The 239,558-nt window shown below is 51.1% G+C and overlaps 4 protein-coding genes and 5 long non-coding RNA genes across 20 annotated transcripts; 6 read left to right on the plus strand and 3 right to left on the minus strand.

Annotated features, from left to right (window-relative positions):
- Nucleotides 1-14,299: 14,299 nt before the first annotated feature.
- On the minus strand, nt 14,300-15,268 carry LOC135291700 (uncharacterized). Its single transcript, XR_010354449.1, has 4 exons — nt 15,207-15,268; nt 14,993-15,064; nt 14,807-14,905; nt 14,300-14,362 (listed from the first exon to the last, which is right to left on the minus strand). It is a non-coding gene; the product is annotated as an uncharacterized LOC135291700 (long non-coding RNA).
- A 243-nt stretch (nt 15,269-15,511) lies between these two features.
- On the minus strand, nt 15,512-32,826 carry LOC135291696 (uncharacterized). Its single transcript, XM_064405948.1, has 23 exons — nt 32,705-32,826; nt 30,759-30,830; nt 30,486-30,557; nt 30,297-30,398; nt 29,747-29,851; nt 29,031-29,102; nt 28,871-28,942; nt 28,682-28,783; nt 28,137-28,253; nt 27,747-27,818; nt 27,587-27,658; nt 27,398-27,499; nt 26,923-27,162; nt 25,968-26,039; nt 25,721-25,849; nt 25,532-25,633; nt 24,995-25,102; nt 24,276-24,347; nt 23,839-23,910; nt 18,744-18,815; nt 18,555-18,656; nt 16,358-16,465; nt 15,512-15,700 (listed from the first exon to the last, which is right to left on the minus strand). The coding sequence occupies exons 4-23, from the start codon at nt 30,334-30,336 to the stop codon at nt 15,603-15,605; spliced, it is 1,929 nt and encodes a 642-aa protein (XP_064262018.1). The 5' UTR covers nt 30,337-30,398; nt 30,486-30,557; nt 30,759-30,830; nt 32,705-32,826; the 3' UTR covers nt 15,512-15,602.
- Nucleotides 32,827-37,575: 4,749 nt separating this feature from the next.
- On the plus strand, nt 37,576-38,355 carry LOC135291697 (uncharacterized). The gene is made up of 3 exons (XR_010354447.1): nt 37,576-37,857; nt 37,970-38,041; nt 38,124-38,355. It is a non-coding gene; the product is annotated as an uncharacterized LOC135291697 (long non-coding RNA).
- A 29,916-nt stretch (nt 38,356-68,271) lies between these two features.
- LOC135291703 (uncharacterized) lies at nt 68,272-72,929 on the plus strand. The gene is made up of 5 exons (XR_010354450.1): nt 68,272-68,464; nt 71,049-71,120; nt 71,322-71,393; nt 71,481-71,582; nt 72,787-72,929. It is a non-coding gene; the product is annotated as an uncharacterized LOC135291703 (long non-coding RNA).
- Nucleotides 72,930-73,704: 775 nt separating this feature from the next.
- Nucleotides 73,705-74,315, plus strand: LOC135291704 (uncharacterized). The gene is made up of 3 exons (XR_010354451.1): nt 73,705-73,762; nt 74,082-74,153; nt 74,242-74,315. It is a non-coding gene; the product is annotated as an uncharacterized LOC135291704 (long non-coding RNA).
- Nucleotides 74,316-74,369: 54 nt separating this feature from the next.
- On the plus strand, nt 74,370-148,799 carry LOC135291699 (uncharacterized). Its single transcript, XM_064405949.1, has 46 exons — nt 74,370-74,502; nt 74,969-75,076; nt 76,075-76,131; nt 76,333-76,404; nt 76,492-76,593; nt 76,754-76,861; nt 77,513-77,584; nt 77,673-77,744; nt 77,832-77,933; nt 78,378-78,491; nt 78,811-78,882; nt 78,971-79,042; nt 79,130-79,231; nt 79,690-79,797; nt 80,446-80,517; nt 80,606-80,686; nt 80,774-80,875; nt 81,307-81,423; nt 81,743-81,814; nt 81,903-81,974; nt 82,062-82,163; nt 82,622-82,729; nt 83,378-83,449; nt 83,538-83,618; nt 83,718-83,807; nt 84,239-84,355; nt 84,675-84,746; nt 84,835-84,906; nt 84,994-85,095; nt 85,554-85,661; nt 86,310-86,381; nt 86,470-86,550; nt 86,638-86,739; nt 113,179-113,295; nt 113,615-113,686; nt 113,775-113,846; nt 113,934-114,035; nt 114,494-114,601; nt 115,250-115,321; nt 115,410-115,490; nt 115,578-115,679; nt 116,111-116,227; nt 116,547-116,618; nt 116,707-116,778; nt 116,866-116,967; nt 148,792-148,799. The coding sequence occupies exons 2-46, from the start codon at nt 74,971-74,973 to the stop codon at nt 148,797-148,799; spliced, it is 3,951 nt and encodes a 1,316-aa protein (XP_064262019.1). The 5' UTR covers nt 74,370-74,502; nt 74,969-74,970.
- On the plus strand, nt 139,404-140,204 carry LOC135291698 (uncharacterized). The gene is made up of 3 exons (XR_010354448.1): nt 139,404-139,476; nt 139,564-139,662; nt 140,106-140,204. It is a non-coding gene; the product is annotated as an uncharacterized LOC135291698 (long non-coding RNA).
- Nucleotides 148,800-160,327: 11,528 nt separating the features above from the next.
- LOC135291701 (mucin-4-like) lies at nt 160,328-174,842 on the minus strand. Of its 12 annotated transcripts, XM_064405962.1 has the most exons (18): nt 170,584-170,613; nt 169,920-169,977; nt 167,972-168,043; nt 167,700-167,771; nt 167,511-167,612; nt 166,962-167,069; nt 166,236-166,307; nt 166,076-166,147; nt 165,887-165,988; nt 165,341-165,457; nt 164,951-165,022; nt 164,791-164,862; nt 164,047-164,154; nt 162,898-162,954; nt 162,625-162,696; nt 162,439-162,537; nt 161,087-161,252; nt 160,328-160,564 (listed from the first exon to the last, which is right to left on the minus strand). In XM_064405962.1, the coding sequence occupies exons 5-18, from the start codon at nt 167,548-167,550 to the stop codon at nt 160,363-160,365; spliced, it is 1,359 nt and encodes a 452-aa protein (XP_064262032.1). In that variant the 5' UTR covers nt 167,551-167,612; nt 167,700-167,771; nt 167,972-168,043; nt 169,920-169,977; nt 170,584-170,613; the 3' UTR covers nt 160,328-160,362. The 12 variants fall into 12 exon arrangements, with proteins under 12 accessions (XP_064262032.1, XP_064262023.1, XP_064262026.1 ...); XM_064405953.1 differs by lacking the exons at nt 169,920-169,977; nt 170,584-170,613 and adding an exon at nt 174,602-174,842; XM_064405956.1 differs by lacking the exons at nt 169,920-169,977; nt 170,584-170,613 and adding an exon at nt 170,630-170,886.
- A 591-nt stretch (nt 174,843-175,433) lies between these two features.
- LOC135291702 (uncharacterized) lies at nt 175,434-179,484 on the plus strand. Its single transcript, XM_064405965.1, has 9 exons — nt 175,434-175,579; nt 175,667-175,738; nt 175,825-175,923; nt 176,359-176,466; nt 176,635-176,706; nt 177,344-177,415; nt 177,722-177,835; nt 178,464-178,629; nt 179,155-179,484. The coding sequence occupies exons 3-9, from the start codon at nt 175,887-175,889 to the stop codon at nt 179,411-179,413; spliced, it is 828 nt and encodes a 275-aa protein (XP_064262035.1). The 5' UTR covers nt 175,434-175,579; nt 175,667-175,738; nt 175,825-175,886; the 3' UTR covers nt 179,414-179,484.
- Nucleotides 179,485-239,558: the final 60,074 nt, after the last annotated feature.

Here is a 239,558-nt window from a genome sequence, read left to right on the forward strand (position 1 = left end):
TTACCAGTGATGAACTGAGACCACTTTTTAATTTACTGAGAAGAAGCTGTGACATCAATTCTCCTAAAACTCTAACACCTGAAGCTCTTGCAGGCCTTAACAAAGTCATAGAAGCTCTCCAAAGACGACAAGATCATCGCTGTATTCCAGAAAAGCCTTACTTCTTTGCAATTTTGAGAGAAAAAAATGCAACTTTGTAGCCTCATCTTTTGATGAGACTCTTCTAAGAGAGATCCTTTGTTGATAATAAAATAAGTCTTTCTTCCCTACAAGTTTCCAAAGACTCTTTTTTCAGTTTTAGAGATAATAGCACAAATTGTAATGAAAGCCAGAATAAAATTGTAAGTTTAGCAGGTCAAGAATTTTAGTTTTCTATTTACCATTGGAAAAAAAAATCTTAATTAGGCAATGTAAAATTCTGATGATTTGCAATATGCATTGTTAAATTTTCCAAGTATTTGTTGTGTTCATTACCCAGCTCACAAATTATTGCAAGCAAAATTGAGTTGGAGAGAGAAACCTATGTTAGGCAAAGAAGCTTTGAACACAATAACTCTTTTCACTAAGAAATCTAGCAAAAGTATCAAGTCAGTTGTAACTTAGTTGAACCAAACAACTAAAATTTAAGAATCAGATATTGCAATAGTAGAAGGATCTCCTCAAATTGTTAAGCTTGCTGCTGTAGTTTGGGCTTTTCATCTCTTTCTACAACCTTTTAATTTAATCACAGATTCTGCTTATGTTGCTAATGTGGTTAAAAGAATAGAAAGATCCGTTCCAAAAGATGTTATGTTGCTAATGTAGTTAAAAGAATAGAAAGATCAGTTCTAGAAGATGTTATGTTGGTAATGTAGTTCAAAGAATAGAAAGATCAGTTTAAAGAATGTTAATAATGACACTTTATATCGTTGGCTTTCATGTCTTTATACAACTTTGCAATCTAGAACTAATCCATATTTTGTTTCTCACATTAGGGCTCATTCCTTGCTTCCTAGATTTTTAGTGGAAGGAAACGCAGGAGCACAAAACCTGACAATGGTTATTTCAAACACTTTACCAAACATTTTTGAATAAGGAAAACTGAGTCATGCCTTTTTTCACCAAAACGCACAAGCACTTGTGCAAATGTTTCAAATTTCCAAAAGTGAAGCTAAGGCTATCGTCAGTACTTACACTCAGTCAGCTTCTGCAGCCTCCTGTTTCTACAAGAGCAGTCAACCCACAAAGCTTACAAAGCCTGCAGTTATGGCAAACGGATATCACTAAATATCCTTCCTTTGGTACATTTAAAAATATACATGTTTCAGTAGACATGTTCTCTTGCACAGTTTTTACTTCTCCTCGCAAAAGTAAAACAAGTAATCATGCCTGTCAACCTTTTTTGCAAGCTTTTGCTTCATTAAGTGTACCCCAAGAAGGAAAAACTGACAATAGTCCTGCATATAGATCTCAAAAATTAGCCACATTTTAAAAAAATTAAGTGTTCATCACAACTTTAGTATTCCTCATTCTCCCACAAGTCAAGCAATTATTGAGACAACACATCAAACATTAAAACATATTCTTCATCGACAGAAGGGGGAGTAGAGGTCACACCACAGATGAGGATGAACAAAGCTTTCTATGTTTTGAATTTTTTAAACAGCTCTGTTGCAGAACCCGATCCACCAATTTTTAGGCATTTTTCAAATAATAGACAGATAAAATGGAAAGAAAATCCCCCTGTTTTAATTAGAAACCCTGAGACTGGACAAATTGGAGGTCTTTTTGGCTTAACCACTTGGGGCAAAGGGTGTGCTCCTGTCTCTACAGGTGCAGGAATTAAGTGGGTCCCAGCCAAAAACGTCAAACCGTATCACACCCCAGAACGTGTTGGCGAGTCCAAGACCATGGAAGCGAGTACGCAGACGTGAGCCCAACAGAGGCATCACGGGCCACGCCTGGCATTCCTTGTTCATCCCTGGAACCTGCAAAGTCTGATTGTATGCTATTTATCAATGTGTCAATTGTGTGTTTCGTAGAATCTTTTTGGCAAAAGTGTGGGTTTTGTTTTGTTACATTACAGATCCCCCTCTACTGGATTTTCAAAGGTGAAATGCTTTTTAAAGGTCAAAAGCAGAGTTTTTTAATTGAGATATATAGGAAGATCTTTTGCCAAAAATATGCTCACTAAAAGGATGGAACGAAATTGAGTGATACACTAGTGTTAGTTGGTTTTAATTGTTTCTTGTAGCGCAAATTTGCCTGTAGAACAACTAAAAACAAATGTTTGGGTGACCTTAGCCAAGGCAACAGGCTCAGATATCATATGCTTGTCTAATTCAGAAGCAGAAAACCTGTCCAGTTGGTGTGCCAGTAAAGGATTTGCCTTTGATTGAAAAACAATTTAATAGTAAGCCTAGTGAAATTGACAATGAGAGCAATCCTGTACTGAATTGGAACATTTGGGCCAAGGAACTTCCCAAAGCAGTGTCTGAACCCCAAGAATTAGAAATCCTTGGTTCTTTCACAATGGACTTTTGCCTTACGTTGACAGCTACTGACCCGAAGGCGACCTTCCAAAGTACAATGTTAGTCCCCATTATTTTGCATACAGAAATTCAAGTTTTTAGTGTAGTGATTCAGACAGTTGGGATGTGCTTTCCGAGGCTGACCAATGTCCTTGACAATTGCCAAAAGGATATGGGCTCATTTGTGGAGATAGAGCTTGGCAAGGCTTTCCATCACGCCTTGAAGGTGGCCCATGTAGCATTGGCATGCTCACTGTGATAGCACCTACTGCTAAAGCAGTCATTAAGAAGAAACATAGGGGAACAAGATCCTCTCATCACTATGATGAGAATTGTAAGAGTGATTTCATGCCTTAGAATGCTGCTAAAAAGGGTTTCAGCAGGTTGGTTTTTACCCCAAATGGCTTCAGCAAGGGCATTGAAACAATGAGATGGAGTTGAATGTTGGCTGAGTAAAGAAACTAATGCCACATCCACTGCAATCAGTGATATGCTGACAGATGTTTATAGTGTTAGACATGCTACCCTTCAAAACAGAGCAGCAGTGGATTTTCTTTTACTGGCACATGGACACGGTTGTGAGGAATTTGAAGGATTCTGTTGCATGATCCTGTCAGAGCATTCTGAATCCATCCAAACAGCATACAAAAGCTGAAAGATTTGACAGCTCAAATTAAAGAAGATGGTCTGTCATAGTTAGATGATTTGTTCCAAGAATGGAGCTTTGCACCCTGGCTAAGGGAACTCTGTAAGATAGGTCTATACGTGCTGAGTGTTTTGGTGGCCATACTAGTAGTGACACCTTGCAGACTTTGGTGCGACAAATGATGGAGAAAACTATCAAAGAAGTTTTTGTCATACAAGAGAGAAAAGTAGGAAATAGATTCACAGAAAGTTGTCAAAATCTTACAGAGATGGTAGATGAAGGTATAGCCATAGAAAAAGGTTTTGAATTAAAACCTTAGAACAGGCGAGATTTTTCTAACAATGACTTGTAATTGTTATCAGACATGACTTATGCCCTTTGAACCGACTGGACTTTCACAGCATTAAAATTCCTGTGTTGTAATATAGCAATACTTAATGTGAGCAAAAAGGAAGCTTTAAGCAAGTAACAAGCAGATATATTAAAGCTACAAAACGCAAGGGAGTTAATAAAGGAGACAGTTAGGAAAGTTTCTTTTTAGTTGAACCAAGAGGGGGAATTGTGGGAATCCATGAAATCTGAGGGTTTTGGGAAAGCTGCAAAAGGCAAGCATCAGTGACAGCAGAACTACAATTACAGCTAAAAAGTAATCATAAGATTTGTCAGCAGAAAAATTGTATAAGAAGTAGGCAAGTAAAGACTTAGAGAGCAATGGTCTATGTATTAACACTTGTCTAGAACAACTCCCTAACCTGCAGAAAAGTCTATCTAGTTGAACGTGAGGAAGTTCTAAGCTAATAATAATGAAGCTCTGTGCATTGTATTTTAAGCAGATATTGTATATGAAATAAGCAAGCATTATTTTAACCAAAGGAATGTGTGCTTATAGTAATTGGATGGAACTAATGTCAATAGGTTTTGGGTTTTGTGGTTGGCCAGGAAACTTTTAAAGTAAGTTGCAACATTAAGTTCTTGGTCTGCTGCTTGGGATGTGAAATGCTTGCATCTTCCCATTGTCATAACTATATAATGAGACTGATGCTGGAAAATGAAACTACTCAAGGCACATTCCGGAGTAGTACTGTCTTGTTTGTGATTTCTACATAGATCCAGATCCAGCAATAAGGGGCAGCTGTCCAGCTGGGCCCAGCTGTGCCAGCAGCTCCAGCCGTGCTGGGGAGCCTTGCCAGCTCTGGACCCTGCTGTGCACGAGGGTCCCTGTGTGCCACTGGCAGCTGGGGCCTCAGCCACCTCCTCTCTGCACAGGAGCGCCTCTGCAGCTTCACAAGACCGGCCAAAGGCCTCAGTCATGGAGAACTGGACCTGTCATCTTGCATCTCCGTGCCAGTGCCCGTTGTCCCTGCCATGGCTGCATGACCAGCTTATTGCTGGGCACATGCTGCTGCCACCATCACCCAGAACAGGAGCCTCTGTCCCCAGAGGTGCTGGCCCTGGTGTCCAGCCAGGACAGATGCTGTGGCCCTCCTGCCAGGGAAGGGCCTGAGCCCAGCAACATCTTTGTGCTTCAGCTCCTGTGTCTGTGTGCTACCACCAGCACTGGCTGAGCTGATTGTCTGGCACAGCCAGGAGGGGCAGCCAGCAACCACATATAGGACTCCTGAGAAAAAGCGACCCCATTTTGTCTTTGTTTTACATTTTGACATATTAGAAAATTTTAGAAATATTCAGCATTATTTTTCATAGGAAAAAAATCCCCAAATATTTCTTACATTTTTCTATTGTCCTTTAGGATTCTTCAAAATACTTTTCGAATTAGAAAAATTTAGAACATTTTTACACTTGTAGAATAAAAAATAAAATTGCATTTAATTGGTAATCTTCGCTCTAAGAAGAATGAAGTCATGACAAGACACCCAGTGTACTGGAGAGGCTCTTTTCTCACTGAAGATTTGTACCTAGTGACAACAACCAACTTAAAACCTTTTCCCTGATATTTTCTGGGATGTCTCACAAGCTCACCTCTCTGTCTTCAGAGGCAAACTTTGAGCACGTGGGCATCTCCTGCAGTGCAGGAGGGTCTCTGTGTGCCAGCTGCAACTGGGGCCTCAGCCACCTCCTGTCTCAACAGGTGTCCCGGGGGGATGGGGGAGCCCATGCTGAGCATCCCTGGGCTGAGGGCACATTTCCTTCCATGGGACCATCTGGGACTGGACCTCCTCCAGTGGCATGCCCAGGAAAAGAGGGAAGACATCAAGAGCATCTCCAGGGACACAGCCTGACCAGCAATGTCAGCAGGTGAAAAATAAGGTTTTTCTGAGCAATGGAACTCTGATAAAGCAAAACAATCAGGGCAGTCCATTCATACAGATGGGGGCACACTCTGGGGGTACAGCTAAGGCCATGAGGTCACAGCAGGGCTCTGGGGTCACAACAGGCTGAAGTCTCAGCAGGCCCTGAGGTCACAGAGGTGCCAGAGGTGCCAGAGCCCCGTGGTTGCACAGCAGCACAAGGAGCCAGCAGTCAGTCCCTGAGCACAACTGTTGCGGCAGCAGCAGCGGTGGCAGCAGCGGTGCTGAGGTTGGGACAGTGGTGACAGGACAGCGGTGGCAATAAGAGCTGCAGGACTGGCAGAGGGCAAGGCAACATGGCCCTTGCTCTGCGCCTCCTACTCCTGCTGCTCCTGGCCGTGGCCCTGCCTGCCAGGGCTGCCCAGGCTGCTCCGCTGCAAGCGCGGGGAGCAGGTGAGCCGGCAGCCTGGCTGCCCTTTCCCGGGACAGCGCTCCCTGCTCCCTGGGAAGCGCTGGGGATGGTTTTGCCCAGGGCATTAGGGAGGGTTTCCTCTGTGGGAGGGAGAGTGTCCCAAGGGGCCCTGGGTAGCCCCATTTCCCATTCCTGTCCCAGAATCTTACACAGGGCCTGCAAAGAGGGTGGAGAGTGACCAGAGCCAGTTCAGAGCTCCCCAGGCCCCCATGCACCTTTGGCCATGTCCATTCACATCCGGCTTCCACAGCCTTACCCGACGCCCTTGCAGTGCCCGGTTCCCTGAGGCAGAAGGGGATCCCAGCACACACAGAAGTGGTTCTGGTCTTTGCCCCCTTCTAGATTTGGATCACGACTTACATGACTTGGAAGTCCTGGTTAATGACACTTTGAATGTCTTGGAGAATGCTGGAGGCAAGTTCTGCATTTCCGTTTTTACTGGCAGAATAATCAGTGTCCATGTGGATAAAGCTCACTCATGGGCCATTTTTGTTAAGGTTAAGTCAGAGTGGAAAGATTCTAAAAACTTTGCCCTGCTCCCTTCTGGAGCCCTGAGGGATCCCACTGGATCACTGTCAGTGGGAGGAAGCAGCATTTAGCTGTCCATCTTCCTCCTGTGTGCAATGCCAGTGTGTCCTTCCGTGTGCTCTGTGCAGCCACAGAGAGGAGCAGAGAGGGAAGGGGCCAGGCCCAGGGCTGTGCCCCGGGGCTGAGCCTTGTGGGCAGCCTGAGGATCTCCTGCAGTGCCACAGGAGCTCTTCTGTCCTGCCTTTCTTTGCAGCTGAACCTGCTGGTGAAGGTGGTGCAGCTTCCCAGCTCATGTCCATTACTGAGCCTCTGGGCAATGCTGAGGGTAGGTCAAGTCCTTTCCCCTGGGAGAGCTGCCAGCTCAGAGCCCAAAGCTGGGCCAGGGGGGCAGCGCTGCAGGTGCCAGCACAGAACCATGCACGTGTGTGCCCTCGCCCTGCGCGATCCCCTCACCCCTCCTGCGGCTCAGTGGTGCCCGTGCAGATCAGCAGAGATGGCAGAAGCTTCTGTGGCTGTTGAGTTACAGGTGTGTCTGCAGGGAGGACTTTCCCAGGTCCTTTGGTGGATGTTGCATGCAAGCCCAGCTCCCATCACAGGGGTGAGTAGTTTGTTCCTGCTGACCCCACAGGCTGAGCCCTCGTTTTGTGGGATCCATTCCTGGGAAACGGAAATATTGCTCTTAAGGTCCTCCAAGACGGAAGAAGAAACCTACAGGAGCTTGTACATCCCTGGAGGAATCCAAATATCTGAAAAAACTCCTGAGTGATGTGGACAGCCAGCGTGGTGGGTGCATTTCCCTCATGCTTCCCCTGGGACTCAGCAGCCGGGGGCATTGGCTGCACATGTGGACACGCCATGCCCGGCACAGCGGGAAGGCATCCATGCATCACAGGCCATGCACACCCTAAGATCCCCTGCAATTTCCCAGTCTCTGTGCACATCTGGAGGGGCTGCTCTGTGCAGGAGAGAGGGCCCTGGAGCAGCTCCAAAACCCTGGCCATTCTCCTTATCCATGTCTTTGACAAGTGTTGCCTGGAGCAGAAGGGCACAGCACAGAGGAATTATGGCATGCAGGCTCAGGGGGTTTGGGTACTGAGCAGGCCTGTGCCAAGGGGCAGCAAGGTGCCTGCAGGCCCCAGCTCTGGGGGAAACAGGGAGCGAGAACGTCCTGCCCGTATCCACTGTGCTGCCAGCTCAGCAGTGCAGCTCAGCACGGGCTCACGCTCCCCATTGCTCCCACAGATGCAGACAGCACCTCAACACATTCTGACATCATCTGGAAAAGCATGAGAAGAGTTTTCTGCTGGGGAACACCTTGTTTGATGAAGTTGATGGCCATTGTGGCTGGTGCGGCACTGTGCCTGATGATGTGCTGTGCAGGAATCTGGTATTGCTGGACGAGAAAATGGTGAGTGTTTTGCGATTCTCCACCTCAAACAGCTTCCTTTAAAGGCTGCTCATAGTCAGGGAACATTCCCAGAGAGTCTGCAGTGGAGTTGTGGCCAGTCCATGATTTTCCAAAGAACTCTGCTGAGGGTTCTGCTGCTGCCCAATGCTTCCATTGGCCTCTTAATTGCTGGGGCTTGTCCTGGGGAGCCCTCTGGGGCAGCAGCCAGGGCTGGCTTCCACTGAGGCTGCCTGGCCAAGAGCAGCCCCAGGGGCACGGGGCAGAGGCAGAGGGAGGTGGGAAGGAGAAAGAGCAGGGCCGAGATTGCCCTTGAAAGGCAGAGGTGCTCTGGGGCCCGCTCCTGGCCAGGGACCCTGCCCAGAGCCGTGCCCTGCTGGCCGGGGCCTTGAGGGGCAGCTGTCCAGCTGGGCCCAGCTGTGCCAGCAGCTCCAGCCGTGCTGGGGAGCCTTGCCAGCTCTGGGCCCTGCTGTGCACGAGGGTCCCTGTGTGCCACTGGCAGCTGGGGCCTCAGCCACCTCCTCTCTCCACAGGCACCACCTTGAAGAAAAGCTGAAAGCTGGTGGCTGGTCACGAGACCTCTACAGCCAAAAGAGCGATAGCAGCAGCTCTGAGTCTGATTATGAGTCTGATGAGTGTATATTTGCCCCTCCAACCCCTGTGGTGCTTTGAGGCGACAGGCCCAGCACTCCATGCAGGGCTGAAGGTGGGCAGCCATAGAACAGGATTTAGAAGTGCTCAAGTTAGCACTCTTGGAGAGCTTCCAAAATCACCTCTTCCCTTTCAATAAAGAGATGGAGCTGTCACCCCAGTCTCTGATGACAGTAGCAGCAAAGGCCACCTGGTACCAGCACTGGCTGAGCTCCGTGCCCAGGGGCAGCTGGGGATGGGCATGGTGTGTGCAGGCAGGAGCCAGGCAGGGGCTGCTGCGACCAGCGGTGGGGCCCCGAGGGGATGGGGCAGCCCATGCTGAGCGTCCCTGGGCTGAGGGACATTTCCTTCCGTGGGATCATCTGGGCCCAGACCTCCTCCAGTGCCATGCCCAGGAAAAGAGGGAAGCCATCAAGAGTATCTCCAGGGACACAGCCTGACCAGCAATGTCAGCAGGCAAAACAAAGCTTCTCCCTAATTAACACACACTTGATAGGACCCAATTGATGGGCCATCACCAATGCAGGGTGCTGCACAGGGTCTGCTGCTCTCAGCCAGGGCCAGAAGGAAGGGAAGGGAAGGGAAGGGAAGGGAAGGGAAGGGAAGGGAAGGGAAGGGAAGGGAAGGGAAGGGAAGGGAAGGGAAGGGAAGGGAAGGGAAGGGAAGGGAAGGGAAGGGAAGGGAAGGGAAGGGAAGGGAAGGGAAGGGAAGGGAAGGGAAGGGAAGGGAAGGGAAGGGAAGGGAAGGGAAGGGAAGGGAAGGGAAGGGAAGGGAAGGGAAGGGAAGGGAAGGGCTGTGTGGCCTCAGGGTCTGACAGGGCTGGATAGCAGCCCCAGAGACACAACAACCCAGGTGCAACCAGACTTTATTTCCAGGTCGAAACACTTGGCACAGCTGGCCTGGACTTCCCTGTAGGACACGTGGGGGCTTTGCAGTCCCCCTAAGGTGCACGAGGGGCTGGGGTCCCTTGTGACACACCCAGGGATATTTTAGGTTTCCTCTGAGGCATGGAGGGCACTGGGGTCCACTTCAAGTCATGCAAGGGATTTGGAATCCTGTGTGAGGCATGCAGAGGGTTTGGGATCTCTCCCAAGGTGTGCAGTGAAATAAATGGGCAGGAGATCTTTCTCCTTTTTAATGCCTTTATTAAGAAGAATCAGCTCAGGTAGGGAGAAATTGACAGGTCGTGCCCTCGCCGCCGTTGCTCCCAGGCGTGGCACGAAGAAGGAGGATGATGCAGTTTTGTCCGCTGGTCTGCAGACAGAACTGGGGACTCTGTCCTCACAGGAGAGTCGTGGAGTCGTAGCTTGTTTGTTTAAAAACCCGGGGTGTCTCTTTAATCAGTTTCTTTTCAGGTTAGGGTGAGAAAATAAAAAGGTCCAAGCAGGTACGGGACTATGCTCCCATTCTTAGACCACTTAAGTCACTTGTTGGCTCGTGATTTTAGGGGTTTTTCTTGTAAAAACTGTAAAACTGTAAAAACCCAAGGTGCACTGCATTTCTTATTTGCATACTGGCTCTGATGTCACTCCTATTTTCTTTACCTCGGAGGGGTCTGTCCTGGTGTCTTTTTTTTTGGTAAGTGGCCAGCATCAGGGAAACAATCAGTTAATCACCAGCCATTAACAGGTATTCGAAGAGCTTTTCTTTGGCAGCGAACCTAAAGGAGTCTGACCGGTTTGACTTGCCTTTTTTTTTTTTTTTAACTCTGAAACTAAAAAAAATACAATATTCTATTCTTAACAGTTACCAGAGAAACTAAACCAAGACCTCACTCCCCCCAGCGTGTTTCACCGTTCACTCACACCCACACACACACACAAGCACGCACCTCCAGACGTGATAACCATACACAATCACAGTTCAAACCAACGCTCTGCCAGCTGCTCTGTCAGCTGGGGACCCCCCACCACCGGCCTCTCCCTGGCAGACGATTGCTTGCAAACTGCTTGTGCAAAACTACACACAAAGACGTCTCTTATGTGATTTATCAGTAGCCAACCCTAAAAAAAGGAAAGGAATACATACCACTTCTGTCCATCAGCTTGGAGACAGAGGAGCTCCTTAGTCTAGGTTTCCTGAATTCCCTGGTCTGCTCCTGGTGTTATGAGTAAAAAAGTTATCTGTAGCTATGATATTTTATTAAAAATCCTTTCCTAGGATTTTTCCCCTCCTGAGGAGCTGAGGGCCTCAGGAAAGAAATGCAAGCAATAACTATCTGCTGCAGTGGAATGCAACAGGTGCATCTTCCATTGGTCCATGTGGATTGTTTTCACTTGATGACCAATCACAGCCAACTGTGTTGAGCCTGTGAGCAGTCACAAGATTTTTGTTATGCATTCCATTCTGTTCTTCTTCTTTGTAGCCTTCTGGTCATTTTTTCATCTCTGTTCTTCTAGTATAGTTTTAACATAGTATTTTAATAGAATATATAATAAATCAGCCTTCTGAAATGGAGTCAAACCTCGTGTCTCCACACCTGGTGTGTTCTCCCCAACAAATTATCCATTTTTTTTAAGGCTGCAAAGTTAAACAGGTTGGGCCAGTTGTTGCGAGTTGAAATGTTGACTATTTGTTGTTGATAGCTTCATGTAGCAATCACCTCTTGTTAATAGTTTTTCTTCAATTACCTGTTAATGGTTAGAAATCAAGCGCAATTGTCCCCCTGCTGCTTCCCCAGAGCGAGCAGGTAGCAGGGTGGGGGGGTGACATCAGAGCTAGTATGCAGATGAGAGTGCATTTCACCAAAGTTTGCAATTTTCCAGGAAAAAAACTCCTAAAAACAACAAGCCAACATGGAATTAAGAAACCTAAGTAATGTCTAAAGATGAGGAACTTAATCCAGTATCTGCTAAGATCCTTTTTACTTTTCACCCTAACCTGAAAGGATGTCAGCTAGAAAGAGGACCTGGAATGTTAGACCAAAGAAGCGGAATTCCCACTACTCCCTCGAGGATGGAAGCCCCAGCTCTGCCTGCATACCAGCGGACACAGCTGCATCATCCTCCTCCTCCGTGCCACTCCTGGGAGCAGCGGGGGTGCGGGCGACCTGTCGTTTCCCATAACCTGAGCTGAATTTTTTTAATAAAGGCATTAAAAAGGAGAAAGATCTCCTGCCCTGTTTATGACACTGGTATTGTTCTTCATAGCAAGAAGCTTCAGAAATTTGCATTTTCCTATGCCCTTTGTACCTTGGCAGAGGTTTCTTAAGTAAAAGGTTAAAATTCAACACATAATTCTACAATTTAAAATTTAAATGCTTAGTCCATATTGCTAACTTAATTGAACCCCCCCAAAAGCTCCATTTCAACAGCAGCCCCTGCCTGGCTTCTGCCTGCCCACACTGTGCGCATCCACGGCTCCTCCTGGGCATGGAGCTCAGTCAGTGCTGGTGCTGGGTGGGCTTTGCTGCTGCTGCCACCTGGACACTGGGGTGACCGCTTGTCCTAGGTTGCAGTGTAAAGATGTATTCTAATCCCATCCTCAAGAGCTGCTGAAACCAGGAGGGGCATTGTTTCTTCCTTATCTCCTGTTAATGGGCCCATCAATGTCTTGCCACATGACTCAGAGATAACTCCCTCCCAGAGCCATTTCTGTTTCATGGCTAATCAAGGACCCACAGCATGAGGCAGAATGATATCAGCCCAGTGTGAGATGCTCTGCCCATGGGGGAGGAGCTAAGCATCCCCAGCTGGATATAATCTGGGTTTTGGGACACAACAAGCAGTCTTTCCACTGGATTCCCAGAGGAACCGCCGCCCTTACCCACTGCTTTTCCAGAGGATGAGAGCTACCAGATTGTTTCTACAGGATCACCACTTCCACAAGTCCATTTCATCTGGACTGCTACCACCACCCTAACTAGCAGGGTGTCAGCAGGCTGTATTCTGAGCCTGTCAGTGGTTTTTCTTTTGTATTATTGCATGTGTTTTGATTTTTTTCCCTTTTTCTAATAAATTGTATTTCTGACTTGGAGTCTCTCACTGGTTTTGCTTTCCAACCAGAACAAAGATCCTTCTCTTTATTTCAACAGAAGAATAGGCCATTGCCTACCCTGCAAGCCGGGGGGGTGGGGGGGAGGGGTGGGGGGGGTGTCACCTTCAGTGATTCCTAGAGGGAAAGGCCAGGGGGCTCAGGGGCAGAGGGAGGGATGTGTTGGTCTCAGGAAGGGCTGGAGAGTGCTGGGCTGGTCCTGGGGTCCCTAGAGGTACTCGAGTTGGCTGGGATGGGACAGACGGAGAGAAAAAAAGGGATGAAGGCAGCTTGGGGAGGCCCATGGGGAGAGCAGGTGGCAGTGAGATCTACAGGGTAAAAGGAGGTTCCCTTGTAGTTGGTTGTTCTGGGGTCCTCTTCACAGAAGACTTGAGAGGGCTGTCCAGGCCGTTCCTGCTGCTGGAGGAGCTGCTCACGCTGTCTGGGTGTGAGGTGCAGCCACCATCTTCCAACTCCTGTCCCGAGGTGCTCCTGTGCAGAGAGGAGGTGGCTGAGGCCCCAGCTGCCAGTGGCACACAGGGACCCTCGTGCACAGCAGGGCCCAGAGCTGGCAAGGCTCCCCAGCACGGCTGGAGCTGCTGGCACATCTGGGCCCAGCTGGACAGCTGCCCCTCAAGGCCCCGGCCAGCAGGGCACGGCTCTGGGCAGGGTCCCTGGCCAGGAGCGGGCCCCAGAGCGCCTCTGCCTTTCAAGGGCAATCTCGGCCCTGCTCTTTCTCCTCCCCACTTCCCTCTGCCTCTGCCCCGTGCCCCTGGGGCTGCTCTTGACCAGGCAGCCTCAGTGGGAGCCAGCACTGGCTGCAGCCCCAGCGGGGCCCCCAGGACAAGGCCCAGCAATTGAGAGGCCAATGGAAGCACGGGGCAGCAGCAGAACCCTCAGCAGAGTCATTTGGACAATCATGGACTGGCCACAACTCCACTGCAGCCTCAATGGAATGTTCCCTGTCCATGTTAGACTTTGAAAAGAAGCTGTTGGAGGGGACAGGCAATAAAACACTCACTGTTTTCTGTTCCAGGAATACCAGATTCCAATGCAGAACAACATGAAAACAAGCTCCAAATAAAGCATGCCTGCCAGTAACGCTAGCCAGCAGCCTGCTCCCTGACAGAAACCCCTTCCGAGGCCATCCTGGGCATTGGGAACAGGTCTTGTGGTGCCGGCTGCATCTGTGGGAGCAATGGGGAGTGTGAGCCCGTGCTGTGCTGCACTGCTGAGCTGGCAGCACGGTGGATACGGGCAGGACGTTCTCTGTTTCCCCCAGAGCTGGGGCCTGCAGGCACCTTGCCGTCCCTGGGCACAGGCTGCGCCAGCCAACAAAGCCCAGCAGGCCGGGAGGAGAGCCCGGGGGCAGCGCAGCTGCTTGGGCAGTGGCTGCTGCCAGGGACACGGGCCAAAGCCATCCCTGAGCAGCCACTGCCAGCCCTGGCCCTCCCTGCCCCGTGACAGCTCCCCCAGCCCCAGGGGACAGGCTCAGGCCCTGTCAGGAGCCAGCGCAGCCCCTGCCCAGTCGGGAGCCAGGGCTGGCTCTGGCCCTGGGCTGGCGGCTGGGCTCCCGCTCGGGGCTGCTCCTGTGCCTTGGGCCTCTGGGCACTCAGGGCCAGCTCCGCAGCGGCTGCAGCGCGAGGGACGTTGCTGCACCAGTCCCGTTTCCCCGGGGCTCTGAACCAGCTCCAGAGGCCTGGAAGCCGAGGCGCCTCCAGCTTTGGCTGCTGCCGGGCCAGGCAAGGGCAGGCCCTGGGGGAAGAGCTGCTGCCACACAGCCCCGGCCAGGGCTGAGCCCGGCATAGCAATTACCTGCTGTGCCTGTGCCTGTGTCTGGCTTTGCCTTCCTTCCTGCAGCAGGGGCTGCCAATGAGCCACTGCTTCTCCCTGGGTGCTCCTCCTTCTGCACAGCCTTTTGGTCCATCACTTGAAAAAGGGAAAAAGGGACAACTGGATCAAATGGAAACACTCCCCACTGGGGAGGTGGCACCTTCATGAGGCAATGCTTGTCTAAGTCACAGGTAAAGATCAGGAAAAAGCCCAGGTAATTGGGGCTGGGCCAGTGCACTCCCTTGTGCAAACAGCTGCACCTCCTGATCTTCTCAGAGACTGGGAAATGGCAGAGGATCTCAGGCCCACAGTACAGTTGGGGCACCCTATCAGCTGATGCCAAATTCCATCCTGCAGAGGCTGGGGAGGAATTGCAGCCAGGCCAGGGTGGGAAACAGCCCTGCAGGGCGTGAAAGCAGCAGCGGGGCAGCGAGGCTGCCATGGATCCCTTCCTGCTGTGCCGTTAACGGCGTGTCCAGATGTGCAGCCAAAGCCCCCGGCTGCTGAGTCCCAGGGGAAGCATGAGAGAAATGCACCCACCTTGTCCTCGGGGTGGTTCCTTCTGTGTTTGTCTCAGGAATTCATCTGCCTCATGAGACTTTTTGGCTGCAGTATCTTGGGTCTTTCCTTTTGGAGGACCTTAAGAGAAAGTAGTTCCATTTCCCAGGAATGGATCCCACAAAAGCAGGGCTCAGCCTGTGGGGTCAGCAGGGACACACTACTCACCCCTGCCATGGGAGCTGGATTGGGGCCAAGCATCCAGCCCTGGAGCTTGAGAAGTCCTCCCCGCAGACACACCTGTAACTCAACAGCCACAGAAGCTTCTGCCATCTCTGCTGATCTGCACGGGCACCACTGAGCCGCAGGAGCAGCGCTGCCTCCCTGGCCCAGCTTTGGGCTCTGAGCTGGCAGCTCTCCCAGGGGAAAGGCCTTGACCTACCCTCAGCATCTCCCAGAGCCTCAGTCCTGGATGTGGGACCTTCACCGGCAGGTTCAGCTACAAAGAAAGGCAGGACAGAAGAGCTCCTGTGGCACTGCAGGAGATCCTCAGGCTGCCCACAAGGCTCAGCCCTGGGGCACAGCCCTGGGCCCGGCCCCTTCCCTCTCTGCTCTTCTCTTTGACTGCACAGAGCACACGGAAGGACACACTGGCACAGCACACGGGAGGAGGACTGAAAGATCAATGCTCCTTCCTTGCACTGACAGCAATCCTGTGGGATCCCTCAGGGATGCAGAAGGGAGCAGGGAAAGATTCTCAGAATCCTTCAGCCCTTACATAATGTTAAGGGAAATGGTTTATAATTGAGCTTTTGTTGCATTGATCCTGATTATTCACTCAGGAAAGGCAGAATGAAAACTTGCCTCCAGCATCCTCCAGGAACTTCAAACCATCCTTCATCAGGACTTCCTGAAAACCCATGTCACGATTCCAGTCTAAAAGGGAGCAGAGATCAGAACCGTATCTGTGGCATGCTGGGATCCCCTAATGCTACAGGGAAAAGGGCACTGCAAGGGGGTCGGGTAAGGCCGTGGGAGCCAGATGGGAATGGACATGGCCAAACCTGCCCAGGGGCCTGGGGAGCTCTGGGCTGGCTCCTGATCACTCTCCACACTCTTTCCCTGCCCTCAGCAACATCCCTGGGAGGGGTGGCTGCAGCAGTGCAGGGACCTGGAACTCTCCCCCTCACACACAGAAGAAATCCTCCCTAAAGCATGGGGGAAAACTGCAGCAGGCAGTGCCACAGCTATCCATCCTGCCCTCCCTCTGTCCCTCCTGCCCTCCTTCTGTGGGGACACCTCCCACAGCCCAAGGGCAAACAGCCAGGCCCTCTCAGGACACACTGGAGCCTTGCTCTCCCCCTCTGTCCTTTCCCCACCGTGGGCACCCCGTGCAGTCACTGCCAGGTTTCAGGACATGTCTCCCACAGAGGGACCCCAGCAGGACTGCTCAGTTACCCGAGTGCCCTGAGCCTGCTCGGGATAATTCCCCTGGTCTGTGCCGCACTAGTCCAGGCTGTGCCCGCACTGCCAAGCAGCAGAGAGGGCAGCTCAAGCCTCAGCAGGGCTCAGGCCCAGAGGCACAGCAATTACCTCCTGTGTCTGTGCCTGGCATGGCCTCCCTTCCTGCAGCAGAGGTTGCCACGAAGCCCCTGCTTCCTCCGGGAAATGCTTCTTTCTCCACAGGCTCTCCTTTCATTTCTGGAGAATGGAAAAGAGACAGCTGGATCAGATGGAAACATTCCTCACTGGGAATGGGGAAGGTGAGGCATCACTTGTGAAAGGAAAGCATAAGGATCAGAAAATACCCAGGATTTTGGGACAACCCAAGGCTGCTTCCTTCCCCAAACAGCCCCAACATCTGATCTGCCTGGAAACCAGGAAATTGCAGGGGATCTGAGGGTGGGAATGGACTGTGGTGCAATTGGGGCTGTCTGTCAGCTGATGCCAAATGCTTTCCTGCAGAGGCTGGGCAAAACCTGCTGCAAGGCCAGGCTGGGAAACAGCCCTGCAGGGCGTGAAAGCAGCAGCGGGGCAGCGAGGCTGCCATGGATCCCTTCCCGCGGTGCCGGGCACGGCGTGTCCAGATGTGCAGCCAAAGCCCCCGGCTGCTGAGTCCCAGGGGAAGCACGAGGGAAATGCACCCACCTTGTCTTGTCTGCAGGAGATCCTTCAGCTCTTGCCTTATCTCTTTGGGTGATTCCAGGGATATCTTGTCTGTTCTGTCTTGGATCTTCCCCGTTGGAGTACCTTAGAGAAAAATATTTCCATTTCCCAGGAATGGATCCCACAAAAGCAAGGCTCAACCTTTGGGGTCAGCAGGGACACACTACTCACCCCTGTGATGGGAGCTGGGCTTGAGTGCAAAATCCAAGGTAGGAGCTGGAGAAGTCTTCCCTGTAGACACATCTGTAACACAACAGCCACAGAAGCTTCTGTCACCTGGTTCCTGCCTGCTTGTCTACAATTCTTCCTTGGTGGCACACTGAGAACATACCTGCAGGAGGCTCCAAGGGCTTCAAAACTTTATTCATCCAAGCTGATGGAGAAGCCTTCCCAGCACCCTCATCTAGAACGGAGCACAGATGAGAACACTTTCCAGGGTGTGCTGGGATACCCTTCTGCCACAGAGAACTGGGCACTGCCAGGGCGTCGGGTAAGGCCGTGGGAGCCAGATGTGAATAGACATGGCCAAAGCTGCACAGGGGCCTGGGGAGCTCTGGGCTGGCTCCTGGTCTCACTCTCCACACTCTTTCCCTGCCCTCAGCAACATCCCAGGGAGGGGTGGCTGGAGCAGCGCATGGCCCTGGGCCTCTCTCCTTCACATACAAAAGAAATCCTCACAAAAGCCCTGGGGCAAACTGCAGCAGGCAGTGACACAGGTATCCATCCCTCCCTCTGTCCCTCCTCCCCTCCTTCTGCGGCGACACCTCCCACAGCCCAAGGGCCAACAGCCAGGCCCTCTCAGGACACACTGGAGCCTTGCCCTCCCCCTCTGTCCTTTCCCCACCGTGGGCACCCCGTGCAGTCGCTGCCAGGTTTCAGGACATGTCTCCCACAGAGGGACCCCAGCAGGACTGCTCAGTTACCCGAGTGCCCTGAGCCTGCTCGGGATAATTCCCCTGGGCTGTGTCGCTCTAGTCCATCCTGTGCCCGCACTGCCAAGCAGCAGAGAGGGCAGCTCAAGCCTCAGCAGGGCTCAGGCCCAGAGGCACAGCAATTACCTCCTGTGTCTGTGCCTGGCATGGCCTCCCTTCCTGCAGCAGAGGCTGGCACAGAACCACTGCTTCCTCTGGGGAGTGCTTCCATCTGCACAGGCTCTCCTTTCATTTCTGGAGAATGGAAAAGAGACAGCTGGATCAGATGAAAACATTCCTCACTGGGAATGGGGAAGGTGACAATTTCAGGAGGCATCACTTGTGAAAGGAATGGATGAGGATCAGAAAACAACCAGGATTTTGGGACAACCCAGGGCTGCTTCCTTCCCCAAACAGCCCCAACATCTGATCTGCCTGGACAGAAGGAATTTGCAGGGGATCTGAGCGTGGGTACGGACTGTGGTGCAATTGGGGCTGCCTGTCAGCTGATGCCAAATGCCTTCCTACAGAGGCTGGGCAGAAGCTGCAGCCAGGCCAGGCTGGGAAACAGCCCTGCAGGGCGTGAAAGCAGCAGCGGGGCAGCAAGGCTGCCATGGATCCCTTCCCGCGGTGCCGGGCACGGCGTGTCCAGATGTGCAGCCAAAGCCCCCGGCTGCTGAGTCCCAGGGGAAGCACGAGGCAAATGCACCCACCTTGTCCTCCCTGCAGCACTTCCTTCAGCATTTGCCACATAATTTCTAATGGATTCTGGAATTTCTTGTCTGCCATGTCTTTGATCTCTTCTGGTGGAGGACCTTAAGAGAAAGTAGTTCCATTTCCCAGCAGTGGATCCCACAAAAGCAGGGCTCAGCCTGTGGGGTCAGCAGGGACACACTACTCACCTCTGCGATGGTTGCCAGGCTTCTCTGTAGGAATCAGCAAAGGAGCTGGAGAAGTCCTCCCTGCAGACACACCTGTAACTCAAGAAGCTTCTGCCATCTCTGCTGATCTGCACGGGCAGCGCTGAGCCGCAGGAGCAGTGAGGGGATCGCGCAAGGCGAGGGCACACACGTGCATGGTTCTGTGCTGGCACCTGCAGCGATGCCCCCCTGGCCCAGCTTTGGGCTCTGAGCTGGCAGCTCTCCCAGGGGAAAGGCCTTGATCTACCCTCAGCATCTCCCAGAGCCTCAGTCCTGGACGTGGCTTGGGAAGCTGCACCACCTTCACCAGCAGGTTCAGCTGCAAAGAAAGGCAGGACAGAAGACCTCTAAATCCACCAACAGAAACACCAGCCAAACCTCACTAAAAAGTCACCACTACTCCTTGAAGTAAAATAGACTGATGCATGTTCATACCTAAGCTTGTAAGCTGTAAAACCCATTGTTAGGAGAAGTAAAATATTTTATTTTAAACTGTATTATTCATGAGGTTGTTTTAAGTGAACTGAATATTTAAGGTGTGATATGCAAATTTATTTCAAAAAATAAAATATTTTAGTGCTTTTGTTATAACAGACTAAAGAAATAGAAGTTAAAGCTAATGAAACACTGGAAAGAATATATTAGAACAATAATATGATTCGTGAAAAATTGGGAAAAAATTAAGTATATAAGATACAAACCAGATTTAAGTTCCAACAAACACTAAAAGTAACATTAAATCAGATAGGGTATAACAAAAGCCGTTAGATATTTAATAAGGATCAAATTAAAATAAAGGAAAACAGCCAAGTATAGCTGAAAGAAAGAGAAGTGTACAGACTAATTACAACTTTAGAGCTAAAATGTCAAAGAAATAAAACTATAACAATTAGAAATAAGCAGATGCTATCCTAAATCCTGAAAAACAATTTAAAAGGCTCTTATAAATCTTATGAAGTAAATACTGAGAATGAGACGAATGACACCAGTGACTTGATTCCAAGGTGTAAGCTCTGCTACCAAGAAGATACACATCTTGGCCCTTTGGCTGCAACCCAAAGGGGCTTTGAGAGAGCTACAGAGTTAAAACTGCAGAGGATTATTGTCACTGTATCAGTCATCCAAGCCCAAAAAGAATGAGCCATATGCACACTCCCAAGTTAGTGCAGTACGCTATAATGTTAACAAATTCAGAATGTGCACTATGAGTAGTAAAAGACACTGCAAAAAAGAAAATGTGAAATATAGCAAAAATAATAAAATGGCAAAATTTGTAAGCAATATATTAAAACTTTTTGTTCTGGAAGAGCTAGAGAAGAAATAAATCCTGAGAGTAGAATAAAGCAAATTGCTCAAGAATTAGAAAACAAGAACATGAGAGAGTTATAAAGACACATTTTAGCAGGCAACATAAGAAAACATGAAAAACTTATTTTACAAATATTACCAGCCTTAAACGACTATGGAGTCAAAATATATCTAAATTACAATAAGCACATGCATTGATATAAAAAAATATAATTGACAATCCAAAGAAAAGAAATTAAAGATTTAGTATAATCTACCTTATGAGAAGAGCTGTTAATTTTATACCCTGACTAGTGGTATGAAAGTGTAGTTGTCAAGTTTTATAAATACTAAACATAAAATTAGAAAATAAGTAAGCTTTGTCAAAGTGTATCCTAAAAGTACAAATTTAATAAATTAATAGAGAAAGGGAGGGATTCTGATAGATTGTATGCACAAATTCATGCTGAGACTACAGTAATCTCGCCTAATGAAAATCCTAGCATAACAAAGGAGGGTTCAGGGCAATCAACATGCACCAAAATCCTAGCCTGAATATTCGTCCCCAGAAATGCTGATTCCAGAAGATTATTTCTCTGACCAAACCTCAGCAATGTGCATTCGATTTGCATCATCTATAAGATAAATGTGTGCCTCCTAGAATGCATATTGCATTTTCCTCTAACAAAGTGAATCTTTTACCAGTTTTGGGGAAACTCTCAGCAAGAGCAGCAGCAAGAAAGGAAAAAATACATGAATATGCAAAAAGGATAAAAACAACCATAAGAAAGCAGAAAAACTCCTGCCCTCCACACCGCCTGGAGCTTGGAAATGAACAAAAAAGACTTTGAGAGAGCTGTCCCTTCGTGATGCACAGGGGAGAGAAATGCCCCACCTGTCTCACCTGACGCTGTTAGCCTGCTTCAGGGCCAATCTGATATTTGCTTCTAGATTTTCTACGACTGAATTTTAATTATGGAATAAATTCTCCTTATTAATCAAAAAAAGCTAATTCATTTAAAACATGCGGGACTCCTGGAACCCTCATCAGGCAACCCAAAATATCCCTTTGTGCCTCTTCAGGTCCAGGCCCAGATGATCCCACAGAAGGAAATGTGCCCTCAGCCCAGGGACGCTCAGCATGGGCTCCCCCATCCCCTCGGGGCCCCGCCGCTGGGCACAGCAGCCCCTGCCTGGCTCCTGCCTGCCCACACCGTGGCCATCCACGGCTGCTCCTGGGCACGGAGCTCAGTCAGTGCTGCTGCCGGGTGGGCTTTGCTGCTGCTACCACCCAGACATAACTGTGAAAACTCCAACTCTTTATTTGAATATAAAATGTGGGCCACGCCCTGCCCTGCCAGGCAAGGGCTGCCCACCTTCAGTCCTGGCTGGGGAACAGGACCAGGGGGCTCAGGGGCAGAGGTTCTCGTTGAGGAGCGGTGGGTTTTGGGATGGCCTCGTGACACTGCTGCAGCCATGGCAGGGCAGATAGGGGCAGAAGTGGAGAGCTGAGGTCATGGCTCAAATTCTCGCTGCCTGCGTTGTTAGGCTGCTCTTCTGGAGATGGAGAGGAGCACCTGTGAAGAGAGGAGGTGGCTGAGGCCCCAGCTGCCAGTGGCACACAGGGACCCTCGTGCACAGCAGGGCCCAGTCCTGGCCTCCACGGCTGCTCCTGGACATGGAGCTCAGGCAGTGCTCCTGCCAGGTGGGCTTTGCTGGTGCTACCTCCCAGGCACTCGCGTGACAACTGCATCTCTTTATTGCAGCAGAAGAGCTGATTTGGGAAGTGCTGTGCTGCCCCATTTCTTCAGCCCCACTAGCTGCCCACACCCACAGTGGCACTGGGCTGCCCCCAGAAAACTGTCGAATCTGGGCTGTGGCTGCAGGGCACAGCTGCTCTACAGCACAGGTGGACTGCCTTGGGGGTAGGACTGCCCTGAGGGTAGGGACAAGGAACAGGGTGAGGTCTGCTCTATGTTTTCCGAAGGTGATTATTCTACAGACCATCAGGGGCAGGCCAACACTGCACTAAAGGCATACACCCTTCCAAACTTGGCAGGGTCCCAGGGGAGGATCCAATCTTTAGCCAATTGGGAGAAACTGAGGGTGGAACACCAGGCGGGGAATACAAGGTTTAAACCAATTGGGGATTACAGGGGAGGGGAAGAACTTAAACAAACCAATGGGGTTCCGAAGGATACAAAATTGATAGGAAAATTTCTAGAGCAAGGGGCAGGCTTGGAGAGGGACTGACATGCAATGGGAGGAGGAACAGTGAACAAAAGGGCAGGTCTTTGGGGAAATGGACAAGTGGAGCAAAACCAACACATGGGGTAAAGGAGCAAGCCCTTGGTAATAAAATATGCTATAACAATAGAAAATAAGGGGAGGGGTATAAAACTGACTGCTAGGACCGAATTACAATCAAAGACATGAACTGCAGTGCCGAAACTCTGAGTTGAGGTTCAGTTGAGCACTTCCAAATAATTTCCTGGCAGAAACAGATAGCCAGACTTGCCCTTATCACATGCAAACAGAGGGTTCCCCAACAGCAACCCATTCTGAGGCTCTTCTGGGAATGGGAAACACGTGTTGTGGGGTCGGCCGCATCTGTGGGAGCAATGGGGAGCGTGAGCCCGTGCTGTGCTGCACTGCTGAGCTGGCAGCACGGTGGATACGGGCAGGACGTTCTCTGTTTCCCCCAGAGCTGGGGCCTGCAGGCACCTTGCCGGCCCTTGGCACAGGCTGTGCCAGCCAACAAAGCCCAGCAGGCCGGGAGGAGAGCCCGGGGGCAGCGCAGCTGCTTGGGCAGTGGCTGCTGCCAGGGACACGGGCCAAAGCCATCCCTGAGCAGCCACTGCCACCCCTGGCCCTCCCTGCCCCGTGACAGCTCCCCCAGCCCCAGGGGAGAGGCTCAGGCCCTGTCAGGACCCAGCGCAGCCCCTGCCCAGTCGGGAGCCAGGGCTGGCTCTGGCCCTGGGCTGGCGGCAGGGCTCCCTGCAATTACCTGCTGTGCCTGTGCCCGTGTCTGGCATCGCCTTCCTCCCTGCAGCAGGGGCTCCCCATGGGAAAATGCTTCCTCCAGGATGTGCCTCCTTCTGCACAGATGTTTGGTCCATCACTTCTGACAGGAAAAAGGACAGTTGGATTAGATGGAAGAGTTCCTGATTTGGGTGCCGGCATCTTCAGGATGTCATGCGCGTTAAAATGGGGATAGGTTTCTGTGGAAGGGGCTAACAGCGGGCCTCTTAGCTAAAGGAGTAAGAAGAAGCTGAGAAGAAAGAAGAAGCTGATAAGGACCTCTCTCCAAGGCTGTAACCAAGGAGACCAAGAGAATTGAGAGATTGAAGAAAGATAAGAACTTCACAGCTGCATGAAGTATATTTAGAAAGTTAGTTAAGTCACTGTAACTTTTCACCAATGATGTTATGTTGATTTATTGTATCCAATAGTTAGGGTAGAAGAAACATAAACAATTAAAAAGTGTATAAAAGGTCAGCCATGTTCAATAATAAACTGTTGCCATCTGAAACTGCTTGTGGTCCCTGCTTTGTGTCGTGACCACCTCGACAACGACAGGTTTCAGAAAATGTCTAGGCTTTCATGGCAGTGTCAGGGCTCTCCTGTTTCCAAACAGCTGCCATGCCTGAGCCACAGGAGCGGTGAGGGGATCGCGCAGGGCAAGGGCACACACGTGCATGGTTCTGTGCTGGCACCTGCAGCAATGCCCCCCTGGCCCAGCTTTGGGCTCTGAGCTGGCAGCTCTCCCAGGGGAAAGGCCTTGACCTACCCTCAGCATCTCCCAGAGGCTCCGTCCTGGACGTGGCTTGGGAAGCTGCACCACCTTCACCAGCAGGTTCAGCTGCAAAGAAAGGCAGGACAGAAGAGCTCCTGTGGCACTGCAGGAGATCCTCAGGCTGCCCACAAGGCTCAGCCCCGGGGCACAGCCCTGGGCCCGGCCCCTTCCCTCTCTGCTCTTCTCTGTGGCTGCACAGAGCACATGGAAGGACACACTGGCATTGTACACGGGAGGAAGATGGACAGCTAAATTCTCCTTCCTCCCACTGACAGTGATCCTGTGGGATCCCTCAGGGCTCCAGAAGGGAGCAGGGCAAATTTTCCATATTCCATCAACCTTCAGATTATCTTAAGTGAAAGGGCAAATGTATGAGCTCTTGCCACCTGCTCACTGTGTATTCTCTCCGGAAAGGTACATTGAGCACTTGCCTCCAGGATTTCCCATGAGTCTCAAGCCATAATCCAGCAGGTTTTCCAGATAATCCATGTCTTGATCCCAACCTAGAAGTTTGCAAAAATCAGAACCATTTCCATGATGTGCTGGGATCCCCTTCTGCCTCAGGGAACTGGGCACTGCATGTAGGTCGGGTAAGGCCATGGGAGCCAGATGTGAATGGACAAGGCCAAAGCTGCTCAGGGGCCTGGGGAGCTCTGGGCAGGCTCATGGTCAATCCCTATCCTCTTTGCAGGCCCTGTGCAACATCCCTGGAGAGGTGGCTGGAGCAGCCCAGGGCCCGTGGGGGTTCTCTCAGTCGCACAAGGAAAATGCTCCTTGAATCCCTGTGGAGAACTGCAGCAGGCAGTGCTGCAAGTATCCCTCACAAACTCCCTCCTGCCTGTCCTCCCAGCCGCCCTTCCTCGATCTGCTGGGACAGCTCCCACAGCCCAAGGGCACAGAGGTAAGCCCTCTCAGGACACACTGGAGCCTTGCTCTCCCCCTCTGTCCTTTCCCCACCATGGGCACCCCGTGCAGTCACTCCCAGGTTTCGGGAAGTGTCTCCCACGCAGGGACCCCAGCAGGACTGCTCAGTACCCGAGTGCCCTGAGCCTGCTCGGGACAATTCCCCTGGGTTGTGCCCTCACTTCCAGGCAGCAGAGACAGCAGCTCAAATCTCAGCAGGGCCCAGGCCCAAAGGCACAGCAATTACCTCCTGTGCCTGTGCCTGGCATCGCCTCCAGTCCTACAGCAGAGGCTGGCACGGAACCACTGCTTCCTTCGGGAAACGCCGCCTTCTGCCCAGCCTCTGCATCCACTTCTGGAGAAAGCAAGAGGGATGGCTGGATCAGGTGGGGCTGTTCCCCACTGGGGAGGTGGCATCTTTAGGAGGGAATGCTTGTCAAAGACATCAGTAAGAATCAGGAAAATTCCTATAAACTTTTTGGGCAGGCCAGGGCCCTCCCTTCTCCAAACAGGTGCCCTTTCTCTTCTACCCAGTGACTGGAAAATCGCAGAGAATCTCAGGCCCGTGGTGCAGTTTGGGCTGCCTGTCAGCTGATGCCAAATGCCTTCCTGCAGAGGCTGGGCACAAGCTGCAGCCAGGCCAGGCAGGGAAACAGTCCTGCAGGGCGTGAAAGCAGCAGTGGGGCAGCGAGGCTGCCGTTGTGCCGGGCACGGCGTGTCCAGATGTGCAGCCAAAGGCCCCAGCTGCTGAGTCCCAGGGGAAGCATGAGGGAAATGCACCCACCTTGTTCGGCTTGCAGTAATTCTTTCACCATTTGTCCCGTGATTTTGAGTGGCTCATGGGGTTTCTTGTGACCGGTAGCTTTGTTCTTTCCCCTCGGAGGACCTTAGAGCAACAGAGTTCCATTTCCCAGGAACAGATCCCACAAAAGCAGGGCTCAGCCTGTGGGGTCAGCAGGGACACACCACTCACCCTTGCGATGCGAGCTGGGCTTGCGTGCAACATCCACCAAAGGACCTGGGAAAGTCCTCCCTGCAGACACACCTGTAACACAACAGCCACAGAAGCTTCTGCCATCTCTGCTGATCTGCACGGGCACCACTGAGCCGCAGGAGCTGTGAGGGGATCGCACAGGTCGAGATCACACACGTGCATGGTTCTGTGCTGGCACCTGCAGCACTGTCAGGATATTGTTAAGAAAGACACAGGGACAACTTGCCTCCAGCATTCTTCAAGAGCCTTAAGCCATCATCCAGCAGGGCATCCAAATAGTGCAATTTGCCATCCCGATCTAGAAGGGAGCACAGATCAGAACCATTTCCCTGGTGTGTTGTGGCCCCCTCTGCCTCAGATAACAGGGCACTGCAAGTGGGTTGGGTAAGGTTGTGGGAGCCAGATGTGAATGGACGTGGCCAAAGCTGCACAGGGGCCTGGGGAGCTCTGGGCAGGCTCCTGGCCAATCCCCATCCTCTTTGCAGGCCCTGTGTAACATCCCTGGCGAGGTGGCTGGAGCAGCCCGGAGTGCATTTGGGCTCTCCCACTCCCAGAGCTAAAACTCTTGCTAAAGCACTATTGAAAAAATGCAGCAGGCACTGCCACAATCTTCCCTCCCTCCCTCCCTCCCTCCCTCCCTCCCTCCCTCCCTCCCTCCCTCCCTCCCTCCCTCCCTCCCTCCCTCCCTCCCTCCCTCCCTCCCTCCCTCCCTCCCTCCCTCCCTCCGCCCTCTCTCTCTCCCTCCCTCCCTCCCTCCCTCCCTCCCTCCCTCCGCCCTCTCTCCCTCCCTTCCTAATTTCTTCTCTCCCTCTATTCCTCTTCCCCCTGAAATTCCTCCCTGAACGGAAAGGACATAACCAGGCCCTCTCCGGACACACTGGTGCCTTCCTGTCCTGCTCTGTCATTTCCCCACCATGGGAATGCAGTCGCTCCTAGGTTTCAGGATCTGCCTCCCACACAGGGACCCCAGCAGGACTGCTCAGTACCCGAGTGCCCTGAGCCTGCTCGGGATAATTCCCCTGGGCTGTGCCAGTCTTGTCTGGGCTGTGCCCGCACTGCCAGGCAGCAGACAGGGCAGCTCAAGCCTCAGCATGTCTCAGGTCCAGAGGCACAGCAATTACCTCCTGGGCCTGAGCCTGGCATGGCCTCTCTTCCTGCGGCAGAGGCTGGCATGGAGCCACTGCTTCCTTCGGGAAACGCCGCCTTCCGTGCAGCCTCTCCATCCACTTGTGGAGAAAGGAAAAACAACAGCTCATCAGGTACGACTGATCCCCACTGGAGAGGTGGCATCTTCAAGAGGCAATTCTTCTCAAAGACATAAACATCCTGGGTAGCACAGGGCCCGCTTTCATCAAAACACCCGCCATAAGTGATCAGCCTGGAGACTGCAAAATCGCAGGGGATCTCAGGGTGGGCATGGCCTGTGGTGCAGTTTGGGCTGCCTGTCAGCTGATGCCAAATGCCTTCCTGCAGAGGCTGGGCAGAAGCTGCAGCCAGGCCAGGCTGGGAAACAGCCCTGCAGGGCGTGAAAGCAGCAGCGGGGCAGCGAGGCTGCCATGGATCCTTTCCCGCTGTGCCAGGCACGGCGTGTCCAGATGTGCAGCCAAAGCCCCCGGCTCCTGTGTGCCAGGGGAAGCATGAGGCAAATGCACCCACCTTGTCCTCCCTGCAGCACTTCCTTCAGCATTTGCCACGTAATTTCTAATGGATTCTGGAACTTCTTGCCTGCCATGTCTTTGATCTCTTCTGGTGGAGGACCTTAAGAGAAAGTAGTTCCATTTCCCAGGAATGGATCCCACAAAAGCAGGGCTCAGCCTGTGGGGTCAGCAGGGACACACTACTCACCCCTGCCATGGGAGCTGGGCTTTTGTGCAGCATCCAAGGTAGGAGTTGTTGAAGGCGTCCCTGCAGACACATCTGTAACACAACATCCACAGAAGCTTCTGTCACCTGCTTCTTACCAGTCAGTCAAACATTATGCCGTGGTGGGACAGTGAGAACATACCTGCAGAATGCCCAGAGGGCTTCACAACTTCAGAGCGCCAGGCTAATGGAGAATTCTTCCCAGCATCCCAGTCTGGAAGCAAACCAAGATGAGAACTGTTTCCATTGTGTGCCAGGGCTGGCTCTGGCCCTGGGCTGGCGGCAGGGCTCCCGCTCGGGGCTGCTCCTGTGCCTTGGGCCTCTGGGCACTCAGGGCCAGCTCCGCAGCAGCTGCAGCGCCAGGGACGTTGCTCACCAGTCCCGTTTCCCCGGGGCTCTGAACCAGCTCCAGAGGCCTGGAAGCCGAGGCGCCTCCAGCTGTGGCTGCTGCCGGGCCGGGCAAGGGCAGGCCCTGGGGGAAGAGCTGCTGCCACACAGCCCCGGCCAGGGCTGAGCCCGGCACAGCAATTACCTGCTGTGCCTGTGCCCGTGTCTGCCATCGCCTTCCTTCCTGCAGCAGGGGCTGGCATTGAAGATGGAGTGCTTCCTTCAAGAAATGCCAACTTCCACTGAAGCACTATGTCCATCTCTTGACAAAGGAAGGAAGACAGCTGCATCAGATGGAGCTGTTCCCAATTGGGTGGTGGCATCAGAGGTAATATTTGTGAAATTTAATTAGCAGGAAAATGGTCAGGTTATGGTGGCATGATGAGAGCACTTCCACCTCCAAACAGCCACCCTTTTCCTAATCTGCAGGGCTGGATATTGTGGGGGATCTCAGGATGTGTTACAGTTTGGGCTGCCTGTCAGTTGATGCCAAATAACTTCCTACAGAGGCTGGGCTGTAGCTGCAGCCAGGCCAGGCTGGGAAACAGCCCTGCAGGGCGTGAAAGCAGCAGCGGGGCAGCGAGGCTGCCATGGATCCCTTCCCGCTGTGCCGGGCACGGCGTGTCCAGATGTGCAGCCAAAGCCCCCGGCTGCTGAGTCCCAGGGGAAGCATGAGGCAAATGCGCCAACCTTGTCTTGTCTGCAGGAGTTCCTTCAGCTCTTGCCTCATCTCTTTGGGTGATTCCAGGGATATCTTGTCTGTTCTGTCTTGGATCTTCCCTGTTGGAGTACCTTAGAGAAAAATATTTCCATTTCCCAGGAATGGATCCCACACAAGCAAGGCTCAGCCTGTGGGGTCAGCAGGGACACACTACTCACCCCTGTGATGGGAGCTGGGCTTGAGTGCAGCATCCAAGGTAAGAGCTGGAGAAGTCCTCCCTGTAGACACATCTGTAACACAAAAGCCACAGAAGCTTCTGTCACCTGCTTCCTGCCCGCTTGTCTACAATTCTTCCTTGGTGGCACACTGAGAACATACCTGCAGGAGGCTCCAAGGGCTTCAAAACGTTATTCATCCAAGCTGATGGAGAAGCCTTCCCAGCACCCTCATCTAGAACGGAGCACAGATGAGAACACTTTCCAGGGTGTGCTGGGATCCCCTTCTGCCACAGAGAACTGGGCACTGCCAGGGGGTCGGGTAAGGCCGTGGGAGCCAGATGTGAATGGACATGGCCAAAGGTGCACAGGGGCCTGGGGAGCTCTGGGCTGCCTCCTGGTCACTCTCCACACTCTTTCCCTGCCCACGGCAACATCCCTGGGAGGGGTGGCTGGAGCAGCGCATGGCCCCGGGCCTCTCTCCTTCACATACAAAAGAAATCCTCACAAAAGCCCTGGGGAAAACTGCAGCAGGCAGTGCCACAGCTGTCGCTCCCTCCCTCTGTCCCTCCTGCCCTCCTTCTGCCTCGACACCTCCCACAGCCCAAGGGCAAACAGCCAGGCCCTCTCAAGACACACTGCAGCCTTGCTCTCCCCCTCTGTCCTTTCCCCACCGTGGGCACCCTGTGCAGTCGCTCCCAGGTTTCAGGACATGTCTCCCATGGAGGGACCCCAGCAGGACTGCTCAGTGCCCTGAGCCTGCTCGGGATAATTCCCCTGGGCTGTGCCGCTCTAGTCCAGGCTGTGCCTGCACTGCCAAGCAGCAGAGAGGGCAGCTCAAGCCTCAGCAGGGCTCAGGCCCAGAGGCACAGCAATTACCTCCTCTGCCTGTGCGTGGCATCATCTCCCTTCCTGCAGCAGAGTCTGGAATGGAGCACCTGCTTCCTCTGGGAAACGCCGCCTTATGCCCAGCCTCTCCATCCACTTTTGGCGAAAGGAAGAGGGACAGCTGGATCAGGTGGGGCTGTTCCCCACTGGGGTGGTGGCGCCTTCAGGAGGGAATGCTTGTCAAAGACATGGCTAAGAATCAGGAAATCCCTATAAACATTTTGGGAAGGCCAGGGCCCTCCCTTCTCCAAACTGGTGCCCTTTCTGTTCTACCCGGCGACTGGAAAATCGCAGGAGATCTCAGGCCCATGGTGCAGTTTGGGCGGCCCGTCAGCTGATGCCAAATGCCTTCCTGCAGGGGCTGGGCTGTAGCTGCAGCCAGGCCAGGCTGGCAAACAGCCCTGCAGGGCGTGAAAGCAGCAGCGGTGCAGCGAGGCTGCCATGGATCCCTTTCCGCTGTGCCAGGCACGGCGTGTCCAGATGTGCAGCCAAAGCCCCCAGATGCTGAGACCCAGGGGAAGCATGAGGGAAATGCACCCACCTTGTCCTGCCTGCTGCATTTCCTTCAGCATTTGCCTCATGTTTTCGGATGGATCATGGGGTTTCTGGTGTCCTGTAGCTTTGTTCTTTCCCCTCGGAGGACCTTGGATCAACAGAATTCCATTTCCCAGGAACAGATCCCACAAAAGCAGGGCTCAGCCTGTGGGGTCAGCAGGGACACACTACTCACCCCTGCGATGGTTGCCAGGCTTCAGTGTAGGAATCAGCAAAGGAGCTGGAGAAGTCCTCCCTGCAGACACACCTGTAACTCAACAGCCACAGAAGCTTCTGCCATCTCTGCTGATCTGCACGGGCACCACTGAGCCACAGGAGGGGTGAGGGAATCACACAGGGCGAGGGCACACACGTGCATCGTTCTGTGCTGGCACCTGCAGTGCTGCCTCCCTGGCCCAGCTTTGGGATCTGAGCTGGCAGCTCTCCCAGGGGAAAGGCCTTGACCTACCCTCAGCATCTCCCAGAGCCTCAGTCCTGGACGTGGCTTGGGAAGCTGCACCACCTTCACCAGCAGGTTCAGCTGCAAAGAAAGGCAGGACAGAAGACCTGTAAATCCACCAACAGAAACACCAGCCAAACCTCACTAAAAAGTCACCACTACTTCTTGAAGTAAAATAGACTGATGCATGTTAATACCTAAGCTTGTAAGCTGTAAAACCCATTGTTATGAGAAGTAAAATATTTTATTTTAAACTGTATTATTCATGAGGTTGTTTTAAGTGAACTGAATATTTAAGGTGTGATATGCAAATTTATTTCAAAAAATAAAATATTTTAGTGCTTTTGTTATAACAGACAAAAGAAATAGAAGTAAAAGCTAATGAAACACTGTAAAGAATATATTAGAACAATAATATGATTCGTGAAAAATCGGAAAAAAATTAAGTATATAAGATACAAACCAGATTTAATTCCCAGAAACACTAAAAGTAACATTAAATCAGATAGGATATAACAAAAGCCGTTAGATATTTAATAAGGCTCAAATTAAAATAAAGGAAAAAAGCCAAGTATAGCTGAAAGAAAGAGAAGTGTACAGACTAATTACAACTTTAGAGCTAAAATGTCAAAGAAACAAAACTATAACAATTAGAAATAAGCAGGTGCTATCCTAAATCCTGAAAAACAATTTAAAAGGCTCTTATAAATCTTATGAAGTAAATACTGAGAATGAGACGAATGATGTCAGTGACTAGATCCCAAGGTGTAAGCTCTGCTACCAAGAAGATACACATCTTGGCCCTTTGGCTGCAACCCAAAGGGGCTTTGAGAGAGCTAGAGAGTTAAAACTGCAGAGGATTATTGTCACTGTATTAGTTATCCAAGCCCAAAAAGAATGAGCCATATGCACACTACCAAGTTAGTGTAGTACGCTATAATTTTAACAAATTCAGAAGGTGCACTATGAGTAGTAAAAGACACTGGAATAAAGAAAATGTGAAATAGAGCAAAAAGAATAAAATGGCAAAATTTGTAAGCAATATATTAAAACTTTTTGTTCTGGAAGAGCTAGAGAAGAAATAAATCCTGAGAGTAGAATAAAGCAAATTGCTCAAGAATTAGAAAACAAGAACATGAGAGAGTTATAAAGACACATTTTAGCAGGCAACATAAGAAAACATGAAAAACTTATTTTACAAATATTACCAGCCTTAAACGACTATGGAGTCAAAATATATCTAAATTACAATAAGCACATGCATTGATATAAAAAAATATAATTGACAATCCAAAGAAAAGAAATTAAAGATTTAGAATAATCTACCTTATGAGAAGAGCTGTTAATTTTATACCCGGACTAGTACTATGAAAGTGTAGTTGTCAAGTTTTATAAATACTAAACATAAAATTAGAAAATAAGTAAGCTTTGTCAAAGTGTATCCTAAAAGTACAAATTTAATAAATTAAGAGAAAGGGAGGGATTCTGATAGATTGTATGTACAAATTCATGCTGAGACTACAGTAATCTCGCCTAATGAAAATCCTAGCATAACAAAGGAGGGTTCAGGGCAATCAACATGCACCAAAATCCTAGCCTGAATATTCGTCCCCAGAAATGCTGATTCCAGAAGATTATTTCTCTGACCAAATCTCAGCAATGTGCATTCGATTTGCATCATCTATAAGATAAATGTGTGCCTCCTAGAATGCATATTGCAGGAGATTTTCCTCCAACAAAGTGAATTTTTTACCAGTTTTGGGGAAACTCTCAGCAAGACCTGCAGCAAGAAAGGAAAAAATACATGAATATGCAAAAAGGATAAAAACAACCATAAGAAAGCAGAAAAACTGCTGCCCTCCACACTGCTTGGAGCTTGGAAATGGACAAAAAAGACTTTGAGAGAGCTGTCCCTTCGTGATGCACAGGGGAGAGAAATGCCCCACCTGTCTCACCTGACGCTGTCAGCCTGGTTCAGGGCCAATCTGATATTTGCTTCTAGATTTTCTACGACTGAATTTTAATTATGGAATAAATTCTCCTTATTAATCAAAAAAAGCTAATTCATTTAAAACATGCGGGACTCCCGGAACCCTCATCAGGCACCCCAAACTATCCCTTTGTGCCTCTTCAGGTCCAGGCCCAGATGATCCCACAGAAGGAAATGTGCCCTCAGCCCAGGGATGCTCAGCATGGGCTCCCCCATCCCCTCGGGGCCCCGCCGCTGGGCACAGCAGCCCCTGCCTGGCTCCTGCCTGCCCACACCGTGGCCATCCACGGCTGCTCCTGGGCACGGAGCTCAGCCACTGCTGGTGCCAGGTGGGCTTTGCTGCTGCTACCACCCGACATAACTGTGAAAACTCCAACTCTTTATTTGAATATAAAATGTGGGCCACACCCTGCCCTGCCAGGCAAGGGCTGCCCACCTTCAGTCCTGGCCAGGGAACAGGACCAGGGGGCTCAGGGGCAGAGGTTCTCATTGAGGAGCGGTGGGTTTTGGGATGGCCTCGTGACACTGCTGCAGCCATGGCAGGGCAGATAGGGGCAGAAGTGGAGAGCTGAGGTCATGGCTCAAATTCTCGCTGCCTGCGTTGTTAGGCTGGTCTTCTGGAGATGGAGAGGAGCACCTGTGTAGAGAGGAGGTGGCTGAGGCCCCAGCTGCCAGTGGCACACAGGGACCCTCGTGCACAGCAGGGCCCAGTCCTGGCCTCCACGGCTGCTCCTGGACATGGAGCTCAGGCAGTGCTGCTGCCAGGTGGGCTTTGCTGGTGCTACCTCCCAGGCACTCGCGTGACAACTGCATCTCTTTATTGCAGCAGAAGAGCTGATTTGGGAAGTGCTGTGCCTACCGATTTCTTCAGCCCCACTAGCTGCCCACACCCACAGTGGCACTGGGCTGCCCCCAGAAAACTGTCGAATCTGGGCTGTGGCTGCAGGGCACAGCTGCTCTACAGCACAGGTGGACTGCCTTGGGGGTAGGACTGCCCTGAGGGTAGGGACAAGGAACGGGGCGAGGTCTGCTCTATGTTTTCCAAAGGTGATTATTCTACAGACCATCAGGGGCAGGCCAACACTGCACTAAAGGCATACACCAACTTACAAACTTGGCAGGGTCCCAGGGGAGGATCCAATCTTTAGCCAATTGGGAGAAACTGAGGGTGGAACACCAGGCGGGGAATACAAGGTTTAAACCAATTGGGGATTACAGGGGAGGGGAAGAACTTAAACAAACCAATGGGGTTCCGAAGGATACAAAATTGATAGGAAAATTTCTAGAGCAAGGGGCAGGCTTGGAGAGGGACTGACATGCAATGGGAGGAGGAACAGTGAACAAAAGGGCAGGTCTTTGGGGAGATGGACAAGTGGGGCAAAACCAACACATGGGGTAAAGGAGCAAGCCCTTGGTAATAAAATATGCTATAACAATAGAAAATAAGGGGAGGGGTATAAAACTGACTGCTAGGACCGAATTACAATCAAAGACATGAACTGCAGTGCCGAAACTCTGAGTTGAGGTTCAGTTGAGCACTTCCAAATAATTTCCTGGCAGAAACAGATAGCCAGACTTGCCCTTATCACATGCAAACAGAGGGTTCCCCAACAGCAACCCATTCTGAGGCTCTTCTGGGAATGGGAAACACGTGTTGTGGGGTTGGCCGCATCTGTGGGAGCAATGGGGAGCGTGAGCCCGTGCTGTGCTGCACTGCTGAGCTGGCAGCATGCTGGATACGGGCAGGACGTCCTCTGTTTCCCCCAGAGCTGGGGCCTGCAGGCACCTTGCCGGCCCTTGGCACAGGCTGTGCCAGCCAACAAAGCCCAGCAGGCCGGGAGGAGAGCCCGGGGGCAGCGCAGCTGCTTGGGCAGTGGCTGCTGCCAGGGACACGGGCCAAAGCCATCCCTGAGCAGCCACTGCCACCCCTGGCCCTCCCTAACAAATTCTAGGTTACATCTGTGAATTGCATGCTACACTTTCCTTCATGTTTTTCCCAATACCAGGAAGTTTCTATATATAGTAATGCCCTTGAGAATCTCTGATTATTTTCAGGTTTTTTTTTTTTTTATTTATTTTTTTTTTTAATTGAGACAGATGAAACAGCCTTATTGGTTTTAGTTTTGGCAGGTCTGTTTTTTTTCTCAGCATGATGGTTTACTTATTATCTACATTTAAACTTGTTTTTATTTATGGTTATTTTTGTTCCCCAAGCAATTATTTTGACAGTCTTTTGTTCACTTCTTACTTAATGTTCCATAGATGAACAGTTTGGACTCTCTTTTTATAGGAATATATAAATCTGAGAAAGCTCTATTTTTAATTTTGATAACATTCTCTCTCCCCGCTCCTAGCTTTCACAATGATCGTTTTTGAAACATCACTGAGGATAGATAGAGTTATTTGGGAAATAACCAATAGGCTTGGCTTAACCTGGGTATTGGATTATTATTTTCAGTGCTATAAACCTACATTGCTTCAAGGTTCACACCACGGTCCTGATTTGTGGCTCACTGCATGGATGCTTGTCTGAATTAAAACAATGTTTGTGAGGCAGCTGAAGAGCTTAGACCTCAGAGATTAAAATTCCTGGGAGGAGGAGGTGGAGGAAGAAAGGATAAAATCCTGATTCAAAGGGTTTTTTCTCACTTCTAGTATGCCAGAAGTATGGTAGACTACACCTGTATTCAAATGGCATTTACTTACAGAACAACTCTCTACAGTGTCAGACTCCAGGAGAAATGACTCAACACTTTACCTCCCAATGCATCAGCTTTAATTCTAGTGAGAGGTAGGCCTTAATTACAGTCTGATTAGAGCAAATCAACAAAGCAGTCTTGCCATTGTGAGAGTGGCAAGAGGAATTTGCTTGTGAACAGATGAATATGTCCCACTCAGTAATGAACAAAATTTGCCCTGACTTGGAAGAAAGTAGACAAGGAGCAATGCAGTATTTGGGGTTTATCCAGGGATAAATGGGGCAAGAAGCTGTAACAACTTAACCTGTTTTACAGAACACAAGTACTGATATGGCCAATAATGCACCCACATGAAGGGATCTTCAGGACATTCCTTTCTTTCTCTAACCAGGAATGCGCAGCAAAATGCTGGCATTTATCTGAACTGGAAGCCGTGTTCCTCTCCTGTTTCTCCTAGAGCACACTGAGTGTTATTTGCAGACTTCACTGTCCAGCCCATCAATCCTCTCGTGGCCAATTGCTAAATGGCACAAGTACCAAAATACAGGTGCCAGCATAATCAGCCCAGCACTAATGCAGCACTGCTTTGATGGTGCACAGGAGCACAGAATGGCTTGGGTTGGAAGGGACATTTAAAGGCCATCTAGTCCCAATGGCCTGCAGTGAGCAGGGACAGCTTGAACTAGGTCAGGTTGCTCTGAGCAGGAGTTTGAATGTCTGCAGGGATGGATGTCCACCTCTCTGGGCAACCTGTGCCAGGGTTTCAAAAGCAAATGTGTAAAAAATGTGTTTCTTTCATCTAGTCTGAATTGACCATCTTTTAGATTAAAACCATTCCCTCTCTGTCTGGTCACAAAAGGCTCTACTAAAAATTCAGTCCCATCTCTTTACAAGCCCCCATAAGGCCCTGAAAGGCAGCAATCAGGTGTCCCTGGAGTCTTCTCTCTTCCAGGCTGAACACTGCCAGCTCTCCCAGCCTGTGTCTCCAAAGCAGAAGGGCTCCAGCCCTCAGAGCATTTTGTCCCTCCTCTGGACTAGATCTCACGGGACCATGTCCTTCCTGTCTTGGGGACCCAGAGCAGGATGCAGTACTCTGTTGTGGGAGAGATCGAGACACTACAAGGCAACACACTCCATTTCCAGAAGGCTTCAAACCCTATTTTTATTCTAGCCTGCATGCTTTTTCTCCATTCTTACAAAGCTCTTAAGTTTATACTTTATTCATTGGTCACGAGATACAAACAAAATACTCATTGAAATAGGGAGTTGCAGGTTTCTCTTATTTATCCTTCTTTCTTTCTTGGTTTCTATGTCAACAACCTTGGTAGAAAATTCTTTCAGGGGTTAACATGGATCCTCTTATCAGACTTCTCGATGGCTCACAGAGGTCACTGTATAACCTCTTCCACAGTACTCCAGGTGGGGTCTCACCAGAGCAGAGAGGTGGAATCACCTCCTTCAACCTGCTGGGCACTCTCCCTTGGATGCACATGGCTGCCTCATGTCCAGCCTCTCTTCTAGCAGCAACACGAAGTCCTTGGTGGAGCTGCTCTCCATCCCTTCATGTCCCAGCCTGTGAAATCAGCTGGGCTGGGACTGTGTCACAGCCCTTGGGCAGAGCAGCTGGGCAGGATGAGCTCACTCCCGAAGAAGGCAGATCCAGCTGCCGAAACAACTGCACCCTGGCCATGAGCTCACAGCAGGCTCTGAGGTCGCAGAGGTCCCAGAGCCCCGTGGTTGCACAGCAGCACAAGGAGCCAGCAGTCAGTCCCTGAGCACAACTGTTGCGGCAGCAGCGGCGGTGGCAGCAGCGGTGCTGACGTTGGGACAGCGGTGTCGGGACAGAGGTGGCAGCAAGAGCTGCGGGAATGGCAGAGGGCAAGGCACCATGGCCATTGCTCTGCGCCTCCTACTCCTGCTGCTCCTGGCCGTGGCCCTGCCTGCCAGGGCTGCCCAGGCTGCTCCGCTGCAAGCGCGGGGAGCAGGTGAGCCAGCAGCCTGGCTGCCCTTTCCCGGGACAGCGCTCCCTGCTCCCCGGGAAGTGCTGGGGATGGTTTTGATAGGGCTTTGGGGAGGGGTTCTTCTGAGGGAGGGAGGGAGGGAGGGAGGGAGGGAGGGAGGGAGGGAGGGAGGGAGGGAGACCCCAGGGGCCTGGGGCTTCCTCAGTTTCCACTCCAAGGATGTTCCACAGAGCTAGGAAATAGTGTGGAGAGTGACCGGGGCAAGGCCATAGCTCCTCAGCCCCTGGTACTGCTTTGGTCATGGTCATTGACATCTGGCTCCCATGGCCTTATCCGACCCATCCTCATGAAGAGGAACTACCTTTCTCCAATGTCCTCGAAGATACAAGACCCAAGACACAGAAGACAAAAAATCCATGGATGCAGCCAAACATCTGGACCAGATGATGAGTGCACAGGTGAGACGCCATGGTCAGTGCATTTCCCTCCCTTGGTCAGTGCCCAGATCCCTAAGGCAGAAGGAGATTCCAGTACACCATGGAAACACTTCTGATCTGTGCTCCCTTCTAGGTGAGGGTGCTGGGATGGCTTCTCCAGCAGTGGGGATGGAAGATGATTTGGAACCCTTGGGAATTTCTGCAGGTTAGTTCACCAGTTTCCCTCAGAGAATAATTATTGTAAGCCTGGAAGAACAAGGTGACAGAAGCTTCTGTGGCTGTTACAGGTGTGTCTGCAGGGAGGACTTTTCAAGCCCCAGGGCTGGATGCTGCACACAATCCCAGCTCCCATGGCAGGGGTGAGTAGTGTGTCCCTGCTGACACCGCAGGCTGAGTCCTATTTTTGTGGGATCCATCCACACGAACTGGAAGTACTTTTAAGGTCCTCCAACAGGCAGTACCAAAGAGGAGACAGTAAGTTCCTGGAGTCAGGAAAACATCTGGGCCAGATGCTGAGTGACCTGGAGAGATGCTGTGGTGGCTGCATTTCCCTCATGCTTCCCCTGGGACTCAGCAGCCGGGGCCTTTGGCTGCACATCTGGACACGCCGTGCCCGGCACAGCGGGGAGGGATCCATGGCAGCCTCGCTGCCCCGCTGCTGCTTTGACGCCCTGCAGGGCTGCTTCCCAGCCTGGCCTGGCTGCAGCTTCTGCCCAGCCTCTGCAGGAAGGCATTTGGCATCTGCTGCCAGGGAGCCCAAACTGCACCATTGGCCATGCCCACCCTGAGATACCCTGCAATTTCCCAGTCTCCAGGCAGATCACAAAAGGTGGTGGTTTGGAGAAGGGAGGAGCCTGTCCAATCCCAGAAGCTCATCTGATTTCGTGATCCTTGTCCATGACTTTCACCAGTTTTAGCTTCTGAAGATGACACCTCCCCGATGGGGAACTGTCCCATCTGATCCATCTGTCCCTTTTCTTTCTCCAGCGATGACCCAAAATCTGGCACAGAAGGTGGCTGTTCCAGGAAGAAGCAGTGGCTCAGTGGCAGCCTCTTCTGCAGGAGAACAGGCAGTTCCAGGCACTGGCACAGCAGGTGATTGCTCCAGTGTCTCCTGACAGGGCCTGAGCCTGTCCCCTGGGGCTGGGGGAGCTGTGACGGGGCAGGGAGGGCCAGGGCTGGCAGTGGCTGCTCAGGGATGGCTTTGGCCCGTGTCCCTGGCAGCAGCCACTGCCCAAGCAGCTGCGCAGCCCCCGGGCTCTCCTCCCGGCCTGCTGGGCTTTGTTGGCTGGCACAGCCTGTGCCAAGGGCCGGCAAGGTGCCTGCAGGCCCCAGCTCTGGGGGAAACAGAGAATGTCCTGCCCGTATCCACCGTGCTGCCAGCTCAGCAGTGCAGCACAGCACGGGCTCACGCTCCCCATCGCTCCCACAGATATTATCAATGAAACAGGAATATATGCCCCGGATCCAGTGCGCTTCCCAAGAATTGTCTGCCCCCAGGATGTGCGCAGGACCTGCATGATAGGCACGGTGGTGACAGTGTTCACTGTGCCACTTGTGCTGATAGGCTGCTATCTTGGCATTCGCAAGCTGTACGAGCTCAGATGGTCAGTTGTTGATTTTTCTCCACAGTTTTCTTATAACTCTGCTCCTGCATACGTAGCCTGACTGGGAGTCATGCTGCAGTGGAGTTGTGGCCAGTCCATTGTTGTCCAAAGAACTCTGCTGAGGGTTCTGCTGCTGCCCAGTGCTTCCATTGGCCTCTCAATTGCTGGGCCTTGTCATGGGGGCCCGCTGGGGCTGCAGCCAGTGCTGGCTTCCACTGAGGCTGCCTGGCCAAGAGCAGCCCCAGGGGCACAGGGCAGAGGCAGAGCAAGTTCTCCACAGTATTTGGGCAGCACAGCTCAGGACAGGACAGTGCTTATTTAGTAGCTCATGTAAAGTTTTACAGTAAGACTGGTGTTGCAGGTCAGGCAAATTTGCTCCAGATCAGTGTGAAAACAAATCCAACATGATGAAGGTTTGGCTTTGGCCTTGAGAGTTTGCTCTTTGTGTGAGCCCTGCTCTGGATTGATTCCCAGTCAGTCTTGGAGCCGCTTTTGGACAAAGGATCATCCCACCCCTGAGCCTTGGCAGTTCTCTGGCCTCAAAGGCCTGAGGCTGCACTGCACATGGCTGGGGTTCAGGGCTCCATTATCAAAGAGCTTTGAGATATATAAATTACTGTATTCTTACTACATGGTTTTCTTTATGAAATTCATTCATTAGTTTTTAAAACTTAGTTGTAAAAAAACTTCTTTTCCAGTGGTTTTTCCAGTTATTTGATATAGTCAGTGATGGCCTAATTATCCCATGGCTGAATTAGAAGACTGTAAGTATTATAAAATGAAATAATATTGACACTCTTATGTTTTTCATAGACTCCTGAAACTTATGTTGGTTTGATGTGACCAACAGAAGAGTTTGGCTCTGCTTTTAATTGAAACAAGCAGCAGAGCTGGAACCTGTTGAAAAGAGTCTCTTCACAGAGAGAGAGCTCTTTTTTTCCAGCTCTGGGCAGGAAGATAAAAATCTCTCCGCAGTAAATCCTCCTGACCAGTAACTGATATAAACTAGGCATTTGGGCTGTTTGCTGCCTAACCCCTGAGTTCCTCAGAGCTGCAGCTCCCTGTTCTCTTGGCAGACAGGGGCTGGCTATGGATGACAGTCACGTCTCTGGCCTGGTGCACACCAGGTCCACACATGAGCTGAGGGATCATCCTTGCACACCCCATCCTGGAAGAACCCAGTTCATTGATGAGTCTGACCCAGTTTGATGCATGGCAGCAAAAGAAGGCAAAATAAAGGCTAGAATTGGTACCATTCTGTAATATGTGATATAGGTAATTTGTGCTTATGTAGAATATGAGAGGAAGATATGTTATAATGTTTAAAAGAAATACACAAAAGCATTTTCAAATCCACATGGAATTGCTTCATGCTTAGAGACTGCTGCATGTCATTGCAAAACTGCAGACAGCAGGAAGGAGGGGGTCTAATTTGCAATTAAAAGAGCCTAGCTGGGGAAGGAGATGGATCCTTACTCAAATGCCACCTGGGCGGTCAACGCTCATCAAGCTCTGAGATCAAGATAGCAGAAGTTATCAGGGAACTTGTATCCAAATACCAGGTTCCCCCTACCATCAGCATTCACAGCTTGCCAGGAACCACATTGTCCAGTGCAACTTGGAGAAAGAGGACATCATGAATGTGTTTGACTATGAAAAGAACAAGAGAGACGCTTCCTCGAGCAACAGAAAGGGTATAAAACCTGACTGTACCAGACTGCCTTAGTGAACAGAGCGGGTCTGATGCGATAGAGGTCGGATCAGTGTTCACCCAGTGTCCATCCAGGCTCAACCCTGTCCCTTTGATTGTGGATCTCAAAACTGTGTATCAGTCACACAATAAATTATATACATATATTTATTATTATTAAATTGGCTTGATCAATTTCTATCTACAACAATTCCAACCACTTTACATTTTGCTGTGTGTAATGGAGACGGGAACTACAAGTTTCCTATTCATGCACAATTTGCTGTCTGAGAGCACTCAGTTCTCAAAGTCACAGGAGCTTGCAGGTCTGTGTCTGAGATGGCTTTAAAAACAAGAACAACCTTTATGTGCTACACCTGTATATCAAAACTTCATAATAGAAGTCACAAGCTGATTCTGCTGTTGAGGGGATTAATAAAACCACAAAAAACTAAAGCACAACCGGACCTCTTGCTGGAGAGAGAGAGAGGAGGGGTAGGGGAAAAACGAAGAGGGGCCTCCAGAGTCAAAGATCGAGTCCTCATAGAAGTATGATCCATGCTCCATTTACTGTTAGTTTCAGGGTACATTTATATGGTTCCAGGGTTCAGGCGACATGGGAAAGTACCTGATTGGTTAACAAAGCACTTATACATAAAACAAAGACTATTTCTGAAACATATCTTGGTCACGTAACTCAGCTTGTCAGCAATATCAGTAGAACATTTTCTCATCCTCTGCTAGAATCTTCAGACCATGTTCTTTCACATCTTCTTCAGTTGGCAAACTTTCTCAGGCTGGCTGTCCAAGGGCAGCAAGCTTCTGCTATCAGGCACGTACCCGAAGTGTTGGCAAGCATGCTTCTAAATCCACAGAATTTCCATTGGTTTTTATCTGCAGGGTTGTGCACATAGGCCACAGCATCTGCCCAAAAGGCTCTCTAACAGGGACCAAATAAAATAGGCAAACAAAACAACCACCAAGAAAAAGCCAAAACCAACAGAAAAATCCCCACAAATCCAGAAAAAGATAAAAATCAGGTGAAGGAGGCAGAGATCCAAGAGCAACAAATGGGCAGAGCAACTACAAAACTGCAGAAAGGAAAGATAATAAGAAAGGAGAGATAATAAGTGGCTACGACACCAAAGTAGCCAGGGGATTGGAGATACTGTTGTCACCCTTCTGGAAACATTCTGACATCAAAATAAACTGAAAATCTATGATGATGATGATTGTGATAATGGGAATCTCCATGTTTAGCTTTCATATATGCATTGTGTGTGAGTTCTCTTTCCCTTGTGAAGTCGCATCATCTGGCAAGGGGGCTTTTCTGTCCAAAGAAAAACACTGCAGTGGAAATGGAGGCCAGCTTGGGAAATATTAAAAATAAGAGGTAAAAATAAAGTAATTTTTAAAAATATGTTGTTTGGTTGGTTTGCTGTTTGTTCATGGGTTTTTTGCCTGTCTTTGAAAGCAGCCCCTCAGATGTTAATGCACACAGCAAGTCCTTTGTAACGGGCTGTCTTTGCAAAAAGTCTGCCAATTTTGTGATGCAAGGCAGAAACAGTTTCCCTTGGGCTACAGCTGGAAGGCTTAGAAATGTGTTCCAGAAACTCAGGATAGGGCAGAGTCTGAGCAACACAATTTAATGTCATAGAGTGCAAGATGCAAGTTACCCAATAAAGTAATCAGAGCTTGTAAATGCCAAGCAGCGGGAAAGGGCTGTGCATTGGAATGACAGGAAGCAAACACAGAGGTCGGATGGACAAGTTTCCCAGCCAAAGCAGACCAGAAGCACTGGGAGCACAAAGGGACACAGCCAGGAGGCTCAGCAGCTCCTTGACGAGGACCCACTTCATGCAAGAGCTCACACTCAGAATATTAAATGAATTTAAAATAAAAGGGTGAGGGGAGGCAGCAGTGAGGTGTCCTCAGAGGTTCAACTCTGCACTTTGCTTTTGTCACCAACATTATCCAAGTTCCTGTGCTTGTTTTCCTGGAGAATTGGCACTCAACAGAGCTTCAGTGCCTTTGATCAAAGCAGTCTTAAGAGCAGCTTGGGGCTGGTCAGTCATTTAGATGTGAGCACTGAAATAAATGGACAGGAGATCTTTCTCCTTTTTAATGCCTTTATTAAAAAGAATCAGCTCAGGTGGGGAGAAATCAAAAGGTCGCGCCCACGCCGCCGGTGCTCCCAGGCGTGGCACGGAGGAGGAGGATGATGCAGCTGTGTCCACTGGTCTGCAGGCAGAGCTGGGGATTCCGTCCTCACCAGAGATTAGGAGATTCCTATCTTTTTTGTCTAACACCCCGGGGCTTCTCTTTAATCAACATCTTTTCGGGTTAGGGTGAAAAACAAAAAGGATCCAAGCAGGCACTGGACTACGCTCCCATCCTTAGACATCACCTAGGTCCCCTAGTTCTATGTTGGCTCCTTGTTTTTAGGGGTTTTCCTGGAAAACTGCAAAATTTGGTGCAATGCATTTCTCATCTGCATACCAGCTCTGATGCCACTCCCATTCTCCTGGTACCTGCAGGGTCCCTGTGTCACTCCCTGGCAAGCCTCATGGGGACAATGGTTAATCACCAACCATTAACAGGTAATTGAAGAAGAACTCTTAACAATGAAGCTAACTGAACAGCAACTGGTCCAACTTGTTTTAACTCTGAAACCTTAAAAACATAGATAACTTTTTATTCATAACACTTCTGGTCTGGTTTGGCTGGGAAACTTGTCCATCCTGCCTCTGTGGCTGCTCCCTGTCATTCCAATGCACAGCCCTTTCCCGCTGCTTGGCATTTACAAGCTCTGATTACTTCATTGGGTAACTTGCATCTTGCACTCCATGACATTAAATTGTGTTTACTCAGACTCTGCCCTCCTTTTCCGCTGCAGTGTTTTTCTTTGGACAGAAAAGCCCCCTTGCCAGATGATGCGACTTCACAAGGAAAACAGAACTCACACACAATGCATATATGAAAGCTAAACGTAGAGATTCCCATTATCACAATCACCATCATTGATTTTCAGTGTATTTTGATGTCAGATTGTTTCCAGAAGGGTGAGAACAGTATCTCAGATCCCCTGGCTAGTTTGGTGTCATACCCACTTATTATCTCTCCTTTCTTATTATCTTTCCTTTCTGCACTTCTGTAGTTGCTCTGCCCATTTGTTGCTCTTGGATCACTGCCTCCTTCACCTGATTTTTACCTTTTTCTGGATTTGTGGGGATTTTTCTGTTGGTTTTGGCTTTTTCTTGGTGGTTGTTTTGTTTACCTATTTTATTTGGTCACAGTTTTGCTATAGTTTTTTGTGGTTTTTTTTTAATCCACTCAACAGCAGAATCAGCTTGTGATTTCTATTATGAAGTTTTGATATACAGGTGTAGCACATAAAGGTTGTTTTTGTTTTTAAAGTCATCTCAGACACAGACCTGCAAGCTCCTGTGACTTTGAGAACTGAGTGCTCTCAGACAGCAAATTGTGTATGAATAGGATACTTGTAGTACCTATCTCCATTACACACAGCAGAATGTCAAGTGGTTGGAATTGTTATAGATAGAAATTGATCAAGCCAATTTAATAAGAATTAAAAAAGAAAAGAATGGAATGTATTGCATGACTGATATACAGTCTTGAGATGCACAATCAAAGGGACAGTGTTGAGCCTGGATGGACACTGGGTGAACACTGATCTGACCTCTATCGCATCAGGCCCGCTCTGTTCACTAAGGCAGTCTGGTACAGTCAGGTTTTATACCCTTTCTGTTGCTCGAGGCAGCACCTCTCTTGTTCTTTTCATAGTCAAACACATTCATGATGTCCTCTTTCTCCAAGTTGCACTGGACAATGTGGTTCCTGGCAAGCTGTGAATGCTGATGGTAGGGGGAACCTGGTATTGGGATATAAGTTCTCTGATAATTTCTGCTATCTTGATCTCAGAGCTTGAGGAGCGTTGACCGCCCAGGTGGCATTTGAGTAAGGATCCATCTCCTTCCCCAGCTAGGCTCTTTTAATTGCAAGTTAGACCCCTCCTCACTGCTGTATGCAGTTTTGCAATGGCATGTGGCAGTCTTTAAACATGAAGCAATTCCTTGGCTTCCGCTGAAAATGCTTTTGAGTATTTCTTTTCAACATTATAACGTATCTTCCTCTCATATTCTACATAAGCACAAATTACCTGTATCACATATTACAATCCCTCCCCTTCTATATAAACACATTCATTCATGCTAGAGTCCTAATATCCTTTAATTCATTTAGTGAATTTTCCCTTAGCCCATGTAACTTCTTTAATATCTATGTGTGTTAGCTATTTTGTGTTTTTAGGAAATATAGTTACCTTTTTAATTTTCCCCAGCCTCTCTGTCTTTTTCCTATTTGTCCTGGGATATCTCCTGATATACTTTACAGACAGCCCTGTCTCCCTTCACTTGTTTTTCAAATGTTGCCAGGGCCTCAGCTGCTTTATTATCTTTTTCCTCTAATTTCATTATTTTAGACACTTGACTTACTTTTCCTGCAGCACATTCTAGGTCTATGGGCATGGCTGCTACTTACATACCTTACACAACTGAGTACAGCAGTCTAATAAAACAAGGTATTAAAACAGGGTAGGAATATAACCCTGGCTACTGAACATAGTATAAAGAATACTACTTTCTTCCACCAGGCTCCTTCGAATAAGTGATCCCACCAGGATGCTTAGAGAATGGAATTCCATTTCTGAACTGGTACATGTGCTACCCTCTTAATTTCTGCTGCCAGACCTCAGATGGTTTCCCCATAATGGCCAATTTCTATGCAACATTCTGATTTGTTAAATTTTCCACAGATGCCCCCTTCTTCAGCTAACAAATAATCCAGGGCTATCTGATTTTGATATACAAAAACCCGCATTTGGGAATGCTGTCTAGATAACAATTCGAGGGCGTCTGACGTATGTTTTGAAATTATCTCAACTACAGCCTGAAGTCATATTAGCCTGTTCAACAGAAAAATCAGGGTTCTGTACCCCCAGCTTCCATCTGGGGCTTACGTGGCAGGGCCATAATATTCTATTATTCCCTCAGCAGGCCACTCTTCCTCTCCCCATGTCTGGCTACCGTCCACCACATGGAATTTCTTCTTTATTTCTCTTTTTCCCCTACTTAAAGTTTCATATAAGGGTGCTCCCAATGAGCTACTTTCTGACATAGGGAGTGTGAACAAAACCTGATTTTTCCTAGGGTGCACGACCCTTTCCATTTCAGGGGTAATTTTTTGTATGCTTTTCTCCCACAGATCCAATATATACCATTTGGGGTTTTTCCAATTCCCCTCGGTATTTTCTGGCTCCCTTTGGGGAGTTCCAGTATCCCTTTAGGTCTCCCAAGGATTGGTAAGGATTAACTCCAGAGCCTTTGTTCCAGCAGAGCGCAATTATTTCGTTCCACTCACAAGTGGTCCCTTTTTCCCGGCTCCAATATCCAGCAGGAGGTTCTGGTTGCCAGGTCCTGCTTTTATTAGTTGAATTTACTGATAAGGTAGAGATAAATGAGGTATATCCCACTACCTTGTTATATTCTCTCCCTTCTTGGCTGATACAAACCATCCCAATTCCCCACTGGTCCAAGACCCACCTCTCAGGCCTCTGTATTGTTCTTGAAATCTCAGTGTTATCCCATTTTAGCAGCTGCTCTGGAGTTAAGCTCTCACCTTTCCAAGGCCATTTGTCTGCTGATTTAAGCCCTCTGCAAATCCAGCAATTTGATAAACCCAGTTCAGTAGCAATTTCTTGCATTAGATCTATAAATAAATTTCTCTCTGAAGCAGGCAGCCCCCAGCCAGTATACTGCTTTTCCAATTGGTCGTATTGTTCACTTAGAGTTCTTAGCCTTTCTTGCTCTATTCTCTTTTTCCTCATTTCTGATTCCTGTCTTTTCAATTCTTGGGTTACCTGTTTCATTTTCCCCTCTGGGTCTATACCATCCTTATTCTTTGAAAGGCAGAATGTTTTGTCAAACTGTAGATAGGCTCTGTCATCATGTTCCTCAAGGAGGTCAAGAAAGACCAGTTCATTTCTGAGGGATACCCTGCCTTCATATTTCAAGTTCTTTCCAACCCAATATGTTTTCCTCCCATTGCACACATCTCCAGTTGGCTATTATCATAACATAGTTTGTTAACCTGAAAGTATGCTACAAATCCTGACTCTGTTTTTCCTCCTACCCATACCGTGTGATTGCATTTGTTACAGATAGGAATAGACATCTGTTCAACATTCTGTTTATGTAGTCTATGTTCTGACTGCCTGTCCTTAGATTGCCTTTTGTGAATAACATATCATCTTTCCATTCAATTCACATATTGAGTGCCATTTATAAAGCAGAACCTGCTTTGCTTATTCATGTTGCAATTTCCTGGGGCTGGGTATGCCAGAGTCTCTGCTTCTCCTTGTCCTCCCCCGGACAATTTCCACACACTGCCCGCACCCGTTATCGAGACTTGACCCTTTCTGGCTGGGTGAATTCTCTTGGTGCAAGCTAATCAAGTGGCACGTGACTAGACTCAGGCTCATCAGAACTCCCCATATTTGTATCCCTCTGCCTCTGCCTGCGCCCACTGGGTTGCCACCAACAGCGAGATAAGCCATCTTTTCAGCAGCAGGAATATTCTTCCAGGGTCCTGGACCGAACTGCATACGTCCTCTTAAAGGAGCCCCACCTCACAAGTTTAATGGCATGAGTGCTGCAGGGAACTTTTTTTTAACCTCTGGCACTCAACCGTTATAATTTGAGCTCTGAAGTTTAATTTTCCTCCCACCCTGTTTTGAAACAGGTGAAACCATTCCCAGGAATCTAATTCTATTATACCCAAAGCTGTAGCGAGCTCTAAGACATGGCTAGTCAGGTACAGTTTGTCCTCTAGGCACTTATCACACAAGCCCTTTGGTCGATATCCCCTTCTACAATGTACCACCCACACCTTGTTACAATATTCACACTTAAAATGCACAAATGGATAAAATCTACACCTGGGAGTTGCACAACTTATCTGATCCCGTTTGGTCATTTACTTGGCCGACATAAAGTTATCTTTAGGTCTCCAGGGGAAGTGGTAGCCTTCCACTCAGGCATCTCCTCCCGGTGCTCAATCTTTTCTACTCGAGACGTGTGGGTCCAGCCTTTCTCTGCTGTCCCGACGGCGGTGTCTGTGGTCAATAGGATGAGAAAAGGGCCTTCCCAGTGAGGAGAGAGGGACCTCTCTCCATGTTTTTATGAGCACTCAATCCCTGGGCTGTAGCCTATGTACAGCAAACCCCAAGGGGGTGCCCTGAGTTATTATATCCTGCTTTCGTAATTCCTGCAGATTCTTATCTCTATCAGGTATGGCTGTATCTGGCCATCCTCTTTTCTTGGGTGTCCTACCAGCATCCCATATTACATTTCAAAAGGTGACAGCCCTGTCTCTGAATGGGGCATGGTCCTGATGTTTAGCAAAGCTAAGGGGAGGCACTTTGACCAGGACATCTTGGTTTCAAGTATCAGCTTTGATAATTGAGCCTTCAGCGTCTGGTTCATCCTTTCAACCTGTCCCAAACTCTGTGGGTGCCATGGAGTATGGTGTTCCCACCTGATCCCCAAGGCTCCTGCTAGTTGCTTAATGATTTTAGAATTTGATCTGAATCTATATATTCTGATCTGAATCTGTATATTTCACCAACCCATATCGAGGTATGATTTCTTCTAGTAAAAATATTGATACTGCCTGAGTCATAGCCCTAGAGCTTGGAAAGGCCTTTACCCAATGGGTCATTTTGTCCACTAGTACTAGTAAAAATTTGCATCTTCCTTCCTTAGGCAGTTCTGTAAAATCCACCTGAATCCTCTCCAAAGGACAGTATGCTGTTGGACGCCTTCCCAATGCTACCTGTCGTGCCCTGGTTCAATTAACTTTCTGGCAAACCATACATCCCTGTATTCCTTGTTTGGCTAATTCATAAATCCTCTTACATCCAAAAAATTTTAGAAACTGTTCTGCAAGGGCCTGAGCGCCCCAAAGCGTCTGCTGGTTTAATCTTTTCAATATCCTTCTGGTATAGTCTTTAGACAGTAATTCTCTCCCATCTGGTAATTTCCACTTACCTTCTTCTAATCTTCCCCCTATTTTCTCATACCCTTCAATTTCTTTGGGAGAAGGATACAGAGGATATTCCTGGGTACCGCTTTCTTCGATCTCTGGGGTACTTACCTGCAATAGAGCAGTGTTTTTCGCTTCCCTGCTAGATTATTCCCTCGGGTCCAGAACTGCATTCCTGCTTGGTGCCCTTTCACATGGACTATTGATATTGCCTCTGGCTCCCTGATGGCTTCTAAGATTTGCTTTATTAATTCTCCATGCACTAGTTCTCGTCCCTTGGTGTTAAGTAATCCTCGCTCCTCCCAAATTTTTCCGAAGGTATGGACTATCCCAAACGAGTGCTTAGAATCTATGAAAACCGTTCCCTTTTTGCCTTTTAATTTCCATAGGGCTCTAATTACTGCATATAATTCACATGCTTCTGCTGACCAGCTAACACTCAGGGGTCCTGATTCTATTACTTCTCTGATCTTACCATCCACTACAGCATATCCAGATTTCCTATTCCCCTCTATGACTCTGGCTGAGCCGTCTACAAACCATTTCTCTCCCTCGTCTAAGTCCTCTTCCTCTAGGTCAGGTCTTATCTTGGTCTGCAATTCCACCACCTCGACGCAATCATACGCTGGTTCCCATGAGGCTTCCCTGAACAAGATTGTGCCAGATTTTTTGCAGTAGTCAGTTGTAGTTCAAGATCACGGGAGTGGATTAATATGGCTTCATATTTCAAAAGCCTGGCATCAGTGAGCCATTTCTCGACCTTTTGTTGCAATATGTTCCTCACACTATGAGGAGTGTATACCACTAGTGGGGCTCCAAAAGTTACCTTTTTCGCTTCCTCCACTAATAATGCCACAGCTACAATAGCTTGCAGACAGGTGGGCTACCACCGGGTCTAAAGGCTTAGATACATATCCTACTGGTTTCTTATCCCCTGCCCAATCCTGCATTAGTACCCCGTGAGCAGTATGGCTACTCATGTCCACAAACAACTGAAATTGTCTTTTTATATCAGGCAAACTCAACACCGGAGCTGCCGTCAGGGTCTCTTTTATCTGCTTAAATCCTTCCTCATCCTGCTGTGTCCATTTCAGTCTATCAGTGGTCCATTTCTCATAGAAAAACTTCACCTTCTCACTATATCCCTCGATCCACTGCCTGCAATATCCTAAAAGTCCCAACAGTTGTCTGATTTCTCTCTTCGTCCACAGGGAGGGTAAAGCAACAATTCGTGCCACTCTTTCAGGACAACCAGCGTCCCAAGTATCTTACCTCGGGCTCAGTAAACTGTAGCTTGGAGTTTGAGACCTTTAATCCTTTGTCTCCTAAGAAACAATGAAATTGTGCTGTGAACTGGTTTAGGACAAATTAGGGAAAATATCTCCAAAGGAGCCCCTTATAGGGAACAAAACCCTCCGCACCTTCCCCCCTCCCCACCACTGGGTTCGGGAAGAATTTCTTCAGAGGGGAAGTGGAAAAAGCTTGTTTATTAAAGAACACAAAAAACCACTCCGAGCACAAGAGAAATAGCCCGAGATGGCAACAGATGTTTCACCAGTCCAAGGGGTCGAGCCGTTTCTCTCTTCGCTGCGGAGGGTACGAAGCTTCTCTTGCAGACCCCGGACAGAGCCCCTTGCCCGGTGCCGGTCCGATATCTTCGGGGGGGGGAAAAGGGGGGGGGGGGAAGGGAAGGAAGGGAACAACAGAAACCGGGGAAAGGAGAAAAAAATGGCGAAAAAAAAACAAGCGAGCTAAAAAAGCAAGGAAAAAAAGAAAGAGAAGCAAAGCTAGAAGAGCAAGCAAGCAGCCAGCCGGCCAAGCAAGCATGCAAAAAGAGCCTAGCCCCAAGGCAGGGGCGGGGGAAGGACAAAACAATAGACACAACAAACGGAGCAGGGAACAGAAACCACGATTTGGGATAATAAGCATGAAAATGTCCTGTCCCCACGACATGCTGGCCCTTACATCTTCCTCCTTAGGACCTGCTACCAGTAAGTCATCTGCATACGGCAGTAGCTTGATACCCTCTGGCGGTACAAATTGGCTTAGAAATTGCTCAAGAGCCTGTCCAAATAAGTTTGGTGAATCCACGAACCTCTGAGGCAGATGTCCATCTGAGCTGTTGCTTCCTATTCGTCTCTGGATCCTCCCATTGAAATGCAAAATAGTCCCTACTTTCTTTAGCTAAAGGACGGGTCCAAAAAGCATCTTCTAAATCTATTACGCTATACCATGTACCTTCAGGAGAAATATTATTTAGCAGAGTGTAAGGATTGGAAACTGTGGGGAATAGCATTTTTGTCCTCCCATTCACAGCCCTCAAATCCTGTACTAATCTGTAATTTCCAACTGGTTTCCATACTGCCAGAATAGGAGTATTATGTCTAGACATGCACGGTTCTAGTGTTCCTTTTGTGATGAATTCCTCTATTATTGCTTTCAGCCCTTTTCTACCTTCCATAGGTATAGGGTATTTCTAATTCTAACTGGATCCTCTGGTCTTTCGATTTCAATACAAATTGGCTCCATATGCAGCCTCCCAGCCTCTCCTTGTGTATGCCGAACCTTTGAATTTATTTTGCTTTTGTCCTCAGTGGTTAGTTTATATAAACTTAGCATGAGTTGAGACTCCTGTGCAATTATACTTATCCCCAGGGCTACCATCAGATCCCTTCCTAGTAGGTTATAATCTGCCTCTTCCACCAGTAACATATTCCCGAAGCAAAACTTTGATTCTATCTTAACATTTTTAATCACAGGTACCTTAAAAAGGTCTCCCTTCAATCCGATCACCACCATGGTGTCTTTGCTTCTTATACATCCTGGTGGCAGCCGCTGAATGGTGCTCTGCTCTGCTCCTGAATCTACTAGAAAAGTTAATTCCTGTTTCGGGGTCTTGTCTTTAATTTTATTAAGGGCTCGTTGGATGTTCTGGACCCCAAATTAAAAAGCCCCTGACACCTCTAATCTTCCTGAAAGATTTTCTCATCCTTCACTCTTTTCTTGCATTCCCTCCGAAGGTGCTCCCTGGGCTTGCAGTAAAAGCACTCGGGGTTGTACTTGTTACTGTTCGAGTGCCTTCTCTGAGGAAGGTTTGGCTTTCTCGGAGGCGGATGACTCTGTGTTGGTTTCATAGAGTCTTGAGTCTGTTCCTGCTTTTGGGCTTCCCTGACGGCGGCCACCAGGACCTTTGCCTGTGCTTTTTGTTGTTCCTCGTCTCTTCTCATATAAACCTTTTGAGCCTTCCTTAGAAATTTCTGTAGTCCTTTTTCCTGCCAGCCTTCTATTTTCTCTAGTTTTCTCTATATATCCTCCCATGATTTCGCAACGAATTGTGTTTTTAGCATAACCTCCCTGACAGGGGAGTCCGGATCTGTCCCCGAATGCATTCAAAGTCCTTTCCTTAGTCTCTCTAGCCATTCTGTGGGTGTCTCATCTTTTCATTGGCATTCCTGGAATACCTTACTGATATTTTGTTCTTTTGGCACTGCTTTCCCTATACCCTGTATTACCATATTTCTCAGTTCTATCATTTTTGTTCAGTCCTCCTCATTCTGAGCATTCCATGATAGCCTCTGATCTGGCCACTTCTGGTTCCCCCATGTCCCTTGGGGATTCCTGTGATCCCAGTCTCATATCGCCACTTGTCTTATCATATCCCTTATGATAAGACAATGACCTTCGTATGCCGTTATATCATCGTAAGTGTATACGCTTGTCCCCAGGAATTCATCTAGCTTTCTGCTACTCCTATCGGATTGTCCATCAAACTCCCCATCTCTTTCTTGAAAGCCCTTACATCCTCAGTATTAATTGGTACATTTACGTACCAAATTATTCCTGGGGCAATGGGCATTTCTCTTAAAGAGATTCTGTTTGTCCTCCTCGCTCTCACTATCATCATTGGCCACCCTCCTTGTCTTGTGCCGTATTCGGCTGGCTGGAGGAGAACTGGTTTCCCCAGTATGACAGGCTTGCCACTTGCTTTCCACTGGCGGCATTAGGGGAGGGGGCTGAGCACTATCTTGTGGATACTATGGAGCCAAGCCTGTCCCTGTGGGAGCAGGACTTACGGCTGCTGCACTGGGAGCGGAGGTGCCTGTGCCTGTGTGGGTGGGTGTGAAGGACCCAAGGATGCAGGCAAAGGAACCTGAGCCTGCAGAGGATATGGAGGCGGAAGGTTATCTAAGGGCTCCCACGTTTCTCCCTGAATCATGGCATTCCTGTAAGTTTTAACTGTGCTAGCATATTCCCATAGTTTGGCATAGCTCATCTCCTCACTTTCTGGCAGGTACTCATCGTACACGTAGTCGTGCAAAGCTCGGCAAGTCCACCTTTCGAAAGTGCCAAACATCAGCCACGTTAGGTGTCTTTTAATCTCTTTTCCTCCCCATACCTCAATGCAATAATGTATCATTCGTTCCTTGGATCTCATACTTCTCTTGAGGCAGTCCTCCCAGTGTTCTAACATCCACCCCAATGGACTATTTCTCGGAATTTCAGGTAAACCGTTCTCCTGTTCCTTTTTTGATTTACCCTGAGTTTTTCCCTGCATCTTACTCTTTTTCTGCCCCACCTTCCTCGACTCTATTTCTTTTAGTCTCTCCATACCGTGTTCCTGTGTTGTATTTCGATATGAGTCCTAAAGTTTTCCCTGAATCAGTACCGTACCTGTTTTTAATCCTAATTGAACGTTACCAGCCTGCTAGGCTCACAGTGTCGGTTTGCCGACTGGTAGAAGGCTTTCTTACCTGGACTTACTGAAGTCCTGGACCAAAAAAATTTACCAGCTTCCGAACGCCTGGGAACATACCCTCCCTTTCTGGTCCGCCCGTGATCAAACCCCTGAACTCCCCTCCCCGGAGTTACAGGCTTTACGTGTGAAATGAGCTCCTCTGCTTCCCCCTTGACCGACCCCTTCCCTCGAGGGAGAGGGGAGCTGGGATCTTGGAGTTTGCACTCGCTTTGTGATAGTATCATGTCTCACACACGCGCTCAATCACACCTCACTCAACCACATGATATGATTCTTTTTTCCGTGTGGATTCTTCGTGCACGTAGACTTCTATGAGTGAAAAAATGTTGCCGCAGCCTCGGAGACCCACCTCCAAATACCTGAGAGCTATTTTTGGGCCCCCTTTTTTTTTTTAAATCTCGTCCCAGATTGTATCTTTTAGCTTTTGGTTTGTCTGATTGGTCCTACAGGGCTTCCCAACCTTGTTGGGCCACTGAAATGACCAGGGCACATCCTGACCAGAGGAAGGGGGTCCCCAGAACCCCTAAATCAGATCATGTAGGGGTCACTAAGATTGTTGTAGATAAAAACTGATCAAACCAATTTAATAATAATAAATATATGTATATAATTTATTGTTCGACTGATATACAGTTTTGAGATCCACAATCAAAGGGACAGCGTTGAGCCTGGATGGACACTGGGTGAACACTGATCCGACCTCTATCGCATCAGGCCCGCTCTGTTCACTAAGGCAGTCTGGTACAGTCAGGTTTTATACCCTTTCTGTTGCTCGAGGCAGCGTCTCTCTTGTTCTTTTCATAGTCAAACACATTCATGATGTCCTCTTTCTCCAAGTTGCACTGGACAATGTGGTTCCTGGCAAGCTGTGAATGCTGAGAGTAGGGGGAACCTGGTATTGGGATGCAAGTTCCCTGATAACTTCTGCTATCTCAATCTCAGTGCTTGATGAGTGTTGACTGCCCAGGTGGCCTTTGAGAAATGATCCATCTCCTTCCCCAGCTAGGCTCTTTTAATTGCAAATTAGACCCCTCCTTCCTGCTGTCTGCAGTTTTGCAATGACATGCAGCAGTATCTAAGCATGAAGCAATTCCATGTGGATTTGAAAATGCTTTTGTGTATTTCTTTTAAACATTATAACATATCTTCCTCTCATATTCTACATAAGCACAAATTACCTATATCACATATTACAGAATGGTACCAATTCTAACCTTTATTTTGCCTTCTTTTGCTGCCATGCACCAAATTGTGTCAGACTCATCAATGAACTGGGTTCTTCCAGGATGGGGTATGCAAGGACGATCCCTCAGCTCATGTGTGGACCTGGTGTGCACCAGGCCAGAGACGTGAGTGTCATCCATAGCCAGCCCCTGTCTGCCAAGAGAACAGGGAGCTGCAGCTCTGAGGAACTCCGGGGTGAGGCAGCAAACAGCCCAAATGCCTAGTTTATATCAGTTACTGGTCAGGAGGATTTACTGCTGAGAGATTTTTATTGTCCTGCCCAGAGCTGGAAAAAAAGAACCCTGGCAGTTTGCTTTAGCTGTGAAGAGACTCTTTTCAACAGGTTCCAACTCTTCTGCTTGTCTAAATTAAAAGCAGAGCCAAACTCTTCTGTTGGTCACATCAAACCAACATAAGTTTCAGGAGTCTGTGGAAGACATAAGAGTGTCAACATTATTTCATTTTATAATACTTACAGTCTTCTAATTCAGTCATGAGATAATTAGGCCATCACTGACTATATCAAAAAACGGGAAAAAGCACTGAAGAAGAAGTTTTTTTACAACTAAGTTTTAAAAACTAATGAATGAATTTCATAAAGAAAACCATGTAGTAAGAATACAGTAATTTAAACATCTCAAATCTCTTTGATAATGGAACCCCGAATCCCAGTCATGTGCAGTGCAGCCTCAGCTGTCCCTTTGAGGCCAGAGAACTGCCAAGGCTCAGGGCTGGGATGAGCCTTCACCCAAAACCAGCTCCAAGACTGACTGGGAATCAATCCAGAGCAAGGCCTACACAAAGAGCAAAGTCTCAAGGCCAAAGCCAAACCTTCATCATGTTGGATTTGTTTTAACACTGATCTGGAGCAAATTTGCTTGACCTGCAACACCACTCTTACTGTAAAACTTTACATGAGCTACTAAATAAGCACTGTCCTGTCCTGTCCTGAGCTGTGCTGCCCAAATACTGTGGAGAACTTGCTCTGCCTCTGCCCCGTGCCCCTGGGGCTTCTCTTGGCCAGGCAGCCTCAGTGGGAGCCAGCACTGGCTGCTGCCCCAGCGGGCCACCAGGACAAGGCCCAGTAATTAAGAGGCCAATGGAAGCACTGGGCAGCAGCAGAAGCCTCAGCAGAGTTATTTGGACAACCATGGACTGGCCACAACTCCACTGCAGCATGACTCCCAGTCAGGCTACGTATGCAGGAGCAGAGTTATAAGAAAACTGTGGAGAAAAATCAACAACTGACCATCTGTTCTCGTACAGCTTGCGAATGCCAAGATAGCAGCCTATCAGCACAAGTGGCACAGTGAACACTGTCACCACCGTGCCTATCATGCAGGTCCTGCGCACATCCTGGGGGCAGACAATTCTTGGGAAGCGCACTGGATCCGGGGCATATATTCCTGTTTCATTGATAACGTCTGTGGGCGCAATGGGGAGCGTGAGCCGGTGCTGTGCTGCACTGCTCAGCTGGCAGCACGGTGGATACGGGCAGGACATTCTCTGTTTCCCCCAGAGCTGGGGCCTGCAGGCACCTTGCCGGCCCTTGGCACAGGCTGTGCCAGCCAACAAAGCCCAGCAGGCCGGGAGGAGAGCCCGGGGGCAGCGCAGCTGCTTGGGCAGTGGCTGCTGCCAGGGACATGGGCCAAAGCCATCCCTGAGCAGCCACTGCCACCCCTGGCCCTCCCTGCCCCATGACTGCTCCCCCAGCCCCAGGGGACAGTCAGGCCCTGTCAGGAGACACTGGAGCAATCACCTGCTGTGCCAGTGCCTGGAACCGCCTGTTCTCCTGTAGAAGAGGCTGCCACTGAGCCACTGCTTCTTCCTGGAACAGCCACCTTCTGTGCCAGCTTTTGGGTCATCGCTTGAGAAATAAAAGGGACAGATGTATCTGATGGGACAGTTCCCCATTAGGGAGATATCATCTTCAGAAGCTAATACTGGTGAAAGTCACGGACAATGATCAGGAAATCAGATGAGCTTTTGGGATTGGACAGGCCCCTCCCTTCTCCAAAGCACCACCTCTCGTGATCTGCCTGGAGACTGGGAAATTGCAGGGGATCTCAGGGTGGGCATGGCCCATGGTGCAGTTTGGGCTCCCTGGTGGCAGATGCCAAATGCCTTCCTGCAGGGGCTGGGCAGAAGCTGCAGCCAGGCCAGGATGGGAAACAGCCCTGCAGGGCGTCAAAGCAGCAACAGCAGCAGCAGCGGGGCAGCGAGGCTGCCATGGATCCCTTCCCGCTGTGCCGGGCACGGCGTGTCCAGATGTGCAGCCAAAGCCCTCAGCTGCTGAGTCCCAGGGGCAGCATGAGGGAAATACACTCACCACGGCACCTCTCCAGATCACTCAGCATCTTGTGCAGAAATTTGGCTGCCTCCAGTGACTTGCGGTCTCCTGTGTCTTCGTTCTTCCATCTAGGAGGACCTTAATGGAAAGTGATTCAATTTCTCCTTCAGGCCTGAGTGGCAGTGAGGGCACCTGGGTGACTGGTGCCCTCCAAGGCACTCCCTCAGCTCTGCCTCCCACTCAGGAGCACAGGTGGTTTCTCAGTGAGCTTTGCTTGGGTGGTATGTGCAAAGTGGTGAATTATGGGTGGATCAGGCTCTGATGTTGTACAGTTCAAGAAGTTGATGACATAGAGAGCCTTGCAAAGTCTTGAAACTGGAGAAATGATTTTTGTTTCTCTCTATTGCTGATTGAGGACTCTTTTGAGGGTTTGATGCATCCTTTCTATGACGGATTGTCCTGTGGGGCTTGCAGCTATACCTGTCTTATGTTCTATTCCCCACTCAGTGAAGAACTCTTTCAACTTGCGAGAGGTATAGGCAGGTCCATTGTCTGTTTTGATCTCCTTTGGTACTCCCAGGGTAGCAAAGGCCAGGAAAAATTGTTTTATGGTGTGCTGCGCAGTTTTTCCTGGATGTGTTGATGCAAATACTGCTCCTGAAAATATATTGACCCATACATGCACATATTTTGACCTTCCAAAAGGTGCAAAGTGGGTTACATCTGTCTGCCACAGCTGGCAGCTGTTTAAACCTCGGGGATTGACTCCCGTCTCCATAGATGGTATCTGGTAGTTTTGACGGTTTGGGCATGTGGCAACAATAGCTCCTGCTTGATCTTTTGAATGCTTGAACATTCTGATAAGGGCAGGCACCTTTTGATGAAAAAATGAGTGTGACAACTTTGCCTGGGCAAAGATGTTAGGGACATTAGCAGTCTCTATTGCCATGGCTAAGGTGTCTGCTTTCCTGTTCCCTTCTGCAATGAAACCTGGGAGGTCAGTGTGTGACCTCACATGCATTATATGGTAAGGTTGTTTTCTGTGGGAAATTAAGCGTGTTAATGTAGAAATCAATTGGTATAACTTTGGATTGGAAACCTCTTTGAGAAGAGCATGTTCTGCTCTCATAGATATGCCAGCAACATAAGCTGAGTTTTATGTGACCAGATTAAAAGGTTCATTTTTGAATTTCTCAAAGGCTCTGACAACAGCTGCTAATTCTGCAATCTGTGGAGATCGCTCCACTATTTCTATGTCAGATTCCCAGTTTTGGGTCTTAGGGTCTTTCCCGGTCCTTACCGACTTGTGGGACGACCCTGAGCCATCTGTAAATGCTGCAAGGTAGGGCTGGAGAGGAATGGGGGGGGATTTGGGTGTTCTGCAGGAAGCACTGCCAATTGGAGATATCTCTCCTGAGAATTCACCTTAACTGGCTTGGTGAGCCACAGGTTTCCTCCAGCTAAAGTCCACTTTCTTCCAGAGAGGATTATATTCAAGAAAGAGTCCAACCTGTAAGCTTTACACACTGCTCACGTTTATAGTTTCATATTTATCAAGGAAATGCTTTCTCCTTTTAGGCTCAGATTTTAAAAGCTCTTTTAGCATCTAAATCCCTCTTCTAGACCTTCATCTGAGACCTACTTGCTATCACTTAGATCTGAAATCCCAGCCATGACCTTAAGTTATAATCCCTAATGCAGGAAACAAGAGTTTGCATTTAGTCAAGAAAGTGTTTAAGTACCTGCAAGTGATTAAATGTTGTCCTAAATTGGAGTGTGTAATTATAATCACCTATTCCTGATTTCATATTCCAGACTCATATTCCTGCAATCTGTATGACTTAAACATGAACTTCTTCTGAGAGCACAAGTTCCTGTGCCAGGGTTTGAACTGCCCCTGTCATGTCACTGGGTTCCTAAACCAGCCTAGTTGACCAAATAGTTCATAGTTCTTTTCTTCAGGTGCCCATCCTGATCTTCCTACTCTGATGAGTGTGCCAGGTTTGTGTCTGGACTGTCTTTCAGCTTTTACTTTTTAATCCCTGTCAAGTTAGTGAGTCAGCTCAACTTTAAAGGTACATTTCAATAAATTCCTTCCTGAAAAGCTTGAGTTCAATTCATTTCAGTGCAAAAGACATCACAAGAAATTGTATACTTACTATTGGTGTTGTATCAAGAGTGTGTAGTTGCCAGTGCCTGATGACAGGAGAGTTTAGGAAGTCAGGCAAGTCCCATTTTTATGCAGTGCCCAGGGATTTATTCTCACAGGACAAATCATTGGTCACTATTCCCTAAACTCCCTTTTTCCCCCCCTCTAAGTTCTGCTGCAGCACAAGGTGACATCTTCCATGTTCTAATGGAATCCTATGATTTTTAAGTGTTGTTTCTAAAAATACCACACATTAAAATATTACTACAGTACAAATGTCACATCTACTGCTTCTTTCACCCATTGAGCCATTTGCCCTGTCAGAAAAGGAAACTGGATTGGTTTGACGTGAATTGTTCTTGCCAAATATGAGTTAGCTTTGTTTTCTATACTAGATTGGAGGTGGCTTAGAAATCGATTACTTAATAAAGTGTCCATATTCTTTTTCTCTGTAAGAGCATTGGAGGTGTCTTGGTGGGAAAAGACAGCTTTTGCTAAGGAAGGCAGGAGCCTTCCATGAAATGGACAATGTCAACCCCCTCCCTTCAAATTGCTATAATTTTGAAATTAAAAAGTTCTCAGTTAAAGATATGGGAATACGAATAACAGTTCTTTACTAGGAAAACTAAAAATACAAATGCAACAATACAAAAGAAAAAAACCCAAAACCCACAGCCAGGGTCAGAGCAGGACCTGACACCCTGTGGGTCAGTGTAGCAGGCCCAGGGCCTGCACGGCCTCCTTGGCGGTCAGAGGCCTGAGCTAGGAAATGCCAGGTCAGCATGACTGGACCCTAGCAGCCCTTCTCTTCCGCCTTTCCGACCCTGCTTATCTCTCTGTAAGCCCATAGGTCACTTTCCCCTGACCCTTTCTCTTGGACAGTTTTCAAAACCCCTGTAGGGTATAAAAACCCCTGATTCTGCCCGGTTCGGCAGAAGAGCTGTCACTGGGAACCTTCGTGGCACACCTGCATAAAGAATCCTGTGGAACCTCACACGGCCTTCTCCTCTCTCTCCCTGCGTCTGCTGCTGCAGCACCTAGCAAGCCACGAGCTGAAATCACTGAGCTGATAATCACTAAGAGCTCCAATCACTATAGCTTGCCTAGGCTGCTTGAGCCTCCACTGAGTTATCCTGGCTCCGGCACCCTGCTGGGCATCAGCCTGGCGGGAAACTGCCGTGATAAACTGGCACCCAAACTGAATGCTGGACCTGGCATTTCAGAGGAGCAGCATTTCTTCTTGAAATTGTCACTGCCTTCGCTCACCAGACGTCCTGGAAGAAGAAGCCCTCCGTTTTAGCAGGACTCTTCTGAAAGGCTGTCAGTCGACCCTCAAACCGCTGACATCTGGGCACAAAAAGTGCTCGAGGAGACTGATTCAGCAGACTACCTGCTGGCAGACCTTTGACCCACATCTGGCTGAAGAAGTGTACGTTTTAAAACAGCCTTTCTTGCACGCAAAAAACTTTTTCCTTGGGTCCCCCTTTTTTTTTTTTCTTTTTTTTTTTTTTCTTTTTTTTTCTGCTGGCAGGGAACGGGAACATGGGATCGAAGCTCAGTACGTTAAAACAATCCCAGAACGAGAGAGATTTATATTTACTAATCCTAGAAATCCTATCTTCTAATAACTTTTCTTTTTCTAAAGGTAACCCTTCAAAAACTAACCTGAAAAAATTTATAAAATGGATTCTTTCCCACTTTCCAGATACTAACACACACACTACCACTTTAGACTCCTTTTGGGATACAATTGGGACCACGATATATAAGTTTCACACTAACCAAGATTTTTCTGTAACTCAGTTTATCCCTATATTTCACATTATAACCAAAGCCATAGAAAAAACTAACAAAAAACCTGTAACTTCAGTGCGAACCTTTTATGAACAAAGTGCTAACTTATCTGTTTCACCAGAACCCTTTCCATCAAATGCTAATCGTGCTGATAACATTCCTTCACTCTCCACTCTTCCCCTGGTTCCTAGTGTCCTGCCGTCCCCCCCTCCCCTTGTGCCGCCTCCCCCACCCCTGCCGTGCCCGAGGCTCCTGCCTGTGTCCCCCCCTCCCCCTTGGACGTGAATTCCACTGTGCAGCCCGTGGCATCCTGCGAGCGACCTTGCTCTGCGTTATCTCCGAGTGCAACTGCGCCTGTTTCCGTTTTGGCTCAGAGAATTACTGCCTTTCCAGTAGATTATAAAAAGGAAAAAAGGGGCGGTGCTACTACTAGAAAGACATGGGAACCTATTACAAATAAAGAACTTGTACAAAAGAACATGGTAGAAGTTCACATAGTTTTAGAAATTCCCTAGAATCTACGTTCTCAGCACATGTTCTGGTACCCCACGATATTAAAAATATTGCCCAGTGCCTCCTTTCTCCCGCCGAGTACATGCTTTGGGAAAGGCATTGGAAAAAGCAATTAAAAACATTATCAGATAACTATGCTGCTGATGCTGATAAGTCAAACTTTACAGTCGAACAGCTGGCTGGTGAAGGGGATTTGCAGAAACCCTCTCACCAAGCTGATACCTTACCTAAGACAACACTACAAGACATGGTTATTGCAGCAGAAACCTCCTTACTTCTTACCCCTGATGACTCTATCTCTACCCAACACTTTTCTAGTATTAAACAAGGAATAGATGAAAGCTTTATCAAATTTGTGGATAGAATTAAGGATGCTCTGGAAAAACAGATAGAGAGCACAGAGGCAAGAAAAGAACTGTTGTGCAAGCTTCCCATGAGTAACTCAAATGAAAAATGTAAAGCAATTCTGAGAGCCTTACCCTTAGACACAGAACCTGCCATAGAGCAAATGCTGGAAAGCTGCACACGCCACCTGTCCACTGAAGATACAGTGGCCCAAGCAGTTACTAAGGGTATTGCAGAAGGAGTTTCTGGTGCATATGCAGTAATAGCTTCTAAAGACCAGGTCCGCTGCTACCACTGCGGAGACGTTGGACATTGTATAAAGGACTGTCCAGAGAGGTCACCTCCCAGGTACACTCGCAATTTCTACCAAAGGCCCCAGAATCAGCAGTACCATCAGCCGCGTCTGGGAAACTTCCAGCAGAGAGTGGTGGGGCCCCAGGCAAGGACACCAAATCAAAGGCCATCCAGAGCCAGTCACGTACCATCCCAGGAGATTCCAGACCACATGAGGAGGACCCAACACACAGAGCAATACCGAGGGGAACCTGCCAGCTACTGGTAACTGCTATGTCCATTGACTTTAAAAATGACAATGTTTATCGTGTTCCCACAGGCAAACGTGGGCCAAAAGGTGGTCCTTCTAACATCCTAATTATAGGTGATACTCTCCATAGCCCAAAGGAAATATTTGTTGTTCCAGAAGTACAAACAGTGTACCTGGGACAAAAAATCTCTGTCCAGGTGTACTGCACAGACTTACCATATTTTCTTCCAAAGGGTACTCCGTTTGCACAAGCCTTTCTACTCCCTAAGAATCACAGGGAACAGCTTCCTCTCAACCCCACAGCAATGTGGACACAAGCTGTGGGACCGAGTAAGCCTGTCATCGAGTGCAGTGTTACCTGCAGAGGAGAAAAGATCCACCTATCAGGGATGCTGGACACCGGTGCAGACGTGACCATCATCGCTCGCTCAGAATGGCCAGCACACTGGGAACTACAACCTGTGGCAGGCATGATTACAGGGATCGGTGGAGCTACAGTTTCCATGTGGAGCAAGAACAACATCCTCGTTGAAGGGCCTGAAGGCAAGTCGGCAACCATCCGCCCGTTCGTGGTAAGGGCCCCCCTCACCTTGTATGGACGGGAAATTTTATGTCAGTGGGGTGCTTCCCTATGTATATTCCCAGTCCGGATTTCTAACTGGGGCCACTGAGGAGCGCGCACTGCCAGACACTCCTCGTCTCACCTGGAAATGCCATAACCCAATCTGGATCGAGCAGTGGCCCCTCTCTAAAGTCAAACTGCGTGCACTACATGCCCTTGTGAATGAACAGTTCGCCAAAGGCCACATCGTAGAGACCACCAGCCCTTTGAATTCTCCAGTCTTCGTACTAAAAAGCCTGGAACGGACAGGTGGAGGCTCCTCCACAATCTTTGCAAAATCAACGAGGTCATCGAGGACATGGGTCACCTCCAGCCTGGCCTGCCCTCACCATCGATGCTGCCTAGAGACTGGACACTTGCTATCATTGATATTAAAGACTGTTTCTTCAGCATCCAGCTGCATCCCCAGGACGCCCCACGGTTTGCCTTCTCCGTCCCCTCTCTTAACAGAGAGGCTCCACTCAAAAGATATCATTGGCTTTTTCTTCCTATAGGTCTCCAGTGCAGTCCCACTCTATGCCAGTGGTATGTTGCTCACATCCTGTCTCCTGTTCGGAACCTATTCCCAGATGCAATCATCCATCACCATATGGACGATATCCTGGTCTGTGCACCAGAAAAAACGTACTTGGACAAAGCAGTTAAAAGGACTATTGAAACCATAGAAAAGGCAGGATTCGAGATCTGTGAGGACAAAATACAGTACACCAACCCATGGACTTACCTTGGACTCCAGATCCGGGAAAGGACGATCATACCCCAGCAGCTCGCCATCCGAGACAACCCAAAAACTCTGAGAGACTTACACAGTCTGTGCGGATCCATCAGCTGGGTACATCCACTGCTAGGAATTACAACAGAGGACCTCGCTCCACTGTTCAACCTTCTTTGGGGCAAGGAGGATCTGGACTCTCCATGCACTCTTACAGCAGAAGCCCGAGATGCCATCACCAAGGTCCAAGAAGCCCTGTCTTCACGCAAAGCCCATCGCTTTGAGCCCAGCCTGCCTTTCCAGTTCGTCATTCTGGGAAAAGCACCTTGGTTCTATGGACTGATCTTCCAATGGGACACTCAACTTCGAGACCCTTTACTAATACTGGAATGGATCTTTACAAATAACCAACCCACAAAGACAATTACCACCTTCCAAGAAATTATGGCACATTTAACAAAAAAGCTACAATTTGCCTCCGCTCCCCTGCAGGGTGTGAGTTCACATGCATATATTTGCCAGTGACCACTGGGGACCTGGAACATTTGCTCCAGACCAATGAAAATCTCCAGTATGCCTTAGACAGCTATACAGGCCAAATTTCCGTACATATCCCAAAACATAAGCTTTTTAATCGTGATGTAATCATTCATCTGACCCCAAAATTAATCCAAAGTAGAACACCTCTCAAAGCTCTAACCATCTTTACAGATGGCTCAGGGTCATCCCACAAGTCGGTAAGGACCGGGAAAGACCCTAAGACCCAAAACTGGGAATCTGACATAGAAATAGTGGAGGGATCTCCACAGATTGCAGAGTTAGCAGCTGTTGTCAGAGCCTTTGAGAAATTAAAAAACGAACCTTTTAATCTGGTCACATAAGATTCAGCTTATGTTGCTGGCATAGCTATGAGAGCAGAACATGCTCTTCTCAAAGAGGTTTCCAATCCAAATTTATACCAATTGATTTCTACATTAACACACTTAATTTCCCACAGAAAACAACCTTACCATATAATGCATGTGAGGTCACACACTGACCTCCCAGGTTTCATTGCAGAAGGGAACAGGAAAGCAGACACCTTAGCCATGGCAATAGAGACTGCTAATGTCCCTAACATCTTTGCCCAGGCAAAGTTGTCACATGCATTTTTTCATCAGAATGTGCCTGCCCTTATCAGAATGTTCAAGCATTCAAAAGATCAAGCAGAAGCTATTGTTGCCACATGCCCAAACCGTCAAAACTACCAGATACCATCTATGGAGACGGGAGTCAATCCCCGAGGTTTAAACAGCTGCCAGCTGTGGCAGACAGATGTAACCCACTTTGCACCTTTTGGAAGGTCAAAATATGTGCATGTATGGGTCAATATATTTTCAGGAGCAGTATTTGCATCAACACATCCAGGAAAAACTTCGCAGCACACCATAAAACATTTTTTCCTGGCCTTTGCTACCCTGGGAGTACCAAAGGAGATCAAAACAAACAATGGACCTGCCTATACCTCTCGCAAGTTGAAAGAGTTCTTCAGTGACTGGGGAATAAAACACAAGACAGGTATACCTGCAAACCCCACAGGACAATCCATCATAGAAAGGATGCATCAAAACCTCAAAAGAGTCCTCAATCAGCAATAGAGAGAAACAAAAATCATTTCTCCAGTTGAAAGACTTTGCAAGGCTCTCTATGTCATCAGCTTCTTGAACTGTACAACATCAGAGCCTGATCCACCAATAACTGACCACTTTGCACATACCACCCCAGCAAAGCTCACTGAGAAACCACCTGTGCTCCTGAGTGGGAGGCAGAGCTGAGGGAGTGCCTTGGAGGGCACCAGTCACCCAGGTGCCCTCACTGCCACTCAGGCCTGAATGAGAAATTGAATCACTTTCCATTAAGGTCCTCCTAGATGGAAGAACCAAGACACAGGAGATGGAAGAACCAAGACACAGGAGACAGCAAGTCTCTGGAGGCAGCCAAATCTCTGCACAAGATGCTGAGTGATCTGGAGAGGTGCCATGGTGAGTGCATTTCCCTCATGCTTCCCCTGGGACTCAGCAGCTGGGGGCTTTGGCTGCACATCTGGACACGCCGTGCCCGGCACAGCAGGAAGGGATCCATGGCAGCCTCGCTGCCCCGCTGCTGCTTTCACGCCCTGCAGGGCTGTTTCCCAGCCTGGCCTGGCTGCAGCTTCTGCCCAGCCTCTGCAGGAAGGCATTTGGCATCTGCCACCAGGGAGCCCAAACTGCACCATGGGCTATGCCCACCCTGAGATCCCCTGCAATTTCCCAGTCTCCAGGCAGATCACGAGAGGTGGTGGTTTGGAGAAGGGAGGGGCCTGTCCAATCCCAAAAGCTCATCTGATTTCCTCATCCTTGTCCATGACTTTCACCAGTGTTAGCTTCTGAAGACGACACCTCCCCATGGGGAACTGTCCCATCTGATCCATCTGTCCCTTTTCTTTCTCCAGCGATGACCCAAAAGCTGGCAGAGAAGGTGGCTGTTCCAGGATGAAGCAGCGGCTAAGTGGCAGCCTCTTCTGCAGGAGAACAGGCAGTTCCAGGCACTGGCACAGCAGGTGATTGCTCCAGTGTCTCTTGAGAGGGCCTGAGCCTGTCCCCTGGGGCTGGGGGAGCTGTCACGGGGCAGGGAGGGCCAGGGCTGGCAGTGGCTGCTCAGGGATGGCTTTGGCCCGTGTCCCTGGCAGCAGCCACTGCCCAAGCAGCTGCGCTGCCCCCGGGCTCTCCTCCCGGCCTGCTGGGCTTTGTTGGCTGGCACAGCCTGTGCCAAGGGCCGGCAAGGTGCCTGCAGGCCCCAGCTCTGGGGGAAACAGAGAACGTCCTGCCCGTATTCACCGTGCTGCCAGCTCAGCAGTGCAGCACAGCACGGGCTCACACTCCCCATCGCTCCCACAGATGCAGCCGGCACCACAACACGTGTTCCCAATGCCCAGAAGGGCCTCGGAAGGTGTTGCTATTTTTGGAACCCTCTGTTTGCATGGGATAAGGGCAAGTTTGGCTATCTGTTTCTGCCAGGAAATTATTTGAAGAGCTCATCCAAGCCTTTACTCAGAGCTTCTCCATTGCAGTTCATGTTGTAATAAATAGGTGTGATTCCTGCTGATAAAATTGTAAAGTAATTAATATTGATATAATAATTAATATTTGGAAACAGTAGAACAGTTAGAAGGTGTAATGCCAAGGAAGAAAGGGAGAGGAGGGGCTCCCCCCCTTCTCCTGCAGATGTTCAGAAGAGGAAGAAGAAAGAGATAAGTATTACTGAATTTAGTTGGAAGAGAGGAAAGTTTGGTTGGACATCCAGGAAAATGTTAATTATAGGAGATTTATTGCTTTGATGCTAGAACATAGTATTGGCTTGTATGATATTAGCTTTGACTTACATTATACCAGCTTGTTGCGCATGTGTAATCCAAAAGGTGAATCAAAGGACATCGAGGAAGAGGAGAGGCCTTCATCAGAGATGACCCCAAAGAACAGTGCAACCACCTAAAAAACGGTGGAGCATGCGTGGTAAAACTGATAATGAAGGTGGAGATACAAGTGTGACAAATTGAAAATGGGAGGAGATGGTGATGATGTACACGGTAAAAAGGAGAATTTTAGGCTTGGCAATTTGTATGTGAGGGGACAGGGGTCAAGCCCTGCCCTCCATACCCCCCGTGTACCCAGCACGGTTATTTTTCCTTATGCGCTATTATAAGAACCAAATTATCCCTTATCATAACCAAATTATATTGTCAATATTTTGAGTGGATTCAATTTCATATACTTTTCAGCTACTTCATTAAAATTGCTGCAACATTTAATTTGCTTGGTTTTCTTTCATGATACAGTAATTGGAGAAATATAACAAAATTTTTGACTGTAATTCAGTCCTAGCAGTCAGTTTTATACCCCTCCCCTTATTTTCTATTGTTATAGCATATTTTATTACCAATGGGTTGCTCCTTTCCCCCCTGTGATGTTGGTTTTGCCCCACTTGTCCATCTCTCCAAAGACCTGCCCTTTTGTTCACTGTTCCTCCTCTCATTGCATGTCAGTCCCTCTCCAAGCCTGCCCCTTGCTCTAGAAACTTCCCTATCAATTTTGTATCCTTCGGAATCCCATTGGTTTGTTTAAGTTCTTCCCCTCCCCTGTAATCCCCAATTGGTTTAAACTTTGTATTCCCCGCCTGGTGTTCCACCCTCAGTTTCTCCCAATTGGCTAAAGATTGGATCCTGCCCTGGGACCCTGCCAAGTTTGTAAGTTGATGTATGCCTTTAATGCAGTGTTGGTCTGGCCCTGATGGTCTGTAGAGTAATCACCTTTGGAAAACATAGAGCAGACCTCACCCCGTTCCTTGTCCCTACCCTCAGGGCAGTCCTACCTCCAAGGCAGTCCACCTGTGCTGTAGAGCAGCTGTGCCCTGCAGCCACAGCCCAGATTCGACAGTTTTCTGGGGGCGGCCCAGTCCCACTGTGGGTGTGGGCAGCTAGTGGGGCTGAAGAAATGGGGCAGCACAGCACTTCCCAAATCAGCTCTTCTGTTGCAGTAGAGAGATGCAGCTGTGACCAGATTGTCCTGGTGGTAGCACCAGCAAAGCCCACCCAGCACCAGCACTGCCTGAGCTCCATGCGCAGGAGCAGCCGTGGATGGCCACGGTGTGGGCAGGCAGGAGCCAGGCAGGGGCTGCTGTGTCCAGCGGCGGGGCCCCGAGGGGATGGGGGAGCCCATGCTGAGTGTCCCTGGGCTGAGGGCACATTTCCTTCCGGGGGAACATCTGGGCCTGGACCTGAAGAGGCACAAAGGGATATTTTGGGGTCCCTGATGAGGGTCCCAGGAGTCCCGCATGTTTTAAATAATTAGCTTTTTTTGATTAATAAGGAGAATTTATTTCATAATTAAAATACAGTCTTAGAATGTCTAGAAGCAAATATCAGATTGGCCCTGAAGCAGGCTGACAGCGTCAGGTGAGACAGGTGGGGCATTTCTCTCCCCTGTGCATCACGAAGGGACAGCTTTCACAAAGTTTTTTTGTACATTTCCAAGCTCCAAGGGTTGTTGGGGGCAGGCGTTTTTCTGCTTTCTTATGGTCGATCTTATCCTTTTTGCATTTTCATGTAGTTTTTCCTTTCTTGCTGCAGCTCTTGCTGAGAGTTTCCCCAAAACTGGTCAATAATTCACATTGTTAGAAGAAAATCTCCTGGAATATGCATTCTAGGAGGCACACATTTATCTTATAGATGATGCAAATCGAATGCACATTGCTGAGATTTGGTCAGACAAATAATCTTCTGGAATCAGCATTTCCGGGGATGAATATTCAGGCTAGGATTTTGGTGCATATTGATTGCCCGGAACCCTCTTTTGGTATGCTAGGATTTTCATTAGGCGAGATTACTGTAGTCTCAGCATGAATTTGTGCATACAATCTATCAGAATCCCTCCCTTTCTCTATTAATTTATTAAATTTGTACTTTTAGGATACACTTTGACAAAGCTTACTTATTTTCTAATTTTATGTTTAGTATTTATAAAACTTAACAACTACACTTTCATACTACAAGTCAGGGTATAAAATTAACAGCTCTTTTCATAAGGTAGATTATTCTAAATCTTTAATTTCTTTTCTTTGGATTGTCAATTATATTTTTTTAAATCAATGCATGTGCTTATTGTAATTTAGATATATTTTGACTCCATAGTCGTTTAAGGCTGGTAATATTTGTAAAATAAGTTTTTCATGTTTTCTTATGTTGCCTGCTAAAATGTGTCTTTATAACTGTCTCATGTTCTTGTTTTCTAATTCTTGAGCAATTTGCTTTATTCTACTCTCAGGATTTATTTCTTCTCTAGCTCTTCCAGAACAAAAAGTTTTAATATATTGCTTACAAATTTTGCCATTTTCTTCTTTTTGCTATATTTCACATTTTCTTTATTCCAGTGTCTTTTACTACTCATAGTGCACATTCTGAATTTGTTAAAATTATAGCGTACTACACTAACTTGGGAGTGTGCATATGGCTCATTCTTTTTGGGCTTGGATGACTAATACAGTGACAATAATCCTCTGCAGTTTTAACACTCTAGCTCTCTCAAAGCCCCTTTGGGTTGCAGCCAAAGGGCCAAGATGTGTATCTTCTTGGTAGCAGAGCTTACACCTTGGGATCTAGTCACTGATGTCATTCGTCTCATTCTCAGTATTTACTTCATAAGATTTATAAGAGCCTTTAAAATTGTTTTTCAGGATTTAGGATAGCATCTGCTTATTTCTAATTGTTATAGTTTTATTTCTTTGACATTTTATCTCTAAAGTTGTAATTAGTCTGTACATTTCTCTTTCTTTCAGCTATACTTGGCTGTTTTCCTTTATTTTAATTTGATCCTTATTAAATATCTAACGGCTTTTGTTATATCCTATCTGATTTAATGTTACTTTTAGTGTTTCTTGGAACTTAAATCTGGTTTGTATCTTATATACTTAATTTTTTTCCGATTTTTCACGAATCATATTATTGTTCTAATATATTCTTTACAGTGTTTCATTAGATTTTACTTCTATTTCTTTTGTCTGTTATAACAAAAGCACTAAAATATTTTATTTTTTGAAATAAATTTGCATATCACACCTGAAATATTCAGTTCACTTAAAACAACCTCATGAATAATACACTTTAAAATAAAATATTTTACTTCTCCTAACAATGGGTTTTACAGCTTACAAGCTTAGGTATTAACATGCATCAGTCTATTTTACTTCAAGGAGTAGTGATGACTGTTTAGTGAGGTTTGGCTGGTGTTTCTGTTGGTGGATTTACAGGTCTTCTGTCCTGCCTTTCTTTGCAGCTGAACCTGCTGGTGAAGGTGGTGCAGCTTCCCAAGCCACATCCAGGACTGAGGCTCTGGGAGATGCTGAGGGTAGGTCAAGGCCTTTCCCCTGGGAGAGCTGCCAGCTCAGAGGCCAAAGCTGGGCGAGGGGGGCATCGCTGCAGGTGCCAGCACAGAACCATGCACGTGTGTGCCCTCGCCCTGCACGATCCCCTCACCGCTCCTGCGGCTCAGAGGTGCCCGTGCAGATCAGCAGAGATGGCAGAAGCTTCTGTGGCTGTTGAGTTACAGGTGTGTCTGCAGGGAGGACTTCTCCAGCTCCTTTGCTGATTCCTACACAGAAGCCTGGCAACCATCGCAGAGGTGAGTAGTGTGTCCCTGCTGACCCCACAGGCTGAGCCCTGCTTTTGTGGGATCTGTTCCTGGGAAATGGAATTCTATTGCTCTAAGGTCCTCCGAGGGGGAAGGACCAAGCTACAGGACACCAGAAACCCCATGATCCATCCGAAAACATGAGGCAAATGCTGAAGGAAATGCAGCAGGCAGGAGAAGGTGGGTGCATTTCCCTCATGCTTCCCCTGGGTCTCAGCAGCCGGGGGCTTTGGCTGCACATCTGGACACACCGTGCCCGGCACAGCGGGAAGGGATCCATGGCAGCCTCGCTGCCCCGCTGCTGCTGCTTTGACGCCCTGCAGGGCTGTTTCCCAGCCTGGCCTGGCTGCAGCTTGTGCCCAGCCCCTGCAGGAAGGCATTTGGCATCAGCTGACGGGCCGCCTAATTGCACCACAGGCCTGAGATCCCCTGCAATTTTCCAGTCGCCGGGTAGAACAGAAAGGGCACCAGTTTGGAGAAGGGAGGGCCCTGGCCTTCCCAAAATGTTTATAGGGATTTCCTGATTCTTAGCCATGTCTTTGACAAGCATTCCCTCCTGAAGGCGCCACCTCCCCAGTGGGGAACAGCCCCACCTGATCCAGCTGTCCCTCTTCCTTTCGCCAAAAGTGGATGGAGAGGCTGGGCATAAGGCGGCGTTTCCCAGAGGAAGCAGGTGCTCCATGCCAGCCTCTGCTGCAGGAAGGGAGGTGATGCCAGGCACAGGCCCAGGGGGTAATTGCTGTGCCTGTGGGCCTGAGCCCTACTAAGGCTTGAGCTGCTCTCTCTGCTGCCTGGCAGTGCAGGGACAGCCTGGACAAGTCAGGCACAGCCCAGGGGAATTATCCCGAGCAGGCTCAGGGCACTCGGGTACTGAGCAGTCCTGCTGGGGTCCCTCCATGGGAGACATGTCCTGAAACCTGGCAGTGACTGCACGGGGTGCCCACGGTGGGAAAAGGACAGAGAGGGAGATCAAGGCTCCAGTGTGTCCTGAGAGGGCCTGGCTGTTTGCCCTTGGGATCTGGGAGCTGTCCCATCAGAAGGAGGACGGGAGGGACAGAGGGAGGGATGGATACCTGTGTCACTGCCTGCTGCAGTTTTCCCCGGGGCTTTAGAGAGGATTTCCTCTGTGTCTGAGGGAGAGAACCCGGGGGCCCTGCGCTGCTCCAGCCACCCCTCCCAGGGATGTTGCTGAGAGCAGGGAAAGAGTGTGGAGAGTGGCCAGGAGCCAGCCCAGAGCTCCCCAGGCCCCTGTGCACCTTTGGCCATGTCTATTCTCATCTGGCTCCCACGGCCTTACCCGATCCCCTGGCAGTGCCCAGTTCCTTGTGGCAGAAGGGGATCCCAGCACACTCTGGAAAGTGTTCTCATCTGTGCTCCGTTCTAGATGAGGTTGCTGGGAAGGCTTCTCCATCAGCTTGGATGAATAAAGTTTTGAAGCCCTTGGAGCCTCCTGCAGGAATGTTCTCAGTGTGCCACCAAGGAAGAACTGTAGACAAGCGGGCAGGCACCAGGTGACAGAAGCTTCTGTGGCTGTTGTGTTACAGATGTGTCTACAGGGAGGACTTCTCCAGCTTCTCCAGCTCCTACCTTGGATGCTATACGGAAGCCCAGCTCCCATCACAGTGGTGAGTAGTGTGTCCCTGCTGACCTCAAAGGCTGAGCCTTACTTTTGTAGGATCAATTCCTGGGAAATGGAAATATTTTTCTCTAAGGTACTCCAACATGGAAAGTCCAAGGTACAACAAATAAGATATCCATGGAACCATCCTAACGGATTAGGCAAGAGCTGAAGGAACCCCTGCAGACAAGAGAAGGTGGGTGCATTTCCCTCATGCTTCCCCTGGGAGTCAGCAGCCGGGGGCTTTGGCTGCACATCTGGACACGCCATGCCCGGCACAGCGGGAAGGGATCCATGGCAGACTCGCTGCCCCGCTGCTGCCTTCACATCCTGCAGGGCTGTTTCCCAGCCTGGCCTGGCTGCAGTTTCTGCCCAGCCTCTGCCAGAAGTTATTTGGCATCAGCTGACAGGCAGCCCAAACTGTAACACACCCTGAGATCCCCCACTATATCCATCCCTGCAGATTAGGAAAAGGGTGGCTGTTTAGAGGTGGAAGTGCTCTCATCATGCCACTGTAATCTGGCCATTTTCCTCCTCCATAAATTTCACAAATATTACCTCTTATGCCACCGCCCAAGTGGGAAACAGCCCCATCTGATGCAGCTGTCTCCCTTCCTTTGTCAAGAGATGGACATAGTGCTTCAGTGGAAGGTGGCATTTCTTGAAGGAAGCACTCCATCTTCGGTGCCAGCCCCTGCTGCAGGAAGGAAGGCAAAGCCAGACACGGGCACAGGCACAGCAGGTAATTGCTGTGCCGGGCTCAGGCCTGGCCGGGGCTGTGTGGCAGCAGCTCTTCCCCCAGGGCCTGCCCTTGCCCGGCCCGGCAGCAGCCAAAGCTGGAGGCGCCTCGGCTTCCAGGCCTCTGGAGCTGGTTCAGAGCCCCGGGGAAACGGGACTGGTGAGGCAACGTCCCTCCTGCTGCAGCTGCTGCGGAGCTGGCCCTGAGTGCCCAGAGGCCCAAGGCACAGGAGCAGCCCCGAGCGGGAGCCCTGCCGCCAGCCCAGGGCCAGAGCCAGCCCTGGCACACAATGGAAACAGTTCTCATCTTGGTTTGCTTCCAGACTGGGATGCTGGGAAGGATTCTCCATTAGCCTGGCGCTCTGAAGTTGTGAAGCCCTCCGAGCATTCTGCAGGTATATTCTCACTGTCCCAACAAGGCGTAATGTTTGACTGACTGGTCAGGACCAGGTGACAGAAGCTTCTGTGGCTGTTGTGTTACAGGCGTGTCTGCAGGGACGACCTCACCAACTCCTACCTTGGATGCTGCACAGAAGGCCAGCTCCCATGGCAGGGGTGAGTAGTGTGTCCCTGCTGACCCCTCAGGCTGAGCCCTGCTTTTTTGGGATCCATTCCTGGGAAATGGAACTACTTTCTCTTAACGTCCTCTGACAGGAGAGACCAAAGACATGGCAGGCAAGAAATTCCAGGACCCAATAGAAATTACGTGGCAAATGCTGAAGGAATGTCTGCAGAGATGAAAACGTGGGTGTATTGGTGCATTTCCCTCGTGCTTCCCCTGGGACTCAGCAGCCGGGGTCTTTGGCTGCACATCTGGACACGCAGTGCCTGGCACAGCAGGAAGGGATCCATGGCAGCCTCTCTGCCCCGCTGCTGCTTTCACGCCCTGCAGGGCTGTTTCCCAGCCTGGCCTGGCTGCAGCTTCTGCCCAGCCTCTGCAGGAAGGCATTTGGCATCAGCTGACAGGCAGCCCCAATTGCACCACAGTCCATGCCCACCCTCAGATCCCCTGCAAATTCCTTCTGTCCAGGCAGATCAGATGTTGGGGCGGTTTGGGGAAGGAAGCAGCCTTGGGTTGTCCCAAAATCCTGGGTCTTTTTTGATCCTTATTCATTCCTTTCACAAGTGATGCCTCCTGAAATTGTCCCCTTCCCCATTCCCAGTCAGGAATGTTTCCATCCGATCCAGCTGTCTCTTTTGCATTCTCCAGAAATGAAAGGAGAGCCTGTGCAGATGGAAGCATTTCCTGGAGGAAGCAGTAGTTCCATGCCAGCCTCAGCTCCAGGAAGGGAGGCCAGGCCAGGCACAGGCACAGGAGGTAATTGCTGTGCCTCTGGGTCTGAGCCCAGCAGCCCAGCTGCCCTCTCTGCTGCTTGGCAGTGCAGGCACAGCCTGGACTAGAGCGGCACAGCCCAGGGGAATTATCGCGAGCAGGCTCAGGGCACTCGGGTCCTGAGCAGTCCTGCTGGGGTCCCTCCATGGGAGACATGTCCTGAAACGTGGGAGCGACTGCACGGGGTGCCCACAGTGGGGAAAGGACAGAGGGGGAGAGCAAGGCTCCAGTGTGTCCTGAGAGGGCCTGGCTGTTTGCCCTTGGGATCTGGGGGAGGTGTCCCATCAGAAGGAGGGCAGGAGGGGAGAAGGAAGGGAGGGAGGCATTACTGTGTCACTGCCTGCTGCAGTTTGCCCCCGTGCTTTAGGGAGGATTTCCTCTGTGTCTGAGGGAGAGAGTCCCAGGGCCCTGTGCAGCTTTGGCCATATCAATTCGCATCTGGCTCCCACAGCCTTACCCGACCCCCTGGCAGTGCCCAGTTTCCTGTGGCAGAAGGGGATCCCAGAATGCCACTGATATCGTTCTGTTCTCTGCTCCCTTCTAGACTGGAATCATGACTTTGATTTTTTGGAAGCCCTGCTGGAAAATGGCTTGAAATTCTTGGAGGATGCTGGAGGCTATTCCTCCGTGTGCCTTTCTTGACAGAATAATCAGGATCAATGCGACAAGAGCTCACTCATAAGCCATTTCCCTTAACATTATTTAAGGGCTGAAGGATTCTGAAAATCTTGCCCTGCTCCCTTCTGGAGCCCTGAGGGATCCCACAGGATCGCTGTCATTGGGAGGAAGGAGCATTTAGCTTTCAGTCTTCCTCCCCTGTGTGCAATGCCAGTGTGTCCTTCCGTGTGCTCTGTGCAGCCACAGAGAAGAGCAGAGAGGGAAGGGGCCATGCCCAGGGCTGTGCCCCGGGGCTGAGCCTTGTGGGCAGCCTGAGGATCTCCTGCAGTGCCACAGGAGCTCTTCTGTCCTGCCTTTCTTTGCAGCTGAACCTGCCGGTGAAGGTCCCACATCCAGGACTGAGGCTCTGGGAGATGCTGAGGGTAGGTCAAGGCCTTTCCCCTGGGAGAGCTGCCAGCTCAGAGCCCAAAGCTGGGCCAGGGAGGCATCGCTGCAGGTGCCAGCACAGAACCATGCACGTGTGTGCCCTCGCCCTGCACGATCCCCTCACCGCTGCTGCGGCTCAGTGGTGCCCGTGCAGATCAGCAGAGATGGCAGAAGCTTCTGTGGCTGTTGAGTTACAGGTGTGTATGCAGGGAGGAGATTCATACATACTTTGGTGGTTATTGCCAACAAGACCAGCCCCCATGGCAGGGGTGAGTAGTGTGTCCCTGCTGACCCCACACGTTGAGCCCTGCTTTTGTGGGATCCATTCCTGGGAATTGGAAATATTTTTCTCTAAGTTCATCCGAAGAGGAAGATGCCAGACACAACAGAGAAGATATGCCTGGAACCATCCAAACAGACGAGGCAAGTGCTGAAGAAAATGCGGCAGGGAGGACAAGGTGGGTGCATTTGCCTCATGCTTCCCCTGGGACTCAGTAGCCGGGGGCTTTGGCTGCACATCTGAACGCATGGTTCCCGGCACAGTGGGATGGGATCCATGGCCCATTCCCAGTGAGGTATGTTTCCATCTGATCCAGCTGTCTCTTTTTCATTCTCCAGAAATGAAAGGAGAGCCTGTGCAGATGGAAGCATTTGCTGGAGGAAGCTGTGGTTCTGTGCCAGCCTCTGCTGCAGGAAGGGAGGCGATGCCACGCACAGGCACAGGAGGTAATTGCTGTGCCTCTGGGCCTGAGCCCTGCTGAGGCTTGAGCTGCCCTCTCTGCTGCTTGGCAGTGCAGGCACAGCCTGGACTAGAGCGGCACAGCCCAGGGGAATTATCCCGAGCAGGCTCAGGGCACTCGGGTACAGAGCAGTCCTGCTGGGGTCCCTCCATGGGAGACATGTCCTGAAACCTGGCAGTGACTGCACGGGGTGCCCACGGTGGGGAAAGGACAGAGGGGGAGAGCAAGGCTCCAGTGTATCCTGAGAGTGCCTGGCTGTTTGCCCTTGGGATCTGAGAGCTGTCCCAGCAGAAGGAGGGCAAGAGGGACAGAGGGAGGGAGGGATAGCTGTGTCACTGCCTGCTGCAGTTTTCCCCGGGGTTTTAGAGAGGATTTCCTCTGTGTCTGAGGGAGAGAACCCCGGGGCCCTGCGCTGCTCCAGCCACCCTCCCAGGGATGTTGCTGAGGGCAGGGAAAGAGTGTGGAAAGTGACCAGGAGCCAGCCCAGAGCTCCCCAGGCCCCTGTGCACCTTTGGCCATGTCTGTTCACATCTGGCTCCTACAGCCTTACCCGACCCCCTTGCTGTGCCCAGTTCCCTGTGGCAGAAGGGGATCCCAACACACCCTGGAAAATGTTCTCATCTGTGCTCCATTCCAGATGAGGGTGCTGGGAAGGCTTCTCCATCAGCTTGGATGAATAAAGTTTTGAAGCCCTTGGAGCCTCCTGCAGGTATGTTCTCAGTGTGCCACCAAGGAAGAATTGTAGACAAGCGGGCAGGCACCAGGTGACAGAAGCTTCTGTGGCTGTTGTGTTACAGATGTGTCTACAGGGAGGACTTCTCCAGCTCCTACCTTGGATGTTGCACTCAAGCCCATCTCCCATCACAGGGGTGAGTAGTGTGTCCCTGCTGACCCCACAGACTGAGCCTTGCTTTTGTAGGATCCATTCGTGGGAAATGGAAATATTTTTCTCTAAGGTACTCCAACAGGGAAAGTCCAAGGTACAACAGATAAGATATCCATGGAACCATCCAAACAGATGAGGCAAGAGCTGAAGGAACCCCTGCAGACAAGTGAAGGTGGGTGCATTTCCCTCATGCTTCCCCTGGGAGTCAGCAGCCGGGGGCTTTGGCTGCACATCTGGACACGCCGTGCCCGGCACAGTGGGAAGGGATCCATGGCAGCCTCGCTGCCCCGCTGCTGCTTTCACGCCCTGCAGGGCTGTTTCCCAACCTGGCCTGGCTGCAGCTTCTGCCCAGCCTCTGCAGGATGGAATTTGGCATTAGCTGATAGGGTGCCCCAACTGTACTGTGGGCCTGAGATCACCTGCCATTTCCCAGTCTCTGAGAAGATCAGGAGGTGCAGCTGTTTGCACAAGGGAGTGCACTGGCCCAGCCCCAATTACCTGGGCTTTTTCCTGATCTTTACCTGTGACTTAGACAAGCATTGCCTCATGAAGGTGCCACCTCCCCAGTGGGGAGTGTTTCCATTTGATCCAGTTGTCCCTTTTTCCCTTTTTCAAGTGATGGACCAAAAGGCTGTGCAGAAGGAGGAGCACCCAGGGAGAAGCAGTGGATCACTGGCAGCCCTAGCTGCAGGAAGGAAGGCGATGGCAGACACGGGCACAGGCACAGCAGGTAATTGCTGTGCCGGGCTCAGCCCTGGCCGGGGCTGTGTGACAGCAGCTCTTCCCCCAGGGCCTGCCCTTGCCCGGACCGGCAGCAGCCAAAGCTGGAGGCGCCTCGGCTTCCAGGCCTCTGGAGCTGGTTCAGAGCCCCGGGGAAACGGGACTGGTGCAGCAACGTCCCTGGCGCTGCAGCTGCTGCAGAGCTGGCCCTGAGTGCCCAGAGGCCCAAGGCACAGGAGCAGCCCCGAGCGGGAGCCCTGCCGTCAGCCCAGGGCCAGAGACAGCCCTGGCACACAATGGAAACAGTTCTCATCTTGGTTTGCTTCCAGACTGGGATGCTGGGAAGGATTCTCCATTAGCCTGGCGCTCTGAAGTTGTGAAGCCCTCTGAGCATTCTGCAGGTATGTTCTCACTGTCCCACCAAGGCGTAATGTTTGACTGACTGGTAAGAACCAGGTGACAGAAGCTTCTGTGGCTGTTGTGTTACAGGCGTGTCTGCAGGGACGACCTCACCAACTCCTACCTTGGATGCTGCACAAAAGGCCAGCTCCCATGGCAGGGGTGAGTAGTGTGTCCCTGCTGACCCCTCAGGCTGAGCCCTGCTTTTGTGGGGTCCATTCCTGGGAAATGGAACTACTTTCTCTTAAGGTCCTCTGACAGGAGAGACCAAAGACATGGCAGGCAGGAAATTCCAGGACCCATTAGAAATCATGTGGCAAATGCTGAAGGAATGTCTGCAGAGAAGACAAGGTGGGTGCATTTCCCTCATGCTGCTCCTGGGACTCAGCAGCCAGGAGCTTTGGCTGCACATCTGGACACGCCGTGCCCGGCACAGCAGGAAGGGATCCATGGCAGCCTCGCTGCCCCGCTGTTGCTTTCACGCCCTGCAGGGCTGTTTCCCAGCCTGGCCTGGCTGCAGCTTCTGCCCAGCCTCTGCAGGAAGGCATTTGGCATCAGCTGGCAGACAGCCCCAATTGCACCACAGGCCATGCCCACCCTCAGATGCCCTGCAATTTCCTGGTGCCCAGGCAGATCAGATGTTGGGGCTGTTTGGGGAAGGAAGCAGCCTTGGGTTGTCCCAAAATCCTGGGTGTTTTCTGATCCTTATGCATTCCTTTCACAAGTGATGCCTCCTGAAATTGTCCCCTTCCCCATTCCCAGTCAGGAATGTTTTCATCTGATCCAGCTGTCTCTTTTCCATTCTCCAGAAATGAAAGGAGAGCCTGCGGAGAAAGAAGCATTTCCCGGAGGAAGCAGTGGTTGCATGCCAGCCTCAGCTCCAGGAAGGGAGGCCATGCCAGGCACAGGCACAGGAGGTAATTGCTGTGCCTCTGGGCCTGAGCCCTGCTGAGGCTTGAGCTGCCCTCTCTGCTGTTTGGCAGTGCGGGCACAGCCTGGACTAGAGCAGCACAGCCCAGGGGAATTATCCCGAGCAGGCTCAGGGCACTGAGCAGTCCTGCTGGGGTCCCTCCATGGGAGACATGTCCTGAAACCTGGGAGTGACTGCACTGGGTGCCCACGGTGGGGAAAGGACAGAGGGGGAGAGCAAGGCTCCAGTGTGTCCTGAGAGGGCCTGGCTGTTTGCCCTTGGGATCTGGGGGGTTTCCCCACAGAAGGAGGGCAGGAGGGACAGAGGGAGGGCAGGATGGATAGCTGTGGCACTGCCTGCTGCAGTTTTCCCCCATGCTTTAGGGAGGATTTCTTCTGTGTGTGAGGGGGAGAGTTCCAGGTCCCTGCACTGCTGCAGCCACCCCTCCCAGGGATGTTGCTGAGGGCAGGGAAAGAGTGTGGAGAGTGACCAGGAGCCAGCCCAGAGCTCCCCAGGCCCCTGGGCAGCTTTGGCCATGTCTATTCACATCTGGCTCCCATGGCCTTACCCGACTCCCTGGCAGTGCCCAGTTCCCTGGGGCAGAAAGAGATCCCAGCACACACTGGAAAATGTTCTCATCTGTGCTGCATTGTAGATGAGGGTGCTGGGAAGGCTTCTCCATCAGCTTGGATGAAGAAAGTTTTGAAGCCCTTGGAGCCTCCTGCAGGTATGTTCTCAGTGTGCCACCAAGGAAGAATTGTAGACAAGCGGGCAGGCACCAGGTGACAGAAGCTTCTGTGGCTGTTGTGTTACAGATGTGTCTACAGGGAAGACTTCTCCAGCTTCTCCAGCTGCTACCTTGGATGCTGCACTCAAGCCCAGCTCCCATCTCAGGGGTGAGTAGTGTGTCCCTGCTGACCCCACAGGCTGAGCCCTGCTTTTCTGGGATCCATTCCTGGGAAATGGAACTATTTTTCTCTAAGGTACTCCAACAGGGAAAATCCAAGATACAACAGATAAGATATCCCTGGAACCATCCAAACAGATGAGGCAAGAGCAGAAGGAACCCCTGCAGGCAAGAGAAGGTGGGTGCATTTCCCTCATGCTTCCCCTGGGAGTCAGCAGCCGGGGGCTTTGGCTGCACATCTGGACAGGCCGTGCCTGGCACAGCGGGAAGGGATCCATGGCAGCCTCGCTGCCCCGCTGCTGCTTTCACGCCCTGCAGGGCTGTTTCCCAGCCTGGCCTGGCTGCAGCTTCTGCCCAGCCTCTGTAGGAAGTTATTGGGCATCAGCTGACAGGCCATGCCCTAACTGTAACACACCCTGAGATCCCCCACTATATCCAGCCCTGCAGATTAGGAAAAGGGTGGCTGTTTGGTGGTGGAAGTGCTCTCATCATGCCACTGTAACCTGGCCATTTTCCTGCTCCATAAATTTCACAAATATTACCTCTGATGCCACCACCCAAGTGGGAAACAGCCCCATCTGATGCAGCTGTCTCCCTTCCTTTGTCAAGAGATGGACATAGTGCTTCAGTGGAAGGTGGCATTTCTTGAAGGATGTACTCCATCTTCGGTGCCAGCCCCTGCTGCAGGAAGGAAGGCGATGGCAGACAGGGGCACAGGCACAGCAGGTAATTGCTGTGCCGGGCTCAGCCCTGGCCGGGGCTGTGTGGCAGCAGCTCTTCCCCCAGGGCCTGCCCTTGCCCAGCCCGGCAGCAGCCAAAGCTGGAGGCGCCTCGGCTTCCAGGCCTCTGGAGCTGGTTCAGAGCCCCGGGGAAACGGGACTGGTGCAGCAACGTCCCTGGCGCTGCAGCTGCTGCGGAGCTGGCCCTGAGTGCCCAGAGGCCCAAGGCACAGGAGCAGCCCCGAGCGGGAGCCCTGCCGCCAGCCCAGGGCCAGAGCCAGCCCTGGCACACAATGGAAACAGTTCTCATCTTGGTTTGCTTCCAGACTGGGAGGCTGGGAAGGATTCTCCATTAGCCTGGCGCTCTGAAGTTGTGAAGCCCTCTGAGCATTCTGCAGGTATGTTCTCACTGTTCCACCAAGGCGTAATGTTTGACTGACTGGTAAGAACCAGGTGACAGAAGCTTCTGTGGCTGTTGTGTTACAGGCGTGTCTGCAGGGACGACCTCACCAACTCCTACCTTGGATGCTGCACAAAAGGCCAGCTCCCATGGCAGGGGTGAGTAGTGTGTCCCTGCTGACCCCTCAGGCTGAGCCCTGCTTTTGTGGGGTCCATTCCTGGGAAATGGAACTACTTTCTCTTAAGGTCCTCTGACAGGAGAGACCAAAGACATGGCAGGCAGGAAATTCCAGGACCCATTAGAAATCATGTGGCAAATGCTGAAGGAATGTCTGCAGAGAAGACAAGGTGGGTGCATTTCCCTCATGCTGCTCCTGGGACTCAGCAGCCGGGGGCTTTGGCTGCACATCTGGACACGCCGTGCCCGGCACAGCTGGAAGGGATCCATGGCACCCTCGCTGCCCCGCTGCTGCTTTCACACCCTGCAGGGCTGTTTGCCAGCCTGGCCTGGCTGCAGCTTCTGCCCAGCCTCTGCAGGAAGGCATTTGGCATCAGCTGGCAGACAGCCCCAATTGCACCACAGGCCATGCCCACCCTCAGATGCCCTGCAATTTCCTGGTGCCCAGGCAGATCAAATGTTGGGGCTGTTTGGGGAAGGAAGCAGCCTTGGGTTGTCCCAAAATCCTGGGTGTTTTCTGATCCTTATGCATTCCTTTCACAAGTGATGCCTCCTGAAATTGTCCCCTTCCCCATTCCCAGTCAGGAATGTTTTCATCTGATCCAGCTGTCTCTTTTCCATTCTCCAGAAATGAAAGGAGAGCCTGCGGAGAAAGAAGCATTTCCCGGAGGAAGCAGTGGTTGCATGCCAGCCTCAGCTCCAGGAAGGGAGGCCATGCCAGGCACAGGCACAGGAGGTAATTGCTGTGCCTCTGGGCCTGAGCCCTGCTGAGGCTTGAGCTGCCCTCTCTGCTGTTTGGCAGTGCGGGCACAGCCTGGACTAGAGCAGCACAGCCCAGGGGAATTATCCCGAGCAGGCTCAGGGCACTGAGCAGTCCTGCTGGGGTCCCTCCAAGGGAGACATGTCCTGAAACCTGGGAGTGACTGCACGGGGTGCCCACGGTGGGGAAAGGACAGAGGGGGAGAGCAAGGCTCCAGTGTGTCCTGAGAGGGCCTGGCTGTTTGCCCTTGGGATCTGGGGGGTTTCCCCACAGAAGGAGGGCAGGAGGGACAGAGGGAGGGCAGGATGGATAGCTGTGGCACTGCCTGCTGCAGTTTTCCCCCATGCTTTAGGGAGGATTTCTTCTGTGTGTGAGGGGGAGAGTCCCAGGTCCCTGCACTGCTGCAGCCACCCCTCCCAGGGATGTTGCTGAGGGCAGGGAAAGAGTGTGGAGAGTGACCAGGAGCCAGCCCAGAGCTCCCCAGGCCCCTGGGCAGCTTTGGCCATGTCTATTCACATCTGGCTCCCATGGCCTTACCCGACTCCCTGGCAGTGCCCAGTTCCCTGGGGCAGAAAGAGATCCCAGCACACACTGGAAAATGTTCTCATCTGTGCTGCATTGTAGATGAGGGTGCTGGGAAGGCTTCTCCATCAGCTTGGATGAAGAAAGTTTTGAAGCCCTTGGAGCCTCCTGCAGGTATGTTCTCAGTGTGCCACCAAGGAAGAATTGTAGACAAGCGGGCAGGCACCAGGTGACAGAAGCTTCTGTGGCTGTTGTGTTACAGATGTGTCTACAGGGAAGACTTCTCCAGCTTCTCCAGCTGCTACCTTGGATGCTGCACTCAAGCCCAGCTCCCATCTCAGGGGTGAGTAGTGTGTCCCTGCTGACCCCACAGGCTGAGCCCTGCTTTTCTGGGATCCATTCCTGGGAAATGGAACTATTTTTCTCTAAGGTACTCCAACAGGGAAAATCCAAGATACAACAGATAAGATATCCCTGGAACCATCCAAACAGATGAGGCAAGAGCAGAAGGAACCCCTGCAGGCAAGAGAAGGTGGGTGCATTTCCCTCATGCTTCCCCTGGGAGTCAGCAGCCGGGGGCTTTGGCTGCACATCTGGACACGCCGTGCCTGGCACAGTGGGAAGGGATCCATGGCAGCCTCGCTGCCCCGCTGCTGCTTTCACGCCCTGCAGGGCTGTTTCCCAGCCTGGCCTGGCTGCAGCTTCTGCCCAGCCTCTGTAGGAAGTTATTGGGCATCAGCTGACAGGCCATGCCCTAACTGTAACACACCCTGAGATCCCCCACTATATCCAGCCCTGCAGATTAGGAAAAGGGTGGCTGTTTGGTGGTGGAAGTGCTCTCATCATGCCACTGTAACCTGGCCATTTTCCTGCTCCATAAATTTCACAAATATTACCTCTGATGCCACCACCCAAGTGGGAAACAGCCCCATCTGATGCAGCTGTCTCCCTTCCTTTGTCAAGAGATGGACATAGTGCTTCAGTGGAAGGTGGCATTTCTTGAAGGATGTACTCCATCTTCAGTGCGAGCCCCTGCTGCAGGAAGGAAGGCGATGGCAGACACGGGCACAGGCACAGCAGGTAATTGCTGTGCCGGGCTCAGCCCTGGCCGGGGCTGTGTGGCAGCAGCTCTTCCCCCAGGGCCTGCCCTTGCTCGGCCCGGCAGCAGCCAAAGCTGGAGGCGCCTCGGCTTCCAGGCCTCTGGAGCTGGTTCAGAGCCCCGGGGAAACGGGACTGGTGCAGCAACGTCCCTGGCGCTGCAGCTGCTGCGGAGCTGGCCCTGAGTGCCCAGAGGCCCAAGGCACAGGAGCAGCCCCGAGCGGGAGCCCTGCCGCCAGCCCAGGGCCAGAGCCAGCCCTGGCACACAATGGAAACAGTTCTCATCTTGGTTTGCTTCCAGACTGGGATGCTGGGAAGGATTCTCCATTAGCCTGGCGCTCTGAAGTTGTGAAGCCCTCTGAGCATTCTGCAGGTATGTTCTCACTGTCCCACCAAGGCGTAATGTTTGACTGACTGGTAAGAACCAGGTGACAGAAGGTTCTGTGGCTGTTGTGTTACAGGCGTGTCTGCAGGGACGACCTCACCAACTCCTACCTTGGATGCTGCACAAAAGGCCAGCTCCCATGGCAGGGGTGAGTAGTGTGTCCCTGCTGACCCCTCAGGCTGAGCCCTGCTTTTGTGGGGTCCATTCCTGGGAAATGGAACTACTTTCTCTTAAGGTCCTCTGACAGGAGAGACCAAAGACATGGCAGGCAGGAAATTCCAGGACCCATTAGAAATCATGTGGCAAATGCTGAAGGAATGTCTGCAGAGAAGACAAGGTGGGTGCATTTCCCTCATGCTGCTCCTGGGACTCAGCAGCCAGGAGCTTTGGCTGCACATCTGGACACGCCGTGCCCGGCACAGCAGGAAGGGATCCATGGCAGCCTCGCTGCCCCGCTGCTGCTTTCACGCCCTGCAGGGCTGTTTCCCAGCCTGGCCTGGCTGCAGCTTCTGCCCAGCCTCTGCAGGAAGGCATTTGGCATCAGCTGGCAGACAGCCCCAATTGCACCACAGGCCATGCCCACCCTCAGATGCCCTGCAATTTCCTGGTGCCCAGGCAGATCAGATGTTGGGGCTGTTTGGGGAAGGAAGCAGCCTTGGGTTGTCCCAAAATCCTGGGTGTTTTCTGATCCTTATGCATTCCTTTCACAAGTGATGCCTCCTGAAATTGTCCCCTTCCCCATTCCCAGTCAGGAATGTTTTCATCTGATCCAGCTGTCTCTTTTCCATTCTCCAGAAATGAAAGGAGAGCCTGCGGAGAAAGAAGCATTTCCCGGAGGAAGCAGTGGTTGCATGCCAGCCTCAGCTCCAGGAAGGGAGGCCATGCCAGGCACAGGCACAGGAGGTAATTGCTGTGCCTCTGGGCCTGAGCCCTGCTGAGGCTTGAGCTGCCCTCTCTGCTGTTTGGCAGTGCGGGCACAGCCTGGACTAGAGCAGCACAGCCCAGGGGAATTATCCCGAGCAGGCTCAGGGCACTGAGCAGTCCTGCTGGGGTCCCTCCATGGGAGACATGTCCTGAAACCTGGGAGTGACTGCACTGGGTGCCCACGGTGGGGAAAGGACAGAGGGGGAGAGCAAGGCTCCAGTGTGTCCTGAGAGGGCCTGGCTGTTTGCCCTTGGGATCTGGGGGGTTTCCCCACAGAAGGAGGGCAGGAGGGACAGAGGGAGGGCAGGATGGATAGCTGTGGCACTGCCTGCTGCAGTTTTCCCCCATGCTTTAGGAAGGATTTCTTCTGTGTGTGAGGGGGAGAGTTCCAGGTCCCTGCACTGCTGCAGCCACCCCTCCCAGGGATGTTGCTGAGGGCAGGGAAAGAGTGTGGAGAGTGACCAGGAGCCAGCCCAGAGCTCCCCAGGCCCCTGGGCAGCTTTGGCCATGTCTATTCACATCTGGCTCCCATGGCCTTACCCGACTCCCTGGCAGTGCCCAGTTCCGTGGGGCAGAAAGAGATCCCAGCACACACTGGAAAATGTTCTCATCTGTGCTGCATTGTAGATGAGGGTGCTGGGAAGGCTTCTCCATCAGCTTGGATGAAGAAAGTTTTGAAGCCCTTGGAGCCTCCTGCAGGTATGTTCTCAGTGTGCCACCAAGGAAGAATTGTAGACAAGCGGGCAGGCACCAGGTGACAGAAGCTTCTGTGGCTGTTGTGTTACAGATGTGTCTACAGGGAAGACTTCTCCAGCTTCTCCAGCTGCTACCTTGGATGCTGCACTCAAGCCCAGCTCCCATCTCAGGGGTGAGTAGTGTGTCCCTGCTGACCCCACAGGCTGAGCCCTGCTTTTCTGGGATCCATTCCTGGGAAATGGAACTATTTTTCTCTAAGGTACTCCAACAGGGAAAATCCAAGATACAACAGATAAGATATCCCTGGAACCATCCAAACAGATGAGGCAAGAGCAGAAGGAACCCCTGCAGGCAAGAGAAGGTGGGTGCATTTCCCTCATGCTTCCCCTGGGAGTCAGCAGCCGGGGGCTTTGGCTGCACATCTGGACAGGCCGTGCCTGGCACAGCGGGAAGGGATCCATGGCAGCCTCGCTGCCCCGCTGCTGCTTTCACGCCCTGCAGGGCTGTTTCCCAGCCTGGCCTGGCTGCAGCTTCTGCCCAGCCTCTGTAGGAAGTTATTGGGCATCAGCTGACAGGCCATGCCCTAACTGTAACACACCCTGAGATCCCCCACTATATCCAGCCCTGCAGATTAGGAAAAGGGTGGCTGTTTGGTGGTGGAAGTGCTCTCATCATGCCACTGTAACCTGGCCATTTTCCTGCTCCATAAATTTCACAAATATTACCTCTGATGCCACCACCCAAGTGGGAAACAGCCCCATCTGATGCAGCTGTCTCCCTTCCTTTGTCAAGAGATGGACATAGTGCTTCAGTGGAAGGTGGCATTTCTTGAAGGATGTACTCCATCTTCGGTGCCAGCCCCTGCTGCAGGAAGGAAGGCGATGGCAGACAGGGGCACAGGCACAGCAGGTAATTGCTGTGCCGGGCTCAGCCCTGGCCGGGGCTGTGTGGCAGCAGCTCTTCCCCCAGGGCCTGCCCTTGCCCAGCCCGGCAGCAGCCAAAGCTGGAGGCGCCTCGGCTTCCAGGCCTCTGGAGCTGGTTCAGAGCCCCGGGGAAACGGGACTGGTGCAGCAACGTCCCTGGCGCTGCAGCTGCTGCGGAGCTGGCCCTGAGTGCCCAGAGGCCCAAGGCACAGGAGCAGCCCCGAGCGGGAGCCCTGCCGCCAGCCCAGGGCCAGAGCCAGCCCTGGCTCCCGACTGGGCAGGGGCTGCGCTGGCTCCTGACAGGGCCTGAGCCTGTCCCCTGGGGCTGGGGGAGCTGTCACGGGGCAGGGAGGGCCAGGGCTGGCAGTGGCTGCTCAGGGATGGCTTTGGCCCGTGTCCCTGGCAGCAGCCACTGCCCAAGCAGCTGCGTTGCCCCGGGCTCTCCTCCCGGCCTGCTGGGCTTTGTTGGCTGGCACAGCCTGTGCCAAGGGCCGGCAAGGTGCCTGCAGGCCCCAGCTCTGGGGGAAACAGAGAACGTCCTGCCCGTATCCACCGTGCTGCCAGCTCAGCAGTGCAGCACAGCACGGGCTCACGCTTCCCATTGCTCCTACAGATGCAGCTGGCACCACAAGACCTGTTCCCAATGCCCAGGATGGCCTCGGAAGTGGTTTCTGTCAGGGAACAGGCTGCTGGCTAGGGTTTCTGGCAGGCGTGCTTTATTTGGAGCTTGTCTTCATATTGTGCTGCATTAGAATCTGGTATTCTTGGAACAGAAAACAGTGAGTGTTTTGTGCTCTCCCCCTCCAACAGCTTCTTTTGAAAGTCTAACGTGGACAGGGAACATTCCCATTGAGGCTGCAGTGGAGTTGTGGCCAGTCCATGATAGTCCAAATAACTCTCCTGAGGGTTCTGCTGCTGCCCAGTGCTTCCATTGGCCTCTCAATTGCTGGGCCTTGTCCTGAGGGCCCCGCTGGGGCTGCAGCCAGAGCTGGCTCCCACTGAGGCTGCCTGGCCAAGAGCAGCCCCAGGGGCACGGGGCAGAGGCAGAGGGAGGTGGGGAGGAGAAAGAGCAGGGCCGAGGTTGCCCTTGAAAGGCAGTGGCGCTCTGGGGCCCGCTCCTGGCCAGGGACCCTGCCCAGAGCCGTGCCCTGCTGGCCGGGGCCTTGAGGGGCAGCTGTCCAGCTGGGCCCAGCTGTGCCAGCAGCTCCAGCCGTGCTGGGGAGCCTTGCCAGTTATGGGCCCTGCTGTGCAGGAGGCTCCCTGTGTGCCACTGGCAGCTGGGGCCTCAGCCACCACCTCTATTCACAGGTGCTCGCGTGTATCTTCAGAAGACAAACCTAAAAACAGAGGCAATGACAACCTGGCAGTTTATCCCAGCTCTTCCCTTCTGCCCCTATCTGCCCTGCCGTGGCTGCATCCCCGCCATGCGGCCGTCCCAAAACCCACCCCTCCTCAACGAGACCCTCTGCCCCTGAGCCCCCTGGTCCTGTTCCCCCGCCAGGACTGAAGGTGGGCAGCCCTTGCCTGGCAGGGCAGGGCTTGTCCCACATTTTATGTTTAAATAAAGAATTAGAGTTTTCACAGCTATGTCCGGTTGGTAGCACCAACAAAGCCCACCCGGCACCAGCACTGGCTGAGCTCCATGCCCAGGAGCAGCCGTGGATGGCCACGGTGTGGGCAGGCAGGAGCCAGGCAGGGGCTGCTGTGCCCAGCGGCGGGGCCCCGAGGGGATGGGGGAGCCCATGCTGAGCGTCCCTGGGCTGAGGGCACATTTCCTTCCGTGGCATCATCTGGGCCTGGACCTGAAGAGGCTCAAAGGGATATTTTGGTGTCCCTGCTGAGGGGTGCAGGGATCCCTCATGAGGCACAAAGGAGTATTGATGGCCTCTCCTAAGGTGTGCAGGGATCCCTCATGCGGTGGGCAGCAGGGTTAAATTTGAGGGGTTTTTTACTCTTCTCAGCACAGCACAGGGACACTTGGCCGAGGTTTTGCCAAGCTGGGAGAAAGCCTCTTGCAAAGGCTTGGGCCCAGCCTGTGGGCACAGCGGGCGGGCGCAGCCCATCCCCTGGGCCAGTCCGGGCTGCTCAGGCCGGGCCGGGCCGGGCCAGGCTCGGGCCCCGGCAGGGAAGGGCCGCGGCCCTGGGCTCTGCTGAGGCTGCTGAGCTCCGGCCTGCCCTGTGCTGCAGCCCAACACATTGACAGCCATGGCCGTGCCCTGGGCCACCGCAGGCACCCGGGGCTACAGCTGAGGCCGCGCCTTCTCCCACTGAAGGGAGGCTGGCTCTGTTCCTTCGCAGGGCACAGCTTAGCTCCCAGCACCTTTGGGAACCTGCCTGCCAGGGAAGTGCTGAGGGGCAGAGTGTTCCAACCCTTCTCACTGGGAAGTGTGTCTGGTGGTGTGGGGATTTTAAAATTTTTTTCCCTCTGAATTTGTGTCCTGCCAGAGGGTTAAGTTTGCTTGCTCTCAGTAGGGTGCTTTTCTTCTTGGCAGTCAGTGGGGCTTCAATGCAGCCAGGGTTGAAGGAGGATCTCTGGCCGCTTTGGCTGTGGTTGTGGGACACCTTGGCTTCATCCTTCCTTTGGCTGTGATTTGCACTGGTGCTTGTGCAGGCATTTTATGGCAAGTGGCTTCAGTTTGTTCCTCTTGGTACCAAAAACCGAGAATAAACCTCTTTAACACCACTGTAGTATTAAGAGGCAGGCCTTACTTTCTTGACTTGCTGGATGCACAGGCCAATGGCATCACAGGGCCTTCTTGGTGGGGTCTTCAGATACCCTGGTGGTCACTGAAGAAGGAAGCTGATTTTTCTGGGAAAAAGACAGTTTCCCATGTGTGGAAAAGAATAACCTCTCACTTCCCCATCCTTTTCTATACAAAGTTATACAGGCAAGTGCATCCATATATCTCTATTTTCCTTGTCAATCTATCTATCTATCTATCTATCTATCTATCTATCTATCTATCTATCTATCTATCATCTATCATATTAATCTATTGTGGTGTTGCATTTCATTCAAATGGTATGCTCTATCTTGAAAATGTACCCCTCAAAAATGTATGATTTATTCCAAGCTGTGTTCCTCCCCTGAAGTCCCATGAATCTGCAATCCCATTGGCCCAAATCTTATTTCGTGCCCACTTTGAATTTCCCTCTTAAGCTGTGCGAGGAAGACCAGATTCTCTCATGGCCCATCTCTCCCCTAGGCTCGCCCTCTCTCCCCCTTCCTTTTGCCTTTCCCCCTTCTCCCTCTGAAACCATGTTACTCCCGGGGCTGGGACCCCCAATAAACCCTCATCTAATCAGCACCCTCAGAAGCCGTGTGGAGTCTCCTTGCGTGCCTGCTGCTGCCAGCGAACTCACAGCCCAGGGGGCCCTCCGGGGACTCCCCGGGGAACCCCCCCCCCAAACAAACTGCTACAATCTATGAAATGTTTCTGTGATTTCCTTCTTGCTAGACATATGCAGGCTTGTTTAGATTGACTGTGAACCAAAATCCTGCAAAGCTGGAAAATGACTGGTGGCCATCACTCTGATTTCCTTAAAAGCCATTTTTCATTCTAATTTTTTCATCTATGGTGGCTGGTAAATACCTGTCTTCCTTAAGCTATGTGCTGGCAATACTGGAGGTAGAAAATAACATAATGCTGCATAGTTTAGATACTTGATAGTTTCCTTGTGAAATTTTATGGCAGTATCTCCTGCCCCAAAACTAAAGCAGCAGGTCAGCTACTGAGCACAACTTACTGCATAGCTGCAGCTCATGTTTCTACAGTGGAAGTGGCTTTTTGTTTTTCTGCATGGGTATGAAACACTACCAATTGAAAGGCCGTTTACAGAGCAAAGAGCCTTGTTAACTGTTGCCTTGACTTTGGGAAGGTGGTAGCTGTTAGATCAATACCCAGTAAACTGCCGAAATTAATTTTTGTGACTACTCTCTTGTGATTTTGGCCTGGCTTCTTTAGGAGGTTCAATTTTCATTAGAAATGGCACAGTGGAGCCAGTGCTGCCTCAGGACAGGTGGAGCTGGGACAAATGGCTCATTGATTTTGATCTCAACAAAAAGCCACCTGAGCTCCTCATGACAGCAACCCCACGGACTGGAAATGGATCCATTAAAACTAACTCATCATAGAGCTTTTAACTCGAAGCTCTGACACATGGAGCTTGCTCAGTTCTGCCATGGAGGAAGGGAGTTTGTAGACAAAGAGGTTTAGCAAGGAGATCCATGTACAACAAAAGTGCTTCTATTTCAGCAAGTGAAGTATCTTAGATGTGAAACTTCATCCGTACTCCAGTCTTATCCTTCCATTTACCCAAATTCTCTGTCTTAAATCCTTTGTCAGTAGGAAAATATGACAGGGAAGTGTAGATCCTCCTTTCCTTCTTGAGCCGGGCAGCTTGTAACCTTGTCTTCTCCGACAAACAGGAGCAGACAAATGGGAATTTTGTCATGAAACCATACTTGGGAAAGTTTGCCCTGTGTTTTTGTCCCAAAGTAACTGAGATTCATCGGAGTATTTACAAGCCCTAAAGGATGGATTTATTTTGCTTGCTAGAATTTTGATTTTTTTAGACCTTTTCTGCTGCAGAAGAGCCTGGCACTTGCAGAACTCTTACCCCATGCACTTCTCCAGTGCATCTTGCAGAGAATCATGTGTTGTGAATGAAACTTTCACAGTTGACTTCTGCCTCCTTTCCTGCCACTGTTTTGTTCTTTTCCCATTTATAAGGACACAGGTGAACTAGAAATGTTGTGGTCAGATGTGCTCTGTGGCTGCTCTGTGCTCAGAGGAGCTCTCCTGGATGTACAGCTTAGCATCTCCCTCTTTAAAGGGCTGCCCGGCTTCCTCCTGTCCCATGTCGTGGGTCCATCTTTTCATTCCCTTTTAATTTAAAATACTTCCACAATTTAATATTAAATGCTAGGTAAAAAAATCCAGTGGCACTCCCAGATAGAAAAAAATATGTTGTGTGTAACCCAGAGGAGGAATTCTGCTGGCAAAGTGATGGCTTTCCACTGAAGTGGATCAAACAGGTGCTCAGTTGGATGCTGGTGCTGAAGTACTTTTCTTGTGGTTTGAGTGTCTCATGGCAACAGCCTGAGATTTTAATAGCAGAAAGAAGGGATTTCCTGCTAATTTTCCTCTGAGAACTGTCACCTGTACAATCTTTTCCAGCCTCATGTAGTCTGACCTGTAACTGCTCCAAAGCCTGGTTAATTTTTTTAATGCTTTTGAAATTTTTGGTCCCATTTGCAGAGAACAGGAGGGTGCTGGCTATTTTTTTTCAGGTGCAGTGTATTTTTACTGGGGGCGGGACTGGCTTTAGTTTTACCTTCCCAGCATCAGCTGCACTGATGCTGGGAAGTTACTCTCTCTTATTCCAGTTACTCTCCAGGCTGGTACGTGCAACCCCAGTGGCAGCAGTGGTAGATTGAACTGTGCCTGGGCTGGGTTGGGAGGGGAATAATCCTACTGCATCCATGATTTTCCCTCCTGGGCACCTGCAGCAGGCAGAGCTGTGCCCTCCCACTGAGGCTGCCTCAGCCAGGAATGCTTGCAAAATCCCCGTGCTCCTTTTGCACAGTTCTGTTTTTTCCCTGGCAGAAGCAGGGCTGGTATCTCCAGACCAGGGGACATGGTGAGACTGGGTGTTGCCATGGAACGTGGTGACGCTGGGTGTTGCCATGGGACAGGTGAGTCCTTGAAGGCACACACTTGTCCCACTGAGCTTGGGGCCCCTATTTGGAGATCAGCTGCAGACGACTGGAAACAAGAATGTGGCATCTCCCAGTTCAAACAAACAAACCAGAAAACTTTATTTTGAGGGATGAGGGGGCCAAACAACAGGGGTGGGTGCTCGTCTGGTCCTGCCCTGGTTTTCAGGCCGACTGTAGGGCTTTTTATCTCGCAGCTGCCGCCGCAAGACGTGCCTCACACGAATTGGCCCGGATTGGGAGCGGGGCAAGATCCAGGGGGGTATGTATGGGGCTGTTTGTTTCCTGGATGAATGAGATTCCTGGGACAGCCTCAATGCCACCTGGCTGGTGGTACCAGCACTCTGGGCTGGACTATCCTCCAACCTGCGGCGCTTTGCCAGTGGGCTCTTGGGTGCCTGAGGATCCGTGTCTCCCCGTGGGTGGCCTCGCTTCAGGCCCTGCTTTCGGCAGGGCAAGCTGCTGCTGGTGACCAGCCCCACGGCCTGGGACCACCCTGACACCTCCTGAGGGGCTGGACCATCCTCCAACCTGCGGCGCTTTGCCAGTGGGCTCTTGGGTGCCTGAGGCTCCGTGTCTCCCCGTGGGTGGCCTCGCTTCAGGCCCTGCTTTCGGCAGGGCAAGCTGCTGCTGCTGCTGGTGACCAGCCCCACGGCCTGGGACTGCCCTGACACCGCCTGAGGGGCGGTTCTGGGGCTGCTGGTCTCAGCATGCAGCAGTGGCACGCGGTTGAGCCGGATGCGTTTTCCTTTCTGGCTGCCCGAGTCTTGTGCTTGCTGTCTCCATGAACGGCGACGAGCCTGGTCCGGCCTGGCATGTCCGGAGAGGCAGCTGCCGCTCTCTGCGTCTGCCTCTGCCCAGTGACACGGTGTGCATTGGGGAGAGAGAGAGGGGGCAGGGGGAGTGAGCACCTTGTAGAGCTCAGGAAATGTCCCTGCAGCATTGTCCCCAAGGCCCTGCTGGCTGGCTAAAGGGCAGGGGAAGTGCCGGTGCCCACAGCCCAGCCTGGCTCCTCTGGCCCATGAGAGGAGGGCCTCTACTCTGGGGTGATTCTGTGGATCTCCTGTTTCCCCTTTCTGCTGCTCTTGGCCGCTCCCCCTCTGCCATCTGTGGGGAGGGAGACTTGGCTCTCACCTCGCTCCTTGCCAGGGGGACGCTTCTTAGCAGCGTTCTGCTGCACCATTGTGGGTACGGAGGAATGCCTGGACGGTCTGTGCCACAGCACTGCCGGCCTTTCTCCTCCTGACAAAGCCTTCCAATCCTTCCTTGAGTGAAGAGAGATGCCTCAGAGACACCAAAACTCGCTCAGCAGCCTTGGGCAAGCTCCCTCTCGGGATCCTGTCCTCAGCTCTGAGTGCAATGTTGATGTACAGCAACGGTTATACCTCAGGCCTCCCTGGAGATGTGCCCGTGACCTCACAATCGGTGAGTTCTGCGTGCCCCACTCCCCTCACTTGGGGACGGTGTCCTTGTGGGTGCTGTTAAATAAAAATTAAAACTGGCCAAGGGTCAGAATGTATTTCTGAATTTCTGTTTTTCTGCTTGAACTTGGACTAAACAATGCTACTTTTTTGCCCCCACAATTTCCCACAAAGTGAAGGTGGAGAAATTACTAACTTTTACCAAGATTTGGAAGTGGCTGTAGTAACAGAGATCATATAAAAAGCTAGAGACACAGAAAGCTAGTATATAAAATCAGCTGAATAGCAAGAGGGAATTGGCATACATCTAGTCTCTTCTCAGGGCTCTTTCTGAATGCTGACTTTGAACGTCACTTGCTTTGTCATAATTCATGGGTAAAGAAAAAGAATATCTGTTTGAAATTGGAAAAGGACAGAACTTGTTCTTTGGTTTTTTTTTGTTTTGTGGATTTTTTTGTTTTTTAATGTGGGCCACCAAAAGACACTAGAAAATAAAATTTTTGAACTATTGCCAGCTGAAGCAAAGTTCTGAATCAGTTAAATAAATACCCTGTAACCTATTTGCAGAAGTTCCTCTAGCATCCAAGCTGTGTAGTAATCTCCTCAGATTCTCATGTAGATTTCACAAAAATTGTCTTGACAACGTTCTCCCCAGACAGCCTTTGACAAGATCAAAAAAAGTTGACAGGCAGCAGATTCAAAACAAACTGAATCAGGTATTTCTCCACACAGTGAGAAATTTAATCTCTGCAGCTTATAGTTAGAAGATGATATGGATTCCAGGAGTTTACATGGCTTCAATAATGCAACTGTGAAAGAAAATCTCTCTCAGAGCTATTAAAATCTGACTTCAGAACTGATTCCACCTGGTTTATGTGTGGTCTTGAAGAAGATGTAAGAATTCCTTCTTGAGCACTCAATGGAGGATTCTTTGTTATAGGAGTCTTTCCTATTTTTAGGCTGTGCTTGAAGAGGTATAAATTAGAAATCTGCATTATTTACTGCCCTGTACTGTCAGCAGACTTGGTAGGAATTAATGCCAAGACAGCATGCTCTCTTAAGCTCCATGGAGCAATTTTCTTTTTGTTTTGAGACCAGTAACAGTTGTTTGGCCTCTCCGTGTTGGGTCTCTGGAAGATCACTACCAAGTTTTGGTAGTGATGGTAAACCAGGGGCTTCCAGAAGCTCCTCTGCCATGAAATTTGTTGCAGGTGACCTACACAGAGTAGTTAAAGGCATATTTCCTTAATTCTTCACAGGTCCAGTGTTCGCTAAGTGATATTTATATAAACATTAAGAATTAAAAAAAAAAAACCCAAATGGTGCGGAACAAATATTTATGCTATCAGATGAAATCTTGGACTTCCCAGATTGAAGAAATTTACAAGCGCTGAGTATTAAAAAGCAAGATTAGAAGAACACTGGGTGTTGGTGTGTTTCCTGTAAAACAATTACATTCCTAAAATAGGTATATTCTCTGTCTTGTTCACACTTCTCTTGTTGCTGTTGAAGGACACAGAGATTTGCTTTAGCACCTGACATTGCTTTTCACGCATGGCTTGCAGCCCCAGCTAGCTGAACAAACCAGCCTGCTGTCCAAGAATTTTGCTTACTCCTCATTTCCCTCTTCAAATTGAATTAGATCCAAAGAGTGCTAGGCTTGGAAACAAAAACAGCAACTTGTTTTGAGAAGGAGTAGAACATTTGGCCCCTCTCTGCCTTGTCCTGTGTCCAGGTTTCCCCTCAGCCAGGGCTGGCAGTGAAACCATCGGTGGCCGTCCTCAGGCAGCCCTTTGGCTGGCACTGTCCTGCTGGTCATGGCACACAGGTTGTTTTTGTGCCACCTGCACACGTGCTGCGGGAGCTGCCTCTCCTGGGGCTCAGCCTTGGAGAGCTGCCTCGCAAGGAGACTTTAGATTTCCTCTCCCAACCAACTGCATTTGCCTCCGGCTGTGAGGTTTGGGGATTAGTTCTTGCTGAGTTCAAGGGAGGTGGAGTGGAAAATGGAGGCACTTTTGTGCCTCTCCATATTTTATGTTGGTTGGGGTCTTGCCTAGAACTTGATTTAGGCTAGATTCCTAGGTTTCCTCTAATTTATATGAAACAGTATGTTTTTCCAAGTGGTTATCAGTGAGGCACAAGCCACTGCACTCCTGAGCATTTGCAGCTTCCTGGGATGCCGCTGCATCCTGAAACTGAGTCTGCATTGAGGCTGGGAAGCAGAAGGGACATACATAGCACCTGTCTGTGCTGCTTACCTATATTTTCATAGCTATTGGTGTTCCTTGATAGGCCTTCATTCTGATTTTGAGTATCATGTGTTGTGAATGAAACTTTCACAGTTGACTTCTGCCTCCTTTCCTGCCACTGTTTTGTTCTTTTCCCATTTATAAGGACACAGGTGAACTAGAAATGTTTTGGTCAGGTGTGCTCTGTGGCTGCTCTGTGCTCAGAGGAGCTCTCCTGGATGTACAGCTTAGCATCTCCCTCTTTAAAGGGCTGCCCGGCTTCCTCCTGTCCCATCTCGTGGGTCCATCTTTTCATTCCCTTTTAATTTAAAATACTTCCACAATTTAATATTAAATGCTAGGTAAAAAAATCCAGTGGCACTCCCAGATAGAAAAAAATATGTTGTGTGTAACCCAGAGGAGGAATTCTGCTGGCAAAGTGATGGCTTTCCACTGAAGTGGATCAAACAGGTGCTCAGTTGGATGCTGGTGCTGAAGTACTTTTCTTGTGGCTTGAGTGTCTCATGGCAACAGCCTGAGATTTTAATAGCAGAAAGAAGGGATTTCCTGCTAATTTTCCTCTGAGAACTGTCACCTGTACAATCTTTTCCAGCCTCATGTAGTCTGACCTGTAACTGCTCCAAAGCCTGGTTAATTTTTTTAATGCTTTTGAAATTTTTGGTCCCATTTGCAGAGAACAGGAGGGTGCTGGCTATTTTTTTTCAGGTGCAGTGTATTTTTACTGGGGGCGGGACTGGGTTTAGTTTTACCTTCCCAGCATCAGCTGCACTGATGCTGGGAAGTTACTCTCTCTTATTCCAGTTACTCTCCAGGCTGGTACGTGCAACCCCAGTGGCAGCAGTGGTAGATTGAACTGTGCCTGGGCTGGGTTGGGAGGGGAATAATCCTACTGCATCCATGATTTTCCCTCCTGGGCACCTGCAGCAGGCAGAGCTGTGCCCTCCCACTGAGGCTGCCTCAGCCAGGAATGCTTGCAAAATCCCCGTGCTCCTTTGGTATCTCCAGACCAGGGGACATGGTGACGCTGGGTGTTGCCATGGGACAGGTGAGTCCTTGAAGGCACACACTTGTCCCACTGAGCTTGGGGCCCCTATTTGGAGATCAGCTGCAGACGACTGGAAAAAAGAATGTGGCATCTCCCAGTTCAAACAAACAAACCAGAAAACTTTATTTTGAGGGATGAGGGGGCCAAACAACAGGGGTGGGTGCTCGTCTGGTCCTGCCCTGGTTTTCAGGCCGACTGTAGGGCTTTTTATCTCGCAGCTGCCGCCGCAAGACGTGCCTCACACGAATTGGCCCGGATTGGGAGCGGGGCAAGATCCAGGGGGGTATGTATGGGGCTGTTTGTTTCCTGGATGACTGAGATTCCTGGGACAGCCTCAATGCCACCTGGCTGGTGGTACCAGCACTCTGGGCTGGACCATCCTCCAACCTGCGGCGCTTTGCCAGTGGGCTCTTGGGTGCCTGAGGATCCGTGTCTCCCCGTGGGTGGCCTCGCTTCAGGCCCTGCTTTCGGCAGGGCAAGCTGCTGCTGGTGACCAGCCCCACGGCCTGGGACCACCCTGACACCTCCTGAGGGGCTGGACCATCCTCCAACCTGCGGCGCTTTGCCAGTGGGCTCTTGGGTGCCTGAGGCTCCGTGTCTCCCCGTGGGTGGCCTCGCTTCAGGCCCTGCTTTCGGCAGGGCAAGCTGCTGCTGCTGCTGGTGACCAGCCCCATGGCCTGGGACTGCCCTGACACCGCCTGAGGGGCGGTGCTGGGGCTGCTGGTCTCAGCACGCAGCAGTGGCACGCGGTTGAGCCGGATGCGTTTTCCTTTCTGGCTGCCCGAGTCTTGTGCTTGCTGTCTCCATGAACGGCGACGAGCCTGGTCCGGTCTGGCATGTCCGGAGAGGCAGCTGCCGCTCTCTGCGTCTGCCTCTGCCCGGTGACACGGTGTGCATTGGGGAGAGAGAGAGAGGGCAGGGGGAGTGAGCACCTTGTAGAGCTCAGGAAATGTCCCTGCAGCATTGTCCCCAAGGCCCTGCTGGCTGGCTAAAGGGCAGGGGAAGTGCCGGTGCCCACAGCCCAGCCTGGCTCCTCTGGCCCATGAGAGGAGGGCCTCTACTCTGGGGTGATTCTGTGGATCTCCTGTTTCCCCTTTCTGCTGCTCTTGGCCGCTCCCCCTCTGCCATCTGTGGGGAGGGAGACTTGGCTCTCACCTCGCTCCTTGCCAGGGGGACGCTTCTTAGCAGCGTTCTGCTGCACCATTGTGGGTACGGAGGAATGCCTGGACGGTCTGTGCCACAGCACTGCCGGCCTTTCTCCTCCTGACAAAGCCTTCCAATCCTTCCTTGAGTGAAGAGAGATGCCTCAGAGACACCAAAACTCGCTCAGCAGCCTTGGGCAAGCTCCCTCTCGGGATCCTGTCCTCAGCTCTGAGTGCAATGTTGATGTACAGCAACGGTTATACCTCAGGCCTCCCTGGAGATGTGCCCGTGACCTCACAATCGGTGAGTTCTGCGTGCCCCACTCCCCTCACTTGGGGACGGTGTCCTTGTGGGTGCTGGCTGGGACTTTGTCCATGTCAGGCATGGCTGTGGTGGGAAGAGGAGAAATGGGAACAGGTCCATCAACAGGTTTATGGGCTTGAGTAGGCTCAGGTCTTACTACAGGTCATCAGTGATGATTGTTCCCCCCACCACAGCACCCAGGGGACCTTGTAAAGTCTGAAGACTTTGCTTATTTTTAGGCCTCTCATGTTAAAAGAATTCCATGCTGGGCCTGTGTTACATAATTTTCTCAAAAAAATTGTCCAGTTAGACCAAGCTGAAAAGTAGTTCTTTTACTGTGGTAGGTTTAGGAAGGAACACAGATGTCGACTAAAAATCAGTCATTCCTAAGAAAGCGTAACTGTCATTATCAAAGAATTGTGGATGTTGAATAGCTTAAATGTACAAAATAACATGAAACTAAAGTTGAAGCAGGTTATTACTTACAGTCTAATTCAGAGCCCCTTGAAGTATGTCAAAAAGAAGCTTGGACTTCAGTGCTCTTTGCATCTGACTTAATTCCACAAATTGGAAACAATGTTTTGGTCAAGCTTTTTTTAATTTTTTTTAACAATTTAATATGTGTCAAAAACTCCTAAGGTTCACTACATTTGCCTATGGAGTATTTTTGATTTCCAGTGTTTTCTTATTCCCATGTTGGGTTGTTGTTGCTGGGTTTTTTGCCTTTTTTTAAATTTTATTTTCCAGTCTAAAATAAAAATCTGCTGTATTTAAGTTTTTGATCCTGTCTGATAATGAAGACTAAACTATCCCATTTCAGTTACTTTTCAAAATAAATATGTGGATGAAAGTAGGTAAAATCTACTTAACAATATGATTATATTCACATGAAGGTCTGAAAAAAATAAGTACTTTTTTCTTATCTGTTAGCTCACATAATTAGTTGTTAGAGCACTCTTGGAAAAAGAGCTATGGGAGTAAAAGCAGTGGAGCTAAAAAAGTGCAGCTAATGTAAGGCAATGGTTGTAGTGCAAAGATGCCAGAGAATATAATAAAAAATATCTGTTGTGATCTAAATTTAGCATTATTAGAGTCTGGGGAAAACTATGGCTGAGAAGTCATTAGGACAAGAACAAAGGTTAGTGCTGCAGAGAAGAGAGCTGATGCCAAGCTGAAGACACTGTTATTTACAGATGATTCAGATCTGCCTATCAGTTCAGAAAATTGCCCTCTAAAAATGGAAACCATCATCATATTAAACTTCACATGGAAACAAGAACCACAGCATGTGGACTGGCCTTTCTCCTCGTGTTGTCTATGTATAAATATCTATTTAGCAGTGGGCAACTGGGCTGCCTCTGTGTGGTGGGGATGATGGGGTAGTAGTTTGTGGAAGGTAGCTGGGACAAACTTTAGGAGAGGTAAAGGACAAGTACCCACAGCCAAAGAATATGGTCAATGAAACACTTGTGGTTTTGTCATGAAGAGTAAATTTTAAGGAATTAAACACTTGTGGTTTTACCATGAAGAGTAAATTTTCTTAGTGTAAGTCATCTTTTTATCATAGACTGTTGAATTTTAAGCAGTGTATGTGGCTGTAATGCAGCTCTCAACGTCAACATTTTGGAAAATTTCAGAGTATGGTATGTCTTTAGGTCCATGGTTTTCATGTGCCTTCACTTGCTATGAGGGGTTTATCCAAACCCCAGGTTCAGATAGTATCCAGCTTGTTCCAGATGTCCTGCACTTTTGTTTCATGGGCACATAGATAATAAAAAAGTTATCAGTTTCTTTATGCCTTTTAACTGTTGTTGTTAGCCAAGGACATGGTGTACATTTTTGTGAAAGCATTTTAAAACCAGATGAAATTGTTTTTAAATCAGAGGTTTTTCAGAAATATTTTCAATGATACACATTATAGCATACAATCAGTGCACTGTAATTTGGATTAACTTAAATAAGATCAAGTGAATATATCAGCAATCTTCCACAAAATAATTAAGAAGTAACTGTGTACTGCATATGACTTTTAAATATCTTTAAATATCTGATGACTATTGCAATTGTGTTGTGGTGCAGGGTTCATTTGGTTTCTTCCGTTTCCCCCTAAAGTTATAACGGTTCGGTCCTAGGGTTCCCCCCCCCCACCCCCCCTGGCAACCCCTCCTTTTGAGAGTGTCAGTTTTTTGTCTCCACCCCTGTTCCCCTGGTTACCCTCTGTCAATCCCTCCCTGAGTTCCTGTCCATCAGCCACTGTCCCCTTCCCTATTTCCAGAAAGTTCTCCCCTCCTCGGTGGGTGACTGGATCGGGAACAAGGGTCCCTCCCTGTCGCATTCCCTATTGGCGAGCCGGCATATTTGTCACGAGTTTGTTCCCTCCCAAGTTCTCTCTCATTGGTTGAAATGTTCTATGTTCCGTCCCTTTCTAATCGGCTGTACCCCTGCCTCGTGGTCCCGACTCGGCTGGCGTTCCCTGGAGACATTAAAGCACTCTGGACTTTGCCCTGATTCGGGTCCCTCTTTTCTACTTCGCCTTCTTGCTGATCACTGCTGCCTCCTGCTGAGGCGCTGCCCGGACGCCCCCGGTGCATCTGGGCAGTGCCCCCCGGCTGTCAGCTGCTGTGCCACAGCTCGGCCGGTGCAGCCTCCTCCCCCGCCCGCGGGAGTAGAGAAAAAACCTCGGGCAGCAACTCGGCACAATTGTACTTCAACTCGGATGAAACTTTGACAGATTTCAGTGCATGTTTTGCTTTTTTTTTTGATCTGGGCCAGAACTGTAGAGAAATGGAAGTCTGACCATGTGTGCACTTTGTGTGGAATGTATTGAGTGGTTGCAAACTTGTTTGAAGTCGTTGTTTTGGGGAACTAAATATATTTTTTTTCCGTGTGTGTGAAAGTTACAGAAGAGTTACTGTCTAACACATAAAAATTCAAAGCTAGCCCTATAAATGGGTAAGAAATCACATGTCTCTCACAGCTTTCAAGAAGTGAACCTTTCTTTGGAAAAAGAGAACCAACAATAAGCTGTGCTTTTTATTAAAATTTCTTTTTATTTAATATCTCTCTCCATGTTTGTATACAATGTGTATAATTTAGTGGATTTTGTAGTCAAAACAATTGATATTGCCCCTATTTTCCTGCAGGTTTCTCTAAATATATATCCTCTTCAATGATTTTTTCCCTTTTAATAATCTTTATTTATGGTTCACATGAAAAACCAGCCACTGGGGAGTTGGGAACATGGTTTTTATTGTCTGGATGTTGTCAGTGATGGTGCACGGAAGCATAAAGGATCTTGAATTTTGTAAACCAAGGTAATTGTGCAGGAATCTTGATAACAAATTCTTGTTTTGACTAGTAAAGGATAGGTTATTAAATTCATCGTTGTAGTATCTAAAGCTTGCTCCAAAATGGGGTAATTTTTCATCTAAGGACCACTTTGAAGTACACTCTGCATCTTTTTTTTGAAGCATCCCTTAACAACAGAAAGTTACAGCTGGGATGATGTTTCACTGCTTTTTAAATAGATCCTCTATGCAAAACCTGAGGGCTGTAGTTGAGCTGAGCCCTGTTTTGCTTGGAACTTTTTTGCCCCCACAATTTCCCACAAAGTGAAGGTGGAGAAATTACTAACTTTTACTAAGAAAGATAATAGGTCTAATGGGCTCTTGTATATTATGGATTGATCAGTATACTCAAGCTGTAAAATTTTTGTATGAAAAATTAACAAGCACAGAACCTGTAGTCTGGACTCTGGAGGATACCGAACGGTTCCAAGACTTAAAGGCTCGATTGACGAAAACCCCAGTTTTGAGTCTGCCTAATTGAAGAAAACCATTTGATCTGTTTGTTAATGTTAATGAATGGATAGCATATGGAGTGATAACCCAAGGCTGGGGGGGAAGCAGGAAGCTGGTGGCTTATCTGTCAAAATTATTGGATGTGGTTGCAAGAGGGTGGCCAGCCTCTATTCAAGCTGTGGCAGCCACAGCTACCTTATTAGAAGACACTCCAAATCCTACATTAAATGGAAGGATTTCAGTACACACATCCCATTATTTGAGGACAGTGTTAAGCCAAAAACTCCTCAGTGGCTAACACACAGCTGAATCCTGAGGTATGAAATAACCCTGATGAATGTCAAGAATCTAGAGACTGTCACCTCAAAAGGTTGAAACCCTGCTCAATTCTTAACCGGGGAACCAAAAATGGAAAATTTAGATCATAATTGTATAGAGCTAATTGAGATGCAAACAAATGTAAGAGAAGAGCTAGAAGAAGACCCCTTACCATATGGAAGGATCCAGTATATAGATGGATCCTCCCAAACAGTAATGGGAAAATGGGCATCAGGATACGCCATTATTGAAGCAGAGGAAAACAAAGAAAAAGGGAAATTACCCTCAAATTGCTCTGCACAAACTGCGAGGTATATGCCCTAAAGAGAGGTTTTGATTTATTAGATGGTATAGGGACAATCTCCATGGATTCTCAATATGCCTTTGGGATAGCTCATACCTTTGGAAAAATCTGGCCAGAGAGGGCATACCTTAACTCAAAGGGGAAAAATCAGGCACATGAAAGTCTGATAGGGAAGCACTTGAATCCCTCAGAGGACCAAAAGAAATTGCCACAGTCCATATTAAAGGCTACTAAAAAGGGGATACCCCTGAAATCCAAGGAAACAAATTAGCAGACCGGGCAGCCAAAAAAGCAGCCTTTGAAATGCTGGACTCAGTCATAGTCCTAAGGGTAAAAAAAGACCAGGGGAAAATAAAGGAAGAGGGGGTTCCAGTTTTCAAGGACAAGGAGCTAAAAGAAATAGAGCAAATGGGAGCAGTAAAAACAGGGGATGGAAAGTGCTGGACCCCAGATGGATGATAAATATTCAACTGAATAATAACCAGGAAAGTGATGGAAGAGATATACCAATTAACTCACTGGGGAACACAATGAATATATGATCATTTCCTGAAATATTGCATGGGGACAGGAATATATGAAATGGCCAGATCCATCACAGGAGAATGTCTAACCTGCCAAAAAGTCAACAAAAAGGTAATGTGAAAAACAACTCCAGGAGGGAGGAAATTAGCCATAAGACCTTTCCAGAATATTCAGGTTGATTTTACTGAATTAACTCCAGCCCCAGGGTATAAACACCTATTGGTCATAGTTAACCACCTAACCCACTGGGTTGAAGTGTTCCCCACAAGAAACTCAAACTGTGACAAAAGTTCTCTTGGAAGAAATTCTTCTGAGATATGGGCTAGTAAATCTTATTGATTTGGACTGTGGCCCCCACTTTATATCCAGTGTTCTGCAACAAGTCATCAGGGCCCTGGGAATAAAGTGGGAGTTACACACCCCTTGGCACTCTCAGAGTTCTGGGAAGGGCGAGAGGGTGAATCAAACCTTAAAGCATATCTTAACAAAATTGGTCTTAGAAACCCAATAGAACTGGGTCAAATGTTTACATCTAGCCCTATTACAAATAAGAACAAGAGCCAGAACAGATCTAGGGGTCTCTCCTTATGAAATGCTGCTTGGGCTGCCTTTCTTGCTTACCCTGTACAGTACCAGGGAACATCTAGAAGGGGGCATGACAATGCAAAAATACTTAGAAACAGTAACAGCAACCCTGGAAGAACTAAGGGAAAAGGGACACCTTCCCCAAACTTCCCCACTGAACTGTAAAATACGTAGTATTAACCCAGGAGACCGGGTATTGATTAAATCATGGAAAACCTCTCCACTCACTGCTCGCTTTGAGGGCCCCTTCCAGGTGCTGCTTACAACAAACACCACAGGAAGAACAAAGGAGCGGGGGTGGACACATGCAAGTCCAGTGAAGGGTCCAGTACAACCCCCAGATGAGGAAAGTGAATGGACTATAGGCAGCAGAGACAATAAAGACTTGAAATTGGTCCTGAGGAAAACAGCAAAAGAAGCACAACCCTGAACACAACCCCCCACGGGAAGCATCTACGTTGTTATCCTTAAATCCTTAAAGCTTGTTAATGTTTGTTATAGTACAAGGTCAAGTTTTGTTCAGCTAAGAATGACAATCAAAATAAGATCTCAGTTTCCGGTACTGTTCCATAGAGCACTCTCCTTGCAACCCTAATTGGGACCAAATTGAAGAAAGGGAGTCGGCACAATAAAGGTCATGGCAGAATGTCTCCAGAAGAAGGGAAAACCAGAAGCGGGAGGCAAGACTGGATTGGGAATTACCTCCAGGAAATACTCTCTGGGCACCGAGAAAACCCCTGTGGTTCGAGAGGTGAGGAGGCCAGCCCGTACCAGACTCCCACTCGTGGCAATGCTACTACTCACCCACTTTGGAGGAAGTGGAGGAAACACTTGTGAGAAGTGTTACTATCCCTTGTATAGAGGAGATACAGTACGTGTACTCATCAGAGTACACACAGACATGAATCCCAAATGCATCGATCACTCCCAGTTAACAACCTGTAAAGAAGAAAATAAACTATATGGGCTGGCTAAAAATATTGCAAACCCAAGCCAGAGGATGTCAGGAGAGTGCCCTGTGAAAGAAAGATGGGTATGCTTTGAACAAGGAAGTGAAACCACAAGGAAAGTGATACATTCAAAGAGAAAGAAGTGCAATTGAAAAGACAAAGGGATAGAGAGGGACAAATATACAGAAAGAATCTTTTTTATCAATATGGTACAAAAGAATTTAATTTGATTCATTGTTGAGTGTGCAGGGAGACACACTTAAGTGAAATTTGGCCATGGGACAGTATCAGTTTAGGTCCCCTAGACATTTTTAAATGGATTACATCAAGAAAAAGCACAGTGGTACCCAAAAGAAGGGAAGGTGAGTGGAAGCTTAACAACAACAGGGGAAGAGTTCAATAACATTAAAAAGTGTGTGCTGGATTGGCACGGCTAACAAATCAGCCATGGCATTGCCTTCTGCTAAAAAATCTGGAAGAGAAGAATGTGAGCGAATGTGCATTACAAAGTAAAGTTCTTGTTGAATGGAAAGAAGTAGGATTAACTTTTTAAGCAAACCGTATAACTGATCATCAGAAACTTCTTTCAGCAGAGATCCTTCTGCTCTTTCCACCACACCTGCAACGTAAATTGAATCCGTTACTAAATTAAAAGGAAATGTGAATTTTTAAAAGACCCGTACAACTGCTGCTAACTCTGTAATCTGTGCAGAACCATCTACTTCCTCAATATCTGATTCCCATTTTTTTGTCTCTGAATTTTGCCAAGCAATCACAGACCTTTTAGACTTCCCAGAACCGTCTGTAAAAAATGTGATTGCCTCGAGGGGTGCATTACTTCTTAAAGGCTTATGAATTAATTTTAAAGATTAACTTAATAGCTAATGTTTGGGACAATTGACTGAAATTTTTCCTGCAAAATTTTCCAAAGCAAATTGCATGACTTCTGAATTTTGAATTAACCATTCTAAATAGATGGATGTGACAGGCAGGAAGATTTCTGCAAAATCTTTTCCTGCAAGGGAAAGCATTCAAGATCTAGCCTTGATAATCAATTGTGAAATAATTTCAGGGCAAGTTGTTATAGTTTTACCCAATTGACGCGATAGGAAAACCCACTCTAAGATTATCAGATGGTCCTTCTTCTCTAGATCCCACTGGAATATCAAACCATGAAGTTGTGGACTCTCTCCTAGAACTGCAAACAAAAAAGACAGGTTAGGATTATACCGATGAGCCTGACGTGACTGGATGGCTCTCATCACTTTGTCCAAAGCATTTTGAGTTTCTTTGTTGAATTCTCACAGTGAGTTTAAGGCTGTGTCTCCTCTCAACAAGTCTGCCAGAGGAGCCAAGTCCTGATTTGAAAGGCCTAGTAGTGGACGAAGCCAGTTCAGAGTCCCCACGAGCTGCTGCACTTCATTCAATGTCTTTGGATTTGTCCTCAGCTGGAGTGGCTGCGGGGTTACCGTTTGTTCTGTCATCCTGTATCCTAAATATTTCCAGGGAGGAAGTGTCTGTATTTTTTCCTTTGCTACAGCGAGTCCTGCTTTCTCCTCTGCTGAGATGACCTGATCTGTTGTCTCTTGCATTGATGCTTGGTCCTTTGCTGCTACTAAGATATCATCCCTGTAATGTAATATGAGAGAATTTGGATATTGTGCACGAACTGAGGAAAGTATTTTTGCAACATACCACTGGCATATACTCGGGGAATTTCTCATTCCTTCTGGTAGAGAAAGCCAATGATATCTTTTCAAGGGTGCTTGCTGATTTATGGATGGGATGGAAAATGCAAATCTTGGTGCATCATCTGGATGCAAAGGAATATTGAAAAAACAGTCTTTTAAATCAATAACAGACAACTTCCAATCTTTTGGAATCATAACAGGAGAGGGTAAACCTGGTTGTAAAGAACCCATTTCTTGAATCACTTCATTAACTTTTCTGAGATCCTGCAACAACCTCCACTTCCCACTGTTTGGCTTTTTGATTACAAAACCTGGGGTGTTCCAGGGACTAGTAGTTGGAGTTAAGTGACCTTTGTTTAACTGTTCCTGTACCAACTGCTCTAAAGCAGCAAGTTTCTCTTTGGGTAAGGGCCACTGGCTGACCCAGATGGGTGTATTAGATGTCCATGTCAGTTTTAAAGTGTTATGTCCATCAACAGCTTTTGTTAAAATCCAGTTTCTAACCTCACACCCCATTGCGGCAAAATGTCCCGGCCCCAAAGAACAAAATCAGCTCCTACAACGAATGGTCTTGTGGTGGCAACACGACCTTCAGGCCCCTCAAATGTGCCTGAGTGGGAGCTTCGAGAGCTCTCACAGTGACCACCAATAGCTGCCAGCTGATGCAGCGCAGGCACCGTGGCCCAGTCCTGTGGCCATTCCGGTGTCAGATGCCGTCTGCTCCGGGATCTGTCAGGCCACTGAGGGTGATGGCTGCCCGAGGGGCTGCAGCACACAGGTGAGCTGAGGCCGCCCGCGGCTGATGAGCCTGCTCCAGGCCATGGCAGCTGTGCTGTTCTGGGACTCTGGTAGGAGGAAAGCTTGTGCTGTGGTCAGTCCTTTGGGGAAAAAGCATGGAGGGTCTGGACACAAAGCTAACGCTGTAATTTCCTGTGAACAGGTGACAGAGAGCACAGCTGGAATGACATAAAAACCTTCTGCATGGGATCTGCTCACTCCCACGATGAGGAACTGACGTGGTTGTGGTTCAGGCCCCAGCTGTCCTGTGGGCACTGTGTGAGCAATGGCATTGGTCAGCACCACTGGCTGGGCTGGGGACAGCTCCAGTCTGGCACCTGGGGACATTGTGGTCGGCAGTCCTGCACAGACGTGATGCAGCTCTGACCCTGGTGGCCTGTGGTGCTCTCTGCCCCTGGTGCAGGGTTCCTGTGTCATGGCAGCCACTGCCCCGTGCCGGGCTGCACGTTTCCCGGCAGATGGCACGGACAGCCCTGTGCTGGGTGACAGCTGTTAGCACGTGACAGAAACCTCTGCATCCACTGTTTCTGGGCAGTGGCCTTCTGCGGGCCCCAGGACATCCCCTTTGAAATGACCTCTCTGGCCACACGAATGGCACGTGTCCCTTGGAGTCTGCTGGTTTTCAATTGCACCTCTGAATGCTCTTAGAGCCTCTGCTAGGGCTTGTGTTTGCATTTCTGCTGCTTTTTCCTGCTGCTTTGGGGTGTTTTCCTGAGCTGCTGTGATGGCACTGGCCAGCACCTCTGCCTGCATGGCTGCTGCAGGCTCAGGGGTGCCCAGGCGGTTCAAGCATCCACGAGCTGGGTCAGGGTGGGCTCAGGATCCTGTGGCAATGTACGTAATGCCTTTTTGCAGCTCGTGTTTGCATTAGAAATTGCGAGCCATTTTAATAACTCTTGTCTGTCTCGGTCTATTGGAATCTGCTTTTCCAATGCTATTTTCAAACGGCCCAAAAACTTAATATAAGGCTCATGTATTCTGTGTTTTATTTCTGTGAAATCTAATTCTGGTTTGTTGCCATCAGGAACCTGTAACAAAGCTGTTTTTGCTGCTTCTTTGATATCCTGTAATACTTGTTTATTGAGAGTTCGGGCTTGTGTTTGAGGATCTGTATGAGCTCCTCCACCTGAGCTGATCTATAGTCAAATTTGCAGTGGCTGGAGTTCCTGCATAACCTCCTAAAAGGTCATTTAACAAACGTTTCCATGCCAGTTCCCACAGAGAAAATTCTCTTGGGGACAGCAGGGATGTGCAAAGCTGCTTTAAATTGTGTGGAGTAAATACATTTGCTGTAAAGGTGGCTTGTAAAAGACTTCTGAAATATGCAGAATCGCTACCATACAAACGAGAGGCTTTGCAAATCTCTTTTAACTCAGCAAAACTGATCTGCTGCCAGGTCCCTCTCGGTGCAGGACCTGCTGTGCACCTCACAGGAAAAACTTTTAACTTCGATGCAATTTCCCACTCTCCTTCCTGAACTGCATCCTTTCTTACCCTTTGCCAGGTATCTGTGAGTCCTCGTGTGTTAAACTCTTCCTTAGATTATTTGGAATTACAATTTGGAGCATAAGAATAATTTATTTTTTGTTCTGGCAAGGTGTCTGACATGGGCGCCACCATCTTGGACAGGGTGACTTCCGGGCATCACATCCGGTTCCCACGCTCCGCGGGGAGGGGGCGTGCCCTCCCGGGCTGTGGGCGGGGAGCAGGGGCGGGGACACTGCCCGGGCTCCGCCCACAAAAGGGGCGTGTCCCTGCTCTGATGGGCAGGAGCTCAGGGAGGAGCCACCCAGGGACTGCTGGGAGCCCGGGGAGGAGGGCGAGCCACGCCCACGAAGGGCGGGGCTGGGCTGGGGCCATCATGGCGTCTGCCATGAGCTCCTCTGTTCTCAGAGTGGACACAATCGGCTCGGCTTTTTTCCATTGTACTGCCAAAATTCACCGATTTTGAGCACCAAAGGGAGCTTTTCAGAGGGAATACAGAGGACTTAGGTATGGCAGGGATTGTGAAAGATGTGGTTTGCAGAGGAGCCTGGCCAGGGCTGGTCTGCTCCCCTCTCTCCCAGGACGGGGGTGGGGAAGGGGGGGGGGCGGCTGGCCTGGCCACCTCCCAGACGCTCCTCCGGGGTTTCTGGTTCTCGACTGGGATAAGGGAAGGCTTCTGGGTCCCCTCAGAACTCCTCTTTCTCCTCTCCTCCCGGTCCTGCTGTTGCTGCCTGCATTCTGCCCTGTCCCTGATCTTTGCTTGCCTGTGTGCATTCTTTGCTTGCTTTGCACTTTCCATTGTTAAAAATTTTAAGACCGTCCTGAATATTGGACGCAGCTTTAAGTTGGACTTCTTATTCTTTTCCATGTTATGTAATTTCAGTCCGACCGAATCCCAGAAGTCTGGATAGAGTTTCTGAGACATGTCTGAGTTTGGGAACTCTGTTAAGACCCATTTTACAAGCTTTTTAAGCTGTTTGTTGTCAAACTGAATATCTTGAATTTCTAACTTATAATTGAAATATGAAAAAAAATCCTGCTCAGCTAAAGACAACCGATTTCCCATGGTGGCACTCACCAGAGTTTTCCAGTTGTCCTTCTTGGTATGAAATTCTTCCCCGGTCCTGGGTCACAACAGTGACAAATCAGCTGAGCTGAGCGGCAGAGTCCTCTGAGGCTGCGGTGCTGCTCCAGTCCCGTCTCTGATTACAGCCTCCTCTTCACCAGTATGAGGCTTTGATTCGAGATTCCCTCTCAATCTCAAATGCCTTCTTCTGGGTTTTCTATTTTAAAGGGACAAAAAACTCAGGTGCAGGCCTGCTCCCTCAAAAACACAAATACCAAGTAAAAATGTCCTATTTTGATTGAGGTAATCAAAAAATCCCTAGACCATCTTCCTCAATAGGAGAAATACTGTCCGGGCGCCACGTGCTGGGTTCTTTTTTCTGGGGCCAGGTGTTATAAACCTTCAAAAGGGAACCCAGCACACCCAAGGATAGCTCAGCTATTACCTTTGGAGGCAAATAATGAGCAGGATGGCTTCTGCTGCAGTGTTAGAAACAAAAAGGTTTAATAAAAGGCAAAATAACAAACAGAAAAATCCGATGAAGGTACAGCAGTCTGCCACTGGTAGAAACACCTTCACGAAAGCCCTTTGGTTCTTTTGTCCTCCCCTTTTCTACCTGATGGGTCAGGCAGGACTTTTTGGCTACTATCCAATAAGGTGACCCAGAGTTTTTAGTGAAGCCTCTGGGGTCTTACGAGGTGGCTTTTCACCTGATCATTGGGAGAAACTTCTGGACTTCTTTCCTTTTTTGGCGGACAAAGGCTAGCTTTGCCACTCTGTCATTAGGGGGGCACTCTCCTACACCTCCCCACTGGGGAACAGCTCCATCTGATCCAGCTGTGCCTCTTCGTTTCTCCAGAAATGAAAGGAGAGCCTGTGCAGAAGGAAGCATTTCCCCGAGGAAGCAGTGCTTCCATGCCAGCCTCTGCTGCAGGAAGGGAGGGCATGCCAGGCACAGGCCCCAGAGGTAATTGCTGTGCCTCTGGGCCTGAGCCCTGCTGAGGCTTGAGCTGCCCTCTCTGCTGCTTGGCAGTGCGGGCACAGCCTGGACTAGAGCAGCACAGCCCAGGGGAATTATCCCGAGCAGGCGCAGGGCACTGAGCAGTCCTGCTGGGGTCCCTCCATGGGAGACATGTCCTGAAACCTGGGAGTGACTGCACGGGGTGCCCACGGTGGGGAAAGGACAGAGGGGGAGAGCAAGGCTCCAGTGTGTCCTGAGAGGGCTGGCTGTTTGCCCTTGGGATCTGGGGGGTTTCCCCACAGAAGGAGGGCAGGAGGGACAGAGGGAGGGCAGGATGGATAGCTGTGGCACTGCCTGCTGCAGTTTTCCCCCATGCTTTAGGGAGGATTTCTTCTGTGTGTGAGGGGGAGAGTCCCAGGTCCCTGCACTGCTGCAGCCACCCCTCCCAGGGATGTTGCTGAGGGCAGGGAAAGAGTGTGGAGAGTGACCAGGAGCCAGCCCAGAGCTCCCCAGGCCCCTGGGCAGCTTTGGCCATGTCTATTCACATCTGGCTGCCATGGCCTTAGCCGACTCCCTGGCAGTGCCCAGTTCCCTGTGGCAGAAAGAGATCCCAGCACACACTGGAAAATGTTCTCCTCTGTGCTGCATTGTAGATGAGGGTGCTGGGAAGGCTTCTCCATCAGCTTGGATGAAGAAAGTTTTGAAGCCCTTGGAGCCTCCTGCAGGTATGTTCTCAGTGTGCCACCAAGGAAGAATTGTAGACAAGCGGGCAGGCACCAGGTGACAGAAGCTTCTGTGGCTGTTGTGTTACAGATGTGTCTACAGGGAAGACTTCTCCAGCTTCTCCAGCTGCTACCTTGGATGCTGCACTCAAGCCCAGCTCCCATCTCAGGGGTGAGTAGTGTGTCCCTGCTGACCCCACAGGCTGAGCCCTGCTTTTCTGGGATCCATTCCTGGGAAATGGAAATATTTTTCTCTAAGGTACTCCAACAGGGAAAATCCAAGATACAACAGATAAGATATCCCTGGAACCATCCAAACAGATGAGGCAAGAGCTGAAGGAAGCCCTGCAGACAAGAGAAGGTGGGTGCATTTCCCTCATGCTTCCCCTGGGAGTCAGCAGCCGGGGGCTTTGGCTGCACATCTGGACACGCCATGCCCGGCACAGTGGGAAGGGATCCATGGCAGCCTTGCTGCCCCGCTGCTGCTTTCACGTCCTGCAGGGCTGTTTCCCAGCCTGGCCTGGCTGCAACTTCTGCCCAGCCTCTGTAGGAAGTTATTTGGCATCAGCTGACAGGCCATGCCCAAACTGTAACACACCCTGAGATCCCCCACAATATCCAGCCCTGCAGATTAGGAAAAGGGTGGCTGTTTGGTGGTGGAAGTGCTCTCATCATGCCACTGTAACCTGGCCATTTTCCTGCTCCATAAATTTCACAAATATTACCTCTGATGCCACCACCCAAGTGGGAAACAGCTCCATCTGATGCAGCTGTCTCCCTTCCTTTGTCAAGAGATGGACATAGTGCTTCAGTGGAAGGTGGCATTTCTTGAAGGAAGCACTCCATCTTCGGTGCCAGCCCCTGCTGCAGGAAGGAAGGCGATGGCAGACACGGGCACAGGCACAGCAGGTAATTGCTGTGCCGGGCTCAGGCCTGGCCGGGGCTGTGTGGCAGCAGCTCTTCCCCCAGGGCCTGCCCTTGCCCAGCCCGGCAGCAGCCAAAGCTGGAGGCGCCTCGGCTTCCAGGCCTCTGGAGCTGGTTCAGAGCCCCGGGGAAACGGGACTGGTGCAGCAACGTCCCTGGCGCTGCAGCTGCTGCGGAGCTGGCCCTGAGTGCCCAGAGGCCCAAGGCACAGGAGCAGCCCCGAGCGGGAGCCCTGCCGCCAGCCCAGGGCCAGAGCCAGCCCTGGCACACAATGGAAACAGTTCTCATCTTGGTTTGCTTCCAGACTGGGATGCTGGGAAGGATTCTCCATTAGCCTGGCGCTCTGAAGTTGTGAAGCCCTCTGAGCATTCTGCAGGTATGTTCTCACTGTCCCACCAAGGCGTAATGTTTGACTGACTGGTAAGAACCAGGTGACAGAAGCTTCTGTGGCTGTTGTGTTACAGGCGTGTCTGCAGGGACGACCTCACCAACTCCTACCTTGGATGCTGCACAAAAGGCCAGCTCCCATGGCAGGGGTGAGTAGTGTGTCCCTGCTGACCCCTCAGGCTGAGCCCTGCTTTTGTGGGGTCCATTCCTGGGAAATGGAACTACTTTCTCTTAAGGTCCTCTGACAGGAGAGACCAAAGACATGGCAGGCAGGAAATTCCAGGACCCATTAGAAATCATGTGGCAAATGCTGAAGGAACGTCTGCAGAGAAGACAAGGTGGGTGCATTTCCCTCATGCTGCTCCTGGGACTCAGCAGCCGGGGGCTTTGGCTGCACATCTGGACACGCCGTGCCCGGCACAGCAGGAAGGGATCCATGGCAGCCTCGCTGCCCCGCTGCTGCTTTCACGCCCTGCAGGGCTGTTTCCCAGCCTGGCCTGGCTGCAGCTTCTGCCCAGCCTCTGCAGGAAGGCATTTGGCATCAGCTGGCAGACAGCCCCAAATGCACCACAGGCCATGCCCACCCTCAGATCCCCTGCAATTTCCTGGTGTCCAGGCAGATCAGATGTTGGGGCTGTTTGGGGAAGGAAGCAGCCTTGGGTTGTCCCAAAATCCTGGGTGTTTTCTGATCCTTATGCATTCCTTTCACAAGTGATGCCTCCTGAAATTGTCCCCTTCCCCATTCCCAGTCAGGAATGTTTTCATCTGATCCAGCTGTCTCTTTTCCATTCTCCAGAAATGAAAGGAGAGCCTGCGGAGAAAGAAGCATTTCCCGGAAGAAGCAGTGGTTGCATGCCAGCCTCAGCTCCAGGAAGGGAGGCCATGCCAGGCACAGGCACAGGAGGTAATTGCTGTGCCTCTGGGCCTGAGCCCTGCTGAGGCTTGAGCTGCCCTCTCTGCTGTTTGGCAGTGCGGGCACAGCCTGGACTAGAGCAGCACAGCCCAGGGGAATTATCCCGAGCAGGCTCAGGGCACTGAGCAGTCCTGCTGGGGTCCCTCCATGGGAGACATGTCCTGAAACCTGGCAGTGACTGCACGGGGTGCCCACGGTGGGGAAAGGACAGAGGGGGAGAGCAAGGCTCCAGTGTGTCCTGAGAGGGCCTGGCTGTTTGCCCTTGGGATCTGGGGGGTTTCCCCACAGAAGGAGGGCAGGAGGGACAGAGGGAGGGCAGGATGGATAGCTGTGGCACTGCCTGCTGCAGTTTTCCCCCATGCTTTAGGGAGGATTTCTTCTGTGTGTGAGGGGGAGAGTCCCAGGTCCCTGCACTGCTGCAGCCACCCCTCCCAGGGATGTTGCTGAGGGCAGGGAAAGAGTGTGGAGAGTGACCAGGAGCCAGCCCAGAGCTCCCCAGGCCCCTGGGCAGCTTTGGCCATGTCTATTCACATCTGGCTCCCATGGCCTTAGCCGACTCCCTGGCAGTGCCCAGTTCCCTGTGGCAGAAAGAGATCCCAGCACACACTGGAAAATGTTCTCCTCTGTGCTGCATTGTAGATGAGGGTGCTGGGAAGGCTTCTCCATCAGCTTGGATGAAGAAAGTTTTGAAGCCCTTGGAGCCTCCTGCAGGTATGTTCTCAGTGTGCCACCAAGGAAGAATTGTAGACAAGCGGGCAGGCACCAGGTGACAGAAGCTTCTGTGGCTGTTGTGTTACAGATGTGTCTACAGGGAAGACTTCTCCAGCTTCTCCAGCTGCTACCTTGGATGCTGCACTCAAGCCCAGCTCCCATCTCAGGGGTGAGTAGTGTGTCCCTGCTGACCCCACAGGCTGAGCCCTGCTTTTCTGGGATCCATTCCTGGGAAATGGAAATATTTTTCTCTAAGGTACTCCAACAGGGAAAATCCAAGATACAACAGATAAGATATCCCTGGAACCATCCAAACAGATGAGGCAAGAGCTGAAGGAACCCCTGCCGACAAGAGAAGGTGGGTGCATTTCCCTCATGCTTCCCCTGGGAGTCAGCAGCCGGGGGCTTTGGCTGCACATCTGGACACGCCATGCCCGGCACAGCGGGAAGGGATCCATGGCAGCCTTGCTGCCCCGCTGCTGCTTTCACGTCCTGCAGGGCTGTTTCCCAGCCTGGCCTGGCTGCAACTTCTGCCCAGCCTCTGTAGGAAGTTATTTGGCATCAGCTGACAGGCCATGCCCAAACTGTAACACACCCTGAGATCCCCCACAATATCCAGCCCTGCAGATTAGGAAAAGGGTGGCTGTTTGGTGGTGGAAGTGCTCTCATCATGCCACTGTAACCTGGCCATTTTCCTGCTCCATAAATTTCACAAATATTACCTCTGATGCCACCACCCAAATGGGAAACAGCTCCATCTGATGCAGCTGTCTCCCTTCCTTTGTCAAGAGATGGACATAGTGCTTCAGTGGAAGGTGGCATTTCTTGAAGGAAGCACTCCATCTTCGGTGCCAGCCCCTGCTGCAGGAAGGAAGGCGATGGCAGACACGGGCACAGGCACAGCAGGTAATTGCTGTGCCGGGCTCAGGCCTGGCCGGGGCTGTGTGGCAGCAGCTCTTCCCCCAGGGCCTGCCCTTGCCCAGCCCGGCAGCAGCCAAAGCTGGAGGCGCCTCGGCTTCCAGGCCTCTGGAGCTGGTTCAGAGCCCCGGGGAAACGGGACTGGTGCAGCAACGTCCCTGGCGCTGCAGCTGCTGCGGAGCTGGCCCTGAGTGCCCAGAGGCCCAAGGCACAGGAGCAGCCCCGAGCGGGAGCCCTGCCGCCAGCCCAGGGCCAGAGCCAGCCCTGGCACACAATGGAAACAGTTCTCATCTTGGTTTGCTTCCAGACTGGGATGCTGGGAAGGATTCTCCATTAGCCTGGCGCTCTGAAGTTGTGAAGCCCTCTGAGCATTCTGCAGGTATGTTCTCACTGTCCCACCAAGGCGTAATGTTTGACTGACTGGTAAGAACCAGGTGACAGAAGCTTCTGTGGCTGTTGTGTTACAGGCGTGTCTGCAGGGACGACCTCACCAACTCCTACCTTGGATGCTGCACAAAAGGCCAGCTCCCATGGCAGGGGTGAGTAGTGTGTCCCTGCTGACCCCTCAGGCTGAGCCCTGCTTTTGTGGGGTCCATTCCTGGGAAATGGAACTACTTTCTCTTAAGGTCCTCTGACAGGAGAGACCAAAGACATGGCAGGCAGGAAATTCCAGGACCCATTAGAAATCATGTGGCAAATGCTGAAGGAACGTCTGCAGAGAAGACAAGGTGGGTGCATTTCCCTCATGCTGCTCCTGGGACTCAGCAGCCGGGGGCTTTGGCTGCACATCTGGACACGCCGTGCCCGGCACAGCAGGAAGGGATCCATGGCAGCCTCGCTGCCCCGCTGCTGCTTTCACGCCCTGCAGGGCTGTTTCCCAGCCTGGCCTGGCTGCAGCTTCTGCCCAGCCTCTGCAGGAAGGCATTTGGCATCAGCTGGCAGACAGCCCCAAATGCACCACAGGCCATGCCCACACTCAGATCCCCTGCAATTTCCTGGTGTCCAGGCAGATCAGATGTTGGGGCTGTTTGGGGAAGGAAGCAGCCTTGGGTTGTCCCAAAATCCTGGGTGTTTTCTGATCCTTATGCATTCCTTTCACAAGTGATGCCTCCTGAAATTGTCCCCTTCCCCATTCCCAGTCAGGAATGTTTTCATCTGATCCAGCTGTCTCTTTTCCATTCTCCAGAAATGAAAGGAGAGCCTGCGGAGAAAGAAGCATTTCCCGGAAGAAGCAGTGGTTGCATGCCAGCCTCAGCTCCAGGGAGGGAGGCCATGCCAGGCACAGGCACAGGAGGTAATTGCTGTGCCTCTGGGCCTGAGCCCTGCTGAGGCTTGAGCTGCCCTCTCTGCTGTTTGGCAGTGCGGGCACAGCCTGGACTAGAGCAGCACAGCCCAGGGGAATTATCCCGAGCAGGCTCAGGGCACTGAGCAGTCCTGCTGGGGTCCCTCCATGGGAGACATGTCCTGAAACCTGGCAGTGACTGCACGGGGTGCCCACGGTGGGGAAAGGACAGAGGGGGAGAGCAAGGCTCCAGTGTGTCCTGAGAGGGCCTGGCTGTTTGCCCTTGGGATCTGGGGGGTTTCCCCACAGAAGGAGGGCAGGAGGGACAGAGGGAGGGCAGGATGGATAGCTGTGGCACTGCCTGCTGCAGTTTTCCCCCATGCTTTAGGGAGGATTTCTTCTGTGTGTGAGGGGGAGAGTTCCAGGTCCCTGCACTGCTGCAGCCACCCCTCCCAGGGATGTTGCTGAGGGCAGGGAAAGAGTGTGGAGAGTGACCAGGAGCCAGCCCAGAGCTCCCCAGGCCCCTGGGCAGCTTTGGCCATGTCTATTCACATCTGGCTCCCATGGCCTTAGCCGACTCCCTGGCAGTGCCCAGTTCCCTGTGGCAGAAAGAGATCCCAGCACACACTGGAAAATGTTCTCATCTGTGCTGCATTGTAGATGAGGGTGCTGGGAAGGCTTCTCCATCAGCTTGGATGAAGAAAGTTTTGAAGCCCTTGGAGCCTCCTGCAGGTATGTTCTCAGTGTGCCACCAAGGAAGAATTGTAGACAAGCGGGCAGGCACCAGGTGACAGAAGCTTCTGTGGCTGTTGTGTTACAGATGTGTCTACAGGGAAGACTTCCCCAGCTTCTCCAGCTCCTACCTTGGATGCTGCACTCAAGCCCAGCACCCATCTCAGGGGTGAGTAGTGTGTCCCTGCTGACCCCACAGGCTGAACCCTGCTTTTCTGGGATCCATTCCTGGGAAATGGAAATATTTTTCTCTAAGGTACTCCAACAGGGAAAATCCAAGATACAACAGATAAGATATCCCTGGAACCATCCAAACAGATGAGGCAAGAGCTGAAGGAACCCCTGCAGACAAGAGAAGGTGGGTGCATTTCCCTCATGCTTCCCCTGGGAGTCAGCAGCCGGGGGCTTTGGCTGCACATCTGGACACGCCATGCCCGGCACAGTGGGAAGGGATCCATGGCAGCCTTGCTGCCCCGCTGCTGCTTTCACGCCGTGCAGGGCTGTTTCCCAGCCTGGCCTGGTTGCAGCTTCTGCCCAGCCTCTGCCGGAAGTTATTTGGCATCAGCTGACAGGCCATGCCCAAACTGTAAGACACCCTGAGATCCCCCACAATATCCAGCCCTGCAGATTAGGAAAAGGGTGGCTGTTTGGAGGTGGAAGTGCTCTCATCATGCCACTGTAACCTGGCCATTTTCCTGCTCCATAAATTTCACAAATATTACCTCTGATGCCACCACCCAAGTGGGGAACAGCTCCATCTGATGCAGCTGTCTCCCTTCCTTTGTCAAGAGATGGACATAGTGCTTCAGTGGAAGGTGGCATTTCTTGAAGGAAGCACTCCATCTTCGGTGCCAGCCCCTGCTGCAGGAAGGAAGGCAAAGCCAGACACGGGCACAGGCACAGCAGGTAATTGCTGTGCCGGGCTCAGCCTTGGCCGGGGCTGTGTGGCAGCAGCTCTTCCCCCAGGGCCTGCCCTTGCCCGGCCCGGCAGCAGCCAAAGCTGGAGGCGCCTCGGCTTCCAGGCCTCTGGAGCTGGTTCAGAGCCCTGGGGAAATGGGACTGGTGCAGCAACATCCCTGGCGCTGCAGCTGCTGTGGAGCTGGCCCTGAGTGCCCAGAGGCCCAAGGCACAGGAGCAGCCCCGAGCGGGAGCCCTGCTGCCAGCCAGGGCCAGAGCCAGCCCTGGCACACAATGGAAACAGTTCTCATCTTGGTTTGCTTCCAGACTGGGATGCTGGGAAGGATTCTCCATTAGCCTGGCGCTCTGAAGTTGTGAAGCCCTCTGAGCATTCTGTAGGTATGTTCTCACTGTCCCACCCAGGCGTAATGTTTGACTGACTGGTAAGAACCAGGTGACAGAAGCTTCTGTGGCTGTTGTGTTACAGGCGTGTCTGCAGGGACGACCTCACCAACTCCTACCTTGGATGCTGCACAAAAGGCCAGCTCCCATGGCAGGGGTGAGTAGTGTGTCCCTGCTGACCCCTCTGGCTGAGCCCTGCTTTTGTGGGGTCCATTGCTGGGAAATGGAACTACTTTCTCTTAAGGTCCTCTGACAGGAAAGACCAAAGACATGGCAGGCAGGAAATTCCAGGACCCATTAGAAATCATGTGGCAAATGCTGAAGGAACGTCTGCAGAGAAGACAAGGTGGTTGCATTTCCCTCATGCTGCTCCTGGGACTCAGCAGCCGGGGGCTTTGGCTGCACATCTGGACACGTCGTGCCCGGCACAGCAGGAAGGGATCCATGGCAGCCTCGCTGCCCCGCTGCTGCTTTCACGCCCTGCAGGGCTGTTTGCCAGCCTGGCCTGGCTGCAGCTTCTGCCCAGCCTCTGCAGGAAGGCATTTGGCATCAGCTGGCAGACAGCCGCAAATGCACCACAGGCCATGCCCACCCTCAGATCCCCTGCAATTTCCTGGTGTCCAGGCAGATCAGATGTTGGGGCTGTTTGGGGAAGGAAGCAGCCTTGGGTTGTCCCAAAATCCTGGGTGTTTTCTGATCCTTATGCATTCCTTTCACAAGTGATGCCTCCTGAAATTGTCCCCTTCCCCATTCCCAGTCAGGAATGTTTTCATCTGATCCAGCTGTCTCTTTTCCATTCTCCAGAAATGAAAGGAGAGCCTGCGGAGAAAGAAGCATTTCCCGGAGGAAGCAGTGGTTGCATGCCAGCCTCAGCTCCAGGAAGGGAGGCCATGCCAGGCACAGGCACAGGAGGTAATTGCTGTGCCTCTGGGCCTGAGCCCTGCTGAGGCTTGAGCTGCCCTCTCTGCTGTTTGGCAGTGCGGGCACAGCCTGGACTAGAGCGGCACAGCCCAGGGGAATTATCCCGAGCAGGCTCAGGGCACTGAGCAGTCCTGCTGGAGTCCCTCCATGGGAGACATGTCCTGAAACCTGGGAGCGACTGCACGGGGTGCCCACGGTGGGGAAAGGACAGAGGGGGAGAGCAAGGCTCCAGTGTGTCCTGAGAGGGCCTGGCTGTTTGCCTTTGGGATCTGGGGGGTTTCCCCACAGAAGGAGGGCAGGAGGGACAGAGGGAGGGCAGGATGGATAGCTGTGGCACTGCCTGCTGCAGTTTTCCCCCATGCTTTAGGGAGGATTTCTTCTGTGTGTGAGGGGGAGAGTTCCAGGTCCCTGCACTGCTGCAGCCACCCCTCCCAGGGCTGTTGCTGAGGGCAGGGAAAGAGTGTGGAGAGTGACCAGGAGCCAGCCCAGAGCTCCCCAGGCCCCTGGGCAGCTTTGGCCATGTCTATTCACATCTGGCTCCCATGGCCTTAGCCGACTCCCTGGCAGTGCCCAGTTCCCTGTGGCAGAAAGAGATCCCAGCACACACTGGAAAATGTTCTCATCTGTGCTGCATTGTAGATGAGGGTGCTGGGAAGGCTTCTCCATCAGCTTGGATGAAGAAAGTTTTGAAGCCCTTGGAGCCTCCTGCAGGTATATTCTCAGTGTGCCACCAAGGAAGAATTGTAGACAAGCGGGCAGGCACCAGGTGACAGAAGCTTCTGTGGCTGTTGTGTTACAGATGTGACTACAGGGAAGACTTCTCCAGCTTCTCCAGCTGCTACCTTGGATGCTGCACTCAAGCCCAGCACCCATCTCAGGGGTGAGTAGTGTGTCCCTGCTGACCCCACAGGCTGAACCCTGCTTTTCTGGGATCCATTCCTGGGAAATGGAAATATTTTTCTCTAAGGTACTCCAACAGGGAAAATCCAAGATACAACAGATAAGATATCCCTGGAACCATCCAAACAGATGAGGCAAGAGCTGAAGGAACCCCTGCAGACAAGAGAAGGTGGGTGCATTTCCCTCATGCTTCCCCTGGGAGTCAGCAGCCGGGGGCTTTGGCTACACATCTGGACACGCCGTGCCTGGCACAGTGGGAAGGGATCCATGGCAGCCTTGCTGCCCCGCTGCTGCTTTCACGCCCTGCAGGGCTGTTTCCCAGCCTGGCCTGGCTGCAGCTTCTGCCCAGCCTCTGCCGGAAGTTATTTGGCATCAGCTGACAGGCCATGCCCAAACTGTAACACACCCTGAGATCCCCCACTATATCCAGCCCTGCAGATTAGGAAAAGGGTGGCTGTTTGGAGGTGGAAGTGCTCTCATCATGCCACTGTAACCTGGCCATTTTCCTGCTCCATAAATTTCACAAATATTACCTCTGATGCCACCACCCAAGTGGGGAACAGCCCCATCTGATGCAGCTGTCTCCCTTCCTTTGTCAAGAGATGGACATAGTGCTTCAGTGGAAGGTGGTATTTCTTGAAGGAAGCACTCCATCTTCGGTGCCAGCCCCTGCTGCAGGAAGGAAGGCAATGCCAGACACGGGCACAGGCACAGCAGGTAATTGCTGTGCCGGGCTCAGCCCTGGCCGGGGCTGTGTGGCAGCAGCTCTTCCCCCAGGGCCTGCCCTTGCCCGGCCCGGCAGCAGCCAAAGCTGGAGGCGCCTCGGCTTTCAGGCCTCTGGAGCTGGTTCAGAGCCCCAGGGAAACGGGACTGGTGCAGCAACGTCCCTGGCGCTGCAGCTGCTGCGGAGCTGGCCCTGAGTGCCCAGAGGCCCAAGGCACAGGAGCAGCCCCGAGCGGGAGCCCTGCCGCCAGCCCGGGGCCAGAGCCAGCCATGGCACACAATGGAAACAGTTCTCATCTTGGTTTGCTTCCAGACTGGGATGCTGGGAAGGATTCTCCATTAGCCTGGCGCTCTGAAGTTGTGAAGCCCTCTGAGCATTCTGCAGGTATGTTCTCACTGTCCCACCAAGGCGTAATGTTTGACTGACTGGTAAGAACCAGGTGACAGAAGCTTCTGTGGCTGTTGTGTTACAGGCGTGTCTGCAGGGACGACCTCACCAACTCCTACCTTGGATGCTGCACAAAAGGCCAGCTCCCATGGCAGGGGTGAGTAGTGTGTCCCTGCTGACCCCTCAGGCTGAGCCCTGCTTTTGTGGGGTCCATTCCTGGGAAATGGAACTACTTTCTCTTAAGGTCCTCTGACAGGAGAGACCAAAGACATGGCAGGCAGGAAATTCCAGGACCCATTAGAAATCATGTGGCAAATGCTGAAGGAATGTCTGCAGAGAAGACAAGGTGGGTGCATTTCCCTCATGCTGCTCCTGGGACTCAGCAGCCGGGGGCTTTGGCTGCACATCTGGACACGTCTTGCCCGGCACAGCAGGAAGGGATCCATGGCAGCCTCGCTGCCCCGCTGCTGCTTTCACGCCCTGCAGGGCTGTTTCCCAGCCTGGCCTGGCTGCAGCTTCTGCCCAGCCTCTGCAGGAAGTTATTGGGCATCAGCTGGCAGACAGCCCCAATTGCACCACAGGCCATGCCCACCCTCAGATGCCCTGCAATTTCCTGGTGTCCAGGCAGATCAGATGTTGGGGCTGTTTGGGGAAGGAAGCAGCCTTGGGTTGTCCCAAAATCCTGGGTGTTTTCTGATCCTTATGCATTCCTTTCACAAGTGATGCCTCCTGAAATTGTCCCCTTCCCCATTCCCAGTCAGGAATGTTTTCATCTGATCCAGCTGTCTCTTTTCCATTCTCCAGAAATGAAAGGAGAGCCTGCGGAGAAAGAAGCATTTCCCGGAGGAAGCAGTGGTTCCGTGCCAACCTCAGCTCCAGGAAGGGAGGCCATGCCAGGCACAGGCACAGGAGGTAATTGCTGTGCCTCTGGGCCTGAGCCCTGCTGAGGCTTGAGCTGCCCTCTCTGCTGTTTGGCAGTGCGGGCACAGCCTGGACTAGAGCAGCACAGCCCAGGGGAATTATCCCAAGCAGGCGCAGGGCACTGAGCAGTCCTGCTGGGGTCCCTCCATGGGAGACATGTCCTGAAACCTGGCAGTGACTGCACGGGGTGCCCACGGTGGGGAAAGGACAGAGGGGGAGAGCAAGGCTCCAGTGTGTCCTGAGAGGGCCTGGCTGTTTGCCCTTGGGATCTGGGGGGTTTCCCCACAGAAGGAGGGCAGGAGGGACAGAGGGAGGGCAGGATGGATAGCTGTGGCACTGCCTGCTGCAGTTTTCCCCCATGCTTTAGGGAGGATTTCTTCTGTGTGTGAGGGGGAGAGTCCCAGGTCCCTGCACTGCTGCAGCCACCCCTCCCAGGGATGTTGCTGAGGGCAGGGAAAGAGTGTGGAGAGTGACCAGGAGCCAGCCCAGAGCTCCCCAGGCCCCTGGGCAGCTTTGGCCATGTCTATTCACATCTGGCTGCCATGGCCTTAGCCGACTCCCTGGCAGTGCCCATTTCCCTGTGGCAGAAAGAGATCCCAGCACACACTGGAAAATGTTCTCCTCTGTGCTGCATTGTAGATGAGGGTGCTGGGAAGGCTTCTCCATCAGCTTGGATGAAGAAAGTTTTGAAGCCCTTGGAGCCTCCTGCAGGTATGTTCTCAGTGTGCCACCAAGGAAGAATTGTAGACAAGCGGGCAGGCACCAGGTGACAGAAGCTTCTGTGGCTGTTGTGTTACAGATGTGTCTACAGGGAAGACTTCTCCAGCTTCTCCAGCTGCTACCTTGGATGCTGCACTCAAGCCCAGCTCCCATCTCAGGGGTGAGTAGTGTGTCCCTGCTGACCCCACAGGCTGAGCCCTGCTTTTCTGGGATCCATTCCTGGGAAATGGAAATATTTTTCTCTAAGGTACTCCAACAGGGAAAATCCAAGATACAACAGATAAGATATCCCTGGAACCATCCAAACAGATGAGGCAAGAGCTGAAGGAACCCCTGCCGACAAGAGAAGGTGGGTGCATTTCCCTCATGCTTCCCCTGGGAGTCAGCAGCCGGGGGCTTTGGCTGCACATCTGGACACGCCATGCCCGGCACAGTGGGAAGGGATCCATGGCAGCCTTGCTGCCCCGCTGCTGCTTTCACGCCCTGCAGGGCTGTTTCCCAGCCTGGCCTGGCTGCAACTTCTGCCCAGCCTCTGTAGGAAGTTATTTGGCATCAGCTGACAGGCCATGCCCAAACTGTAACACACCCTGAGATCCCCCACAATATCCAGCCCTGCAGATTAGGAAAAGGGTGGCTGTTTGGTGGTGGAAGTGCTCTCATCATGCCACTGTAACCTGGCCATTTTCCTGCTCCATAAATTTCACAAATATTACCTCTGATGCCACCACCCAAGTGGGAAACAGCTCCATCTGATGCAGCTGTCTCCCTTCCTTTGTCAAGAGATGGACATAGTGCTTCAGTGGAAGGTGGCATTTCTTGAAGGAAGCACTCCATCTTCGGTGCCAGCCCCTGCTGCAGGAAGGAAGGCGATGGCAGACACGGGCACAGGCACAGCAGGTAATTGCTGTGCCGGGCTCAGGCCTGGCCGGGGCTGTGTGGCAGCAGCTCTTCCCCCAGGGCCTGCCCTTGCCCAGCCCGGCAGCAGCCAAAGCTGGAGGCGCCTCGGCTTCCAGGCCTCTGGAGCTGGTTCAGAGCCCCGGGGAAACGGGACTGGTGCAGCAACGTCCCTGGCGCTGCAGCTGCTGCGGAGCTGGCCCTGAGTGCCCAGAGGCCCAAGGCACAGGAGCAGCCCCGAGCGGGAGCCCTGCCGCCAGCCCAGGGCCAGAGCCAGCCCTGGCACACAATGGAAACAGTTCTCATCTTGGTTTGCTTCCAGACTGGGATGCTGGGAAGGATTCTCCATTAGCCTGGCGCTCTGAAGTTGTGAAGCCCTCTGAGCATTCTGCAGGTATGTTCTCACTGTCCCACCAAGGCGTAATGTTTGACTGACTGGTAAGAACCAGGTGACAGAAGCTTCTGTGGCTGTTGTGTTACAGGCGTGTCTGCAGGGACGACCTCACCAACTCCTACCTTGGATGCTGCACAAAAGGCCAGCTCCCATGGCAGGGGTGAGTAGTGTGTCCCTGCTGACCCCTCAGGCTGAGCCCTGCTTTTGTGGGGTCCATTCCTGGGAAATGGAACTACTTTCTCTTAAGGTCCTCTGACAGGAGAGACCAAAGACATGGCAGGCAGGAAATTCCAGGACCCATTAGAAATCATGTGGCAAATGCTGAAGGAACGTCTGCAGAGAAGACAAGGTGGTTGCATTTCCCTCATGCTGCTCCTGGGACTCAGCAGCCGGGGGCTTTGGCTGCACATCTGGACACGCCGTGCCCGGCACAGCAGGAAGGGATCCATGGCAGCCTCGCTGCCCCGCTGCTGCTTTCACGCCCTGCAGGGCTGTTTCCCAGCCTGGCCTGGCTGCAGCTTCTGCCCAGCCTCTGCAGGAAGGCATTTGGCATCAGCTGGCAGACAGCCCCAAATGCACCACAGGCCATGCCCACCCTCAGATCCCCTGCAATTTCCTGGTGTCCAGGCAGATCAGATGTTGGGGCTGTTTGGGGAAGGAAGCAGCCTTGGGTTGTCCCAAAATCCTGGGTGTTTTCTGATCCTTATGCATTCCTTTCACAAGTGATGCCTCCTGAAATTGTCCCCTTCCCCATTCCCAGTCAGGAATGTTTTCATCTGATCCAGCTGTCTCTTTTCCATTCTCCAGAAATGAAAGGAGAGCCTGCGGAGAAAGAAGCATTTCCCGGAGGAAGCAGTGGTTCCGTGCCAACCTCAGCTCCAGGAAGGGAGGCCATGCCAGGCACAGGCACAGGAGGTAATTGCTGTGCCTCTGGGCCTGAGCCCTGCTGAGGCTTGAGCTGCCCTCTCTGCTGTTTGGCAGTGCGGGCACAGCCTGGACTAGAGCAGCACAGCCCAGGGGAATTATCCCAAGCAGGCGCAGGGCACTGAGCAGTCCTGCTGGGGTCCCTCCATGGGAGACATGTCCTGAAACCTGGGAGCAACTGCACGGGGTGCCCACGGTGGGGAAAGGACAGAGGGGGAGAGCAAGGCTCCAGTGTGTCCTGAGAGGGCCTGGCTGTTTGCCCTTGGGATCTGGGGGGTTTCCCCACAGAAGGAGGGCAGGAGGGACAGAGGGAGGGCAGGATGGATAGCTGTGGCACTGCCTGCTGCAGTTTTCCCCCATGCTTTAGGGAGGATTTCTTCTGTGTGTGAGGGGGAGAGTCCCAGGTCCCTGCACTGCTGCAGCCACCCCTCCCAGGGATGTTGCTGAGGGCAGGGAAAGAGTGTGGAGAGTGACCAGGAGCCAGCCCAGAGCTCCCCAGGCCCCTGGGCAGCTTTGGCCATGTCTATTCACATCTGGCTGCCATGGCCTTAGCCGACTCCCTGGCAGTGCCCATTTCCCTGTGGCAGAAAGAGATCCCAGCACACACTGGAAAATGTTCTCCTCTGTGCTGCATTGTAGATGAGGGTGCTGGGAAGGCTTCTCCATCAGCTTGGATGAAGAAAGTTTTGAAGCCCTTGGAGCCTCCTGCAGGTATGTTCTCAGTGTGCCACCAAGGAAGAATTGTAGACAAGCGGGCAGGCACCAGGTGACAGAAGCTTCTGTGGCTGTTGTGTTACAGATGTGTCTACAGGGAAGACTTCTCCAGCTTCTCCAGCTGCTACCTTGGATGCTGCACTCAAGCCCAGCTCCCATCTCAGGGGTGAGTAGTGTGTCCCTGCTGACCCCACAGGCTGAGCCCTGCTTTTCTGGGATCCATTCCTGGGAAATGGAAATATTTTTCTCTAAGGTACTCCAACAGGGAAAATCCAAGATACAACAGATAAGATATCCCTGGAACCATCCAAACAGATGAGGCAAGAGCTGAAGGAACCCCTGCCGACAAGAGAAGGTGGGTGCATTTCCCTCATGCTTCCCCTGGGAGTCAGCAGCCGGGGGCTTTGGCTGCACATCTGGACACGCCATGCCCGGCACAGTGGGAAGGGATCCATGGCAGCCTTGCTGCCCCGCTGCTGCTTTCACGTCCTGCAGGGCTGTTTCCCAGCCTGGCCTGGCTGCAACTTCTGCCCAGCCTCTGTAGGAAGTTATTTGGCATCAGCTGACAGGCCATGCCCAAACTGTAACACACCCTGAGATCCCCCACAATATCCAGCCCTGCAGATTAGGAAAAGGGTGGCTGTTTGGTGGTGGAAGTGCTCTCATCATGCCACTGTAACCTGGCCATTTTCCTGCTCCATAAATTTCACAAATATTACCTCTGATGCCACCACCCAAGTGGGAAACAGCTCCATCTGATGCAGCTGTCTCCCTTCCTTTGTCAAGAGATGGACATAGTGCTTCAGTGGAAGGTGGTATTTCTTGAAGGAAGCACTCCATCTTCGGTGCCAGCCCCTGCTGCAGGAAGGAAGGCAATGCCAGACACGGGCACAGGCACAGCAGGTAATTGCTGTGCCGGGCTCAGGCCTGGCCGGGGCTGTGTGGCAGCAGCTCTTCCCCCAGGGCCTGCCCTTGCCCAGCCCGGCAGCAGCCAAAGCTGGAGGCGCCTCGGCTTCCAGGCCTCTGGAGCTGGTTCAGAGCCCCGGGGAAACGGGACTGGTGCAGCAACGTCCCTGGCGCTGCAGCTGCTGCGGAGCTGGCCCTGAGTGCCCAGAGGCCCAAGGCACAGGAGCAGCCCCGAGCGGGAGCCCTGCCGCCAGCCCAGGGCCAGAGCCAGCCCTGGCACACAATGGAAACAGTTCTCATCTTGGTTTGCTTCCAGACTGGGATGCTGGGAAGGATTCTCCATTAGCCTGGCGCTCTGAAGTTGTGAAGCCCTCTGAGCATTCTGCAGGTATGTTCTCACTGTCCCACCAAGGCGTAATGTTTGACTGACTGGTAAGAACCAGGTGACAGAAGCTTCTGTGGCTGTTGTGTTACAGGCGTGTCTGCAGGGACGACCTCACCAACTCCTACCTTGGATGCTGCACAAAAGGCCAGCTCCCATGGCAGGGGTGAGTAGTGTGTCCCTGCTGACCCCTCAGGCTGAGCCCTGCTTTTGTGGGGTCCATTCCTGGGAAATGGAACTACTTTCTCTTAAGGTCCTCTGACAGGAGAGACCAAAGACATGGCAGGCAGGAAATTCCAGGACCCATTAGAAATCATGTGGCAAATGCTGAAGGAACGTCTGCAGAGAAGACAAGGTGGTTGCATTTCCCTCATGCTGCTCCTGGGACTCAGCAGCCGGGGGCTTTGGCTGCACATCTGGACACGCCGTGCCCGGCACAGCAGGAAGGGATCCATGGCAGCCTCGCTGCCCCGCTGCTGCTTTCACGCCCTGCAGGGCTGTTTCCCAGCCTGGCCTGGCTGCAGCTTCTGCCCAGCCTCTGCAGGAAGGCATTTGGCATCAGCTGGCAGACAGCCCCAAATGCACCACAGGCCATGCCCACCCTCAGATCCCCTGCAATTTCCTGGTGTCCAGGCAGATCAGATGTTGGGGCTGTTTGGGGAAGGAAGCAGCCTTGGGTTGTCCCAAAATCCTGGGTGTTTTCTGATCCTTATGCATTCTTTTCACAAGTGATGCCTCCTGAAATTGTCCCCTTCCCCATTCCCAGTCAGGAATGTTTTCATCTGATCCAGCTGTCTCTTTTCCATTCTCCAGAAATGAAAGGAGAGCCTGCGGAGAAAGAAGCATTTCCCGGAGGAAGCAGTGGTTGCATGCCAGCCTCAGCTCCAGGAAGGGAGGCCATGCCAGGCACAGGCACAGGAGGTAATTGCTGTGCCTCTGGGCCTGAGCCCTGCTGAGGCTTGAGCTGCCCTCTCTGCTGTTTGGCAGTGCGGGCACAGCCTGGACTAGAGCAGCACAGCCCAGGGGAATTATCCCGAGCAGGCTCAGGGCACTGAGCAGTCCTGCTGGGGTCCCTCCATGGGAGACATGTCCTGAAACCTGGCAGTGACTGCACGGGGTGCCCACGGTGGGGAAAGGACAGAGGGGGAGAGCAAGGCTCCAGTGTGTCCTGAGAGGGCCTGGCTGTTTGCCCTTGGGATCTGGGGGGTTTCCCCACAGAAGGAGGGCAGGAGGGACAGAGGGAGGGCAGGATGGATAGCTGTGGCACTGCCTGCTGCAGTTTTCCCCCATGCTTTAGGGAGGATTTCTTCTGTGTGTGAGGGGGAGAGTTCCAGGTCCCTGCACTGCTGCAGCCACCGCTCCCAGGGATGTTGCTGAGGGCAGGGAAAGAGTGTGGAGAGTGACCAGGAGCCAGCCCAGAGCTCCCCAGGCCCCTGGGCAGCTTTGGCCATGTCTATTCACATCTGGCTCCCATGGCCTTAGCCGACTCCCTGGCAGTGCCCAGTTCCCTGTGGCAGAAAGAGATCCCAGCACACACTGGAAAATGTTCTCCTCTGTGCTGCATTGTAGATGAGGGTGCTGGGAAGGCTTCTCCATCAGCTTGGATGAAGAAAGTTTTGAAGCCCTTGGAGCCTCCTGCAGGTATGTTCTCAGTGTGCCACCAAGGAAGAATTGTAGACAAGCGGGCAGGCACCAGGTGACAGAAGCTTCTGTGGCTGTTGTGTTACAGATGTGTCTACAGGGAAGACTTCCCCAGCTTCTCCAGCTCCTACCTTGGATGCTGCACTCAAGCCCAGCACCCATCTCAGGGGTGAGTAGTGTGTCCCTGCTGACCCCACAGGCTGAACCCTGCTTTTCTGGGATCCATTCCTGGGAAATGGAAATATTTTTCTCTAAGGTACTCCAACAGGGAAAATCCAAGATACAACAGATAAGATATCCCTGGAACCATCCAAACAGATGAGGCAAGAGCTGAAGGAACCCCTGCAGACAAGAGAAGGTGGGTGCATTTCCCTCATGCTTCCCCTGGGAGTCAGCAGCCGGGGGCTTTGGCTGCACATCTGGACACGCCATGCCCGGCACAGTGGGAAGGGATCCATGGCAGCCTTGCTGCCCCGCTGCTGCTTTCACGCCGTGCAGGGCTGTTTCCCAGCCTGGCCTGGTTGCAGCTTCTGCCCAGCCTCTGCCGGAAGTTATTTGGCATCAGCTGACAGGCCATGCCCAAACTGTAAGACACCCTGAGATCCCCCACAATATCCAGCCCTGCAGATTAGGAAAAGGGTGGCTGTTTGGAGGTGGAAGTGCTCTCATCATGCCACTGTAACCTGGCCATTTTCCTGCTCCATAAATTTCACAAATATTACCTCTGATGCCACCACCCAAGTGGGGAACAGCTCCATCTGATGCAGCTGTCTCCCTTCCTTTGTCAAGAGATGGACAGAGTGCTTCAGTGGAAGGTGGCATTTCTTGAAGGAAGCACTCCATCTTCGGTGCCAGCCCCTGCTGCAGGAAGGAAGGCAAAGCCAGACACGGGCACAGGCACAGCAGGTAATTGCTGTGCCGGGCTCAGGCCTGGCTGGGGCTGTGTGGCAGCAGCTCTTCCCCCAGTGCCTGCCCTTGCCCGGCCCGGCAGCAGCCAAAGCTGGAGGCGCCTCGGCTTCCAGGCCTCTGGAGCTGGTTCAGAGCCCTGGGGAAATGGGACTGGTGCAGCAACATCCCTGGCGCTGCAGCTGCTGCGGAGCTGGCCCTGAGTGCCCAGAGGCCCAAGGCACAGGAGCAGCCCCGAGCGGGAGCCCTGCTGCCAGCCAGGGCCAGAGCCAGCCCTGGCACACAATGGAAACAGTTCTCATCTTGGTTTGCTTCCAGACTGGGATGCTGGGAAGGATTCTCCATTAGCCTGGCGCTCTGAAGTTGTGAAGCCCTCTGAGCATTCTGTAGGTATGTTCTCACTGTCCCACCCAGGCGTAATGTTTGACTGACTGGTAAGAACCAGGTGACAGAAGCTTCTGTGGCTGTTGTGTTACAGGCGTGTCTGCAGGGACGACCTCACCAACTCCTACCTTGGATGCTGCACAAAAGGCCAGCTCCCATGGCAGGGGTGAGTAGTGTGTCCCTGCTGACCCCTCAGGCTGAGCCCTGCTTTTGTGGGGTCCATTGCTGGGAAATGGAACTACTTTCTCTTAAGGTCCTCTGACAGGAAAGACCAAAGACATGGCAGGCAGGAAATTCCAGGACCCATTAGAAATCATGTGGCAAATGCTGAAGGAACGTCTGCAGAGAAGACAAGGTGGTTGCATTTCCCTCATGCTGCTCCTGGGACTCAGCAGCCGGGGGCTTTGGCTGCACATCTGGACACGTCGTGCCCGGCACAGCAGGAAGGGATCCATGGCAGCCTCGCTGCCCCGCTGCTGCTTTCACGCCCTGCAGGGCTGTTTGCCAGCCTGGCCTGGCTGCAGCTTCTGCCCAGCCTCTGCAGGAAGGCATTTGGCATCAGCTGGCAGACAGCCGCAAATGCACCACAGGCCATGCCCACCCTCAGATCCCCTGCAATTTCCTGGTGTCCAGGCAGATCAGATGTTGGGGCTGTTTGGGGAAGGAAGCAGCCTTGGGTTGTCCCAAAATCCTGGGTGTTTTCTGATCCTTATGCATTCCTTTCACAAGTGATGCCTCCTGAAATTGTCCCCTTCCCCATTCCCAGTCAGGAATGTTTTCATCTGATCCAGCTGTCTCTTTTCCATTCTCCAGAAATGAAAGGAGAGCCTGCGGAGAAAGAAGCATTTCCCGGAGGAAGCAGTGGTTGCATGCCAGCCTCAGCTCCAGGAAGGGAGGCCATGCCAGGCACAGGCACAGGAGGTAATTGCTGTGCCTCTGGGCCTGAGCCCTGCTGAGGCTTGAGCTGCCCTCTCTGCTGTTTGGCAGTGCGGGCACAGCCTGGACTAGAGCGGCACAGCCCAGGGGAATTATCCCGAGCAGGCTCAGGGCACTGAGCAGTCCTGCTGGGGTCCCTCCATGGGAGACATGTCCTGAAACCTGGGAGCGACTGCACGGGGTGCCCACGGTGGGGAAAGGACAGAGGGGGAGAGCAAGGCTCCAGTGTGTCCTGAGAGGGCCTGGCTGTTTGCCTTTGGGATCTGGGGGGTTTCCCCACAGAAGGAGGGCAGGAGGGACAGAGGGAGGGCAGGATGGATAGCTGTGGCACTGCCTGCTGCAGTTTTCCCCCATGCTTTAGGGAGGATTTCTTCTGTGTGTGAGGGGGAGAGTTCCAGGTCCCTGCACTGCTGCAGCCACCCCTCCCAGGGATGTTGCTGAGGGCAGGGAAAGAGTGTGGAGAGTGACCAGGAGCCAGCCCAGAGCTCCCCAGGCCCCTGGGCAGCTTTGGCCATGTCTATTCACATCTGGCTCCCATGGCCTTAGCCGACTCCCTGGCAGTGCCCAGTTCCCTGTGGCAGAAAGAGATCCCAGCACACACTGGAAAATGTTCTCATCTGTGCTGCATTGTAGATGAGGGTGCTGGGAAGGCTTCTCCATCAGCTTGGATGAAGAAAGTTTTGAAGCCCTTGGAGCCTCCTGCAGGTATGTTCTCAGTGTGCCACCAAGGAAGAATTGTAGACAAGCGGGCAGGCACCAGGTGACAGAAGCTTCTGTGGCTGTTGTGTTACAGATGTGACTACAGGGAAGACTTCTCCAGCTTCTCCAGCTGCTACCTTGGATGCTGCACTCAAGCCCAGCTCCCATCTCAGGGGTGACTAGTGTGTCCCTGCTGACCCCACAGGCTGAGCCCTGCTTTTCTGGGATCCATTCCTGGGAAATGGAAATATTTTTCTCTAAGGTACTCCAACAGGGAAAATCCAAGATACAACAGATAAGATATCCCTGGAACCATCCAAACAGATGAGGCAAGAGCTGAAGGAACCCCTGCAGACAAGAGAAGGTGGGTGCATTTCCCTCATGCTTCCCCTGGGAGTCAGCAGCCGGGGGCTTTGGCTACACATCTGGACACGCCGTGCCTGGCACAGTGGGAAGGGATCCATGGCAGCCTTGCTGCCCCGCTGCTGCTTTCACGCCCTGCAGGGCTACTTCCCAGCCTGGCCTGGTTGCAGCTTCTGCCCAGCCTCTGTAGGAAGTTATTTGGCATCAGCTGACAGGCCATGCCCAAACTGTAAGACACCCTGAGATCCCCCACAATATCCAGCCCTGCAGATTAGGAAAAGGGTGGCTGTTTGGAGGTGGAAGTGCTCTCATCATGCCACTGTAACCTGGCCATTTTCCTGCTCCATAAATTTCACAAATATTACCTCTGATGCCACCGCCCAAGTGTGAAACAGCTCCATCTGATGCAGCTGTCTCCCTTCCTTTGTCAAGAGATGGACATAGTGCTTCAGTGGAAGGTGGTATTTCTTGAAGGAAGCACTCCATCTTCGGTGCCAGCCCCTGCTGCAGGAAGGAAGGCAAAGCCAGACACGGGCACAGGCACAGCAGGTAATTGCTGTGCCGGGCTCAGGCCTGGCTGGGGCTGTGTGGCAGCAGCTCTTCCCCCAGGGCCTGCCCTTGCCCAGCCCGGCAGCAGCCAAAGCTGGAGGCGTCTCGGCTTCCAGGCCTCTGGAGCTGGTTCAGAGCCCCGGAGAAACGGGACTGGTGCAGCAAGGTCCCTGGCGCTGCAGCTGCTGCGGAGCTGGCCCTGAGTGCCCAGAGGCCCAAGGCACAGGAGCAGCCCCGAGCGGGAGCCCTGCCGCCAGCCCAGGGCCAGAGCCAGCCCTAGCACACAATGGAAACAGTTCTCATCTTGGTTTGCTTCCAGACTGGGATGCTGGGAAGGATTCTCCATTAGCCTGGCGCTCTGAAGTTGTGAAGCCCTCTGAGCATTCTGCAGGTATGTTCTCACTGTGCCACCAAGGCGTAATGTTTGACTGACTGGTAAGAACCAGGTGACAGAAGCTTCTGTGGCTGTTGTGTTACAGGCGTGTCTGCAGGGACGACCTCACCAACTCCTACCTTGGATGCTGCACAAAAGGCCAGCTCCCATGGCAGGGGTGAGTAGTGTGTCCCTGCTGACCCCTCAGGCTGAGCCCTGCTTTTGTGGGGTCCATTGCTGGGAAATGGAACTACTTTCTCTTAAGGTCCTCTGACAGGAAAGACCAAAGACATGGCAGGCAGGAAATTCCAGGACCCATTAGAAATCATGTGGCAAATGCTGAAGGAACGTCTGCAGAGAAGACAAGGTGGTTGCATTTCCCTCATGCTGCTCCTGGGACTCAGCAGCCGGGGGCTTTGGCTGCACATCTGGACACGTCGTGCCCGGCACAGCAGGAAGGGATCCATGGCAGCCTCGCTGCCCCGCTGCTGCTTTCACGCCCTGCAGGGCTGTTTGCCAGCCTGGCCTGGCTGCAGCTTCTGCCCAGCCTCTGCAGGAAGGCATTTGGCATCAGCTGACAGACAGCCCCAAATGCACCACAGGCCATGCCCACCCTCAGATCCCCTGCAATTTCCTGGTGTCCAGGCAGATCAGATGTTGGGGCTGTTTGGGGAAGGAAGCAGCCTTGGGTTGTCCCAAAATCCTGGGTGTTTTCTGATCCTTATGCATTCCTTTCACAAGTGATGCCTCCTGAAATTGTCCCCTTCCCCATTCCCAGTCAGGAATGTTTTCATCTGATCCAGCTGTCTCTTTTCCATTCTCCAGAAATGAAAGGAGAGCCTGCGGAGAAAGAAGCATTTCCCGGAGGAAGCAGTGGTTGCATGCCAGCCTCAGCTCCAGGAAGGGAGGCCATGCCAGGCACAGGCACAGGAGGTAATTGCTGTGCCTCTGGGCCTGAGCCCTGCTGAGGCTTGAGCTGCCCTCTCTGCTGTTTGGCAGTGCGGGCACAGCCTGGACTAGAGCGGCACAGCCCAGGGGAATTATCCCGAGCAGGCTCAGGGCACTGAGCAGTCCTGCTGGGGTCCCTCCATGGGAGACATGTCCTGAAACCTGACAGCGACTGCACGGGGTGCCCACGGTGGGGAAAGGACAGAGGGGGAGAGCAAGGCTCCAGTGTGTCCTGAGAGGGCCTGGCTGTTTGCCTTTGGGATCTGGGGGGTTTCCCCACAGAAGGAGGGCAGGAGGGACAGAGGGAGGGCAGGATGGATAGCTGTGGCACTGCCTGCTGCAGTTTTCCCCCATGCTTTAGGGAGGATTTCTTCTGTGTGTGAGGGGGAGAGTTCCAGGTCCCTGCACTGCTGCAGCCACCCCTCCCAGGGATGTTGCTGAGGGCAGGGAAAGAGTGTGGAGAGTGACCAGGAGCCAGCCCAGAGCTCCCCAGGCCCCTGGGCAGCTTTGGCCATGTCTATTCACATCTGGCTCCCATGGCCTTAGCCGACTCCCTGGCAGTGCCCAGTTCCCTGTGGCAGAAAGAGATCCCAGCACACACTGGAAAATGTTCTCATCTGTGCTGCATTGTAGATGAGGGTGCTGGGAAGGCTTCTCCATCAGCTTGGATGAAGAAAGTTTTGAAGCCCTTGGAGCCTCCTGCAGGTATGTTCTCAGTGTGCCACCAAGGAAGAATTGTAGACAAGCGGGCAGGCACCAGGTGACAGAAGCTTCTGTGGCTGTTGTGTTACAGATGTGACTACAGGGAAGACTTCTCCAGCTTCTCCAGCTGCTACCTTGGATGCTGCACTCAAGCCCAGCTCCCATCTCAGGGGTGACTAGTGTGTCCCTGCTGACCCCACAGGCTGAGCCCTGCTTTTCTGGGATCCATTCCTGGGAAATGGAAATATTTTTCTCTAAGGTACTCCAACAGGGAAAATCCAAGATACAACAGATAAGATATCCCTGGAACCATCCAAACAGATGAGGCAAGAGCTGAAGGAAGCCCTGCAGACAAGAGAAGGTGGGTGCATTTCCCTCATGCTTCCCCTGGGAGTCAGCAGCCGGGGGCTTTGGCTGCACATCTGGACACGCTGTGCCCGGCACAGCAGGAAGGGATCCATGGCAGCCTCGCTGCCCCGCTGCTGCTTTCACGCCCTGCAGGGCTGTTTCCCAGCCTGGCCTGGCTGCAGCTTCTGCCCAGCCTCTGCCGGAAGTTATTTGGCATCAGCTGACAGGCCATGCCCAAACTGTAACACACCCTGAGATCCCCCACTATATCCAGCCCTGCAGATTAGGAAAAGGGTGGCTGTTTGGAGGTGGAAGTGCTCTCATCATGCCACTGTAACCTGGCCATTTTCCTGCTCCATAAATTTCACAAATATTACCTCTGATGCCACCACCCAAGTGGGGAACAGCCCCATCTGATGCAGCTGTCTCCCTTCCTTTGTCAAGAGATGGACATAGTGCTTCAGTGGAAGGTGGTATTTCTTGAAGGAAGCACTCCATCTTCGGTGCCAGCCCCTGCTGCAGGAAGGAAGGCAATGCCAGACACGGGCACAGGCACAGCAGGTAATTGCTGTGCCAGGCTCAGGCCTGGCCGGGGCTGTGTGGCAGCAGCTCTTCCCCCAGGGCCTGCCCTTGCTCGGCCCGGCAGCAGCCAAAGCTGGAGGCGCCTCGGCTTTCAGGCCTCTGGAGCTGGTTCAGAGCCCCGGGGAAACGGGACTGGTGCAGCAACGTCCCTGGCGCTGCAGCTGCTGCGGAGCTGGCCCTGAGTGCCCAGAGGCCCAAGGCACAGGAGCAGCCCCGAGCGGGAGCCCTGCCGCCAGCCCGGGGCCAGAGCCAGCCATGGCACACAATGGAAACAGTTCTCATCTTGGTTTGCTTCCAGACTGGGATGCTGGGAAGGATTCTCCATTAGCCTGGCGCTCTGAAGTTGTGAAGCACTCTGAGCATTCTGCAGGTATGTTCTCACTGTCCCACCAAGGCGTAATGTTTGACTGACTGGTAAGAACCAGGTGACAGAAGCTTCTGTGGCTGTTGTGTTACAGGCGTGTCTGCAGGGACGACCTCACTAACTCCTACCTTGGATGCTGCACAAAAGGCCAGCTCCCATGGCAGGGGTGAGTAGTGTGTCCCTGCTGACCCCTCAGGCTGAGCCCTGCTTTTGTGGGGTCCATTCCTGGGAAATGGAACTACTTTCTCTTAAGGTCCTCTGACAGGAGAGACCAAAGACATGGCAGGCAGGAAATTCCAGGACCCATTAGAAATCATGTGGCAAATGCTGAAGGAATGTCTGCAGAGAAGACAAGGTGGGTGCATTTCCCTCATGCTGCTCCTGGGACTCAGCAGCCGGGGGCTTTGGCTGCACATCTGGACACGCCGTGCCCGGCACAGCGGGAAGGGATCCATGATAGCCTCGCTGCCCTGCTGCTGCTTTCACGCCCTGCAGGGCTGTTTCCCATCCTGGCCTGGCTGCAGCTTCTGCCCAGCCTCTGCAGGAAGGCATTTGGCATCAGCTGGCAGACAGCCCCAATTGCAGCAGCTGACAGACAGTCCATGCCCACCCTCAGATGCCCTGCAATTTCCTGGTGTCCAGGCAGATCAGATGTTGGGGCTGTTTGGGGAAGGAAGCAGCCTTGGGTTGTCCCAAAATCCTGGGTGTTTTCTGATCCTTATCCATTCCTTTCACAAGTGATGCCTCACCTTCCCCATTCCCAGTGAGGAATGTTTCCATCTGATCCAGCTGTCTCTTTTTCATTCTCCAGAAATGAAAGGAGAGTCTGTGCAGATGGAAGCACTCCCCAGAGGAAGCAGTGGTTGCATGCCAGCCTCAGCTCCAGGAAGGGAGGCCATGCCAGGCACAGGCACAGGAGGTAATTGCTGTGCCTCTGGGCCTGAGCCCTGCTGAGGCTTGAGCTGCCCTCTCTGCTGCTTGGCACTGCGGGCACAGCCTGGATTGGACCGGCACAGCCCAGGGGAATTATCCCGAGCAGGCTCAGGGCACTCGGGTACTGAGCAGTCCTGCTGGGGTCCCTCCATGGGAGACATGTCCTGAAACCTGGCAGTGACTGCACGGGGTGCCCACGGTGGGGAAAGGACAGAGGGGGAGAGCAAGGCTCCAGTGTGTCCTGAGAGGGCCTGGCTGTTTGCTCTTGGGATCTTGGAGCTGTCCCAGCAGAAGGAGGGCAGGAGGGAGTGTAGGAGGGAGGGATGGATAGCTGTGGCACTGCCTGCTGCAGTTTTCCCCAGGGCTTTAGGGAGGATTTTCTGTGAGTTTCAGGGAGAGAACCCCGGGGCCCTGGGCTACTCCAGCCACCCCTCCCAGGGATGTTGCTGAGGGCAGGGAAAGAGTGTGGAGAGTGATCAGGAGCCAGCCCAGAGCTCCCCAGGCCCCTGGGCAGCTTTGGCCATGTCCATTCCCATCTGGGTCCCATAGCCTTACCCGACCCCCTTGCAGTGCCCTTTTCCCTGTAGCATTAGAAGTTCCTTCATGCCACAGATATGGTTCTGATCTCTGCTCCCTTTTAGACTGGAGTCGTGACATGGGTTTTCAGGAAGTCCTGATGAAGGATGGTTTGAAGTTCCTGGAGGATGCTGGAGGCAAGTTTTCATTCTGCCTTTCCTGAGTGAATAATCAGGATCAATGCAAAAAAAGCTCATTTATAAACCATTTCCCTTAACATTATGTAAGGGCTGAAGGATTCTGAGAATCTTTCCCTGCTCCCTTCTGGATCCCTGAGGGATCCCACAGGATCGCTGTCAGTGGGAGGAAGGAGCATTGATCTTTCAGTCCTCCTCCCGTGTACTGTGCCAGTGTGTCCTTCCGTGTGCTCTGTGCAGCCACAGAGAAGAGCAGAGAGGGAAGGGGCCGGGCCCAGGGCTGTGCCCCGGGGCTGAGCCTTGTGGGCAGCCTGAGGATCTCCTGCAGTGCCACAGGAGCTCTTCTGTCCTGCCTTTCTTTGCAGCTGAACCTGCCGGTGAAGGCCCCACGTCCAGGACGGAGCCTCTGGGAGATGCTGAGGGTAGGTCAAGGCCTTTCCCCCTGGGAGAGCTGCCAGCTCAGAGCCCAAAGCTGGGCCAGGGAGGCAGCGCTGCAGGTGCCAGCACAGAACCATGCACGGGTGTGCCCTCGCCCTGCACGATCCCCTCACCGCTCCTGCGGCTCAGTGGTGCCCGTGCAGATCAGCAGAGATGGCAGAAGCTTCTGTGGCTGTTGAGTTACAGGTGTGTCTGCAGGGAGGACTTCTAAAGCTCCAGGGCTGGATGCTTGGCCCCAACCCAGCTCCCATGGCAGGGGTGAGTAGTGTGTCCCTGCTGACTCCACAGGCTGAGCCCTGCTTTTGCGGGACCCATTCCTGGGAAATGGAACTACTTTCTCTTCAGGTCCTCCAAAAGGGAAGACCCAAGATACTGCAGCTAAAAAGTCTCATGAAGCAGATGAATTTCTGACAGAAACACAGAAGGAAGCACCCGGAGGACAAGGTGGGTTCATTTCTCTCATGCTTCCCCTGGGACTCGGCAGCCGGGGGCTTTGGCTGCACATCTGGACACGCCGTGCCCGGCACAGCAGGAAGGGATCCATGGCAGCCCCGCTGCCCTGCTGCTGCTTTCACACCCTGCAGGGCTGTTTTCCAGCCTGGCCTGGCTGCAGCTTCTGCCCAGCCTCTGCAGGATGGAATTTGGCATTAGCTGATAGGGTGCCCCAACTGTACCGTGGGCCTGAGATCCCCTGCCATTTCCCAGTCTCTGAGAAGATCAGGCGGTGTAGCTGTTTGCTCATGGGAGTGCACTGGCCCAGCCCCAATTACCTGGGCTTTTTCCTGATCTTTACCTGTGACTTAGACAAGCATTGCCTCATGAAGGTGCCACCTCCCCAGTGGGGAGTGTTTCCATTTGATCCAGTTGACCTTTTTCCCTTGTTCAAGTGATGGACCAAAAGGCTGTGCAGAAGGAGGAGCACCCAGGGAGAAGCAGTGGCTCATTGGCAGCTCGAGCTGCAGGAAGGCAATGCCAGACATGGGCACAGGCACAGCAGGTAATTGCTGTGCCGGGCTCAGCCCTGGCCGGGGCTGTGTGGCAGCAGCTCTTCCCCCAGGGCCTGCCCTTGCTCGGCCCGGCAGCAGCCAAAGCTGGAGGCGCCTCGGCTTCCAGGCCTCTGGAGCTGGTTCAGAGCCCCAGGGAAACGGGACTGGTGCAGCAACGTCCCTGGCGCTGCAGCTGCTGCGGAGCTGGCCCTGAGTGCCCAGAGGCCCAAGGCACAGGAGCAGCCCCGAGCAGGAGCCCTGCCGCCAGCCCAGGGCCAGAGCCAGCCCTGGCTCCCGACTGGGCAGGGGCTGCGCTGGGTCCTGACAGGGCCTGAGACTGTCCCCTAGGGCTGGGGGAGCTGTCACGGGGCAGGGAGGGCCAGGGGTGGCAGTGGCTGCTCAGGGATGGCTTTGGCCCGTGTCCCTGGCAGCAGCCACTGCCCAAGCAGCTGCGCTGCCCCCGGGCTCTCCTCCCGGCCTGCTGGGCTTTGTTGGCTGGCACAGCCAGTGCCAAGGGCCGGCAAGGTGCCTGCAGGCCCCAGCTCTGGGGGAAACAGAGAACGTCCTGCCCGTACCCACCGTGCTGCCAGCTCAGCAGTGCAGCACAGCACGGGCTCACACTCCCCATCGCTCCCACAGATGCAGCCGGCACCACAAGACCTGTTCCCAATGCCCAGGATGGCCTCGGAAGGGGTTTCTGTCAGGGAACCGGCTGCTGGCTAGGGTTTCTGGCAGGCATGCTTTATTTGGAGCTTGTCTTCATATTATGCTGCTTTGGAATCTGGTATTCCTGGAACAGAAAACAGTGAGTGTTTTGTTGCCCCCTCCAACAGCTTCTTTTCAAAGTCCAGCGTGGACAGGGAGCATTCCCATTGAGGCTGCAGTGGAGTTGTAGCCAGCCCATGATTGTCCAAATAACTCTGCTGAGGGTTCTGCTGCTGCCCAGTGCTTCCATTGGCCTCTCAATTGCTGGGCCTTGTCCTGGGGGCCCCGCTGGGGCTGCAGCCAGAGCTGGCTCCCACTGAGGCTGCCTGGCCAAGAGCAGCCCCAGGGGCACAGGGCAGAGGCAGAGGGAGGTGGGGAGGAGAAAGAGCAGGGCCGAGGTTGCCCTTGAAAGGCAGAGGCGCTCTGGGACCCACTCCTGGCCAGGGACCCTGCCCAGAGCCGTCCCTGCTGGCCGGGGCCTTGAGGGGCAGCTGTCCAGCTGGGCCCAGCTGTGCCAGCAGCTCCAGCCGTGCTGGGGAGCCTTGCCAGCTCTGGGCCCTGCTGTGCACGAGGGTCCCTGTTTGCCACTGTCAGCTGGGGCCTCAGCCACCTCCTCTCTGCACAGGAGCACCTCGGGACAGGAGTTGGAAGACGGTGGCTGCACCTCACAGCCAGACAGCGTGAGCAGCTCCTCCAGCAGCAGGAACGGCCTGGACAGCCCTCTCAAGTCTTCTGTGAAGAGGACCCCAGAACAACATTCTAAGAGGGAACCTGCTTTTACCCCGTAGATCCCACTGCCACCTGCTCTCCCCATGGGCCTCCCCAAGCTGCCTTCATCCCTTTTTTTATCTTTGTCTGTCCCATCCCAGCCAACTCGAGTACCTCTAGGGACCCCAGGATCAGCCCAGCACCCTCCAGCCCTTCCTGAGACCAACACATCCCTCCCTCTGCCTCTGAGACCCCTGGCCTTGCCCTCTAGGATTCACTGAAGGTGACACCCCCCCCACCCCTCCCCCCCCACCCCCCCGCTTGCAGAGCAGGCAATGGCCCATTCTTCTGTTTAAATAAAGAGAAGGATCTTTGTTCTGGTTGGGAAGCAAAACCAGTGAGAGACTCCAAGTCAGAAATACAATTTATAAGAAAAAGGGAAAAAAACCCAAAACACATGCAATAATACAAAAGAAAAACCACTGACAGAGTCAGAATACAGCCTGCTGACACCCTGCTAGTTAGGGTGGTGGTAGCCGTCCAGATGAAATGGACTTGTGGAAGTGGTGATCCTGTAGAAACAATCTGGTAGCTCTCATCCTCTGGAAAAGCAGTGGGTAAGGGCGACGGTTCCTCTGGGAATCCAGTGGAAAGACTGCTTGTTGTGTCCCAAAACCCAGATTATATCCAGCTGGGGATGCTTAGCTCCTCCCCCATGGGCAGAGCATCTCACAGTGGGCTGATATCATTCTGCCTCAAGCTGTGGGTCCTTGATTAGCCATGAAACAGAAATGGCTCTGGGAGGGAGTTATCTCTGAGTCATGTGGCAAGACATTGATGGGCCCATTAACAGGAGATAAGGAAGAAACAATGCCCCTCCTGGTTTCAGCAGCTCTTGAGGATGGCATTAGAATACATCTTTACACTGCAACCTAGGACAAGCGGTCACTCCAGTGTCCAGGTGGCAGCAGCAGAAAAGCCCACCCAGCACCAGCACTGACTGAGCTCCATGCCCAGGAGGAGCTGTGGATGCCCACGGTGTGGGCAGGCAGAATCCAGGCAGGGGCTGCTGTTGAAATGGAGGTTTTGGGGGGTTCAATTAAGTTGGCAATATATGGACTAAGCATTTAAATTTTAAATTGTAGAATTATGTGTTGAATTTTAACCTTTTACTTAAGAAACCTCTGCCAAGGTACAAAGGGCATAGGAAAATGCAAATTTCTGAAGCTTCTTGCTATGAAGGACAATACCAGTGTCATAAACAGGGCAGGAGATCTTTCTCCTTTTTAATGCCTTTATTAAAAAAATTCAGCTCAGGTTGTGGGAAACGACAGGTCGCCCGCACCCCCGCTGCTCCCAGGAGTGGCACGGAGGAGGAGGATGATGCAGCTGTGTCCGCTGGTATGCAGGCAGAGCTGGGGCTTCCGTCCTCGAGGGAGTAGTGGGAATTCCACTTTTTTGGACTAACATTCCAGGTCCTCTTTCTTGCTGACATCCTTTCAGGTTAGGGTGAAAAGTAAAAAGGATCTTAGCAGATACTGGATTAAGTTCTTCATCTTCAGACATTACTTAGGTTTCATAATTCCATGTTGGCTTCTTGTTTTTAGGAATTTTTTTCCAGAAAAATTGCAAAATTTGGTGAAATGCATTCTCATCTGCATACTAGCTCTGATGTCACCCCCCCCACCCTGCTATCTGCAGGCTCTGGGGAAGCAGCAGGGGGACAATTGCGCTTGATTTCTAACCATTAACAGGTAATTGAAGAAAAACTATTAACAAGAGGTGATTGCTACATGAAGCTATCAACAACAAATAGTCAACATTTCAACTCTCAGCAACTGGCCCAACCTGTTTAACTTTGCAGCCTTAAAAAAAATGGATAATTTGTTGGGGAGAACACCCCAGGTGTGGAGACACGAGGCTTGACTCCATTTCAGAAGGCTGATTTATTATATTTTCTATTAAAATACTACGTTAAAACTACACTAAAACAACAGAGAGGAAAAAATGACCAGAAGGCTAAAGAAGAAGAACAGAATGGAATGCATAACAAAAATCTTGTGACTGCTCACAGGCTCAACACAGCTGGCTGTGATTGGTCATCAAGTGAAAACAATCCACATGGACCAATGGAAGATGCACCTGTTGCATTCCACAGCAGCAGATAGTTATTGTATGCAATTCTTTCCTGGGGCCCTCAGCTCCTCAGGAGGGGAAAAATCCTAGAAAAGGATTTTTAATAAAATATCATAGCTACAGATAACTTTTCTACTCATAAGGCCAGGAGAAGACCAGGGAATTCAGGAAGCCTAGACTAAGGAGCTCCTCTGTCTCCAAGTTGATGGGCAGAAGTGGTATGTATTCCTTTCTTTTTTTTAGGGTTGGCTACTGATAAGTCACATAAGAGACGTCTTTGTGTGCAGTTTTGCACAAGCAGTTTGCAAGCAATCATCTGCCGGGGAGAGGCCAGTGGCGGGGGGTCCCCAGCTGACAGAGCAGCTGGCGGAGCGTTGGTTTGAACTGTGATTGTGTATGGTTATCACGTCTGGACGTGCGTGCTTGTGTGTGTGAGTGAACGGTGAAACACGATGCGGGGAGTGAGGTCTTGGTTTAGTTTCTCTGGTAACTGTGGTTTTTCAAAGAACATTTCAAGGGCGCCGGGTCGCCGTGAGCGTGGCGCAGGTCGGCGCGGCAGGCAGAGGCGGCGCAAAGCCGGGGCAGCGGCGGCCAGTCGGCAGCGCATGGGAGAGCAAGCAGCGCATGCCCAGCGCAGGCAGCCCCTGGCCGGCAGCACATGCGTGGTGCAGGGCGGCTCTAACGAGCGGGGCCAGCGTGGTGCAGGGCCATGAGCTGGGCCTTGCCAAATTGCTCTTGGCGCAGCGGGCCGACAGCACGGCTGGCAGGCACTCGGGGCATCAGCCGCGGTTTGTAGGGTTGCTTTGAACACTGCTAGCTGATAGCACAGCTAGCAGGAGCACGGCACAAGTCGGCATTTGCAAGCAAGCGCCGCTGGTTGGTAAGGGGCAGGAACCACCTGAAGGCAGCCAGCAAGCCCGCCTGGGCTAAGAGTTAAGTGTTTGCTGTGCGATAACACTGCCCTTCAGTCTTGACAGCTGTTACTAGGAGAGCCTTTGCATTAAGGGGTGTGCTGGGGTTGTTTTGGGGTTTGTTTTTTTTTTTTTCTACAAGTGAGAGGTGATTTGCCCACGGTGGCTGCCTAACTTCAAGCCTGGGCTGGGAGAGCCCGGCCTCCGAGACATGCTCTACACAGGTGGTTGCAGCTTGAACCCAGTCAGTCTCTTCATCCGTCAGGGTCTGGGGAGTCATAGAACGGGAGGACGGAGGGAGAGACAGAGTGTTCTTGGGAGGGATATACCGCAGTTCAACACGTTGCTATCGAGCCTTTGACTGGGAACACCCACTCTAAGCTGAAAGAGTGCTTAGAAACGCCTTGACCTGGGGGCTTGAAGGGGTGATTCCTTGTTTTGTGTGCAGACTGACAGCTTTTCACTGGGAGCCAGACTGGCACACAGCTTGGGTTCTCCTTCAGTGCAGAAAGTGTCAGAGGAGGTGGTATTGTGTTTCATATAGACAGAGACCTGCATGCCATGCATGCACCCCTGAACTGCCAAGATACTATAACCAAGAGGTACATGCAAAGTGTGAAATAGTGAATTTAATCTGTGGAAAAAGTCACCTAGACCCTGAGACATGGGAAGACATCTTTGAAGAGGATTGGGAAAGGATAAAGGAGTGGCACCGCCGTATCAAAAGGAAGAATTAAGGAATTTTTTCCTTTTCTTTTCTCCCCAGTGGTTTGGATTGTACCCATAGGAGTTTGTAACTTTGTGTGGGACTGAGAAAACAACAAACAAGGAAAAGTTAATGGTGGATTGTTATATATTAATTATTAAATTAAGTTGTATTTAATGTAAATAACATTTAATTAATTAAAATATTATTGATTGTTAAATTGGTTATAAATATTTCTATACATTGATTATTTGATTAATTATTACTTTTTAAAAATAACTCAGAAGAAGGGGGGGAAAAAAGGAGTTTTGATTTGAGACTCACATCTGGACATTCGGAACTGAATAAGCTAAAGCTTGCTCTAAAAAGACATCATGGGAACAAGGCAGAGTAAGGAAGTACCTAAAGCCAGCCCATTAGGGTGTGTCTTAGCACATTGGAGAGAAATAGCAGGCAAAGGGGGCACTCAAAATTTTAAAAAGCCTAATTATATATTGCTCCCATTGGTGGCCATTCTATCACCTGGAGGATGGGGCAAGGTGGCCTCCTACAGGTACATTGGAATAGAATACCCTGTTACAGCTAATGTTGTTTCTGTGGAGGGAAGGGAAATGGGAGGAGGTTTCTTATTGTGATATGTTTTTCTCCCTCCAAAATAACCCTGATTGGCAAAGGGACTGTGGCATCAGAGCCCCCTCGTTTTGGCTCTTGAAAGAGAAAACAGAAGCAAAATGGGAGAACTGAAATGGGGCTGCTTGGCCTGTAGCATAAGACAGAGATGCAGCAGGACAGATAAAGTTTATCGCACAGCACTAGAGGAACAAGAACAAGATCTAGCTGACCTATTTGCCCCTCACTTGGGAGGGCAGGGGGGAAGGGCTAGAGACTTGGGAGGGGCTCCATCTACACCACCTCCACCACCTACACCACCAAGTCGACCTCTTCCACTACTACTCCTACTCCTACTCCTACTCCTCCTTTGGAGAAGACACCAGCTCCAACCCCTCCAGGCAGCCCAATAGCATCCCAAACCAGAGGACAAATACTGCAGGCCCCTTTGCAGGAGACAGTAAAACCAGGCAGAGAAAAGATATTAGTTAAGGTGCCCTTCTCCACCCTTGATTTGGAAGCTTGGAAAAGGATTGCAGGAAATTACCAAAATGATCAAATAAATACTGCTAAACATCTAGGATACATTATGAAGTAGCACAATCCAGACTGGGGTGCTATTCAATTGTTATTAGACACATTCACTGAAACAGAAAGCTAGATGGTTTTAGAGACAGCCGGGAACCAGGTAGCAGACCACTTTACACAACAACCAGGGGATCTAAAGGAACATTTTCCACTTCCAGGACCCAGGCTGGAACCTGAACCAACCAGTACAAAGACAGAGGCTAAAAAATTATCAGGATTGTCTTACATTGGGAGTGGAAAGAGCAACGCCTGAAACTATAAATTGGTCAGCTTTATATGCTATTAAACAGGCACCCTCAGAATCCCCCAGAGAGTTCCTAGACCACCTGAGAAACACAATGCGACACTATGCACCACTGGACCCTGCATCTGATCTGGGGATATGCTGGAACCCAGGACACCCCTCTGGGTGCCCTGGATGACACGTGCCCCTGGCAGAGGGCTGGGGAATCCTGGCAGGAAGCCAGAGACACTTGGGATTTTGATCTTAACCCATGGAGCAAATTACCAACCTTGTATGAAGAATCACAAGTCACGGAAGTTTAAGTAGAGTGATAATGAATTAATCCTAGGGTGAAAAGTGGAATTTCAGGGATTTTACTAGAGGGGGTCTAGGAGGCAAGATGGAGGGATTTGGGCATTGTCCTATTTTTCTTCCTTCTTCTTCCTAGCTTCCATCTTCTTGGTGATGGTGGCACATTTGGATTGGTTTAGACTAGAAGTAGACAGTCTAACAGAGGTGATAGGTATTGGAAAACAATGACAAATAAAGTACATGTAATTCCTCGTATAAAATGTAGACACCAGCCCAGGGGCGGGCAGCGTGCCCATGACAGACCTGCAGATCAGACCTCTGCAGGTCTGAAAAAGAATGGTTTAGATAAGAGACAATAAACAGCCTTGTGAACCAGAGCTGAAGAATTCCGACTCTTTCTTCCACCGTCGGGCTGGGAAAAAAGAACTCTCGGGGAGGGTCATCCTGACTGCAGGAAATCCGAGAGGGATACAACAAGTAATTAATCTATTTTTGGGACAGTCCAAGGGGGATATTTGATGCAAACTCTAAAAAGTCTGAGAAGAAGATATACGGAATTTAGAAACTTACTGGAGGAGGCTTGGAGAGTCTTTAGCAACAGAGAAGAAGGGGATAAACAAGGGATGAAAAACTTAATAGCAATAGTGCAGGAGGAACGGAAAGAAAGACGTGAAAGCGGGCAGGGAGCACCCAGGCAAGGCCCTCCTCAATCCGGCAGAAATCAATGTGCAAACTGTAAGAAACAGAGCCATTGGAAGAAGGACTTTCCAAAGCAGAAAGAGAATGGTCAAGGGAATCAAAGGAGAGGAGGGGTGGTTGCCCATGTGCAAGAGGATTAGGGGGGACTGGAGGAGACTACCCCAGCAGGCTCTCTGGTTGTAAAACTAAAGCTGGGAGAAATGGAAAAAGAAGGGAAATTCCTAGTCAACCTTTAGAAGCGAGTACCTTCCTGGGACAAGATACTCGGTTCTAAATACAGCCTTGATGCCTGTAAGGGATGATTATGCTACAGTTACGGGAGGGACTGGCCAAACTGAAAAGGCATTTTTCTTTAGGCCACTAAAATACAAACTGGGAAAGCAGTGGGGGATCCACAAATTTCTATATATGCCCAACTCCCCTGAGCAACTTCTGGACAGAGATTTGCTGGGACAATGACCGCCAACTATTGCATTCAAAAATGGGGAAATTACTCTGGAGGGAAATGATCAAAAGTATGTAGAAATATTGAGTTTGATATTAACCACCAGTCAAGTCACAAGGGAAACTGAAATCGATGAAGACGTAATGAATCAGGTGTTCCCTGGGGTATGGGCCTCTGATGTATCAGGGAGAGCAAAAAATGCTCCGCCTGTTCAGATCAGACTAAAAGAGGGAATGCAACCTGGCAGAGTTAAACAGTATCCCCTGAGGAAGGAAGATAAGGAAGTAATTAGCCCAGTAATTGAGAACTTTTTTACATCTAGGATTATTAAAAGAATGTCAATCTGATTTTAATGCCCCTATCCTACCAGCCAGCAAACCTGATGAGTCATACAGGTTAGTACAGGATCTGCAAGCCATGAACAAGATAACTGAGGATCTGTATCATGTGGTGGCCAATCCCTACACGATATTAAATTGCTTAACACCTGAACTAACTTGGTTTACCGTTTCAGGTTTTAAAGACGCCTTCTTTTGCCTTCCTAGCTACCTAGCCAGCCAGAAAATTTTTGCATTTGAATGGGAAAGTCCTAAAAGTGGGCAAAGAACTCAACTTACATGGACAGTACCCCCACAGGGATTTAAAAACTCACCCACTTTGTTTGGAGAACAACTTGCAAAGGAATTAGAGGCCTGGGAAGCCCCTCCAGAGGAAGCAAAGCTGCTACGAAGATGCCATCCTCATAGCCACACAGACAAGTGAAGCATGCGTGGCCTGGACGGTAAGCCTCTTGAACTTTCTGGGACTCCAAGGGTGCCGGGTATCAAAGAAAAAGGCTCAAGCAGTAAAACAGAAATTAACTTATCTGGGATACAAAGTCAGTACTGGACAATGTACCCTGGGCCAAAGCCGGAAGGAGGCAATATGCCAGACCCCAAAACCTCAGACTGCAAAAGAACTAGGAACTTTCCTGGGGATGACGAGGTGGTGCAGGTTATGGATCTGTTACTATGGACTGTTTGTTAAGCCCTTATATGAACTTATTGCAACTGAAAGCAGGGAAATCCTTTGGACAAAGGAAGCTATGCAGGCCTTCCACCAGCTGAAAAAAGCCCTCATGTCAGCTCCAGCTCTGGGATTGCCAGACGTGAGTAAGCCTTTCCTCTTGTTCTCCAATGAGAAGCAAGGAATGGCCTTGGGAATATTAGCACAGGACCTTGGCCCATACCGGAGACCAGTTGCTTACTTCTCTAAGCAATTGGATGCAGCAGCTAAAGGCTGGCCTGGATGCCTCAGAGCTGCTGCAGGAGTCGTACTGAATATCCAAGAGGCAAGTAAATTCACCCTGGGCCACAAAATGACTGTGCCAGTGTCTCACACGGTGTCTGCAGTGCTGGAGGTGAAAGGCGGACATTGGCTTTTCCCGCAACGATTTCTGAGATACCAAGCTATTATGGTGGAGCAAGATGCTGTGGACATTGTGGTGACTAATATTGTCAATCCAGCCTCCTTCCTCAGTGGAAACCAAGGGGAGCCAGTGGAGCATGACCGCCTGGAGGTACCCCCGGTACTCGGGGTACAGGGCTCGATGCACCAGTACATGATGTGCAGGCTGGAGACAATGTATATGTTAAGTCTCTTACAGAGAAGGCCCTGCAACCACAATGGGAGGGACCATACCAAGTGCTCCTTACTACCTTCACTGCAATCAAGACTAAGGAACAAAGTGCTTGGATCCACCACAGCCGTGTTAAGAAAGCTCCAGAAGCCCCTTGGAGAATAACACCGGGTGATGGTAAACTGAAACTGAAACTTACCCGCACAAAATGAATGCATCATGGTGGGTGGGGATTTGTGCTGAAGTGTTGTTTACAATCATTGCTGTAATTCAAAAATTAGAAAGTACTCCTAGCCAGAACAATGCTCAATGGCCTTGGTCCCAAGCCCTTACTCAATACACTGGATCCATGGGAAAACCTTCCCATTTAAAAGGTTTAAACCTAACAACTGTGGTCATGTGCAAAAAGCAAATATAAAAAACGCTGCAGTGGCAGAAACAGAGGTTGTGGTGACTTCAAGGGACCATGGGGGAGGTAATTAAGATAGGGTGTAGAATGATTAATGGGACTACCTATAGTAAAGCAACCCAAATCAGTGTAAATAGGCACTGCAAGATTTGCAATCGTCCAAATGAATTGGACTGTTGGCACAACTTCACATTAAGACAAACTGTCAACATGGTTTGCCTCTGGGCCTGCAACACTATTGGGCTGTCTTTCAAATTTAAAATAAATGCTATAGCTAAGCCTGTTACAACCCACCCCAGCACTCAAGGACAAACCCAAAATACGCCATTTAAGCTTGAACCTAGAGTTTATGAAATTGGCCCATACATAATAAGGAATACGGGTCAAAAACAACAGTTATTTAATCCAGGATTATGACATTTCGAACTGTTAATGCAAACTACTATCTCGACAGTTCAGCCACCTTGTTCCCCCTTCATAAGGTCATCCTTCGAGGGATGGACAAGATGGCTACAAAAACACGCGCACTTCAGAGACAGAATGAGAAGGGATTTAACCAAGATGTTAGGGACTGGGCTAGGGGTTTTGAATAGGATTGACTCAGAAATATTAATGAACAAATTAGCTGTAGCAGCTAGCCATCCAATAAAATTAAAACAGCCTTTACAGTCATCTCTTTTGGCATAGGAAAACAGTCAGTGGCAAGTCTTGAGGGTGCTGCCGAAATGGAGAGATATTGAAGATCAAGACCATAGCTTGCTAGCAGACACATTAAAGGGGGCACAGGATAACATATCTTTAGCCCTCAGCTATATGCAAACACAATTATGGGTACAGTCAACAGCTGCTTTAATCATAAGAGAAGGAAGTGAAGGAGTCTTTCCAACTGAAGTGCAAAAGGTGGTCTGGGGCAGTGCTACAGACATTGAGAAAGATTTCCAGTCTTGGTGGGCCATGGTAATTTTACATATAATCCCTCCACTAACACAGCTCCAGCCTTCGTGCTCACTCTGCATAATGGCACAGTTCACGCTATTCACGCCATTGCTGCCTTAGGGCTCAGTCACGAGCAGCCAGCATTATACCCCTCAGAATACAGGGTATGGGCTTGGAAAATCCAGGGGAGATGGCAAACCGTAAACTTGGAACCTTGCATTGCTCAAGAACAACAGGGATTCATCTGTGACAGTAATGTGATTAGTGCTCAAGACATATGCCTTGACAATGACCAAGGCATTTGCCACTTTGAGATCCACCCAGATACCAACCAAGAAACGGTACTAGTGTATATAGGTGATGGCTGTGTGTGTTTAAGGACTGTGTGTGACGTCATAGAAATTGATAAGAACAAGGTTGCCGGGGTCAGGATTTTCACCCGCTCGACCCAGGCTAGATGTTTCTCTTCACTAGATAGAAGGAGGGCAGCTTGAGTCCTGGATAATTTCAACTGATTTATTGCAGGGTCCAAAAAGGATAGGAAAACATGGAGGGTAGGCTGAGGGACACACAGTGAGTCGAAGGGACAGCAAGGATGGTAACACCAGCAGAGGGATACCAGGGCGAGTGCGAGATCTCTGGGGAAAGTTACAGATTTTGTGCACAGCTACATGGAGGGGGATGGGAGGGGAAAATTTTCACAGAAGTAACTAATGAAAGATACAAAGGGTACAGGATGAGTGAGGTGGGAAAGGGAGTACAGCATTCGAACCATGGGAAAGGAATGAATTTTCCCTGACTTAGACAATGGTGCTTTCCCAGGGCATTCCTGAGATAGCTTTCTCACCCATGACCCCCACATCTCCCCCTTCTTTCTTTATTAAATAAATTTTTCCAAGTGACTTTTCTATTACTCTTTTCAAACAACTCAGGGCAACCATTATCATGAAAATGACAACTAAAATCCACACCAAATTTTTGAGAATTGGTACAAGCCACCCGGGGATTCCCCACTGTGTGAGTGCTTTACCTACTACATTGATGTCTCTGGTCTCCGTCATGAGGTCTTGCACTTGGTTTCGAATTTGCTGAATGCTGGCATGTATGGAGGTGCTTTTAGATGTTAAATTAAAATAGCACAGACCAGCAAAGTCCTGACAGCTGTGACCGTGCGCCAGAAGGAGAAAATCAATGGCAGCTCTATTTTGTAGGGTGGCGTGCCTGGTGGTTTCTTCTTCTGTGAGCAGATCTGACTGGGCTGCGGAGGCAGCTTTGGCCTGATGGCTGAGCCAACACCCCAGGTGGGAAATTTCACCGAGAGCCTTTGCAGCTGCGTACCAAGGTAGAAAAATGGATGCAGAGACTCTTTTGGATTTGCTCCAATCGTAAATTTTGTCATCGCAATTTGGGTCGAATTGACTGTAAGATTTCTTTTTGATGCCAATCGTTCTTGATTCTGCCAATTTATAATTTGTGATGTGTTTGGGGTGAGGACAGTCAGCTGTTCGAGGCTGCAGGGACCTCCTTTGATCTTTGATGGGATCCCTGCCCACACTCTGTCGCCGCAGATAAGAAACACGCCTCTCGGTGACACTCTGGGAACATCACTGGACTCAGGTGGTGTGCTAGAGGTATACTTGCACCATGTGGCTGAATTATACTTTCTGCTATTAGGTGTTACATCTTTCTGAGTTATTGTGCCTGAGACTGCAGAGTCATGCCAAATGGGTGTGTTTTGTAGATAGAAAAACCTAACACAGTATGCAGCTGGAGCAGAGCCCAAGAGATCTAACTCCTGAGGCTCTTGTCTGGCATGTGGTAAAATCTTTGTCCAGGTGTCCCAGGTGTCAACCGGATTTGGTTTCTTCCCTGCATATGGATAATCTTTTTGCGACAGAGGCATTCCCACCAGGCACGTAGACAGAGGATTGTCCACGCTGCCCATTGACAAGCAGATCTTATCTTGTTTCAGAGTTTTCGCCAGATTCTGCCATACATTTTCTGTCGGTTGTTGCACCATCCACCCTTCTGCTATCCACGGATGGAGCAGAATGGTGATTGCAGTGAAAAGCACTTGTTTGAATTTCATTCTTTCCAGGGTGGCCTTCCAGGGTGATTTTGCTGTAGCAAATAGCAAGAGAAACATATGACATTAAATTTCTGTACACTCTTTCAGTCACTCTCCTCACCCTCCCCCTTTTCTAATAATCGTAGGACACAAGCAGGAAAGAGAGGCGTGGGGACTTGTGGGATGGGTTGGGGGCAAGGTATGTGGGAAAAGGGATAGGGATAGCTGGGGAGGAAAGGAGGGGTTCTGCAGCAAGGTATGAGAGGGGAAAATATTTTTTTGTGATGAGAGTTCGTGCTACAATTTTGGGAATTCTGGTCTTCTTCTTCCGATGCTTCCAAGCGACTGCATCTGCTGCGGTGTCTGGCTGATCAGATCTGGCAGCTTGGCTTTTCTTGGGTGGGTCAGCAGGCTGATTTGCATCCTGGTAGGTTTTGACAAAGTGGCCTGGAATCCAGTTCGGCCCTGTTTCTGTTGAAACGCACACGTACCCTTGGCCCCAGGTTATTAGTGGAAAAGGACCTTTAATTTGGTGGGACTCAGGGTCTCTGATGAGCACAGGTGGGCGTTCTTTGAGATGGGCAAATGTGTTGTTATGCAAATGCCAAAGGATTGGAGGATTTGGCTCTTTTGAATGGCAGTTAAGAAAAGTGAGCACATATAGTGCTTTGCAGAGTCTTTCTTGAGGTGTCATTAAAAGGGCAGAATCTTTTTGTAAACCTAACAGGTTGTTAATTTCTTTGTGTGTGCCTTCTTCTATTGATTGTCCCTGAGGGTTGCGAGGAATGCCGGTGTGATGGGGATTTCCCCAAGCTGAGAGAAAATTTTGAAATGCTTTGGAGGTGTAACTTGGTTCATTATCTGTCTTAATCTTTTTTGGAACTCCTAGGGTAGCAAAGGCCATGTAAAAGTGCTTGGTGACATCTTTGGCTTTCTCTCCTACATGCAGAGATGCAAAGATTGCACCAGAGAATGTATGTATACATACGTGAATATATTTTAATTTCCCAAAACATGGGTAATGAGTAATGTCTGACTGCCACAGGTCAAATGCATTCAGTCCCCTAGGACTGATACCTGTTAATACTGTTGGAAGGGCATGGGATTGGCAATTTGGACATGTGGCTACAATGGCACGGGCTTGTTCTTGTGACAATTTCAACTGACGTGCCAGGGCTGACATGTTTTGGTGGTAGAACAGGAGGCTCAATTGTGCTTGTTTAAAAATGTCAGGTAAAGTTGGTGAAGTAATTGTGGTGGTGACTGTCATTGCCAATGCATCTGCACTCTGGTTCCCTTCAGTAAGGAAGCCAGGCATGTCAGTGTGGGATCTTACATGTAGAATATGATAGGGTTGCTCTCGATGAGAGATGAGCCAGATTAATTCTGAAAGCAAGGAAAACAGCTGTTTCTTTTGCACGTCTTTGAGCAGAGCATGCTCTGCTCCATCAGCTATCCCGGCAACATAAGATGAATCAGTCACTAAGTTAAATGGTTGCTGGAATATCCTGAAGGCACTCACAACTGTAAAAAGCTCCGCAATCTGGGGGGAACCTTCGATGGTCTGAACATCAGATTCCCACTTTTGAGTGTTCATGTCTTTCCAGGTAAATACCAATCTGTGGGACCTGCCAGCCCCATCAGTGAACACTGTGACAGCGCCTTTAATAGGAAGATGACTTTGGAAAGTTTTTGGAACTACATGGAACGAATCTTTGAATAATTTGTGCTTTGGGTAGTGAATTGAGACTTTCCCGAGATAGCTATCTAAAGCAATTTGGATGTTTTCATTTGTTTTTAATAAGGCGTCCAATTGACCTAACTTCAAAGGCAGGTAAATGCATGAGGGATCACAGCCTACGGGGCTTCAGAGGCGATGGTGACTTTTGGCAATTAATTTTGCTAGCAACTCTGATGGTGTATACACTGTTTTCGCAGGCTGATGTGGGAGAAACAACCACTCGAGTATGATGAGTGGGTCTTTCTGTGTTGTGTCCCACTGAAATAGGAGCCCATGAAAGTGTGGGCACTTTCCCAGGATGACAAATTAAATCGTAAGGTTTTTTCTGACCTGTTCAGCCTGTCGTGTCCTCATTGCCTCTGCTACTTTCTGCAATGTTTCCTCTGCCTCTGGTGTCAGGGTCTGTGGGGCTGTGGGGTCGGTGTCTTTCTTCAGCAAGGAGAACAGTGGAGCCAGCTCTTGCCTTGTCAAGCCGAGCAAAGGCCAGACCCAAGTGATGATCCCACAAATGCGTTGAATGTCCTCTAGGGTCTGTGGCTGTTCATTTATAGAAAAAATCTGTGGTGTTACAGTTCTCCCAGTGATGAGATACCCAAGGTACGTCCACAGTGCTGACATTTGTATTTTGTCCTGAGCAATTACAAAACCTGCTTTCTCAATAGTAGAAACAGTCTTTTCGAGAGCGGCACTAAGGTAACTTTTGGTGGCAGCACAAATAAGTATGTCATCCATGTAATGGACTATGATAGCTTCAGGAAACTGATTCCTGACAGGTGATAATACCTGAGCAACCTACATTTGGCATAACACGGGGCAGTTTTTCAATCCTTGAGGATTGATACCCATTGATACCTTTTAAAAGTCTCACTTCTGTTCAGAGATGGTACTGAAAATGCAAATCTGAGGGCATCTCCTGGGTAAAGTGGGATGTTAAAGAAGCAGTCCTTGATAGCAAGGACAGCAAGCTGCCAATCGTGGGGAAGCATAGAAGGGGAGGGGAGGCCAGGCTGAAGGGGACCATATCCTCAATAACCTCATTAATTTTTTGAAGGTCTTGGAGCAGATGCCAACTGCTTTTGCCAAGCTTTCGGATGACAAAATCTGAGGTATTTCACGGGCTAGTTGATGGAACTAAATGCCCGAGTTGTTCTTGCTCCTTGACTGATTCGATGAGCGCATTTAATTTGTCTGATGGGAGGGGCCACTGATCCACCCACATCGGAACATCGGTTTTCCAATTCAATGGTGGGGAAATTCGCTCTGCAGTGGCCCATGCCAAAAATCCCACTTGGGGTCAGGGATATAAAGGCAGGCACCTCACTGGGATAAAACATCCCTGCCAAATAGGGAGATATTGGATGACACGACAAATGGTTGGATGGTGGAGACTTGCCCCTCAGGCCCCTCTACGCTTACAAGATGAGGACTTTGCATGGAATTGACAGCTCCACCAACACCGGAGATTGTGCCACAAGGGGACACCAGTGCCCAGTCGCAGGGCCACTTTGCCCTGGGGAGGATAGTAACGTCCACTCCTGTGTCAGCCATGAGATGAAGTTCAATGGATTTCCCATTTTTGGAAATACAAGAATCAATCAGGGGTTTGTCTTTACAAATCTGGTGACATGCAAACGCATCAAAATTTGAATCAGGTTCAACCTCTGAATCCTGGCCGGTTAAAATTAACATTTGTGCAAAAGGTGCAAATTTCAACAATGTAAATGGTGGATTGTAACAAACAACTGACACAGTAATTTCATTGCCTGGATTTACAGTCACAACTTCTGGTAATATACTTACCTGATCTGGAGTGTGTTCACTGTCCCCAAACAGCAGGACTGTAGTTGGTTGAGGGTGGAAAGGGGGCTCAAGGTACCCAGCTGGAACTCAAACTAGATCTTCGTCGGGGAAAAGCAGATGGACAGAACTTACTAACATTGGTCGGAGGCTTTGGGGAAAGTTCCGGGTTCTGCGGAACAACTGGAGTCCGTCCTCATGACTGCGGTCCTCTGCGAGGAGCCTGTTGGGGCGGGGGACTCCTGGATGGCTGGCAGCTGAGGTGGGCTTTGCAGGCAAGGCCGGTAATTTGCTGTTGTTGCGCGGCGTGGCCCCATGCTCTGCTAAGCATTTCCCTGGGTCGGCTGATAATATTGCTGCTGAAAGTTGTATGTGGGCCGATAGGGCTGTTGGAAAGGAGGAGGCCTAGGAGGTGGAACATAGTTAATAAATTGCCCAACAGGAACGTGAGGACAGTCTTTCTGGAAATGTCCAAGTTGGCCACAGTAAAAGCAACGGACATTGCTAATGTTTGTCATGGCTTCCCTCACTCCCTTGCTCACTGCAAAAGACACCAGGGCCAGCACTTTGGGGACAGAGGCTCCTGTTCAGGGTGGTGGCACTATGTCCCTAGCAACAAGCTGATAATGCAGCTGTGGCAGGGATGTTGGACATGGCTTAGGGATGGCTGATGAGAGGCGCAGGTGCAGGTACAGGTCTCCCTGATGGAACTCTTTGGCCGGTCTTGTGAAGCTGCAGAGACGCTCCTGTGGAGAGAGGAGGTGGCTGAGGCCCCAGCTGCCAGTGGCACACAGGGACCCTCGTGCACAGCAGGGCCCAGAGCTGGCAAGGCTCCCCAGCACGGCTGGAGCTGCTGGCACAGCTGGGCCCAGCTGGACAGCTGCCCCTCAAGGCCCCGGCCAGCAGGGCACGGCTCTGGGCAGGGTCCCTGGCCAGGAGTGGGCCCCAGAGCACCTCTGCCTTTCAAGGGCAATCTCGGCCCTGCTCTTTCTCCTCCCCACCTCCCTCTGCCTCTGCCCCGTGCCCCTGGGGCTGCTCTTGGCCACAACTGCTAATCCGTGATTGTTCTCTCAGCAAAGGGGCATCGAGAAGTTGCCTCCAGCATGCAGCGTGATCTCCACACAGTGACGGACCAGGACTTCCAGTCAATCCATCTCTCGATCCCAGTGTCCATTTGAACACAGTCCAGAAGCGTTTCCATGCTGTGCTGGCTTGCCCACGTGCTTTAGGGAAGTGGGCATTGCAAGGAGCTCCTTCCTCAGTGGGAGCAGGCACGCCCTCAGCTGCAGCCCCGGTGCCGCCTGTGGCGCAGGGAGCGGCCGTGGCTGTCCCTGTGCTCGGCTGCAGCACAGGGCCAGGCCGGAGCGGGGCCCTTGTTGTGCCTCCGCTGCTGCTCGGCAGCGCCGCCGGAGCCCGGGGCCGCGGCCCTTCCCCGCCGGGGCCGGGACCTGCCCGACAAGGGCGCGGCGGCTCCAGAGGCCCCGCCCGACCCCCAAGGATGGGCTCCGCCTGCCCGCCGGCCGCAAGGCTTGGCAGGAAGCTTTCTGCCCACTTTGCACAGCCTCCACCCAGAGTGGCCCTTTGCTGCGCTGAGGAGACTGACAAACCCCGCTGCACATCTCATGAGGGATCCCTGCACACCTTAGTAGAGACCATCAAGACTCCTTTATGCCTCCTGAGGGATCCCTGCACCCCTCAGCAGAGACCCCAAAATATCCCTGTGTGCCTCGCAGAGAATCCGTGCACACCAATGCAGAGACCCCAGGACAGCCTTGTGTGCCTCACAAAAGAGCCCAGCCTCCTGCCCACCTTAGGAAGGACTCAGCTCCTCTCCAGGCCTTGACGGCAAGCACTAAACCACCACGTTAATCACGAGGAACTCAAGCCCCTGCCAGCCTTACGGATGTCTCCAGTCCCCTGTATGCCACAGAAGAGATCTCAAATCCCCTGAGAACCTCACGAGGAACCCCAGCCCCTTGCACCACTCTACAAAGCACGCAAAGCCCTGCATGCCTTCCTGCAAAACCCAACACCTACAAAACCCCCCCTCCAGCTGGTGTGCCACATGAGGGACCCTGGCCTACTGCCATCCTTACAGGCTATTATATGGCATGCCCAATGCCCGGCATGCCATAGAAAAGCCTGGCTTGTCATTAACTCTAGCCAGCAGTGTGTTCCCTGGCAGAAACCAATTCCCTTCTGGGCATGGGGAAGACGTGTTGTGGTGCCGGCTGCATCTGTGGGAGCGATGGGGAGCTTGAGCCCGTGCTGTGCTGCACTGCTGAGCTGGCAGCACGGTGGATACGGGCAGGACGTTCTCTGTTTCCCCCAGAGCTGGGGCCTGCAGGCACCTTGCCGGCCCTTGGCACAGGCTGTGCCAGCCAACAAAGCCCAGCAGGCCAGGAGGAGAGCCCGGGGGCAGCGCAGCTGCTTGGGCAGCGGCTGCTGCCAGGGACACGGGCCAAAGCCATCCCTGAGCAGCCACTGCCACCCCTGGCCCTCCCTGCCCCGTGACAGCTCCCCCAGCCCCAGGGGACAGGCTCAGGCCCACTAAGGACACACTGGAGCCTTGCTCTCCCTCTCTGTCCTTTCCCCACCATGGGCACCCCATGCAGTCACTCCCCAGGTTTCAGGATGTGTCCCCCATGGAAGGACCCCAGCAGGACTGCTCAGAACCTGAGTGCCCTGAGCCTGCTTGGGATAATTCCCCTGAGCTGTGCTGGTCTTGTCTGGGCTGTGTAAGACTAAACATTAAGAATTAAAGGCAATTTTACTTTTATTGCCCAAGTGTCAGAAGATTCTAGGTTTCCTTAACTGTAAAACTACTTTGTCAAATGCAGAACTGTTGGAGGAAAGGGGAACAAATATCTGCTGTCCGTATTCTATGAAAAACTCTTCTCAATGCTACAAAGGAAAAATATATCTAAATGTTTTAAAATGAAAGACAAAGATAACATGAGGGTGCTGTTGGTCTGATGAGCCCCATGCCCAGCTGCTGCCTGCCCATGCCTGGCTGTGCCCAGACGAGCAGCTCCGCCAGTGCTGGTGGTAGCACACAGACACCTGAGCTGAAGCTGGACTCAAGCCTGTGATACATGAATAATGCGACAGTTGACTCTCACAATTAAAGGATAAATATCATGCATATATGTTAAGAGAAGTTTTATATATATATATAGATATGTTTTACCCCCTGTTGTGTTGTTATCTTGGGATTACCTGAGTTTGAGACATTTAAGAGGGTCACCTTGCTACGACAGCAGCACCTGACCTCCAATCGAGATGTAAGGAAGTAAACTCCAGCACTGGACATCAAAGAAGGAGTCGATAGACAGAACTTTAAGAAGGGCAAAAGAGTTAAAAGGTGAGACCTCCATTGCATGCATGAGAATGTGGTGGGAAAAATCCTCTACTCCCGGCACAGTAACATTGTCTTTATTCAGTGTCCTGTTATATTTCTAATAACGTTTTTAATAAACATCTAAAATTTTTACAAGTAAATATAACTTTTCGAATAATCCATTCCCTGGCTAGAGGGCTGCACCTCCTATCCTGGATGGGCAGCTAGGTCATTCCCTTCAGGGAGAGACGGATCTGTTCTAGGCAGTGGTTGTAGCATACTTCCAGCTACAAGCTGGTAATACACCTGTGGTAAGGACAACGGACACTGGCACGGAGATGCATGATGACAGGCCAAGTTCTCCATGACTGAGGTATTAGGCTGGTCTTGTGAAGTGGGAGAGGTGCTCCTGTGGAGAGAGGAGGTGGCTGAGGCCCCAGCTGACAGTGGCACAAAGGGACCCTCGTGCACAGCAGGGCCCAGAGCTGGCAAGGCTCCCCAGCACGGCTGGAGCTGCTGGCACAGCTGGGCCCAGCTGGACAGCTGCCCCTCAAGGCCCCGGCCAGCAGGGCACGGCTCTGGGCAGGGTCCCTGGCCAGGAGCGGGCCCCAGAGCGCCTCTGCCTTTCAAGGGCAATCTCGGCCCTGCTCTTTCTCCTCCCCACCTCCCTCTGCCTCTGCCCTGTGCCCCTGGGGCTGCTCTTGGCCAGCCAGACTCAGTGGGAGCCAGCTCTGGCTGCAGCCTCAGCGGGGCCCCCAGGACAAGGCCCAGCAATTGAGAGGCCAATGGAAGCACTGGGCAGCAGCAGAACCCTCAGGAGAGTTATTTGGACAATCATGGACTGGCCACTGCAGCCTCAATGGGAATGTTCCCCGACCATGTTAGACTTTCAAAAGAAACTGTTTGAGGGGGAGAGCAACAAAACACTCACTGTTTTCTGTTCCAGGAATACCCGATTCCAAAGCAGCACAACATGAAGACAAGCTCCAAAGAAAGCACGCCTGCCAGTAACCCTAGCCAGCAGCCTCTTCCCTGACAGAAACCCCTTCCGAGGCCATCCTGGGCATTGGGAACAGGTCTTGTGATGCCGGCTGCATCTGTGGGAGCGATGGGGAGCGTGAGCCCGTGCTGTGCTGCACTGCTGAGCTGGCAGCACGGTGAATACGGGCAGGACGTTCTCTGTTTCCCCCAGAGCTGGGGCCTGCAGGCACCTTGCCGGCCCTTGGCACAGGCTGTGCCAGCCAACAAAGCCCAGCAGGCCGGGAGGAGAGCCCGGGGGCAGCGCAGCTGCTTGGGCAGCGGCTGCTGCCAGGGACACGGGCCAAAGCCATCCCTGAGCAGCCACTGCCAGCCCTGGCCCTCCCTGCCCCGTGACAGCTCCCCCAGCCCCAGGGGACAGGCTCAGGCCCTGTCAGGACCCAGCGCAGCCCCTGCCCAGTCGGGAGCCAGGGCTGGCTCTGGCCCTGGGCTGGCGGCAGGGCTCCCGCTCGGGGCTGCTCCTGTGCCTTGGGCCTCTGGGCACTCAGGGCCAGCTCCGCAGCAGCTGCAGCGCCAGGGACGTTGCTGCACCAGTCCCGTTTCCCCGGGGCTCTGAACAAGCTCCAGAGGCCTGGAAGCCGAGGCGCCTCCAGCTTTGGCTGCTGCCGGGCCGGGCAAGGGCAGGCCCTGGGGGAAGAGCTGCTGCCACACAGCCCCGGCCAGGGCTGAGCCCGGCACAGCAATTACCTCCTGTGCCTGTGCCCCTGTCTGCCATCGCCTTCCTTCCTGCTGCAGGGGCTGCCAATGAGCCACTGCTTCTCCCTGAGTGTTCCTCCTCCTGAACAGCCTTTTGGTCCATCAATTGAAAAAGGAAAAAAGGGACAACTGGATCAAATGCAAATATTCCCCACTGGGGAGGTGGCACCTTCATGAGGCAATGCTTGTCTAAGTCACAGGTAAAGATCAGGAAAAAGCCCAGGTAACTGGGGCTGGGCCAGTGCACTCCCTTGTGCAAACAGCTGCACCTCCTGATCTTCTCAGAGACTGGGAAATGGCAGGGGATCTCAGGCCCACAGTACAGTTGGGGCACCCTTTCAGCTAATGCCAAATTCCATCCTGCAGAGGCTGGGGAGGAATTGCAGCAAGGCCAGGCTGGGAAACAGCCCTGCAGGGCGTGAAAGCAGCAGCGGGGCAGCGAGGCTGCCATGGATCCCTTCCTGCTGCGCCGGGCACGGCGTGTCCAGATGTGCAGCCAAAGCCCCCGGCTGCTGAGTCCCAGGGGGAGCATGAGGGAAATGCACCCACCTTGTCCTCGGGGTGCTTGCTTCTGTGTTTGTCTCAGGAATTCATCTGCCTCATGAGATGTTTTGGCTGCAGTATCTTGGGTCTTTCCTTTTGGAGGACCTTAAGAGAAAGTAGTTCCATTTCCCAGGAATGGATCCCACAAAAGCAGGGCTCAGCCTGTGAGGTCAGAAGCGACACACTACTCACCCCTGCCATGGGAGCTGGGTTGGGGCCAAGCATCCAGCCCTGGAGCCTGAGAAGTCCTCCCTGCAGACACACCTGTAACTCAACAGCCACAGAAGCTTCTGCCATCTCTGCTGATCTGCACGGGCACCACTGAGCCGCAGCAGCGGTGAGGGGATCGTGCAGGGCGAGGGCACACACGTGCATGGTTCTGTGCTGGCACCTGCAGCAATGCCCCCCTGGCCCAGCTTTGGGCTCTGAGCTGGCAGCTCTCCCAGGGGAAAGGCCTTGACCTACCCTCAGCATCTCCCAGAGCCTCAGTCCTGGATGTGGGGTCTTCACCGGCAGGTTCAGCTGCAAAGAAAGGCAGGACAGAAGAGCTCCTGTGGCACTGCAGGAGATCCTCAGACTGCCCACAAGGCTCAGCCCCGGGGCACAGCCCTGGGCCCGGCCCCTTCCCTCTCTGCTCCTCTCTGTGGCTGCACAGAGCACACGGAAGGACACACTGGCACAGCACACGGGAGGAGGATTGAAAGATCAATGCTCCTTCCTCCCACTGACAGCGATCCTGTGGGATTCCTCAGGCCTCCAGAAGGGAGCAGGGAAAGATTCTCAGAATCCTTCAGCCCTTACATAATGTTAAGGGAAATGGTTTATAAATGGGCTTTTGTTGCATTGATCCTGATTATTCACTCAGGAAAGGCAGAATGAAAACTTGCTTCCAGCATCCTCCAGGAACTTCAAACCATCCTTCATCAGGACTTCCTGAAAACCCATGTCACGATTCCAGTCTAAAAGGGAGCAGAGATCAGAACCATATCTGTGGCATGCTGGGAACCCCTAATGCTACAGGCAAAAGGGCACTGCAAGGGGGTCGGGTAAGGTTATGGGACCCAGATGGGAATGGACATGGCCAAACCTGCCCAGGGGCCTGGGGAGCTCTGGGCTGGCTCCTGATCACTCTCCACACTCTTTCCCTGCCCTCAGCAACATCCCTGGGAGGGGTGGCTGGAGTAACCCAGGGCCCTGGGGCTCTCTCCCTCAAACTCACAGAAAATCCTCCCTAAAGCCCTGGGGTAATTGCAGCAGGCAGTGCCACAGCTATCCATCCCTCCCTCCTACACTCCCTCCTCCCCTCCTTCTGCTGGGACAGCTCCCAGATCCCAAGGGCAAACAGCCAGGCCCTCTCAGGACACACTGCAGCCTTGCTCTCCCCCTCTGTTCTTTCCCCACCATGGGCACCCCATGCAGTCACTGCCAGGTTTCAGGACATGTCTCCCATGGAGGGACCCCAGCAGGACTGCTCAGGACCCGAGTGCCCTGAGCCTGCTCGGGATAATTCCCCTGGGCTGTGCTGCTCTAGTCCAGGCTGTGCCTGCACTGCCAAGCAGCAGAGAGGGCAGCTCAAGCCTCAGCAGGGCTCAGGCCCAGAGGCACAGCAATTACCTCCTGTGTCTGTGCCTGGCATGGCCTCTCTTCCTGCAGTAGAGGCTGCCACGGAACCACTGCTTCCTCTGGGGAGTGCTTCCATCTGCACAGGCTCTCCTTTCATTTCTGGAAAATGGAAAAGAGACAGCTGGATAAGATGGAAACATTCCTCACTGGGAATGGGGAAGGTGAGGCATCACTTGTGAAAGGAATGGATAAGGATCAGAAAACACCCAGGATATTGGGACAACCCAAGACTGCTTCCTTCCCCAAACAGCCCCAACATCTGATCTGCCTGGACAGAAGGAATTTGCAGGGGATCTGAGGGTGGGCATGGACTGTGGTGCAATTGGGGCTGCCTGTCAGCTGATGCCAAATGCCTTCCTGCAGAGGCTGGGCAGAAGCTGCAGCCAGGCCAGGCTGGGAAACAGCCCTGCAGGGCGTGAAAGCAGCAGCGGGGCAGCGAGTCTGCCATGGATCCCTTCCAGCTGTGCCGGGCACGGCGTGTCCAGATGTGCAGCCAAAGCCCCTGGCTCCTGTGTGCCAGGGGAAGCATGAGGGAAATGCACCCACCTTGCCTCCTCTGCAGACATTCCTTCAGCATTTGCCACATGATTTCTAATGGGTCCTGGAATTTCTTGCCTGCCATGTCTTTGGTCTCTCATGTCAGAGGACCTTAAGAGAAAGTAGTTCCATTTCCCAGGAATGGACCCCACAAAAGCAGGGCTCAGCCTGAGGGGTCAGCAGGGACACACTACTCACCCCTGCCATGGGAGCTGGCCTTTTGTGCAGTATCAAAGGTAGGAGTTGGTGAGGTCGTCCCTGCAGACACGCCTGTAACACAACAGCCACAGAAGCTTCTGTCACCTGGTTCTTACCAGTCAGTCAAACATTACGCCTTGGTGGGACAGTTAGAACATACCTGCTGAATGCTTGGAGGGCATCACAACTTCAGAGTGCCAGGCTAATGGAGGAACTGTCCCAGCATCCCAGTCTGGAAGCAAACCAAGATGAGAACTGTTTCCATTGTGTGCCAGGGCTGGCTCTGGCCCTGGCTGACGGCAGGGCTCCCGCTCGGGGCTGCTCCTGTGCCTTGGGCCTCTGGGCACTCAGGGCCAGCTCCACAGCAGCTGCAGCACGAGGGACGTTGCTGCACCAGTCCCGTTTCCCCGGGGCTCTGAACCAGCTCCAGAGGCCTGGAAGCCCAGGCGCCTCCGGCTTTGGCTGCTGCCGGGCTGGGCAAGGGCAGGCCCTGGGGGAAGAGCTGCTGCTACACAGCCCCAGCCAGGGCTGAGCCCAGCACAGCAATTACCTGCTGTGCCTGTGCCCGTGTCTGGCTTTGCCTTCCTTCCTGCAGCAGGGGCTGGCACCGAAGATGGAGTGCTTCCTTCAAGAAATGCCACCTTCCACTGAAGCACTATGCCCATCTCTTGACAAAAGAAGGGAGACAGCTACATCAGATGGAGCTGTTCCCCACTTGGGTGGTGGCATCAGAGGTAATATTTGTGAAATTTATGGACCAGGAAAAAGGCCAGGTTATGGTGGCATGATGAGAGCACTTCCACCTCCAAACAGCCACCCTTTTCCTAATCTGGAGGGCTGGATATAGTGGGGGATCTCAGGGTGTGTTACAGTTTGGACTGCCTGACAGCTGATGCCAAATGCCTTCCGGCAGAGGCTGGGCTGTAGCTGCAGCCAGGCCAGGCTGGGAAACAGCCCTGCAGGGCGTGAAAGCAGCAGCGGGGCAGCGAGACTGCCATGGATCCCTTCCCACTGTGCCAGGCACGGCGTGTCCAGATGCGCAGCCAAAGCCCCCGGCTGCTGAGTCCCAGGGGAAGCATGAGGGAAATGCACCCACCTTGCCTTGTCTGCAGGGGTTCCTTCAGCTCTTGCCTCATCTGTTTGGATGGTTGCAGGGACATCTTATCTGTTCTATCTTGGATTTTCCCTGTTGGAGTACCTTAGAGAAAAATATTTCCATTTCCTAGGAATGGATCCCACAAAAGCAAGGCTCAGCCTTTGAGGTCAGCAGGGACACACTACTCACCCCTGTGATGGGAGCTGGGCTTGAGTGCAGCATCCAAGGTAGGAGCTGGAGAAGTCCTCCCTGTAGACACATCTGTAACACAACAGCCACAACAGCTTCTGTCACCTGGTTCCTGCCCGCTTGTCTACAATTCTTCCTTGGTGGCACACTGAGAACATACCTGCAGGAGGCTCCAAGGGCTTCAAAACTTTCTTCCTCCAAGCTGATGGAGAAGCCTTCCCAGCACCCTCATCTAGAACGGAGCACAGATGAGAACACTTTCCAGGGTGTGCTGGGATCCCCTTCTGCCACAGGGAACTGGGCACTGCAAGGGGGTCGGCTAAGGCCGTGGGAGCCGGATGTGAATAGACATGGCCAAAGGTGCACAGGGGCCTGGGGTGCTCTGGGCTGGCTCCTGGTCACTCGCCACACTCTTTCCCTGCCCTCAGCAACATCCCTGGGAGGGGTGGCTGGAGCAGCCCAGGGCCCCCGGGTTCCCTCCCTCAGACACAGAGGAAATCCTCTCTAAAACCCTGGGGAAAACTGCAGCAGGCAGTGCCACAGCTATCCATCCCTCCCTCCTACACTCCCTCCTGCCCTCCTTCTGCTGGGATAGCTCCCAGATCCCAAGGGCAAACAGCCAGGCCCTCTCAGGACACACTGGAGCCTTGCTCTCCCCCTCTGTCCTTTCCCCACCGTGGGCACCCCATGCAGTCACTGCCAGGTTTCAGGACATGTCTCCCAAGGAGGGACCCCAGCAGGACTGCTCAGTACCGAGTGCCCTGAGCCTGCTCGCGATAATTCCCTGGGCTGTGCCGCTCTAGTCCAGGCTGTCCTTGCACTGCCAGGCAGCAACGAGAGCAGCTCATGCCTCAGCCGGGCTCAGGCCGAGAGGCACAGCAATTACCTCCTGTGTCTGTGCCTGGCATCGCCTCCCTTCCTGCAGCAGAGGCTGGCACGGAACCACTGCTTCCTCTGGGAAACGCCGCCTTATGTCCAGCCTCTGCATCCACTTCTGGAGAAAGGAAGAGGGACAGCTGGATCAGGTGGGGCAGTTCCCCACTGCAGAGGTGGCGTCTTCAGGAGGGAATGCTTGTCAAAGACATGGCTAAAATCAGGAAATCCCTATAAACATTTTGGCGAAGGCCAGGGGCCTCCCCTCTCCAAACTGGTGCCCTTTCTATTCTACCCAGCGACTGGAAAATTGCAGGGGATCTCAGGCCTGTGGTGCAATTAGGCGGCCTGACAGCTGATGCCAAATGCCTTCCTGCAGGGGCTGGGCAGAAGCTGCAGCCAGGCCAGGCTGGGAAACAGCCCTGCAGGGCGTGAAAGCAGCAGCGGGGCAGCGAGGCTGCCATGGATCCCTTCCCACTGTGCCAGGCACGGCGTGTCCAGATGTGCAGCCAAAGCCCCCAGATGCTGAGACCCAGGGGAAGCATGAGGGAAATGCACCCACCTTCTCCTGCCTGCTGCATTTCCTTCAGCATTTGCCTCATGTTTTCGGATGCATCATGGGGTTTCTGGTGTCCTGTAGCTTGGTCCTTCCCCCTCGGAGGACCTTAGAGCAACAGAATTCCATTTCCCAGGAATGGATCCTACAAAAGCAAGGCTCAGCCTGTGGGGTCAGCAGGGACACACTACTCACCCCTGCGATGGTTGCCAGGCTTCTGTGTAGGAATCAGCAAAGGAGCTGGAGAAGTCCTCCCTGCAGACACACCTGTAACTCAACAGCCACAGAAGCTTCTGCCATCTCTGCTGATCTGCATGGGCACCACTGAGCCACAGGAGAGGTGAGGGAATCACGCGGGCGAGGGCACACACGTGCATGGTTCTGTGCTGGCACCTGCAGCGCTGCCTCCCTGGCCCAGCTTTGGGCTCTGAGCTGGCAGCTCTCCCAGGGGAAAGGCCTTGACCTACCCTCAGCATCTCCCAGAGCCTCAGTCCTGGACGTGGCTTGGGAAGCTGCACCACCTTCACCAGCAGGTTCAGCTGCAAAGAAAGGCAGGACAGAAGACCTGTAAATCCACCAGCAGAAACACCAGCCAAACCTCACTAAAAAGTCACCACTACTCCTTGAAGTAAAATAGACTGATGCATGTTAATACCTAAGCTTGTAAGCTGTAAATCCCATTGTTATGAGAAGTAAAATATTTTATTTTAAACTGTATTATTCATGAGGTTGTTTTAAGTGAACTGAATATTTAAGGTGTGATATGCAAATTTATTTCAAAAAATAAAATATTTTAATGCTTTTGTTATAACAGAGAAAAGAAATAGAAGTAAAAGCTAATGAAACACTGTAAAGAATATATTAGAACAATAATATGATTCGTGAAAAATCGGAAAAAAATTAAGTATATAAGATACAAACCAGATTTAAGTTCCAAGAAACACTAAAAGTAACATTAAATCAGATAGGATATAACAAAGCCGTTAGATATTTAATAAGGATCAAATTAAAATAAAGGAAAACAGCCAAGTATAGCTGAAAGAAAGAGAAGTGTACAGACTAATTACAACTTTAGAGCTAAAATGTCAAAGAAATAAAATTATAATAATTAGAAATAAGCAGATGCTATCCTAAATTCTGAAAAACAATTTAAAAGGCTCTTATAAATCTTATGAAGTAAATACTGAGAATGAGACAAATGACACCAGTGACTAGATCCCAAGGTGTAAGCTCTGCTACCAAGAAGATACACATCTTGGCCCTTTGGCTGCAACCCAAAGGGGCTTTGAGAGAGCTAGAGTGTTAAAACTGCAGAGGATTATTGTCACTGTATCAGTCATCCAAGCCCAAAAAGAATGAGCCATATGCACACTCCCAAGTTAGTGTAGTACGCTATAATTTTAACAAATTCAGAAGGTGCACTATGAGTAGTAAAAGACACTGGAATAAAGAAAATGTGAAATAGAGCAAAAAGAATAAAATGGCAAAATTTGTAAGCAATATATTAAAACTTTTTGTTCTGGAAGAGCTAGAGAAGAAATAAATCCTGAGAGTAGAATAAAGCAAATTGCTCAAGAATTAGAAAACAAGAACATGAGACAGTTATAAAGACACATTTTAGCAGGCAACATAAGAAAACATGAAAAACTTATTTTACAAATATTACCAGCCTTAAACGACTATGGAGTCAAAATATATCTAAAGTACAATAAGCACATGCATTGATATAAAAAAATATAATTGACAATCCAAAGAAAAGAAATTAAAGATTTAGAAGAATCTACCTTATGAGAAGAGTTGTTAATTTTATACCCTGACTAGTAGTATATAAGTGTAGTTGTTAAGTTTTATAAATACTAAACATTAAATTAGAAAATAAGTAAGCTTTGTCAAAGTGTATCCTAAAAGTACAAATTTAATAAATTAATAGAGAAAGGGAGGGATTCTGATAGATTGTATGCACAAATTCATGCTGAGACTACAGTAATCTCGCCTAATGAAAATCCTAGCACAACAAAGGAGGGTTCAGGGCAATCAACATGCACCAAAATCCTAGCCTGAATATTCGTCCCCAGAAATGCTGATTCCAGAAGATTATTTCTCTGACCAAACCTCAGCAATGTGCATTCGATTTGCATCATCTATAAGATAAATGTGTGCCTCCTAGAATGCATATTGCAGGAGATTTTCCTCTAACAAAGTGAATTTTTTACCAGTTTTGGGGAAACTCTCAGCAAGAGCTGCAGCAAGAAAGGAAAAAATACATGAATATGCAAAAAGGATAAAAACAACCATAAGAAAGCAGAAAAACTGCTGCCCTCCACACCGCTTGGAGCTTGGAAATGGACAAAAAAGACTTTGAGAGAGCTGTCCCTTCGTGATGCACAGGGGAGAGAAATGCCCCACCTGTCTCACCTGACGCTGTCAGCCTGCTTCAGGGCCAATCTGATATTTGCTTCTAGATTTTCTACGACTGAATTTTAATTATGGAATAAATTCTCCGTATTAATCAGAAAAAGCTAATTCATTTAAAACATCCGGGACTCCTGGAACCCTCATCAGGGACCCCAAAATATCCCTTTGTGCCTCTTCAGGTCCAGGCCCAGATGATCCCACAGAAGCAAATGTGCCCTCAGCCCAGGGACGCTCAGCATGGGCTCCCCCATCCCCTCGGGGGCCCCACCGCTGGGCACAGCAGCCCCTGCCTGGCTCCTGCCTGCCCACACCGTGGCCATCCACGGCTGCTCCTGGACATGGAGCTCAGCCACTGCTGCTGCCGGGTGGGCTTTGCTGGTGCTACCACCAGGACAATCTGGTCACAGCTGCATCTCTCTACTGCAACAGAAGAGCTGATTTGGGAAGTGCTGTGTTGCCCCATTTCTTCAGCCCCACTAGCTGCCCACACCCACAGTGGCACTGGGCTGCCCCCAGAAAACTGTCGAATCTGGGCTGTGGCTGCAGGGCACAGCTGCTCTACAGCACAGGTGGACTGCCTTGGGGGTAGGACTGCCCTGAGGGTAGGGACAAGGAACAGGGTGAGGTCTGCTCTATGTTTTCCTAAGGTGATTACTCTACAGACCATCAGGGGCAGGCCAACACTGCATTAAAGGCATACACCAACTTACAAACTTGGCAGGGTCCCAGGGCAGGATCCAATCTTTAGCCAATTGGGAGAAACTGAGGGTGGAACACCAGGCGGGGAATACAAGGTTTAAACCAATTGGGGATTACAGGGGAGGGGAAGAACTTAAACAAACCAATGGGATTCCGAAGGATACAAAATTGATAGGGAAGTTTCTAGAGCAAGGGGCAGGCTTGGAGAGGGACTGACATGCAATGGGAGGAGGAACAGTGAACAAAAGGGCAGGTCTTTGGGGAGATGGACAAGTGGGGCAAAACCAACATCACAGAGGGGAAAGGAGCAACCCATTGCTAATAAAATATGCTATAACAATAGAAAATAAGGGGAGGGGTATAAAACTGACTGCTAGGACTGAATTACAGTCAAAAATTTTGTTATATTTCTCCAATTACTGTATCATGAAAGAAAACCAAGCAAATTAAATGTTGCAGCAATTTTAATGAAGTAGCTGAAAAGTATATGAAATTGAATCCACTCAAAATATTGACAATATAATTTGGTTATGATAAGGGATAATTTGGTTCTTATAATAGCGCATAAGGAAAAATAACCGTGCGGGGTACACGGGGGGTACGGAGGGCAGGGCTTGACCCCTGTCCCCTCACATACAAATTGCCAAGCCTAAAATTCTCCTTTTTACACTGTACATCATCACCATCTCTTCCCATTTTCAATTTGTCACACTTGTATCTCCACCTTCATTATCACTTTTACCACGCATGCTCCACCATTTTTTAGGTGGTTGCACTGTTCTTTGGGGTCATCTCTGATGAAGGCCTCTCCTCTTCCTCGATGTCCTTTGATTCACCTTTTGGATTACACATGCGCACCAAGCTGGTATAATGTAAGCCAAAGCTAATATCATACAAGCCAATACTATGTTCTAGCATCAAAGCAATAAATCTCCTATAATTAACATTTTCCTGGATGTCCAACCAAACTTTCCTCTCTTCTAACTAAATTCAGTAATACTTATCTCTTGCTTCTTCCTGTTCTGAACATCTGCAGGAGAAGGGGGGGAGCCCCTCCTCTCCCTTTCTTCCTTGGCATTACACCTTCTAACGGTTTTACTGTTTCCAAATATTAATTATTATATCAATATTGATTACTTTATAATTTTATCAGCAGGAATCACACCTATTTATTACAACATGAACTGCAATGGAGAAGCTCTGAGTCAAGGCTCGGATGAGCTCTTCAAATAATTTCCTGGCAGAAACAGATAGCCAAACTTGCCCTTATCCCATGCAAACAGAGGGTTCCAAAAATAGCAACACCTTCCGAGGCCCTTCTGGGCATCGGGAACACGTGTTGTGGTGCCGGCTGCATCTGTGGGAGCAATGGGGAGCGTGAGCCCGTGCTGTGCTGCACTGCTGAGCTGGCAGCACGGTGGATACGGGCAGGACGTTCTCTGTTTCCCCCAGAGCTGGGGCCTGCAGGCACCTTGCCGGCCCTTGGCACAGGCTGTGCCAGCCAACAAAGCCCAGCAGGCCGGGAGGAGAGCCCGGGGGCAGCGCAGCTGCTTGGGCAGTGGCTGCTGCCAGGGACAGGGGCCAAAGCCATCCCTGAGCAGCCACTGCCACCCCTGGCCCTCCCTGCCCCGTCACAGCTCCCCCAGCCCCAGGGGACAGGCTATCAAAAAGTCCACAGCCAGCAAAGAGATTGTCCCAGGAATTGTGTGCTGCTTTTCCTTCCTGCAGTTGGTCCCAGAAACATCCATCAGACTGCTGTAAATGCCCACACATGGTCTGATCAACCCCTATGCTTTTCCAGTCTGCTCTCTGAAATTCTGCAACAAATCCACCAATAAATTCCAGGTTACCTCTGTTTATTGCACACTACAGTTTCCTTCATTTTTTCCGAATAGCTGGAAGTTTCTATATATAGCAATGCCCTTGAGGATCTCTGATTCTTTTCAGTATTTTTTTTTTTCTATTCAGACATATGAAACAGCCTTATTGGTTTTTATTTTGGCAGGTCTGTTTTTTTTCTTTGCATGATGGTTTACTTATTACCTATATGTAAACTTGTTATTATTTATGGTTATTCATTCCCCAAGTAATTATTTTCACAATCTGTCATTCACTTCCTAGTTAATGTTCCATACATGAACAACTTGGACTCTCTTTTTATAGGAATAGAAAGATCTCAGAAAGCTGAATTTTTTATTTTGATGACACTCTTTCTGCCCACTCCCACCTATAACGGTGATTCCTTTTGAAACATATCTGAGGACATGTGGAGTTTTTGGGAAATGCTTAGCTTAACCTGGGTATTGGATTATTATTTTCAGTGCTATAAACCTACATTGCTTCAAGGTTCACACCACGGTCCTGATTTGTGGTTCACTGCATGGATGACTGACTGAATTAAAACAATGTTTGTGAGGCAGCTGAAGAGCTTAGACCTCAGAGATTAAAATTCCTAGGAGGAGGAGGAGAAAGAAGAAAGGATAAAATCCTGATTCAAAGGGTTTTTTCTCACTTCTAGTATGCCAGAAGTATGGTAGACTACACCTGTCTTCGGATGTCATTTAGTTACAGAACAACTCTCTACAGTGCCAGATTCCAGGAGAAATGACTCAACACTTTGCCTCCCAATGCATCAGCTTTAATTCTAGTGAGAGGTAGGCCTTAATTACAGTCCAATTAGAGCAAATCAACAAAGCAGTCTTGCCGTTGTGTGAGTGGCAAGAGGAATTTGCTTGTGAACACATGAATATGTCCCACACAGTAATGAACAAAATTTGCCTTGACTTGGAAGAAAGTAGACAAGGAGCAATGCAGTATTTGGGTTTTATCCAGGGATAAATGTGGCAAGAAGCTGTAACAACTTAACCTGTTTTACAGAACACAAGTACTGATACGGCCAATAATGAACCCACATGAAGGGATCTTCAGGACATTCCTTTATTTCTCTAACCAGGAATGGGCAGCAAAATGCTGGCATTTATCTGAACTGGAAGCCGTGTTGCTCTCCTTTTTCTCCTTGAGCACACTGTTATTTGCAGACTTCACTGCCCAGCCCATCAATCCTCTCGTGGCCAATTGCTAAATGGCACAAGTACCAAAATACAGGTGCCAGCATAATCAGCCCAGCACTAATGCAGCACTGCTTTGATGGTGCACAGGAGCACAGAATGGCTTGGCTTGGAAGGGACATTTAAAGGCCATCTAGTCCCAATGGCCTGCAGTGAGCAGGGACACCTTGAACTAGGTCAGGTTGCTCAGAGCAGGAGTTTGAATGTCTGCAGGGATGGATGTCCAGCTCTCTGGGCAACCTGTGCCAGGTTTTCATAACAAACAGTGTAAAAAATGTGTTTCTTTCATCTAGTCTGAATTTACCATCTTTTAGATTAAAACCATTCCCCCTCGGTTTGGTCACAAAAGACTCTACTAAAAATTCTGTCCCATCTGTTTACAAGCGCTCAGAAGGCCCTGAAAGGCAGCAATCAGGTGTCCCTGGAGTCTTCTCTCTTCCAGGCTGAACACTGTCAGCTCTCCCAGCCTGTCTCCAAAGCAGAAGGGCTCCAGCCCTCAGAGCATTTTGTCCCTCCTCTGGACTAGATCTCACGGGACCATGTCCTTCCTGCCTTGGGGACCCAGAGCAGGATGCAGTACTCTGTCGTGGTAGAGACCGAGACACTACAAAGCAACACACTCCATTTCCAGAAGGCTTCAAACCCTGTTTTTATTCTAGCCTGCATGCTTTTTCTGCATTCTTAAAAAGCTCTTATGTTTACACTTTATTCATTGGTCACGAGAGACAAGCAAAATGCTCAATGGAATAGGCCATTGCAGGTTTCTCTTATTTATCTTTCTTTCTTGGTTTTCATGTCAAAAACATTGGTAGGAAATTATTTCAGGGGTAAACATGGATCTTGTTATCAAACTTCTTGATGGCTCACAGAAATCACTATAAAACCCCTTCCAGAGTACTCCCAGTAGGGTCTCACCTGAGCGGAGGTGGGGAATCACCTCCTTCAACCTGCTGGGCACTCTCCTTTGGATGCACATGGCTGGCTCATGTCCAGCCTCTAATCTGGCTGCAACACCAAGTCCTTCTCAGCAGGGCTGCTCTGCATCTCTTCATGCCCCAACCAGTGAGATCAGCTGAGCTGAGACTGTGTCACAGCCCTTGGGCAGAGCAGCTGGGCAGGATGAGCTCCCTTCCGAAGAAGGCAGATCCAGCTCCAAAAACAATTCCACCCTGGCCTTGAGGTCACAGAAGGCTCTGAGATCACAGAGGCGCCAGAGCCCCGTGGTTGCACAGCAGCACTAGGAGCCAGCAGTCAGTCCTTGAGCACAACTGTTGCGGCTGCAGCAGCGGTGCTGACATTGGCACAGCGGTGTTGGGACAGCAGTGGCAGCAAGAGCTGCGGGACTGGCAGAGGGCAAGGCACCATGGCCCTTGCTCTGCGCCTCTTCCTCCTGCTCCTCCTGGCCGTGGCCCTGTCTACCAGGGCTGCCCAGGCTGCTCCACTCCAAGTGCAGCGAGCAGGTGAGCCGGCAGCCTGGCTGCCCTTTCCCGGAACAGCGCTCCCTGCTCCCGGGAAGCGCTGGGGATGGTTTTGCACAGGGCTTTAGGGAGGGTTTCCTGTGTGGGAGTGAGAGAGCCCCCATGGTCCCTGGGCTCCTCCAGCCACCCATCCAGGGATGTTGCACAGGGCCTGCAAAGAGGGTGGAGAGTGACCAGAGCCAGTCCAGAGCTCCCCAGGCCCCTGTGCAGCTTTGGCCTTGTCCACTGACATCTGGCAGCCAAGGCCTTACCCGACCCCCTTACAGTGCCCAGTTCTCTAAGGGAGAGGGGAATCCCAGCACACCATGGAAATGGGTCTGATCAGATTTGTGCTCCCCTCTAGATGAGCATACTAGGAAGGCTTCTTCAGCAGCTTGGCTTAATGAAGATTTCCAGGGTCTTAACCCTCCAGCAGGTATGTTGTCAATGTTGCTAAAAGAATAATCATTGAGAACCTGGCAGGAAGCAGGTGACAGGAGCTTCTGTGGCTGTTGAATTACAGGTGTGTCTGCAGGAAAGACTTTTCAGGCTCCTTTCCTGGTTGCTGCACACAAGCCCCGCTCCCATGGCAGGGGTGAGTAGTGTGTGCCTGCTGACCCCACAGGCTGAGCCCTGGTTCTGTGGGATCCATTCACCTGAAATGCAAATGCTTTTCTTAAGGTCCTCCGAGAGGGAGGAACAAACCTAGAGGAGACAGCAAGTCCCTGGAGGCATCCAAACAGATGGACAGGATCTGGAGTGACCTGGAGAGACAACGTGGTGGGTGCATTTCCCTCATGCTTCCCCTGGGACTCAGTAGCCGGGGGCTTTGGCTGTACATCTGGACACGCTGTGCCCGGCACAGCAGGAAGGGATCCATGGCAGCCTCGCTGCCCCATGCTGCTGCTGCTGCTTTGACACGCTGCAGGGCTGTTTCCCAGTCTGGCCTGGCTGCAGCTTCTGCCCAGCCTCTGCAGGAAGGCATTTGGCATCAGCTGCCAGGGAGCCCAAACTGCACCATGGCCCACCCTGAGATCCCCTGCACTTTCCCAGTCTGTGAGCGCATCTGGAGGGGCAGCTCTTTGGAGGAGGCAGGGCCCTGGTCTTTCTCCTTAATCTTATCCATTACTTAGACAAGCATTGCCTCCTGAGGATGCCACATTCCCATTGGGAAACAACCCCACCTAATTCACCTGTCCTTTTTCCTTTCTGCAGACATGGAAGGAGAGCCTGTGCTGAAGGCTGAGTTTCCCAGAGGAAGCAGTGGCTCCATGGTAGCCTCTGCTGCAGGAAGGGAGGCGATGCCAGGCACAGGCCCAGGAGGTAATTGCTGTGCCTCTGGGCCTGAGCCCTGCTGAGGCTTCAGCTGCCCTCTCTGCTGCTTGGCAGTGCAGGCACACAGCATTACCTGACCCCCTTGCAGTGCTCGGTTCCCTATACAAGGGGATCCCAGCACAGCATGGAACAGTTCCCATCTCTGCTCCTTTCTAGATTGGGAACGTGACTTCCATCACTGGGAAACGCTGTTAAAGCACAGTTTAAGGATGTTGGAGCTTGGTGATGGTAGGTTTTCAGCAACACTTTGCTAACAGAGCAATCATTGTCCAAGTGTAATCATTGTCCAGAGTAATATTCCTCTGTCATTTCCCTTGAGATCCTCTGAAGTTTGATGGATTGTGGAAATCCTAGCCTCCAAATTTCTACTCTTGTACCCTACAGTGATCCCACAGGATTGCTGGCAGTGGGAGGAAGGAGCATTTATCTGTCCATCTTCCTCCCGTGTGCAATGCCAGTGTGTCCTTCCGTGTGCTCTGTGCAGCCAGGGAGAAGAGCAGAGAGGGAAGGGGCCGGGCCCAGGGCTGTGCCCCGGGGCTGAGCCTTTGGCAGCTCCTTTGCCAGCCCCAAGGAGCCTGAGCTGCTCCTGCTGCCACTGCCAAGCCCTGGCCCTGCCCGGGTCTGGGTTTAGAGCTGCTGGCAGCTCCAGGGAGTCCTTTCTGCCCACACAGCCCCCCAAGGGGCCCCTTCCATCCCAGTGTGGGGCCACTGCAGGCACGAGGTCCCCCTCCTCCTGAGTGGGAGGCAGAGCTGAGGGAGTGCTTTGGAGGGCACCAGTCACCCAGGTGCCCTCACTGCCACTCAGGCCTGAAGGAGAATCTTCAGCAGGGTCACAGCAGCTCTTCTGTCCTGCCGTTCTTTGCAGCTAACCCGGTTGGTGAAAGTGATCTGGCTTCCCAACCCACGTCCAGGACTGAGCCTCGGGGAGATGCTGAGGGTAGGTCAAGGCCTTTCCCCTGGAAGAGGTGCCAGCTCAAGAGCCCAAAGCTTGGCCACAGAGGCAGCGCTGCAGGTGCCAGCACAGAACCATGCACGTGTGTCCTCTTGCCCTGCACAATCCCCTCATGATTTCTGCTCAGCACTGGCAGCTGTCTGGGGAAGGGAGGGCCCTGGCCCAGACACAAAAGCCCAGATACTTTGTAAATCTTTTCCCAATTTTTGATAAGCATGCTGCCTTGAAGATGCCAGCAAAGGAATGGGGAATTGTTCCATCTGATCCAATTGTCCTTTTTTGTTTCTCAAGTGATGGACCAAAAGGCAGGGCTGAAGGAGGTGTTTCCCCAAGGAAGCAGGGGCTCACTGGCAGCCCCTGCTGCAGGAAGGAAGGCGATGCCAGACACGGGCACAGGCACAGCAGGTAATTGCTGTGCCGGGCTCAGCCCTGGCCGGGGCTGTGTGGCAGCAGCTCTTCCCCCAGGGCCTGCCCTTGCCCAGCCCGGCAGCAGCCAAAGCTGGAGGCGCCTTGGCTTCCAGGCCTCTGGAGCTGGTTCAGAGCCCCGGGGAAACGGGACTGGTGCAGCAGCGTCCCTGGTGCTGCAGCTGCTGCAGAGCTGGCCCTGAGTGCCCAGAGGCCCAAGGCACAGGAGCAGCCCCCGAGCGGGAGCCCTGCCGCCAGCCCAGGGCCAGAGCCAGCCCTGGCTCCCGACTGGGCAGGGGCTGCGCTGGATCCTGACAGGGCCTGAGCCTGTCCCCTGGGGCTGGGGGAGCTGTCACGGGGCAGGGAGGGCCAGGGCTGGCAGTGGCTGCTCAGGGATGGCTTTGGCCCATGTCCCTGGCAGCAGCCGCTGCCCAAGCAGCTGCGCTTCCCCGGGCTCTCCTCCCGGCCTGCTGGGCTTTGTTGGCTGGCACAGCCTGTGCCAAGGGCCGGCAAGGTGCCTGCAGGCCCCAGCTCTGGGGGAAACAGAGAACGTCCTGCCCATATCCACCGTGCTGCCAGCTCAGCAGTGCAGCACAGCACGGGCTCACGCTCCCCATTGCTCCCACAGATGCAGCCGGCACCACAACACCTGTTCCTGATGCCGAGGATGGCCTGGGAAGGGGCTTCTATATGGGAACAGGCTGCTGGGCAGGGTTAATGGCAGGCCTGCTTATTTTGGACCTTATTATCATATTGTGCTGTGTCAAAATCTGGTGTAACTGGAAGAAGAAATGGTGAGTGGTTATCTTTCCCTGAAAGAGCTTCTTTTGAAAGTGTAATGTAGACAGGAAGCATTCCCACAGAGGCTGCATTGGAGCTGTGGCCAGTCCATGGTTCTCCAAACAGCTCTGCTGAGGGTTCTGCTGCTGCCCAGTGCTTCCATTGGCCTCTCAATTGCTGGGCCTTGTCCTGGGGGCCCCGCTGGGGCAGCAGCCAGTGCTGGCTCCCACTGAGGCTGCCTGGCCAAAAGCAGCCCCAGGGGCACGCGGCAGAGGCAGAGGGAGGTGGGGAGGAGAAAGAGCAGGGCTGAGATTGCCCTTGAAAGGCAGAGGCGCTCTGGGGCCCGCTTCTGGCCAGGGACCCTGCCCAGAGCCGTGCCCTGCTGGCCAGGGCCTTGAGGGGCAGCTGTCCAGCTGGGCCCAGCTGTGCCAGCAGCTCCAGCCGTGCTGGGGAGCCTTGCCAGCTCTGGGCCCTGCTGTGCACGAGGGTCCCTGTGTGCCACTGGCAGCTGGGGCCTCAGCCACCTCCTCTCTCCACAGGAGCACCTCTGGAACTTCACAAGTCCAGCCAAATACCTCAGTCATGGAGAACTTGGCCTGTCGTCGTGCATCTCTGTGCCAGTGTCCATTGTCCCTTCCACAGGTGTATTACCAGCTTGTAGCTGGAAGTATGCTACAAGCACTGCCTAGAACAGCTCCGTCTCTCCCTGAAGGGACTGGCCTAGCTGCCCATCCAGGACAGGAGGTGCAGCACTCTAGCCAGGGAATGGATTATTCGCAAAGTTATATTTACTTGTAAAAATATTAGATGTTTATTAAAAACCTTATTAGAAATATAACAGGACAGTGAATAAAGACAATGTTACTGTGCCGGGAGTAGAGGATTTTTCCCACCACATTCTCATCCACACAATGGAGGTTTCACCTTTCAACTCTTTTGCCCTTCTTAAAGTTCTGTCCATCGACTCCTTCTTTGATGTCCAGTGCTGGAGTTTACTTCCTTACATCTCGCTTGGAGGTCAGGTGCTGCTGTCGTAGCAAGGTGACCCTCTTAAATGTCTCAAACTCAGGTAATCCCAAGATAACAACACAACAGGGGGTAAAACATATCTATAAATATATAAAACTTCTCTTAACAAATATACATGATATTTCTCCTTTATTGTGAGAGTCAACTGTCACTTTACTCATCTATCACAGGCTTGAGTCCAGCTTCAGCTCAGGTGTCTGTGTGCTACCACCAGCACTGGCGGAGCTGCTCGTCTGGGCACAGCCAGGCATGGGCAGGCAGCAGCTGGGCATGGGGCTCATCAGACCAACAGCACCCTCATGTTATCTTTGTCTTTCATTTTAAAACATTTAGATATATTTTTCCTTTGCAGCATTGAGGAGAGTTTTTCATAGAATACGGACACCAGATATTTGTTCCCCTTTCCTCCAACAGTTCTGTAATTGATAAAGTAGTTTTACAGTCAGGGAAACCTAGAATCTTCTGACACTTTGGCAATAAAAAGTAAAATTGCTTTTAATTCTTAATGTTCAGTCTTACACAGCCCAGGCACGACCGGCATAGCTCGGGGGAATTATCCCAAACAGGCTCAGGGCACTCGGGTTCTGAGCAGTCCTGCTGGGGTCCCTCCATGGGGACACATCCTGAAACCTGGGAGTGACTGCATGGGGTGCCCATGGTGAGGACAGGACAGAGAGGGAGAGCAAGGCTCCAGTGTGTCCTTAGTGGGCCTGAGCCTGTCCCCTGGGGCTGGGGGAGCTGTCACGGGGCAGGGAGGGCCAGGGGTGGCAGTGGCTGCTCAGGGGTGGCTTTGGCCCCTGTCCCTGGCAGCAGCCACTGCCCAAGCAGCTGCGCTGCCCCCGGGCTCTCCTCCCGGCCTGCTGGGCTTTGCTGGCTGGCACAGCCTGTGCCAAGGGCCGGCAAGGTGCCTGCAGGCTCCAACTCTGGGGGAAACAGAGAACGTCCTGCCCGTATCCACCGTGCTGCCAGCTCAGCAGTGCAGCACAGCACGGGCTCACTCTCCCCACGGATCTTGTAGAGGTTCAAAGCAAGACAGGAACACGTGCCCTGCTTCCACTTTGATGAATCCCAATGATTTTCTGCTTGCAGGACGGGCACAAGCAGAGCATGATAGGTATAGCAGAGCCTCTGTTCACTGTGTCACTTGCCATGGCCTCTTTCACAGTTGTATCTTTCTCCCTTCATATGTCCTGCCAAACACCTAAGGGAGAACTGGACTTCTAATTGCATGGCACATCTCCAGGCCCATGCCCGATGTCCCTGTGCCAGCTGCTTTAGCAGCTTGTTGCTGTGCAGATGCTGCCTCCAGCCAGACAAGGTCCTCTCCCCTTGAAGGCACTGGCCCTGCTCTCTGGCCCCTACTGAAGGTGGGCAGGGCTTGGCCCAGCTCTTCTCTTGCACTAAAGAGATGGAGCTGTCACCCCAGTGTGCGGGTGGTAGCAGCAGCAAAGCCCAGCCAGGATCAGCACTGGCTGAGCTGCGTGCCCAGGGGCAGCTGGGGATGGGCACGGTGTGGGCAGGCAGGAGCCAGGCAGGGGCTGCTGTGACCAGTGGCGGGTCCCCGGAGAGGATGGGGCAGCCCATGCTGAGCGTCCCTGGGCTGAGGGACCTTTCCTTCCCTGGGACCATCTGGGCCTGGACCTCCTCCAATGGCATGCCCAGGAAAAGAGGGAAGCCATCAAGAGCCTGTGAGTTACGCAGGGATGGGCTGCAGCTTCCTCCCTCCTTGGTTAGCGGGTGGATTAAAAGAGGCCTCTAGGGTTTGTGGCAAACAGGAGTGGGCAAACAGGGCCATGGCATGTCTCTGAGAGACAATTCACGAGGCAGTGTGCACAGGCAGGGCAAGCAGGCAGGGTTGCAGGTTTTCTTGCTAGGAAGGTTTACTGTGTGTTGTTTGCAGTGTTTCTGTTGGTTGCTTGGTTTTGGGGTTTCTGGTAGTAGTGGTTTTTACGCAATTGAAAACTGTAGTTAGTACAAGTGCATGTAACTAGATGGAACCCTCCAAAAAGGATGTGTCTGTCCTGACCCATTCCTGTGCAGAGTGTTTGAGCTTAGCAGTGGTTTCAGGGGGCAGTGCGGAGAAAAGCTGCCTGCGGTGTGAACAGGTGAATGATCTCCTTTCACTGGTGGCCGAGCTTAGGGAGGAAGTTTAAAGACTAAGGAGTATCAGGGAAAGTGAAAGGGAAATAGATTGGTGGAGTTCAGCCCTTCCATCTTTACGGAAGGCCCAGCAAGAGTCACAGGACTCCTATGCCGCACACTCTCAGGCAAGAGAAGGACACCTGGTAGATGAAGGGGAGTGGAAATGGTCCCTGCACGGGGAGGTTATGATAAAAATTCCTCCTGACCCCCATCCCCTAGCCAGGGGCCACTTCAGAATAGGTATGACCCCCTGGATCTAAAGAGTCGGCCAAATGATTAAGAAGAAAATTATCTGTCCGGAGAGCCTCCTAATTATGATTAATCTGTATACAAGGATTGCCACCTCTAACATCAAAAAGGAAAGAATGGTAATCGTGGTGGGTGACTCCCTTCTGAGGGGAACAGAGGGCCCCATGTCAAGGGGATCCACCCCACAGAGAGCTCTGCTGCCTCCCTGGGGCCCAGGTGCAGGATATTCCTGAGGGACTTCCTGGGCTCATTCATTCCTCTAATTATTATCCACTGTTGAAACTCCAGGCTGGAAGTGATGAGATTGAGGAGTGTCAGGACCATTGAAAGGGACTTTAGGGCACAGGGACAAGTGGTTGATAGGACAGGGACACAGGTAGTCTTTTCCTCAGTCCCTTTGCTGGCTGAGAAAAATGGTGAAAGTAATAGGAGAGCTCATATCATCAACAAGTGGCTCAAGGGCTGGTGTCATTGGCAGAATTTTGGATTCTTTGATCATGGCGCAGCTTTGATGGCACCTGGCCTGCTGGAACCTGATGGGCTCCAGCTCTCTGTTAAGGGCAGAAGGATTTTAGCTGATGAGCTTGCAGAACTTTTCGAGAGGGCTTTAAACTAGGTTTGAAGAGGGAACGGGATGCAGCTGGGCTGTCTGGAAGCAGGCCCAAGGGTGGTAAGCCTGAGTTAGGGATGAAATCAGCAGCCCAGCTGAGGTGCATGGATACCAGTGCACACAGCATGGGTAACAAACAGCAAGAGCTGGAGGCCATGGTCCAGCAGCAGAGCTGTGATGTCATTGCCATCACAGAAATGTGGTGGGATGCCTCACATGGCTGGAGCACTACACTGGATGGCTACGAGCTCTTCAGGAGAGACAGGAAAGGGAGAAGAGGTGGAGACGTGGCTCTTTTTATATTCGAGAGGCTTTGGACACCATGGATATTGAAACTAATGATGATGAAGTGGAATGCCTATGGATGAGAATGAGGGGGAAGGCCAACAAGGCTGACATCCTACTGGGAGTCTGTCATCATCCACCCAACCAGGAAGAAGTGGTGGACAACTCATTCTATAAACAGCTAGAGGATGTTTCAGGATCATCAGCCCTTGTTCTTGTAGGTGACTTCAACTTGCCAGACATCTGCTGGGAACTTAATACAACAGAAGAAAAAGCAGCCCAGGAAATTTGTAGAGTGTGTGGAGGACAAGTGTTGGTTGCAGCAGGTGGGTGAGCCCAGCAGGGGAGGGACTATGTTAGATCTGCTGTTTGCAGATAGAGGTGGGCTGGGGGGACATGTGGTGGCTGGAGGCCGCTTGGGGCATAGTGATCATGAAATGATGGAATTTGTTGCATTGTAAGCTGATCTGTAGTCAGCATTAATCAAGTTCTAAGAAGCAGTCCAGCTCAGCTCCATGAACTAGCCTCTGTGTTTGACTGACAGAAGCTCACATCCAATGGGAACTCTCCTAGGATGCAGACATTGTCTTGGTTCAGAGTCTGGGGGCACACAGATAGACCAATGAGCTGTCTTGGCCCAGAAAATTTAGGTGGGCTATAAAAGAACACTCCGGACAATAAACAAGGCTGTTTTTCTGAGGAAACACGAGTGGTCTGTCTTATGTCTCAGACAGGGGAACACCAATGTATGAAGAATTCTTGGTATTTTGTGAAAACAGGAGGAACATCAAGAAGACTTCTACACATGACTTTCAGAGGGCAGACTTTGGCCTGTTTAGGAGACTTCTTCAGAGAGTTCCTTGGCAAGCAGCCCTTAAAAACCAAGGAGTCCAGGAAAGGTGGGCATGCTTCAAAACAGAGATATACAGGGCACAGGAACAGTCTGTCTCTGGGTGCCGAAAGATGAGTCAATGAGGCAAACGCCCAGCCTGGATGGGCAAGGAGGTTTTGGAGGAATTTAGGAATAAAAAGAGGATGTATCATCTTTGGAAGGAGGATCAAGTCTCTCAGGAAGTTTTTAAAGGAGCTGCTAGAGCACGTAGGAAAAAAAAAAATTAGGGAGGCCAAAGCTCAGTTTGAACTTAAAATGGTGACTTCTGTAAGGGATAATAAAAAAATGTATTTACAAATATATCACCGATAAAAGGAAGGGTAAGACCAACCTTTGTTCTTTCTTAGATGTGGGAGGGAACTTAGGAACTGCAGATGAGGACAAGGCAGAGGCACTGAACACCTTCTTTGCCTCAGTCTTTAGTAGGAAGACGACTTGTCCTCAGGACAAGTGTCCTGCTGGGCTGGTAGATGGTGTCAGGGAGCAGAATGGGCCCCCTGTTAGCCAAGAGGAGGCAGCCAGAGAACTGCTGAGCTGCTTGGATGTTCCTAAATCTATGGGGCCAGATGGGATCCACCCCAGGGTGATGAGGGAGCTGGCAGATGAGCTGGTGAAGCCGCTCTCCATCATTTACCAACAGTCCTGGCTCACTGGTGAGGTTCCAGATGACTGGAAGATGGCCAATGTGACGCCCATGTACAACAAGGGTGGGAAGGAGGATCCTTGTAATTATAGGCCAGTCAGTCTGACCTCAGTACCCAGTAAGGTGATGTAACAGTTTATACTGAGTCATCACACGGCACTTCCAGGATGGCCAGGGTATCAGACCCAGCCAGCAGGGGTTTAGGAGGGGTACGTCGTGTCTGACCAACCTGATCTCCTTTTATGAGCAAGTGACCTGCCTGATGGATGCAGGAAAGGCTGTGGATGTGTCTATTTGGACTGCAGAAAGGCCTTTGCACTGTCTTCCACAGCACGCTCCTGGAAAAGCTGCAGCCCAGGGCCGGGAGAGGAACACTCTTTGCTGGGCTCAGAACTGGCTGGATGGCTGGCCCGGAGAGGGGTGCTGAACGGTGCTGCACCCAGCTGGCAGCCAGTCACCAGTGGTGTCCCTCCGGGCTCTGTGCTGGGGCCAGCTCTGATCAATGGTTTTATTGACAACATGGATGAGGGGATTGAGTCTTTCATTAGTAAATCTGCAGACAACACTAAGCTGGGAGAGTGTGTTGATCTGTTGGAAGGTAGGAGGGCTCTGCAGGGAGAGCTGGAATGGTTGGAGCAATGGGCAGAGTCCAGTGGGATGAAGCTCAGTAGGTGCAAGTGCCCAGTGCTGCACTTTGGCCACAAGAAGCACCTGCAGTGTTCTAGGCTGGGGATAGTGTGGCTGGACAGTGGCCAGGCAGAAAGGGACCTGGGGGCACTTGGTCACAGCCAGCTGAACATGAGCCAGCAGTGTGGCCTGGTGGCCAAGGAGGCCAATGGCTCCTGGCCTGTGTCAGGAACAGTGTGGCCAGCAGGAGCAGGGAGGTCATTCTGTCCCTGTTCTTGGCACTGCTGAGGCCGCACCTCGAGTGCTGTGTCCAGTTCTGGGCCATCAGTTTGGGAAGGACATTGAGTTGCTCGAGCACATCCAGAGGGGGCAACGAGGATGGTGAGGGGCTGGGAGCACAAGCCCTGGTGAGGAATGACTGAGGGAGCTGGGGGTGTTTACCCTGGAGAAAAGGAGAGTCCGTGGTGACCTTATCACTCCACAGCTCCCTGAAGGGTAGTTGTAGTCAGGTGGGGTTGGTTTCTTTCTCCAGAGAGCACTGACAGAACCAGAGGACACAGTCTCAAGCTGCATCAAGGGAAATGTAGGTTGGATATCATGAAAATATTTTCCACAGAAAGAGTGATAAAATTCTGGAATGGCCTGCCAGGGGAGGTGGTGGAGACACCATCCCTGGATGGGTTTAAATAAGACTGAATGTGGCACTCGGTGCCATGGTTTAGTTGTGGTGTTGGGACATGGGTTGGACTGGATGATCTTGAAGGTCTCTTCCAACCTGGTCATTCTGTGAATTCTGTATGAATACTGAGCATCTCCAGGGACACAGCCTGACCTGCAATGTCAGTAGGCGAAAAAAAAGTTTTGTGAATGGCCCTTTGATGAAGCAAAACATTTACAATCAGGGCAGTCCATTCATAGAGATGGGGGCACACTCTGGGGGTACAGCTAAGGCCATGAGGTCACAGCAGGGCTCTGGGGTCACAGCTGGCTGAGCTCACAGCAGGCCCTGAGGTCACAGAGGTACCAGAGGTGCCAGAGCCCCGTGGTTGCACAGCAGCACAAGGAGCCAGCAGTCAGTCCCTGAGCACAACTGTTGCAGCAGCAGCGGCTGTGGCAGCAGCGGTGCTGACATTGGGACAGCGGTGTCGGGACAGCGGTGGCAGCAAGAGCTGCGGGACTGGCAGAGGGCAAGGCACCATGGCCCTTGCTCTGCGCCTCCTCCTCCTGCTGCTCCTGGCCGTGGCCCTGCCTGCCAGGGCTGCCCAGGCTGCTCCGCTGCAAGCGCGGCGAGCAGGTGAGCCGGCAGCCTGGCTGCCCTTTCCCGGGACAGTGCTCCCTGCTCCCTGGGAAGCGCTGGGGATGGTTTTGCCCAGGGCATTAGGGAGGGTTTCCTCTGTGGGAGGGAGAGGGTCCCAAGGGGCCCTGGACAGCCCCATTTCCCTTTCCTCTCCCAGAATGTTACACAGGGCAGGGAAAGAGGGTGGAGAGTGGCCAGGAGCCAGCCCAGTGTTCCCCAGGCCCCTGTGCAGCTTTGGCCATGTCCATTCACAACTGGCTCCCATGGCCTTTCCTTTCCCATTTCCTGTACCCAGCTCCCTGAGGCAGAAGGGGATAAAATGCAGCATGGAAATAGTTATGATCTCTGCTCCCTCTAGATTTGGATGGCGACATAAATTATTTGCAAGTACTGGTGAATGACACTTTAAAGATCTTGGAAAATGCTGGAGGCAAGTTCTGAATTTCTGTTTTATCTGATAGAATAATCAGTGTCAATGTGGCAAGAGCTCATTCATGCCACTTTCCTCAAGGTTCTGTCAGGGTTGAAAGGCTGAAAAATTTGCTCTGCTCCCTTCTGGAGCCCTGAGGGATCCCACAGGATCGCTGTCAGTGGGAGGAAGGAGCATTTAGTTGTCAGTCTTCCTCCTGTGTGCAATGCCAGTGTGTCCTTCCATGTGCTCTGTGCAGCCACAGAGAAGAGCAGAGAGGGAAGGGGCCGGGCCCAGGGCTGTGCCCCGGGGCTGAGCCTTGTGGGCAGCCTGAGGATCTCCTGCAGTGCCACAGGAGCTCTTCTGTCCTGCCTTTCTTTGCAGCTGAACCTGCTGGTGAAGGTGGTGCAGCTTCCCAAGCCACATCCAGGACTGAGGCTCTGGGAGATGCTGAGGGTAGGTCAAGGCCTTTCCCCCTGGGAGAGCTGCCAGCTCAGAGCCCAAAGCTGGGCCAGGGGGGCATCGCTGCAGGTGCCAGCACAGAACCATGCACGTGTGTGCCCTCGCCCTGCGCGATCCCCTCACCGCTCCTGCGGCTCAGTGGTGCCCGTGCAGATCAGCAGAGATGGCAGAAGCTTCTGTGGCTGTTGTGTTACAGGTGTGTCTGCAGGGAGGACTTCTCCAGCTCCTTTGCTGATTCCTACAGAGAAGCCTGCCTCCCATGGCAGGGGTGAGTAGTGTGTCCCTGCTGACCCCACAGGCTGATCCCTGCTTTTGTGGGATCTGTTCCGAGGAAATAGAAATATTCCTCTTAAGGTCCCCTGAGAATGGAGAACAAACCCAGAAGGAACAGTAAGTCCCTGGAGGCATCCAAACACATGGAGAAGATGCTGAGTGATCTGGAATGATGCCGTGGAGGATGCATTTCCCTCATGCTTCCCCTGGGACTCAGCATCTGGGGGCTTTGGCTGCACATCTGGACACGCCGTGCCAGGCACAGTGGGAAGGGATCCATGGCAGCCTCTCTGCCCCGCTGCTGCTTTCACGCCCTGCAGGGCTGCTTCCCAGCCTGGCCTGGCTGCAGCTTCAGCCCAGCCTCTGCAGGAAGGCATTTGGCATCAGCTGACAGGCAGCCCAAACTGCACCACAGGCCATGCCCAACCTGAGGTCCCCTGCGATTTTGCAGTATCCAGGCTGATCACTAACAGTGGGTGTTTTGGTGAAAGTGGGCCCTGTCCTACCTAGGATGTTTATGTCTTTGACAAGAATTGCCTCTTGAAGATGCCGCCTCTCCAGTGGGGATCAGTCTTACCTGATGAGCTGTTGCTTTTCCTTTCTCCACAAGTGGATGGAGAGGCTGTACAGAAGGCGGCGTTTCCCGAAGGAAGCAGTGGCTCCATGCCAGCCTCTGCTGCAGGAAGAGAGGCGATGCCAGGCACAGGCATGGGAGGTAATTGCTGTGCCTCTGGACTTGAGACCTGCTGCGGTTTGAGCTGCCCTCTCTGCTGCTTGGCAGTGCAGGCACAGCCCAGGGGAATTATCCCGAGCAGGCTCAGGGCACTCGGTACTGAGCAGTCCTGCTGGGGTCCCTGCGTGGGAGGGAGATCCTGAAACCTAGGAGCGACTGCATTCCCATGGTGGGGAATTGACAGAGCAGGACAGGAAGTCTCCAGTGTGTCCTGAGGGGCCTGGTTATGTCCTCTCCCTTCAGGGAGGAATTTCAGGGGGAAGAGGAATAGAGGGAGAGAAGAAATTAGGAAGGGAGGGAGAGAGGGCAGAGGGAGGGAGGGATGATTGTGGCAGTGCCTGCTGCATTTTTTCACTAGTGCTTTAGCAAGAGTTTTAGCTCTGGGAGTGGGAGAGCCCAAATGCACCCCGGGCTGCTCCAGCCACCTCGCCAGGGATGTTACACGGGGCCTGCAGAGAGGATGGGGATTGGCCAGGAGCCTGCCCAGAGCTCCCGAGGCCCCTGTGCAGCTTTGGCCACGTCCATTCACATCTGGCTCCCACAACCTTACCCAACCCACTTGCAATGCCCTGTTATCTGAGGCAGAGGGGGCCACAATACACCAGGGAAATGGTTCTGATCTGTGCTCCCTTCTAGATCGGGATGGCAAATTGCACTATTTGGATGCCCTGCTGGATGATGGCTTAAGGCTCTTGAAGAATGCTGGAGGCAAGTTGTCCCTGTGCCTTTCTTAACAATATCCTGACAGCGCTGCAGGTGCCAGCACAGATCCATGCACGTGTGTGCCCTTGCCCTGCGCGATCCTCTCACAGCTCCTGCGGCTCAGTGGTGCCTGTGCAGATCAGCAGAGATGGCAGAAGCTTCTGTGGCTGTTGTGTTACAGGTGTGCCTGCAGAGAAGACTTTCCCAGGTCCTTTGGTGGATGTTGCACGCAAGCCCAGCTCCCATCGCAGGGGTGAGTAGTGTGTCCCTGCTGACCCCACAGGCTGAGCCCTGCTTTTGTGGGATCTGTTCCTGGGAAATGGAACTCTGTTGCTCTAAGGTCCTCCGAGGCGAAAGAACAAAGCTACAGGTCACAAGAAACCCCATGAGACACTCAAAATCACGGGACAAATGGTGAAAGAATTACTGCAAACCGAACAAGGTGGGTGCATTTCCCTCATGCTTCCCCTGGGACTCAGCAGTCAGGGCCTTTGGCTGCACATCTGGACACACCGTGCCCAGCACAGCGGGAAGGGATCCATGGCAGCCTCGCTGCCCCACTGCTGCTTTCACGCCCTGCAGGGCTACTTCCCAGCCTGGCCTGGCGGCAGCATCTGCCCAGTCTCTGCAGGAAGGCATTTGGCGTCAGCTGACAGACAGCCCAAACTGCACCACGGGCCTGAGATTCCCTGAAATTTCATAGTCTCCAGGATGATCACTAAGGGCGGGTGTTATCATGAAAGTGGACCCTGGCCTACCCAGAAAATTGTGTGGATTCCTGATCCTTAACCATGACTTTCACAAGTACTGGCTGCTGAAGATGCCACCTCCCCAATGGGGAACAGCCCCACCTGATCCAGCCGTCCCTCTTCCTTTCTCCAGAAGTGGATGGAGAGGCTGGGCAGAAGGCGGCATTTCCCGAAGGAAGCAGTGGCTCCATGACAGACTCTGCTGTAGGACTGGAGGCGATGCCAGGCACAGTCAGAGGAGGTAATTGCTGTGCCTCTGGGCCTGAGCCCTGCTGAGGCTTGAGCTGCTCTCTCTGCTGCCTGGAAGTGAGGGCACAACCCAGGGGAATTATCCCGAGCACGCTCAGGGCACTCGGGTACTGAGCAGTCCTGCTGGGGTCCCTGTGTGGGAGACACTTCCTGAAACCTGACAGTGACTGCACGGGGTGCCCATGGTGGGGAAAGGACAGAGGGGCAGAGCAAGGCTCCAGTGTGTCCTGAGAGGGCCTGGCTGGGTCCCCTTGGGCCGTGGGAGCTGTCCCAGCAGATGGAGGAAGGGTGGCTGGGAGGACAGGCAAGAGGGAGTTTGCGGGGTATACTTGCAGCACTGCCTGCTGCAGTTCTCCCCAGGGATTCAAGGAGCATTTTCCTTGTGCGACTGAGAACTGCCACGGGCCCTGGGCTGCTCCAGGCACCTCTCCAGGGATGTTGTACAGGGTCTGCAAAGAGGATAGGGATTGACCATGAGCCTGCTCAGAGCTCCCCAGGCCCCTGAGCAGCTTTGGCCTTGTCCATTCACATCTGGCTCCCATGGCCTTACCTGATCTATATGCAGTGCCCAGTTCCCTGAGGCAGAAGGGGATTCCAGCACATCATGGAAATGGTTCTGATCTTTGCAAACTTCTAGGTTGGGATCAAGACATGGATTATCTGGGAAAGCTGCTGGATTATGGCTTGAGACTCATGGGAAATCCTGGAGGCAAGTGCTCAATGTACCTTTCCTGAGAGAATACACAGTGACCAGGTGGCAAGAGCTCATACATTTGCCCTTTCACTTAAGAATATCTGAAGGTTGATGGAATATGGAAAATTTGCTCTGCTCCCTTCTGGAGCCCTGAGGGATCCCACAGGATCACTGTCAGTGGGAGGAAGGAGCATTTAGCTGTCCATCTTCCTCCCGTGTGCAATGGCCATGTGTCCTTCCATGTGTTCTGTGCAGCCACAGAGAAGAGCAGAGAGGGAAGGGGCCGGGCCCAGGGCTGTGCCCTGGGGCTGAGCCTTGTGGGCAGCCTGAGGATCTCCTGCAGTGCCACAGGAGCTCTTCTGTCCTGCCTTTCTTTGCAGCTGAACCTGCTGGTGAAGGTGGTGCAGCTTCCCAAGCCACGTCCAGGACGGAGCCTCTGGGAGATGCTGAGGGTAGGTCAAGGCCTTTCCCCCTGGGAGAGCTGCTAGCTCAGAGCCCAAAGCGGGGCTAGGGGGGCATCGCTGCAGGTGCCAGCACAGAACCATGCACGTGTGTGCCCTCGCCATGCGCGATCCCCTCCCTGCTCCTGTGGCTCAGGCACGGCAGCGGTTTGGAAACAGGAGAGCCCTGACCCTGCCCTGAAAGCCAAGACATTTTCTTAAACGTATCCCCATGTTTAACGCACATGACATCCTGAAGATGCCAGCACCCAAATCAGGAACTCTTCCATCTAATCCAACTGTCCTTTTTCCTGTCTGAAGTGATGGACCAAACATCTGTGCAGAAGGAGGCACATCCTGGAGGAAGCATATCCTCATGGGTAGCCCCTGCTGCAGGAAGGAAGGCGATGCCAGACACAGGCACAGGCACAGCAGGTAATTGCTATGCCGGGCTCAGCTCTGGCCGGGGCTGTGTGGCAGCAGCTCTTCCCCCAGGGCCTGCCCTTGCCCATCCCGGCAGCAGCCAAAGCTGGAGGCGCCTCGGCTTCCAGGCCTCTGGAGCTTGTTCAGAGCCCCGGGGAAACGGGACTGGTGCAGCAACGTCCTGGCGCTGCAGCTGCTGCGGAGCTGGCCCTGAGTGCCCAGAGGCCCAAGGCACAGGAGCAGCCCCGAGCGGGAGCCCTGCCGACAGCCCAGGGCCAGAGCCAGCCCTGGCTCCCGACTGGGCAGGGGCTGCGCTGGGTCCTGACAAGGCCTGAGCCTGTCCCCTGGGGCTGGGGGAGCTGTCACGGGGCAGGGAGGGCCAGGGCTGGCAGTGGCTGCTCAGGGATGGCTTTGGCCCGTGTCCCTGGCAGCAGCTGCCCAAGCAGCTGCGCTGCCCCCGGGCTCTCCTCCCGGCCTGCTGGGCTTTGTTGGCTGGCACAGCCTGTGCCAAGGGCCGGCAAGGTGCCTGCAGGCCCCAGCTCTGGGGGAAACAGAGAACGTCCTGCCCGTACCCACCTTGCTGCCAGCTCAGCAGTGCAGCACAGCACGGGCTCACGCTCCCCATTGCTCCCACAGATGCAGCCAGCACCACAACACGTGTTTGCGATGCCCAGAAAGGCCTCAGAAGTGTCTTCCATATGGGAACAGGCTGCTGGGCAGGGTTAATGGCAGGCCTGCTTCTGTTGGACCTTGTTCTCATATTGTGCTGTGTCAGAATCTGGTGTAACTGGAAGAAGAAATGGTGAGTGGTCATCTTTCCCTGAAAGAGTTTCTTTTGAAAGTCTAATGTAGACAGGAACCATTCCCACTGAGGCTGCAGTGGAGTTGTGGCCAGTCCATGGTTGTCCAAACAACTCTGCTGAGGGTTGTGCTGCTGCCCAGTGCTTCCATTGGCCTCTCAATTGCTGGGCCTTGTCCTGGGGGCCCCGCTGGAGCTGCAGCCAGTGCTGGCTCCCACTGAGGCTGCCTGGCCAAGAGCAACCCCAGGGGCACGGGGCATAGGCAGAGGGAGGTGGGGAGGAGAAAGAGCAGGGCCGAGGTTGCCCTTGAAAGGCAGAGGCGCTCTGGGGCCCGCTCCTGGCCAGGCACCCTGCCCAGAGCCGTGCCCTGCTGGCCGGGGCCTTGAGGGGCAGCTGTCCAGCTGGGCCCAGCTGTGCCAGCAGCTCCAGCCGTGCTGGGGAGCCTTGCCAGCTCTGGGCCCTGCTGTGCACGAGGGTCCCTGTGTGCCACTGGCAGCTGGGACCACAGCCACCTCCTCTCTCCACAGGAGCACCTCTGGAACTTCACAAGACCAGCCAAAGGCCTCAGTGCGGGAGAACTGGGCCTGTCATCATGCATCTCCGTGCCAGTGTCCATTGTCCCTTCCAGAGGTGTATTACCAGCTTATTGCTGGAAATATGCTGCAGCCAGTACCTAGAACAGAACCGTCTCTCCCTGAAGGGCCTGGCGTCGCTCTCCATCCAGGACAGGAGGTGCAGCCCTCTAGCCAGGGAATGGATTGTTCCAGAAGTTATATTTACTTGTAAAAATTTTAAATGTTTATTAAAAACCTTATTAGAAATATAACAGGACACTGAATAAGGAAAATGTTACGTCGTCGGGAGTAGAGGTTTTTTCCCACCACATGCTCCTCCACACAATGCAGGTTTCACCTTTTAACTCTTTTGCCCTTCTTAAAGTTCTGTCCATCGACTCCTTCTTTGATGCCCAGTGGTGGAGTTTACTTCCTTACATCTCACTTGGAGGTCAGGTGCTGCTGTCGTAGCAATTTGACCCTCTTATATGTCCCAAACTTAGGTAACGCCAAGATAACACATCAGGGGGTAAAACATATCTATAAATATATAAAACTTCTCTTAACATATATACATGACATTTTTCCTTTAATTGTGAGAGTCAACTGTCGCATTATTCATCTATCACAGGCTTGAGTCCAGCTTCAGCTCAGGTGTCGGTGTGCTACCACCCGCACTGGCGGAGCTGCTCGTCTGGGCACAGCCAGGCATGGGCAGGCAGCAGCTGGGCATGGGGCTCATTCGACCAACAGCACTCTCATGTTATCTTTGTCTTTTCTTTTGAAACATTTAGATATGTTTTTCCTTTGTAGCATTGAGAAATGTTTTTCATAGAATACGGACACCAGATATTTGTTCCCCTTTCCTCCAACAGTTCTGTAATTGATAAAGTAGCTTTACAGTCAGGGAAACCTAGAATCTTCTGACACTTGGGCAATAAAAGTAAAATTGCTTTTAATTCTTAATGTTTAGTCTTACTCAGCCTGAAAAGACTGGCATAGCTCAGGGGAATTATCCCAAGCAGGCTCAGGGCACTCAGGTTCTGAGCAGTCCTGCTGGGGTCCCTCCGTGGGAGACACATCCCGAAACCTGGGAGTGTCTGCACGAGGTGCCCATGGTGGGGAAAGGACAGAGGGGAGGAGCAAGGCTTCAGTGTGTCCTTAGTGGGCCTGAGCCTGTCCCCTGGGGCTGGGGGAGCTGTCACGGGGCAGGGAGGGCCAGGGCTGGCAGTGGCTGCTCAGGGATGGCTTTGGCCCGTGTCCCTGGCAGCAGCCACTGCCCAAGCAGCTGCGCTGCCCCTGGGCTCTCCTCCCGGCCTGCTGGGCTTTGTTGGCTGGCACAGCCTGTGCCAAGGGCCGGCAAGGTGCCTGCAGGCCCCAGCTCTGGGGGAAACAGAGAACGTCCTGCCCATATCCACCGTGCTGCCAGCTCAGCAGTACAGCACAGCACGGGCTCATGCTCCCCATCGCTCCCACAGATGCAGCCGGCACCACAACACATGTTCGTGATGCCCAGAAAGGCCTCAGAAGTGTCTTCTATATGGGAACAGGCTGCTGGGCAAGGTTAATGGCAGGCCTGCTATTTTTGGACCTTATTCTCATTTTGTGCTGTGTCAAAATCTGGTGTAACTGGAAGAAGAAATGCTGAGTGGTCATCTTTCCCTGAAAGAGTTTCTTTTGAAAGTCTAATGTAGACAGGAAGCATTCCCACTGAGGCTGCAGTGGAGTTGTGGCCAGTCCATGGTTCTCCAAACAACTCTGCTGAGGGTTGTGCTGCTGCCCAGTGCTTCCATTGGCCTCTCAATTGCTGGGCCTTGTCCTGGGGGCCCCGCTGGAGCTGCAGCCAGTGCTGGCTCCCACTGAGGCTGCCTGGCCAAGAGCAACCCCAGGGGCACGGGGCAGAGGCAGAGGGAGGTGGGGAGGAGAAAGAGCAGGGCCGAGGTTGCCCTTGAAAGGCAGAGGTGCTCTGGGGCCCGCTCCTGGCCAGGCACCCTGCCCAGAGCCGTGCCCTGCTGGCCGGGGCCTTGAGGGGCAGCTGTCCAGCTGGGCCCAGCTGTGCCAGCAGCTCCAGCCGTGCTGGGGAGCCTTGCCAGCTCTGGGCCCTGCTGTGCACGAGGGTCCCTGTGTGCCACTGGCAGCTGGGGCCTCAGCCACCTCCTCTCTGCACAGGAGCACCTCTGGAACTTCACAAGACTGGCCAATGGCCTCAGTCATGGAGAACTGGGCCTGTCATCTTCAATCTCCGTGCCAGTGTCCGTTGTCCCTGCCACGGCTGCATGACCAGCTTATTTCTGGGCATGTGCTGCTGCCACCACCACCCAGAACAGGAGCCTCTGTCCCTGAACGTGCTGGCCCTGGTGTCCAGCCAGGACTGAAGGTGGGCCCCTCCTGCCAGAGAAGGTCTTGATCAGCATCTTTCACCTCTGCTCTCTATGTGGTGGCACCAGCCCTGCCTGTGCTGATTTTCTGGGCACAGCCAGATTTGTGCTGGCAACAGCCGGGCATGGGTCTCCTGAGACTAGGAGCTACTATAGTTATTTTTAATTTTGCAAGATTTAGGAACATTTTTCATAAACTATTCCCCTAATAGTTCTTCCCCTTTTCCACAATAGTTCTATATTTTTCAACGTAGTTTTAGAATTTGGAAACACATAGAACATTTTCACACTTCTAGAATTAAAAAACTATTACATTTAATTGGTAATCTTTATTCCTGGAAGAACTAAGTTCACTGAAGAAACATAGTCTACTGCAGAGGCTCATTGCCCAGGGCAGATTTGTATCTTCTCACAAGTAACCAAGAACCTTTTTTCTCATATTTTCTGGGATTTCTGAGAAGCTCGCCTCTTGGTCTTCAGAGGCAAGCTTTGAGCACAGTAGGAATCTCTTCAAGTAACCATCTTTGTTTGCTTCTGCCAAGAACTGCCTCAGTTCCAGAGCAGAGGCTTCTCTCAGCTTCCTGCCGCCCCGCTCCCCCCAAGCCTGTCCTGAGCCCTCTCCTGCAGCTGCTGCACTGCCATGGAGCTGCTGTAAAACACAACAGCTCTGCCACAGCCGCTCAGCTGGATTGGAAAAGCTTTCTGGCCATGCTTACATGAGGCTGGTGGCTTCTCGAAACACAAGCTGAGCTTCTGAATGCTGTGTTTCACCTGGCAAAGGAACTGATGCTGCCTTTCTCATGGAGCCTAAACTCCCATGGGTTTTCAACGCTTTCTGGCCAGCATACGGCCTGGAAAACCTTTTAATGCAGCCCTTTAGTACTGAAAATTACCCAGTCTGTGTATCAAAGGAACTTGTTTAAATGCTGGAGCCCACCAGAGCATCCTTCCAGGCCATAATTTACTCCCCCGCACCTCCCCCTCCATGACTGACAAACAGCACCTTTGACAGTTCTTTCCTCCAGAAGCTGAATGGCACCATTTTATTTGGGGGAGGAAAAAAAAGGAAATGTTCTGGGATACAATCATCATCATCATCATCATCATCACAATGAGCCACAAATTAGTTAAATTACATCAACATCTCAGACTGTGGACTTATTTCTCAGAGTGCAGCACTGGCTGTACTACCCCTTGAAACTGCAGATGTGCTACAGTCTTTAAAATCAGGTGGATGCAGACGAGATTTGGAGCCAAGCCCAGCTCTGGGAGAGCTTTAGGGATTGGGCCTCCACGGGCACCGCTGTGTGCCTGGAGTAACCTGCCCCAAGCCATCTGCCACCTGAAGAGCCAAGTGGGGCACGGAAAAGCACAGGCTGCAGAGGGGCTGGGAGTGCAGGGAGCCCATCCTGGTCAGGACTAACACGCTCATCCCACCTTTGGACTGGATTTGGATGGAGACCAGAGCTAATAGCTCGCAAAAGAAAAAGAGGGTACAAAGGTCCCTGGAGTCCCCTGCCCCAGTACCTCAGCCAGTGGGGAAAGGAAGAGGCCAACATGTGGCCGGGGGTTTAAAAGGAGGCTGTGCTCCCCACGAGCTGAGAGAGACAACCCCACAAGCGGATGTCCCAATGGACTCTCTCCCTATGTTCAAACAAAGCTGCAGGACTTCTCTGGCTCCTTTATGGACACTGGCTTTTCACAGCGTGATTTTTATGCACACCTGTTTCCTTGTATCAGACTATCAGCAGCCTGCAGTGACTCACTGCCACTCTGGTCTGCAGGGGAAATGGAACTAATTTCCATTGGGGCCCTCCCAGATGGAAGAACAAACCCAGAGGAGACAAGCAACCCCTGCAGGCATCCAAACTTCTGCACCAGAGGCTGAGTGAGCTGCAGAGGGGGCCTAGTGGGTGCATTTCCCTCAGCCTTCTCCCGAGACTCAGCAGCTGGGCACCTGCGCTGCACATGGGTGTTGGATAATATGCCAAGTTTAATTTTTGTTTCATGTCTCCAGTCAGGCTTGGTTTGCCTTTGCCTTGGGGAAAGGAATTCTCATGGCTTTTTTAAGGGATCTTGCATCACTCTCAAGGGAAATGAGCTTAACATCTCAATGAACTGGGAATAACCCAAAAGGTCCACAAAAAGATAATGACCATCAGCAAACATCAAGGAACATCTTCCCCAGACACTGCCCCCTGGCATAGTTGGAGACACCTGGTCTGCAAGAGGCTGGGGCGAAAATCAAGGAGGGTGGACTTTTTATTAACATCAGAGGCCAAGAAATCTGGGTCCAGGAGGAAAACAAATACTAAAAACTATGTGACTTGAGACTAACAAATATTAAATGAATGGAAAATTGCATCTAGTTGAATATTAGGAAGTCTGAAGCTTAATTATGGAGCTCTGTGTATTGTGATGTGGTTTTTCTTTTATTAATTTGATTTGTAATTTTGAAGTTTCCTTATGCTGTTCCTTTTGTCCCTGCCCTTTTCCCAGAACTTTCCGCACTTTTCTTTTATTAGATGCCAGTTTCTCCCAGAGGCTGCCTCCCCTCGAGAATTTTCAGTTTTGTATTTCTTCAAACTTTATTAGTTCACTGAAACTGTTTTGCTCCCTTGAAGTTCTTTATTGGTTTCTACATTGTATTTCCCGCCTTGTTTTTACTCCCAATTTTCCTGATTTGTTAAAGGTTGTATCCTCCCTCTGGGACCGGCCCCTGTCTATAAGTTACTGTTTGCCCTCAGTTCAGGGTCCTGGGATGATGAAGAGGGGAAGTTTTACCATCAAATAAAGTTACCCCGGGACCCGTGTTGCTGTTCCTTCGTTTCATGCTGTGCCATCACTGGCAGCTGGGATTTAGTGGAGCTCGGGGGAGGGGGATTGTTGCCCCCCTGTCACCATCCAGCTGGGCCAAGCAACAGTGATGTGTAGTTATGTTATTTTAGTTTAGATGTCCTCTGTTCTCCCCATAATTCCCCTTTCCCCCCATGTATTGTTACCATCAGGCAGCCGGGGTTGTCAAGGTCATGTAGAAGGCGGCGTGCACGTGTCCCTTACCTGGGGCGGTTGGGAATGGAGAAGCTTGTTGCCAAGGGGGTGCAGCATGGCAACACCTGATCTCCCATCAAGTTACAAGAAAGCAATCTCCACCGATAAATGGCAAAGAGCTGACTGACAGACTTTGGCAGGGCCCAGGGCTGTCGGAAGCAACTCTCAGGGGTAGAAAAGTCTGAGTACCAATCTTGAAAATTAATCAGACACGTGGTCTCCATGAGGGCAGTTCCCAGCACTGCAAATTTTTTCTTATGTTGTCCTTTGCTGTATTTTTGTTAAGGTTTAATAGACCTTTTTTAAATTTTCAAAGTGAGCAGTTGTTTCTCACCAATAGAACTACTGTCAATATGCTTTTGCTTTGTGTGATTGGTCAAAAAACTTTTGAAGTAAGTTGTAACGTTAAGTTCTTGGTCTGCTGCCAGGGATGTGAGCTGCTGGCATCTTCCCATTGTCATAACCATGTAATGGGACTGATGCTGGAAAAGAAACAGCTCGAGATGTGTTCCCCAGCAGTCCCATCCCGTTCGTGATTTGTACGTAGACTCCCCCGGTCAGCAATAAATGGTGCTCCTCAGTGAGGAGGATTTGTAGACTAGAGGAATATAAAAAATAAAAAATAAGACCGTGGACAGTGCAATTGCCAGAGGCCCAGGCTGTTAAAAGGAGGAATGGATCATGCCCTTTGTTGTCTGTAGCTGGTATGCTTGTAAGTAACAAGTAGCAACTTTAGGGGCTCCTGGGCAACGAGATGGGAAACCATCTATCTAAAACAGGAGGGGATGTCTTTTACTGGCTTCAGACAATTTTACAGGAAAAAGGACATTCAGACAGCTCAAAACATGAACGAAAAGACTTATTAATCTGGGTAAAAGCGAATACTCAAAATATAGACTTGAAGTCTGCTTTTGCCTTTGATTTCTGGGACCGGATAAACTGGAAAATTTACAATCTAGTCTCTCTCAAAAGGAAGAGACTTTAATCAAACCTGTTTCCAGAGCTTTATCATAGAGCTTTAAACAGAATGATCGTAACAGAGACTTTCTCAAACACCAAAACAGAACACCTAGTTCTAAGATGTTAATTCCGAGTGGTGCTAGGTCTTTGTCCATCTCTGGGAGGATCTCGGGTTTTGTTTGTAGCTTTTTCCCTTCTCCTGGCATGTCTGGGGTTTCTCCAGGCAGTGTGGACAGCATCCCAATCCCCGCAAAGGGGGAATCAGATCAGCTTCCAGCTTCGGTCGTGTCCTCTGTTTCTTCCAGGATTCCCTGTGCCTCTGATGCTGTGACCAGGCATCCTCCATTTCTCTGCAAAATCATCCACCCCTGGATTTCCTGGGAAAGCATTCAGGATTTTCGTTGTGCTCCGAGAATTTGGGGGTTAAGGAGTCGTGTTCTGGGGAGATTGGGAGTCAAACGGGTGTGAGAGATGAGAGTTTGGGGAAGGTTTGCAAAACAAGGGCTGCTGTTTCTGCGCCCTGTTCCTCTTCCAAACAAGTTGTGGTTGGATCTTGTTCTGAAGTTGTTCAGCAGGGTCTGCCAAGGGGGGCTCCTGATCCACTTTGCCTGGCCAAGGGGCTGTGGGAATCACCCCTGCCATGGTTTCTTCCCGGGAAGTCATTCCCTCAGATTGGGCTCAGGCGGGCAGATTGTTTTGCAGTTCTGAGAATTCTTTTCATAGAGATTCCTCCACCAAGCCTCTTCCAGGGTTTTTGCCACTTTTAGCACCCCAGACTCTGGTTACAGCTGCTGGGCAGGCTTTAGATTTAGCTCTGCCTGCAGGGAAGCAGGCAGGGGACAAACAGAAGCAGCGGGAGGCAGCCAGGAGTCGAGCAGAGCTGGGATGGCTCTGCCCAGAGAGATTGTCAAAAATGCGTATTTTATGATTGGCTTTTCGTAAATATTAAAATGAATCTTTTATGTGTTATGCTACAACGTTATGCTGTATTAATTTTCTTAAGTCGTGTGTTAAATATAGTTGGAGGTTTTATCATAATAGAAACTTAAAATAGAAAGTATGCTATGTATGACATTTTTTTAAAGAAAGGACTTGCACCAGGTAGCAGCCACAGGACACCTACAACTTTCCGAGAAAGAGAATTTATTGTTCCCTTATCAGCAGTAAACTAACTTCTTCCTGTCTCACTCAGACATGAAGCTGGCATTAGCATTAAGACAAAGAAGTTGACGATGAACAGACAGAATCCTGTGTTTGAATAGAATTTATGCATCATGTATGAGATGTATGAATATGCAATAGGCTGTTGTTTTTAAGGGTTGATCCTCTGTTAACAGGTGTCCTTTTTCGGGCTTGTGTTGCCCAGAAAAAGGTACACGAAAGTCTGTAACTCTTTGTTTTTATTGTCTCATATTATCTGAATCCAAATTGTCCAAATTTTTATTACTCTAATTATATTACTATTGTTATAACCATTTTATTAGGATTAAACTTTTAAAAATTTTAAAAACAAGTGGTTGGCGTTTTTCACAGCAATTATTAAAATGAATGCTATATGTGTTATGTTAGAAAGTTATGTTGTATTAATCCTTTTAAGTAGTGTGGTAAATAAAGTTTTTCATCTACAGCATAATATTAAAATAGACCCTATATGATGTAAGATATGTTTTGTAACTAGCTCAAGGAATCTGTGAGAGAATGAAGAAATTCTGCGCATAGATATAACAGCTCCAAGACACCAAAATTCCACGAGAAGAATTATTAACTTCTTATCGGGAAGAACCAGACTTCTTCCGGACTCGAAAGAGGCAGAGGAATTGATTTACAAGATGAGGGGGGAGCAGAAGTTAAGCAGAAGACACCCTTTGTTTGAAAAGAATTTTTGAATCATGTATGAGATATATGAATATACAACAGGCTATTGCTTTTAAGGGTTAATCCTTTGTTAGCAAGCCATGCTTTTGGGGCCTTGGTGCCCAAGAAGCATCTGGACAATCAGAGTTAGGACAATAAAGGAGAATAAAAAGAAAAAAATTGCTTTTTATTCTCCTTTATTGTCCTAACTCTGATTGTCCAAATTAATATTGCTCTAATTTTTATTACTCATTTTAAAACTATTTTATTTACTATTAAACTTTTAAAATTTTAGAACAAGTGAATGGCATTTTTCGCAAGTGGTTATGTAATTTATTATATCAGCAAGTGTGTAACCAAGAAAGCCCTAATGCAGAAGAAGTAGAGTTAGTTACTTGCTGGGTCAAATTCTTAGAAGGAGATTCAAAGGTATACAAAGTAAAAAAAAGATAAAGAGCAGAAATCTGAGGGAAAGGATAAAGAAAACAAGAGAGTTATTCAAAAGAGGTGGGATCCCCTTGATTATGTAGCCCCACCAACTCTTCTTCCCAACTATCAAGCCACCCCCCCCTGCTTAACACCCAGCCTCCTGCTTCTCAAAACCAACCTTTACCCCCTCCAGTGATCCCCGCCTCTCCTCTGTATCCTCAGGGAATCTCCATGTCATTTTTACCCCCTCCAACAACTCCACTCCCCCATATATATCCACCCCTTGATGCTTTTCCTCTGCTGCCCCCTACACCCACTAACCTGCAGCATGCTCAACCTCTAAGTCAGAATACAACACTTTTCCCTGAGAAAAAGCCTCTGCATATATCCTCCAACCTAACAACTGCACCTTTCCGAAAATGATAACAAAGAATTAGAGAGCCAGTCGAATAACCCTTCAGATGCTGGCCCTTACTGTAATACCAGATCAAAAAGGGGTGTAAGGCCAGAGGTAAATCTGGACAGGCTGTTTCCCCTGAGGGAAGTCCCTCTAGGAGGGGGTGTGGGAGGAATAGGTTTGTAAATGCACCCCTGACAGCCTCTGAAGAAAGAACCTTGAAAAAGGAACTGGGTAACCTGGTAGAAGATCCCATTGGGACAGCACAGCAATGAGATCAGTTCCTGGGTCCCAATATATATACCTGGGGGGAGCTGCATTCTGTTATGAACATCCTCTTCTCCCCAGAGGAGATATGCCTCATTAGGCCAGCAGGGTTAAGATGTGGGAGAAGGAAAACTGCACCAGACCCCCAGGTGAGCAAAAACTGCCTGTAGTGGACCCAAATTGGAATCCCATCCAGGAAGAGGGCCAGGGAAACATGCAAGACTACAGGAACCTAATTGTAAGAGGAATAAAAGAATCTGTACCCAAAGGCAGCAATTAGCATTTGATGGGAGTCAAGAAAAGGATGAGTCCCCAGGGGCATGGCTAAATCGATTAAAACAAAATTTTCAGTTACATTCCAGCATCGATCCTGATGGACCAGAGGGCCAAGTATTATTAAAAGTATGGTTTGTTACCAAAGGTTGGCCTGACATCAGGCAGAAATTAGAAAAATTAAAAGACTGGAAAAATTGGAAGACTGGCAAGAAAGGGGAATTAAGGATCTGGGAAACTCTGAAAATTTATTTAAGGAGACATGAGGAGAACAGAACAAAAGCAAAAATTATGGTGGCAGTAACAAGAGGAAGCCTAGAAGTGGGAAGAGGGGAGCCAAAAGGGGGAGCAGAAAATAAAGTGAAGCTGGGTAAATGGAAAAAAACACCATTAGATTATGTGTATTGCTGTTACTGTAGCTAAAGAAAGCATGTTAAGCAGTCCTGTAAAAAAATTACAAATGGATGAAGCAATTGAGAAAGAACAGGACACCCTAGTATTGTAAACAAAGGGCCCCAATGAAGGCAGGGATGACGTGGAGGACTCCATGTTCTCCAAAAGCAAATTTATTACTTTATAATACTATATTATATTAAAGAATACTATACTGTACTATACTAAAGAATACCAAAAAGATACTTACTCAATGCTAAAAAGATAATAATGAAAACTCGTGACTCTTTCCAGAGTCCCAACACAGCTTGGCACTTATTGGCCAATGAGTCAAAACAACTCACACCAGAGTCCAAAGCGGCAATCACCCTTGGGTAAACAATGTCCAAACACATTCCAGACGAGCACAACACAGGAGCAGCAAAGGAGATAAGAACTGTTTTCCTTTTCTCTGAGGCCTCTCTCACTACCTTTCAGCTTCCCAGGAGAAAAACCCTGGGCAAAGGGATTTTTCAGAGAATGTGAATGTCACATCCTAGAGAAGATTCTGAGAGGAGATGATGATTAGAGGTGTCAGGGGTCGACGCTGTGGGGGATGAGATTGGACACTAGATAGAGTCCCTGATAAACTTAGAAATTGGTCCCCAGAGTGAAGAATATGAGTTTTTAATGGACACAGGTGCTGATCGATCCTGTGTGACAAAGCTTCCCAGAGGGGCTCAGCTAAGCAAAAAGATCTGCCAAATGTGGGGAGCAAAAGGGGAACCGTTCAGAGCCCAGGTTACAGAGAGCATAATTATACAAGGCAATTCAAAGGAATGTAGGGATGATTTCCTTTATATCCCAAAAATAACTTGTAACTTACTGGGGCGAGGCTTGCAAGTAAAGATGGGAATTGCAGTAGTGCCAAAGGAGGGGAGGATTTGATACCCCAAATAATGTTAACTGGACAGGATTTGGGAGAAATTAACCCAGTAGTCTGGGCGGAAGGAGGAGGGCCAGGGTTGTTAAATATCCCACCAATTAAGACAGAAATGCAGTCAGAAATTCCCCCTGCTCAGGTTAAACAATACCCCATCTCCCCTGAAGGCCAGAGAGGACTAACAGCTGTGATCCAGGGACTCATGGAAGAAGGCGTACTAGAACCATGCATGTCACCACATAATACACCAATGTTAGCTGTCAAGAAGGCTGACGGAACCTATGAATTGGTGCAGGATTTGAGGGAAATTAACAAACAATTTCCAGATAGCCAATAGTATCAAATCCATATCCTCTTCTTAGTCAAACTCCACAAGAGCATGCATGGTTCTCAGTAACAGATTTGAAGGATGCCTTCTGGGCCCGTCCATTAGAGGTGGGGAGCAGGAATTTGTTTGCCTTTGAACGGGAAGACCCACACTGCAAATGTAAACAACAACACAGGTGGACCTGCCTCCCACAGGGATTCACAGAGTCCCCTAACCTATTTGGACGAGCCTTAGAGGATCCTTTAAAATCCTCTGTATCTGGGGAAGAAATACAAATTCTACAATATGTGGATGACCTGCTAATATCAGGCAAAGATCAAGAACAAGTCAAACAGGCCAGTATAAGTTTACTAAACTTTCTGGGAGATAAAGAATTAAAAGGATCAAAGAAAAACCTCCAATTTGTAGAAGAAGAGATAAAGTACCTGGGACATCTAATTGGAAAAGGGTAGAAAAAGCTCAGTCCTGAAAGAGTTGTGGGGATCCTGTCAATTCCACCACCCAAGACTAAAAAAGATGTAAGAAAGCTAATAGGTCTAATGGGCTCTTGTATATTATGGATTGATCAGTATACTCAAGCTGTAAAATTTTTGTATGAAAAATTAACAAGCACAGAACCTGTAGTCTGGACTCTGGAGGATACCGAACGGTTCCAAGACTTAAAGGCTCAATTGACGAAAACCCAGTTTTGAGTCTGCCTAATTGAAGAAAACCATTTGATCTGTTTGTTAATGTTAATGAATGGATAGCATATGGAGTGATAACCCAAGGCTGGGGGGGAAGCAGGAAGCTGGTGGCTTATCTGTCAAAATTATTGGATGTGGTTGCAAGAGGGTGGCCAGCCTGTATTCAAGCTGTGGCAGCCACAGCTACCTTATTAGAAGACACTCCAAATCCTACATTAAATGGAAGGATTTCAGTACACACATCCCATTATTTGAGGACAGTGTTAAGCCAAAAACTCCTCAGTGGCTAACACACAGCTGAATCCTGAGGTATGAAATAACCCTGATGAATGTCAAGAATCTAGAGACTGTCACCTCAAAAGGTTGAAATCCTGCTCAATTCTTAACTGGGGAACCAAAAATGGAAAATTTAGATCATAATTGTATAGAGCTAATTGAGATGCAAACAAATGTAAGAGAAGAGCTAGAAGAAGACCCCTTACCATATGGAAGGATCCAGTATATAGATGGATCCTCCCAAACAGTAATGGGAAAATGGGCATCAGGATATGCCATTATTGAAGCAGAGGAAAACAAAGGAAAAGGGAAATTACCCTCAAATTGCTCTGCACAAACTGCGAGGTATATGCCCTAAAGAGAGGTTTTGATTTATTAGATGATATAGGGACAATCTACATGGATTCTCAATATGCCTTTGGGATAGCTCATACCTTTGGAAAAATCTGGCCAGAGAGGGCATACCTTAACTCAAAGGGGAAAAATCTGGCACATGAAAGTCTGATAGGGAAGCACTTGAATCCCTCAGAGGACCAAAAGAAATTGCCACAATCCATATTAAAGGCTACTAAAAAGGGGATACCCCTGAAATCCAAGGAAACAAATTAGCAGACCGGGCAGCCAAAAAAGCAGCCTTTGAAATGCTGGACTCAGTCATAGTCCTAAGGGTAAAAAAAGACCAGGGGAAAATAAAGGAAGAGGGGGTTCCAGTTTTCAAGGACAAGGAGCTAAAAGAAATAGAGCAAATGGGAGCAGTAAAAACAGGGGATGGAAAGTGCTGGACCCCAGATGGATGATAAATATTCAACTGAATAATAACCAGGAAAGTGATGGAAGAGATATACCAATTAACTCACTGGGGAACACAATGAATATATGATCTTTTCCTGAAATATTGCATGGGGACAGGAATATATGAAATGGCCAGATCCATCACAGGAGAATGTCTAACCTGCCAAAAAGTCAACAAAAAGGTAATGTGAAAAACAACTCCAGGAGGGAGGAAATTAGCCATAAGACCTTTCCAGAGTATTCAGGTTGATTTTACTGAATTAACTCCAGCCCCAGGGTAGCAACACCTATTGGTCATAGTTAACCACCTAACCCACTGGGTTGAAGTGTTCCCCACAAGAAACTCAAACTGTGACAAAAGTTCTCTTGGAAGAAATTCTTCTGAGATATGGGCTAGTAAATCTTATTGATTTGGACTGTGGCCCCACTTTACATCCAGTGTTCTGCAACAAGTCATCAGGGCCCTGGGAATAAAGTGGGAGTTACACACCCCTTGGCACTCTCAGAGTTCTGGGAAGGGCGAGAGGGTGAATCAAACCTTAAAGCATATCTTAACAAAATTGGTCTTAGAAACCCAATAGAACTGGGTCAAATGTTTACATCTAGCCCTATTACAAATAAGAACAAGAGCCAGAACAGATCTAGGGGTCTCTCCTTATGAAATGCTGCTTGGGCTGCCTTTCTTGCTTACCCTGTACAGTACCAGGGAACATCTAGAAGGGGGCATGACAATGCAAAAATACTTAGAAACAGTAACAGCAACCCTGGAAGAACTAAGGGAAAAGGGACACCTTCCCCAAACTTCCCCACTGAACTGTAAAATACGTAGTATTAACCCAGGAGACCGGGTATTGATTAAATCATGGAAAACCTCTCCACTCACTGCTCGCTTTGAGGGCCCCTTCCAGGTGCTGCTTACAACAAACACCGCAGGAAGAGCAAAGGAGCGGGGGTGGACACATGCAAGTCCAGTGAAGGGTCCAGTACAACCCCCAAATGAGGCAAGCAAATGGACTATAGGCAGCAGAGACAATAAAGACTTGAAATTGGTCCTGAGGAAAACAGCAAAAGAAGCGCAACCCTGAACACAACCCCCCACGGGAAGCATCTACATTGTTATCCTTAAATCCTTAAAGTTTGTTAATGTTTGTTATAGTACAAGGTCAAGTTTTGTTCAGCTAAGAATGACTATCAAAATAAGATCTCAGTTTCCGGTACTGTTCCATAGAGCACTCTCCTTGCAACCCTAATTGGGACCAAATTGAAGAAAGGGAGTCGGTACAATAAAGGTCATGGCAGAATGTCTCCAGAAGAAGGGAAAACCAGAAGTGGGAGGCAAGACTGGATTGGGAACTACCTCCAGGAAATACTCTCTGGGCACCGAGAAAACCCCTGTGGTTCGAGAGGTGAGGAGGCCAGCCCGTACCAGACTCCCACTGGTAGCAATGCTACTACTCACCCACTTTGGAGGAAGTGGAGGAAACACTTGTGAGAAGTGTTACTGTCCCTTGTATAGAGGAGATACAGTACGTGTACTCATCAGAGTACACACAGACATGAATCCCAAATGCATCGATCACTCCCAGTTAACAACCTGTAAAGAAGAAAATAAACTATATGGGCTGGCTAAAAATATTGCAAACCCAAGCCAGAGGATGTCAGGAGAGTGCCCTGTGAAAGAAAGATGGGTATGCTTTGAACAAGGAAGTGAAACCAACTCAGAGGATACATTCAAAGAGAAAGAAGTGCAATTGAAAAGACAAAGGGATAGAGAGGGACAAATATACAGAAAGAATCTTTTTTATCAATATGGTACAAAAGAATTTAATTTGATTCATTGTTGAGTGTGCAGGGGGACACACTTAAGTGAAATTTGGCCATGGGACAGTATCAGTTTAGGTCCCCTAGACATTTTTAAATGGATTACATCAAGAAAAAGCACAGTGGTACCCAAAAGAAGGGAAGGTGAGTGGAAGCTTAAATCAACAACAACAGGGGAAGATTTCAATAACATTAAAAAGTGTGTGCTGGATTGGCACGGCTAACAAATCAGCCATGGCATTGCCTTCTGCTAAAAAATCTGGAAGAGAAGAATGTGAGCGAATGTGCATTACAAAGTAAAGTTCTTGTTGAATGGAAAGAAGTAGGATTAACTTTTTAAGCAAACCGTATAACTGATCATCAGAAACTTCTTTCAGCAGACATCCTTCTGCTCTTTCCACCACACCTGCAACGTAAATTGAGTCTGTTACTAAATTAAAAGGAAATGTGAATTTTGAAAAGACCCGTACAACTGCTGCTAGCTCTGTAATCTGTGCAGAACCATCTACTTCCTCAATATCTGATTCCCATTTTTTTGTCTCTGAATTTTGCCAAGCAATCACAGACCTTTTAGACTTCCCAGAACCGTCTGTAAAAAATGTGATTGCCTCGAGGGGTGCATTACTTCTTAAAGGCTTATGAATTAATTTTAAAGATGAACTTAATAGCTCATGTTTGGGACAATTGACTGAAATTTTTCCTGCAAAATTTTCCAAAGCAAATTGCATAACTTCTGAATTTTGAATTAACCATTCTAAATAGATGGATGTGACAGGCAGGAAGATTTCTGCAAAATCTTTTCCTGCAAGGGAAAGCATTCGAGATCTAGCCTTGATAATCAATTGTGAAATAATTTCAGGGCAAGTTGTTATAGTTTTACCCAATTGACGAGACAGGAAAACCCACTCTAAGATTATCAGATGGTCCTTCTTCTCTAGATCCCACTGGAATATCAAACCATGAAGCTGTGGACTCTCTCCTAAAACTGCAAACAAAAAAGACAGGTTAGGATTATACCGATGAGCCTGACGTGACTGGATGGCTCTCATCACTTTGTCCAAAGCATTTTGAGTTTCTTTGTTGAATTCTCACAGTGAGTTTAAGGCTGTGTCTCCTCTCAACAAGTCTGCCAGAGGAGCCAAGTCCTGATTTGAAAGGCCTAGTAGTGGATGAAGCCAGTTCAGAGTCCCTACCAGCTGCTGCATTTCATTCCATGTCTTTGGATTTGTCCTTAGCTGGAGTGGCTGCGGGGTTACCGTTTGTTCTGTCATCCTGTATCCTAAATATTTCCAGGGAGGAAGTGTCTGTATTTTTTCTTTCGCTACAGTGAGTCCTGCTTTCTCCACTGCTGAGATGACCTGATCTGTTGTCTCCTGCATTGATGCTTGGTCCTTGGCTGCTACTAAAATATCTTCCATGTAATGTAATATGAGAGAATTTGGATATTGTGCACGAACTGAGGAAAGTATTTTTGCAACATACCACTGGCATATACTCGGGGAATTTCTCATTCCTTCTGGTAGAGAAAGCCAATGATATCTTTTCAAGGGTGCTTGCTGATTTATGGATGGGATGGAAAATGCAAATCTTGGTGCATCATCTGGATGCAAAGGAATATTGAAAAAACAGTCTTTTAAATCAATAACACTTAACTTCCAATCTTTTGGAATCATAACAGGAGAGGGTAAACCTGGTTGTAAAGAACCCATTTCTTGAATCACTTGATTAACTTTTCTGAGATCCTGCAACAACCTCCACTTCCCACTGTTTGGCTTTTTGATTGCATAAACTGGGGTGTTCCAGGGACTAGTAGTTGGAGTTAAGTGACCTTTGTTTAACTGTTCCTGTACCAACTGCTCTAAAGCAGCAAGTTTCTCTTTGGGTAAGAGCCACTGGCTGACCCAAATGGGTGTATTAGATGTCCATGTCAGTTTTAAAGTGTTATGTCCATCAACAGCTTTTGTTAAAATCCAGTTTCTAACCTCAGACCCCATTGCGACAAAATGTCCCGGCCCCAAAGAACAAAATCAGCTCCTACAATGAATGGTCTTGTGGTGGCAACACGACCTGCAGGCCCCTCAAATGTGCCTGAGTGGGAGCTTCGAAAGCTCTCACAGTGACCACCAACAGCTGCCAGCTGAGCCAGCGCAGGCACCGTGGCCCAGTCCTGTGGCCATTCCGGTGCCAGATGCCGTCTGCTCCGGGATCTGTCAGGCCACTGAGGGTGATGGCTGCCCGAGGGGCTGCAGCACACAGGTGAGCTGAGGCCGCCCGCGGCTGATGAGCCTGGTCCAGGCCATGGCAGCTGTGCTGTTCTGGGACTCTGGTAGGAGGAAAGCTTGTGCTGTGGTCAGTCCTTTGGGTAAAAAGCATGGAGGGCCTGGACACAAAGCTAACGCTGTAATTTCCTGTGAACAGGTGACAGAGAGCACAGCTGGAATGACATAAAAACCTTCTGCATGGGATCTGCTCACTCCCACGATGAGGAACTGACGTGGTTGTGGTTCAGGCCCCAGCTGTCCTGTGGGCACTGTGTGAGCAATGGCATTGGTCAGCACCACTGGCTGGGCTGGGGACAGCTCCAGTCTGGCACCTGGGGACATTGTGGTCGGCAGTCCTGCACAGACGTGCTGCAGCTCTGACCGTGGTGGCCTGTGGTGCTCTCTGCCCCTGGTGCAGGGTTCCTGTGTCATGGCAGCCACTGCCCCGTGCCGGGCTGCACGTTTCCCGGCAGATGGCACGGACAGCCCTGTGCTGGGTGACAGCTGTTAGCACTGGGACAGAAACCTCTGCATCCACTGTTTCTGGGCAGTGGCCTTCTGCGGGCCCCAGGACATCCCCTTTGAAATGACCTCTCTGGCCACACGACTGGCACGTGTCCCTTGGAGTCTGCTGGTTTTCAATTGCACCTCTGAATGCTCTTAGAGCCTCTGCTAGGGCTTGTGTTTGCATTTCTGCTGCTTTTTCCTGCTGCTTTGGGGTGTTTTCCTGAGCTGCTGTGATGGCACTGGCCAGCACCTCTGCCTGCATGGCTGCTGCAGGCTCAGGGGTGCCCAGGCGGTTCAAGCATCCACGAGCTGGGTCAGGCTGGGCTCAGGACCCTGTGGCAATGCACCTAATACTTTTTTGCAGCTCGGGTTTGCATTAGAAATTGCAAGCCGTTTTAATAACTCTTGTCTGGCTCGGTCTATTGGAATCTGCTTTTCTAATGCCATTTTCAAACAGTCCAAAAACTTAATATAAGGCTCATCTATTCTGTGTTTTATTTCTGTGAAATCTAGTTCTGGTTTGTTGCCATCAGGAACCTGTAACAAAGCTGTTTTTGCTGCTTCTTTGATATCCTGTAATACTTGTTTATTGAGAGTTCGGGCTTGTGTTTGAGGATCTGTATGAGCTCCTCCACCTGAGCTGATCTATAGCCAAATTTGCAGTGGCTGGAGTTCCTGCATAACCTCCTAAAAGGTCATTTAACAAACGTTTCCATGCCAGTTCCCACAGAGAAAATTCTCTTGGGGACAGCAGGGATGTGCAAAGCTGCTTTAAATTGTGTGGAGTAAATACATTTGCTGTAAAGGTGGCTTGTAAAAGACTTCTGAAATATGCAGAATCGCTACCATACAAACGAGAGGCTCTGCAAATCTCTTTTAACTCAGCAAAACTGATCTGCTGCCAGCTCCCTCTCAGTGCAGGACCTGCTGTGCACCTCACAGGAAAAACTTTTAACTTTGATGCAATTTCCCACTCTCCTTCCTGAACTGCATCCTTTCTTATCCTCTGCCAGGTATCTGTGACTCCTTGTGTGTTAAACTCTTCCTTAGATTATTTGGAATTACATTGTGGAGCATAGGAATAATTTGTTTTTTGTTCCGGCAAGGTGTCTGATATGGGCGCCGCCATCTTGGACAGGGTGACTTCCGGGCATCACATCCGGTTCCCACGCTCGGCAGGGAGGGGGCGTGCCCTCCCGGGCTGTGGGCGGGGAGCAGGGGCGGGGACACTGCCCGGGCTCCGCCCACAAAAGGGGCGTGTCCCTGCTCTGATGGGCAGGAGCTCAGGGAGGAGCCACCCAGGGACTGCTGGGAGCCCGGGGAGGAGGGCGAGCCACGCCCACGAAGGGCGGGGCTGGGCCGGGGCCATCATGGCGTCTGCCATGAGCTCCTCTGTTCTCAGGGTGGGCACAATCGGCTCGGCTTTTTTCCATTGTACTGCCAAAATTCACCGATTTTGAGCACCAAAGGCAGCTTTTCAGAGGGAATACAGAGGACTTAGGTATGGCAGGGATTGTGAAAGATGTGGTTTGCAGAGGAGCCTGGCCAGGGCTGGTCTGCTCCCCTCTCTCCCAGGACGGGGGTGGGGAAGGGGGGGGGCGGCTGGCCTGGCCACCTCCCGGCCACTCCTCCGGGGTTTCTGGTTCTCGACTGGGATAAGGGAAGGCTTCTGGGTCCCCTCAGAACTCCTCTTTCTCCTCTCCTCCCGGTCCTGCTGTTGCTGCCTGCATTCTGCCCTGTCCCTGATCTTTGCTTGCTTGTGTGCATTCTTTGCTTGCTTTGCACTTTCCATTGTTACAAATTTTAACACCGTCCTGAATATTGGACGCAGCTTTAAGTTGGACTTCTTATTCTTTTCCATGTTATGTAATTTCAGTCCGACCGAATCCCAGAAGTCTGGATCGAGTTTCTGAGACATGTCTGAGTTTGGGAACTCTGTTAAGACCCATTTTACAAGCTTTTTAAGCTGTTTCTTGTCAAACTGAATATCTTGAATTTCTAACTTATAAATGAAATATGAAAAAAAAATCCTGCTCAGCTAAAGACAACCGATTTCCCATGGTGGCACTCACCAGAGTTTTCCAGTTGTGCTTCTTGGTATGAAATTCCTCCCCGGTCCTGGGTCACAACAGTGACAAATCAGCTGAGCTGATCGGCAGAGTCCTCTGAGGCTGCGGTGCTGCTCCAGTCCCGTCTCTGATTACAGCCTCCTCTTCACCAGTATGAGGCTTTGATTCGAGATTCCCTCTCAATCTCAAATGCCTTCTTCTGAGTTTTCTATTTTAAAGGGACAAAAAACTCAGGTGCAGGCCTGCTCCCCCAAAACACGCAAATATCAAGTAAAAATGTCCTATTTTGATGGAGGTAATCAAAAAATCCCTAGACCATCTTCCTCAATAGGAGAAATACTGTCCGGGCGCCACGTGCTGGGTTCTTTTTTCTGGGGCCAGGTGTTATAAACCTTCAAAAGCGAACCCAGCACACCCAAGGATAGCTCAGCTATTACCTTTGGCAAATAATGAGCAGGATGGCTTCTGCTGCAGTGTTAGAAACAAAAAGGTTTAATAAAAGGCAAAATGACAAACAGAAAATCCGATGAAGGTACAGCAGTCTGCCACTGGTATAAACACCTTCACAAAAGCCTCGTGGTCCTTTTGTCCTCCTCTTTTCTACTTGATGGGCCAGGCAGGACCTTTTCGCTTCTATCCAATTAGGTGACCCCAAGGTTTTAGTGAAGCCTCTGGGGTCTTATGAGGTGGCTTTTCACCTGATCGTTGGGAGAAACTTCTGGGATTTTTTCCTTTTTTGGGGGACAAAGGCTAGCTTTGCCACTCTGTCATTAGGGGGGCACTCTCCTATATCTCCCCACTGGGGAACAGCTCCATCTGATCCAGCTGTCCCTCTTCCTTTCTCCAGAAATGAAAGGAGAGCCTGTGCAGAAGGAAGCATTTCCCGGAGGAAGCAGTGGCTCCATGGTAGCCTCTGCTGCAGGAAGGGAGGCCATGCCAGGCACAGGCCCAGGAGGTAATTGCTGTGCCTCTGGGCCTGAGCCCTGCTGAGGCTTGAGCTGCCCTCTCTGCTGTTTGGCAGTGCGGGCACACAGCATTACCTGACCCCCTTGAAGTGCTCGGTTCCCTAGAGAAGGGGATCCCAGCACAGCATGGAACAGTTCCCATCTGTGCTCCTTTCTAGATTGGGATCGTGACTTGCATCATTTGGAAATGCTGGTAAACCATGGTTTAAGGATCTTGGAGCTTGGTGAAGGTAGGTTGTCAGCAACCCTTTCCTAACAGAGTAATCACTGTCCAAGTGTAATCGTTGTGCAGAGGAATATTCCTCTGTCATTTCCCTTAAGATCCTCTGAACTTTGATGGATTCTGCAAATCCTGGCCTCAAAGTTTCTACTATTGTGCCCAACAGTGATCACGCAGGATCGCTGTCAGTGAGAGAAGGGAGCATTTAGCTTTCAGCCTTCCTCCTGTGTGCAATGCCAGTGTGTCCTTCCATGTGCTCTGTGCAGCCAGGGAGAAGGGCAGAGGGAAGGGGCCAGGCCCAGGGCTGTGCCCCAGGGCTGAGCCTTTGGCAGCTCCTTTGCCAGCCCCAGGGAGCCTGAGCTGCTCCTGCTGCCACTGCCAAGCCCTGGCCCTGCCCGGGGCTGGCTTTAGAGCTGCTGGCATCTCCAGGGAGTCCTTTCTGCCCCGAATGCCCGGCAAGGGGCTGCTTCCATCCCAGTGTGGGGCCACTGCAGGCACGTGGTCCCCCTGCCCCTGCTCCTGAGTGGGAGGCAGAGCTGAGGGAGTGCCTTGGAGGGCAGCAATCACCCAGGTGCCCTCACTGCCACTCAGGCCTGAAGGAGAATCTTCAGCAGGGTCACAGGAGCTGTTGTGTCCTGGCTTTCTTTGCAGCTGAAGTTGATGAAGATGATGCTGTTGATGAAGATGATCGGGATTCCCAGCCCATACCCATTACTGAGCCTCTGGGAGATGCTGAGGGTAGGTAAAGACTTTCCTCCCTGGGAGAGCTGCCAGCTCAGAGCCCAAAGCTGGGCCAGGGAGCCATTGCTGCAGGTGCCAGCACAGAACCATGCACGTGTGTGCCCTCGCCCTGCACGATCCCCTCACCTCTGCTGCGGCTCAGTGGTGCCCGTGCAGATCAGCAGAGATGGCAGAAGCTTCTGTGGCTGTTGAGTTACAGGTGTGTCTGCAGGGAGGACTTCTCCTGCTCCTTTGCTGATCCCTACACAGAAGCCTGGCTCCCATGGCAGAGGTGACTAGTGTGTCCCTGCTGACCCCACAGGCTGAGCACTGGTTTTGTGGAATCCATTCCTGGGAAATGGAACTATTTCACTTCAGGTCCCCTGAGAATGGAGAACAAACTTAGAGGAGACACTAAGTCCTGGAGGCATCCAAACACATGGAGGAGATGCCGAGTGATCTGGAGAGATGCCGTGGTGGGTGCATTTCCCTCATGCTTCCCCTGGGACTCAGCAGCCGGGGCCTTTGGCTGCACATCTGGACACGCCGTGCCCGGCACAGCGGGAAGGGATCCAGGGCAGCCTCGCTGCCCCACTGCTGCTGCTGCTGCTGCTTTGACACCCTGCAGGGCTGTTTCCCAACCTGGCCTGGCTGTAGCTTTTTCCCAGCCCCTGCAGGAAGGCATTTGGCATTAGCTGACAGGCAGCCCAAACTGCACCATGTGCCTGAGATCCCCTGAAATTTCATAGTCTCCAGGATGATCACTGAGGGTGGGTATTATGATGAAGATGGGCCCAGGTCTACCCAGAAAATTGTGTGGATTCCTGATCCTTAACCATGACTTTCACAAGTACTGGCTGCTGAAGATGCCACCTCCCCAGTGGGGAACAGCCCCACCTGATCCAGCCGTCCCTCTTCCTTTCTCCAGAAGTGGATGGAGAGGCAGGGCAGAAGGAAGAATTTCCCAGGAGAAGCAGTGGCTCCATGCTAGCCTCTCCTGCAGGAAGGGAGGCCATGCCAGGCACAGGCACGGGAGGTAATTGCTGTGCCTCTGGGCCTGAGCCCTGCTGAGGCTTGAGCTGCCCTCTCTGCTGCTTGGCAGTGCAGGCACAGCCTGGACTAGAGCGGCACAGCCCAGGGGAATTATCCCGAGCAGGCTCAGGGCACTGAGCAGTCCTGCTGGGGTCCCTCCATGGGAGACATGTCCTGAAACCTGGCAGCGACTGCACGGGGTGCTCACGGTGGGGAAAGGACAGAGGGGGAGAGCAAGGCTGCAGTGTGTCTTGAGAGGGCCTGGCTGTTTGCCCTTGGGATCTGGGGGGTTTCCCCACAGAAGGAGGGCAGGAGGGACAGAGGGAGGGAGGGATGGAGGGATAGCTGTGGCACTGCCTGCTGCAGTTTGCCCCCATGCTTTAGGGAGGATTTCTTCTGTGTGTGAGGGGGAGAGTTCCAGGTCCCTGCACTGCTGCAGCCACCCCTCCCAGGGATGTTGCTGAGGGCAGGGAAAGAGTGTGGAGAGTGACCAGGAGCCAGCCCAGAGCTCCCCAGGCCCCTGGGCAGCTTTGGCCATGTCTATTCATATCTGGCTCCCATGGCCTTACCCGACTCCCTGGCAGTGCCCAGTTCCCTGTGGCAGAAAGAGATCCCAGCACACACTGGAAAATGTTCTCATCTGTGCTGCATTGTAGATGAGGGTGCTGGGAAGGCTTCTCCATCAGCTTGGATGAATAAAGTTTTGAAGCCCTTGGAGCCTCCTGCAGGTATGTTCTCAGTGTGCCACCAAGGAAGAATTGTAGACAAGCGGGCAGGAACCAGGTGACAGAAACTTCTGTGGCTGTTGTGTTACAGATGTGTCTACAGGGAAGACTTCTCCAGCTTCTCCAGCTGCTACCTTGGATGCTGCACTCAAGCCCAGCTCCCATCTCAGGGGTGAGTAGTGTGTCCCTGCTGACCCCACAGGCTGAACCCTGCTTTTCTGGGATCCATTCCTGAGAAATGGAAATATTTTTCTCTAAGGTACTCCAACAGGGAAAATCCAAGATACACCAGATAAGATGTCCCTGCAACCATCCAAGCAGATGAGGCAAGAGCTGAAGGAACCCCTGCAGACAAGAGAAGGTGGGTGCATTTCCCTCATGCTTCCCCTGGGAGTCAGCAGCCGGGGGCTTTGGCTGCACATCTGGACACGCCGTGCCCGGCACAGTGGGAAGGGATCCATGGCAGTCTTGCTGCCCCGCTGCTGCTTTCACGCCCTGCAGGGCTGTTTCCCAGCCTGGCCTGGCTGCAGCTTCTGCCCAGCCTCTGCCAGAAGGCATTTGGCATCAGCTGACAGGCAGCCCAAACTGTAACACACCCTGAGATCCCCCACTATATCCAGTCCTGCAGATTAGGAAAAGGGTGGCTGTTTGGTGGTGGAAGTGCTCTCATCATGCCACTGTAACCTGGCCATTTTCCTGCTCCATAAATTTCACAAATATTACCTCTGATGCCACCACCCAAGTGGGGAACAGCTCCATCTGATGCAGCTGTCTCCCTTCCTTTGTCAAGAGATGGACATAGTGCTTCAGTGGAAGTTGGCATTTCTTGAAGGAAGCACTCCATCTTCGGTGCCGGCCCCTGCTGCAGGAAAGAAGGCAAAGCCAGACACGGGCACAGGCACAGCAGGTAATTGCTGTGCTGGGCTCAGCCCTGGCCGGGGCTGTGTGGCAGCAGCTCTTCCCCCAGGGCCTGCCCTTGCCCAGCCCGGCAGCAGCCAAAGCTGGAGGCGCCTCGGCTTCCAGGCCTCTGGAGCTGGTTCAGAGCCCCGGGGAAACGGGACTGGTGCAGCAACGTCCCTGGCGCTGCAGCTGCTGCGGAGCTGGCCCTGAGTGCCCAGAGGCCCAAGGCACATGAGCAGCCCCGAGCGGGAGCCCTGCCGCCAGCCCAGGGCCAGAGCCAGCCCTGGCACACAATGGAAACAGTTCTCATCTTGGTTTGCTTCCAGACTGGGATGCTGGGAAGGATTCTCCATTAGCCTGGCGCTCTGAAGTTGTGAAGCCCTCTGAGCATTCTGCAGGTATGTTCTCACTGTCCCACCAAGGCGTAAAGTTTGACTGACTGGTAAGAACCAGGTGACAGAAGCTTCTGTGGCTGTTGTGTTACAGGCGTGTCTGCAGGGACGACCTCACCAACTCCTACTTTGGATGCTGCACAAAAGGCCAGCTCCCATGGCAGGGGTGAGTAGTGTGTCCCTGCTGACCCCTCAGGCTGAGCCCTGCTTTTGTGGGGTCCATTCCTGGGAAATGGAACTACTTTCTGTTAAGGTCCTCTGACAGGAGAGACCAAAGACATGGCAGGCAGGAAATTCCAGGACCCATTAGAAATCATGTGGCAAATGCTGAAGGAACGTCTGCAGAGAAGACAAGGTGGGTGCATTTCCCTCATGCTCATGCTGCTCCTGGGACTCAGCAGCCGGGGGCTTTGGCTGCACATCTGGACACGCCGTGCCCGGCACAGCAGGAAGGGATCCATGGCAGCCTCGCTGCCCCGCTGCTGCTTTCACGCCCTGCAGGGCTGTTTCCCAGCCTGGCCTGGCTGCAGCTTCTGCCCAGCCTCTGCAGGAAGGCATTTGGCATCAGCTGGCAGACAGCCCCAAATGCACCACAGGCCATGCCCACCCTCAGATGCCCTGCAATTTCCTGGTGTCCAGGCAGTTCAGATGTTGGGGCTGTTTGGGGAAGGAAGCAGCCTTGGGTTGTCCCAAAATCCTGGGTGTTTTCTGATCCTTATGCATTCCTTTCACAAGTGATGCCTCCTGAAATTGTCCCCTTCCCCATTCCCAGTCAGGAATGTTTTCATCTGATCCAGCTGTCTCTTTTCCATTCTCCAGAAATGAAAGGAGAGCCTGCGCAGAAAGAAGCATTTCCCGGAAAAAGCAGTGGTTGCATGCCAGCCTCAGCTCCAGGAAGGGAGGCCATGGCAGGCACAGGCACAGGAGGTAATTGCTGTGCCTCTGGGCCTGAGCCCTGCTGAGGCTTGAGCTGCCCTCTCTGCTGTTTGGCAGTGCGGGCACAGCCTGGACTAGAGCAGCACAGCCCAGGGGAATTATCCCGAGCAGGCTCAGGGCACTGAGCAGTCCTGCTGGGGTCCCTCCATGGGAGACATGTCCTGAAACCTGGGAGTGACTGCACGGGGTGCCCACAGTGGTGAAAGGACAGAGGAGGAGTGGAAGGCTCCAGTGTGTCCTGAGAGGGCCTGGCTGATTGCCCTTGGGATCGGGGGGGTTTCCCCACAGAAGGAGGGCAGGAGGGACAGAAGGAGGTAGGGAGGCATAACTGTGGCACTGCCTGCTGCAGTTTGCCTCAGGGATTTAGAGAGGATTTCCTCTGTGTGTGAGGGAGCGAGCCCCAGGGCCCTGTGCTGCTCCAGCCACTCCTCCCTGGGATGTTGCTGAGGGCAGGGAAAGAGTGTGGAGAGTGACCAGGAGCCAGCCCAGATCTCCCCAGGCCCCTGTGCAGCTTTGGCCATGTCTATTCACATCTGGCTCCCACGGCCTTAGCCGACCCCCTTGCAGTGCCCAGTTCCCTGTGGCATAAGGGGATCCCAGCACACCCTGGAAAGTGTTCTCATCTGTGCTCCATTCTAGATGAGGCTGGGAAGGCTTCTCCATTAGCTTGGATGAATAAAGTTTTGAAGCCCTTGGAGCCTCCTGCAGGTATGTTCTCAGTGTGCCACCAAGGAAGAATTGTAGACAAGTGGGCAGGAACCAGGTGACAGAAACTTCTGTGGCTGTTGTGTTACAGATGTGTCTACAGGGAGGACTTCTCCAGCTTCTCCAGCTCCTACCTTGGATGCTATACGCAAGCCCAGCTCCCATCACAGTGGTGAGTAGTGTGTCCCTGCTGAGCTCAAAGGCTGAGCCTTGCTTTTGTAGGATCCATTGCTGGGAAATGGAAATATTTTTCTCTAAGTTACTCCAACAGGGAAAATCCAAGATACAACAGATAAGATGTCCCTGCAACCATCCAAACAGATGAGGCAAGAGCTGAAGGAACCCCTGCAGACAAGAGAAGGTGGGTGCATTTCTCTCATGCTTCCCCTGGGACTCAGCAGCCGGGGTCTTTGGCTACACATCTGGACATGCCATGCCCGGCACAGCAGGAAGGGATCCATGGCAGCCTCGCTGCCCCACTACTGCTTTGATGCCCTGCAGGGCTGTTTCCCAGCCTGGCCTGACTGCAGCTTCTGCCCAGCCTCTGCCGGAAGGCATCAGCTGACAGGACATGCCCAAACTGTAACACACCCTGAGATCCCCCACTATATCCAGCCCTGCAGATTAGGAAAAGGGTGGCTGTTTGGAGGTGGAAGTGCTCACATCACGCTACTGTAATCTGGCCATTTTCCTGCTCCATAAATGTCACAAATATTACCTCTGATGCCACCGCCCAAGTGGGGAACAGCCCCATCTGATGTAGCTGTCTCCCTTCTTTTGTCAAGAGATGGACATAGTGCTTCAGTGGAAGGTGGTATTTCTTGAAGGAATCACTCCATCTTCGGTGCGAGCCCCTGCTGCAGGAAAGAAGGCAAAGCCAGACACGGGCACAGGCACAGCAGGTAATTGCTGTGCTGGGCTCAGCCCTGGCCGGGGCTGTGTGGCAGCAGCTCTTCCTCCAGGGCCTGCCCTTGCCCAGCCCGGCAGCAGCCAAAGCTGGAGGCGCCTCGGCTTCCAGGCCTCTGGAGCTGGTTCAGAGCCCCGGGGAAACGGGACTGGTGCAGCAATGTCTCTGGTGCTGCAGCTGCTGCGGAGCTGGCCCTGAGTGCCCAGAGGCCCAAGGCACAGGAGCAGCCCCGAGCGGGAGCCCTGCTCCCCCACCGGGGCCAGAGCCAGCCCTAGCACACTATGGAAACAGTTCTCATCTTGGTTTGCTTCCAGACTGGGAGGCTGGGAAGGATTCTCCATTAGCCTGGCGCTCTGAAGTTGTGAAGCCCTCTGAGCATTCTGCCGGTATGTTCTCACTGGCCAACCAAGGCGTAATGTTTGACTGACTTGTCAGGACCAGATGACAGAAGCTTCTGTGGCTGTTGTGTTACAGATATATCTGGAGCGACGACTTCACCAACTCCTACCTTGGATGCTGCACAAAAGCCCTGTTCCCATCACAGGAGTGAGTAGTGTGTCCCTGCTGACCCCTCAGGCTGAGCCCTGCTTTTGTGGGGTCCATTGCTGGGAAATGGAACTACTTTCTCTTAAGGTCCTCTGACAGGAGAGACCAAAGACATGGCAGGCAAGAAATTCCAGGACCCATTAGAAATCATGTGGCAAATGCTGAAGGAACGTCTGCAGAGAAGACAAGGTGGGTGCATTTCCCGCATGCTGCCCCTGGGACTCAGCAGCCGGGGGCTTTGGCTGCACATCTGGACACGCCGTGCCCGGCACAGCGGGAAGGGATCCATGGCAGCCTCGCTGCCCCGCTGCTGCTTTCACGCCCTGCAGGGCTGTTTCCCAGCCTGGCCTGGCTGCAGCTTCTGCCCAGCCTCTGTAGGAAGGCATTTGGCATCAGCTGACTGGCAGCCCCAATCGTACCACAGGCCATGCCCACCCTCAGATGCCCTGCAATTTCCTGATGTCCAGGCAGATCAGATGTTGGGGCTGTTTGGGGAAGGAAGCAGCCTTGGGTTGTCCCAAAATCCTGGGTGTTTTCTGATCCTTATCCATTTCTTTCATAAGTGATGCCTCACCTTCCCCATTCCCAGTCAGGAATGTTTTCATCTGATCCAGCTGTCTCTTTTCCATTTTCCAGAAATGAAAGGAGAGCCTGTGCAGAAGGAAGCATTTCCCGGAGGAAGCAGTGGTTCCGTGCCAGCCTCTGCTACAGGAAGGGAGGCCATGCCAGGCACAGGCCCAGGAGGTAATTGCTGTGCCTCTGGGCCTGAGCCCTGCTGAGGCTTGAGCTGCCCTCTCTGCTGATTGGCAGTGCGGGCACAGCCTGGACTAGAGCGGCACAGCCCAGGGGAATTATCCCGAGCAGGCTCAAGGCACTCGGGTCCTGAGCAGTCCTGCTGGGGTCCCTCCATGGGAGACATGTCCTGAAACCTGGCAGCGACCGCACGGGGTGCCCACGATGGGGAAAGGTCAGAGGGGGAGAGCAAGGCTCCAGTGTGTCCTGAGAGGGCCTGGCTGTTTGCCCTTGGGATCTGGGAGCTGTCCCAGCAGAAGGAGGGCAGGAGGGAGTGTAGGAGGGAGGGACAGCTGTGGCACTGCCTGCTGCAGTTACCCCAGGGCTTTAGGGAGGGTATTCTGTGAGTTTGAGGGAGAGAGCCCCAGGGCCCTGGGCTACTCCAGCCACCCCTCCCAGGGGTGTTGCTGAGGGCAGGGAAAGAGTGTGGAGAGTGATCAGGAGCCAGCCCAAAGCTCCCCAGGCCCCTGTGCAGCTTTGGCCATGTCCATTCCCATCTGGGTCCCATAGCCTTACACGACCCCCTTGTAGTGCCCTTTTCCATGTAGCATTCGGGCATCCCAGCATGCCACAGATATGGTTCTGATCTCTGCTCCCTTTTAGACTGGAATCGTGACATGGGTTTTCAGGAAGTCCTGATGAAGGATGGTTTGAAGTTCCTGGAGGATGCTGGAAGCAAGTTTTCATTCTGCCCTTCCTGAGTGAATAATCAGGATCAATGCAACAAAAGCTCATTTATAAACCATTTCCCTTAACATTATGTAAAGGCTGAAGGATTCTGAGAATCTTTCCCTTCTCCCTTCTGGATCCCTGAGGGATCCCTCAGGATCGCTGTCAGTGGGACGAAGGAGCATTGATCTTTCAATCCTCCTCCCGTGTGCTGTGCCAGTGTGTCCTTCCGTGTGCTCTGTGCAGTCAAAGAGAAGAGCAGAGAGGGAAGGGGCCGGGCCCAGGGCTGTGCCCCAGGGCTGAGCCTTGTGGGCAGCCTGAGGATCTCTTGCAGTGCCACAGGAGCTCCTCTGTCCTGCCTTCCTTTGCAGCTGAACCTGCCGGTGAAGGCCCCACATCCAGGACTGAGGCTCTGGGAGATGCTGAGGGTAGGTCAAGGCCTTTCCCCTGGGAGAGCTGCCAGCTCAGAGCCCAAAGCTGGGCCAGGGAGGCAGCGCTGCAGGTGCCAGCACAGAACCATGCACGTGTGTGCCCGCGCCCTGCACGATCCCCTCACCGCTGCTGCGGCTCAGTGGTGCCCGTGCAGATCAGCAGAGATGGCAGAAGCTTCTGTGGCTGTTGAGTTACAGGTGTGTCTGCAGGGAGGACTTCTCCAGCTCCAGGGCTGGATGCTTGGCCCCAACCCAGCTCCCATGGCAGGGGTGAGTAGTGTGTCCCTGCTGACCCCTCAGGCTGAGCCCTGCTTTTGCGGGACCCATTCCTGGGAAATGGAACTACTTTCTCTTAAGGTCCTCCAAAAGGGAAGACCCAAGATACTGCAGCCAAAATGTCTCATGAGGCAGATGAATTCCTGACACAAACACAGAAGGAAGCACCCGGAGGACAAGGTGGGTGCATTTCCCTCATGCTTCCCCTGGGACTCAGCAGCCGGGGGCTTTGGCTGCACATCTGGACACGCCGTGCCCGGCGCAGCAGGAAGGGATCCATGGCAGCCTCGCTGCCCCGCTGCTGCTTTCACACCCTGCAGGGCTGTTTCCCATTCTGGCCTGGCTGCAATTCCTCCCCAGCCTCTGCAGGATGGAATTTGGCATTAGGTGATAGGGTGCCCCAACTGTACTGTGGGCCTGAGATCCCCTGCCATTTCCCAGTCTCTGAGAAGATCAGGCGGTGTAGCTGTTTGCTCATGGGAGTGCACTGGCCTATGCCGGGGTCGGCTGTTGCTTGTCTCTGCCCCAGCACGGGAAAAAGTGGTTCTGGGTAGGCCGCGCTCTCGAAGAAGGAGTCTGGACTCTTGCTTTCGGTCTTCAGTCGAGTTTATTATTTCTTATCTACAAAGATTTTCTGTCTGTCCAGCCGAGGTCTGTTCAGCAGGACAGCCAAAGGCACTCTCTCCCGCCCACGAGGCGGTTGTCTCTTTTATAATGAAAATTACGTATTCGATATTTACCTTTACTTCCCAATACTTTCTGCCCTTGTTGGCAAGTGTCCTCTTTCTATGAACTAATCCACACATGCCAACATCATCCTGAACATGGATGCCAAGGAGAAGAAAGAAGAAGGACAGGGCACGCCCAAATTCCTCCATCTTGGGACTCCTGATCCATGCACAGAATTCTAGACCCCCCTGTACAATACATAAAACCCCCCTGTACAGTGCATTCTAACTTAAGATCTAACAAGTGAATAACATCCCCTCTCTATTTAGACATGAAATTTTCTCATCTCCTCACCTTCAGGTGTCATTTCTTTAAAAGGATCAAAGTCAAGCCACCAGGTACTTTTGGCAACATTCCAGGGCTTCCGAGCCCCCCAAGGGTTGTCTCGGTAGCTCTGGACATCCGGAGTGATGTACTGAGCTCCCACAGCCTATCCCAAATTACCTGGGCTTTTTCCTGGTCTTTATCTGTGACTTTGACAAGCATTTCCTGATGAAGATGCCACTTCCCCAGCGGGGAATGTTTCCATTTGATCCAGTTGTCCCTTTTTTCCTTTTTCAAGTGATGGACCAAAAGGCTGTTCAGGAGGAGGAACACTCAGGGAGAAGCAGTGGCTCACTGGCAGCGCTAGCTTCAGGAAGGAAGACGATGCCAGACATGGGCACAGGCACAGCAGGTAATTGCTGTGCCGGGCTCAGCCCTGGCCGGGGCTGTGTGGCAGCAGCTCTTCCCCCAGGGCCTGCCCTTGTGCGGCCCGGCAGCAGCCAAAGCTGGAGGCGCCTCGGCTTCCAGGCCTCTGGAGCTGGTTCAGAGCCCCAGGGAAACGGGACTGGTGCAGCAACGTCCCTCGCGCTGCAGCTGCTGCAGAGCTGGCCCTGAGTGCCCAGAGGCCCAAGGCACAGGAGCAGCCCCGAGCGGGAGCCCTGCCGCCAGCCCAGGGCCAGAGCCAGCCCTGGCTCCTGAGTGAGCAGGGGCTGCGCTGGGTCCTGACAGGGCCTGAGCCTGTCCCCTGGGGCTGGGGGAGCTGTCACGGGGCAGGGAGGGCCAGGGGTGGCAGTGGCTGCTCAGGGATGGCTTTGGCCCGTGGCCCTGGCAGCAGCCACTGCCCAAGCAGCTGCGCTGCCCCGGGCTCTCCTCCCGGCCTGCTGGGCTTTGTTGGCTGGCACAGCCTGTGCCAAGGGCCGGCAAGGTGCCTGCAGGCCCCAGCTCTGGGGAAACAGAGAACATCCTGCCCGTATCCACCGTGCTGCCAGCTCAGCAGTGCAGCACAGCATGGGCTCACGCTTCCCATTGCTCCTACAGATGCAGCTGGCGCCACAAGACCTGTTCCCAATGCCCAGGATGGCCTCGGAAGGGGTTTCTGTCAGGGAACAGGCTGCTGGCTAGGGTTTCTGGCAGGCGTGCTTTATTTGGAGCTTGTCTTCATATTGTGCTGCATTGGAATCTGGTATTCTTGGAACAGAAAACAGTGAGTGTTTTGTGCTCTCCCCCTCCAACAGCTTCTTTTGAAAGTCTAACGTGGTCAGAGAACATTCCCATTGAGGCTGCAGTGGAGTTGTGGCCAGTCCATGATAGTCCAAATAACTCTCCTGAGGGTTCTGCTGCTGCCCAGTGCTTCCATTGGCCTCTCAATTGCTGGGCCTTGTCCTGGGGGCCCCGCTGGGGCTGCAGCCAGAGCTGGCTCCCACTGAGGCTGCCTGGCCAAGAGCAGCCCCAGGGGCACGGGGCAGAGGCAGAGGGAGGTGGGGAAGAGAAAGAGCAGGGCCGAGGTTGCCCTTGAAAGGCAGTGGCGCTCTGGGGCCCGCTCCTGGCCAGGGACCCTGCCCAGAGCCGTGCCCTGCTGGCCGGGGCCTTGAGGGGCAGCTGTCCAGCTGGGCCCAGCTGTGCCAGCAGCTCCAGCCGTGCTGGGGAGCCTTGCCAGTTATGGGCCCTGCTGTGCAGGAGGCTCCCTGTGTGCCACTGGCAGCTGGGGCCTCAGCCACCACCTCTATTCACAGGTGCTCGCGTGTATCTTCAGAAGACAAACCTAAAAACAGAGGCAATGACAACCTGGCAGTTTATCCCAGCTCTTCCCTTCTGCCCCTATCTGCCCTGCCGTGGCTGCATCCCCGCCATGCGGCCGTCCCAAAACCCACCCCTCCTCAAGGAGACCCTCTGCCCCTGAGCCCCCTGGTCCTGTTCCCCAGCCAGGACTGAAGGTGGGCGGCCCTTGCCTGGCAGGGCAGGGCTTGTCCCACATTTTATGTTTAAATAAAGAATTAGAGTTTTCACAGCTGTGTCCGGTTGGTAGCACCAACAAAGCCCACCCGGCACCAGCACTGACTGAGCTCCATGCCCAGGAGCAGCCGTGGATGCCCACGGTGTGGGCAGGCAGGAGCCAGGCAGGGGCTGCTGTGCCCAGCGATGGGGCCCCGAGGGGATGGGGGAGCCCATGCTGAGCGTCCCTGGGCTGAGGGCACATTTCCTTCCGTGGCATCATCTGGGCCTGGACCTGAAGAGGCTCAAAGGGATATTTTGGTGTCCCTGCTGAGGGGTGCAGGGATCCCTCATGAGGCACAAAGGAGTATTGATGGCCTCTCCTAAGGTGTGCAGGGATCCCTCATGCGTTGGGCAGCAGGGTTAAATTTGAGAGGGTTTTTACTCTTCTCAGCACAGCACAGGGACACTTGGCCGAGGTTTTGCCAAGCTGGGAGAAAGCCTCTTGCAAAGGCTTGGGCCCAGCCTGTGGGCACAGCGGGCGGGCGCAGCCCATCCCCTGGGCCAGTCCGGGCTGCTCAGGCCGGGCCGGGCCGGGCCAGGCTCGGGCCCCGGCAGGGAAGGGCCGCGGCCCTGGGCTCTGCTGAGGCTGCTGAGCTCCAGCCTGCCCTGTGCTACAGCCCAACACATTGACAGCCATGGCCGTGCCCTGGGCCACCGCAGGCACCCGGGGCTACAGCTGAGGCCGCGCCTTCTCCCACTGAAGGGAGGCTGGCTCTGTTCCCTCGCAGGGCACAGCTTAGCTCCCAGCACCTTTGTGAACCTGCCTGCCGGGGAAGTGCTGGGGGGCAGAGAGTTCCAACCCTTCTCACTGGGAAATGTGGTGGTGTAGGGATTTTAAAATTTTTTTCCCTCTGAATTTGTGTCCTGCCAGAGGGTTAAGTTTGCTTGCTCTCAGTAGGGTGCTTTTCTTCTTGGCAGTCAGTGGGGCTTCAATGCAGCCAGGGTTGAAGGAGGATCTCTGGCCGCTTGGGCTGTGGTTGTGGGACACCTTGGCTTCATCCTTCCTTTGGCTGTGATTTGCACTGGTGCTTGTGCAGGCATTTTATGGCAAGTGGCTTCAGTTTGTTCCTCTTGGTACCAAAAACCGAGAATAAACCTCTTTAACACCACTGTAGTATTAAGAGGCAGGCCTTACTTTCTTGACTTGCTGGATGCACAGGCCAATGGCATCACAGGGCCTTCTTGGTGGGGTCTTCAGATACCCTGGTGGTCACTGAAGAAGGAAGCTGATTTTTCTGGGAAAAAGACAGTTTCCCATGTGTGGAAAAGAATAACCTCTCACTTCCCCATCCCTTTCTATACAAAGTGATACAGGCAAGTGCATTCATATATCTCTATTTTCCTTGTCAATCTATCTATCTATCTATCTATCTATCTATCTATCTATCTATCTATCATCTATCATATTAATCTATTGTGGTGTTGCATTTCATTCAAATGGTATGCTGTATCTTGAAAATGTACCCCTCAAAAATGTATGATTTATTCCAACCTGTGTTCCTCCCCTGAAGTCCCATGAATCTGCAATCCCATTGGCCCAAATCTTATTTCGTGCCCACTTTGAATTTCCCTCTTAAGCTGTGCGAGGAAGACCAGATTCTCTCATGGCCCATCTCTCCCCTAGGCTCGCCCTCTCTCCCCCTTCCTTTTGCCTTTCCCCCTTCTCCCTCTGAAACCATGTTACTCCCGGGGCTGGGACCCCCAATAAACCCTCATCTAATCAGCACCCTCAGAAGCCGTGTGGAGTCTCCTTGCGTGCCTGCTGCTGCCAGCGAACTCACAGCCCAGGGGGCCCTCCGGGGACTCCCCGGGGAACCCCCCCCCAAAACAAACTGCTACAATCTATGAAATGTTTCTGTGATTTCCTTCTTGCTAGACATATGCAGGCTTGTTTAGATTGACTGTGAACCAAAATCCTGCAAAGCTGGAAAATGACTGGTGGCCATCACTCTGATTTCCTTAAAAGCCATTTTTCATTCTAATTTTTTCATCTATGGTGGCTGGTAAATACCTGTCTTCCTTAAGCTATGTGCTGGCAATACTGGAGGTAGAAAATAACATAATGCTGCATAGTTTAGATACTTGATAGTTTCCTTGTGAAATTTTATGGCAGTATCTCCTGCCCCAAAACTAAAGCAGCAGGTCAGCTACTGAGCACAACTTACTGCATAGCTGCAGCTCATGTTTCTACAGTGGAAGTGGCTTTTTGTTTTTCTGCATGGGTATGAAACACTACCAATTGAAAGGCCGTTTACAGAGCAAAGAGCCTTGTTAACTGTTGCCTGGACTTTGGGAAGGTGGTAGCTGTTAGATCAATACCCAGTAAACTGCCGAAATTAATTTTTGTGACTACTCTCTTGTGATTTTGGCCTGGCTTCTTTAGGAGGTTCAATTTTCATTAGAAATGGCACAGTGGAGCCAGTGCTGCCTCAGGACAGGTGGAGCTGGGACAAATGGCTCACTGATTTTGATCTCAACAAAAAGCCACCTGAGCTCCTCATGACAGCAACCCCACGGACAGGAAATGGATCCATTAAAACTAACTCTTCACAGAGCTTTTAACTCGAAGCTCTGACACATGGAGCTTGCTCAGTTCTGCCATGGAGGAAGGGAGTTTGAAGACAAAGAGGTTTAGCAAGGAGATCCATGTACAACAAAAGTGCTTCTATTTTAGCAAATGAAGTATCTTAGATGTGAAACTTCATCCGTACTCCAGTCTTATCCTTCCATTTACCCAAATTCTCTGTCTTAAATCCTTTGTCAGTAGGAAAATATGACAGGGAAGTGAGGATCCTCCTTTCCTTCTTGAGCTGGGCAGCTTGTAACCTTGTCTTCTCCGACAAACAGGAGCAGACAAATGGGAATTTTGTCATGAAACCATACTTGGGAAAGTTTGCCCTGTGTTTGTTTTTGTCCCAAAGTAACTGAGATTCATCGGAGTATTTACAAGCCCTAAAGGATGGATTTATTTTGCTTGCTAGAATTTTGATTTTTTTAGACCTTTTCTGCTGCAGAAGAGCCTGGCACTTGCAGAACTCTTACCCCATGCACTTCTCCAGTGCTTCTTGCAGAGAATCATGTGTTGTGAATGAAACTTTCACAGTTGACTTCTGCCTCCTTTCCTGCCACTGTTTTGTTCTTTTCCCATTTATAAGGACACAGGTGAACTAGAAATGTTGTGGTCAGATGTGCTCTGTGGCTGCTCTGTGCTCAGAGGAGCTCTCCTGGATGTACAGCTTAGCATCTCCCTCTTTAAAGGGCTGCCCGGCTTCCTCCTGTCCCATCTCGTGGGTCCATCTTTTCATTCCCTTTTAATTTAAAATACTTCCACAATTTAATATTAAATGCTAGGTAAAAAAATCCAGTGGCACTCCCAGATAGAAAAAAATATGTTGTGTGTAACCCAGAGGAGGAATTCTGCTGGCAAAGTGATGGCTTTCCACTGAAGTGGATCAAACAGGTGCTCAGTTGGATGCTGGTGCTGAAGTACTTTTCTTGTGGCTTGAGTGTCTCATGGCAACAGCCTGAGATTTTAATAGCAGAAAGAAGGGATTTCCTGCTAATTTTCCTCTGAGAACTGTCACCTGTACAATCTTTTCCAGCCTCATGTAGTCTGACCTGTAACTGCTCCAAAGCCTGGTTAATTTTTTTAATGCTTTTGAAATTTTTGGTCCCATTTGCAGAGAACAGGAGGGTGCTGGCTATTTTTTTTCAGGTGCAGTGTATTTTTACTGGGGGCGGGACTGGCTTTAGTTTTACCTTCCCAGCATCAGCTGCACTGATGCTGGGAAGTTACTCTCTCTTATTCCAGTTACTCTCCAGGCTGGTACGTGCAACCCCAGTGGCAGCAGTGGTAGATTGAACTGTGCCTGGGCTGGGTTGGGAGGGGAATAATCCTACTGCATCCATGATTTTCCCTCCTGGGCACCTGCAGCAGGCAGAGCTGTGCCCTCCCACTGAGGCTGCCTCAGCCAGGAATGCTTGCAAAATCCCCGTGCTCCTTTTGCACAGTTCTGTTTTTTCCCTGGCAGAAGCAGGGCTGGTATCTCCAGACCAGGGGACATGGTGAGACTGGGTGTTGCCATGGAACGTGGTGACGCTGGGTGTTGCCATGGGACAGGTGAGTCCTTGAAGGCACACACTTGTCCCACTGAGCTTGGGGCCCCTATTTGGAGATCAGCTGCAGACGACTGGAAAAAAGAATGTGGCATCTCCCAGTTCAAACAAACAAACCAGAAAACTTTATTTTGAGGGATGAGGGGGCCAAACAACAGGGGTGGGTGCTCGTCTGGTCCTGCCCTGGTTTTCAGGCCGACTGTAGGGCTTTTTATCTCGCTGCTGCCACCGCAAGACGTGCCTCACACGAATTGGCCCGGATTGGGAGCGGGGCAAGATCCAGGGGGGTATGTATGGGGCTGTTTGTTTCCTGGATGACTGAGATTCCTGGGACAGCCTCAATGCCACCTGGCTGGTGGTACCAGCACTCTGGGCTGGACCATCCTCCAACCTGCGGCGCTTTGCCAGTGGGCTCTTGGGTGCCTGAGGATCCGTGTCTCCCCGTGGGTGGCCTCGCTTCAGGCCCTGCTTTCGGCAGGGCAAGCTGCTGCTGGTGACCAGCCCCACGGCCTGGGACCACCCTGACACCTCCTGAGGGGCTGGACCATCCTCCAACCTGCGGCGCTTTGCCAGTGGGCTCTTGGGTGCCTGAGGCTCCGTGTCTCCCCGTGGGTGGCCTCGCTTCAGGCCCTGCTTTCGGCAGGGCAAGCTGCTGCTGCTGCTGGTGACCAGCCCCACGGCCTGGGACTGCCCTGACACCGCCTGAGGGGCGGTGCTGGGGCTGCTGGTCTCAGCACGCAGCAGTGGCACGCGGTTGAGCCGGATGCGTTTTCCTTTCTGGCTGCCCGAGTCTTGTGCTTGCTGTCTCCATGAACGGCGACGAGCCTGGTCCGGCCTGGCATGTCCGGAGAGGCAGCTGCCGCTCTCTGCGTCTGCCTCTGCCCGGTGACACGGTGTGCATTGGGGAGAGAGAGAGAGGGCAGGGGGAGTGAGCACCTTGTAGAGCTCAGGAAATGTCCCTGCAGCATTGTCCCCAAGGCCCTGCTGGCTGGCTAAAGGGCAGGGGAAGTGCCGGTGCCCACAGCCCAGCCTGGCTCCTCTGGCCCATGAGAGGAGGGCCTCTACTCTGGGGTGATTCTGTGGATCTCCTGTTTCCCCTTTCTGCTGCTCTTGGCCGCTCCCCCTCTGCCATCTGTGGGGAGGGAGACTTGGCTCTTACCTCGCTCCTTGCCAGGGGGACGCTTCTTAGCAGTGTTCTGCTGCACCATTGTGGGTATGGAGGAATGCCTGGACGGTCTGTGCCACAGCACTGCCGGCCTTTCTCCTCCTGACAAAGCCTTCCAATCCTTCCTTGAGTGAAGAGAGATGCCTCAGAGACACCAAAACTCGCTCAGCAGCCTTGGGCAAGCTCCCTCTCGGGATCCTGTCCTCAGCTCTGAGTGCAATGTTGATGTACAGCAACGGTTATACCTCAGGCCTCCCTGGAGATGTGCCCGTGACCTCACAATCGGTGAGTTCTGCGTGCCCCACTCCCCTCACTTGGGGACGGTGTCCTTGTGGGTGCTGGCTGGGACTTTGTCCATGTCAGGCATGGCTGTGGTGGGAAGAGGAGAAATGGGAACAGGTCCATCAACAGGTTTATGGGCTTGAGTAGGCTCAGGTCTTACTACAGGTCATCAGTGATGATTGTTCCCCCCACCACAGCACCCAGGGGACCTTGTAAAATCTGAAGACTTTGCTTATTTTTAGGCCTCTCATGTTAAAAGAATTCCATGCTGGGCCTGTGTTACATAATTTTCTCAAAAAAATTGTCCAATTAGACCAAGCTGAAAAGTAGTTCTTTTACTGTGGTAGGTTTAGGAAGGAACACAGATGTCGACTAAAAATCAGTCATTCCTAAGAAAGCGTAACTGTCATTATCAAAGAATTGTGGATGTTGAATAGCTTAAATGTACAAAATAACATGAAACTAAAGTTGAAGCAGGTTATTACTTACAGTCTAATTCAGAGCCCCTTGAAGTATGTCAAAAAGAAGCTTTGACTTCAGTGCACTTTGCATCTGACTTAATTCCACAAATTGGAAACAATGTTTTGGTCAAGCTTTTTTTAATTTTTTTTAACAATTTAATATGTGTCAAAAACTCCTAAGGTTCACTACATTTGCCTATGGAGTATTTTTGATTTCCAGTGTTTTCTTATTCCCATGTTGGGTTGTTGTTGCTGGGTTTTTTGCCTTTTTTTAAATTTTATTTTCCAGTCTAAAATAAAAATCTGCTGTATTTAAGTTTTTGATCCTGTATGATAATGAAGACTAAACTATCCCATTTCAGTTACTTTTCAAAATAAATATGTGGATGAAAGTAGGTAAAATCTACTTAACAATATGATTATATTCACATGAGGGTCTGAAAAAAATAAGTACTTTTTTCTTATCTGTTAGCTCACATAATTAGTTGTTAGAGCACTCTTGGAAAAAGAGCTATGGGAGTAAAAGCAGTGGAGCTAAAAAAGTGCAGCTAATGTAAGGCAATGGTTGTAGTGCAAAGATGCCAGAGAATATAATAAAAAATATCTGTTGTGATCTAAATTTAGCATTATTAGAGTCTGGGGAAAACTATGGCTGAGAAGTCATTAGGGCAAGAACAAAGGTTAGTGCTGCAGAGAAGAGAGCTGATGCCAAGCTGAAGACACTGTTATTTACAGATGATTCAGATCTGCCTATCAGTTCAGAAAATTGCCCTCTAAAAATGGAAACCATCATCATATTAAACTTCACATGGAAACAAGAACCACAGCATGTGGACTGGCCTTTCTCCTCGTGTTGTCTATGTATAAATATCTATTTAGCAGTGGGCAACTGGGCTGCCTCTGTGTGGTGGGGATGATGGGGTAGTAGTTTGTGGAAGGTAGCTGGGACAAACTTTAGGAGAGGTAAAGGACAAGTACCCACAGCCAAACAATATGGTCAATGAAACACTTGTGGTTTTGTCATGAAGAGTAAATTTTAAGGAATTAAACACTTGTGGTTTTACCATGAAGAGTAAATTTTCTTAGTGTAAAGTCATCTTTTTATCATAGACTGTTGAATTTTAAGCAGTGTATGTGGCTGTAATGCAGCTCTCAACGTCAAAATTTTGGAAAATTTCAGAGTATGGTATGTCTTTAGGCCCATGGTTTTCATGTGCCTTCACTTGCTATGAGGGGTTTATCCAAACCCCAGGTTCAGATAGTATCCAGCTTGTTCCAGATGTCCTGCACTTTTGTTTCATGGGCACATAGATAATAAAAAAGTTATCAGTTTCTTTATGCCTTTTAACTGTTGTTGTTAGCCAAGGACATGGTGTACATTTTTGTGAAAGCATTTTAAAACCAGATGAAATTGTTTTTAATTCAGAGGTTTTTCAGAAATATTTTCAATGATACACATTATAGCATACAATCAGTGCACTGGAATTTGGATTAACTTAAATAAGATCAAGTGAATATATCAGCAATCTTCCACAAAATAATTAAGAAGTAACTGTGTACTGCATATGACTTTTAAATATCTTTAAATATCTGATGACTATTGCAATTGTGTTGTGGTGCAGGGTTCATTTGGTTTCTTCCGTTTCCCCCTAAAGTTATAACGGTTCGGTCCTAGGGTTCCCCCCCCCCACCCCCCCTGGCAACCCCTCCTTTTGAGAGTGTCAGTTTTTTGTCTCCACCCCTGTTCCCCTGGTTACCCTCTGTCAATCCCTCCCTGAGTTCCTGTCCATCAGCCACTGTCCCCTTCCCTATTTCCAGAAAGTTCTCCCCTCCTCGGTGGGTGACTGGATCGGGAACAAGGGTCCCTCCCTGTCGCATTCCCTATTGGCGAGCCGGCATATTTGTCACGAGTTTGTTCCCTCCCAAGTTCTCTCTCATTGGTTGAAATGTTCTATGTTCCGTCCCTTTCTAATCGGCTGTACCCCTGCCTCGTGGTCCCGACTCGGCTGGCGTTCCCTGGAGACATTAAAGCACTCTGGACTTTGCCCTGATTCGGGTCCCTCTTTTCTACTTCGCCTTCTTGCTGATCACTGCTGCCTCCTGCTGAGGCGCTGCCCGGACGCCCCCGGCGCATCTGGGCAGTGCCCCCCCGGCTGTCAGCTGCTGTGCCACAGCTCGGCCGGTGCAGCCTCCTCCCCCGCCCGGGGGAGTAGAGAAAAAACCTCGGACAGCAACTCGGCACAATTGTACTTCAACTCGGATGAAACTTTGACAGATTTCAGTGCATGTTTTGCTTTTTTTTTTATCTGGGCCAGAACTGTAGAGAAATGGAAGTCTGACCATGTGTGCACTTTGTGTGGAATGTATTGAGTGGTTGCAAACTTGTTTGAAGTCGTTGTTTTGGGGAACTAAATATATTTTTTTCCGTGTGTGTGAAAGTTACAGAAGAGTTACTGTCTAACACATAAAAATTCAAAGCTAGCCCTATAAATGGGTAAGAAATCACATGTCTCTCACAGCTTTCAAGAAGTGAACCTTTCTTTGGAAAAAGAGAACCAACAATAAGCTGTGCTTTTTATTAAAATTTCTTTTTATTTAATATCTCTCTCCATGTTTGTATACAGTGTGTATAATTTAGTGGATTTTGTAGTCAAAACAATTGATATTGCCCCTATTTTCCTGCAGGTTTCTCTAAATATATATCCTCTTCAATGATTTTTTCCCTTTTAATAATCTTTATTTATGGTTCACATGAAAAACCAGCCACTGGGGAGTTGGGAACATGGTTTTTATTGTCTGGATGTTGTCAGTGATGGTGCACGGAAGCATAAAGGATCTTGAATTTTGTAAACCAAGGTAATTGTGCAGGAATCTTGATAACAAATTCTTGTTTTGACTAGTAAAGGATAGGTTATTAAATTCATCGTTGTAGTATCTAAAGCTTGCTCCAAAATGGGGTAATTTTTCATCTAAGGACCACTTTGAAGTACACTCTGCATGTTTTTTTTGAAGCATCCCTTAACAACAGAAAGTTACAGCTGGGATGATGTTTCACTGCTTTTTAAATAGATCCTCTATGCAAAACCTGAGGGCTGTAGTTGAGCTGAGCCCTGTTTTGCTTGGAACTTTTTTGCCCCCACAATTTCCCACAAAGTGAAGGTGGAGAAATTACTAACTTTTACTAAGAAAGATAATAGGTCTAATGGGCTCTTGTATATTATGGATTGATCAGTATACTCAAGCTGTAAAATTTTTGTATGAAAAATTAACAAGCACAGAACCTGTAGTCTGGACTCTGGAGGATACCGAACGGTTCCAAGACTTAAAGGCTCGATTGACGAAAACCCCAGTTTTGAGTCTGCCTAATTGAAGAAAACCATTTGATCTGTTTGTTAATGTTAATGAATGGATAGCATATGGAGTGATAACCCAAGGCTGGGGGGGAAGCAGGAAGCTGGTGGCTTATCTGTCAAAATTATTGGATGTGGTTGCAAGAGGGTGGCCAGCCTGTATTCAAGCTGTGGCAGCCACAGCTACCTTATTAGAAGACACTCCAAATCCTACATTAAATGGAAGGATTTCAGTACACACATCCCATTATTTGAGGACAGTGTTAAGCCAAAAACTCCTCAGTGGCTAACACACAGCTGAATCCTGAGGTATGAAATAACCCTGATGAATGTCAAGAATCTAGAGACTGTCACCTCAAAAGGTTGAAACCCTGCTCAATTCTTAACCGGGGAACCAAAAATGGAAAATTTAGATCATAATTGTATAGAGCTAATTGAGATGCAAACAAATGTAAGAGAAGAGCTAGAAGAAGACCCCTTACCATATGGAAGGATCCACTATATAGATGGATCCTCCCAAACAGTAATGGGAAAATGGGCATCAGGATACGCCATTATTGAAGCAGAGGAAAACAAAGAAAAAGGGAAATTACCCTCAAATTGCTCTGCACAAACTGCGAGGTATATGCCCTAAAGAGAGGTTTTGATTTATTAGATGATATAGGGACAATCTACATGGATTCTCAATATGCCTTTGGGATAGCTCATACCTTTGGAAAAATCTGGCCAGAGAGGGCATACCTTAACTCAAAGGGGAAAAATCTGGCACATGAAAGTCTGATAGGGAAGCACTTGAATCCCTCAGAGGACCAAAAGAAATTGCCACAGTCCATATTAAAGGCTACTAAAAAGGGGATACCCCTGAAATCCAAGGAAACAAATTAGCAGACCGGGCAGCCAAAAAAGCAGCCTTTGAAATGCTGGACTCAGTCATAGTCCTAAGGGTAAAAAAAGACCAGGGGAAAATAAAGGAAGAGGGGGTTCCAGTTTTCAAGGACAAGGAGCTAAAAGAAATAGAGCAAATGGGAGCAGTAAAAACAGGGGATGGAAAGTGCTGGACCCCAGATGGATGATAAATATTCAACTGAATAATAACCAGGAAAGTGATGGAAGAGATATACCAATTAACTCACTGGGGAACACAATGAATATATGATCATTTCCTGAAATATTGCATGGGGACAGGAATATATGAAATGGCCAGATCCATCACAGGAGAATGTCTAACCTGCCAAAAAGTCAACAAAAAGGTAATGTGAAAAACAACTCCAGGAGGGAGGAAATTAGCCATAAGACCTTTCCAGAATATTCAGGTTGATTTTACTGAATTAACTCCAGCCCCAGGGTATAAACACCTATTGGTCATAGTTAACCACCTAACCCACTGGGTTGAAGTGTTCCCCACAAGAAACTCAAACTGTGACAAAAGTTCTCTTGGAAGAAATTCTTCTGAGATATGGGCTAGTAAATCTTATTGATTTGGACTGTGGCCCCACTTTACATCCAGTGTTCTGCAACAAGTCATCAGGGCCCTGGGAATAAAGTGGGAGTTACACACCCCTTGGCACTCTCAGAGTTCTGGGAAGGGCGAGAGGGTGAATCAAACCTTAAAGCATATCTTAACAAAATTGGTCTTAGAAACCCAATAGAACTGGGTCAAATGTTTACATCTAGCCCTATTACAAATAAGAACAAGAGCCAGAACAGATCTAGGGGTCTCTCCTTATGAAATGCTGCTTGGGCTGCCTTTCTTGCTTACCCTGTACAGTCCCAGGGAACATCTAGAAGGGGGCATGACAATGCAAAAATACTTAGAAACAGTAACAGCAACCCTGGAAGAACTAAGGGAAAAGGGACACCTTCCCCAAACTTCCCCACTGAACTGTAAAATACGTAGTATTAACCCAGGAGACCGGGTATTGATTAAATCATGGAAAACCTCTCCACTCACTGCTCGCTTTGAGGGCCCCTTCCAGGTGCTGCTTACAACAAACACCGCAGGAAGAACAAAGGAGCGGGGGTGGACACATGCAAGTCCAGTGAAGGGTCCAGTACAACCCCCAAATGAGGCAAGCAAATGGACTATAGGCAGCAGAGACAATAAAGACTTGAAATTGGTCCTGAGGAAAACAGCAAAAGAAGCGCAACCCTGAACACAACCCCCCACGGGAAGCATCTACATTGTTATCCTTAAATCCTTAAAGCTTGTTAATGTTTGTTATAGTACAAGGTCAAGTTTTGTTCAGCTAAGAATGACAATCAAAATAAGATCTCAGTTTCTGGTACTGTTCCATAGAGCACTCTCCTTGCAACCCTAATTGGGACCAAATTGAAGAAAGGGAGTCGGTACAATAAAGGTCATGGCAGGCTCAGGGTACTGAGCAGTCCTGCTGGGGTCCCTCCATGGGAGACATGTCCTGAAACCTGACAACGACTGCACGGGGTGCCCACGGTGGGGAAAGGACAGAGGGGGAGAGCAAGGCTGCAGTGTGTCCTGAGAGGGCCTGGCTGTTTGCCCTTGGGATCTGGGGGGTTTCCCCACAGAAGGAGGGCAGGAGGGACAGAGGGAGGGCAGGATGGATAGCTGTGGCACTGCCTGCTGCAGTTTTCCCCCATGCTTTAGGGAGGATTTCTTCTGTGTGTGAGGGGGAGAGTCCCAGGTCCCTGCACTGCTGCAGCCACCCCTCCCAGGGATGTTGCTGAGGGCAGGGAAAGAGTGTGGAGAGTGACCAGGAGCCAGCCCAGAGCTCCCCAGGCCCCTGGGCAGCTTTGGCCATGTCTATTCACATCTGGCTCCCATGGCCTTACCCGACTCCCTGGCAGTGCCCAGTTCCCTGTGGCAGAAAGAGATCCCAGCACACACTGGAAAATGTTCTCATCTGTGCTGCATTGTAGATGAGGGTGCTGGGAAGGCTTCTCCATCAGCTTGGATGAATAAAGTTTTGAAGCCCTTGGAGCCTCCTGCAGGTATGTTCTCAGTGTGCCACCAAGGAAGAATTGTAGACAAGCGGGCAGGCACCAGGTGACAGAAGCTTCTGTGGCTGTTGTGTTACTGATGTGTCTACAGGGAAGACTTCTCCAGCTTCTCCAGCTGCTACCTTGGATGCTGCACTCAAGCCCAGCTCCCATCTCAGGGGTGAGTAGTGTGTCCCTGCTGATCCCACAGGCTGAGCCCTGCTTTTCTGGGATCCATTCCTGGCAAATGGAAATATTTTTCTCTAAGGTACTCCAACAGGGAAAATCCAAGATACAACAGATAAGATATCCCTGGAACCATCCAAACAGATGAGGCAAGAGCTGAAGGAACCCCTGCAGACAAGAGAAGGTGGGTGCATTTCCCTCATGCTTCCCCTGGGAGTCAGCAGCCGGGGGCTTTGGCTGCACATCTGGACACGCCGTGCCCGGCACAGCGGGAAGGGATCCATGGCAGCCTCGCTGCCCCGCTGCTGCTTTCACGCCCTGCAGGGCTGTATCCCAGCCTGGCCTGGCTGCAGCTTCTGCCCAGCCTCTCTAGGAAGTTATTTGCCATCAGCTGACAGGCCATGCCCAAACTGTAACACACCCTGAGATCCCCCACTATATCCAGCCCTGCAGATTAGGAAAAGGGTGGCTGTTTGGAAGTGGAAGTGCTCTCATCATGCCACTGTAACCTGGCCATTTTCCTGCTCCATAAATTTCACAAATATTCCCTCTGATGCCACCGCCAAAGTGGGGAACAGCTCCATCTGATGCAGCTGTCTCCCTTCTTTTGTCAAGAGATGGACATAGTGCTTCAGTGGAAGTTGGCATTTCTTGAAGGAAGCACTCCATCTTCGCTGCCAGCCCCTGCTGCAGGAAAGAAGGCAAAGCCAGACACGGGCACAGGCACAGCAGGTAATTGCTATGCTGGGGTCAGCCCTGGCCGGGGCTGTGTGGCAGCAGCTCTTCCCCCAGGGCCTGCCCTTGCCCGGCCCGGCAGCAGCCAAAGCTGGAGGCGCCTGGGCTTCCAGGCCTCTGGAGCTGGTTCAGAGCCCCGGGGAAACGGGACTGCTGCAGCAACGTCCCTGGCGCTGCAGCTGCTGCGGAGCTGGCCCTGAGTGCCCAGAGGCCCAATGCACAGGATCAGCCCCGAGCGGGAGCCCTGCCGCCAGCCCAGGGCCAGAGCCAGCCCTGGCACACAATGGAAACAGTTCTCATCTTGGTTTGCTTCCAGACTGGGATGCTGGGAAGGATTCTCCATTAGCCTGGCGCTCTGAAGTTGTGAAGCACTCTGAGCATTCTGCAGGTATGTTCTCACTGTCCCACCAAGGCGTAATGTTTGACTGACTGGTAAGAACCAGGTGACAGAAGCTTCTGTGGCTGTTGTGTTACAGGCGTGTCTGCAGGGACGACCTCACCAACTCCTACCTTGGATGCTGCACAAAAGGCCAGCTCCCATGGCAGGGGTGAGTAGTGTGTCC

Source organism: Passer domesticus, unplaced genomic scaffold (genome assembly GCF_036417665.1).
Source record: "Passer domesticus isolate bPasDom1 unplaced genomic scaffold, bPasDom1.hap1 HAP1_SCAFFOLD_104, whole genome shotgun sequence".
NCBI lineage: Eukaryota > Metazoa > Chordata > Aves > Passeriformes > Passeridae > Passer > Passer domesticus.

Coding starts and splice junctions, on each gene's coding strand:
- LOC135291699 (XM_064405949.1), top strand. CDS start 74,971: ATGAAAGGAGAGCCTGTGCAGATGGAAGCATTTCCTGGAGGAAGCAGT. Junction 83,808..84,238: donor ACCCCTGCAGGCAAGAGAAG/GTGGGTGCATTT, acceptor TCCTTTGTCAAG/AGATGGACATAGTGCTTCAG. Junction 114,602..115,249: donor GCCAGGCACAGGCACAGGAG/GTAATTGCTGTG, acceptor GCTGCATTGTAG/ATGAGGGTGCTGGGAAGGCT.
- LOC135291701 (XM_064405951.1), bottom strand. CDS start 169,799: ATGGTTGTTTTTATCCTTTTTGCATATTCATGTATTTTTTCCTTTCTT. Junction 161,253..162,438: donor GCAAGCACCCCGAGGACAAG/GTGGGTGCATTT, acceptor TCGCTCCCACAG/ATGCAGCCGGCATCACAAGA. Junction 160,565..161,086: donor TATTCCTGGAACAGAAAACA/GTGAGTGTTTTG, acceptor CTCTCTCCACAG/GAGCACCTCTCCCACTTCAC.
- LOC135291702 (XM_064405965.1), top strand. CDS start 175,887: ATGGACAGGATCTGGAGTGACCTGGAGAGACAACGTG. Junction 177,416..177,721: donor GCCTCGGGGAGATGCTGAGG/GTAGGTCAAGGC, acceptor TTGTTTCTCAAG/TGATGGACCAAAAGGCAGGG. Junction 178,630..179,154: donor TGTAACTGGAAGAAGAAATG/GTGAGTGGTTAT, acceptor CTCTCTCCACAG/GAGCACCTCTGGAACTTCAC.
- LOC135291696 (XM_064405948.1), bottom strand. CDS start 30,336: ATGAGGCAAATGCTGAAGGAAATGCAGCAGGCAGGACAAG. Junction 28,943..29,030: donor GCCCTTGGAGCCTCCTGCAG/GTATGTTCTCAG, acceptor TTTGTGTTACAG/ATGTGTCTACAGGGAGGACT. Junction 23,911..24,275: donor ACTCATGGGAAATCCTGGAG/GCAAGTGCTCAA, acceptor CTTTCTTTGCAG/CTGAACCTGCTGGTGAAGGT.